At 38.7% G+C, this 288,358-nt stretch overlaps 4 protein-coding genes across 5 annotated transcripts; 2 read left to right on the top strand and 2 right to left on the bottom strand.

Annotated features, from left to right (window-relative positions):
- Positions 1-62,425: 62,425 nt before the first annotated feature.
- On the top strand, positions 62,426-63,280 carry LOC135707091 (uncharacterized). Its single transcript, XM_065228828.1, has 3 exons — positions 62,426-62,516; positions 62,598-62,782; positions 62,973-63,280. The coding sequence occupies exons 1-3, from the start codon at positions 62,426-62,428 to the stop codon at positions 63,159-63,161; spliced, it is 465 nt and encodes a 154-aa protein (XP_065084900.1). The 3' UTR covers positions 63,162-63,280.
- Positions 63,281-75,013: 11,733 nt separating this feature from the next.
- Optix (optix) lies at positions 75,014-224,195 on the bottom strand. 2 transcript variants are annotated; one of them, XM_065228813.1, is made up of 5 exons: positions 223,189-224,195; positions 209,352-209,470; positions 200,462-200,711; positions 77,290-77,570; positions 75,014-77,163 (listed from the first exon to the last, which is right to left on the bottom strand). In XM_065228813.1, exons 1-5 carry the CDS (start codon positions 223,473-223,475, stop codon positions 76,682-76,684), a joined length of 1,419 nt encoding a protein of 472 aa, XP_065084885.1. In that variant the 5' UTR covers positions 223,476-224,195; the 3' UTR covers positions 75,014-76,681. The 2 variants fall into 2 exon arrangements, with proteins under 2 accessions (XP_065084885.1, XP_065084886.1); XM_065228814.1 differs by having other exon boundaries at positions 200,462-200,705.
- Positions 224,196-275,054: 50,859 nt separating this feature from the next.
- On the top strand, positions 275,055-275,893 carry LOC135707089 (alpha-ketoglutarate-dependent dioxygenase alkB homolog 6). The gene is made up of 2 exons (XM_065228826.1): positions 275,055-275,155; positions 275,217-275,893. The coding sequence occupies exons 1-2, from the start codon at positions 275,126-275,128 to the stop codon at positions 275,874-275,876; spliced, it is 690 nt and encodes a 229-aa protein (XP_065084898.1). The 5' UTR covers positions 275,055-275,125; the 3' UTR covers positions 275,877-275,893.
- Positions 275,894-275,904: 11 nt separating this feature from the next.
- Positions 275,905-276,875, bottom strand: thoc7 (THO complex 7). The gene is made up of 3 exons (XM_065228827.1): positions 276,784-276,875; positions 276,597-276,717; positions 275,905-276,530 (listed from the first exon to the last, which is right to left on the bottom strand). The coding sequence occupies exons 1-3, from the start codon at positions 276,791-276,793 to the stop codon at positions 275,996-275,998; spliced, it is 666 nt and encodes a 221-aa protein (XP_065084899.1). The 5' UTR covers positions 276,794-276,875; the 3' UTR covers positions 275,905-275,995.
- Positions 276,876-288,358: the final 11,483 nt, after the last annotated feature.

Genomic DNA, 288,358 nt, shown 5'->3' with positions numbered 1-288,358 from the left:
CATACCACGTTTATTTAATGATTATGGGGACAGCCATTGTTGCATGAACTGCAGTATCACCTTAATGAATGTATGGGAAAAAAATTATCCTCGATTTTCCAAAACCGACCATATACAAAATGATTATTACCGTCAGTGGGGGTGACATTGGATAAAAAACAAACGTAGTTTTTTGTTCTCTACCTTATAACATTCTCATTTAAGCTATGAATTCAATTGGCAGCAAATAAATAATTTCATTAGCCTGAGTTGTCTCAGTACAGAAAAATAGCTCATTTGCTCAACACAGGACCTGGCCCAAAGCATTGTTGTCAGTGGCGTCCTGCAACCTCACTTTTTACCTGTGCACCAACTTTTAAGACCAGATTTAATTCCATATTCATACTCGAACCGGTTGAAAAATGCACTTAATCTTCTAGTTTACTCGATATCTATCTATTGCAAGCATTTTTTTTTTTAAATTTATAATGTTTTTAGTGTTGATTCACAGGTAGATTGAGGTTAAGGAGACGCCACTGATTGTTGTGAAAATAATAGCAAATTTTTCACTCAGTTGGTCAGTCATTCAATATACTATATAACTATCTCGAACATATTTTTCATAGCGGCCAAACGTCCTTACGTCATACGGGCTAAGAAACGGGCAGGAACGCAGGAGTCTTGGGAGCCTGGAACAGTTACTCTCTTTTACCCGTATAAATATGGTTCTGAGAGATAGACATAGTCTTCTTCTTCTGCCAGTGAAATTGTTGATGCAAAAATTGGTCACGTCAAGTATTGGTGGAATACATATTTTCTCGGTGAATGAACATAAATTTCGAATGGGTTTTGTTGCGTTCGGTATTTTGGCAACTAACATCTTGTTTTACGACACCGTATAATTTACTGTAGTTTTATAGCACTTATTAGCACCCGAAACTGCGCATGGTAATTAAAGAGTACACAAAGTTTCAGTTTTCCCTACGCCGCCAGTGCGGCTCGCCGATTGTTTGGCGCAAGAAGATGTATCCTGTAGGGACAGAACAGAGATCATTGCCAGCCCGAGCCGTGCGCTGTTCGGTAATCCGGTCAGGCAGAGTCCGGTTTGGCGATAAATAATATTGTCGAACCGAACGAAACATATCGCTTATCCCGCGGGTATCGTTGTTTTTACGATTCCTCCGATTTGTTTGAAAACCTCTCCGAGCGCGAGATGCAACCAAGATGTAAAACTTCCTTTATGCTCTCGTGTTTCTCTTTCTTAAGGCTCATTTATGCATTAAGGACCATTTTGAGCCGTGAGATGATTATGATTATGATATTCCAGAAGGGAGTGAGAGATCATTAATACAAATGGTAATAAATTCAGCGCGAAAATTCAGTAGTTTTTACGCAGATTGTCAGTGTGCAGCACAATTGAAGATTTTGCATTGGAGATTTGTTTCTCCATCATTGGTCTGTACTCGACTGGAGCATCCACGGTAATAAGTAGGTGCATATTTGTATGTTGGTCCAGGTATAATTTGTTACCATAATTAATGGTGGAATATCTCAATTAAGCATCTCCGCTTGAAGAATGCTACTTTAAAAATCAATTTATCATCCCAGCATTTCTTTATACCGATTTGTTCCGAGTAAATCTCGCTTCAGATATCCGGTGGCAAATGATCATCTGTTTCAGAGGCGCTCGCTATGCATTCAGCTTACCCATGTTTAATTTCATTTCCCTTTGTTTGAAGGTTTTTTATTTTTTTCAATTTTTGGCCACGGTTCAATTGTTTTGTTTCACAGTCTTCGTTTTGATGTGGCTTTATGTTCCTCTTAAACTGTTAATTAGATTTGAATGTGACTGAACGTGAATGTTTACGGAGGATGAGGAGAAACTCGCTGTCAGGATGTAGTTCATAATTCTCTTATGTCGTATGAATGCGAAAACATATCACATATCACAATGGAGCGGAAATTAATAAGGGTTAATAAAGAGCATATTCCAAGTGGCATTGTTTATTCATTACCGCAATGTGTGCTGTGTGGGCACAGTAAGAGCGAATTAGCGCGACACTTGAAAAGTGCTGAGAGAGTGCTGTTTTAATCACGTGGTGTTAGGGTTCTTCTACGACAATAAAAATAACGATGAACTAAAGCTTAGTCTTAAAGATACTTGATAATTGCTAACTTTTGAGTAACAACACTTTTCCGAAGTCCAGTATTTCATATGTATCGGTTAGTCTTTTTTATGTCATATAATGCAGAAAATGTCCTATGCCAGAGATTTTGTTTTCTTTAGCGTCCGAATATTTTTTTCATGTTTCTTATCGCACAATTGTGTGAAAAAAAAAATAAATCCCAAAACCGGAATTGAGAATTTTTTTTAAACCATAAGATCTCCAAATTATTCCGGTATCTCTAAATCTCAAAACCGGTTTTAAAACCATGGATCTTGAATTTGTTTGAACAGGACAACAAATTCTGAATTAATTAATAGATTTTTAGATTTATTGATGATAAGTCTTTTGAATTAACTTTCAAAAATCCTAGAATGTCTGCAGAGTTACATTTAGCATATGTACAACTGATTAATCTTATGAATCTTTCTGGTATTTTCTAGAAATTTTCTACATCACATTTTAGGAATTCCATCTAGGAGAGTCTTGAAATGTTCTTTCTGATTAACATTAATTTTTGCGAGAATGCACTGAAATGTCTTTTAATAATTGTCTTCAAAATTCCCAGGAATATTCCTCTTGGAGTTCCCCTCAGAATTTTCTTGGAATTCTAATCAGAATCATCTTGGTGAACTAAAATGCGAGGTAAAATATATTAACAAGTTTAGCTTCAAAAATGAAAATACGAAATCTACCATGAGAAAAATTGAAAATCTTTTGATAGCACTGGTTTCTGATCCAGTTCATCGGAATGTGGAGGAAAATGTAATGTGTTTTTTGTTTGTTTTTCTGTTAATATTATTTCGAAATTTGAGGCTGCTGAAAATGTTCACATACACGGGAACTTTAATCAGTTTATTGTTTTCTGCGAAAATAAAAGATTGGGGGATATTTTGTGTGTGCAGAAAACCTGAAAATATTGTGATCGCGCACTGGCAGAACTTTCCTACGTTATTTGATTAATGATTAAAATAAGACTCGACCAATTATCCGGCCATCCTGCCATGGCATGGCATACCATTCCTTTTTTTGATAATGGAAAGGGATACAATACACTGAAGAAGGTACATTTCTAGATAGAGCTGGAATTAGGGCGTCACAGCTTTTGTAAGCAATGACTTCTCTATGTGATTCAAGGCTCGCTCACGCAAATCAACATCACCATCGAGTAGGGGAAGACTTCCGCTTTCCGATGGTTATGTTGGTTTGCGTGCCTTGAATTCCTAGAAATTATCGGGAGAAGTCATTGTTTACAATAACTGTTACGCCCTAATTCCAGCTCTATCTAGATTTATTCCACTACCAGCTGTTTGTGTAGTGTACATCAGTACGGCTGGTATGGTAGGTAAATACTTAGTGGACGGTTGTACCAAAATATTGATTTTAATGAAAGAAGGTCCTTCTCTGTGAAAAAAAAAATTGGTGCAGCGGTTGCAGTTAAAATTATTAGTAGGGTTGCACAAAGGGAGCAGCACTACTTGGACATATGGGGCCCATTTCCGTCATACGCTTCACAAACAATGGACATCCAAAATTTATTCATCAAATTCTTTGCTCACGAGTTAAATTTAGAATCCTATAAAAAAAAACCGATGGAAGCCACTTCTAGGCCCACCCACCTTGTAATGCCGGGCTTGGTAGTTTTGAATGGAAAATATGATCGATCACACAAAAACTACGGCACTTATCCCTTTCATTTACGTACTGGCAAAATTGGATAATATTTGCACATCCGCTGGTAATTCCCGTTTTGCAGATTGGTGCGAAGTTGCTGAGATTTTAATTATTCAAAGATTTTTTGCTTGCGAAAAAAAACTGCTCGACTACCACGGGAGCTGCCTCTGAGATAAAAAAGTTGAACTAACAGCTTTGGTGCCGCATACTCCGGAGATTTTGGAAAATCTAAAGTTTTATGCTCCCAATCGTTCTCTATGGAATAGATATTTGCTTTTTTATTATATGCATTATTTGCAAGGGCGTATTGCAAGACAATTAATGTAATAATGAATAAACGTACTAAATTTAAAATAACTTTCTTATCGAGGTTAGTCAGGGAAACTAAATAAGATATACATATTTTATAGGATATCAAGCTGGAGCTGTGGCTTATTTGTCAAGACTTGACCCATTTGAATGACTCCAAAACTAATAAATCTTAACCCGTTTCACATAAAATCCAAATCAGAAAACGCACGAAAAATTAGAAAGTCAATTCTGAAATGCACGCTCCGAAAAAAGTTATTTAAGGCGTAAAAAAACAACTTCATTTTTAAACAAACCTAGTAACCACTTAGAGCAGGCCTGCTCAACTTGATTTTTTCAAATGGCTGTCGATCGTACTCAATTTCGTCCGATGCATTAGGCTGTCAAAATCTGAGTAAACGAGAAATGTCAAACTGGGTAAAAGCCACTCAGTCAGCCAAATCCGGGACTTGCCTGCCGTGTCGGAGCAAACGTTCTAAGAAACGGCGAAATTATTGTATAACACCAACTGAAATGTATTAAGGTAAGTAGGAATTGCATGTGGAGACGGTTTTCAGTTAAATAAATCTGGAGCAGGTAATTTTAATTTTTCAAAACAAATAAAAATAAATCAAAATCCCCGGCTGAAAATATCACAGGGTGGTTTGGACTTACCCTGCACGAGAACGTACACACTCAGCGACGTTTTCCTTGTTCGGCAATTTTTTACCGAAAATAATCGGTAAATGAATAAAATTACAGATTTTTCTGTAAGAAAAACTATTTTACCAAAATACGGTAATTTTTTACCGAAATGCCGGTAATCTAGGTATTATATTGACGAACTCAGTAAAAACTGTTACAGTAGAACTGTAAAACGAGGCAAATGCCGAATCCGGTAAAATAATACCGAACAAACTGCAAATTGCAAAAACGTTTACCGAACTTCTGTAACTAATTCCAGACTGTCATATCGAATGATGGTCCTGTTTATATCAAGTGTTGTAGTGAACAGTGCCAATGAAAAGTAACCGGAAAATCCAGTGAAAATAATGCAGGTATAATGGCAAATACAGGTGCATGAATAATGCACCTTTTAAATATTACGTCAGAAATACCCAAAAGCTTTAAATTTTAATTTACCGAGAAATAACAAAAATACAAAAAATCGACTAATTTCCTTTTACGGAACAGTTCTGTAAAAAAAAAAGAATAGTTCGGTAAAAAGTTACCAAATTTTTCGGTAAAGCTCATCAAAAATCTGTTTACCGATTGTTCGGTAGTCATTTCGTTTACCGAACTGATTACCGAACGTTCAGCTGTTGAAAGTTCGGTAAAAAATTACCGAATACGGTAATAATTTCTAAGTGTGTAGTTTACTCAAAAGTGAGTAAAAGTGCGCCTACTCACTTTTGAGTAGCCATACTTGCCGCTGAAATGTGCATGTTCGACTCAATTTTGAGTTGTTGCGAGCTACCGTGTATCTTTGATCGATTAACGTGTTTCAAGATGCATTTTGTATATTTCTCATTCATTCTGGGTGGAAATTCATAATGATGAATAAAATAGGGCTAGAATGATATCCTTGCTGAGTTCCAGAGACCACGTCCGGCCCGTGGGCCACACGTTGGGTAGCGCTGACTTAGAGTGTGCCACCAAAATGTATGTGTTAGCCTATGTTGGCAAGTTGTGAATTTTAGTTTTCTCTCCCAAAATCCACTTAATTGGCGTGTTAACTTTAAAAGCAACGTAAATTATAACTTCATCAATAAAAATGTGCATCACAATTTTGAAAAATCTGAAATCCATAATGTTCCGAAATTGTACAAAAATGGCTTAATAAATACATCTTTAGTGTGTCAACTGTCAACAGGTCTGATAATCATTTAAAGAGTGCCAGTAAAATTTACCTATCTTGGCAAATTGTTAATTTCACTTTCCTCTCCAAATTATTCGGTGTCGGGTCATTAGGGCAAATGCCCTTAGAAATGGGTCATTAGGCCGAAACCCAACAGGCTAAATGGGTCATTAGGTCAAATTTTGAAAAGTGAAAGATTTTTTTTCTTCTTTGATTTGTTTTCCGTGCTGAGCACCAATGCTACCGACGCCAGGAAGGAAGGAACCTACCTATCGACTCATCAACTCATGAACCGGGGACCAACGGCTTTACTTCCCTTCCGAAGGAAAACGTGATTAGAGATGTTATGCCTCAGAAAATCTCGTCGGCGCCGACTGCGATTGAACCCAGGCCTGCTGGGGTGAGAGGTAATCACGTTTACCACTACACCACCGGCGCCGCTGAAAGTGAAAGATAGCGGAGGCATATTTAGGTTTATCATTTCACAGTGTAGATTACAAACATACATAATCTTACTTATCGGCCCATATTTCGCGTAGTTTGTGCGGTGGCGATCTACCGTGAACAAATGTCGATTACGCAATAGACGAGAAGGTACATAAAAATTAAGTCTTAATCATAAATAAGCTGAGTCAATGCGTGGCGAAGCGATATTGTTCACGGAAGAGACCATAGCATAATCCCGAAGCTCTTTTCATGCCTGAATGTTGATTAAAAAGCAACGTGCTTCATAAGATGGTAGAGGAAATGCTGTCTATCCCAATTTACGTAGTGCATATAATAAAAACTGCTTTTGGATTGACTTTATTCGTTCTTCATGCCTTTTCATATAAGGTGACCAAACAACATTGCAATGTTCTAATATTGGCCTCACATAGGCAACATAAAGTGTTTTGATTGTGTAAGGATCTTTAAAGTGGAAACCAAAATGCTTTATAAAATTAAGCATATTGTCTGCTCTATGAATTATTGTGTTATAATGATCCACAAATGTTACTTTAGAATCTAGAATAACTCTTAAATCTTTTATTGTATAACATCTTAGAACAATTTGATTTGATTTGACTAATGAAATACGAATATCTGGTTTGATTAGTTCCAACAAACTGTTACAACGCCATGTATAAAAAACATGAGCTTCATTTTGATACGTATTCATATCATCATCATTTCTTATCTCTAAAAATATTTTTATGTCATCAGCATAAATAAGCACTCTTAGATTTTGCAAAATAAGGGAGATATCGTTGACGTCTCTGTCTGAGAAGGAATATTGAAAACATATATGTTATAACAAAATCTTGAATTTTAGCTTTTGAATGGATTGAGCTTAAGCTCAATTTAAGATCTTTTTGTTCGGGATTCCGTTAAGAGGTACGACAAAATAAAAAAAATATTTCATTGATTTTTCATTTTGCAGTTTTAAAACAATATAAGAATTGTAATTTACTTGACAAAAACGAAAATTTTGGGAAATAGGAACATTCATTAGCGTATAGGCATATCTTCTGCTGTTGAATTTTTAGACAATGTTTTTTCATCGAAGATTTTTTCTTCTTTAAATCATAAGAAGTCCTTCCGATTTTGAAGATTTTGCATCTATTGATATGTCTAGTTAAATATTTTTCATAACAGATTTTTACTTCTTGGAAGCATCAGCGGTTCTTTCTTGGTATATTGCAGTAATGGTTTCTGACATTCTAAATGAACTATGTATCGACATAAATCTGCTAACTTAATTTGCTGTTAATTATTTTCTTAATATGGTACAATACAGATGCCGTATCATGAAAAGTGAACAATCCAACTGGGTCAACTTTGTGTGCCAGAACACAACCTCCTGTTACTCACTACTCTTTTGATCTGTATTGAGGTCACCAATAGCTGTGCCACATTTTAATAAAGCAGCAAAACTATTAATTTGCTTGTAAAAAAATCAAAAATAGCTTATTTAATTAAGTTTAAGTATGCATCCGTGCATTGACATATTGAATGGAATGTCAGTTTCTGGAAAATTATGCTATATAATTACAGAAGCTATGGTAAAATTAGGTAACGGTTTAGAATTTCAGCAAATCTCCAGGGTACCCCGCAGGTTCACTCGTAACCGTGATCATATATTAGGTCCACCCCGGATCGTACATCCTTCAAACCTGTTGATATTAATTTCCCTAATGTATCACGAAGCAATAAAACAAAACATTGCATTCTGATCGTCAGCCAGATTCAACAGCTTGTTCCGATTTCCTCCCTTCGTGCGGACAGCAGGAGGCAGAAGCTCAATGAACCACGCCGAAAGCCAGACTTCCTCCAGTATTGTGCGAAATTTTTCGCAATTGAGCGAGATTCATTGTATTGTGTGATATTTTTTTTTGTCTACGAAATGTCCTTTGCCAGATTGACTGAATAGAACTTACAAGTGGTAAACATGTTCAGCCTCTTGAAGCGTGTGGTGAGGACTTAGAGGATTGAAAAACGCATAATGGGATGTTTGTTTTTGCTTTCATTCGTCGCAAAACATACGCTATTATATCTTCATTAAACGATTAATCAAAAGTAATATACTGAAATGCTGGCTGCATGGGAACAAAACTTAAGCAAGAGGAACGAGTATAAATAGATCAGTTCTTTTGTTCGACCACTTTCGGGATATTTGATATCTGGCAGTGAGTCAGAGTAAATTTTGATTTGAATGATTAGAGATGAATTTAATCCGTCTATTTTGAAATTTGAAGTTGAAGTAGTACTCCTTAGCGAATTATTTTCCACGGACTTGAGGTAATCGCTTCAATACTTTAAGTATCATGAACTAGAAGGTCCTAGCCTGGAAATAGTAACCAGTGCATCATTTGATTTTTGTTTGAAGCATATTTTATCATTTCAAAAATTTAAACTGCCGATTGATACATTATGATCTTCTTTTACAATAATGACCCGATTTTGTCAGCCCCTTTTTGGATTTCTTTTCTAATGCTCTACGAAACCCATGGGATTTTTCAGTAGTCTTATTACTCTTATTGCACCACTGGAACATCCATCCTGAAGATGAATTAGAAAGATTTGCAATTACGGTTCTGTAAAATTATTGAAAGATAGAAGTCGGATGACAAAATCGGGTCATTATTGTATTTAGTTTATTTACATTCCAACCCTTATGTGCACGAGGAGTTTTTGATTTTTTCTATACTCTGTTATTCAAATAGGAGCTGGGTACCCGAGAATCCCGTTGTGCACAGCCAGCTTTCAATTTCGACTTTTTTTTTATACTGTGAGACATTACTCCATTACAGTAAGTTTTCCTATTGATTTACCTTTTTTCTCATGATCAAGATCGTGAAAAAATAATGTCATCGGCTTTTCACCTAGACTTCCGATCACCAAAATGACAGAATAGCTGCTTAGATAAGCACTCGCGCGGGATGGTAAAGAACTTCCAAGCTGACACCGCTAATCAATTTGTTAATTTGAGAGCTGTTTTTAGCCTTGCCTGAAAAAGATGCTCTCAAGTGGTCAACACGCGATTTTTATTAGCGTTAGCGTTAGCGTTAGCGTTGTTATGATATACTTCGTAGATTGGATACTAGCGACACTCACGTCTCTTCTGAAAATCTCAGTTAGACTACTTTCAGGAATAATGCTGAGGAGTAAACATTGGTTCCAATCTAAACAAGAGTAACAGAAGCATGACTGTCGCTATTCCCGGCCACGCCCATCTTTACCATAGCTAGGAATAGGGAAGGAAATGTTGATGTAGTACTTACTTAACGAGAGGCCACCGACTTAGCGACACCCTCATAAGTGCTACGGAGTTGGAGGGTTGGGTACGGTATTCGGTTAGGATTCTCCTCAAGTTGGCGATGCAACCAAAAGTATGTATTGTTTATTTGTTGTTTATTTAATCTCTCGATAGCCGGCTATCGAAAGAACATATTAATTTTGTTTAGTGATAATGAATTTTAAGAGTCATGACGGAGGGCTTGGGATGAAACCCATGATTTTCTGCTCAGTAAGCAAAAACGATCCCTCCAGGGTCATCGAGCATCTCAGAACCATAACGCTTCGCGACAATACAGGACTACGTTTTCGCTTGATATGCAAATAGTTTCCGAGATTAATGTTCAGTATCAAATATACAAATGATGGTGGCGATTTATTGTGCTGTGGAAGAGCTTGGGGTTAAATCCATGATTTTCTGCTCAGTAAGCAAAATCGATCCTTCGAGGGTCATCGAGCATCTTATAATCCACAGCGCTTCGCGTCAAAGTACGAATATATGGATTCTATTATTGAATAACTATTATTTGCAATAATTACATGAAATAAATAAAATATAGCTTAGCTTAGCTTAGATTGACTGCACATATCAATGGTTGCCACTCCGTGATTGATCAGAATCAGTGAAATTGTACAATGAATCAATTGAATGGGGCTGGGAGTGACCGTCCATTCTCATTGTACAAGTTTCAGTGACTCTATATTTTGTAGATCAATAACGGCTCAAGTGGTCAACACGCGATTTTTATTATTCAAAAAGAAATCTTCAGCGAGTTAACCTCACCCTATCTTCACACACTGGAGTGAGATGGTCAAGAACATCAATCTCTAGAGGACGAGTATAATGTCAATATCCACTAAAAAGCTGAGACTAGTAAAATGTCAACGATGGAGCAACATTGTAGATCATAGAATTGTGAGTTGCAACCCCCAAAAGGGTCACGAGCCGATCTCCGGTGGGTCATGACTAAATATTAAGTTCCGTATTTTTCAATGAATGACACTGATGAAGACTGCACATTGTAGTCGAAATACGTATCTGTCATGGATACCAAAATTAATTAAGTGGAATTAAATGGAAGATAACCTTTTTTGCTGTTTTATTTAGCATTCCGCTAACAACCCAATTTCATTACTTCATTATGATGGCTACCAAGCCTTTGGGATTTTTCCTTATTAGAGAGTTGTATAGATTTTTCTCCTTTAGCTTACTTAAATCTTTGGTTTTTATTAGTTAGGTAGGTTCCGATTCAACACATTGTAGTTTCATTTTTATACCTATGATCTTGACTTTTTTACCTAGGGGATGAGTACTTAAGGGGGTTAGATTTTGATAAGTTCTTTAGTGGGAATGACACTGATGAAGACTGCACATTGTAGTCGAAATACGTATCTGTCATGGATACCAAAATTAATTAAGTGGAATTAAATGGAAGATAACCTTTTTTGCTGTTTTATTTAGCATTCCGCTAACAACCCAATTTCATTACTTCATTATGATGGCTACCAAGCCTTTGGGATTTTTCCTTATTAGAGAGTTGTATAGATTTTTCTCCTTTAGCTTACTTAAATCTTTGGTTTTTATTAGTTAGGTAGGTTCCGATTCAACACATTGTAGTTTCATTTTTATACCTATGATCTTGACTTTTTTACCTAGGGGATGAGTACTTAAGGGGGTTAGATTTTGATAAGTTCTTTAGTGGGAATGACACTGATGAAGACTGCACATTGTAGTCGAAATACGTATCTGTCATGGATACCAAAATTAATTAAGTGGAATTAAATGGAAGATAACCTTTTTTGCTGTTTTATTTAGCATTCCGCTAACAACCCAATTTCATTACTTCATTATGATGGCTACCAAGCCTTTGGGATTTTTCCTTATTAGAGAGTTGTATAGATTTTTCTCCTTTAGCTTACTTAAATCTTTGGTTTTTATTAGTTAGGTAGGTTCCGATTCAACACATTGTAGTTTCATTTTTATACCTATGATCTTGACTTTTTTACCTAGGGGATGAGTACTTAAGGGGGTTAGATTTTGATAAGTTCTTTAGTGGGAATGACACTGATGAAGACTGCACATTGTAGTCGAAATACGTATCTGTCATGGATACCAAAATTAATTAAGTGGAATTAAATGGAAGATAACCTTTTTTGCTGTTTTATTTAGCATTCCGCTAACAACCCAATTTCATTACTTCATTATGATGGCTACCAAGCCTTTGGGATTTTTCCTTATTAGAGAGTTGTATAGATTTTTCTCCTTTAGCTTACTTAAATCTTTGGTTTTTATTAGTTAGGTAGGTTCCGATTCAACACATTGTAGTTTCATTTTTATACCTATGATCTTGACTTTTTTACCTAGGGGATGAGTACTTAAGGGGGTTAGATTTTGATAAGTTCTTTAGTGGGAATGACACTGATGAAGACTGCACATTGTAGTCGAAATACGTATCTGTCATGGATACCAAAATTAATTAAGTGGAATTAAATGGAAGATAACCTTTTTTGCTGTTTTATTTAGCATTCCGCTAACAACCCAATTTCATTACTTCATTATGATGGCTACCAAGCCTTTGGGATTTTTCCTTATTAGAGAGTTGTATAGATTTTTCTCCTTTAGCTTACTTAAATCTTTGGTTTTTATTAGTTAGGTAGGTTCCGATTCAACACATTGTAGTTTCATTTTTATACCTATGATCTTGACTTTTTTACCTAGGGGATGAGTACTTAAGGGGGTTAGATTTTGATAAGTTCTTTAGTGGGAATGACACTGATGAAGACTGCACATTGTAGTCGAAATACGTATCTGTCATGGATACCAAAATTAATTAAGTGGAATTAAATGGAAGATAACCTTTTTTGCTGTTTTATTTAGCATTCCGCTAACAACCCAATTTCATTACTTCATTATGATGGCTACCAAGCCTTTGGGATTTTTCCTTATTAGAGAGTTGTATAGATTTTTCTCCTTTAGCTTACTTAAATCTTTGGTTTTTATTAGTTAGGTAGGTTCCGATTCAACACATTGTAGTTTCATTTTTATACCTATGATCTTGACTTTTTTACCTAGGGGATGAGTACTTAAGGGGGTTAGATTTTGATAAGTTCTTTAGTGGGAATGACACTGATGAAGACTGCACATTGTAGTCGAAATACGTATCTGTCATGGATACCAAAATTAATTAAGTGGAATTAAATGGAAGATAACCTTTTTTGCTGTTTTATTTAGCATTCCGCTAACAACCCAATTTCATTACTTCATTATGATGGCTACCAAGCCTTTGGGATTTTTCCTTATTAGAGAGTTGTATAGATTTTTCTCCTTTAGCTTACTTAAATCTTTGGTTTTTATTAGTTAGGTAGGTTCCGATTCAACACATTGTAGTTTCATTTTTATACCTATGATCTTGACTTTTTTACCTAGGGGATGAGTACTTAAGGGGGTTAGATTTTGATAAGTTCTTTAGTGGGAATGACACTGATGAAGACTGCACATTGTAGTCGAAATACGTATCTGTCATGGATACCAAAATTAATTAAGTGGAATTAAATGGAAGATAACCTTTTTTGCTGTTTTATTTAGCATTCCGCTAACAACCCAATTTCATTACTTCATTATGATGGCTACCAAGCCTTTGGGATTTTTCCTTATTAGAGAGTTGTATAGATTTTTCTCCTTTAGCTTACTTAAATCTTTGGTTTTTATTAGTTAGGTAGGTTCCGATTCAACACATTGTAGTTTCATTTTTATACCTATGATCTTGACTTTTTTACCTAGGGGATGAGTACTTAAGGGGGTTAGATTTTGATAAGTTCTTTAGTGGGAATGACACTGATGAAGACTGCACATTGTAGTCGAAATACGTATCTGTCATGGATACCAAAATTAATTAAGTGGAATTAAATGGAAGATAACCTTTTTTGCTGTTTTATTTAGCATTCCGCTAACAACCCAATTTCATTACTTCACACTAAGAAATGATTACCGACTTCGGTAGTTTTTTACCGAACTTTAAACAGCTGAACGTTTGGTAAAACTTTGACCCTCATTTCAAAAGCTGTTTCACTAAATTTCAATTTCAACACACTGTCAAAATTATTTAAATAATCGAGTTTTGCCATTATGGTGAAGTTTTCATTGAAATTAATGAATTAAAATGCCTGATTTTTTCCGAACAGATCAGCTGTTGAAAGTTCAGTAGTAAAAATTACAGAAGTCGGTTCTAAGTGTGTAAGTTCAAGTTAATGCTGGAATTCAAATCATGGGAATTGTGAATAGAATTTCATGGTTATTTTGATGTCGACTTGAAAGCAAAAAAAAAAAACACCCCGATAAGACTTAGTTTCGGTTTAAAAATATATTTAATTTCCAAAGTCCAGCATCTTCAATATTTTTTGAAGTCGGATTGGACGAAAAATCTATTTGAAATATTGCTGAATTTTTTAAACCTAAAAAAAAGGACGGGAGACGCAAATTATGCAGCAAAAAGAGCAAGCCATTTTTTTTGGTAACGGTTGGTTTATTCTAAAATTCTGACGAGAAAATATGTTCGTTTGGTGAGGTTTATTTATTTTTCCCGGTTCATTCATCGGATTCCCTAGTTTTTCCGGTTACTTTTCTAATTCTCGGTGTTTCCCGGTTTTTTCGAACCGTTGGCCACCTTGCCACCGAGTTTTTCCCGGTTTTTTTTCCGGTTACATGTATAATTCCAAGTGTTTCCCGGTTTATTCGGTTTGTTGCCACCTTGCTAACCTCAGATTGATCGATCCCGGTTCCTTCATCGGATTTCTGAGATTTTTCCGGTTTTCCCGGTTACTTTTCTAATTCCCGGTGTTTCCCGGTTTTTCCGGTTCGTTGGCCTTTTGCAAACCTCAGATTGATTGTTTGTTTTTAAAACCTACTTGTTTTTTAGTGTTATTCCACCAAGGTTTTGCAACATTAAAGGTTATACATTCTCAATTTTCAGGAAATGCCGGGAATTTAGTCTCGGGCAGGACCCTTTACTTGAAAGGTGTGATTCGAAAAGCGGGATAGACACGAGTCGGAAGATTTTTATTAATTCCGTCCAGCTTCTCGGCTTCGCCGATGGTATTGCCATCATGGCCTGCACCTTTGAGACGATTGTAGTAACCAAACACTCACTTTTCTAATAATGTACACATGGCTCTCATTCCATCCAAAGCATACAAATTATCCATTTCATCGTTGCTCTCTGTGTCCTTGTTTTTATGACATACTTTACGCTTACCTTAACTTGACCTCACAGCGAGCCTCACAGTCAGCAGTAAAACCAATCCAAAAATGCACCACACTCATGTGAACAAATGTCAGGCTTATCACACCAACCGACAAATAGACCACGCGTGATCGAGGTCATACGGAGCAACAAAATATAAATAGAGAACACCAATCTCTTTTGTTTCCAAGCCTATCACTGCACAAACTACTCTAGAACAAAACGTATGCACAAAATAAATCTATTCCATCACACTTGAGACTAATTAAAAATGCCTGGGGCTATTCCAGGAGAATTCCTATAGAGAACTTCAAGAAATTTCTGGGTGCATAACCAAAGAAATCCAGGGAAAAAATGCGTGTCAATATTCATACTATGCAGCTTTGTATTGTAGCTTTTGAACAAAAGTAACGTACCGTTTTCTGTTTGATAGGACGAGCCCAAGTATCTAACTATATAAGGTGATCCAAGAGACATTTCTCAGTGGAACTGTCAGCTATAAATCAAGAGTGTGTGAGTGATCTGGTGTTAATGGTGCTGAATGTAAACATAAACAAAGCAGAAATTCATATGAGAGTAAACTGTCAGTTCTACTGTGACTTGTCAAAAAGTTCTTGGTAAACAATAAAGTCAGCTGATCGCAACTGTCTCGTGGACAGCCTTATTATTGTTCACTCTTTAGCGGCGCCGATAGTGTAGTGGTAAGCGTGATTGTCTCTCACCCCTGGGTTCAATCCCAGTCGGTGCCGCCGGGATTTTCTGAGGCAGGGAAGTAAAGCCGTTGGTCCCCGGAGTTGATGGGTTGATAGGTAGGGTCTAGGTGTGGGACAGGTTGGTACTCAGTACGGGAAACAAGATCGACGAAAAAAAAAATGAAAAAAAAATTGTTCACTGTTTCTCGCAATTTTATTCTTTGAATATATCAAGGATATCTTGCTACATCAAAATCTGATTTGTCATTGACGCTTAGTTATATCTCGATCTATAGGGTTTTCGTATCTATACTCTTCGTATATAAGAGGGAAAATGAGACTTTTCAATTAGCAAGTAGAAAAGCTCTTCCTTATCCTTTATTATAGACACAAAACGGTGGATTGATTGTTACTATTGCTTACACTTGTTTGAATTAATTTAGCATACATTTTAATCGTAATATATAAAGCTAATATTTCAGTAATTGCGTATTGCGATGAAAGGAATGTTTGGGCAGTGCATTTTATAGCAAAAATTTAACAATAACATAATTATTCAGTTATAAAAGAAGTGCTATGAACGTAAATAGGTTCAAAAACAATTCGATCGCAACGGACTTAAACAATTTGCCCCAAGGAAATTAGCAATGAATTTGCTTATCATGACAGGAAGCAAGTTTTATTAGCTTGCTGGCGCACTTTCTCAATGATTGCGTATGTAGATGTGAAAACTTCTTAGAAACGGTTGTCCAAACCATTTCATCAAAAATTAAAGATAATTTACCGTACATTTGGTGAATTAACATTCCTTTCCAAATACTTTCTAATAAGCATATGGTTCAATTTCAGCATATGCTCGTACTCGTCGTGGTCCAAATTGGTCAATGTTGGTCGTTTCTCTGGATTAACGAGTCGACCAGGCAATCATCGATTTCTCCTTTGCTGCTAGGGGTGCTTATTTGCCTATGCTCCAAGTCACCATCCGTCCGTCATGCGTTCAGGAGGGTCCTTCTCTCCTCCAGAGGCACATTTATCGTCGAATTTAAATTCCAGTAGCACAAAACCAGCCAGCTAAATTGTGAACTAAATGATTTTTAACTAACAATTTCTGTTTCCCTCCTATTCTCGCTCCTACTCGCTTGTGCATTCACCCGATCGATCGATTCGTACGGTCGTCTGTGGGTTTGCTGGCAGCGGTCAGGCTGCTTGGCTCGTTACAATCTTTCTCGTTCTTTGTTACACACTTAAAATATCATAATTATTGGTCTAGCGAAAATAGTCAGTAGTGAATTATTGGCTCCGGTATAATTACACTCTCCAAAATGGTTGAGGTCGAAACAGCAACGTGTGGTAAACAATCTCAGCTTATTGCTACTAACTATGAGATCTCGTTTGGGAAGCATGCATTACCGTAGGAAAATCATTAAAGATGAAATCTAAATTGTTATTATTTCTTGATCTATAAAATACGTTGATGATTTTCTCTCTCTAACTCATGCTTTAGTGGCGCCGGTGGTGTAGGTGATTACCTCTCACCCCAGCAGGTCTGGGTTCAATCCCAGTCGGCACCGCCGGGATGTTCTGAGGCATAACATTATCGATCACGGAAGTAAAGCCATTGGTCCCCGGTTCATGAGCTGATGGGTCGATAGGTAGGGTCCAGGTGTGGGAGCTGCCTCCCTGGTGTCGGTAGCATTGGTGCTCAGCACGGAAAACAAAATCGACGGAAAAACAAATAAAAATAAAAAAACTCATCCTTTGACCACGAAAAGTTAAATAAAAATTTCTAAAATTGCCTATTAACTGTGGATTAACTAATTTCCAACTTTTACAAATGAATAAACATTTGGGCGAGCATTAAGTTTATTTTTTTAATCTTAATTAAGGAGATGGCGAGTATTAGGGTGATTCAATTAAAATTAATGTTTGCAAACTTAGCAGCTCCCTTCCCAACACATCCCAATTGAATTAATGTCCCCAAAATATGAGCCAGTCAGTGCTAAACATGGTTATGATTGATGAAGGCATCCAGATTGTTTACACTAGTCATAATTTTGAGCTATCCTCCTCGGTTGACGTTTGACTAATAATAGATAACTATTAAAATTTAAATGAATTCAGAATATAATTTTTAAGAAGTTTTGCAAAAGATAACGATTTGGGAGGAGGAACCTAATAAAAATACCATAAACGAACGATAACCCAAATGTTTGATCTTTTCCACAAATGGTTTGGATGATATTGGGGTATCATTTGCTTAACAACGTGTTTGGGGACACGTTGTTAAGCAAATTAACCATAACATTCTTAATAGGGGACCTATTACCGGAAGAATGGACGGCAAAAATGGCGACAAGCTGGATTGCTGCAACTACACTGCTAAGTGCTACTATAAAAAATATATTCAAAATTATAGAATCATTAGATGTTATAAGGGCCCGTTCAAATATTACGTAACACAAAAGATATAATTTTTGCATACTCCTCTTATAACAATTCGTAACATTCATCAACCAAAATCTTTTTGAGTCCATAGAGCTAAAGTGAGCCTTCTGACAACATGATATCATAAAGATATTTATTGCTCTCCAAAATATTCTGAAGCTAAGATCTTTAAGACTAAATAAAGTCTTGAACAATGCCTAGAAATGTTTTATGAGTTCATGAAATCCAAGAGAGTCTTTTGACATATGTGCATCATCGAATGGTATAAGATACTGCTTTCCATGCTTTCCAAACCGTTTTGGGATTAACATTTAAAGTTCTACAGACTTAATGAAGTCTTGAACAATGTATTGAAAATGTGTATGAGTCCGTGATGCTCAAGATATTAGCTCCAGAATAGTTTGCAAAGTATTAAAAATCCTATTGATACCCATCCATGATGTCAATGGTGTAGGGCATTTGTCATGTTGTATGAAATATACTCCAACATATTTTGCCTTCTTTTTGCTGCAACCGAAACAATACACAAGATGATTAAATGTGAACAAATTTCGGCTCAATGACCCATTTGGCCTTGTAACCCATTCGGCCTAATGGCATTTGGCCTAGGGGCATTCGTCCTAATGGCATTCGGCCTAATAGTCGAATGCCATTAGGCTGTATGCATTAGGTCTAATGGTATGCGTCCTAGTAGCATTCGGCCAAATTACCCATCACCGTTGTCAATAGACTATGCATATTGTGGATTGGTATTAATAAGATTTTGAATACTCTCCAAACTATTCTGGAGCTAAGATCTTGAACTTCTATTGGCTCAATGTATAATGTACCGAAATCATTTTGAGTTCATAATGCTAAAGTGAGCCTCTTAACAACATTCACATCATGGAATTATATCAATAAGATAGTTAATCAGAGTTGGCAGGAAATGCTATCTAACATGAAGCTTTAGTGCGATAATTTATTAGATAGAGAATGGTCTTAGAAGAGGGTAGGTCGCAAAAACTATTGCACAGCCGCAGACAGTATATGAGTAAGTCAAAGTGCACAGTTGTTTGCCTGTCGATTTGAAGACATACTTCGCAAACTTTGCGTATGAAGTAACATAAAAACACTAAACAAATCCGAGTGACCTTGAAACGCCAAAATGAGCTTAAAAAGATTGAAATATAAGGAAATTTTCCAACGTTAAAAATATCCTGAAATCTGAAAAATAGCTCCTAAATCGCCAAACTGAATACAATTCCTCATAATAATCAAGAAAATTGACTCAATTCTAAGGCACACATATTTACCTTGGAATCGCCAAAATGGCTAATGAAACATAAAAAATGGCATTAGAACCGCTGTAATAGTCTAGAGTTGACAAAATGGCTTTGAAAACGTCAAAATGGTCAAGAATATCCGAATGGCTCTAACAGGCTCAAAATCTCCAAAACACTAACATAAAATAGCTTAAAATCGCCAAAAATTAACTATGAGAATTCCAAAATAACCCATGAATGATTTAAGCTTTTAAAGAAAAGAAAGATCATGTTAAGAGGCTTGATTAAGCATACTAAAATTTAAATTTCTAAACTCTCTGAGAATGCTGTTATGGAGCCATTGTTATCACACTGTAAGCAATATCTCCATGAGGACCAACACGGTTTCGTGTCCAGTCGATCAACAACAAACCTGCTGTGCTTCACATCATACATTGCGAATAGCCTGGTGGAGCGCTACCAGACCGGCACTATCTACACGGATTTATCAGCATCATTTGACAAGATCAACCACGCCATCGCCATAGTCAAACTTAAGCTACTAGGGATCAACGTCAAAGCTTCCCGATTTTTGGGTTTCATCTTTATGGTGGCTAAAGATTTTACCGATGTGATGCCTGAAATCACTATACGGTTGATTAGTGCGCTCAACCTTGGAGTACGGTGCTGCTGTTTGGAATCCATTTTATCAAAACGGAGCAGAGTGGATCGAATCTGTTCAACGAAGATTCATTCGCTACGCACTTCAACGACCCTGGAGAGACCCGAGGAACGTTGATTCACCTGGATTATTCTTGCCCAAATTAACCCCAACGTGCAGCAGCGGTCTTTGCGTTTACAATCTGATGCTTCGATTACTGATGGCCTGGACCAACTATGCCATCAATGCTTCTATTAGCGGATTACAGAGATTTTTCAACAGAGTTGGAACGGTGTTCAACATTCGTGTGTCCCTTGAGTCACTGCGACGAAGATTCTCTGCTTTTTTCCCCTGGAGATCCAATCACTAGAATAGTATTTTTATTTATTTATTTATTATAGTCACTTTAACGCTCTTGGGTCATTCGTGACTTGTCTGGGGGTGAGATTTGAACTCGTGACTTTGGCGTGAGAGATATGGATTTAAACCAGTACACCGGGGTCGCCCCCCACTAGAATAGTGTTTTTTTTTTATAATGTGAGACTTTGTGATTCATACCACCATTATTGGGATTGAGCCTGCTGATGTGAACACAAATAAATAAATAAATAAATAGCTAAATAAATAAATAACTCCAATAGCTTAAATGTATCTCAACTTTGATTATTTCAACATGATTTAAAACCATATTCCACGAGGACAGTTTAGGGATGAGTGGGAAATGTCTTCGGTGAAAATATGTATGGATGATTGTCTACGCAGTTATAGGAGGTCTAAATCACCTCAAAAACTGTCTACGAAATGTGAACAGCCCCTAGTCTGAACATGTTTTGACTTTTGACTTGACTTTATTTCTTGATCTTTATTTCTTGTGTTTGTGTGGTTTACATGTATGAATTTTCAAGTGACACAGATGCGTCTTTTCAACTTTAGTACATTTGAGATTTTAATTATTAATTACAGTTCCTAGTCCTATCAGGCCTGTTTAAGAGAATGACCACCTTGGTGGGATTGGTTTGTTTTATTGAAAAAGGAAACTACTTATAACTACTAGTTACAACTACAACTAACCTAAAACTACTATATGTTTTGTTCATACTAGGGATTTATATATGTTTCACGTTGGTGAACTTTATACTATCGATAATTATTATAATAAGGGCTCTTGTGTCAACATGGATTTTTTTTATAAATGAGTTATGGACCACCCATCAGCAACCATCCCAACATCAGAAGACATCGCCCATCGGTTGGACTCAATTCAACGAAACCAACAGCAAGTGGCCTTAGCATTGAATTCAATTGCGCGGCCATCATCTCCAGGCAAACTCAACGTCTCAGCGTAGTACGAATGGGGACGTCGACAACAACAACAACAACAACAACAACAATAGCAACATCATCAGTAACATGCTTCAGCCCATCGGCACCCCGATGACCACGAAAGCATGCACCAGCATATCACCAAGAACGCCAACTCAGCAGCAGCTACAGTGACGACGACGATCACCACATGGCAACAGCAACATCGATGCAACAAGACACCGCATGGTAGCAGGAGTAGACAGTACATAGATAATAATTAGATGTAAGCATTTTTGCAGGAATTGAAGCTCTTTTGTATTTCAAAGTAAATTCAAATTGACGCAATAAAAATCATTCCAGTTTTAGTCGTAGACGTGAGCAGTAGTTCTTTTTAAAAACACCCCGAAGTCCTTAGAAGACATAATTAATGTATTCGCGTTTTATTAGAATTGTCAACATACTTCTAAGGAACCCAATCATTCGTCCAAAACCACAACCATTTTACCAGCCTAGCGCGAAGAAGATGTATAAATGGGAGGGGAAAGCTTTACCCACAACCGTTGAATTATGTCCAAATACACGATCCTTCAAATTACAGTACGTGTCATTCTCGATCGCTTCGCTTCTTTAGGTTTGGTTTTCTGGTGCTACACGGCTCTTTCGTTGCGATTGATTGATTTGGATAAAAATAAAAATTCATTCATTTGAATGAGTTACATTAGCATTGCGGTAATGACCAGTCAGCTAAACAGTAAGATGCCCACGAAGCTGCGATGTTCTGGTCGAAGCTCACCCAATAGGCCAGGTGATGAACCGGTCAAGCGTTAGCCAGAAGCAATTTAGTTCTCTTGGAGTTGGAACGATCCACGATACCCAGCGTGACTTTGGACATTCGGAGGGATGAATCATTTTTTTTTTCTAGGGGCAAAATCGATACGTGGATCTCTTGCCAAGCAAAAGTAACAGGGAGGATTATTATTTTTGTTGCCTCACAGCAAATTAGTGAGTATGAATAACACATCAATTAGTTTGTTGTGCTGAGTTATCAAATTTTCGTTTTTTTCGTTTACTTAGTTCAGGCTTCTGCAGTGGATGACCTTTGGGATTGTTTGGCTTTGTGCTGATGCAGAGAATACGAGCAAGTGGAAAATGAAATCTGAGAGACTATTTTTGATTTTTACCAAACTTACTTCACACATTTCATTTTTTGTGTGAGTTGGTTGCGTAAAAACATACGCAAAAGTTCAAAAAAAAAATACCATTCCGTTGATTTCAAAGTTCGATTGCTGAACATTTTATCGGCTTAGCATAAACTTGTTCCCAGTTGACGTGTTTGCAACAATGCGCTAAAACGGTTATCTCCCTTTGTTGACTCAAGAACTCTTGGATTAATATTCATCAGATTATACTTGGCAGCCAAATGTACGATTCTCCGCACAGCAGCACAGCTTTGATTGAACAAGACGCACTCCTTCTTGGTTCGCTCGCTGCTGGCAGACAGCTGCTGTTGGTGGTTGGTGGTGTGTACAAGGGTTGATTCTTCTGCTTCGTGCATCATTTGAACTAGCTCAACTGTGTGACACTTGCCAGTCAGTGGTGTCCTTCCATGGGGTGGAAGACACAGCACATTGATTGGTTTGTGGAATTTGGCGAAAAGTTCCTTTTTCGTCAACGAGTTGAACGAAATGAAGGGTGCATACATTTGAATGTAAAATTTTGTTTATTTGCGGTCTTGTGTAGCAAAGTGTTGATGTTGTTGTCTTAGCCTTTTGCGGTGATGAATAGGCAAACGAGAGTAGTTGGACAAAAAAAAAGATCTTAACATGTTTGAAAGTATGGAAAAATTGTTTGTTCATAATATGCAAAATTTATTTTGGTCTTCGAATGCTACAGTACAGGTCAAGGTGCATATGCATGTTTAAAAGAAATGATTATTAATTCAGTTATCGTACATACTTGTTCTTCTCACAAGAAGCTTCATTCAATTATGAAGTTCTGCATTATTCGAAAAGTTTGGAACATATCCAAATACTCGCTTTCTCATCAAAAAAATAGGTGTCCTTAGTGACCAAAAAAAAACGATGATCCTGATATTTGACCATGCATCTCTATTTCTTGTTTCTAATCTCAGTTCCTCGGAGACTCAAAAATGAGGCTCAGAACCGTCAAGAAGAAAAGCTAAGGACCAGAGTTGGATTTGGTAGACCTTACAATTTACTAGTAAAACGTGTAATTCTGATTGCATAATTTCGGAAAACATTTGTTTAGGCCTTCAATTCAAGGTTGCAATTTATCGTTTGGGAACCGTGAACTGAATACCTATGTTTCAAATTAGCAAATCGCAGTAAATTTTATCCTCAAATCATTCTTCTTTACGAATGATTTAATTGCATTTTTTCGTGCATTAATTACCCTATTTTTTATTTGATACTGCGGCTCTGAAAAATTGTTAAAAATATGTCCAGGATGCTCGAGGTCGGTATTACAAAATGGCTAAACATTCGATTATATATAGTTTTCTGAAAATCACATATTACTACAAATTCATCGTCCTGTAATTTTTTTTTGTGTTTTGCAAAAACATACACTGCTATTGTTTTATAAAAAAATGAAGTATAATTTTTTTTTATTTTTCCAATTAAATAAGAAACAAATTCGTCCGGCTGTTTTACTAATGTTTCTATATCACAGTTGCCGGATGTGACCCATTGTTCAAAATGTATTTTATCAATGCTTTTTTCTACGATTTCTTCCAACATTTTTCGATCGTAAAAAGTTGAATCTATGCAATTTTTGCACAGCGCCGTAAGTAAAAATCAATTTTTTTTTCAATAAAATTTTAAATTTTCAGCAACAATTAATAGTTTTTAGGCCTGAGATTTCCAAAGATGGAACACCCAATTGTACTTCACTATTTAATTCTTTGAATCGATTGTAGGACTCCCGTAAACTGGTTGTCATTAATTTTTATTGAACTGACTGATGCTTATCATCTTTTCTTATTGTTACACAATCACGCTGCCCAGGCATTGCTCTGCTGGTTTCATTGTCTTAAAAAAACTGCAGAACAAGTTCCTTTGAAGTAATAGTTAACAGTTGTTTTGATTGTGTTGCCATATATTTGGTTGTATTGAATGTGTCCGTAACTTTCTGAACTGTCCATGACCTAGGTAATACCACCAAGCACTGAAATTTCTCAGTTTTCGTTGTGTCTTCTTTCGAAAACTTCTCTGTAAGCTGTAAATCGTCAGTTTTATTATCATCTAAGTTAGCTTCTGCATTAAGTGCAAATATGTGCTTTTTGATTAATTTCATGATATTTCTGCACAACATAGTTTACAGAACTCATTTTATTTATATGAAATAGTGATGTCAAAATACTAGATATAGATTTGATGAAAAGTTCAATATTAACGCTCTGTGAATATTCACCAAGTTACCAGAGTTAATTGTTTCTGCCCATGTTATTGATGATACAGTTGCTAAGGATTCTTGACTTGGTCTTGATTCATGTTGTTATCTTGTTCATGGCAGTTCGATAACTCATCACTACTTGATAGTTCGGTACGTTTAGAAAGCTTTAAACAACACGAATTACAAATTTTAAAGTTACTGTTAAGTTGGTTCTCTTCCGCAAAACACAGCTCAGTCAATTTCTGAATATTATTTTCAGTGAGATTTTGGCACTTTTTCTAGCAACTTTGACTAATAAAGCTTATGCACTTATGATAAAAAAGTATACAACTACTACTTCGTCTTCTGAATTACTGAACATAAGCAGGTCAAACGGCAGGAAAACGATTTTTAAGTTTTAATTTTAAATTAAAATAAATAGTGATTTTTTTTAGAGTGGAATTTTTAGTTCCAGATGTTCCCTACAACATTGCCGAAGGTCCAATCCATTTGAACAAAAAAAAAATTCTGAAGATAAACTGAACATTTTTCTATAGACCCTTTTCAAAATTAAGGCTCGATTTAATGCAAAATGGCATTTTTGGTGATGATTATTATTAAGATAATTAAATATGAAATTTTAACCATGTTAGCAAACAAAACCGAAGTGGTTACAGCTACAGATATAAATTCCCTCTAGAGTTTACAGTTGCTTCACAGCGATATAAATGTGGAAAAGCTCAGGCGTCCACCTCTTAGTTCGCCTGTTTGTTCACCTAAAATATTCATAAGTATTACAAGCGATCAAGAGTTAACGAACAAGCAACAAAGCATCCTATTACACTAGCAACCCCGCAATCTGCTGCTATCATAATTCAGCAATGCCATAAATGCTCACGAACCCCATTTGCCAGAAAATTTACTGCTAACTCAATAAATAGCTTTAAAATAGCATTTTTTTTTCAACTAATTTTAAATTCAGTCTTCTATATCTGTAATACGCGCATGAGGCTCAAACCTTTGTAAACTACTTTTTTTTTAAATCTACTATAATTAAATCAAATCCATCGTCACCATCATCGCGAACAGTACTACAGTACTACTATAATTATTAAAAAGTCGTTATGACAGCTATCCATATAAAATAATCTGTTAGAGATAACTTCGTCAAGATGCATAATTGGTCATGAGGAACGTTTCTGAAAATTTTCAACCAAATAAAAAAAAAAATACGGAAATTTATGGATTTGCGAATTTGCTGTTAAAATATTTAAAAAAAAAAATAAAGTAGGGGAAAAGTTGACTTCGGCAGTACCTTAACCTATTATCGTCAGGGGGTAAACAAAGTCCTAGAGCACTCAAATTTAACCAATAGTTGCTCTGAAACACAATGTATCCACATGCCAAAATTGAGCTCTCAAGGACGTTGTTTACCCCCTGACGATAATAGGTTAAGGTATTGCCGAAGCCAACTTTTCCCCTACGTAATGTTTTATTACATAAGTTCTAAAAATTTTTAAAAATTATTTTTTACCGTGTATATTTTTCCTGAAATTATTTTTTGCTACAACTTTATTTCAGACGGCAGTACAATTGCAAGTGACGTTTTCGAATTATGATTTGTTTAAAAAATTTAAAAACGCAGCTTTTTTGCGATATTGGACGAAATTTACCTCAATTGTGATTATTACAAACAATAGTGCAAAGTTTTAAGCAAATTGGAGAAGGTAGCATCAGATCGAGTCTTCATTTGGCGTGCTCAAAATCATCTAAAATTTGACATTAAATAGCTTTGACTAGGGGTTGAAACGGTTGACGTTTTTTTACCACACTCGCTTCGTAGAACAACATTCAAGCAAATAGTAAATTTTCAAATAACTATCATATGACAATGTGTGATTTCGTTCTAATTCCTCAATTTTGTGTAAATTAAATCATTTCTGATCAGACATGTTTTTACTAGGACATCGTTGGTTGCTGTTTTCAGAATTCACAGAAACACAACATTAGCTGCTGTTATCATCCGGGATGGGACTTGACAGTCGAGCTTCTCACTCTTCTTAATGTTTTTAAAGAATGCCATTCGGAAAGTTGTGCGTGGTGTTTGACGGAGTTGACCAATGTAGCCAGGAATGTAAAATATTTTACCTTTTTTATTTTGGATTTTATTCGGAGTTTCTACCCTCGTTTCTACCACACTTGAGCAGCTTGTACATCATTTTTGCTCAACACAATAAAAACAACCATAAACAAAAAACAATATCCATCGCTTAAAACACGCAAAGCACTCAATTTTTCAACTTACCTTTCGGAAATATAAACAATTAACAACCCCATTGACGTCAACATTGATTCTGGCATCACTGCCAGCCAGATTGATGCGATTAGTATGTCCTTTTTATTCCACGATTGCTACTGTCAAATCGACCAATCAGAAACTGGATCGGATTCGACAGCAAATTGGTTCGAAATAGCTACCCGATTGTCAATTCCCGTCCCACACGGCGAATGAGAACGACTCAAATTTGAGTTTAGTTCACTCATAATCGCCAAAAGTGCAGGAACTCAGCGATGAGTAAAATTTGTCTCATGGTTTCCTGTGGAAAACCTTAAAAATCTGCCGGAAAATGAGGAAATTGACGAAAATTTTATTCAGTCTCGGAGTAGTACCAATAGACTGAGTGAATCCAATCTTTACTTTTCTCAAATTCGCGAATTTTTCCCTGGAAAATCCTGGAAAAACCTGGGAAAACATGAGGCAAATTAACTCATCGCTGAGTTCCTGCACTTTTGGCGATTATGAGTGAACTAAACTCAAATTTGAGTCGTTCTCATTTGCCGTGCAGGTTATTATGAGAAAAACTACATAAAATATAGGCAAAATAAAGTGGTCACATCAGCATTTTCTAATTTCTCCCATTTATTTGGCTCAAATTAAAGTAAACACAATGATATCTTATTTTTATTTATTTTTAAAGTTTCACTTATGTAATACTGAAAAAAAGTGTTACTTAAAGAAAACAAAATCAATTTGCATTGAAAAAAAAAACGGTGACAAAAAAAAAGTGCCCGCTTCAAAAATCAAAATGTTCCACAAATTTCCATCGAAAAACCCCTGGATTGTTTATGTTTTGATATTTTGACATGTTTTGCAGCAAACGGCTCGACCTGGTGCATTTGTACACGTGATCGCATTTGATTCAGTTGAAAAAATGGAGAATGCAATGATTTCGAAAGCAATTCCCTTGTGTATCCAAAAATTGGTGGTTCGTGATGTGCAAAACAGTGAATCGCACCGGTCTATTGCTAGGAAGTACAGTGTCAGCAAGGCAGCGGTTGGGAAAATTCTTATGAAACTAAAAACGTTCAGATCACCGGTGGATCGCCCTACCGCCAGGAAGCGCAAAATGGATGCGAGAACGGACACTAAGATCATGTGCGCGAGATCCAGGAAACCCTTCAGCTATCAGTTTTCGGTCGGTTCGCCGTCGTCCCGTACATAGGTGTTGAATAGCAAAGTTGCTCGAAAGCGCCCATTTATCAGCAAGGCAAGCAAAGCCCAACGGCTTAAGTTTGCTAAGAAGCATGCTGATAAGTCCCTAGAAAACCCTGGAAAACGGTTCTCTGGACGGACAAATCGAAATTCGAGCTGTTTAACCGAAAGCGGTGCGTTCGTGTGTGGTGCAGATTGGGTGATGAGCTTCAGGAGCGCCACATCCAAGGCACGGTGAAGCATTGAGGTGGAAATGTGATGGTCTGGGGGTTTTTTCGTGGGGTGGAGTGGGAAACCTCATGAAAATCAACGGGATAATGACGGCAAATTCCTACATCAACATCGTGCAGCTGGGAAGAGCTAGATCCACAGCACCTTAAGAACCTGGTGAAGAGTATGTCGATGCACCTGCGTCAGGTCCTGAAGGCCAAAGGAGGACACATTAATTATTAAAATGCTTTGCTCTTACTTTAATTCATCTGTTCTGGAGCCAAAATGAGATGGGCACACTTTTTGCCTGTAGATTTGAAGACATACTTCAAATCTCCGCGTACATCGTACGGGTTAGGCAAAGAGTGTGCGTTTGACTTCGCTCATTTTCAACTTCTATTCAATTTTCATACTACAGTACTCTAACGGAACTATTTACCTAACCTCTTATAAGACCATTCTCTAGCCAATAAATTATCACACTAATGCTTCATGTTAGTTAGCATTTCCAACCAACGCTGAAAATTGCAAACTTCGCGTATGAAGTAACATAAAAACACTTTGAATTGAATAAAACTCCAAGTCAAACGTAGAAAGAGTTCCAATTTAAAGTTATTGGTTGTTCTGTGGAAAATTCCATGATTCTTTTCTAATGAATATTCCAAATAAGTGCTGAGAAGAATTTCTACAGAGTTCTGATGATAATGTCAAGGATATTGCGATGGTATTGAATTCTGAGGATAGCTCCAAAATTCTTCTAGAGCCAATTCTAAGGTAATTCTAAACATAATTTTAAGCGTATTCTCGGAATTCTGAGAAGGTTTTTAAAGGAATTCCAATGATAATTTCGAGAAGAGCATAAATAGTTCTAAACAGAATTTCAAGACTTATCTGAAGTGAAAAGTATGGAAATTGTATAGAGAATTCAAGCGTTTTGTTAATATTGAAAGCAAATTGATCTCTCAGAAGAATCATTTAGCGGCGCCGGTGGTGTAGTAGTAAGCGTGATTACCTCTCACTCTAAAGGGCCTGGGTTCAATTCCAGTCCAGTGCGCCACCGGGATTTTCTGAGGCATAAAATCGAAGGGAAGTAAAGCCGTTGGTCCCCGGTCCATGAGTTGACTGACGAGTCGATAAGTAGTGGCATCGGTAGCATAAAATCGTCAACCTCATCGAAGCGCAGTATGAGGCTTTTACGTGCAGAGTTCTGCATAACGGAGCCTTGTCCGACCCTATCCGGGTAGTCGCTGGTGTCAGACAAGGATGTATACTATCACCGCTACTGTTTCTCATCGTAATCGACGAGATAATGGTAGGTGCAATTGACCGTGTACCGAACCGTGGGCTGCTTTGGCAGCCTATCACCATGGAGCATCTCAACGACTTCGATTTGGCTAATGATGTTGCTCTACTAGCACAACGGCGCTCTGATATGCAGAGTAAGCTCAATGACCTAGCCGAACGCTCCTCTGCGGCGGGTCTCACCATCAACGTCAACAAGACCAAATCGTTGGATATCAACACGGGTAACCCTTCCAACTTTACGGTAGCGGGGCAAGCAGTGGAGAAGGTCGAAAGTTTCCAATATCTTGGCAGCCAAATAGCGTCGGACGGCGGGATCAAGAGCGACATAGGTGCACGAATCAAGAAGGCTAGGGCTGCCTTTGCGAGTTTACGAAACGTATGGAGATCAAACCAGATAAGTCAACGCACCAAAATCCGAATTTTCAACTCGAACGTGAAATCTGTGTTGTTATACGCCAGCGAGACGTGGTGTGTATCAGCGGAGAACACTCAAAAGCTGCAGGTCTTCATCAACCGATGCCTGCGGTATATAATTCGTGCCTGGTGGTCTCACAACTGGATCTCGAATGCCGATCTCCATCGTCGATGTCATCAGAAGCCGATAGCAACAGAAATTCGAGAGCGAAAGTGGAGGTGGATCGGCCACACACTTCGACGGGGCGGAAACGAAATCTGCAAGCAAGCGCTGGATTGGAATCCAGCAGGACATCGCAGCAGAGGCAGACCCAGGGGCTCATGGCGGTGGAGCCTCAATAAGGAAATTAAGCAAGTCGATAGGAATCTGACCTGGGCCCAGGTCAAGGCAAAAGCGAGCAGTGGCCCAGGATGGAAGTCTTTCACGTTGGCCCTTTGCACCGCACAGGACCCTTAAGTAAAAAAAAATCGGTAGTATTGGTACTCGGTACGGAAAATAAGATCGCCGGAAAACAAATCAAGGAAAAAAAATCATATAAAATCATAGTAAATCTTAGGATCAATTCCATGATTGCTGTAAGTCTTGTTCTACATAGAATTTCTGAACTGTTGTATAGAAAATACCAAGGGAATTCCGGAGATATTCTCATATATATTTTAAAGGAAGAACTCTGCCTTTATTTAACTTAGTGATGCTTCCGGCTGGATTGCTTTCAGTTTATGCATTCATTAAAATGTATATCGCACAACCGGGAAAATTTCTTGTATTCCGGGACAAAATGGGAGAAAACCGGGAAACAACAAATCAGAATATGTTGGTCACCATGCAAATTTCAAGTTCGGTTCAATTACTCATTTGACCTAAGGGGTCTTCGATCTAATCACATTCGACCTAATGGCGTTCAACATCTGGCATCTGGCAGGGTAAATTATTCTCTTTTCGATGAACTTCGGTATGCGTGAAAGAGCATCGCATGGTTTGTCAAAAACTGATAGGCCCTTTTCAAATAATACATGAGATATGTGAATTAATTCTCAAGTATATCAACTATATTTAGCCATTGAACCCTCCAGAAGAATCACTACAATGATCACTGAGACTGTTAATATATTTGTACTACAATATCCCAAACGAAGATTGATACGGACAAACTGAAATCTCCTAACAGTAATCTGTGTCTCAAACAAACATCAATCAATTTTCACACCTCTTCCAGTGCCACTAAATTACGAAGGCATCCCACACAAACATCCAACAACCACTTTCAGACTCATTTGTCATCGTTACATGACAAATTATTTTCATTTCATTCTACCCGGCACGAAAATTAACACGCTATACTGCAATATTCCCGTTGTTGTTACGCTGTTACCATTCTCAAAAACTCAATTACTTCCTCCCATTGTGGTGCTGTCGCAAGAGAAATTATTTCGAATCACTTCATGCGGTGTGAAAATGAGGAAACAATGAACCACACAGATCTGGTATCTTATCCGTTGCCCTTTTTTTGTCATCGAGGCTAAAATCCATCAGCAGAGCACGCCTGGCTCAAATTAATAATTCTGCCACTATTGATTCTAATCTTTTTTGTATCTATTTCAACAGCTACAATACAATATGTTCAAAGGAACCAGATGGGTACACGGAGAAAAACCTCAGAGGAAACATTAAACTGATTCCTTTATTTAGAACGGCATCGGTGTTGGATTCAAACAAATTTCCCAAAATTTACCGATAGCCATCTTGATATGTCATCATGATCCTTCTCACCTACCTTCCTATAAATCCCTGGTCACACATTTGTGTGGTTACTTTTCCTCCATTGAGACTGGTACCGGGAGATTTGCACCCGTAGGGGACGCTTCTCAAATTACATTGAATATTATCCGTTGGGATTTACGATGTATTGAAAATACAGTTAGAGCCATATAGACACATGCATTTTACATAAGGCTGGGACAAATGAATGATTTTACATTTGTGACACAACGTTCAAATCTAGTGTGGGGGAGGGGCAATTATAAATAAATTTAAATTTAAAACAGAACTTGAAATAAGAAGTTAAACCAACACGTAAAACTATATTTTAACGATTTGTAATTATTTCGGTATTCCAATGCAAGAAATTAGTGGAATATAAAATTTTAAAATTTGTTGATAACTTAAGATATTTGAAAATTTTGTGAAGTTTACAATACAATTTTTGGAATTTATCAATTAAAATAATTGTTTCAACTTCAAGATATCAAATGTTCTCTGAATACCAGGGTTTTAAACAAATCGTAAGACGTGACCATAAACCCTGTTTGTCCATACATTTTTTTTTTCTAGTACGTTTTAATTATGAAAATAAGGACTCCGACTCCGACTAATGAAAAATATTTCTAAAAGAGATTGTCTCAAAACTTGTCCATGAGTACCTTTATTTAGCTCATGATCAATTTGATTGAACTTAAGTGCCTATCATGAAAACTAACTTAAATCGTCTAAACCCATATTTACTGAAGATTAAGATTTCTTTATTAATGTTTAAAATTTATTGAAAAATGCTTCGGGGTGATGCACATATTATGTCACGCTCTAAGGAGGGAGGAGGGGGGGGGGGTTGATGATGTGATAAGCAATGCATTAGGTATAGAGAAAACGTCACGACAGTGGGGAGGGGCATAATTTTTCCGCAATTTAGCGTGACATAATAAATGGATCATCTCCTTGATAATATTTCAAAATTGCAGAGACCATTCCTAGTTGAGCATTCAGTCGGTTAACAACGTCCCGGTTTCAGTTGCGCGGCATCTAGTTTTTTTCGGTGTTTTTTCCGCCCGAGCGGTTTTTTTCACCCCCCATTGGGTGCCCCAAGTGACCAGTGTCCAACAGAGGAAGTGGGATTCCATCGGCCGAGCCCCTTGGAGTTACCATCCAGCTTTAATTCATCCCGGTAATCCATCACCGGAGTTAACGGCGTCGTCAAGTCCATCATTTTTTCACGCCGTCGCGAGGGTGTGCAAGTGATAGTGAAGCGTGTCGTATCACCAGCTTGCCGACCCACCAACACCAACCATCACCACCGGATAGCAGCGTGGACCAACACCAACGCACCACGTGATAACAGCGTTTCCACACACACGCTTTGTGCCGGTGTAGTTAAGTAGCGAATAAGTTTTATTTATTGCCCCTTTGTTTTAGTTTCTCCCATCCCATCCCACGCAAATATTTTCTTCTTCTTCTTCTTTTTCTCTTGTCCCTGTGTGTTCCCTGTGTGTAGTTGTTTTGTATCTATTGCGGTGGCAGTTGCCCCGCAATGGATGGTAATAGTGATGGCGGGGGGAATACCCTTCCTGCCCTTCCCACTGAAGACGAACTGTCCGACGTGGAAACGTCAGTCATGGTGAAGAAGTACACCGGAACCATCCCGAAGCGGCCCAGGCGAAAACGAGCACCGGAGCCCGTACCGCCTACCCCATCTCCTCCTACCCCGCCTAATCCATCGCCACCAACACCACCAGCACCGTCACCCCCCGCACCACCAAACCCGTTTCCCCCTACCCCACCTAATCCCTCTCCCCCCACACCGCCAAAACCGTCTCCCCCTACTCCGCCTAACCCCGCCAAGAAAACAAAAACTGCCCCCCGCCATAAGTCATACCCAGACGCCTCGACAGGCCCATGGGTTGTTTTTTTCCGACCCAAACAAAAACCGCTTAACGTTAACCAGATCGAAAAAGATCTATTCAAACGTTTCTCGTCAGTGACCGACATTTTGAAGGTGAGGCCAGACAAACTGCGCGTCACTGTTGGTAACCGCAAGCAGGCGAATGAGATTGTTGCCTGCGAGCTTTTTACGTTAGAGTACCGCGTTTACATTCCCAGTCGTGACGTGGAAATCGAAGGAGTGGTCACCGAAGCGAGTTTGACCTGCGATGACTTCTTGAAGAGGGGGGTTGGTGTCTTCAAGAACCCCGTTCTTCCAGAAGTCAAGATTCTTGACTGCACCCAAATGCAGTCAGCATCCCTCGACGGGACAAAAAAAAATCTATTCGCTGACTGACTCGTTTCGAGTGACTTTCTCCGGATCGACTCTGCCAGATTACGTCCGAATTGGGAGGGTTCGACTTCCTGTGCGGTTGTTTATACGAAGGGTGATGAACTGCACCAAGTGCAAACAATTAGGCCACACCGCCGCCTTCTGCGGCAACAAGCCACGATGCGATCAGTGCGGCGAGAAGCATGCGGAGGGTGCTTGTGGTGCTCCTCCTAAATGTGTTTATTGTTTGGCACCTCCGCATCCTCTCGCAGATTGCCCGAAGTATAAACAGCAAGGAAAAAAACTTGAACGGTCTCTGAAGGCGCGCTCTCAGCGTTCCTTTGCGGAGATCTTGAAGACTTTCAATCCTCCTCCCAAAATCACTCCGGAAAAAGAAAACAATAATCCGTTCAATCTTCTCCCAGTTGACGAGGACGACACTGACTCAGAATGCAATGACGGAAGTCCTTTTGTTTTCAAAGGTCCTTCAAGGAAGCGATCCAAGAATGACTCGCAGAAAACTAAAAAAACTGACTCCCAAGCCCACTTGGATAAATCAAGAGGTCACGGAAATAAACCGAAACCCAATCCACCGGGTTTTAAGCCTGTCGATTATGACAAAGAATTTCCGGGGCTTCCGGAAACATCTAAAACCCCAGATGTCCTAGTTTTGCAACCAGAACAGCAGAACGCCATGTTCACGCTTTCTGGAATTGTGGACAGCATTCTCGATCTGTTCAACATCACTGACCCTCTTCGGAGCATCATTAACATGATGCTTCCAGTCGTGAAACCTTTTCTGAAGCAATTTGCTTCCAAGTGGCCCCTCCTTGCTTCATTCGTATCCTTCGATGGATAATTTTCCAAAAAATGATACGGTATCTCTCCTTCAATGGAATTGTAGAAGCATTTTACCAAAACTAGACATATTCAAATTTTTACTGCATAACATACACTGTGATGCGTTTGCTCTCTGCGAAACATGGCTCTCTCCAGATGTTAACCTTTCTCTTCACGACTACAACATTATCCGTCTCGATCGTGCAGATTCGTACGGTGGGGTGCTCCTAGGGGTCAACAAACAACACTCATTCTACAGAATCGACCTTCCTCCAGTGTCAGGTATTGAAATTGTCGCATGTCAGGTGAATATTAGAGGTAAAACCTTCAGTATTACCTCGTTATACATCCCTCCGAGAACGGCTGTTTCTCGGCGAGCGCTATCTGACATCTGCTCAGTGCTACCTGAGCCGCGGTTGATCTTAGGGGATTTTAATTCCCACGGTACAGGCTGGGGAGAGCTGTACGATGACAACCGCTCAACCATCATCTATGACCTATGCGACGATTTCAATATGACCATTTTAAACACCGGTGAAGTAACTCGAATAGCCAAACCTCCAGCAAGAGAGAGCAGACTAGACTTGTCACTCTGTTCGAACTCACTATCATTGGATTGCATGTGGGAGGTAATCCAAGACCCCTATGGTAGTGATCATTTGCCCATCAAAATTTCGATTTCCAACGGTTCATCTTCACAGTGTCCAATCAACATCGCGTACGATCTCACGAGAAACATCAATTGGGAAGAATACGCGAACGCGGTCCGTGACGGTTCAGAATCGGTCGAAGTTCTCTCTCCGTTGGATGAGTACTCCTTCCTATCGCGGCTCATAGTGGATTGCGCGCTTCAAGCACAAACGAAGCCTGTTCCTGGCACTACCATTCGCAAACGTCCTCCCACTGTGTGGTGGGACCAGGAATGCATCGACGTGAATAAAGAGAAATCTACCGCGTTTAAACAGTTTCGTAAATACGGTTCCCGCGAATACTTTGAGCGGTATACGGAGCTAGAGGAAAAGTTTAAGAGCTTGGTCAGGGCCAAAAAACGCGGTTACTGGCGTCGGTTCGTCGAAGGGCTATCGCGAGAGACTTCCATGCAAACGCTCTGGAATGTCGGCAGGAGAATGCGTAACGCGGCATCGTCGGTCAACGAGGGCAAGGAGTACTCTAACAAGTGGATTTTCGACTTCGCGCGTAAGGTTTGTCCCGATTCGGTTCCGGTCCGATGCAACACTCGCGATCCGCCGCTGGAAAACGATGACATGGACTCCCCGTTTTCGATGGTAGAATTCTCAATTGCTCTTCTTTCATGCAATAACTCAGCTCCGGGAATTGATCGAATCAAGTTCAACCTGCTCAAGAACCTCCCAGAAGTCACAAAGAGGCGATTGTTGAACTTGTTCAATCGATTCCTTGAGCTCAACGTTGTTCCGGATGATTGGAGACAAGTGAGAGTTATCGCCATCCAGAAGCCCGGTAAACCCGCTTCGGATCATAATTCGTACCGTCCCATCGCGATGCTGTCGTGTATTCGGAAGCTGTTAGAAAAAATGATTCTTCTTCGTCTGGACAAGTGGGTCGAGGTGAATGGCTTACTCTCAGATACGCAATTTGGATTCCGTAGGGGCAAAGGGACGAACGACTGCCTTGCGTTGCTTTCAACTGAAATCCAATTAGCCTATGCTGAAAAACAGCAGATGGGTTCAGTTTTCTTGGACATTAAAGGGGCGTTTGATTCTATTTGCATCGACATCCATTCGGAAAAACTCCATGCGAGTGGGCTTTCTCCGATTATCAACAATTTCCTGTTTAATTTGTTGTCCGAGAAACGAATGAGCTTCTCTCATGGCAACACGGAAATTGCACGAATCAGCTACATGGGTCTTACACAAGGCTCATGTTTAAGTCCCCTCCTGTACAACTTCTATGTCAAAGACATTGATGAATGTCTGGCCGAAAATTGCACGCTAAGGCAGCTTGCAGATGACGGCGTGGTTTCCATGGTTGGACCAACAGCACCGGACCTGCAAGGACCATTGCAAGATACCTTGGATAATTTGTCTACTTGGGCAATGAATCTGGGTATCGAATTCTCTCCGGAGAAAACAGAGATGGTTGTTTTTTCTAGGAAGCTTTATCCAGCACAGTTTCAGCTTCAACTTATGGGTAGAACAATCACTCACAGCACGTCGTTTAAGTATTTAGGTGTCTGGTTCGATTCCAAGTGCACTTGGGGAAAACACATAGCGTATCTGAGGCAGAGATGCCAACAGCGAATCAATTTCCTTCGTTCCATTACCGGCACTTCATGGGGAGCCCATCCGGAAGATCTGATAAGACTCTACAAGACCACCATTCTCTCGATTTTGGAGTACGGTAGCTTTTGCTTTCAATCGGCGGCGGGGACGCACATATTGAAGCTCCAAAGGATTCAATATCGTTGCATTCGAATCGCGCTAGGTTGTATGCAATCGACGCATACCATGAGTCTTGAAGTTCTTGCGGGCGTCCTCCCCTTAACAAATCGTTTTGCGGATTTATCGTTCCGGTTCCTCATCCGCTGTGAAGTCATGAACCCGCTGGTGATCGAAAACTTTGAGAAGCTGCTAGAGCGGAATCCTCAAACACGATTCATGAGCTTGTACTACGAGTACATGACTCTGGACATCGGCCCCTCCTCGTTCAACCCCAATCGCGCTGTCTCCCATCATTTCAGTGGTTCTTCCGTGAGATTCGATCTCACAATGAGGCAGGAGATTCAAGGAATTCCATAGCCTCACCGTGCCCTGATTGTCCCAACTATTTTTGCGAACAAATACCGCCACGTCCCCACCGAGAAGAGATTTTTCACAGATGGGTCGGTGATAAATGCGTCCACTGGTTTTGGAGTATTCCACGATCTTCATAGCGCCTCATACAAGCTTCAAAAGCCGTGTTCGGTATACGTTGCTGAACTAGCAGCTATATCGTACACGTTAGAGCGTATTGCCTCACTTCCACCTGACCATTATTTCATTTTTACGGATAGCCTAAGCTCCCTGGAGGCTATGCGTTCAATGAGGCCGATGAAGCACTCGGCGTATTTCCTCCAGGAAATACGATCGTCATTGAGTGCTATATCAAACAGCTCACATGTCATCACCTTGGTATGGGTCCCTTCTCATTGCTCTATCCCGGGCAATGAGAAAGCGGACTCGCTGGCCAAGGTGGGCGCTATGGAAGGCGATATTTACGAGCGACAAATCGCCTACCACGAATTTTTCACGATTTCTCGTCAGCAAGTCCTCGCCAACTGGCAACAAAAGTGGAATGATGGTGATCTGGGAAGATGGCTACATTCTATTGTCCCACAGGTGTCGATCAAACCCTGGTTCAAAGGGTTGGATATGAGTCGTGATTTTATTCGTGTAATGTCCAGGCTCATGTCCAATCACTGTTCGTTAAACGCCCACCTCTTCCGTATTACGCTTGCCGACAGCAACTTGTGCACCTGTGGAAACGGTTATCACGACATCGAGCATGTTGTTTGGTCCTGCTCCTTGCATCATGAGGCGAGATCCGTTCTGTGTGATTCCCTTAGGGTCCGAGGAAAACAACCCTTTAAGCCAATTAGAGACGTCTTGGCTTGCCGTGATATCGACTTTATGAAGCTTATTTACGACTTTCTTAAAGCTGTTGATTTATGTGTTTAGTGTTTTGTGTTTTAGTCATCCTTTACGTTTAAGTTTTAAATTAGTTCAAAATGCTTTCCCTGGTCCTCCCTCCAAATGATAAATATATGTAATCCCTAATCTCGAGTAAACCGCGAGTAATCGGCCCCCGTTCTACTAACATTAGTTGTAAGAAAATGATATTCACACACAATTATGTAAAAATATTCGGCTCCGAAAAGCTAACGCATTTGAGCCTTGACAAATAAATGGACTGGTGCTAATAAAAAATGTGTTCATTTTCGTTCAAATTGGTAAAAAGTAATTAGTCGTTAAAAACTGTGGAAATTTTCTCTTTCTCTTAAAATCTTCTCTTACGGGTTGTTGGCCAAATTCGTTGGAAAATATGGTTTCAAAGCTGTGACCGATTTTGTTATAAGTTGTGTCCAATGCCTGTACAAATGCTATCAATTTTGTTAGAATTTCATTCGAATTTATGGTGAATGATTAGGCTAAAGATGGAGGGATCAGTTTAGTTCAATGTTATTTAATATGGTTTGAAGTTGTGACATTTTTGTTTGAAGTTTTGCCCAATTTCTTTTATAATTACTTATGTTATAGGTTATGATCATTATCGTTAGGAAATAAAACCTTTTCGTTTGAAATTGTGATTGGGACCATTGAGACTTTTTAAAGATTATTGGCGCTATTTTATTGTCGTCAATCAAACAATTTTAAAGCCATTTTTTGTATTATTGTTCAAATATTTTATGACATTCTAGAATACGCTAAATAACAAATGTTTACGCTTGGTATTTTTAACCTGACAAATATTTGTATTAACATGCAACGCTTCAAATTTGTTAACATTATAAAAACTAGATAATTTTAATTTTCAAAACATTTCTATTTTAGAACGTTTTTACTCTCATGATTTCCTAAAATACATGATTTACTGTATTGATATTCAATTAGTTTATTACATTTATTTCCATACAACGAATATTTGAATCAGTGAGCAAGGTTGTTTGTAAAAAATATTCGAATCAATTTTCTTTGAATATTTTTTTTTTCTTAAATTTTAAATCTTTTCTTAAATACTTAATCAACAATTTGTTGAATAACATTTTTATTGTAATTTGTTCGAATCGGTGTCAGAGTCCATGAATCGGATTCGGAATTGAAGTCAGAATCGGAGTCGAATATTTTGAAATCAGCCGTCGGCGTCAGTCGATTTAGATCAGACTTCACAGCTCTGGGTTTTCAGCATTATTGAGTATTGAGCTCATTTTCAGACATACGGTAGAACTCTACGGTAACAGCTGGATGTATTTTTTTCAAAATAACTGCAATATATGTTTTAAAGATGATTCTTGTACACTGCACACTTAATTTTCCGAGATTTTCATCCAAAAATGACATTTGGTCCAACCAAACATTACTTATGCTGATATATCTTAGAAAAACTTACTAACGAGCTGATTGGCGGTGTGCCAGGATTACCGAGATTCAGCAAACATAACTAAGTGTGTACCCTACCACACCTTCTTTAACTTCCATTACAATGTAATTATGGATACCCCTTATTTACATAATCTTAAGTTTTTGAATGCCATCAACCGAAAGCTGTCGGGGTTCATTAGATTGAAATGTGGAAAGTGAGATTTTTAATTTCCTTGATTTGTTTTCCGTTGATCTTGTTTTCCATGTTGAGCACCAATGCTACCGACGCCAGGGAGGCAGCTCCCACACCTGGACCCTACATATCGACCCATCAACTCATGAACCGGGGACCAACGGCTTTACTTCCCTTTTGAAGAAAGGCGTGATCAGAGATGTTATGCCTCAGAACATTCCGGCGGCGCTGACTGGGATTGAACCTAAGCCTGCTGGGGTGAGAGGTAATCACGCTTACCACTATACCACCAGCGCCGCTAAAGTGAGCTGTTGAACTTTGAAAATTTAATACGGAAAACTAAAATCTTAAATATTTTTGGATTTTAGAAAAAGTCTCCAGAAAATCATCGGAATTCGATGATCATTGATTTCTTTCCAGTATTCCTTTAATATATCCTCAGAATTACCAATAAACTCGATAAAGAATTCTGTATGAATTCATCTCGTAGCATTGACTTCTCTATAAAATTTTCCTGCAATTATCCAAGATTCAGTATTTATCCAAGCCTCACTATATATGTGGCTTAATATTGAAAAAAAAAATAAAAGATCATCGATTTCCGATGATTTTCTGGAGAGGAAGGAAATTTTTAGGAGAGTTTCAAGAAATTTCAGAAGATAATTCTAAGAGGTATTCTGAGGGAACTAATCACTTAGTCGAGAAGTTTTAGTGCATCATCTGTCAGAGATTAAAAAAATACAGCGAATTGATTTTAAGTTGCTTAGGTCAAGCATAGATAAAACCCTCATTGGTCGAAGCTTTAGAAAAAAAAAACAACTAAATATATTGCTCCGAGGTAATGTTCAAGTGGTAGGAAAAGGTATTTTAAACTGCTCGAATGATGTGATATATTCTAAGAGAGTTTCAAGGGAATTCTACCGATTGAAGTCGTTGTTTTCAAAAGAAAATTATCATTTGTTCCGACCTAATTTGATTGCAAAACCACAGATCGTGCTTCCATTTTTTCCTCCTGAGCTCACACACACAGCTATTTGTTAACCTTGAAATTTGTCAATGAAATTTTGGGGTTGTGTCCGACACACGACCACATTATTGAAGCAGGGCTAAGAGATTTCTTTTGATATTCCATTCAATAAAACTACTACAAAGTTAATTATGCATGAATATTATTCCCAAATCAAATAAGTTTCAAATAATTATTCAAAATATGAAATTCGTTGACAGTCAATATGCTAGAATAAAGATTCAATCTTTGTTATTCAAATTTTCAAACTGCTTGAAACCTTAGTAGGGGAAATGACGGCTTCGGCATGCCAGACTATTTTTGGCAACCCAAATTGAAACACTATTTTCACTGGATTTTCTTACACTTCGCTGAATGCATGCAAACGATTCTTTATGCTTTCAGCTTCAATTTGACTATATTTTTACCCACTTTGAAAAAGCAATTAGCATTTAGCAAGGTTTTCTTGACATGAAACACACGCACTACAAATTGTAGCTGATTTCGAGTTGCCGATAATAGAACAGCTGATTTACATGCAGTTCAAATGGAACGGTTGCCGAAGAAATACTGGTTGCCGACAATACTCGCTCTCACTAGAGAAGATTAGAGCTTTGTAAAAGCGTTTCAAAACAGTTTTTGACAATTCTTTCGACTGAAATTGTTAGAGCAGCTGGCAGCAAAAGATTGTAAACAAACCAATACTGCATATGTGTGCGTTCCTTAGAGAAAAAGGCTATAGAAAGAAGGTCGCTGCTTAGGTTGCCGAGAATACGTAAATTCCCCTATGTACACTAGGGTGAGTCAACTTTCTATGGCGGATTACAACCAGTGCTGAGATTTGTCATTGTCATTGACAGACTTTTGCACGATATTGACAAAATTGTTTTTCACATAGTCAATGATAGACTTGATCCTCAAAAAAATCTTTGTCAAAATCTCATTCATTTTTTCGTCAATGACAAAGATTCACCTGGTAACAGAAAGTGTAATTTCTTGCATTCTGAGACACATTATTGTTATCCAAGCGGTTCAGGACGTAGATGCTTATTCACTTTAATGGCTCCATGTAATTGTTTTGCTCAAGCCATTTTATTTCATTTCAAATTTAGCTAATAAACAAATCAGCACATGTTCGTCACTGACAAAAATGGTACTGACAATTGACATGGTTTGCCTTGACGATGACTGTTAGCTCAAACGAGTGACCAAAGCAAAATTTTGAGTATCACCGTGTATTGTCGAAATTTTGCAGCACTGATTACAACTCCTTGCTCCCCACTGCTCTTGCGATCCAACAAATGTGGGAAATGGAAAGAAACTATTCATTTGCTTGTCAAAAATTCACGCATTACCTAATATTGCCCAAGTTTGATCAAAATATGCAGAATAACTTTGAGGAAGGCCGCAACTCTTACTAAGGTTTGCCCCGGGGCGTAGTGGTTAATATCCATGCCTGTCACGCCAAAGTCACGAGTTCAAATCTCATCCCGAACCCAAGTCACGAATGACCCAAGAAAAAGTGACTATAGTAAAAAAAAAAACAAAACAAAACATCTCGTAGTTCCAATGGAAATGTTGCCGAATAAAAACAGGTTCCCGACAATAGCCACACTCACCTGAAAAGTTTGGAGCGCTGTAAAAATGTAAAAAAATGTTAAGTCAATTCTATTCAATGGATTGGATGGAGCATCAGGCAGCAAATGTAATAAATAAGAATGTAAATAAACAAACCTGCAAATGTATGCATAACATCGAAAGCAAACCCATTGACTTCTCGACGCAAGATCTAACTAATACAACCTAGCTAGTGTAGCCGTGTAAAATCCCTTTCTAGACAAAAATTTCAAAGGGTCCTATCTGACATTGAAGCTGATTGGAGAAAAAATTATTTTTTAAATGCCATTTATAATAAAGACATAAAACGTTAATCTTTTGTATTCTCAAATGCATAGTTAGTATCAGTTAGAACCCGTTAAATTGGTCTGAAAGCAAAGATTAATGTTACTTAGGACCTTGCTGAGAATACGGTTTAGAGGTCAGATAATTACAACTACACCATTATTTGTAATTGTTGATGGGCTTAAAACTACCTATTCTGTCAATTTATTAAGTTAACAACGTTTATATTAAGAACTTGTCAATTTTTTTTATATATGTAGGAAAAATGTAGGTGTTAGGAAATTTTCATATTTTTTTTAATATTCGGTATATTTTAGTAAACAAACTGTTTTTTTTTTCATTCTACATGATTTGTTTTACGTTTTTTAGCTAAAGCTGTTCATCAATAATTTACATTCATTCATGTTATTCGATCAAATCTACATAGCTGTCAAACAAAGGTCCTATTAGCATTTGTCAATTTTTTGGTTGAACGACAGATTGGACTATAAACATGTTTAAGGTCCAATCAGAGAGCTGTGCGATATTATAAATATTTTCAAATTGGACGTTTTTTTTTCACATATTTTTATAATTGTCTGAATATTGATTATTAAAATTTCTAGAACAATACTTAGAGATGGTGAGCTCTGCAGTACAGATAAGCATTAAACTCTATTTGTTTACAAATGTCAGATAGGACCTTTTGAAATGTTTATCTAGATTTGTTTGTCGGAGACGAGCCAGCCAACGGCTGAAAGTCTCCTTAATAAAGATAAAAAAAAAAAAATAGATTTGTTTATTATTTTCAAAGGGCGACCCCGGCGTAGTGGTTAGCATCCATACCTCTCCCGCCAAAGTCACGAGTTCAAATCTCACCCCCGGACAAGTCACGAATGACCCAAGAGTGTTAAGGTGACTATAATAATAATAATAATAATAATAATAATAATAATAATAATAATAATAATAATAATAATAATAATAATAATATTTTCAACCACTAAATCAGCTATAATAAAAATATTTTCTACCCGTAAAACGCATGTTTAGTGAAACTGCTCACTAATACTAACGGTGGTTGAGAACTCTATAGAAGTGCGATCGCTGCTTAGGGACTGTTCATTAACTACGTTGACACTTTAGGGGGAGGGGGGGGGGCTTTGCAATTATCCGCGGCCCATACACATTTTAAATTTTTTGGAGAATTGTCTACGCTGGGAGGGGGGTCGAAAATCCCAAAAAAAAAACTGTCTGCGTAGTTAATCAACAGCTCTTAGATTGACGAGAATACGTTAATTCTCAATTGGCGTTGACGGCGACTCTGTAGCTCTTTACTCCTATGGAAAATCGCGTAAGCAAACGTCAGACTGTGCGTGAAACATGGTGGCTTTTGTACTACTCTACCGAAAATTCCCGTAAGATACTGTCAATTTTTGCTAGAAGAGATTAAACTTATCGGTGCCGTCAACGCCAATAGTGATAAAGTAATAAGACATACACTAAACTAAGGACACGGGCTATACCACTATGAATTATAACACTGGTCGCAGTGGATTTTCCTCCCGAAATTTTTCTACAAACTACTAACACAATCAAAGCCAATCAACTCTATCACCACGCCTACAGTTCGCCTCAAGGGCCGTCACTGTATCGATTCAACAATAATACACTAACCCTCAAAAACGATCTGCATACATTATGGGCAATTTTCTGCACATTATCGCGCTAATTTATAGAGTGATACGTGAGTGTATAGAAATGTCTAAAAATAACTAACATCAGAACAAGCACCCCCCTGAACATGTTTTGCTCAACTGTTTTCATTCATCCGTGTGCTGTTAGATATATGTACAAACCAACCACATTTCTGCAGTCTAAATTTAAAAATAATGATGCAAAAATATCACCCATGCTGACCTTGTGTTAGGAGCTTGATGCAGTAAAAAATGATCACAATTTGCAAACCAACACTATTTGTTAATTACAGTATCGAACTCATCTTTTAGCAAGTTGGAATTCGTGACGAACACATTTCGAAACTTCTAGTATCATTTTAACTTTGCAAATGCATCGTACGGCCGTAGCGTCGTGGGGATGAGATGTATGGATTCTGAAAATAAACATAAAAATTACGATACAACTCTCATAAATTGATACACACCATACATTAAGATGATTGATCGATCATGATACTGATACACTATGGCTGTCCGGAATGATTCGCTGGAAATTTCGTTTACCTACCAATCATGCAGCATCATCGTCTGTAGGTCAAAACATTTCCAAGATCGACTTGCATTTGTGTATGGCTTAATCAGCGGAGCCAATCTGTACAAATTCATCGTCTTTATTGTTTTACAAATTAATTCTTCGTGAATGATCGATATCCGCCCAGCTAGGCGATCATAAATGAAGTCGTGGGCACATGCTTCCCTTCACCTGTCAGTAGTTTGTAGTGAAATGCTGTAAAGCGAGAAATCCGTTTTCTCCGGAGGATAAATAGCACCCAGAGGTTCTGTCTGTTGCCGTTAAGGTGATACAACTTCTCTCTCCCTGGCGCTTAACAGCCAATCTATCATGTTTCCAGTTGGAAATTAATTTGTTTCGATCGAGCTTATTCTTCTTCCACCCGTTATCACGCTTAATATATCATTCATATTTGCCTATCAAATCATCTCAAGTTTGAGCTCAGACACGTCCACATAAGGCCGTGATTTTCACATCTCATCTAACGCGCATCATGCTGACCCTCAGCGTGGAGCCAACAAATAAGACATCGTCATCGTGGCACCAAATCGATAAATGATTTTGTTTTCCACAGAATCGATTCATGACTGAGATCTGGCCCTGAAGGGTATCCGATACATCCGACTGTCTGTTGAGGACTTGGCCAGCAATTATCTGTCGAAATCGAGACGACTGTGGGATGGCATTTGCTGTCTCATTGCTGGGCGCCATTCGGAGCTTCGTTCGGAAATTATCTGCAACGTATAGGTTGGTACCTAAGTTGGAAAGGAAAATAATTAACTTTATGTGTTTACGTGTGTTGACAGAATACGTTCGGTATTGTTTATATATTTAAAAAAAAAAGAGTTGAAGTACTCACTGTCTCGCGATGTAATTAACAGACTCATTTCATTTTCCATTTTGTTTTCAAAGCTTTTCAATTTCAAGTTCGTGAATTTGGAATTTCACTTGCTTGATTTATTATCAAATTAGCAATAGAAACACAATGCAAAATGGGATGAGCCGTTTTACTTATTTACCTAGTAAGGGTTATTGGCTTCTTCTTCTATGGCATTATTATGTCCCTAATGGGACTTGACACCGGCTCTCAACTTAGTGTTCTTTGAGCACTTCCACAGTTGTTAATTGAGAGCTTTCTAAGCCTGTACCATGTTTGCATTAGTATAATTCTGTGGCTAGTACCAGTTCCCAGGGTAGTCGAAATTTTTTTCAATCCGAACCCGGCCGCCTCCAGCATAGTCTTGTTTTACAGCTGTGCCTTTACCAACTGAGCTAAGGGAGGCAAGAATAGTGTGTCTTATGACATTGCTAAACTAATTTGGTAACGCATGATGTCATATAGCACTTTTGGGTGGTAATAATTTTTAAATGGGAATGGAAAATCCACCTGATGCAATTTACTTCAGGTGAAGATCACAATACTGGAATATCATATTTACTTACATTTAAAACAAAAAAAATATTTTGTAATGATATAAGATTACTAAGAAATTTTATCAGGATTATGTCAATGCATAACGTTTAAAATTCTGGTAGCACTACCAGATCTCAACATTAGATCATTTTCTCAAACATTTAAGACAAATGACGAATCGGAAAAGCTCTACTTTCTTCCATTTGCATGAAACGAATTTATATTTTATATATATTTATATGCAATATTTGCGAAATGGCGTCTTTGAAATTTTTCAAAAATTGTAGTACGGAAGCGGCCCTTCTGATCTACATGACGTGTGATATAAAGCTTGTAGAGGAAAATAATATAAAAAATGGGTAATTTCAAGTAAAAATAACCAAAAAAAATATTAAAAACCTGAATATCTCAATATGTCCTTACCCATGTTTTATTTTCTGAAATAAAGCTCATGAGAAACGCAAACGGAATGTGTAAAATCAAAGTAAAATGTAATTGATGATATTTCATCAATATGGTCGGAGGTGAGTCCGGCAGCTCAAACTGTACTGGAAATACTTCAGCATGTAAGATGTAAGGGAGAACAGCCCATAATGCACCCCTGGGGTAAAATGCCCACTTATAGAAAAACAGCGATAACTTTTCCTCAGATGCATTTTCCGGGTAACGGATTGTGTTTGTTTTCAACTAGAGGTTTCACAATTGATTCTTGATCATAAAATCATATTTTGACCTACTGATTCCCTTAGAAAATAGCATTTTGTGCAAAATATGATACAGTTGTTAAAATCGTCGACTTCAAATTAAGCTTTTAACAGCATATATCGCAAAAAAATGAACTAATTCACTTTTCGTATTTTTTAGATGTTTTACTTAATGAATCACAGCTTAACACTCTATTGCGACCTTATTTCTGATGTAACATAAAGGAATAATCATCAGGCGTCAGATCACCATGAATCAGGCGTTTTGCCCCGCTATCATATTGGAACCAATTTATAAAATACCTTGAAAATCATGAAAATGCATCGTTCTATAGTTCGAAATCACTTGATCTTCGTAGAAAACATGGTAATGAACCAAACACCATTACTTTCTTCTTGATTTTAGCTTCCATACGCCAGCAATTGACGATTTTGCTTAAACGGTGCGTTTTGCACCATCCTTCCCTACAACAAAATGAGCTATGTTTCTTCACATCGACTGATACTGAGTGGTTGCGGTGAAAGACATTTCGTCGATAATAGACGATTGTTGTGTATTAGAGAACGCTTGCGCAAAAAATACTAGGGTGGGAAACGGATTTGAAACTCAAATGTCATTAGCTAAATACATCCGTAGACCATATAGGTGCACCGTTGTATAATTGGCAATGCACCCGTGTACTGAATGGAAACTGTGGGTTCGAATCCCATCGGTACACACGTCTCTTACCGATGATATGTGCTTACCTCACCCTATGTTCAAACTTTCTGATAAACATTTAAAATGATGGACACTTAAAAACTTATAAAAATCGAAGAACATGAACATATTGTAAATTTTTTTGAACTTTTTGTTAAAATGTTTGTTCATGTAGTTGATACTCAGAAAACAATGTTTAAGACATTTTAATCATTTTCTGTGAAAAAATACACAAAAAATCTTACTAACAAAACATTAAAAAATTTTCCGAAATTTCTTGTGCTACACAGATAAAAATTCTGAATTTTAATTGTGATGTAAACATTCATTCACGTAACCTTGTATTTCATTTCACGCAACCGAGCAACTAGTAAACAATGTAATTTACAAAAATGGGCTTTTGTATACAATAGTTGCTACATTGCATGAAATGTCTCAGAACTTTACATAATATATAATGTAAACGTATATGATATGTGACGCTCCATTTATGTGCATCATACTGAACAGAACTGTGTATGATTCGACAGTTTTTAAATGTACATGGTTTCTAACATTCCAAATGTTTACATTTTTCATAAGCTTTTTTTTTTAATAATTTAAAAAATCGGACAAGGACATTTTGAGATATTTGGGTTTTTATCATTGATCGTCCATTATCATTATCCGTCACGAAAGATCATCGCAGAGCCACCTACAAGTCAACTTGCAACTTGGACATCGCCGATCCCCTCAAAAATCGATAGGTCGACCCTGGGACGGAACTTGACAAACGGGTAGCGATTTCGAGCCAATCTACTGTCAAATCCGAGCCAGTTTCTGATTGGTTGAATTAACAGCAGCAATCAATCTGGCTGGCAGTGATTGTTTTGAGCAAAAATGATATACAAGCTGCTAAACTGCGGTAGAAACTCCGAATAAAATCCAAATTAAAATATATGAAATATTTTACATTCCTGGCATCATTGGTCAACTCTATCAAACACCACGCACAACTTTCCGAAGGGCATTCTTCAAAAACATTAAGAATAGTGAGAAGCTCGATTGTCAAGTCTCATCCCGGGGTCGACCACCTCCGACAACCGTTAAAGATGACGTTAACGGCCTTTCGGAAATGGCAACATGGTGGAAACAGAACTTTCGATCACCTCTTGGAAAGCTCGATTCGTCGTTGTTGTGGCCTATTGCTTCCTGAAACGTCATCGGTGTGAACCATAAACAAATTGAAGAATTTGTGATACATAATTTTAATGAAATAAGAGCGTACTGCCTGTATTACTAAGTAAAGTTATAAGTGGGTAACTGAAAAAGAGAAGAAGAGTGTTAGTGAAATTATTGAAATCTACCTGAACGAAAACCGCAACCTGTAAAGGATGAAAAGATCATATTTACCTGTACCATAATCATCATCACTGTTTTGCTGCTCGTCTTTGTGCTACCGACGATAATTGTACTTTAAATAAAAAATTTTCATTTTTTTTTTTAATTTAGAGGACACCAATTTGAATATTTTACAAGAACCGAATTGGCCGAATTTTAACAAAAATGTCCATTGACCATAACAAAAATTAAGCAAAGTTTCATACAAATTAGAAAAAGTTGATTCAAAAATTCATTGCTTAGCGCTTTTTTGCCTGGAACTACTGTATATTATTAACCTAATAAGAAATTAAGTTAATTATTAAAAACTAAAAATTAATTATTAAAAAACTAAAGATGGACAAACAAAAGATACAAAAGCAAAGCAAGATTCGAGAACAAAAAATAAATGTTTTTTCCTTCAGTCCGCATCGTGCTCTCTTGCCGTGCGGATCTATTTGCTTTTTGCTTAAGGAAGTGTTACTACTACCTAAAGCTACAACAAATTTAAACAGCACTTTTCAGTGCTCAACCTGTAAAAATTTTCTACCTTGTTCAACTTCTCTTATTCCTCTTCGATCCTTGTTTGGACCCTACCCGAGGTAATCCTTCTTGGATATCGATTTGGAAAATTCCTCTTCGATCCTTCAGATTCTTATATTAATCTGCTTGGAAGTCGATTTGGATAAAAATTTACTGCCGCCATGGCGCCTAAACGCAAAAGAAAGGGGCAAACTCTTGACCCCCCTTCTGATGAAATTAATTTGAGTAATCAATTTGATTTGCTCACGGATGATGAAAATGATCCATCATCCAAGAAAAATTCTAGTAAACTTTCCCGGCTTAATGCCAAGAAGGAAAAGATTCCCCCTATTGTGATAACCACTACCGATTTCCATGCTCTTCGCATGGAACTTTTGAATTTCGTGAAAGTTAAGTTTTCACTACAAATTGGACGTCGGGGTGAATGCCGTGTATTGGCTGAAACCTTGGACGGATTTAAATGTCTTCTCAAGTATCTTACTGAGAAGAAGCACAAATTTTTTACTTACGACACCAAAACTGAACGTGTGTTCAAGGTTGTCATGAAAGGACTGCCCAGTGGTGAATCCCTGGATCAGATCAAAGATGAACTGGCAAAAAAACTTGGATTTGTGCCACTCCAAGTAATCAAAATGAAAATGAAATCCCGTCCTGGCGATTCGCGCAACGGGATATCTAATGATTTTTATTTAGTTCACTTCAAGTCTAGTGAACTAAACCACCTTAAGGCCTTAGAAAAAGCTAGCCTCATGCTCCATGTCCGAGTGAAGTGGGAACACTTCAGGAAGACTGGCGGAAATTTCCAAAACCTCACTCAGTGCCGTAAGTGCCAGGGATGGGGTCACGGAACTAAAAATTGCTACATGCCAGCTAAATGCATGAATTGTGGTGATTCCTCTCACGCAAAGGACGACTGTCCTGTGAAGGAAGATCCTAAGAAATTTAAATGTTCAAATTGTGGTGAAAACCACAAATCCAATTTTTGGAAATGTAAGACTCGCAAAGCGATCCTACAATCTCGTTCTAACCGTCAGGTAGGAAACGCTCCACGTTTCCGACCAGGTATAAATTCCTCTGCTGTTAACAACGGTCAGCGAGGAACAAATTCTACATTCGTACCCGTAGGCACAAATATCACCCCTGCTTCAAATGTTTCGTCTGTACCTACTCCCCTCGCTGCTAACAATGTTCAGCGAGTTAATGGAGCTACCTATGCTGCTATTGCAGCGGGTAGAAATCAAAATACTAACCAACGTTCTAACGGAAATTTTGACAATTTTGACTTAGGAAGCATTACTGCCCCCAAAATGGAATTTTTACAGAATTCATTAATTGACATGATTTCTGATATGCTTAAATCTAACTCCATGTTTGATGCTATTCAAACTGGAGTAAAATTTGCAAATAATATTGTCATGACTTTAAAATTCAGTAATGGATTTTAAAGCATTAAATATTGTAAATTGGAATGCTCGATCTCTTAAAGATAATGAAGACGAGCTATTTAACTTTTTGAGAGTTCATAACGTGCATATTGCCGTTATAACTGAAACGTTCCTTAAACCTGGCCATAAGGTTAAGAAGGACTCAAATTACTTGATTTATAGAAATGATCGTCTTGATGGACCCTGTGGTGGCGTTGCCATCATTATGCATAGACGAATCAAACACAAAATACTTTCTTCATTTGAAACCAATGTTTTTGAAACTAGCTGCCTATTTGCCATTCCAATGCGTAGGCCAGCAAAAGAATTTTCTCAAGGGTGACCTTCAGAAACTTACCCGTCATAGGTCTAAATTCTTCATTATTGGTGATTTTAATGCAAAACACCGCTCATGGAATAATGCTCAAAGCAATTCCAATGGTAATATTCTGTTTGATGATTGTTCTGCAGGTTATTACACTATTCAATATCCAAACAGCCCAACATGCTTTTCTTCTGCAAGAAATCCCTCAACTATTGATTTGATCTTAACTGATTCATGTCATATTTGTAGCCAATTGGTTACCCATGCTGACTTCGGTTCTGATCACCTTCCAGTAACTTTTGAAATATCCCAAGAAATAATTTCTAATCCCAACAGCTCTACTTTCAATTACCATAGGGCTGATTGGGAGCAATATCGAACATTTATGGAATATAACTTCGATCCAAACATTCCTTTGCAAACCAAAGATGAAATTAATTATGCTCTTGAATCTCTGACTACTTCTATAGTTGAAGCAAGAGCTGCTTCAGTACCAAAATGCGAGGTTAAATTCGATTCAATTATAATAGACGATGATCTTCAGCTCTTGATCCGTCTTAAAAATGTCCGTAGGAGACAATTTCAACGCACACGCGATCCTGCCATGAAAGTTATCTGGAGGGATTTGCAAAAACAAATTAAAAAGCGATTCTCTGCCTTGAGGAACAAAACTTTTGAAAATAATGTTTCTAAATTAGACCCAAGTTCCAAACCTTTTTGGAAACTCACAAAAATTTTGAAAAAACCTCAAAAGCCTATTCCAGCGCTTAAAGAAGGTGGTAAAATTTTGATCACAAATTTGGAAAAAGCTCAGAAACTTGCTAAGCAATTCGAGAGTTCCCATAATTTCAGTTTGGGTCTTACTAGTCCTATTGAGAATCAGGTTGCTCGGGATTTTCGGAATATTTTCTCTCGGGAAAATATTTTTGATGATTCCTGGGGGACTGATTTGGACGAAGTAAGGTCTATAACTAAAAAATTTCAAAATATGAAAGCTCCAGGTGATGATGGAATTTTCTATATCCTCATCAAAAAACTCCCAGAGAGTACCTTGTCTTTCTTGGTTAAATTATTTAACAGATGTTTCCATTTGGCATACTTTCCTGATAAATGGAAAAATGCAAAAGTTGTTCCAATTTTGAAGCCGGATAAAAATCCAGCTGAAGCTTCTAGCTACCGTCCAATAAGTTTGCTTTCTTCAATAAGTAAACTTTTTGAAAAAATAATTTTGAATAGAATGATGCTTCACATCAATACGAACTCAATTTTTGCAGATGAGCAGTTTGGATTTCGCCATGGGCATTCAACTACTCATCAACTCTTAAGAGTTAACAATTTAATTCGTTCAAACAAATCTGAAGGCCACTCAACTGGAGTTGCTCTTCTAGACATAGAAAAAGCATTCGACAGTGTTTGGCATGAAGGTTTGATTGCTAAATTGAAAAAGTTTAATTTTCCACTTTACATTATGAAATTAGTTCAAAATTATTTAACTCACAGAACTCTGCAGGTAAATTATCAAAATTCCAAATCTAACCGACTACCTGTTAGAGCAGGAGTTCCTCATGGTAGCATTCTTGGGCCTATATTGTATAACATTTTCCCTTCGGACCTCCCTGATTTGCCTCAGGGTTGCCACAAATCTTTGTTCGCTGGAACAACTGAAACGCTTGTCCAACAAAATAATGAATAATTTTAGGCAAAAATCGTTGCAATCCTCTATTGCAACGATTAATTCCCTTTATACTTAGATAAGATTTAGTTTTAGTTTTTAGTTTTAAGATATCAATTGTTATACTGACATGCAGGTTTAAAAAACCTGTTTAAAATACTGAATTGCCAAGACAGGAACAATGTAAAAACACTAAGATATATATCATAACAATTAAGGCTGGTAAGTTACTGTAGTAACTGGAGCACCTAGGTTAAAAATGAAATGTAATTTATTTTGAATTTGGAACAAATAAAGAGTTAAAAAAAAAAGTTTTTTCCTTGGTTTGCTTTCCGTCGTGTTTTCCGTACTGATTACAAACCACACCTGGACTATGAACCGGGGACCAATGGCTTTACTTCCCTTCCGAAGGAAGGCGAGAGATCAGAAATTGTATGCCTCAGAAAATCCCGGTGGCGTCGACTGGGATTGAACCAACAATCAATTCGAAACTAACGATTTTAAATTGGCGCACTACTTGACTAGCCTATTGATCCCAAGCAAATGATTAACGTATCCCATTCTAGTCAAAATTCTAGTACTACACTATGTTTCTTTTGATTTGCTATGAAAATTTGACAGATAAAATGAGGGGTTCGTGGATTTTCCTATGTTTCGGGGGGTGCCTCGATTAGCTTGGAACCGAAGATAGTACCAGAGCTGAGCCAAAAAGTTAAGCACGTATCTTCAGGACCTTCTGGTCTTATAGTTACCTCTATGATTGAACTTAGGCCTTTTGAAGTGAGAGGCAATCACGCTTACCACTACACTTACCGGCGCTTCTAAGAGAAATAAATTGATTAAAAAAAAGTTTCGTTGACAATCTATAGCCATTGGACTAATGCAAAATATAAAATAATTTGTAACCATTACGAAACTAACGATTTTAAATTGGCTCACTACTTGACTAGCCTATTGGTCCCAAGCAAACGATTAACGTATCCCATTCTAGTCGAAATTCTAGTACTACGCAATGTTTGTTTTGATTCGCTATGAAAGTTTGACAGATAAAATGAGGGGTTATTGGTTTTTCCTATGTTTCGAGGGGTGAATCGATTAGCTTGGGACCGAAGAGAGTACCAGAGCTGAGCCAAAAAGTTGAGCACGTTAGTTCGGGACCTTCTAGTCTTAGAGTTACCTCTATGCTAGGATTGCCTCCACTCACTTGCTATAAAAAAATGTTTCTCTGGATTATGTAATCATTAGACGTTATATTGATATTTTGTACGTGTAAAATACAAGCAGAGGCTATGAAGTAAGCATTTGACACATAAAATCTGTCAATATTGCTTTCAGAGCGTCACAAGATTTTACGATTCGTGACATTCGAAATTGACAGATTTATTGAGTCAAAGACGTACTTTACAACCGTTTCTTGTAACTTACAAGTACAAAATATCATCATAATGTATAATGATTACATAAATCCGAAAAACATTTTTTTATACTAATTGAGTGGAAGCAACCCTGGCTGGGACCATTAATTTTTGTATTGTTTGTATATGATTTGTGTCCACGTATCTCATCATTGAAGCAGCTGTTTGCCGATGACCTGAAAATATACAAAATCAATCGTTTCCATCCTCGACTGTATTGTACTTCAGCGTGATATTGACAATTTGTTGCTATAGTGTAGTGAAAATTGTAGCGCAGGTTACTTCGAAGGCATATACTGTTCTCGGCAGTGCTGTAAATTTTCATATCATTCGATTGAAGATGAACCACTACAACCATTCAATCAATTCTGTTTAAACGAATTCTCACATGACCATAATTTGAAGAGCCCCTTTCTCATTCGAAGCTCATTGTCACTGTCAATTGAGTCACTCAGTATCATTTGGGCTCTGAACCATTTGGTGGATTATTTTAACTTTTGGTTAAAATTTGACAGATGGAAAGTTATCGATGAACCCTGCTACCCGAGCATGGTTATTTCTGACAGACAAGAAGTTAAATTTCGACCACGGTGGGTCGAAAACCGGTCGATCGACAGCACGGGGATTTTCGAACATAGAAAATAACTTTCGAAATGTCACTTTTAACCACGAGTTAATTTTAACTCGGCAAATGGTTCACAGCCTTGATATACGACAGTGGAGTATGGAAGAAATCCAGGAAAATGGTCCCGAACAGACAAGTCGACCCGATGTCGGATCAATGTAAGGCTAATTTAAGGTCGATGTCGACCCAATGTCGTGTTAATGTCGGGTCAATTTTGGGTTTATGTCGGGTCAATGTCGGGTCAACATCGGGTTGGGGTTTGATAGAAGTCAGGTTGGTGTCGGGTTGGCTTAGCTTTTTCGCCGGGAATGTCGACCAGAGCTCCGTTTGTGTGTAGGTTACACTCAATCGAATGATATATAGCGTTTCTCAAATGAGAATGATCCATGCCTTCGTCAAATGACTAAGCAACTGATATCACCCATTCGGAGGAGGTCCCCTTTGATAGCGAATAGCTACTTTTCTCATTTTCATCAAAAATGTTCAAATGATTTTGAGAATTTACAGCACTGGTTCTCGGTTTCATTCGGCGGTACACTTGGCAGTTCATGGATATCTACACCCAGAAGACGCTGTACTGTACTCTAGTAAGTAGCCTCCTAGAATATGCTGCGCACATCTGAGTTCCGCTGCATATCTTCCTCGTTTTAAATGTTGAACGAATACAGAGACTGTTCATCAGATTCACACTACGTAATCTGCCATGGCGTGATCTCGTGCACCTACCAGGTTAATCAGCTCGTTGTGCATTGATAAACTTAGAAACGTTAATTAAAAAGCGTAAAATGATTCAACAACTTTTTTTTTGCGACCTACGTGGCGGAAACATCGATTGCCCTCAATTGCTCAAGAAAATTCCTCTCTATGTACCACCGCGGCAACTAAGGAGATTGCTGTACTAGCACGTTGAACCGTCTATGGTCCTATGGTTCCTGCTTGAAAGCCTTCAACGACGTTGGTGTTCATTACGATTTTACTATTTCTAAGAATGTTTTAAAATAGAATTAAGAATAGGTAAAGTTGTCTGTAAGATTCAATCGAAGACGAAACAACAATAAAAAAAAATCATTAATTTATTGAATATATCTGTTTTATATGACAGAAATGGGTGCTTATGAAAACCAGTTTCTTAAAACTTTGTGCAAGCCGTCATTTCGATTATATGAGTCAGTTTCCTGGTATGATTTATTGAAATATATTGAACACGCCATTTTAAAAAAATAGGCAAGATTCTCAATTGCCGAATTCCATCACTGCTGCTAGCAAACAATTTTGCGAAGTTTTTTCTATGTGACCAGGGACTGCTCATTTGCAGTAGATTTTCTCAACCAACGTTCATTGAACATATTTCTCTATATTGAAGTGTCAATCGATATTGGGAGATTTTCGAGTTACGGAAATAAAGCTTGGAAGTATTTATGGTGAACGTTTTGGCTGTAATTCATAATTTTGTTGTACACAGTACATGCAAAATAAATGGCATGCTCATCAAATGGTTGTGGGTGGATTTCGTTCAAAACTTCATGAGATGATTTTATAGCCACTGTGTATCCGGGAAAAAAAAACTTGTTTCGGTTAATAAGCTAACATAAACGTTACAAAATTATTTAAAAAATCTTCCGACGACCACATAACAGAAGCTGGTCCTTTGATTGAAACATTAAAACATTACAAAAATTTTATGAAATATTACATTTCCCGGTTGGGTGTAACCAAGATCTCTTTTGCAGCTGCCATTTTTTGATTTTTATCGCCATATACTAATTTATGTTAACATGATCAAGCATCATTTGAATTGACAACATTTTTGATATTTGAAGTCTCCTTCAGCTGGTTAATTAACTCGCTGTACTCAATGGCTTCCGATGGCTTTACTTCTATACACGGATTCCAGAATTTCCCTTGTTGAGTATTCCGATTTTATACACTTTGGAATACTCTGGAGTATTGCTGTCCTGAGATGAAGCTGATACGACTGAAGTTGCTTCCTTTAAATTATGATGTGATGATAACGGTTGGTTCACATCTATAGTTGAAGATTGATGCTCAGTCTTGTTAAAGTTCAGATTAAAACGGTAAATAAACGCATGGCATGAGTTGGAAATTTTTAAAGCTGTTTGTTTAGGAATTAAACACTGAATTGACAGTAGTTTCTTAATCAACTCTACAATTAAATTACCATTTGAAGATGAACATCTCTTGTTGTTATTTGGAAACGGTCTAATCCATTTTCAATTATTGAACGTTAAATACGTTAAAACGTTATAAGTGATTAAACAAAAAATGACTGATGATGAAATCTGAATTTGTTTAAGTACAAAAACACATAATTTTTGACCATGTTTAGAAATTCAAATTTAACGGAAAACGTATTAAAACCATCGTGTCGCATGTTACTACAGAATTCAAAAATAAGATCAATGCAAGTCGTGTTAAGTGTTCCAGACCACATTGGACACACTTGGACATGTTCCGGGTACCCCGGGGAAGCTGCTTGAATATGAATTGAATTAAAACCCATTAAATCACATTAAAATACGATGATAAGGTGATTGGTAGCCTCACCAAATAGACTACACCCGGATATATTCCGGGTACCCCCAGGCAGTGGCGTAGCGTCACTGGATGACACGGGGGTGGGGGGCTTGGTCACTGATAATGACAATAAAATAAATAAACTTGAATAAGTTAGAAGGGTCTGATCACACCATAGGTGGATAAATTCGGGGTTTTTTGTTTGTGTCTGCATACGGATTGAACCATCAGGTGTAGTCAATTGCATTTGCATCTCAAGGAACCAGACCACACTTCCTGAAACCATTCTAATGGGTGACATTCGTGTTTTCCATTGCGTTGATTGCTTATCGTTATCATCACACCTCCATTGTCGAACCGCCAGTTGACAAGCACAGTGTCCATGAACTTGTATTGGCTTGAAGAAGGAATTGTCCAAAGACTGAATGAAGTGGGTTTTATTTGGTTGAAGGGAGGTCAAGACTATTGCAGAACTGAACCGTAGCCAAGTGGCGTGTGACGGGTGACCATCTACGAAGACGATGACTGGGAAAACAATATTCATATTTTTAGCCACGGATAGAACACGTTAGGCATACATACGTAGTAGGATCTAGTTTTCATCCAGCCCCTCTACTTCAAAAGTGAATCGTTAAATTCTACGCGCACCATTAAGCAAACGTTAAATGCAGAAGAAAGTTGTAAGCGCGTTTATATTTTCGCTTACTCTATTATTATTCAGGTGTGAAACTCATAAAAAAATGGTTGTACAATGGAGGGCCAAGCGTAATATATTTTTATTGTTTATATCATAGAGGTACACACTTAGAAATGATCACCGGCATCGGTACTTTTTAACGAACTTTCAACAGCTGAACTATTCGGGTAAAATCAGGCATTTTAGTTCATTAGTTTTAAAGCATCAAAACAAGGAAAACTCAAGTGGTAAGTCACTCAGCACATTGTGCTGAAATTAGATTCGGCACAGCTTGGGTACATCCATCGGCATACCTTGAGCACACCTTCGGCACAATCTCGTAGGCTTTGGATTGTTGAAAATAAAGTGGGAACACTGATGGACAACTGTCATTGTAGTTGTTCACTACATTACGTGCTGTTTGACTGTATATTCAGGAACATCCTCTAAATGAATATACCAGAGGAACTCAGACCAGCAGATTCAAATATAGAATGTAGTTCCTATAGTGGGCTTAAGAGAAAGAGGCAGTTAATCAAACCACATTAGTACCCTTATTTCAAATAATGCTGCAAATCACGCAAAAGAAACTTAAGAAGTCTATTCATCATCCTCTATACTGCCCATAATCGCAAGTCAGTCCCATCTGTAAAAACCTGTAAATGAGAAAACAACGTTCAAAGATTTTACAAGTTTTCTGATTTGACACTTATTTTAGAGGGATAAATTTAAAAATAAACGTACAATGTGATAGAATGCATCTATATTTACCAAAAAATATTGGATAACATTTCATGAAATTTTTATTTTATAGCCAAAATCTGAGTGGGACTGACTTGCGTCAATGAGAAAAATAACCGCAAGTCAGTCACAATTCCATGACGATGCTGCATTAGTTTAGCACAATAATGAACGGTATAAAGATACCATGGTCCCATAGAACGTTATTGTATGTTTCTGGATTTGTTCCGCTGGTTCCAGAGCAATGGCCGGAACATATTCCAGTGAGTATGGGTCTTCATCAGACCAGAGCCAAACGTGCCAAACCCACCATGCAATAAATCAATTCACATGAGAATTCAAAAATAATATCAATAAGAGTCATGAGCACCATGTTGCCCACACCCGCATATGTTCCGGGTATTCCCGGGGAAGTGGTAAATCCTTTTTATATCAAAATCTACCAAGCGATACAGCAAATCACATGAGAATTCAAACCCATATCCATTAGCGGTCAAGCTGAGTATCGTGGCCACACCCCGACATGTTCTAGATACCCTAGGGAATGTGGACAAAATCTGTCTTGAGACAAATCTCATGATGCGATGTGTTGTCTAACAATTTTAATTCTATAAAAGCAATCCTAAAAACATATCTGTGACGTTGTTTTATAGTTTACTTCATGCCATCCTATTTTTTTCTAATGGGGCTGACTTGCGGTTACTTTTCGCTGTGGGACAATTTGACTTGGTATTGTTTTTCATTTTTCTTGAACAAACCACCTTTTTTCAATAGCACACGAAACGAAAATCAATTATTTTATTCATGTGTTTCACTTATACATTTTTGCCAAAACATCAGCCTTATACATTCCATAAGACAAACCACATAGGTCCTATAAGAATACATAAAAGGTATGTATGACCGTATATACATTTCATTTGACACATGATCTTCATAAACTTTTTGCAAGGCGTCTCCTTATTAGCTGACTTATACATTTTATGAATAATCAACAATAGAAATTTGCCAAAAGGTATAAGGAGATTTCTATTCGTGCACATCTCAAAAAAACATAGAAAGATAAACTGAATAATGATCCTAACTCAAAATTGATAAAAATGCAGATGTGACTGACTTACGATTACCGGCAGTATAGTCGGTCTACAAAAATGCTCCCCGCCGGTTCCAACTCTTTCCGGCCGCTGATAGACCGATGCATTTCACATCACGAAAAGCTAGGTTTCTGGTCTGCCTTTGATGGCATTATAAAATACTAAAACACAGGACTTTTATTACCCTATGAACACAAAACTCAAAAATTTCGCACACACGCCACTTCAAGCGTCATCCTCAATCCGATTTATCCTTGCGATTTCAAACCAAAACATTCAAGGCGTAAGAAATACCGGGTTGTCGGGATGAGTATTTTACAAACAATCACAGATTGCTCTATGACCGGCACAATCGGCACACTGGCGGCTCACTGACAAAAAAGATGACCCAAGATTGGTGTGCGAAGTGACCTACCTCTTGGGAAAACTTCACCACAATGGCAAGATTTGATTATTTGAACAAGGCTGACAGTGTTTTGAAATTAAAATTTAATGAAACTGCGTTTTAAATAAAGGTCAACGTTTTACCGAACTCGCATAGAAGTACCTAGAACAAAAAGCTGGCCAAAATAAGAATTTTTAATGTGTTCTATGTTGTTTTATTTGTGTCAATGTGGCAATGGTTGAAATACGATAAGTAATGTTTTAAAATTTTGGGAAGTATTTAAATATTGGCATAATTTAGAACTATATATTTTTCAAAAATCAACTTTTTAGTAACAGCCCTTACTAGACGTAAACAAAATGATGAATGGTAAATATTTCACAGGTAATGAGTTCCTTGTATTCAATAATAATCCGGTAATAATGTCTAAGTATGTATATATGTATTTTAGGATATAATTATGAAGTGTCCAAAATATGAATCAAAACGGCAATTTTAAACTTGCGTGTGTAGTGCTGTAGTGTAGTCCTGGGACGGGACTTGACAATCCAGCTTCTCTCTCTTCTTAATGTTTTTGATGAATGTCCGTCGAAAATTAGTGCATGGTGTTTGACGGAGTTGACCAATGATGCCAGGATTGAAAAATGATTTTTCTATTTTAATTTTAATTTGATTCGGAGTTTCTACCGCAGCATCACCTTGTACATCATTTTTGTTTAACACAATAAAAACAACCATAAACAAACAAGAATATCCATCTCTTAAAGCACGCCCTGGACCCTATTTTCCAACTTTCCTTTCGCAAATATAAACAATTAACAACGCCATTGACGTCAACAATGATTCCGGCATCACTGCCAGACAGATTGATATGATCCCTATGTTCTTTTTATTCCACGATTGCTACTGTCAAATCGACCAATCAGCAACTGGCTCGGATTTGATAGCAAATTGGCTCGAAATCGCTACCCGATTGTCAAGTCCCGTCCCAGGTGTAGGCTAATAGCAACAATCAATACGAAACTAACGATTTTAAATTGGCTCACCACTTTAGTAGCCTATTGGTCCCAAGCAAACGATTAACGTACCCTATTCTAGTCGAAATGCTAGTACTACGCAATGTTTGTTTTGATTCGCTATGAAAGTTTGACAGATAAAATGAGGGGTTATTGGTTTTTCCTATGTTTCGAGGGGTGATTCGACAAGCTTGGGACCGAAGATAGTACCAGAGGTGAGCCAAAAAGTTGAGCACGTTTCTTCGGGACCTACTTGTCTTAGAGTTACCTCTATGCTAATAGTGTACTGGTGTACTAGTAGTAGTGCATAGTAGGCTACTATATCTTTAATTGACAGATTGAACCGCTGGACCAGATAACTTCATCATGGCTGATCCGGAAGAACAAAAACTAGACGTCTACTTCAAAGAAGATATGAGTTCAATTATTTCATTGCTATTTTTGCATGATTCTGAGGGTAACGTTTTAGTTTTGTGTGGCTGATTCTTAATACAATATGAGGATTGTTTTTGTCAATAATCAGTTTTCCCGTTTTTAGTTCGTCAAATGGCCAAGAAATGGATGACCACGTTTTACAGCATGGGATCCAATATCCTTGACAAGCAGACGCGAAATCGTTATGTTGCCTACATGCTGATGCAGTTAGAAGTCAATCACAAACTGTCAAAACCTTTTGATGAGCCAGCACCCGAACATATTCATGAACCGCTGGCAAAGATAATTGTAAGTCCACTGAATGTTTTTGCTATTAATGGGGTGGAGTAGAAATTCATGAAACCACAGACAAAATAATATGAAGATACCCTTGTCATCAATGGTTTAGGAGTTAACTAGTCGTCAAATGTGTATGAGAGGATCAACAAGAAAGTGTTATGTTTCATTTACTGTGACATTTATTTAACTTTGTTTGCAGGCTGCTGATGAGTACATAAAGTTTTTTGAAAAGTGTGTAAAATTCTACCTGTCGAAGAAACGTTCCGCTGGAGATCAGCAAATTCAGCAAGAATTCAGTATGAAGCCATGCGATTTTCTCTACAGGCTACCGCCCATCCAATCAGGAGTGGTCGTGTATGGCGCCTGCTTCAGCAAAGATAACCAATGAAGACAACCACCGATCGAAATTAAATATTCTCCCGTCTCATCATCATCCAGATCATTTATTTATATCACGTTCACCAAACAACAAAAAACATGGATGGCTCCGGCCATATTCAAATGTAATTTTGTTTGTTTTTCTTTATTTCATCTGCATACGGATGGACGACACGACGTGTTTATAATTTTGAATCACGTATTCAACGGGTTTCACATTTGCGTTGCTTCGTTGCTACCAAGCTCACAGTTGTTGTTCGATGCTCGTTTCGTTTCATAATGATCTTCCATCATCGAATGTGAGTGTGCTGCATAGGTTTTCTTGTTATTTTTGTTTTCTTACCACAGACCGCAGCACGGGTCGGACTGATCTTGGCTCGATGCTACAAAGCGATACACAATTTCTCCCATTTACACGCAGACGATCTTCTTTCTTGGCTCTCTGCATGAACTTCGCCCAGAGTGCATTGCAGCTTGTCCGTTGAAGTATGGCGCGTGAGGGGACGGGATGGCAGCATGGTTATATTTTATATTTATTACGTTTACTCTGAACGAAGGCTGGCTTTACCATCGTTTATTGGCGTAATCTAGCCACGCCTTTCTGTTAGTGGTTTTCTAGTTTGTTGTGTGAGTTTTGTTGTTTTCGTTACACTTAATCTACGCCCCGTTTGCTGGACTGTATCGCTGATGGGAGCTCCTTTCGAATCGAGAAACTCCACCTCTTCAGACTGATGGCCTTTGCTTTGGTGTGGCAGCTGTTTCTTGTGTCAATTAGCAGTTTGGATTTTTTGACGAGGTTCGTCAGATAGGTTTAGATTACTAATAAGATTAAGATGATAAGCTAAACTGATATTGTCGTACAATTGTTGTGATGGTTGAATACTCATTTTGCTGAGCAAATATAAATTAAGGGCCGGACAGTTGTCTTCGGCAAAACTGCACAAATTCATGGTTTCGGAAATGTGTTTTTTTTCTTTTTTATTACCGAATTCCTATCCATATCGTAAGCTCATAATGTTTACGATGTTCACAAATTATGTATAGCAATAAGGGGAAGGGGGTGTATAGACAAGTGTTTCAATTTTTACACTTTGTTTTGGCGGGAGGGGGAAGGGTGTTCTTGGTAAACTTACGCGTTTCAATGAAAGTTTAGAAATTTTGATCTCAAAGACAAAGAACTGATGAAACATAGCAAAATGCTGGTCTGACCCTTGAGAGTGGAAATATAATGATAGATGGATTTAATATTGCGCTCTTCTCACCATAGTGAACAAATAAGCGCGTTTGCCCTTATAAAAAAAGTGTGGTAAAAGCGCGAGCTTCCGTTCAATTGTCTTCGGAGCACTTATTTCTTACGACCCAAAAAAACGTGCCGGAGACGCATAAATGATTGAAGGAACCGTGCACTTTTATCACATATTTTCCATTTTTGGGTAGTCCACTTTCAGACGCAAGGCAGAGTATGTGAATTCGAAGAATCGGTGCTTTCTGGATTGAACTTAGTACTAACATGTAAATGAAAAATGGATGGCATCTCACGTATTTGCTGTCGATCGTAAAATCTTTCCTGCATCTTATATAGAGTCGTATTCGATTTGTGTATAGCAACTACGTACTATCCATACCTGTGTCTCATGCCGACGTTACCATTTCCAGAGTTACAAAACCAACGCTTTGGGGCTTCACCTAAAGTAAAAGATTGAATTGATAAGTTGTTTTAGAAATCTTGAACATAAAACAATGAGATCTAGTGAAAAATAAGTCGACATCAAGAGAGTTCTGGGTCTTTTCCTTTCTTACTTGAATTAAATGGAGATTATATGGGAATGGTGAGGAGAACTCGAGGTGAATTTTAATTACGATTCAATTTTAATTCTAAAGATAATTTATACAGACTTCTGAGGGTAACTACAAAGGAATACCAAGTGAATTTTAAAGTTTCATTAAAATTTCGAGAAGAGTTGCAAGTGTATAGAACTCTGAGGATACTTTCAGAGCACATTTAGAGATGATTTCAATAGAATTCTGTAGCTTGCCAGTACGATACTACTCCCAGTACTGATGAGACCCCCGTTTCCAAGCCTCAGGTGACACACGCTTCTTCACAGTTATATTCGGGGCCCCTTCACCTACCGTTAATCGTTGCCGCTTCTTTCCGTGCACTGCACAGTGGTTTAAATGCGCTAAAAGGTACGTTTTATTGTGTACGCAAAAAAGGATTATTTTAGACATACAATATCTTTGAAAAAGTTTGCGTGCATGGTTAGTTCGTTCTTTTGAACTTATTTTTTTCATCATTAATTCTCCTAGCAGGGAGATGAAAATAAAACGACATTTATAGAGTCGTGATAGCTAAATGGTATTTTCGGCAAAGTTTTAGATAATATGCAACCAGTTTGGTTTGCCAGATTTAGCCCGACTTTGAGTTGTTGGCCTTCGAAAAAGGGGAAATCCACGAATAAGTCACAAAATACAATAGATAGAATCTTACTTCTGGCGTATCTTTAAATGAAAACAAGTTTGTAGAACATGTCGATGACGACAAATTGCTTACAGAAAATTTATTGATAAAACATTGAACCCATCTCACAAAACTTGTAAGAGATATAGAGTTGATGCCTTCTACAAAAATGCTTGTTTTAATTCTATCTATGTATGACTTTGCCGTAAAGACCATTTAGTGATCACGACTCTAAATAAAAATGTTTTTACATCTCTCTGCTAGGTGGATGAATAAAAAAATAAGTTCAAACAAATGGGCTAGTCATGTATACAAACTTCTCCAAAGATACTGTACGCAATAATATACCCGGTATTTATTTAAATGGTGGTGGTATTTATGGTATTTTCATCACCAGCGCACGCACGGTATTTTCACCACGTTTCACGTAAGAAATCATGTGTTTTATGTCTGAAATCTAGCACCAGCTTTCAAAAATGTAAATAATTATCGTTAAATAACCAATTTTGGGGGAAAATGGGGCAAAATGGGCTATTAAGTATATACAGTATGAAATAGGATTGAATTGATGGTTTTGGATTCCCACCATATGATCCTTTGCATTTTATGGCTGAGGATAACTAGTAGTCGTAAATAAAGTCAAATACTAATTTCACTATAAAATGGAACGAATCGGGCAAAATGGTGCTCATCCCATTTTCTGTGCAAGATAAAATCGATTTCCTGATTTTTTTACATAATAATAGGTATCTCAAACCTCATAGAATCAGGGGCACGAAATAAGTGCAGTTCTGGGTCAGAAACTGCTACTAGCAATGTTCAGCGAGTAAATGGAGCTACCTACTTATCCTGCTATTGCAGCTGGTAGAAACCGAAATGGAAATTTTGATGATATGCTGAAAACTAACTAAATGTTTGATGCTATTCAAACTGGAGTTAAATTTGAAAATAAAATAGTCATGACTTTGAAATTCAGTAATGGATTTTAAATCCTTAAATATTTTAAATTGGAATTCTCGATCTCTTAAAGATAGTGAAGATGAGCTATTTAACTTTTTGGAGTTCATAACTGGAACGTACTTTTTAATTGACCATAAGGTTAAAAGGGACGCAAATTATTTCATTTATCGAAATGATCGTCTTGAAGGAGCCAGTGGTGGCGTTGCCATCATTGTTCATAGACGTATCAAACATCAAATTATTTCTTCATTTGCAACCAAACTTTTGTCGAAACAAAATTTGAACAACTTATGATTTTAGCTGCCTATTTGCCATTCCAATGCGTTGGCCAGCAAAAGAATTTTCTCAAGGGTGACCGTCAGAAACATATGCGTCATAGGTCTAAATTCTTCATTATTGGTGATTGTAATGCAAAACACCGCTCATGGACTAATGCTCAAAGCATTTCCAATGGTAATATTCTGTTTTATGATTGCTCTACAGGTTATTACACTATTCAATATCCAAACAGCCCAACATGCTTTTCTTCAGCAAGAAATCCCTCAACTATTGATGTGGTCTTATCTGATTCATGTCAACTTTGTAGCCAATTAGCTACCCATGCTAAATTCGGTTCTATCACCTTCCCGTAACTTTTGAAATATCTCTAGAAATAATGTCTTATCCCAACAGCTCTATTTTCAATAACCATAGCAATATTGGGAGCAATATCGAACATTTATCGAAAATAGCTTTGATCGAAACATTCCTTTGAAATCCAAAGATGATCTTAATTATGCTCTTGAATCTCTGACTACTTTTATAGTTGACGAAAGAGCTGCCTCAGTACCAAAATGCGAGGTTAAATTCGATTCAATAATAATACACGTCGATCTTCAGTTCTTGATCCGTCTTAAAAATGTCCGTAGGAGGCAATATAAAAGAACACGCTATCCTGCCATGAAAGTTATCTGGCGGGATTTGCAAAAACAAATTAAAAAACAATTCGCCCTGAGGAACAAAATTATTGAAAAAAAAAGTTTTAAAATTGGACCCGAGTTCCAAACCCTTTTGAAAGCTTACCAAATTTTTGAAAAACCTCAAAAGCCTATTGCAGCTCAGAAACTTGCTAAGCAATTCGAGAGTTCCCATAATTTCAGTTGTGGGTCTTACTAGTCCTACTGAGAATCAGGTTGCTCGGGATTATCTGAATACCGATAAGTTTGCTTTCTAAAGTAAAGTAAACCTTTTGAATAGATAATTTTGATTAGAATGATACTTCACATCAATACGAACTTAATTTTTGCAGATGAGCAGTTTGGATTTTGCCATGGGCATTCAACTACTCATCAACTCTTAAGAGTTACCAATTTAATTTGCTCAAACAAATCTGAAGGCTGCTCAACTGGAGTTGCTATTCTAGACAGTATTTGGCATGAAGGTTTGATTGCTAGATTGAAAAAAATTAATTTTGCACTCTATATTATGAAATTAGTTAAAATTTATTTAAGGGGTTACGCCACCCTAGGATTTTCAACAATTCGATTTTTTTTTCATAAAAAGATACTCTGAAGTGTCAAGAATAAGGGACAATTGGTTCCATGTCGAACAAATTAAAATTCCGAAAGTTATAAGCGAAATTACAAAACTTTGCATCACGCACCGCGTTTTTTTTTTCGATACAACATTTTTCTCCGCGGCCCACACGATAGCATCTGCAATTTTGACTCAATTTGATCTAGACTTTGACGATTGCATTCTCTGATTAATTATCTAGAGAAATACATACGAACTTTTCAATTGATCAAAAAATGCAATTGTGGAAAAAAATTTTAGAAACAAATTTCAGGCGGAAAAACTGATTTTTTGCAAAAACAAGTCCCATTTGCGTAGAATTCAAAAAATTTTCATCTCCGTATGTACTTCTCTAGGTATTCTTATATTAAATAAGAAAAACCACTCGTTTTTGTTCTAGGTTCATATTTACGACGAAGAAAGTGTGGGCCGCGTAACACTACACGGGAAGCAGTGCCAGGAACTCGCAGTGCTGCCAACTGCTACACATGGTTTCCCCTTATGAAAAAATACTGTAAGCACCCCTAATTATGTGTACTATAAGCCCATATAATTTAATTTAGTATGTGACTTTATTAAATAAAAAAAAAAATAATGAAGTTGGTGCATTTTTCTGTATTCTAGGGTGGCGTAACCCCTTAACTGATAAAACTCTGCAGGAAAATTATCAAAATTCCAACCCTGAACGACTACCTGTTAGAGCAGGAATTCCTCAGGGTAGCATTCTTGGGCCTATATTACATTTTCACGTCGGACGTCCCTGATTTGCCTCAGGGTTGCCACAAATCTTTCTCGCCGATGACACAGGAAGTTGCTAAAAGAAGAAGTCTTCGTGTTATTTGCAGCAAACTTCAGAAAAGTTTAGATATTTTCTCTTCTTATTTACAAAATTGGAAGATTTCTCCCAACGCTTCCAAAACTCAAGTTATAATATTCCCACATAAACGTAAAGCTTCAGCGGCGCCGGTGGTGTAGTGGTAAGCGTGATTACCTCTCACCCCAGCAGGCCTGGGTTCAATCCCAGTCGGCGCCGCCGGGTTGTTCTGAGGCATAACATCTCTGATCACGCCTTCCTTCGAAGTAAAACCGTTGGTCCAAGGTTCATGAGTTGATGGGTCGATAGTATCGCCGATAGGTAGGGTCCAGGTGTGGGAGCTGCCTTCCTGGCATCGGTAGCATCGACGGAAAAACAAATCCAAGGAAAAAAAAAACATAAAGCTTTCTTTTTGAAACCTAGTAGTAGTCACATAGTCACTATGAACGGGGTATCAATTTTCTAGTCAAACCAAATACTTGACCAAATATTATCTTTAAAGGATCACATTCATGCTAAATGTAACAAATATATAAAATGTTTGTATCCTCTTATAAACCGGAAACTCTTCCTGAAGAAAAAACTTCTAATATTTAATAGACCGGCCATGCTTTATGCTGTACGTTACGGGATATAAGATCTACCACCGGTTCCTAGTCCTGACTACTTCAAACTTGGGGAACATGATTTTTCAGTAATCCAAGGAACACATCTTAGTCCTTGTTACTTTTTATGCCTTGTTAATAGTGATAAGCCTTCGGGTTGCCAGGACCGAGGATGATCTTGAAACAAGGAAAAATTAGTAAGTTAGTCTTCCCCTATGTGATTCCTAATCTTCTATTCGTTGTTCTCTCGTGTGAAGTGGTTAAGACAAGGGTTCTGATGCATGGTCGGTGTCATTCCTTAATTTTGTTGCTAAGGAATCAAATTTTGACTGACAAAGAGGGTGTTCCAACACTCCGAAGGGTATAAATAGCAGGACCTTTCAATTACAGTCGAATCCTTGCGATAAATGCATGAATGACAACTGTAAAAAAAAATCGAATACTTCATCATTTCTCAATAGTGATGGAGTAATACGACATGCACTAAACTAAGGACACAGGATAAAGGGTGATACGGTCAAAATTTGGTCAATATCAACTTGACGTATTTCTTTCAATTTTGCATTTAAAAAACCTGAACACCCCTCATTTTGAAGGTGTGTGTGTGTAGAATGTTGCTCCTATTTTGATTTTGGAATTCACTCTTCAGTTGTCAAAATGCCGTCCAAGCAAGAAGAGCAGCGTATCAAAATTTTGCTCGCGCATCGCGAAAATCCGAGCTACTCGCACGCAAAGTTGGCAATATCGCTAAAAGTTGCCAAATCAACCGTTACAAATGTAATTAAAGTGTTTGGGGAACGTTTGTCGACAGCCAGGAAGTCTGGATCGGGGGGAAATCGAAAACCGGAAGCCGCTGAGACGTCAAAGAGAGTTGCCGGTAGTTTCAATCGAAACCCTAACCTCTCTCTCCGAGATGCCGCAAATAAGCTGGGTGTATCGTCTACAACCGTGCATCGAGCCAAAAAACGAGCCGGACTATCGACTTACAAGAAGGTAGTGACTCCAAATCGCGATGATAAACAAAATACGACGGCCAAAGCGCGATCCCGGAGGCTGTACACGACGATGCTGACGAAGTTTGACTGCGTGGTAATGGACGACGAAACCTACGTCAAAGCCGACTACAAGCAGCTTCCGGGACAGGAGTTTTATACGGCAAAAGGAAGGGGAAAGGTAGCAGATGTTTTCAAGCACATGAAACTGTCAAAGTTCGCAAAGAAATATCTGGTTTGGCAAGCCATCTGTACCTGTGGCTTGAAAAGCAGCATTTTCATAGCTTCCGGGACTGTAAACCAAGAAATTTACGTGAAAGAGTGTTTGAATAAACGTCTGCTGCCTTTCCTGAAGAAACACGGTTGTTCCGTATTGTTTTGGCCGGATTTGGCATCTTGCCATTACGGTAAAAAGGCCATGGAGTGGTACGCCGCCAACAACGTGCAGGTGGTTCCCAAGGACAAGAACCCTCCCAACACGCCAGAGCTCCGCCCAATTGAGAAATACTGGGCTATTGTCAAGCGGAACCTAAAGAAGACCAAAAAAACTGCTAAGGGCGAGCAGCAGTTCAAGGCAAACTGGCTTTCTGCGGCGAAGAAGGTGGACAAGGTGGCTGTACAAAATCTGATGGCAGGGGTCAAGCGTAAGGCCCGGCAATTCGGATTTGGAAAAGCGGAAGCCTAACTGAATATTTTTCCTGAATTTTATACTAATTGAACTTGAAAAAGAAATTTTATTTGATTTTTTAAATAAACGATTTCACCGATTTACACGCGTTTTCCCTTGACCAAATTTTGACCGTATCACCCTTTAGTGTCCGTTCATGTTTCTCTTGCTCCTGTTGCTGATGGCCGTGATGCGTTGAGTTTTGTGTGTTGGAATGCTTAATGTTGCTGCTGTTATCCTACTTTTATGCTGTTTTGTTGCTGAGAATGATGAGTTTGTTTGACAGCCGTCCATGAAGGTGTAATCGTCAAGTTGACGTTGGAGATGGGGTTTCAATAAAGAACGGACTGTATATCTCATGCTAATGCAGGTTTAACTTCCCTTGATAAGAGATGTTATGATTCAGAAAATTTCAGCGGCGCCGACTGGGATTGAACCCAGGCCTGCTGGGGTGAGAGGTAATCACGCTTACCACTACACCACCGGCGCCGCTTGTCCTTTTTCATGATAGTCTACGGGAGACGTCTTAGAACGTAGCGAAAAAAAAAATCTGAACCCTCTCAATATGATCGCTCTGAACAACATGTTCAGCGTGTGAATATCATCAAATTCAACGTCAACGCTAAATAAAACCTAGAACTGTAAATAATTTTGCGTTAGTAGCAGAGATGTGTTCAGCAAACCGTAGCTTGCTATCTACGATGACACAGCGGCGAGCGAGTCCTGCAGAAGCTGATGATTTTACACTTGTCGGCATTCGCTTCCATACCGTTTAAATTACACCAATTCTCGAGCCGACATAAGTCATCACAATCCAAGGTGGATGAAAAAACTCGGAATAGCTCAAGTCATCAGCATACATTAGTTTATCGGAGTGGAGGAGCGAGCACAGATTCTTGATGAATAATATGAAGATAAGCGGTCCAAGATGATTTCCTTGAGGAACACCTGACGACGCGAGCATTGTTCTGAATTTGTGAGGGCCTATCATAACATACGCAGTTATGCTACAGAGGTAGGAGCGCAGCCATCTGATGAATCAGGTGGGGAGGCCTAGGTGATAAAGTTTCGTGTGGGACTTTATCAAAGGTTTGCCATGTATTAGCGGGGGTGACCAGCCATGTACTAGGTGACCAGCCATTTATTTAATAGATATGGTACTTCATTTATGGATGTTCCCTTGCAGTATGTATGCGCTCAAAACTCTCGACACAGAGTTGCCCGGAAAAACGCACAGCGCATTGCCAATGGAAGAGCAGCTACTCTTGAAGATGGCTGGTGGGACATCCGATGCGTCATAGCGGCACTAGGTACGACGACTCTGACTCAAAGAAATGACGGGACGAGAATGTTATAGCACCACACTAGGGAATGTAGTTGTTTTTTTGTTTTTAATGGGATTTTAAACCTAAAGGTCATTCATCCCAGAAACACTGCATAGAGTGCTTCACTGGGAATCACTGTGGTTACCACTATTACCGGAGGAGTGGATGGAAGGTATTGTTACCGTTGCCTAATAAAATTCTATTCGTATTTTATGTTCAATGATTAATTGTTTTATGCCTAATTATTATTTGTATATGTTTAAAAATAAATACGAAAGGTAATAAGTAAGTATTTTTAAGTAAGTTTCATCGTTTATCGAAATATATCCGTCTACTTGGTCAGAACTTGATCATATAGCTTCCTTGCACGCTTTTTGCCAACCAGGTTTTGTTTCAGCGTCCTTTTGAGATGTTTGCTGCCATGGTACGACCGAAATCCGTCTGGCATACAGATTCACCGAACTGTATTGTGCGCCGCACTGAACATTTTTGGCCAAATCACTTACAAAGATCCCATATTTTTTTTTGACTGCTCTAATGATGTTTGCTTGTAATTTCTGGTCATATGATCTACTTGTACGTTTGTTTTGCGCGATCCAACGTTAGTGTTTCCCGGTAACGTTTAAGCTCGGTATTTACTGTCGATTTTGAAAATTCAAGACCAACACTTGGCAAACAAACCTTGTAAGGCCATTTTATCGTGATCCAAAGTCCGCCAACGCAAACCAACAAAATGAACAGGTAGGGGAAATTCTCCTCTACCCGATCGTGTTTGAGGTTTGCGAATGTAGGTTTCGGTTCACAAGGTATGTTTACAAAATGAAGTTGAGGCCCTTAATTTGAGAACCTTTGCAATCATTCTTCCTAACCACGTTGAAAAAGTCTCTCGCGATCCATCTTCAATAACTTTAAAACGTGTGTATGAATGCTGAAGAAATTTTCACCACCTTGAAGATCAAAACGCTGTCAACAGTTTCTTGCAGACGCTACTACACAATCGTTCAAGACCAGCTATCGTAGATTATGCACGAATACAGATTTCCAGATAACCTGACGTGATTGGTCAGAGGGCGACGTTGGATCGAGTGATGTGCGTTGTTTGAGTTTCGGGGACACTCTCGAGTCCTTTCGAACCTTGAAGCGGGCTACGACAAGGTGATGGGCTTTGGTGTGATCCGAAAAGCGGGAATAGACACGAGTGGTACGATTTTCAGGAAGTTCGCTTCTTGGCATTGCCCATGACGGATTAGACTAGTCATTAATGCATCGATGACATAATATATTAAAGGTAGAGATTAAAGTGATGAGAATGATAGCCTCCCACCACGAGTTCGGATTGACGGGGATGAAATCTAGCTGGTAGCTGAGTTCGTGTATCTGGCCTCACTGGTGACCGACGATAATGACACCGATTATGGCAGGGAGTTGTGCTTAACTTGGACTCCGAAGGACGTTTTGGTCGAATAAAGTTCGTCGTACTTCGAAGTTGACTTTCTACAAAACGCTGATAAGACCGATAGTCCTCTACGGCTACGAGACATGGACTATGCTCGTGGAGGACTAACGCGCCATTTATAATTTTTTTGAACTGAAGGTGTCACGTGTCATCTACGGTGGAGTGCAGATAGAAGGCCAAACGTGGAGAAGGCGAATGAGCCACGAATAGCACCAGTTGCTGGGAGAACCACCCATCGTCCACACCGCAAAAATCGTGTGACTACGGTGGGCTGGGCACGTTGTAAGAATGTCGGACGACAGCCCAGTTAAAATGGTTCTCGATAACGAACCGACTGGAACGAGACGAAGAGACGCGCAGCGGGCATGGTGGATCGACTAGGTGGATGGCGACCTGTGGAGTCTTCACAGACTGAGAGGTTGGTGACGTGCAGCCATGAATCTAGTGAAATGGAGACGCCTTAGTCTGACTGATATGGTATGTAACGTGACAACAGGGTGGGTTTCATGTACAAGAACATTAATCCACCTAATTGCGTTCAATTCCGCCACATCGACATTTTTTGACCAATTATTAAGCAGAAGTTGAAGAAAACTGACATGCTGCATAGTTGTCCAGATATGGGTACAAACTGAGGCATGCTGAGGTTGACCAGTCTGGTCAGGTTTAAGAAGTTGAGGAATTATTTTTTTTTCTAAAGGTATGAAAACATTAGAAAACGTATAAACAGATTTCAAGATACATTATTAAAAAAAAAATATCATCCTAATTTTCAGATGGCATATTTGTCCTAAACTTAATCGTTTGTTAGAAAACAATACGTTAGAAGTGTGGATACAATATTACTCTGTACCCATGTGGTGTGGTGGTCAAACAGTCAGTGATTGTGAGCTGGAATCTGATTCGGCTTTCAATGGAGCATAATTTGCACTGCTTTGCAATTTCGAAACAATGCACTCGTAAAAGTTTGGGACAGAACTACGCATTAAGGGGCACTATCGGATATGTAAGATCAAACAGGTTGGTCATTCAATTTAATTATTTAATTTATTATCGTCATAATTAATATAATTTGATTGCAGCAATTTATTTACAAAGTAGATAGATTTGTTCGATTTCCCTTCCATTTGTGTGCTTTCATTTTGCGCATGGTGGCGTACTTGTACGCTTAGCTTTAACTTCAATCTATCAGAAGGTAGCCGAGTTCATAAACTGTGTTGCCCTTTTATCTTTGTACAGTCTCAGCAGCGATTTGCCCTACTGATGGTATTTTATTTTTTTGCTGTGTTTTGCCTGTGCATTGAATACTACTCTTTGCCTATGTAGAGACTCGCAGCCAGTATCTACACTGCATGTGTTTTGCTTCTTCTGTTATTTTAGTTTCTGCCTATTCACGTTGCATGAGGTCTGAAATGATTTTATTTCGCCTGCTCGCCTGCAAATGGTTTCGATTTTTGTCGGGTTTTTGCTGGTAGGGCTGTGTTTCTCATTCTCATAAAAAATAAATTTAAACTTCTCTTTCGGTGTGTTTCCAGCACTGGCTTTGTGTCTGAGGCTGCAAATTGCATTATATGTGCGAACGACGAGTGGTTTGCGTCTTTTGTTTTAAGTGACTCGGCGATGGAACTAAACGTGGAAAAGTGAAATGGTTTAATGCGTCTCTTCTCACTCGCTCAGAGTGTCCGCCGTCGTCTCCGGGCGGTCGATCGGTGAGTAATTAGCACTACTTTAGATCAATTATTTTTCCTTTTGCTACCTCTACATATGCGTAACTATATGTACTTTTGTGTTGCTAAATATACTTTCATATTGTTTTAGGTTTCTCTTTGTATTTGCCTGCAAGTTGTGTTCACCTATTTGCCGCTTGCTTCACGCCTTTAATACGATAATTAATTTTACTTATTTGCTTTGATTTTTTTACACAACGTTCTTTATATTAGAATTCATTTAAATATTTTCCTCTATGCTTAAATTACATTCTCATGCACGTCTTTTTATTGATTTTTTACGACTTGATAAAAGTCTGTTCTCGCCCTTTGCGCTAATGACTACATACGAACGAATTGTGCTTTACAAGTATGTGAGGAAAATTCAGGAGTTGAATTGCTTCCTATAATTCCACTGAATGGCCGTGTGTGTTGTGCGATTACTTTTTGCTGTGTCACACTATGTAGCAGGGAAATGTTGCACATCTGGTCGTCTGTCGATTGAGCAGTGTTGCCATCTAGCAGTTAGTTACTACGCATGTGCGCCACTGTGTTGCTATTTGCCCGTCGTCGATTCGAGTTTGTATTGGTATTCAGTTTGATATTGATCCGCCCAACACACAAAGGATTCGTATACTTAAGGGTATGATGTTTTTTTTTTCCTTTCTATATATAGAGACGCTGGATGTGGTGCTACATTATGTAGCAGCATTCCAGAACATGAAATAAATATGACGTGATTTTGCCAAAGTTTTAAAGTAAATCTAATTTACCAAAGCAGTGCGTTTCGTATTAAAATGTCTTACTTAAAAGTATTGAATTTGCTTTACTGTTTGTATGGCTTTAGTAACAAGTTTAAGGAGATTTATATGCTTTAGTTTCAACTTGTGCTTTCTAGTTCTCTCCCGATATTTTCGCTACGTTAATCAACTACTAAGAGATGGCCACTCGACAATCGAATGGCTGCAATTGAAGCGACGGTGGATTTTATCACGATGCTTCCTTCGGTTTGGGCGATGGTGAAAATGGCCGATGAATGAGATTGGTCGTTGTGTTAGGAACAATCCGTACGATTCCGCTGGCATTCAACCCGTTCATGAGACTCTGATGGTGTGAACTGTGCTGTAGTAGGTCCGAGTTGAGTCGCGTCGGCGAACTGACCCGTATTCTGAGTGGGGACATTTGTGCCATTAGCGGTGTACCAGCACTATTTCCGCAAACCATTCCCAGTCCACTAGCACCGTTATTGATGGAACTGGTGGTGGCACTACTGTTGCTGTTGGGCGACTCACTCATCGATGTGGTCGTTGCCGTCGGTGCTGTGACAGATAGCGATGGAGGTAAGTGAGGCTGCGGTCGAAGGACAGTTGGGGTGATTGGAAGATGCGTCAAGCCTATCGGTGGTGAGTGAGTATTGATTGGAGGTGAGTTGTCCCCGAGGCGGTAAGGCATGAATCTGTTGTTGAACGAGCCTGAAAGTGAAAGCGAAAAGTTTTCGTTAATTGCTATATACCAATTCACCATCGATGATGGCAGAATGAAATTACAAAACTTTACATATAGAATTAAATATTCTGTTGACCCATTGAGATACATACCAGGTAGAAATCCTCCCGCTAGATGGTCCCCAAAGCGGAACGAATGAAGCGATGCAAAACTGCGAAAATCTTTCTCCCGGTCCCGTTCGTCCTGGAGGCGATCCTCGCTGGAACCGGGCAGCGAACTTGGACTGTGCTGCAGCGACATGCTCGGAACGGGAGAATGCGTTCCGAGGGAAATGTCCGAATCGGAGTCGGTGTCTGTGGGTGAAAGTGGTGCTTCGCCTCGCCGTGGCGTCAGTGAGGTTGCTCCCGATCCGGAAAGCGGTGGTTGGTTGTGTCTGGAAGTGGAATAGATATGTGAGAAAATATTTAGACATAGTTTCATCGGTTAAAATACGATCGATTGATTTTAAAAATTTAAACAGGCGCATTGGACATGTATTGAGGTTAGAGATTGATCAAGAGGAACTTTTTTATTTAATTATATGTTAGTTCATCAAATACCGTTTCTTTGTATGGGTAATTTTGATAAATCACGAAAAGTAGCTCATTTATGCATAATTCATATAGAATTTGGCTTTGGGGGAGTTGTACTTCATTTTATAATGACTTAACACAAAGAAACACCCAGTCAAGCAAGTTTGGGACAACCATATATTTGAAGGAAGTGAGATTAATAAATTATAGCAAGCATGAGTAAAACGCTCTTTTTTCGAAGTTTAAGTTGAAAAAAAAATATGAAAAGGTCGCTGCATGGCGAAGCTCAAGTGGGTGGTAGGAACATAATTTAGTACCAACTGTTCAGTTTATAAGAAATAGGGTAATTGATTCTGGTTGGACCTATCCAAAAACTGATGATGGTTGGACCTATCCAAAAACTGATGATGGTTGGACCTATCCAAAAACTGATGATGGTTGGACCTATTTTTTCAATCGCTAGTTTAGTCAATCTTCGCTATTTTTTTTTTTCAAAGATCACTTTACTATTATAAAAAAAAACTCTTTTTCTTCAATTTTCATGGGTTTTTCATTGAAAAAATTTCAAAACAATTGAGTTTCAATGTGTTTTCAAAACAGTGCACTTTCCACGCATTAACTCGTCATCATGCCTTACTTTCAAACATACAAAGATGGAATATTTTGTGCATTTATTTTTATTTTCATGCAGTAAAATACTGCTTTAAGGTGTAAACAACACGTTAAAACGCCATTTATCCATTGGTTTCACTAAAATGTTTGAATGATTGACGAAATTCGAGTAGATAAATATGATTATGGTTGGACCTATGTGTTTCCTAAGACGGCCGCTAGGTGCGCTTCGGTTTGTCTACATCCTTCATGCGCAGCTGATTTGAAATTCGATTTTGTTTTGACCGAGTGATCAGTTTCTTCGATTGAAAAAAATGGCTAAAGAAAAGAGTTATACGGTCGAAAATCTTCAAGAGGCTGTTCTTTTAGTAAGAAATGAATCACTTTCCGCGTATCAGGCAAAGAAAAGGTACAATATTCCGAAAACGACACTTCACGCAAAAGTTAAGGGAAGCCACGGCAAGAAATATGAAAGGGAAATAGTGTTGAGTGTTGATTTGGAGAGCCAGCTAGGGGATTGGGTTTGTATGTGCGCTGCTTCTGGCAGTCCCAAGACGACCAAAAAGATCTTGGAAGCTGCTAAAGACCTTGCGTCACTAGTTGGGCGTAAATTTAAAGGAGGAATTCCATCGTTCCAGGTTGGCTGAAAGGGTAACCACCGATTTCCGAACTACCACGAAAGCGCCGAAAGAATCTGTTAATATGAATTTACATTAAGCACTTCTCATACACCTTCTGTGTGTGAAATAACTTGAAATAAAATGTTAATAAACTAAAAATTGCTAACTGAAACATATTTCCGAACAAAAAAACTCCTAGGAGTAAAAAAAAACTATAAAACCGGAATTAAGTTCTGATATTCTGTCATTTTAAGCCCCTAAAATCCCCGGGGGCACCCAGAACATGCCCGGAAGTTGCCAATGTGGTCCAAGGCAATCAATTTTGTTATTGATCTTGTAATCGAATTTCGAAGTAATGTGAAGTGTCACATGATAGGTTTTATTCTTTCCATGTCAAATTTAGGTCCATGTTCCATATACCCTGGAACTTGTTCTGGCCATATCTCCGGAACCAGTTGACCGATTACAAAAATATTTGATAGCTTTAATGGGACCACAATACTTATAGTTTGACGTTAAAAAATTTCGAAATCGGTTTGATGATTTCCGAGAAAATGAGCCATGATGAATAGCAAATGCGTGGAAAGTGAACTTTTTTAAAAACGAAGTTAAACTCAAATTTATTGATATTTTTTTTCAATAGCAAATTCATAAAAACTGTTTAAAGAGAGTTTTCTCATGATACCAATAAGCTCTAAACAAAGTTTTTGAACAAATATGGACTAAACTAGCATTTGCAAAAATAGGTCCAACCATCATCATTTTTTAGGTCCAACCAAGATCAGTATAGGTCCAACCAACATCATAATTCTTTGCTGAATAAAAACGTTTTATAAAATCATTTGTTCATAATATTGAACTTTTTATGTTATTATTATAAAAAAAGGTAGATCTTTCCCCTAATCACGCATTTTTCATAATTATATGTTAAATTCATAAAAAAAAATACGACATGAATGTTGACGTCGTGTGAAACCGGCCTTAATAGGTCCAACCATCAGTTACCCTAATATAATTTGTTTATATGTTTGAGTGAGAAACAAAAAAATAGATTATTTCTTCTAGCAACACAAGAGGAAGGTAGTCAACATTTTTCATATAAATTCACTGATATAAAGTCACATCAAAATTGCTTGACAAAGTTATCCATTAAAGAAATATTAATTAAATAAAAAAAGTAGAAGGGTCTGTGCCTAGGGGCACGAACGGAAGCTTGACGTAGGACCGCTAGTGGACGGAATAAATGTGAAGAGCATTTAGTTCTTTTAATTGATCAATTATCTATTACCTCAACTCTTTCCGTTTTTAAATTGTAGGCGTACCAAATTTGTAGTATTTTTTTTTCAAAGAGAATCAATCAAAATCACTTGCACCCCTGCTTCCAAGTTTGGTTACAAGATTACAACTCTGGAGAGCATTTTGTGTGGTCGTTGGGGGCTTGTGGTTCTGAATACAACAACAAGCACAGATAAATTCTATTCCAACTCTTTACTGATGTAAGCTTGATGGCCCTGAAAAGGGCCGTTTTATTGAAGAGGGCATCCATGGCCACTTACGCTTGGCGTGTTTAGTGTAGGTGACAGCATCACGGACCTCATTTTCCAGGAACACCTTCAGCACACCTCGTAGATCAGACCGGAAATACGTTTGACACCACCACGCCGAGCCAGACGACCGATGGCGGTTATCTCGAAGAACTTTGCGATGACGCTTGGCGCCTCCTTTACCAGACCTTTTCCTACTGCTGCTATTGGTGTTCACCACGCCGTCCGAAGCGAAAATGAGCTAATGCCATACAGCAGCGCTCTTTTATATCTTTTCAGGTTAAAGCAGAATGATGTGCAACCAAGTGGTATAAAAGCTACAAAGACTCCTCCCATTATGAGTAGTTTGCTATCAAGTAGCGACACTGGCTCTTTTCCTTTTGCGTACACGGCGAATGAGAACGACCCAAATTTGATTTTTTTTTTTATATCTTTATTAAGGAAACTTTCAGCCCGACCCAAATTTGAGTTTAGTTCACTCATAATCGCCAAAAGTGCAGGAACTCAGTGATGAGTAAATTTGTCTCATGGTTTCCTGTGGAAAACCTAAAAAATCTGCCAGAAAATGAGGAAATTGACGAAAATTTTATTCAGTCTCGGAGTAGTACCAATAGACTGAGTGAATCCAATCTTTACGTTTCTCAAATTCGGGAATTTTTCCCTTGAAAATCCTGGAAAAACCTGCGAAAACATGAGGCAAATTTACTCATCGCTGAGTCCCTGCACTTTATTTCTTATTTCTGAGACAACTGAACTCAAATTTTGGACGATCTAATTCGCCGTGATATCACCTTGAAAGATATCGGCGCCGGTGGTTAGCGTGATTACCTCTCACCCTAGCAGGCCTGGGTCCAATCTCAGTCGGCGCCACCGGCATGTTCTAAGGCATAGCATCTCTGATCACGCCTTCCTTCGGAAAGTAAAGCCGTTGGTCCCCGGTTGAGTTGATGGGTCGATTGATAGGGTCCAGGTGTGGGAGCTGCCTCCCTGGCGTCGGTAGCATTGGAGCTCAGTACTATAGTCGCTATATTCATAGTCTGGCGGATAGAATTTCGATTTATCAAAAAGCGGGACCAATTCAATATATTGTAGACCAACAATTGAAAAGGTGCTATCAACTTTATTAACAAAACGTTGATTATTCTTTCCTCGCCAATAGAATGCAAATTACCAGCATCATCGGATAGGGGAGACTTTCCCCAACCCAAAGATGGTATTAATTTGCGTAGGCGAGTCTTGAGTCACGAGAAAAGCGTTTTCCGAAGTTTTGTTCGCAATAGATGATGTGCTCTTTTCTGTTGTTGGTCGTGATTTGCTCTATTGGTTCTGCTATTTGACAGCTCAATTGGTTCCCGAGATTATATCCGCCAGACTATGAATATAGCGACTATACTCAGTACGAAAAACAAATCTCGCGTCATTTTTCAATAGGTCCTATCTGCATTGATCGATTCTCTTCATCGACACTCTCTTTCGTAAATAACTCGGCTTCACAAATGTTTCCTGCCGTCTTCGTCGAATTAGATGCTAGATTGTTGCTTCTTCCATCGAAAATATCCGGCCGTGGCGATTCAAAGTTGATCAAGGTTGATCAAAATAATTTGTACCCCTCCTTTCAGTTTGATTACATGAGCATTTTGTGTGATCGTTGGTTCTGAATATGGACAAACACGCAGATGAATTCTATTCCTACTCTTTACTGTAATAAGCTTGGTGGCCCTGAAAAGAGCCATTTTGTTGCCAAAGTTGGTGATGATTTAACCTCCGAAACCAAACAGAGTGCGTCTCTGTCACTTCAAAACGTAGATGACATCCATGGCCGCTTACGCTTGGTGTGTTTAGTGTAGGTGACAACATCACGGATCTCATTTTTCAGGAACACCTTCAGCACACTTCGTAAATCAGATCGGAGATACCTCAGACACCGCCACGGCGAGCCAGACGACGGATGATGGTTATCTCGAAGAATTTGCGTTTGGTTCTGATGAGTGTGCACAATATTACGCAATTCCATCCTCCCTATTCGCACGCGCCCGAGGATCGGAGGCGAATACCACTTCGACTTGTTTCGTCTACTTACTACTCTCTGACGACTGTGCTGGGGAAGCAGCATATGCATGTAGGTAATTGGTGGATTTGTTAGTTAACTCGACGCTTTTGGACTATGCTGGACATTCGGAAGCATTTTTATCGATGCGTAGCCATATTTCTGATCGATTGGTTATAAAATTATTGAAATTGGACCAGGGGCAGCTGAGTTATTAACGTTCAAAATCTTTCTTAATTTGTTACATGTTCCATTTTCGGTTTTCACAAAGTGTACCCCGATATAGAAATCAAAGACGTAGTCCTACGTCAAAAAACAAAAAATAAGGCATGCTTTCTTCTGCAACAACATGCATTTATAAAGCATTTAAAAATTTGTAGAAATTAAGCGAAAAATGTTCCTCCCGTCAAATTTTTGGATGTTGCGTAGATCCGGATTTTTTTTTAAACAGTTGCGTGACATTGGTGACGAACGGATATTTGAATTTCCAGATTCGAGTTCCACAATGTGTGAATTGTGTCGGACGGCCAAGAGGTGTTTCAAGACTACATTCGGGACATTCTGTGCAAGCTCTACCACAAACCAGATTACCCCTTGAAGCGAACAGTCTACAATTGCGAGTTCCCCTCTAACACATCAGGCCTGCTTGTTGGGTTAACTTGGCCAGATTTGGTGAATTCCTTTTTGTCCTTTATAATATGTTCATACTTAATTTCCGAGTACTAGTACTACACAGATAAACATTTTGAATTTTATTTGTGATGTAAACATTCATTCACGTAAACTTGTAGTTCATTTCACGCAACCGAGCAACTTGTAAACAATATTGTGTACAAAGATGGACTTTTGTATACAATATTTGCTACATTGCATGAAATGTCTCAGAACTTTACATGATATATAATGTAAACGTATATGATATGTTACGCTCCATTTATGTGCATCATTCTGAACAGAAATTTACACTACTTTTTCGAACTGTGTACTACTAGTGAATCAAACAATACAGCTTCGTGAAATGGCATAGCCCGGTTGCTAAAATAATGTCTTTTTTTCTCTTCCTCCTCTTCATAAAATGTTACATTTTGACGTATACTGGAAATATAATTAAAATTAAGATAGAGATCTAATAATAATAAATTGTTTCAGAATATTTTAACTTGAAAACAGAAAACGACAGCTTGTCAGAAAATTTGAACGCCATGTGAACCACATCACCAATGGACCAGAAGGAGGAATATGTAACAAAAACTCCAACACAGCGCCGGTGTTGGCGACGATTCAGACTCCGACGGCGACTGTGATGATGATCACACGTAAACAACCAACATCAAGTATCCATCACCGATGGCGCCGGAAATGAAAATACAGTATGTCTATATTTACACACTCTCGCACTTTTGGGATTAACGTGAAACGAAGTGGATCGCTTTTGCTTTTGCTCTGCCAACACAGAGAGTGAGAGCAGAAGACGAGTCTGGGCGGTGTGTCCCGGCCTGGACGCGCCACCGACCATGGTTGCTACATGAACCACATGGTCATCAGGATGAGACATATGAAATAAAGAAGGAAGTGTAAACATATAATCGACATCGTTTTTCGAATGCCCTGTTTCTCGCTGTGCTGCAGCTCTTTCCAGGAGAAAGGACGAATTAGGGAGGGAAAATTCATTTGAAAATATGAAAGACGATGTAGCTTTTGTGTGTCGAATCCCATGTGTGGGATGACAGTTTACCACAGCATTGTTTTCCTAAGCTTTCTGTTTATTTGGATAGACTTAATTCCTTTCAGCTTGAAATAACATTGCAAGTAGTGGAATGTTTCCTCTGAGGCCTTGGAAGTTGCTTCTCATGTTTTATGATTGCTACGAAGAAAGTTATTCATCAATGTTTGGTGTTGTAAATCGATATAAATGAGACTATACGAAGTTATCGAAACAAATTTCGACCTATGCGATGCAATGCAAGTACATTTAGGATAATCACGAAACATTCAAATAAATCTAGCTGTTAGAATCACCAAGGCCTAACTGCATTTGAATTCATTGATTTTCGCTTTTGTATAATGCTCGGCTTGAATGATTTCTCGGTGCTAGCCCAGTATCAGTGATGAATCGCTCTTTTCAGTGCATTTTATTGTAGGATGCTAACAGTTGAATGATCAGTTTTTTTTTAAATTTTATTTTAGTAAAATAGATGGATTAATCCCTATATAGATGCTAAATTTCCGCACCGCAGAGCTACGCACTGTGTTTTTACTGAAGGTGCACTCGAGAGGGTTCTCAAAAGTACCTTCAGTGAAAACACAGAGTGTGGCTCTGCGGTGCGGAAGTTTTCTATTTGATAGGGAGATTAAAAGCACCAAATTATCTTTTGTATTATAGTTAAGCTGAAAAAATTATTGAATTTAAGTAATGATAGAGCCCGAAAAATCGATATATCCCTGCCAGAGTTATTTTTGTATTTTCAAGTTGGTTTGAAAAGCCTTGGCCATTTTGGCTTATTTGGGCCATTTTTTGTGTTCTTAGGATCATTTTGACGATTCAATTTTACATTGAAAGTAGTCGTTTTCAAAGTTAGTCAAATAGTTTTCTGGCTTTTTAAATATATTGAGCCCATTTTGGCGTTGTTGTCTATTCCAGACCATTTGAGTATTCTAGAGCCATTTTAAAATTATAGCTAGATAAACAATTATGTAGTTATTTTTTATTTGTGTGCCGTTTTAAAGGTTATTTTGGTTTTCAAGATTGGCTATGTTTGCGTTTTTAGGTCTATTTATAGGAAACATTATTCAGGTGGTTTGGAAAAACAGTTATTGCTCATGTTTTGTTTAGCCTTGATAATGTTATTTTACGTAAGCTAATCATAGACTTGCATTTTTTCATAAACTTGTAATTGAATGTACAAAGATAGAAATGAACGCAGAGTTCTTAACATTTGCGTTTTGGCCACTGAAATGTTAAATGAGGCATTAAAATAAGTAAACATTTACGCTCTGTAATCCATTTATGTAGTAGCTTGCCTACCCTATGCTACAGAAACACTCGTAATGCCTAAAAACAACAAAACCACATAATTTTCGACATTTAATATAATATGCAAATCAGGTCATCGTAAACGAGGCGCGAGCTGTCTCCCTTCTGAAGCGATTCATCACCAGACTGTCTCGTCATCGGCGGTTACACCATCAGAACGTCACATCGGCGGCGGGATGACATGGTTAAGCGATTCCCTCTCGTTCATTATCGTGACAATTTGTCGAGAATTGTCTCTATGTCCTTGTTGGCACCTAGTCTCAAAGGGAATCAACTATACTGGAATGGGATATACGTGACGCGCGAGGGAGAAGTTTCCCGTCGATGAACCCTTCTGCTCGTCAAGCTGCAAAGTAAACAGTTCGCCGGTGATATTTAGATTCATGTCACCACATTGGCACCCTTATGTTTGCTCATTTTCGACACCTCTCGGTCTCATCCGGCTCGGTCCGCATACATACCTAGCAGCATAGCATCGCTTTGTGTAACCCTCTCCGGCGGCAAATCATTATGTTTACCGATTCGCAGCCAAATAGGCAATGCCTGGGGACGTGAAGCGCAAATCTTGTAAACCTCCCCCCCCCCCCCTCCGCCTTTTTCAGGGACTTCTGGCAATCGAGGACAATAGATTGAATTTAATGATAATTGAATTTGGGTTCAGTTGATTTGTTCTGGAGAATAGCAGATAGACTACAACGGTTTTTTTCAAAAGACCATTAGAAAGAATTTGTATTGCCAAAAATTTAAGATACTTACTTTGAAAAAAATAAGTAAAACCCTATTTTACACTAGACGGAACCAAATTTTGACGTAAAAGGTGAGACAATTTTTTCCTTGATTTGTTTTCCGTCGATCTTGTTGAGTGCTAATGCTACCTACACTACACCAGGGAGGCAGCTCCTACACCTGGACCCTACCTATAGACCCATCAACTCATAAACCGGGGACCAATGCCTCAGAAAATTTCGGCGGCCGCCTGGCATTGAACCCAGGCCCTTTGGATTGAGAGGAAATCACTGTTACCACTACACCACCGGCGCCGCTTACGTAAACAAACATGTCATGTAATAGAATAGCGGCATTCGCTATCTGAAATACTTTTAACTTAAAATCGCTAACTAAAAAAATAAGTTAAAAGAAAATTAACTGTCAAATTTGTGCATTTGATTTCAAAATATTGAGATGATGGCGAAGATGAACATTATGCATTTTAAATGTATTTGGCAACTGGTTTGTTACATGAAATGCATTTTAGTAAGCGTATGCCGTTCGCTAGGTGAAAAGTAAACATGTAAACAGAGTTTACTCAGAGTGAGCGCTCACGAATCATAAAATCACAAGTACAAACTTTTGACGTTTTTTACTACACTCGCTTCGTTGTCGTGCACGACAGTCTGTTTGTATTCGTACACTCATGCTCTACCGTCGTCTCTCTTACACAACACAAACGGTAGAACAACATTCGAGCAAAAAGAAAATTATCAAATAACTATCATATGACATGCGTGATTTCGTTCTAATTCCTCAATTTGGTGTAAATTAAACCATTTCTGAACAGAAATGTTATTACTATGACATCGTTTCTTGCTAATTTCAGAATTCACACAAGCACAACACTGATGTTATGCTCTTATTATGAGAAAAACTAACATACATACATTGTGACCGTCTTTGACGACAGTGTCGTATGACAGAGTCTGTCATATGACATTTTAGTTTGGTACTGTAATTTGATAGCTTGTTTTGCAAGTGTCGGAGGCAAAGACAGCCGATTATCACAAATGTGTTGACTGCAGTGACCGCTTACAAGACTGATTATAACATCAAATGATTTAATTTTTTTTTTCATTGCAAGGTGACTGGAAGCAACACGGAGTTAAATCCTCTTGTATATTACAGATTGCTTCGACAAGAAAGGTATCGAAATACTGATTGAGTATCGCGTATGACTGCTTATCGTTGCATGGACGAGATTGGCGTATCTTGTTATCAAGCTGTTTTATGTAACCTATGCGCAGACAACGATTTGGAATGTCTCAAATATTGTTTATATTTTTGCTCATGTGGTGGGCGCTTAAGATGCACGGATAATCAAATACTTTTTCAAGAATTTCTAAGTAGTTTTTTTTTTCGTTCAAAACTATCTGTTCATGAAAATGTATTCACTGCACTACACTTGCCAAGCGAAACACAGTGACATGAATGTATACTTTATTACTCGTTTTATTATAAGCATCCAACCTGTCCTTAAATTATCTACATACTCGTTCCACGTACCCGTTCCACGTAGGTTTTAAGGGTAACGCTTTTATGATAGACTCTAATCAGTGTTTCCTTCATTGTTCCTGAGTAGGATCGATTAACACGGACCTTTGCAGTAATCAAATTCCTGCACTTTGCTGCTGTCTCACATGGCTTATTTTGTTGTTATTAAAACATACTCCAAAAGCGAAGGAGTATGTTGACTCACGGGCAGGCAGAAGACAAACAATCTTGTCTTGCTGTGTCGTTGTCGTCGTCGTTGTCGTTTGCATAGCATGGGACAGTTTTTATGTGTACACATATAAATATTTCAGCACTGACTGCTGACCGGCCGTCTCAAGATGGTTGACTGACTGTGCTGTATAAACATGCAAACCATCGGGGTATATTTGTGTAAATGAAAAATAAACAAAATCTTTCAGCGAAACCACACCACCCGAGTGTCACCCGATGAGCGATGATGACGGTGGCAAGCGGATGATGAAGATGATACTATCAACTCCATGCAACTTAACCTTGCGAGAGGTAGAGATTTGATCTCCAACCATTCAAGTGTTCAGCGTAGGCACCATCCGGTTTTCGTATGTTTGGTGTCCATGACAAGTATGGTAAAAATATGGCCGATTCAATTCCAACAGAGTGTGGATGTATCTACTTGAGAAGCTGTTCTTGTGGTGCTGGAATTAATACACGGATTTGATATTCAGAAGTTTGACTAAATGGAAAAAACTATCACTTTTCGGTTGTTGGCTATCCAAAGCATTGATTTATTAACGTAGAAGTGATCCTTGAATGCAAGATTCACACATGGTCGTTGGAAGGTTTTTTATATAGGGGAAATGGAATAAATGCCCCTAATATGGGCCTATACATAAATTCAGCAATCGACTAAATTTTCAATAGCGACCAAAAATATTCATTAGTACCGTCCCAATGACGCGTTAATCTAGAAAAAAAAGTTGATAAATAGCAGATTTTTAGCGATGGGCTCAATCTTAGATCCATTTCCTCTATAAGGATTCGAAAGAGGTAAGCGTTAAAAAAAAATCAGTTTGACCGCCCACGGTTGCTGCTCTGTTATTACCAGATCAGCTGCAATTACACAGAGAACCAACAGATGATGTTTGGGACTAACATTCATCCTCAATGTGTAAGAACTGGAGATCTAATATTTAGCAATACAAGCGCCGGCCGTGTCCGAATGCAGGTCAACTAGGGAATGGGAAGGAATGTGTTGACGTGGTACTCGCTGTGAAGGAAACCGAGAAATCCTCTGCGCTTCCACGAGAAATCACTGGGATGTTGGATGTGGCGAAAGGTTGCACACGCACACGCAGGGATCGTTTTTGGTAGAGCGATTATAATACGCAAACACACACACACACACACGCGCGCACTCATCCAATTTCTATTTTTAGATCAGTACCCACACTGTGGTAAGTGATGCGATCGGAAGTTAGCGCTCAACTTCCGAGCCGAGCAGTCGATGTTTTTGGACAACCAAGTTCTGGAAGTCGTTCACGGACTATTGTACGTTTTTGTATCGACTATTTTCTACCGTCGCTTCAAGTATCGCGTTCGCGTTCGCCGCGACGTCATATTCCGCGATGCCGCGCCGCGAAAATACGTTTCGCGTTGACTATTCGCAGTTTCCGAAGATCCTCTCTCATGACGAGATTCATAAGTTCGTCGGGAAAGAACTCGGTCTTACGCGCGAAAACGTGCTTCTACTCCAACCAAGCAGACGGCTTGGATGTACCTTCGTGAAGGTCAACAACCTCGAACTTGCCGAGAAGATCGTGGAGCAACACGATAGCAAGCACGAGTTCGTGTTTGATGGCAAGTCCTACAAACTACGGATTACGATGGAGGACGGTGCGGTGGAGGTAAAGTTGCTCGAACTACCCGAAAGCATCACCAACGACCAGATCGCAGTTTTCCTCGCTGACTACGGAGAAGTTATTAGTGTTCGTGACCTAATGTGGGATGACCGATACAGTGATTTTGGTGGTGTTAATACCGGTGTTCGTGTTGCTCGAATGGTAGTAACGAAGAACATTCCTTCACTCGTGACAATCCAGGGCGAAGAAACTGCGGTGGGATACAAGGGGCAGCGGCAAACCTGCTTGCACTGCCATGAATTTGCACACATCGGCATCCCATGTGTTCAAAACAAAAAACTGCTAGTGCAGAAGCTCGTAGCAGATCAATCCTACGCTAACGTAACGAAGGGAAAACCGTCCAAACCTCAACCGATGAAACAGCTATCGGATCCACGAAAACCATCATCTAGCTCGACTTCAGGAACTTCGGGTTTGAAGGCAAGTCTCCTTGGAGCAAGTGAGACACGAGTTGCAGCAGCACAGCGGAAAAACACAATGCCGCCACCGGCTGCACCATCTACAGCAAAACCCTCTGCAATGCAAGCTATTGTCCAACTCTCGCCGCTGTCAATCCCGATCGGTACATCCGTATCTCATCGCAGGACCGATGGCAACGACACGGACAGCTCACAAACATCTCTTGCTTCGAACAACAGCCGACGCACGCGTAGGCAACCACCGGGTAAGAAAATGCGACACTCCGGAGATGATATCACCTCCGAACACGAACACATCAGAGTTTCCGATGAAGAAATGCAGCAATAATGGAGTACGTCAGCTGTAATATCGGAACCATAAATATAAACACCATCACCAACCAAACCAAGCTAAATGCCCTCTGTACGTTCGTTCGCACAATGGAGCTAGACATTGTGTTTCTGCAGGAGGTTGAAAATGAACAGCTTGCATTACCCGGCTATATCGTTGTCTGCAATGTCGACCATGCGAGAAGAGGAACGGCAATTGCTGTAAAAGAACATATTAAATTCTCCCACGTAGAGAAGAGCCTGGACGGGAGATTGCTCGCCCTTCGTGTTCACAACACTACGTTTTGTAATGTGTATGCTCCATCGGGTTCCGTGCTTCGTTCCGAACGAGAGCGGTTTTTTAACAACACCATCGCGTATTATCTTCGTCATCGCACCGATCACATCATCCTTGGAGGCGACTTCAACTGCGTGATTCGACAATGCGATGCGACGGGGCACAACTCGAGTCCCGCTCTTCAAGCCACCGTTCAGCAGCTACATTTGCATGACGTGTGGCAGCAGCTCCGTCCACGAGAGATGGAATACACTTACATCACACACAACTCCTCGTCCAGGCTCGATCGGCTATATGTAAGCGCCGGTCTCCGAGAACAGCTGAGATCAACAGCTGTCCATGTGTGCTGCTTCTCGGACCACAAAGCCGTCACCGTGAGAATTTGCCTTCCTCTCCCCGACAGAGCACATGGTCGTGGTTTCTGGGCGCTTCGTCCCCACCTCCTGACCACAGAAAATATAGACGAGTTTCAAATACGGTGGCAATATTGGACTCGTCAACGCCGAAATTACTCGTCGTGGATGGAATGGTGGCTGTCGTGCGCAAAGCCTAAAATAAAGTCCTTCTTCTGTTGGAAGTCAAAAATAGCATTCGACGAATTCAATCGTGAACAGCAACGGCTCCACGATCTACTACGGCATGCGTACGATGGCTACCAAAACAACCGTGCCATGCTCACCACCATCAACCGGGTAAAAGCCGAAATGCTTTCAAATCAACGAAGTTTCTCCGAAATGTTTGTGCGGACAAACGAAACCTACGTTGCTGGTGAGCCGTTGTCGACCTACCAGCTAGGCGAGAGAAGGCGCCGAAGGACCACCATCGAGCAACTGCGAAACGAGAGAGACGAGATCATCGGTGATTCTGCTGCGATACAGGATCATATGGTCCAATTCTTCTCCGATCTATACGCACGCGGTCATGTGGACGAAGAAGAAGAACAAGATGGACCCTTTCAGTGCGAGAGAGTCATCCCCGAGTACGATGCCGTAAACGAAAACTGCATGAATGAGGTAACAACGGCTGAAATACTTTCTGCCATCCGCACAAGCGCATCCAGAAAATCACCAGGCTCTGATGGGCTGCCGAAAGAGTTTTATCTGCGTACTTTCGATGTGATACATCGTGAACTGAACCTGATTTTGAACGAAGCTATCAGGTCAAATTTCCCGACTCAGTTCGTCGATGGAGTGATCGTGCTGGTGAAGAAACGAGGTGCGGGGGACACCGCACGTTCATACAGGCCAATTAGTCTAGTCAATTATGACTATAAAATTCTCTCGCGTGTCCTAAAACAGCGGCTTGAAAATGTATTCCGTGCCCATGGTGTTTTGACTGGCTCGCAAAAATGCTCAAATACTGGACGCAATATCTTCCAAGCCACGTTAGGTTTGAAAGATAAAATTGCACAGCTGAAAGCGAACAGGCAAAATGGGAAACTGATCTCTTTCGATCTCGATCATGCATTCGATCGTGTGGACCAACGCTTCTTATTCGATACGATGCGAGCTATGGGATTCAACCCGGCGCTTGTGGATTTGCTCTCCCGTATATCAGCAGCTTCTTCATCTCGCTTGCTTATCAACGGACACCTCTCTGTACCCTTCCAAATCGAACGTTCGGTCCGCCAAGGGGACCCTCTCTCAATGCATCTTTTTGTACTCTATCTGCACCCACTCTTGCGGCGTTTAGAACAAGTGTGTGGAGCAGATCTAATCGTCGCATACGCAGATGACATCAGTGCCATCGTCACCAGCGTCGATAAGCTCGATGCGATGCGGGATTTGTTCCGACGTTTTGAAAGAGTAGCAGGGGCGCGCTTGAATGAAGCTAAAACAACGGCAATCGACGTCGGCCTCATTAACAATCCGTTAACTGTGCCGTGGCTTCGTACAGAAAACACTATCAAAATTCTCGGAGTTATTTTCGCCAACTCGGTGCGGGTAATGACCAAGTTGAATTGGGACCTACTCGTGACAAACTTCGCTCGGCAAGTGTGGCTACACTCGTTACGCAGCCTATCCTTACATCAAAAGGTAACGCTGCTGAATACATTCCTATCATCGAAGATGTGGTACATAGCAGCAAACTTGAATCCAACGGCGGCACACGTGGCGAAGCTGACGGCTACCATGCGGAGCTACCTATTCCGTGGTGCATGTGCGACCATTCCGATGGAGCAGCTAGCGCGAAAACGGGAGGATGGCGGTCTAAACTTACAACTACCAGCGTTCAAGTGTAAGGCATTGCTAATTAATCGGCACTTGCAAGAAATGATCTCCCTTCCTTATTATAGTTCTTTCCTCAACCAAGTAAACTCCCCCCCTACAGACTCTCCCTGCCTGAAGATAATCCTAAACCATTTTCCAAACTTCCCCTTCCAAATCCGACAACACCCTTCCGCTGAGCTCATCCATCGTTTTTTCGTCGAACGTACATCCAGACCGAAAGTCGAAACAGCAAATCCAGCAATCAACTGGCCCCGTGTGTGGAAGAATATAGCTACTCGTGATTTATTGCCTTCGCAGCGCAGCTCTCTCTACATGTGGACGAATCAAAAATTCTCAAATCGGCGACTGATGTTTACCATGAGAAGAGCGGATGGAGAAAATTGCCTTCACTGCATTACGTGTATTGAAACAATACAGCACAAATTCTTCGGCTGCCCCAGAGTAAGGGCTGCTTACGATTTGCTACAACAAAAGCTGCTGGTTGTGACTGGCAGGCGACGATCTCTTCACTTCGATGATCTTCTCCGGCCCTCACTGGAGGGGGTAGCAGCGAATAATAGAACATTGATAATGAAAACTTTGTTAACCTATATCACCTTCATTGATAGCTGTAATGGCAGGATTGATATAGATCAACTGAAATTTTAATTTTGAAATCGAGGTTTAAATAATTATGTGAATAATTTTTACTAAACAAACAAACAACAAATAAACGTACTTTTACAAAAAAAAAAAAAAAAAATCGGTGTTAAAGAAGAATTTGTTTTCATTAAAATCTAGTGGGTTATAGAATAAGGCAAAGTGAAAAATTGCAAGGAAGGGGACGGGGCCTGGGATTGAACTCCCGGACCTTCTGCTCAGTAAGCAGAAACGGCAACCACTGAGCTACCGAGCCTCGTCACGATTCGAAAGAGGTAAGTGTTAAACAAGAAAAAAACAATTTGGAAAATTATTGTCGACCGTGATTCATGCAAAATTCATTGTCAACGGAAGAGTAATGAACGTGACGTTCTTCGGATAACAAATTGATAGATAGTCAAACAATCAATGGCCTGCATTACGTCCATTTAGAGATTAAGCACCGGGGCCATATGTATAACTTTATTGGTATTTATCGTCCACCTTCGTTTGATTAAAACGAGTTTCAGAATATTTTAGAAGGCTGGCTATTAAGTGCTACTCCGTCTAAACCTTTTTTCATTGTTAGTGATGTAAATGTCCGAATTAATCTGCAAAACAATAACGTAGTAGTTAGATACAAAAACTAATTAGAATCTTACGGCTATGTAAGCACCAATACTTTCCCAACACGTTCAGCAAGTGACAATATTTTAGATCATCTTATTTGCCCGATCAAACTTGCTGTGAAACTGCAGAATTATACTATTTTCATATTAGCGACCATCTTCCTGTTATTTCGTCTCTCCCCCTTAGTAATGGAAAGAGGCAACAAGAACTGAGAATGAACATTATCGATCGTGTTAAGCTCTAACATAAATTTTCTATGTTTTTGAATGATCTTCAAATTACTCAAATTACTGAATTAGCTACTCTAAATATTCTAATTGCAACCTATAATAAACTATCAACTGAGTGCACCAGATTATTCACTAAAATTGTCCTTGGATGACATATAGCATTTGGTGGCTGATCCGAATAAAAAATAATTACCCCAAAACAGTCAAAAGCAATCCTAATGATGTGCATAGTGAACAAATAAAATAACGAGCTGATGGGAAAATCATGGACTCAGATCACGATGTTACTGAAGTTTTCAACAGCTTTTTTTCTGGCATTGGCAACAGTTTAGCCGAAAAACTTCCAAAGAACAATTTCGATCTTTTGAAACCTGTAAAGTGTGTTAATAATTCGATATTCCTGAGACTCGCTAGTGCGAACGAAGTTAGCATCTTAATAAGTTAGGAAAAGCAGAGAGAATGGTAATCTTCCGGCTGATTTGATGAAAGCTAACATAGGTCCACTCTCTAAGATTATTGCCAAGCTCTTCAATAGCATAATAGTAACTGTATTTTATCCTAATGTTTTAATAATCGCTTAAGCTACGCCAGTGTTTAAATCTGGCAACTTTTATGACCCTTCTAACTATCCACCAATTTCAACCCTGTCAATCCCTAATGAAATTTTGGAAAAACTTTTAACTAACCGGATTTTGGAAAAACTTTTAACTTCTAAACTTTTTGTGTGCTAATAATGTTCAATATATATTCCAGTACGGCTTTCGAGAAGGCTGTGGAACAATGACTGCTATTACCGAGCTTATTGATGCATTGATCTGTGATGTTGACCGAAAAAAGATTGTTGGGGGCTTATTTATCGATCTAAAAAAAGCGTTTTAAACCATAAACCACGAAATTCTTCCGAAGAAACTTGATCGATACGGGATTAGAGGAGTTACCAACGATTTGATAAAAAGCTTTCTCTCAGATCGAAAACAATTTGTAGCAATAAATGGTGTTTGTAGTAGCTTACGTCCGGTTAATATTGGAGTTCCTCAAGGAAGTAACATACACACTTAGATTTTTTTGCCGAGATGGGCACCACCGAGCAGCTCGGCATTTTATTTTGCTGGATCTCAGTGAAAAACTTGCCGAGATTCAGCTAACAAACGGGAATTTTGCCGAGATCTCAGCTAACCAACATATTTTTTGCTGAATTTCCAGCAAAATAAAATGCCGAGCTGCTCGGTGGTGCCCATCTCGGCAAAAAAATCTAAGTGTGTAGGTCCTTCGCTATGTTTTATATTTATTAACGATTTGGGAAATTTAAAACTTCGTGGAACACCAAGACTTTTTCCAGACGACACAGCTTTATTCTATCCTCGTTCTAGTATTCAATCCATTGTTAATGACATCGAATCAGATCTGGTAAGTCTTATAGAATATTTTAACGGCAATCGTCTTTCTCTGAATCTGACAAAAAAAAACAAAGTAGGTACATGGTTTTCCACTCGTCACGGAAAAAAAATCTCGCATCATCCATGAGTCAGAAATTTGTGCTTTGATAATTTTTTTTTTTTAATTAACGTCGGTCTCTGTTCCGCAATCTAGTGCCAATCACCGACGGATATCGATTGCCAGCCATTGACGGCAATCGAATGTGCAGGAAGGCAGTTTCCACACCTGCGAAGGATATCGCACCCATTCAACACACATGGGCCGGGACCAACAGCTTTACTTCCCTTCCGAAGGAAGACGTGACCAGAGAATTTTATGCCTCAGAAAAATCCCACCGACCTCGGCTGGGATTGAACCCAGACACATTGGGGTGAGAAAGCAGTCACGCTTACCACTACACCACCGGCGCCGGCCATAATCATTAAATACTTAGGGTTGCACTTTTTTTCTGTTCGGGACCTAACACCACTGCGACCAGTAATTTGATCTATTGTAGTATATCCCGTGTCCTTAGATTAGTGCATGCCGTATTACTCCATCACTTTTGAGAAATGATGAAGTATTCGTTTTTTTTAAGTTGTCATTCTCGCATTTATCGCAATGATCCGACTCTAATTTTGCCATTTAAATGATCTTTATTTCTTGTGATTGTGTGGTTTACATGTATGAATTTGTTAAGTGACACAGATGCGTCTTTTCAACTTTGGTACATTTGAGATTTTAATTATTATTTACAGTTCCTTGTCCTATCAGGCCTATTTTAAAGTATGACCACCTTGGTGGGATTGGTTTGATTTGAATTGGAAAAAGGAGACTACTTATAACTACTATTTACAACTACAACTAACCTACAACTACTATGTACAGCTAACCCAATGAGGTACAGAGAGAGGTGGCGCAGATCGTGAAATAGGGTTGTATTAGTAAACCAAAAAATCAACGTAAACGCAAGTAGTGACGTCACTACTTGCGTGTACTTGCGTGTATCGTACAGTGGTTGTGTGAGTGATTGCTTCACCTCGGTAATCCAGCTCATTGCACCTAACCTACTATATACAAATTGCTTATCAAAGCATGTTCTGATAAATGACATTTTTGTGTAAATTTAGTCTTAATTTCGTTAATTTTGGAATCTATTTTGGCAATGCCTGCCTCTTCATGTAAATTTGTTATTCTAGTGTCGAAAGGACGATCAAGAACCATCCTCAGCACTCTATTCTGAGCGACCTGGATTTTGTTCCTGTGAGTCTGTGCACATGATTCCCACACCGGAGCTGCGTAGAGGATCGCAGGTGCTATGATTTGTTTGTAGACGGCCAGTTTGTTTACCCTTGAGAGGCGAGATCTGCGGAAAATCAGCGGATACAGACTCCTAACCAAGGCGGAACACTTGACTACGGTTTTCTCCACATGCGAGCGGAATAGGAGCTTTTCGTCAAACAACATCCCGAGATAGGTTACTTCGGCGGACCACTCAACCCTTGTGCCATCCATGATTACAGTACAAGAGGGAGCCGGTTTTAGTTTGGGTGATTGCCGATGGAGGAACATGATTGTTTGTGTTTTGGAAGCATTGATTTTGATTTTCCACGTTTTCAGCAAAGGCGTTAAGGCATCGTTGAAGTTTGTTCGTTATTTCGCGAGGCATCCTTCCTTTGACGGCTATTGCGGTATCATCTGCGAACAGGAAAAACACACAACCGTCTCCAAGGGGAGGAATGTCGGAAGTGTAAATGCTGTAAAGCAAGGGTCCCAGCAGACTGCCTTGCGGGACTCCTGCTGGGATGGAAAACGTGTCGGAAAGACAACCATTCAACGATACCTTAAACGACCTTTGCTGGAGGTAGCTACGGGTGATTTTAACCAGATGTAATGGAAAGTTGAAGTTACAAAGCTTGTATACAAGCCCATTGTGCCAGACATTATCAAACGCTTTCTCAACGTCTAACAATGCCATGGCTGTGGACTTGGATACAGCTTTGTTACATCGGATGTTATTCATCACCCGCACTAGCTGGTGATTGGTGGAGTGCCCCTTTCTGAACCCAAACTGTTCCGGAAGGAGAATGTTATTTTCCTCGACAAACTTGAGCAAACAATTGAGAATGAGTTTCTCGAACAATTTGCTCAGCGCTGAAAGGAGGCTGATTGGTCTGTAGCTTGAAGCTAGCGTTGGGTCCTTCCCGGGTTTGCGGATAGGTATGATTTTCGCTGTCTTCCAGATACTTGGAAAGTAGTGCAGTTCCAAGCATCTGTTGAAGACAGCAGCCAGCAGAGAGTGAACCTTCATGCTGAGATTTTTCAACACTAGGTTGAATATTCCGTCAAACCCGGGGGCCTTCATGTTTTTGGTGCATTTCAGCGCTGAGCAAATCTGTTCCACTGTGATTCTATCCTCCGGAGGGATGGCACAAGGGGAGGAATCAAGGTTGAGTACGCATTGCTCAACCTGAACTTCGAGCGGACTTTGGATGTTGGAGCCAAGCAAGTGCGATTTGGCAATATGCTCACCAATCGCATTTGCTTTCTCCTGAGGGGTGATTATGAGCCGATCGTCATCATTTTCATCTTTTAGTGGCGGAATGGGTTTAGGGTGCGTCTTTAAGACCTTGGCAACTTTCCAAAATGGTCTGGAGCGGTCGTCCAGATTCTGGACAAGCCGCCCGAAACTTTCGTTCCGGAGTGAGACCATTCTGGAAGCAATCTCCTTGTTCAGATTGGCCATTTCACGTTTCCTCGCTAGATCTCCAGTCTTCTGAAACTGGCGTCTACGAACATTTCTCAGGCGAATTAAGAGTTGGGTGTGGGAATCAATGGCAATAAACTTACCCCTCACAGGAACTCGTCGGACGCACGCCTCGTCAGCTACGGTTATGGCTTGGTGGAGTACTTCCAACGCTCGGTCGATGTCCTCCACGGAGTCAAGCGGCGGGTTGTCGATGATGTGCCTGTCTACCACGCGTCCAAACTGGGCCCAGTTTACGCGATGGTAGTCCTTGCGCAGGCTTGGAGCAGCAGCTACGTTGTATCCCAGTTCAGCCACCACCGGTTGATGGTCGGAGCTGAGTTCGTTTAAGGCTACCGGCTTGGACAAGCCGGTATTTGAAAGAAACAGGTCTAGCGTCGATGGGTTGCCTGCCGGTGAGATGAATGTTGGCTCGTCCGAGAACCAAACGGAGTACAGCCCATGCTGCGAATGGTCGAACAGCAGACGACCGTTCTGGTTCTGCTGGTAGTTCCGCCATGCCTCATGACGAGCATTCAGATCTCCTCCAACAACGAAGCGGGAACCGGTACGGGTGATGGTGGACAGGTCCTTCTTAAATTTAGCCGCTAGTCCACTGCTGGCGGCACACTGTCGAGGGCAGTAGACGGCGATGAACTGGACGTATCCAGTCGACGACTCCACCTCCACACCAAGGGCCTCGATGATAGAGGTGCGGATATGGGACAGAGTGTGGTATTTTATTCCTTTCTTGACGACGACCGCAACACCACCCCCCCTGGAGCTGGTGCGATCAAGCCGGATAATGTTGTGGTCAGGCAACCAGAAGCTGTCGCCGGACTTTAGATGGGTCTCGGTTAGAAGGCCCACGTCGATGCTGTGCTTGCGGAGGAAGTCGGCAAGCTCAATCTCTTTTGCTCTTACAGAGCAAGCATTCCAGGTGACGATAGTTAGCGGTTTAGACGCCATACTGGATGATGAACTTACCGAGCACCTGGATCTGTTCAGGCTTATTGCGGCACTTACGAAGAGCACCGGACATGTTGACGAAAATGTCCATCAGTTCATCCGCTGAGAACAGATCGGGGTTGTTGTTTTGCGCTGTTGGTTGTTTCCAGAATCCAGGGGGGGATGGAGAGCTTTGGCCAGCAAAATCACCGGAAGCTTCTTGAGGGGGGGCGGGTTGCACCCGAGAATTCGCTTGCCTTTGCTGGGGAGCACGAAGAGGCGGAAAATCCTCCGTCCTGAATGCTGGGGTTTTGTCCTTCTTGCGTCCTGGTTGATTGTTGCTTGACGCCTGCTTTCGGATGCGTTTGAAGTCCTCGCGTTTGGAGCACTGTCTGTCGGAACCTTGATGTGCACCACCACAGTTAGCGCATTTTATCGCCACGGCTCCATCCGCAGGGCAGTTGGAAGTGGCGTGTTCTTGAGCGCAGTTGCTGCAGCGTGGCTTGATGTTGCAGTTGCGGGTACCGTGTCCAAAATTGAGGCACCTCATACACTGCGTTACGTCACGATGGCCACCACGGTATGGCTCCCACCGTACGATGATGGAGCAGATTGATCGGATGGCTTGTAGCGCATTGAGCGTCACCGTCCCTTTCTGGAAGTGCACCAGGAAAAGACAATCCGGGTACGTCTTCACGTTTTCGTCTCTCCTTGTCATTCGGAAGACAGCGATTGGGGCTAGCTTGTACCGGTTGATTTCGGCTTCGACCATCTTGGGGTCGAAGTTTGGTAGACCCCTGATGACTACCTTGAAGGGCTTCTCACCGGGGATGTCGTGCGTGAAGAATTCTGCCTTGGTATCCTTCAGATATTTCACGGCCACTTCGTACTCCGCTTTTGTTCGGAGCATCACCTTGGTGCCAATCCTGCCGAGCTTAAACTCAGCTGCAACGCCCAGCGATGAAAGATCGCCAATCAGCGTGTTGAGTGGGACTTGCTTCACCACCAGTGGAGGAAGCTTCATTTTTGCTGCACTCGGGGTGGCAGCAGTTTCGTTGTCGACGGCGTCGCCGAAATCACCAATGACGCTGACGTTCGTCGCGGTGGCATCGTCCCGTCCACTCGCACCATCGGACTGGCCTTGATTTTTCTTCCTCTTCTTTGACCGCTTCACCGTGGCTGAGGTGGTATTCCCTACATCGGTGGGAAGAGTAGCGTACCTATTCGAAATAGGTACACTCAAGCTACCCTCACCGCTGTTCTTCTTCTCCGTTTTCTCTCGGAGCCTGCTCCGGGAGCGCTGTCTTCCCATCACACGAAGCGACCGACACTACTGACGACGCGATTAAACTGCGAATGTTTGGAACAAACTAGAAACTTTAGAACAACTCGACAGAGCGAGCAAAGACCGAACTGTACTGCTTGACGTACAAGCAGAGAATGACGATCCGACTCTAATTGAAAGGTATCGCTATTTATACTCTCGGAGTGTTGAAACACCCTCCAAAACCGGAAAATTGGATTCCTTAGCAACAAAATTAAGGAATAACATTGATAATGACCAAACTAGGGAACAACGAATAGAAGATTAGAAATCACATAGATGAAGACTAACTAACTCATTTTTACTTGTTTCAAGATCATCCTCGGTGGACAAATCCGAGTCTTGTCACTATCAACAAGGCATAAAAAGTAACAAGGACTAAGATGTGTTCCTTGGATTACTGAAAAATCCTGTTTCCCTAGTTTGAACTAGTCAGAACTAGGAATCGGTGGTAGATCTTACATCCCGTAACGTACCACGAAAAGGTGATCTACCCACGTTATGGGGTTAGGGTTGCACTTAGATTCTTGTCTTTTATGGGACACTCGCTTAAACCATGTATCTAGCAAATTTTCATCTTCATGTGGCCTCATGAAAAGAGTACGCTGTGTTGTGCCCAATGATTCATTGTTGTGATTTTATTACGCGTGTATTCATTCTATACTTCAATACTTAATCAGCGTAGTTTAATTAGCAGCAATACTGCTAAATCAAAACTTAAAAAAATCAAACGTTGCAGAATAGATGTGTGAAAGTAATCTTTAATTTAGCTCCCTTATTCTCAACAGTTTTGCTTTATTCTAGGTTTGCGCGATTCTCAAACAATTTTGTATGTGCACTATGGCTCGCGAACTTTACCCTTGGTGAACTTCGTGAAATATCGCGATCTTCTCCAACGCTGTGCACAACACGTTACACAACCGTAGTTTCCATCACAACATTGTTTTTTCGACTAGAGTTAACCTTCAAAGCAATATACATGCAAATGAGTGACTGATAAGTAGAGCATGCACGAACTTGGGTCTAGGTCGCATCAAAAACTACGGTCCATTAAAGTTCAATATACTTCCTATTGACTTGAAAGCAATAATGAACAATAATCTCTTTAAAAGCAAGCTGAAGCAGTATATAATAAGGAACGTAAATGAATATATTCTCTAAAAGTGTCAACCATTTGCATAAGTAGATTTTTCTGGCTAGTGCTATTTTTTCCTGCATCATTAATTATAGTTTAGTTTAATAAGTTCAATTATTTATGTTAAGTCACAAACGTTATCACTTTTTAAAATATTTTGAATTTTCTGTTGAGTAAGTGAATCCCTTCAAAAGAATTATGTTCCACTGGGATTCACATTGTTTTTAATTGTAGTTTTTTCTCAGCGTTTTCATTTTTTTTTTCTTTTTTTAGTAAGTTTCCATTACCAGCTCTTTGTGTGAGCTCCTTGGTGTGGGGGTTAGTGGGAGGCAAAAAAAATTAAAAATTATCGATCATAGTTTGTTTTCCCAACTGTACTGCGCCTTGAATATCGTCTCGTGAAGGTTTTAAGATATTAATTCTGTAAAATCTTGTTTGTACGTTATAGTTCATTGCAAGAATTGTCATGTACATAAGTTGTAAGAAACGTATACACACGGAAACAAATCCGATTCCATTTTCATGAATAAAAAATCATGAAATGAAAAAACTAGCCATCCCATGAAATCGTAACAATGATTCATGATTTCGGGATGGAAATTCATGATTTCATAATGCAGAGGAATCAAGACCGCTAAAAGCGTTACACGTACTTGGCAAACCGTGTTCATAAACCGAACTACATAGGCATCTCTTATTCGCCTTTTGCCTTCCATCTTATACAAGTACTGATAGTCTAGTGGTCAAAGTGTGGGTTTAGTGATCTCAAGGTTCTTGGTTCGAATCCAGTTTTGTGGCATTATTTTATTCTTTTTACATTTTTTTGGTTAAAAGTTAAACCCATGAATTTAGCTCATGATTTCAACTCGGATGATTCATGATTTTGGGAATGTTTGCTGCGTTACGCAAAAGTTGCTCATGATATCATGAATATTATTCATGGTGTATTTTCATAACATGAAAATACGCTGTGTTCATGAAATCATGAGTCATTTATCTCATTTCGGAGATCGTATTTTTTCCCGTGCAGAGAATGCAAGAAACCCACACTTACATTTGATGTTCATGCCATTTGTTTTACGTGATGACAACCCCTGCTCTAATAAAAAAAAAAAGATTGTAAGTCCATTATTCCCATATTCCGTGGCGAGAACAATGATACCCTCAAGGAAGTTCAGGGTCGGAAATTGAACACACCACCCGAAAAGCGTAACATACTTTATCACCGCTTACTTTCCATCTACGGCTTCCATTGGGCCCCCATTGGTAGATAGTTCACCTTAATTGATCACTGCAGGGAAATGTTCCCCTATGTGCCCTAAGGGCAGCTTCTCCACATGAGGTTGACATGAGTGCTCCAGATAAACCATACGCGGTCCAGAAAGAGCCAGTCTGTCTGGCCTAGAAACCTGTGGTGAAAAATGTGTTCAACCACAAGAAGTCCACAAGTACGGGAAGAATGAATAATGAAGATGTTTTGTTTTGAACGAACACTTTTTTTTGCCTCCAAACAACCAGACTTTGAGTTCATATATGACTCTACACCGCTTGCATTCCCTTCGAACGTGCACAAGGAAAATAATGCCGCTAATGACTTTATTATATTTCAGTGCTTCTTACCTTCTCCGATACGGGTCGGATCGGTTTTGTACCGCAGATCCGCACGCTTTGCGGTCATCTTGGGCGGAAAATTATGATCCTAGCCGCTTTAGAACTGGAGTTTGAAAGTACCTATAGCACTCTCGAGGGAGGGGTCATGATATCGTGAGAGGCGCCCGTCTTTGAAGCTCACATGAACCCGACCGATGGGATGTGATGCGGCGTTGTTGGGCTATCTGCTGTACCATTTATCAAGAAAAGTCATCACGGGACTCAGACCGAGTGGATGTGTGTTTATTCATCATTCAAGATCATACCGATCTGCGGCAGACAAACCGTGATTACAATGTGACCAAGAATGGATCTTCGAAAAGCTCCCGTTGGTTTTGAAAGCGCCTGTTCGCGAATGGAGAAGCAAATTGCTATATCAAAACGTGTATAAATAATTAATTAACTTATTGTTACACTTAATAAGATAATTAGTTACACTATACAGACACTATACGCGTTAATCATTATCGCATTGCTTCGGTGATTCGAGTTGCGAATGTGCGAACACGGTACGGGCGGAACTTGGCCACAAGTGCCGAGGGCTGATGAATAGTGAGAAGGCCCAGAGGGGACGAGGGGAAGGAGGTGGTGGAGAGGGCGGCGGCGGCATGAGTTTAATTCCTCTCTCATCTGTTGTGCGGATCTCTTTCACTGTTTTTCTTATAATGTTATTAACGGCTGCCGATACAATGTGTTGTTTTCAGGTATGCCCCCACGACGAACGCCCGGCCAAGGCGGTATGGATATAAAGAGATTGAAAACGATACTACCGTCTTCTATTCCGCTTGATGCGTATTTCATATCTGGTTAACCCTTGAAGAGACGAATTATTTGATGTTTTTAGAATTATCGATGTAGGGAGAAATGTCGCTGCACACTAATAATTCGCTTCGTTACATTCCTTCGACCTTTTTAAAGTTCATCAATTTTCATGTCGAAACAAAAAACCTTTTTAGGTTTCCTCGGTTCAAACTTTAAAAAACCTAGCGATTTTTGGAGTTGGTTGGAAATGCTACCTAAGTAAGATAATTTATTAGCAAGGGAAAGGTCTGAAGAGGGTAGGTTGATAGTTTCGCAAGAAAGATACAAATTTATAGATATTGATACAACTGAATAAAAATCAGAATTGTAACCCTCTAATGTCCGAATAATGGTTTCGGTCCTTCCGATAATTATGCATATTTTCAATAAGATTATGCAAAAATGAAGTGAATACTTTACTTTACGGATATTCACATAGCAAAAATATAAACGACAACTAAAGTTTTCACACTTGCACTTAAAATTACATAATTGCAAGTAAACCTACAATAGACTAGTGGAAAGTGGCAATTGATCAGTGCTGGAAAAAATATTAAAAAATTAAATCTCAGCAATGCCCAAGATCTTGCTTGATTTTCTCGACGACACTCACCAGCTACAATTCTAACCAAACCGTGGTGAGTTTAAGTTTCATGATTTTTGCTTTACATACGAACGCGACCCGAAAAAAAAACAGTCACTGCTGGCAGCAGCAGCTTCGTGTCTGGCAAACTATACTTTCTTTTTCCAATAAAACGATGTGCAACGGAATCATTTTTGTGTCGAGTCAACTCTCAGCTTCATTTTTACATGTTGTGAAGCAAATTGCTGTATCAAAGGAGCTTGTAAAACCAATCTCAAGCATGATGTTTTGTTCCAGTGATATTGAGAGCGTATGAGAGCGAAAAAATATTATTTGATTGATGATTTTGCCAACACTGCAATTGATAATTAAAAAGGTTGCAAGCGATAATACATTGACTATATGTTTTGTATTACTTCTGCGTGAAGTCAACGATTTACATAGTCTTCTTTTTCTTCGCATTTCAAGCTTATTGTATATTGCATATTAGCTTATTGCGTGCTCTCAACTTAGTGTTCTAGATGCACTTCCACAGTTATTAATTGAGAGCTTTCGATGCCTGTACCATTTTTGCATTGGTATAATTGTGTGGCAAGTCCAATCATACTTCTATGCCCAGGGAAGTCGAGAAATTTTCCTAGACCGGACCGGGAATCGAACCCAGCCACCTCCAGCATGGTTGCTTTGTAGCTGCGCCTTTACCGACTGAGCTAAGGGAGGCCCCAATCTACACAGTTGAAGAAGCTAATTTCAAGTAACAGACTAAAGTGATAGTTTTTATACGATAGATGAGGAGATGAAAGTATAGAGTTGGTAGTTCCGTTAGAGTACGGCAGAGTGAAAATTGCATATAGAGAGTAGAAAGCGAGCAAGGACAACTTTAGGAAGGTAAAAATCGGTTTGATCATCTCTCTTTACCAAACTCCCCCGTTGGAGAGAGATGGTGAGGGGCATTTTTAACCTTGACTAGATTTCCATCGTAGTAACACTTGTTTTTATATGACCGGTTGCTAGTGCAGTTGTTTGTTGTCGGTCGTCTTGTATGTATAAAAAATCGTATGAGTGTAAAGGGGTAAGTGTTGCTATCTTTTTATTATGTGTATACAATAGTGTTATTTCAATTTTTCAGCGATTCAGATTTCAAAAATGCATAGCTTCAAGAGCTAGTTACAAAAAACGATGTTTTTAGTACAAGTTTAACTGTATCTTCCGATCGAGTGATCTTAAATTGTTTAATGGCTCACATATAAGATCCAGCTGATGAATGAGTATAGAGATTTTCACGCCTGGTTGTATTGGTGCGCTGTGTGAAACTGTGGTAGTGAAAATCCGAGGAAAATACATAACAAACCGCTGTCAAACTCATTTTGACAGATTGCATTAAATACATTTTGAGGTTAGCCCGAGGAAAGTAATAAACAACTTTACACGGCGATAGACCCCCGTTAGTGTGCGTGCGTTAAACGAATAACTTTCTACACACGTTAACTACCAGCGAGCAGCGGATCATCTGACTACGTATATTTTCTTTTGCAGAATACATATTCTGATTCCAAGCTGAGCAACAGAATATTACGTGGAGGAAGCGCTGATAAATTTATAAGAGCGCAAAAATGCCTGAGCAAATTTAGGAAGAGAAGTTTGTCGAACCACTGGGTGTGAATAATCGTGATTCGTTTCTTGCCGGAAGCTTTTGGCTGTGTGTATTATTGAATCAACTACCAGAATATTTAATATTTTAAAGTCATGAAATTATAGCATCACATTGAACATATTGTATTCCGATAATTTAAATCATTCTGTATATGTTGCTCAACTGTGTTCAGTTAACTGGACTTTATGATATATTCTCTACTGTAATAAACATGTTCTGCGTTTAGAAGCTGGGAAGCTCAGAGATCTGGGTACGAGTAATACACCCATATTCTCGTTTAAAATACTGTTCGAACGTAAACGAGTAGAATGTTCGTATGGTTTCGTCACATCCAATTATGCGTTTAATAGGTGTTGTCATCGTCACATAGCCAAGAACGTAGCGGACTAAAAGAACAACACAAAATTCACTATGAGAATGATAAAACTTAAATCAAACGAGCAACGACAAAAGGTTCGCATGTCTTTCAGAATTAACTCCGTTTGGACATGACACATGATTACATCGGAAATAATCCAAAACACCTAGCTGTTCACGCTTTTAATCAAATAAATGTTAGTTTCTTAACAAACGGACCAATATTCACACAAAACACCTGACATTTTATAAACAAGCAAATTAAATTGGTATAACCAACAAGAAAATATTTTTGATTATTATTAGGTATCTTAGATATCACTAAGATATTAGGAAAAATACAAAGTTTAGAGTGGGATGCCCCTAGTACTAAACTGTCATTTAGAAAGCTGTTCACTAATTGGCCTTTAAAAAACGAGGCCGTCGGTCATATTAACCCATGGCGTGTATTACACCCAGGTCCCCTACATGGTCATTAATGAAAACATTTAAAAAGAATCAGAAAACATTTTTTTAATGTTTTGCAGATAACTTGAAACAGTAGGCTGTGGAGATTGGACGTCTACATAATGTTTATTTTGTTATGATGATTATCTTTGCAGAAGACATCATGTCTCTACACGGACGATGAGATCGCTTCAAAATTGAGATGAATTCAAAAGGATTTGCTTAAAAATGAATTTGCTCACAAATTTTCTGAGCTTTCCAAAACAAATTAAGGAATATGAGGTAAAACAGCTCAGTCTTGGAGTATACTAAAAGATTGAGTGAATCTCTTTCGATGTTTCTTATATTCGATAAATGTTTTTCGTAGTAAAGCTTGGAAAATTTTACTCACTTTGTGAGCAAATCCACTTTTTGCAAAATTGAGTCGAATTCATCCTAATGGAAAGTGAAGTGTCAGAGTGATAAGTCCTATTTCATCCATGTGGATGAGTTTCGAACTATCTGTTTCTGTCAAGGTCCCCATTATTATAAGAAACTTTGATGAAAGCCCCTGCTATTTAACATCGTGTGATCAGAAGAGCTGGGGTAAACACGAGTGACACGATCTTCAGGAAGTCCATCCAGCTTCATGGCACGGAACTTTGAGACGATGGCCGAAACGTACATCAGACTGAAGGCTGAAGCTAGGCGGATTGGACTTGCCATCAACGTTTTACTATTATTATTTTTATGATTAGTATTATTAACATCATTTGGGCTACAGCCAGCCTGTTGATGTATGGCAACAATAAACAATAAACAACAAACGTAACGAAGACGAAATACATGAGAGGAAGAGGTTCTAGGGAAAACAATGTTAGCCTCCCACCCCGAGTTCAGATTGACGGTGACGAACTCGAGGTGGTCGACGAGTTCGTGTATTTGGGCTCACTGGTGACCGCCAAAAATGATACCAGCAGAGAAATTTAAAGATGCATTATGGCTGGGAATCGTGCCTACCTAGGACTCCGGAGGACGGTCCGGTCGAATAGAATTCGCCACCGCATGAAGTTGACTATCTACAAGACGATGATTAGGCCGGTAGTCGTCTACGGCTACGAGACCTGGACTATGCTCGTGGTGGACCAACGCGCCCTTGGTGTTTTCGAACGGAAGGTATTGCGTACCATCTACCGTGGACTGCAGATCGATGACGGAATGTGGAGGAGGTGAATGAACCACGAATTGCACCAACTGCTGGGAGAACCATCCATCGTCCACATTACAAAATTGGGCGACTATGGTGGGCTTGGATCAAGTAGAGTGGAGACGACTTCGTCGGACAGCAGAGAACAACAAGTCCTTAGCCTGATTGATAAGGTAAGTATGCTGAAGGTGCCATGTCTCGGAAATCCTTCAGTTTAGAGTTATTAATTATGTCCAGGTAGATTGCATTCCTAGTCCACTGCGGATGGACCGTTAGAAGGAAATGAGCAACCTTGTAGTACTTCTGAAATAAAATTCCAATGGGAAGTGCTCATTTGAGCACGTTGCAACAAAACGAGCTCAAATTTTAGGGGGATGCGTGAAGCAGTGCGGATGAATTAAACAACTCTATTAAGGAAGGTGCATTTACACACAGAAACAGAAGAGTGAAAACAACACACCGTCCTTAAAGGGTTAACCACATAGCACCGTGTAGCGCATCATTTCTTTTGGCAGCGGCCCCGTCCAGCAGCGCCACATAAAGTGTAGGTATTTGATTTCCTTTGGTTGCATACCGCAAAACCAAAGCACCGCTATAAACCGCCTCTCGGGAGGGTTTTGTTTCGTTCCTCTATCGTCAACCAGCCAGCACAAGCGCGCAAAGATAAAGAAGGGTAAAATTGCGCGCCTCAAAGAAACACAATGCGAGAAATTCCTGAATATGTGGAGTTTGACTGAAAAGCGCACTGTGTGTGGAAAATACCTTCAAGGAAGGGGGAAACAGTTGCTTTTGTGATAATTATACTCACTGACAGTTAGTCAAGGCAGGCCCCCGCCACCAACCCCACACGCCAACAGCATTATAGCGCCTGGAAGCGTCGTCGTCGTCGAGGTTGGGTGCGATAACACTTTGATGGCAATGCCACCGGAATGACCCCACGGCAGCTTTTGTGTCCACCCGAAACCTTCACCACCAATGACATACAAACATACCTTGCCTGGCTATTGGCCGCGAAAGGTGCAATGTGTGCTCTGCCTTCAGATGACTCAATCAGCATACGTAATTTTTCATCTTGGACATTTGTACATTTGTGCGCCCAAGGTTCTCATATGGGTTAAATTACGTTGTTAAACATCAACATTATCAGTCGAAACGGGGATACAAACGGGCTCAAAATTGACAATTATCTTGATTAATTACCTTGACGCACCGATCACCATACACGCTTAATTGTCCGACGTGTCTCTTTCCACCGATCGTTTACCGACCAGGTTCAGAACAGTAGCACCGACCGAGCCGAGGAGGACGCTTGAAATGCTCATTCTCGAAAAATTTGTGATAAATGTCTCAGTTCCAAACTCGGCGCAAAGAACGGCTCCGCGACTTTACGACGAGTCTCTGTGTCATTTCTGTTTACGGCTGACTGCCGCGAATGGATTTTCAGACATGTCCTACACCCGTGCCATTATCGTTAAAAGATGTCAAACGTACACAATAACAGCCATAGTAAAAATAAAAATAAAATTTTATGCGTTTGAAATTTGCAATCCTATACGGATAGATGGGTCGAAACTGGTAACAATTAAACGGTAGGTAATTAAAATATGGTCCACGGTGGTAGCGTCGGTTGACCGGTTCCAAGGGACACAATGTGTTCGATCGTAAATAAGGTTGGTAATGTGCATAATAAATATCAACCCTTTCTTAAACATGTGACAGTTGGCCCTGCAGTTGTTGGGATATTTTCGATATTTGAACACTCATGCATCAGTTACATGCATGATAAGGAGCTTGTAAGCACGGAATGCCTCTCGATTAAATTAATAATAGATTCTGTCTGCCTTAATAGATTATTAAACCGATTTAGCTTCTTAATGCATACAAGCATACGCTAAGGATGCAAATTTATTACGGTATCCATTTGTTTTGTGAATACAACGCTTATATTGCAGCGGGAAATGATACTATTTGATCTTTTTAAGTTGTTTCATCCCGCGAAACATTTCCACAGATTTCTATATAGTTCAAAATGGCGTGCAGTAAAGGTTAAATTAATTTACGAGTTAATCTACTCAACTTCACCGCAACATTGGGTGCTGTCCATAAACAACGTATACAGTTCAGAAAGGAGAATGGTCTTGGTATTATTATGTTTTTTTAATATTTGGTTTATGAGTAGCCCCTTAGATTTTTTTATTATAGTAACTCTTGGGTCATTCGTGACTTGTCCGGGGATGATATTAGAACTCGTGACTTTGGCGTGTGTATGGATGTTAACCACTACGCCGGAGCCGTCTTCTAGCCCCTTAGATGTTTTCATGTTTGTTTATGTATTATATCAAATAAATTTAATAAAACTTACAAATGGAAAACTAATACTCATTGGTAAATGTACTTGATACATTTTAAGGCGTATCGTATAACTTCTACCTATAAACAGCAGAGCCTAATCTCAACCAGGCATGGAAAATCATTTGCATTCATTTCCTGCATTCATTTACATTCATTAGCCTCTAACTTTTTTCATCAACAACATTCCACAAAATGATGTATAGAGCTTTAGTAGGTTTTGTTATTAGCTAAAACTTTTTCCGAATACTCAAATATGTATCTCTTATGCATCACGAATTAGAGCGGGAAGAACTCGTTACTGTTTTTCAGTGAATGTAAAATACATTCACTGAAAAACAATAGTGGATTCTGTTTACTCTGGTTCGTCATGCATAAAAGATACGGATTTGATTCCTGACAAAAGTTGTAGCTAATAACAAAACCTACAAAAACTCCGTACATCATTTTGCGGAGTTATGATGATGAAAAAAGTTAGGATCAAATGAATGTAAATGAATGCCCGAAATGAATGCAAATGATTTTCCATGCCTGATCTCAACATTAAATAATCAGCCATTAACCGTCATTGGGGCAACATGCGAAGTAAATGCTTATATTTTTAGGAATATATACCCTTTAACACATTATTCTTGGTTTATCTACTCAAAAGTAACCTAATACCTTCTGCATACCAAAGGTACGAAATTTGGCCTTGCAATGACAAGGGGTTGATACATCAATCTCGTCAGTATGATTTACAAACGGGTTAACCAGGGGAAGCAATAACCAAAAAAAAAACTAACACCGCTGGAAGCAAGGGTAAACTTAATGCTGTTAAATTACACCAACAACAGACGGGCAGCACCACCAGCAACAACAGCGCAATGCATACCAAACGGATAGACAGCAGCAATAAAAAAACGGTGCCAATAACGAAATTACGATCTTTCTGGGCGAGATTTGATTCAATAATAATGCCGTTGATTTTTTTCCTCCTGCGCGTGCTGCAGCTACTGCTTACCCAAATATTTGAATATATTTACAGCTAAACTTAATTTGAACAACAATAGGACCATTATAACACGCCTCCTCTGAAAGGTTCCGAACATCGATCCGACTGGCGACGGTATTATACCTACTCGGTATAAGATATCCGGCAGCCTCAGCTCAAGTAAATGGAAAAATCGTTAAGAAATTACCAAATAATGAATATAAATTAGCGTGAAAAATTAAAAACCGTACTGCCTGGCTGACTGACTGACTGCTGTCGTGACATTCTATACGAAGGAATCTGGTTGAAAGCCATATCTGCATAATCGACGCCCGATTGTTCTTCGTCGTTGCCGACAAGAATCTGACTTCAGTCATTTGCCTTCGGGCCAAAACAGTGAGATGTCTACCATATCAGAAGGAATAACAACGACGACAACGATTTCTGCCATCCTCTCGGCAAGAAGATTGAAACCGCACACAGAGTCTGAACTGTGCTGCTCATGGCTCGAAGGCAAATTAAGCTGTTATCGAATTATCATTCACTTCACAACAACAAAAGCGAAGAGCTACACTGCAGCAGCTATCATCGTATTTAGTGGGGCTGGTACGATACACACAAGGGTTCACCAACCGAACAGCTCGGAGATCCCTTTGAGACTTTGACATACCCACATGGATTTGGTCCGGGTAATGATGATACCTTGGTAAGAAGTGGAAACAGAGCCGTTCGGGATTACAACGAACCAGCGACCGTCTTTTGATGAGCAGTTAAGGTTCCTAATTGAATTTTGACTGATGGTCTCGAAGCGGCATGATACTCTGGCAATGTGAACACGTCTATATATTCGACGAACAACGCGACCTTAGTTTGTGGCTCGCGAATATTTCTGTGACAAGGAGGATTTAACCCTCTATGAATTATGATTTTGGTCCCTGAGATTCGTGCTTTATTTGAAAAGGTCTTCAATCTTATATTAATGAATAGTAGAAATCATTGTAATTTCAATTTTCTCACGATCGGTTGTACGATTTTAAATCAAACTTGGCCTGCTGAAACTAAAATTCTAGAAAAATTCTTGACAGCATTTTTGAAAACTCTATTCAGATTAAATGTCATTTCGATTGAATTTTGTTTATGAATTTAAGAGCTTTTCTTATCAATTTTACTGTAACATAGTCCAGTCGCTGATTATTTGCTTTCTAGATTTACGATTGATTTAACTGCGACCATTCTGTAAATTACTATCAAGACTGTATGCATTGATTTAGCATGAATAATCAACAGAGGCTGCTAGAATGGCAGAATGAAGAAACTGCGAAGAACATCAAAAATAAACCTGTTTTCGCATCTTATCTCAGTTAGTGAGACAAGTTCAACTGAAGACTAATCTTTGAAAAGGGCATGTGTATTTTACATCTACAAAATAGCTATAAAACCGTTGATTGTATTGCAATTGTTTCTGAAAATAAATGAAAAAGATGAATTTCGCTTAGTAGAATAAATGATCCCATAAAGAATGATTATTTGCTCAAAACATCTAAAATAGTATTAGAAATTCTTGCTTAGTAGGGGAAATGTATGTACTGTCAGTCTAAGTGTCCCTAATTTGGGCCCATACATAAATTCAGCAATCGACAAAATTTTCAATAGCAACCAAAAATATCCATTAGTACCGTCCCAATGACGCGTTCATCTAGATACAATAGATTTTTAGCGATGGACTCTCATTTTAAAAATATGAAGCTTGATATAAATTCATGAAAAATTTAATTTAAAACATTTTAACAATGATTTATGTAACAATCGAATTATCTGTTATCATTTTCAAAATATCTTAAAAAGGCTTCATTTAGAACGTCCGAGATATGATTTCTTATTAGACTTAACTAGAGATGGTCTCTTGACCTGTGGAAAATACACGGTCTCCCATACCGAAGATATGCGATACGTTTCATCCAAATTGAAGAACTTCGAGCAGGGTTTTTTCCTCATTTTCCATAAAATTACTCAAGATAGTCATTTGTGCATAACATATAATTTAATTAGCACTCTATAAGTCGCTATGCATTTGACAGGTGTAACCTACAATTTTCATTAGATCTTCTTCTTCGGTTTTATTACGTCCCTAATGAGCCTTTACGTCGGCCCTCAACTTAGTGTTCTTTGAACACTTTTCCACAGCTGTTAAGTGAGAGCCGTTGAGGTATACTGGATGCCACTGAAGAGCAGAATGCAAGAATTTGAGCGCACTACTGAGCAATAAACGTCGGTGAAGTTCTTAGCTATCAGGATGATGAAACCCATAGTTCTGGATGCTTTATCAACAATATACGAGACGCTTGAAGGTAAGTTGAGTATCCCGTTGGGAATAAATTGGTTGCTTTTTTCGTGAGAAAGAAATCACTGAGTACTTGCTTGGGTTGACTACCATTAGGCTCTGTTCACACCATCTACAGTTTAGTTTATATCATGCAAGAAAAGAGATGCTTACGTCAGATGGCGACTTGAGTGTGAAACAATCGATAGAACTATTTCCGCACATCAGGAGGTACATGAGCGAATCGGCTACTGTCTATACAATTTTCACATTGCCGTACTACAACGGAACTATCAGCTCTATAGTTTCATCTCCTCATCTATCGTATCAAATTCATGCAAGTCTGATAAATACGTTAAGCATCTCCAACTATGTAAATCGTTAACTTCACGCATGAAGTAATAAAAAAACATAATTAGTGAAAGTAATTCTAACTGATTTTTCGTAGCTTCATGTCTCCGAGATTGTTCGTCGGATGTAAGCCCTAATAAACAAATACCATAAACGAACTGTATCCCAAATGGGTAAACTATCCCAGAAATGGTTTGGATAATACCCCGAACACGTCGTTAAACTCTCTTTTATGGTTATTTTTTTTTAGGGAGGGGCTCTGATCTCTAGTGTTAAACATTGTTGCTTACTCAGTGGAAGATCACAGGTTTTACCCCAGGCCCATTTACATTTCTGAATTGATAGGGTCGCATCCTCGCATCATGTGCTTACCATGCTTATAAAAATCGCATTACGTTCCAATTTAGATCAAATTCATACTTCCCACCTATAATAACGTCTTTCGTGTGACAACCGTGGAGATGCAGAGGTATACTCGGTTTCTTGTAAGAATCGAACTAACAATCCCCTCCCGTAAGACCGTAAGGACTTTGCTGGCGCTGATAATGATCATGAAAGTACTGGTTCACCAGAGTTGTTCATCAGTATGTTCATACTCTCTACTAGCATTGGGCGATCTTGAGGCAAGAATCGATCTAAGGGAATCGATTCATTTTTTTGAAAATAATCGATTCACCGATTTAATCAATCATTTTTCAAAATGGCACAAAAATATTTCAAATATTGTGTGTGGCAGGATAATTTCTCAAAATGGGATTATACCATCTGCTTTCTGTTTATGGCCGTACGACTGCGCCCATTGATTTAACACACGGCGGCTATTTATCCAGGATTCGCTCCTCAAGCCGCTGCCATAAAATACTATCTAAGTTACACACCTACATAAGCGCGACAATATAACGCATCATAGGAAAGTTGGTGAAGATTAACGCCAAGTTCAATCTAAAGTCGATATTTCGTTACATCAGCTATCTTTATATGACATTTCACTTATAATAGTCATTTAGTGTGATGATTGATATAATTTAAAAATAAATTGTGTAGTACATACGCAATAAAAGTTGTGAGTGTAACATACCTACGTGATGAGAATATAGTAAATTACTATTTTGATTTCATTTGACATGTGGAAGTTTTTGCTCAGGATACTTGGTTAGGTGATTGATTTTGATTTAATAGGTTAATAATATTCGTTTTATAGGTATTAAATGAACGATTTTAAAAAACGAAAAATTAACATATGAAACAAAACGTCGGAGTGTAAAAGCAGGTAAGTACGGAAAGTACTTAATTCCGATATCTTAAAACTCATCCGAGAGGGATCCCAAAAAGCTAATTGAGCCATGCGTTTTGCGTTGAGCCGATATAGATTTTGTGTGGTTTCACCAGTTTAAGACAATAGCTTCTCTGATGGAACACTTGATAAATAGTCTCGAGCAAAGAGGTATACATGGGAATATTTACAATAGATTTTCTCCCATGCTTGAAAAGCATCGACAGAATGTGGGAAAACAGGCTGATGCAAGAAAATTTGGTTATTCTGCCGACGATTCTCGTTCTTGTTTACTGAACTGTCACACTAGTTGTTTGCAGAATTTATGTTCAAGGCAAGTGATGTGCAAATGTGAAGACAAAAAAATCAATATTGAATTGCAAACGCAAATGCACTTAATTTTTGTTTTGTTGGATCGAAACAAAAATCGAATGAAAAGGATCGATCCAGTCGATTTTTGTCGTGTTTGAGATCGATTCAAAAAATCGATTAATTGAACCAAAAGAATCGATTTTGTGTGTTTCGATCCTAGAACGCCCATTGCTACTCTCTACTAGTGCTGCACCGAATATTAGGCTAACAAAAATTCACTCAATCGTTTTGTCGGCCACTAATTTTTCAGGAAATGGCCGAATATCAGCAAAATTTTACATTTAAACATCTAATACCAGGCCAAATAGCACTTTTTGATGTAGCTCTATTCTCTACTCATCCTCATATTGCTTACTCGTTGTGCTTTATAAGGCAATTGCTGTCATCGTGTTTGATTGGTTATAGCACCAACTCTATAATAAGTTGTGTGTTGTGAAATAAGGGGATTGACTGCCTTGCCTTGTGAAACTTTTCGTCGACGTCGGTTTCGGGTTTCAATGGTTACAACAACAACTCGTTCTTAAGTGGTGTGATGAGATATGAGGGGCCCGGTGGCCTTAAAGCGACCTTTTTTGGTATACTAAGCAGAACATCATGAGTTTAATGTCAGGTCCTTTCACATTCAAGATTCGTTAATTGCTTTTGTTTTTATCTTGAACCCATCGGTTTTGTTCAACGTACCGTTTTCTAAAACGAGCCTTGCTGCATACGAAACCCCCTTAAACATCCCAGTGATTAATCGTAGAAATACAGAGGATTTATCGGCTTCCAACAATGCGAGTATCACGTCATCACATTCCTATCCATTTCTTTCTTGATCTGCATGAAGATGCGACCAGGGCTGGTATTGCCTATTATAAAGTTTGAGATCACCAGTTTTTACTCATTGAGGGTATGTTTTAGTTCCAAACATCATCTGTTGGCTCTCTGAGTAATTGCAGCTGATCTGGCAATAACAGAGTAGCAACCGCGGGTGTTCAATATGCTCATTAACAACCGTTTCTGAGCCCTCAAGAACGTCCCAAAAAAATAATTTCAAAACCAGTTCAGCATTATTCATTGTAGTGGAGATTTAAGCTTATGCGATTCCGGTAAAAATACCGATAATTTCTAAATGTGTAAATATGAAATAAACAAAAACAAGAAACAAGTGTCTCCATTAATGGAAGAACACTGTAGGGGAAAGTGGGGCAATGTGGCCACCCGCTTAAAAATCAACTTTTTGATAATATTTTATGAAAAATCTGTTGCAGTCCTAATGCTTGAAGCCTACTTCAACTATCGATTTCATTTAAGTCTAACAAAATACTTTTCTCTAGAGCAAATATTCGAAAATTGTTAGACTAGCTCGAAATGTCGAAACTGTTATAAGACTTCTGAATCAGAAAATATGGTCTATCAGTAGTTTCTTATAACTTATCGCTGATATTTCTTCAGCAGCTTTATAAATGGTCATTGGTTTCTTATATTACACGATGTTTTTCTAGATTTTAAAAACATTAAAGATTTTCTTAACAATATATTACTTAAGTCCATTCGTAAGTTACTTAAGTCCATTCGGGGCAATATGAGCCCCACTTGTATTTTAACTTAAATTCTTCAGTTTTTCACTATTTTTTTTTAATAAATATGACTGTATCATATGAAATCACGTTTTGAAACAGCTGCTTTGGTAAAAAATCAGTCATTCACAAGACTGAAAAAATATACCCTTAAATAGGCAGTACTGCTGAAATTTAAGTTAATCTACAGAAAATAATTGTTTATGCTTTATACTAAAACAGTTCATTGTTAACCCTTCATAAAGCCTCAAGAGATCATAATATTCTTACCCGTTGTTTGCAAGGTCGGTCATACCACCCCGACAGGGTGCTTATTTTAGACCAACGTTTTAATTTCGGTTACAAAACGAACATTTTTTAAATCTTCTTGCATAAGATTCGAAAGTATACTTTTAATATTCAATTTGTTTTCATGATGTAAATAGGGACTGAAACTATCCATTTGGTAAACATCATTCGTATTTTCCACTGATTTTGCTTAAGGTGGCAAAACTGCCCCACTTTCCCCTATATGACCAGAATAAGGCATGGACAATCATTTACATTCATTTCGTGCATTTATTTACATTAATTTGCCTTTAACTTTTTTCATCAGGGGCGCTGGTGGTGTAGTGGTAAGCGTGATTGCTTCTCACCCCAGCAGGCCTTGGTTCAATCCCAGACGGCGTCGCCCGGATTTCCTGAGGCATTACATCTCTGATCACGCCTTTCTTCGGTAGGGAAGTAAAGCCGTTGGTCCCCGGTCCATGAGTTGATGGGTCGATAGGTAGGGTCCAGGTGTGGGAGCTGCTTCCCTGGCGTCGGTAGCATTGGTACTCAGTACGGAAAACAAGATCGACGGAAAATAAATCAAGGAAAAAAAAATTCAACAACAAAATTCCGTTAAATTATGTATGAAGCTTTTGTAGGTATTAACATTAGCTACAACTTTTATCACTATTTTAAATCTGTATCTCTTACGTATGATGAACTAGAGCGGGCAGAACTTGTTTTTGTTTTTCAGTGAATGTAATTTACATTGACTGACAAACAATGGTTGTTTCTGTTCACTCTGGGTCATCATGCATAAGAGATACAGATTTGAATCGTTAACAAAAGTTGTAGCTAATATCAAAACCTATAAAAGCTTCATACATCATTTCCGGAATTCTGTTGATGATAAAAGTTAGAGGCAAATGAATGTAAATGCATGCCTGAAATAAATGTAAGTGATTTTCCATGCCTGACCAGGATCACGAGATTATTCCATGTTGGATCCAATTAAGCCTAATACTACTTGCTACGTGTTCTATTTACACAGTTTCCAGCTCTTTTTAACTAATCAAGAATTAGGTTGTTTACTTCAAAACAAGTTTCTAGAGAAATATACGTTGGGTTAACATCGATAGAAAACTATGCAACAAAACGATTGTTATTAGTCAACTTATCTCATTCATTCATAATATTAAATTTAAATCTTACATTACTTCATAGCTAAATTACAACGCAAAAATTATCTGACTTGCTTTTTAAATAGACTTCAGGATTTATCATTGACTTGTAGAGCATTAATGCAATAATGTCATTCTTTTTCGACCTAAGCACCTCTCCGAGGTTTGGTTTTAAACAGATCTAGATTTTCAGTCCAGTCCTAATCTAGTTTTCTCGCTCCAGCGATTTGTTACAGTGACTGCAGCTGAGGGGGAGCAGAAATAATTGCCGGTTTATCATGTCATGCGAAAGGATTTACCGCACATTACTCCCATATACAGCGTTTTAAAACCGCCCGGAGCTGTTCCATTTTCCATTATTTCCGGTTCTCTGAAAAAGATACCAAAAGGTAAACCGTACACACAGTTCCTGGCTAGGAAAATTCTGGGATTTTTTCCCCACTCAGCTTCAACCGGAGCGAAATGTAATCTTGGAAAATTGCTTTTGAAATTAATTTTACATCCCAAGCCATTCTTCCTTGGTTGAGGGAAATAGTTTTGCGAAATGATGTTTCATTTCGAATGTATGCCAAAACACAAAGCCGCATGATTCGCTCATTGATAAACAAGCTCACGATAGACGTGTTTCATCAGCATGAGTGGATTGATAGCGATAAATAGATAAACATGGCCCATCTCGATTGTTACTTCATAAACGCAATTTAAAAACTCAATAGCAGTTGGAAGTCCTTATGACCGAGTTGGCAGTTCATAGAAAGGGAACAAATTCAACATAATTTGATTTTTATAATCTCGATACAAGCACCCACCTCCTTCCTTCGTTTGGTAGATTTACCCTCAGCTAGAGAGGGCAACCCTCGGACGGATTCAACTATTCCCAGCTCTCCTGAATGGGCTTTCGCCCGGGATCATGAGCTAGCGTAACAACAATCAGTCAAATAAAGCGTCACTTTTCCCAACTCGACACATAAAAACGGCGCGTCAGAAAAGTGAATAGCCATCAGCAGAGAGGATTCGACAGAAGGAAAGGAAAAAATCCTGAAAGCAAATTGTTTGTCTATGACGGATTACGTTTCAGATTCTCGGATTCACATTAGATTTCTTGCTCAGTGAACGAACGGTCTTTTTTCGCTGTATGGATCAAGGATGAAGAGAGTGTTCGACATGTGAAGAAAAGAGGACGTAATCGAGTCGTTATTTTTTGCCTATTCGTGTTTGTTAGGTACATATAGGATATCACTTGTACTGGGCGAGTGAAAGATGCTGTTGGCTGCTGCTGAGATCATGCTCCCATATTGTAGAGGGTGAGTGGGATGGGTACGGACTTTCATGAATCAGGATGCGGGGAAGATGCAGAAACCGGGGGGAAACACAAATGATGTTATTCAAATTGGAGTAACAATAGCAATCGACTTTTGGTATAACGAATTTAGGGGTGACGTCGAAATCAGTCCGAAAATCTTATTAAGGATCCTTTCTCTACTGATTGGTCCTGGTTTTGTGTTGCGTTGGTTCGATACCTGAATAGCCTGGCGCGAAGAAAGTTTCGGGTTCATTTCATAATACTTCCAACAAATAAAAGATTGCATAGCATAGCATAGCATATGCGATTGTACAAATCGTGGGAGGCTATATAATGGTCAAGCAATACATTTTGAACAAAATATCATGTGTGGCCGTGAAAAACTCTTGGGACTAGTGGTTATCCCCACACATCAGAATTCGCAAAACAAGCGTTGTATTATACACCTGGCCACATCCTTACAATCGTAGGGGGTAGCAAGGAAAATTAGTCCAACATCTACTTAAGAAGGTGTAGGGAACCTATACTACCTTCATAGAAGTCACGGGAGGGAACATTGTGAAATACAATTAAATTAATATAAAAGGAAAGATCCTCACCAAAATTATCTGCAATAAGCCTTTTTGAAGCTGTTTCACATATGTATAATGTGTTACTGAATTGGAAGCAAACCTCAAGATAACAATGAATAATCCAATTGGAAAACCAACTTCGTACAAATAAATAATATGTCTTAAATAAGTGGGTAACATATCCGAGGGGTGCAACACATCTAAATCTCAATCCTAGATGCAAATCTCACATTAGTAAACGACTTGGGAAAATCTGGGTTAGATATTCAGTCCCACACATACTAGACATAAATTCCAGTAAATTTCAAAGCTTAAAAAAAATCACGGCTCCGTAAAGCTCCGTCACTGGGCCAAGACAGCTTCTAAGACGAGTTTAAAAAAAATAGATTCTATTACATCGTACAATTTTCAAGTGAATTTTGCTGAGAATTTTTTGGAAATTTTGAAGAAAATTTTAATGAAATTTTAATAAATTCTGAGAAGGATTCATAGGGAGTTTTATGAAGAATTCCAAGGGAGCTGTGACTAGAATCCCATGATAATTCTAAGCTGAATTCCCAGTTGAATTTTGACGAGAACTTCAAGTGAATTCTAATGAAAATTTCAAGGTAGCTACGAGTAGAATTTCAAAGGATCCTGAAGATTTTTCAAAGCAAATACCAAAGAGAATTTAAAGGAATTTCTGAAGCGGATTTTGAAGAAATCTGATGATAGCAACAAGGGATTTGAAGTATCAAAATATCCTAGGAGTTTTTTGAGCCAAATTTATAGGGAATACTAAGGAAAATTCCAAAGGGAATGTATGGAAAATAACAGGTAAATAAAAAAAAAGAGATTCATAGGAATTTAAAACAGAATCCTGAGAGATTTCGGGAAAAAAATTGTGAGAGATCAGGCTACAATTCCAAATTTATTTGAAAGAGACTTCAACAGGAATTGTTCTGGATTGTTTGGTTTCGTTACCATCGCTTCGTTGCCGTTGGTTACAGTCTGTTTTTTTTTTATTCGAGTAAAAATGAAACTGTCAAATAAATGTGCAACCGTTAGCTACACCCTGATTTTTTTCTACTTGGCCTGGAATTGATAATTGGTAACTTAAAAAAATAGTAGAATAACAACAATCGGTAAAATTTTGAACCTTTTTTTCGCAAGGTTTTTGCAACTTTTCCACAAAATTTAGGAATTGTTTCATAAGTAAAAACAATAAAAACTATTCGTGAAGTTTCATGGAAGTCTAAGAGGGTCGAGTTTAGAGAAATTATTATTTTTAGTTTATATCCTGAATTCTTGAAAAAATGCAAAGAAATTTGGTGAAGAGTTCCAAGAACTTGAGATTCAAAATTTTCTATGAGGGAAAATAACATGATTCTAAGACATCCAATAATAAGATTCCATTTTTAGAACACTTTAAAGTTATGGCCCATTTTTTACAGTTTCTGAGGCTTGAAATTGCTATCGGCATTCTAGACTACAACAAAATGAAAGATCACAGATAAATATCCCTGATTTGAAGAAATTTTTAGAATTGCAGGAAAATGAAATGCAACAGCAACAGTTAAGGCTTACAAAAATCGATTTTTATTGGATAAATCGAAAGTGTACATATTTAGGACTATTTTCCCAAAATGTCAAGTTTACCCGATAAAAATTGAACTTTGAAGAGTACCATATCCATGATACTGGGAAAATAACTTAAAACCTTCAACGCAATTATATCGAAAACTCATTTTCAAGGCCGGTATCCGTGATAACTCAAATTCAATACATCCGATTTGATCAGTTATTTTTGTATGTAGTTTAGAACTGTTTTGATCATTCTGATGTCGCATATTATTAAAATTAGTTTTTTAGAGCCAATTAAAGACCTGTCTTCTTTTTTTTACTTTGAACCATCGATCGACGCCTGAATTGATTGATTGTGGCCACCGTGGAACGTCTTTTTAAAGAGGCCTCCTCCTGGGGAACAAACACCACCATGAAACACATAATGTAATGATTTTCGAAGACGAATGTAAGAAAAATAAACGTGTGAAAACCGATTTGAAATATTACACCAAAATCAAAATTTTCCTTTTTTTTTTGCCTAGAAGATAGGTTTGACTTCTTAAGAGAGGATGGCATATGTTTAGAGTAAATGTAAGAGGAAATTCGTGGTGTGCAATTTTGCGAACCATAAATTCACTGGTTTGTGTTTTCGGTAATAAGACGTCAGTTTTTCCCATTGGCATTATTTTCCTGCAGTTTACAGAATAGTTTACAGTGCAGCCTAGGTGGTAACTGTATTAATTGCATTCATACACATAACTTTCGGTTGCTTTCTTCATAAACGAGTTCACGAGGAAATTTATGGCAATGTTTTTTTTACAAACAGTGATGGATAGGAAATGTTTAGTGGCAAGACGTAAATCTATTGTCAGAATACACAAATATCATTCAAATGTTATTGATTACTAAAAACATCAGCTGATCCGGTCTATTATTAATGTCGTTCATTTAAGGCTTACGTTTGAAATATTTCACACAAATAAGAAAAATTTCCAATCCTGGACCGTGCCCAAAATGGATACCGGCTCAGTTTGTGATTCCATCAAGCACAATCTCCGCAGCACAGTGATGGTTTGTCGTCGACAGAGCCAATAATGCTTCAAATTTCACGCAATTTCCCTTTCATCATCGTTGCGTAGGTACTGGATCTAGATGACACCTCAGATCAGCCTATAGTTCAAGCCGTATTGCTGTGCTACGCTGAGTGCATCAAACATCATCAGCTTCGATGTAGGTGAAAATTAGAAGCTCAAAAATGCTACACAGGAGTCTGTAATTTTCTAGCACTTCATCGTTTATCCCATTCTTTCTCTCCACCACCCACGGGGCACCGCCGCCCGGCCACCGCTAGTGCGAAAGATGAATCGAAACGCAGTCGATGGGGATGGTAAAAGCGCGACTGATTCTGATCAGGCAGCGCAACGACACGCTCGTATACTACACCGATTAGGGTGATTTTGTCGATTTCCTTTTGATTTCACTCACTGCAGCAGACAACTTTATTAATCTTCTCTTGAAAGGTGACAAAACTTTCCCATTTCCACGGAACTGTCATTGGTGGTCCTGAACGTGGCAGGATTTCCCTGTGCCACCCGTTGCCACTGCGGGTTCTCCGGCGATGATGCTGAAAGATGCTTATCGCCTCCTAAAAGAAAACGGTAAAACAATATGCCTCCCGTGGTTAGCGTCGTCTTTCATCTTTCACACTTCCTTGGTATTGGCTTGGTTGGTAGCTACCTTACCTACAACAAAGTAGTTACAAATTACTCGTCTTACGAACTCAGAAGCAGCAGATTAAAGAATGGTTGGATGGATGGCAAGGACATGCCTTCATGGCAATTGATGCGTTACGTTGTGGTACAGAATATATAGAGGTAGGTACCATGATTCTAACGAGTAGCATCCCGGGTAGCAAGGCTCGTCAGGCTTTAAGAAAGAATGAAATTCAATAATAATAAACATAACATAATAACGATGAGCAACCGGTTTTCTCTTCGCGCTTCGGAGAGGGCCAGAAGAACGGTATCGGAATCTGCTAAATACTTTTTAATGATCTAACCACTCTGTTTTCGTGGCTTTTTAACAGCTTCAAACAACAAACTCAATCAGCTCCCATGTCTCTAACAGAAATGCATTCCAAGCGAACTGGGGGAACTCGGAACGATTCATAAATCATTTTACAATTTTTCAAAAATATATCAGTTATGCATAAATCACTTTTTTATGCTGCACTCGTACAGTCGGCTCGCGGTGTTTGAAAACATTCCTTTCTGTTCCAAGCTAGTGAAAGGGAAAAAAACAGTGGCAGCCGTGAACATATCTTCACCAAATGTCGATTTATTCGACAAGGCGAGAGTTGGTACAAAATTGATGACTGATGATACCCGGAATTGTTGACCCTAGCAGGGACTAATGCGTCATCAGCACATGTTTGCAGCAAGGAACGGTGGTTTGATAATGTGAAATAACTGGTGAAAATTGAGGGATTTTTGATAAATTAATACAAGTGAACGTAAAGCGGCGCCGGTGGTGTAGTGGTAAGCGTGATTACCTCTCACCCCAGCAGGCCTGAGTTCAATCCCAATCGGCGCCACCGGGATGTTCTGAGGCATAACATCTCTGATCATGCCTTCCTTCGGAAGGGAAGTGAAGCCGTTGGTCCTCGCTTCATGAGTTGATGGGTCGATAGGTAGGGTCCAGGTGTGGAAGCTGCCTCCCTGGCGTTGGTAGCATTGGTGCTCAGCACGCAAAACAAGATCGACGGAAAACAAATCAAGGAAAATAAAGTGAACGTAGAGTTCCGGTATTTGAAGTATAGGCTTCGTGCTGGTGCGTCGTTCAAGCGTATTGTGTATGCCACGAAGTGAAGGGTTTGATTCCCGCTCAGCCGGTGGAACTTTTCATAAAAAAGGAAATTTTACTACTGGTCTACTGCGTTGCTATGTGTTGTTCCTTGTAAACAAATAAAGTGATAAGTGTTCAGTCCGTACAACCTCTGATTGAAGACGATGTTATTTTTTTTGGTCCTCTCTATATGATATTATCTAAGGTACAAATTTGATTTAAAAAAAATGCTAGAATGCCGTAAAAATGCACTGTGATCCGAAACGAAAATTTATCGGGAGAGGGGAGGAATATTTACTCCGTTTCCATTCATTTTAGGGAGTTAGTGACTTACTAAGTTGTATATAATAAAATGGGCCATCCTATTATACAAAATGGTCCTCATTCTAACTTAAGTCAGGAATCCAACTTTTGTTTTAACTTTATTAGTGGTTAAATTCTTTATCAAAGTAGAGGAAACGGTTCCATAGTTGCGGTACGTTAGAAGCGTTAGGTTTCTATAGTTGTGCATGAAGACTCAATACACAACTATAGGACCCTAACGCTTCTAACGTACCGCAACTATAGGAGCGTTTACACTAGTAGAACAAATATTTCAAGCGACTCTACTTGAGACACCATTAATCTACACAGCAAAAAAATAATTTTGATATCACGTCAAAGTGGATGCACTACAATCATGTCGAAAATATGGTGTAATATTACTTGCTAAAAAGGACAAAATTATCATTAATACAATGCATGAACTGACATTACGCTGCTTTTACTGCATTTGTTTATTTATGTGGTCATAAAAATTACATGAAATTTTCGACATGATTGTAGTGCATCCACTTTGATGTGATATCAAAATTATTTTTTTGCTGTGTAGCTGCGACCCTCCTCCCAGATGACCATGGCAATACAGGAAGTATTGGTATTGGAAGGTAATTGTTATTAGATATTTTGCAAACAGTGACAGATAGCGGACATGAAGAACCAGTGGAGGTGCCGGGCAAAGGTGTTTATCCTAGACAAATAGTAAGTTACAAATTCGCTGTTGTCGTTGTCGTAGGCGCCGTCGTAGTCGTAGGCAGTACCGTTAGTATATTTAAAATTAACCACCAACCGCTGAAAATATGAATTATCGCGTATTTCTGTTGTTCATTACATGCCAAGTAAAATTCGAGAGCGTTATTTCATTTTAATAGCTTGTTCAACTAGGTCTTAAACAATCGTCACGTCGGTCATAGCTTGTTATGATTACCTGAACCATGCGTAAAGAGAAAATCGAAACATTTAACGTCGCGTGAAAATGGATGGATGGATAAAGGCCTCTTTCGTAGCTTTTAGTTTAAGGATTTCAAAGATCGTCGGTTGCAGTGGCTTGCTTACTGAGCAGAAAAACGCGGTCCCAGATCCTTTCATATTAAAAATGTATGGTTAGATCGCTTGTTTATCGTGTATTTTGTAAAACTTTTCGTTGTCGTCGGTGCCGGGTCTGAATAGTCATAAAAACTTGAGTAACGCTATAATGTGATATGAGGGGCTCGGTGGCCTTAGCACAACCGGTTTTGCTTACTGAGCAGAACATCATGAGTCTAATCTCAAGCCCATCCACATTCAAGATTCGTCAATCGTTTCATTTGTTAACATGACTACATGGTAATAACAGCAACTCGATGATTAAAAAGGAGCTCGTCTGCCTAGTGGCAAACGTTTTTGCTTACTGAGCAGAAGACCATGGGTTCAATCCCAAGCTCCTTTGCGTTATATGATTGTTAGGACATCAATTCAGCTTATCGTTTACCAAAACGAACCCTGCTGCAAACCCAACCCAACCCTTTTACCCAACATCCCAGTGATTCCTAGTGGAAGTGCAGAGGTGTTCTCGGCTTCCATCAAAGCGAGTGTCACGTCAACACATTCCTACCCTTTCCTTTCTTGACCTGTGTTCGGGCGCGGCCGGCGCTGGTATTGCCTAGTTTGAGATCACCAGTTTTTACACATTGAGGATGATTGATAGTCCCAAGCATTGTCTATTGGTTCTCTGTGTAATTGCAGCTGGTCTGGCAATAACAGAGTATCAACCGTGGAAGAAAAGAAAAGTGCATTTATAATACAAAATTGAGAGCACGCAATAAACTAATTTGCTATAAGGAATAAATTTGAAATGCGAAGATGAAGCAGAATTGATTGGCTAGAATATAATGATAAGAGAATGCCAAATGAATTTATTTGCAAAGATATCCTATGATGAGTTCTTTCCTATGAAATAATTCAGTAAATTCAAACATTCAACATTTTCAAAATTCCGTGCACAGAAATTCAAGATTAAGGACTCTCTTTTTTTAAATTTAAAATTGAAAACAAATTTTAAGTTCCTGAAATCAAAAAAAAAATCACGCAACACAAACAAAAACATGCCATTTATGCTGCATACTTCTTCTGATTATTAACGAAGGTTTCACGTGTGCGGGATTTGAATCAGAACGAGAATGAGTTTGAATTTTTGTAATAAAATCGAGGCATGTCTATTTATGAGCGATTGCAAAAACGAACAAGTATTTTTAACGTGTTGTTGCTTATTTATTTATTAAACATAAAAGCTTTTTCATTAAAATCATATCACACAGCTTAAACTCATTGCGTATTTGCAAGCATCAGCAGTAGTATCTATTTTGCGGATCCATCGTCGTCTACACCAACAGTAAAGCTGACAGTCGGTGTGGCATAAAACGAGAAAACTAATAAATGTCCGCATGAAGTAACCGAGCACAAGCATGCATGCCTACCTACCTTCCGGAATATCGGAACAACAGTCCGTTAAGCGCGGCATAACGACGCCAGTAGCAATGTGCGTGATTGATGTTTGTCAGCCATATGTCATCCTGGAATGATGAGTACGACGACGGATGGTACCGTTTAATAGCGATGACAAACTAGGTGATCATGAAGTCATGTTTGTTTTGGTTATTTTTTTTTTTGGATTGATGCTGGGGTAGGCATTCAAGGAATTTCATCATCCTCTTTTATGTTTAAGTAATAATGGCTTCATTTGAAAGTCAAACAAGGAATTTTATTTTAAGACTGCTACACGTTCAGTTTGATAATACAATATAATTTGCCAATTATTGCACACTTCATGATTTTCTTAGAATGGCGCGTAACCGACCATTAGCTTTTCGGTAAATGCTCAAAAACGGTAAGAGATACCACTTAAAAAATTACATCAATGAAAGATAAAAAAATTTTAAGTAAGAGAAAAGTTATTGAAATATAATTTATCTCTCGGAAATAGTTTTCCCTGATTTTCTTTGAAATTTTCCTCCACCGTAAACATTTTCAAAGAAAACATTTTGTTTTTTTGTGGTTCCATGGTCACTGAACCGACCAAAATTTCAAAAACAATAAAGCTCTTATAAATCATTTCATATGCAGAAAAACATGACATCGCAAGCAAAATCATCCGTTCCCTTATTATTGCGCTTTTCAGTTTTGATAAATTAAAGTATGTATTAGTATTTTTCTAAATATGTATTTTACAGCTAACCAAGAAATCATTCTCAATATATGTACATTGGAGTTCTACAAACATACTTATGCGTCTCCTCGAATCCACACTGAATGAAGAAAGTTGCAAAGTGTTTTTCTTTGCTTTACATTTCTTATAATCCCTTTATTCAATCACTTCTACACGAAACGACAGTTTTCTTCCGCAGTACGTTAAAAATTCTAATGACTGATCTATAGAGCAAATAAACGAGTCTCCCGGTTGTATCCCTTTTACCCCGAACCAGTGGTAAAATCATGGCCCACGGCCACGCAAAAAAAACCATTTCCCTCGATCTACTGTGATGAGATGGACAAATTTGCGAATCAACTCCAGCTTATGAGAAATATTGACGTTTTGCTACGACAATTCAAATTACACGCCATTTACTTCCCTATTGCGACGACATCCGAGCTCAGGACAGGGGTGCTGTATCGTAATTTTCTTCCCCATTTCGGATCTCTCGTCAAAGAAACCGGCCTGTCAAGCGACTACGGGGAGAGAATTAGAAAGATGAGAAGCATCTCGAAAATCGAAACCCCACCGAAAAGAGCAAAACCCTCTCCGTTGAAATCCCTTCTTATCATTAGATATCCACTGATGTCTTACTCGGTATTTTCTTCCCCGTGTTGAATTTCGATTGAAAAAGCGTAACAACAAGCAATCATCATATTCCATGCGATGCGATGAGCTAGAAGGAATGAGAAAGTCTATCTTGATAAAGGAACACGGTATAAAACTGTTTCCTCTTTTGCTGAATTTAAATAACAAAATAAATATTGGGTTAAACACTTGTTTTCTGCTCCCTTTCATTGCTACAGCAGAGTCAGTTGCGATCCCGAGTCGGAAGCAATACTCGATAAGGAGTGTCTATTGAAGACCGAAATAAACTCGAATGAATTATTGATACGCCTTACCATTCGGGGTGCTATTGCTAGCCCTTTGATTTCGGCTTGTTTGGGTTGCTGATCCAGTGTCAGTCGAGTGGTTCCGTTGAATTGCAGCAAATTGAAGGAGACAGTCTGATTCTTCATCTTGACACGCAACGGGAAGAAAAAAGTCAAAGAACCAGCGTAATATGTTCAGTTACCTACAGAGTGTACCAAATTTAAAATTCATCTTCATGTAGGACACGTGCCGGTGTTTCATGTACCAACGCAATTGAATTGGGAAATGTTTATCTTTTTAGAAAACCATCCCTCGCACTACGAAAGGACCACACGTATCCTCAGTCGCATAGAAAGGGGTGGAATCGTATCCAGACGTACACCACGCTATCGAATTATTTCCGTGTAATTTGAGAGTAATTTGTTAATCATTAACTAGCTGACAAAGGGTGAACCCGTTCGTTGCCAGTCCCATTGGGAAGATTGCACTGCATTCTTGGACAAACCCTGTCAATTGAAATATCATGTGATGCTGATTGCTGATAATGACGGTTTTGGGTGGGCTACCGACGAATAACGATAATGTTAGACGGTTGGTTACGGTGTAGTTGATACAATGTGTGTCCGCCAACTGGGTTGTACTGTGGGCTGGAAATGAATATAAATTTACTGACTTTTGTGCCATTTTTGCTCTAACGACTTAGCACTCCGAACACGATGCCTCCGGAAAAATGTGTAACGGCAAACTTGCAATGTTTGAAAAATCATAGCTCAGCTATTTAATGACGAATGCCAAATCTTTTGGCGCCATTTGAAACCACATAATTTATTCGGTATCAATAGATTTAAAATCTATCGGTAAATTGCTGAACCAGGGTTGCTTCCACTCACTTGCTATAAAAACATATTTTTCGGAATTATACAATAATTAGATGATATAATAATATGTTGTACTTGCAACTAACTAGAAGAGGGTGTAAAGTTTGTGTTTGACTCATAAAACCTGTAAATTTTGCTTTCAGAGTGTCACAATAAGCGATCTTATGATTCGTGAGCGTTCACTCAGAGTGAGCACTCACGAGTCGTAAAATCGCTGATTGTGACGCACTGAAAGCAATATTGACCGATTTTATGTGTCAAACACATACTTCACGTCTTCATCTTGTAACTTACAAGTACTAATTATCACTTTACCATCTCATGATTCCATAATTCTGAAAAACATTTTCTATAGCAAGTGAGTGGAAGTAACCCTGTGCTGAACAATGATTTTTTAAACATTGACAATTTGCCGTTACACATTTTACAGGAGTCATCGTGTTCGGAGTGTTAAAAACATAGTAGACTTGACATCGTCATTATGATATGCATCTAATTATACAGTCAGTATACAGTCACTTTTTGAACCCGAAGTGTTTCTAGAACCGTACTAGCAGGCTAATAAATTAATATTGAAAATGTTGATCCCTCCTTATCTCGATGGTCCCTTCAAAATAGATAAATAGAAAGTTTACTGTACAATATGATTAAATTCGGCATAAATACATCCCAAGCAACAATACAGGTTTTAAAAAGGATTTAAACCAATTCACCCAATAATGTTAGACTGAGTACAGAATTGTTAAGCTCCATTTCGGCCGAATACTAACACTAGCCAAAACCAAAATCTACCATGCGATACCTCAATTCACATAAGCCTCCAAAAAGCACGTGGACCTGGATATGTTCCGAATGCCCCTGGGGAAGTGGTTAGAACTAAACTGGCCATTTGACACATCAATTCACATGATCCCTTAAAAAGCTGCTCAATGGAAGCCATATTGAGTATCGTGGACTATATTGCCTTCTCCCGGACATGTTCTGGAGGCCTCAAAAGAAATTGCCGAATCCAAACCATCAACAGAACCTGCCATGAGACACCTCAATTCACATGATCCTTCAGAAAGCAGCTCAATGGGAGTTATATTTAGTACCGTGGACCTCATTTTCCACTCCCAGGCATGTTCCGGTTGCCCCAGGGAACGTAGCCAGAACCACACCAAATCAAAAATCTGCCATGCGATGCATTAATACACATGAGTTTTTAAAAAGCAGCTCAATGAGAGTCATACTGAGAATCGAGGACCACAATGGCCTCTCGCGGCCATGATGCCCCAGGGGAAGTGATCAGAACCAAACCAAAACCAAAACTCTCCTCTGCGACACCTCAATTTACATTTGCCACTCTCGGGCATGTTCTAGATGCCCCGGGAGAATTGTTAAGTACCAAACTAAAAGCAAAATCTACCATACGACACCTCGATTCCCACGAGCCTTAAGAAACCAGCTCAATGGAAGTAATGTAGACCTTCATTGTTCACTCCAAGGCATGTTCCGGATGTCCTACTTGACGAAGCCAGAACCACACCAAATTAAATATCTGCCTTGTAGAACCTCAATTCACATAAGCCTTAACAAAAAGTTCAATGGAAGCCATTTGCAGTATCGTGAACCACATTGGCTACTCCTGAGTATGGGGCGATTGCCCCGGGGAAAGTGGTCAGAACCACACCAAAACAAAAATCTGCCATGCGACATCTCAATTCCCATGAGCCTTCAAAAAACAGTTCAAAGGAAGTTTTATTGAGTTACGTGGACAGTATTAACCACTCCCGAGCATGTACCAAAACTTGATCTCATAAAACTTTTTTTTTATGGTCACTTTAACGCTTTTGGATCATTTGTGACTTGTCCGGGTGAGATTTGAACTCGTGACTTTGGCGTGAGAGGCATGGATACTAACCACTACACCGGGGTCGCCCCCAATCTCATAAAATATTTCAAGAAGCTGTTTCTCCAAAATATTTCAACAGCTCCAAAATTATGAGAAAAAACTGTTTTGAAAACATTTAGTAGGTTGATTTATTGATGATTTATTAATTTATGAAATCCTAAGAATATGCATAGTCCCAGAAAAAGTTTATTATTAAAATCTATCATCTTGAAACACCTTGTTTATCCCAGAAACTGTGAAAGTATCGTAAACCGGGGTAAATTGATCGCTGTTTGACGTAAATATCGGATTAAATTTCTGGAAAAAAAAAGCATATTGATCAACTAATAGTGAGTAAAACAGTAGCTATGAGGCCTTTATCGATCTATATGATTGCTTTTCATATTAAATGTTTTAAAAAGTTTTTGAAATCTCAAATTTGAAACAAATTTTTATATGGGATGAAATTTATCAACTCTTCAAATAGCTTCCCAGCGCATTTATAGTGAATATGCTTAATTAATTACGGTTCCCAGAATTCCTTCCTTTTCCAAAAAAATTCTAAAATATATTTCTCAAAATATACAGTTTCGGCAATTCATCTATTTGTTGGAAATTTTTGAATTTTATTTTTCGTGAAACAGGAAATTTTTTCATCGTAATATTTTAAATAGTCTGAAGTCAGTAACTCTATTTTTTGTCCAAAAAACACTTTCATGCTTATAATAATAGTCGTTATAATCTTTTGCTTGGATGACGATATTGTTCGCTATTGAACGCCATTAGAATAACATTGAAATCTATGCAGAAAAATATACTTTTTTATGAGCAAAACTTATCTAAAAATCATTAGAGTTCCATGATGCAATACTATCAAGATTTCTCTTGATATCTTATACAAAAAAAATCCACGAGACTCAGACTTTTAATCGATTTCACCCCAGTGACCAATTTGCCCGGATTACCAGTATCAGAAGCTTGGAATCATTTCCAGTCCAGCAGCTGAATTCCAGGCATACATTTCATCGAAGAGAAAGAAATTTCTTCATACTTAGGTATATATTTATGCCCGAAATTCAGCTACAGGATAACGACTTTTTTTTCTTTTCTTTTCATATCCAGATCGATTCAAATTCTGAGATCTGAAAAAAGTTCAATAATGTCAAAACACATTTCAAGTCTCACAATATTGAAAATGTGTTTAGGCTCCTAAACATTCAAGATTTTTCTCAGTTCATGTCTTGCAAACATATCTATATCTGAGGTTACATTGTAACAATGGTTAAAAAATGTACAACATTTCTCAACAACCACTAATTTTACTTCCAAGAAGTAGGGACTCTATCCAACGCGTACGTAATCACAAAAGCACTCCTGAGCGATACTGCTTTATTGGGTTTAGTAGAGTTGTTGAGCAAAGGCGGTCCGTTAGCCATGCAATCCAATCCATACGTTTATTTTTGTTAATTATGATTTCACATTGATTTAACGCCTCAATTGATTAGCCTATCGAGCTCTACATCTTTGTTTGATTTGTTATTCTAATTAGCGTATTCATGTTTTCAACTAGTTTACAGAATACCCCTTTGGGAGTTGACTGCTGACACGTAATTGGTTAATTGCATGATCCAATCAGGCACGCGATTCCTAGAATTTTACATGCGGGTTTTTCTTCGCTAGGTTTTTGGCAACTTGAGGAGCAATATTAACTCTTTAGTGGCAAATCATTGACGTCACTACAGCTGGCTAGGGGGGACTACATCCCTCATAGGATTGGCCCCCTCTAGAATTTTCACTATAAAATTATTTATTTTCCTTACACTTCAAAATTGTCCGCTAATTGCCTAATTGAGAAGATAGAAAAATAAATTTTGCCCCACTATTATGTTTCCTTAGTTTACCCAATGCATATTGTCGCCCTGTAGGACGGTTTTCATTTGATGCACATGGTCGTTGATCGAGCGGGAAGCAATTCATGTCTTCTGTATACTAACTCTACTCGGGTTAATGTTAACGCCAGACAGAACTTTGGTTCTTCGTCGTTAGCCCACAGCATTTGACGAGGAATAGCGTTCGTCTTCTTGCTGTCCCAGCCTCTGTTTCTTGCCAACCAGACTTGCTTCCACTCACTTGCTATAAAAAAAAAGATTTTCGGAATTTAGGAAACATTAAATGCTATAATGATATTTTGTACTCGTTAGATACAAGAAGAGAATGAAAGGCAAGGGTTTGACACGTGAAACCTGTCAAATTTGCTTCCAGACAGCCACAATCAGTGATTTTACGACTCGCGAGCGCTCACTCTGAGTGAACGCTCACGAATCATAAAATCGCTGATTGTGACACTATGAAAGCGATATTGACAGGTTTCATGTGTCAAACACATTCTTTACAACCTATTCTTTTAATTTCTAAGCAAAAAACGTCATAATAATATATAATGATTTTATAATTCCGAAAAACATCTTTTATAGCACGTGAGTGAAACCTGTTGCCAACACAGATATTTCAACACCCAAGCAGACAGGGGCACCAGTACCAACAGGCTCGGCGTAGTCTCCCTTCCTAAGCACATGATGGATGCGACCGACGGGAAACTGCAATCGAGCGAGGTTGGAACGAGACTTCTCCTTTCACCGTCCGATGCGAACATAATCTGCACAATGGAACTGATTTCTGCTGGTACCTCGAACGATCCGGTCGCTCGATGTGAAAATGAGCGGAGATGCGACAGAAGTGCTCTTTTATAACTTTACAGGTTCAAGCAGATCGTCTGGGATTTCGCTAAGGAAAACGTTTATTTTATAAAAACAGTGGCAAAATTATCACATCAGAGTAGAGTTATTTTCTATGGTGTTGGATTTAAATTGCATCTATAAATGACAAAGCTATAAGCGTGCAAAGCCTAACACCTTTTCGTGACGTTTAGATTTGATTTATATACCATAATACGTCGTCTACGTCAAAAAAGTCCGAGATTACAATACAGTCAACTCGAACATATCTCGATGTGTGAACGTTTTTTTCTCTAAACTTACAGAGTAGGCGGATCATATTCTATATCTAGATCTCAATTTATCTCGGTGGAGAGTTGGCTGTATTCAAATTATGTTTACGTACTGAAAATCATTCATTTGCTTTGAAAATATTTTTTTTTACTAAACCACAATTGCTATTTTTGACCCACTGCCGCCACATACCAGCAAGTGTAATTCGTAGGTATTCAAATATCACTCGCCTTAGGTGCCTTTCCAGAATTTGATGTAAGTCAAGCGGTATCAGTGCGAAATTGTAGCGTACTATTTGTGTGCAGCCTATAATTATCTCATTGGAAGCGCATTTCGTCTGTTCGACTGGTAATTGGATCGACATGGCTATGGTATGTACCTACTGTAATTAATGAACTGGATTACCTATCAAAACCGAAACACGAGCTGGAACTAGGAGATGATTTAATAGCATTAACACGCGGACTATTCCACACCTCTCTCACTTTCGTTATCGAACATTAATGTAAATCTCCCATTTATGTTTTAACTGTAGGTATTGCATACATTCATTATAACACTATCCGCCTTTAATCCTATTTAGTGGGATTTGATTTCACTCAAGGCTAGAAATGCTAACGTTCACACGAGGTTTTTAATCCCTCGGACGGTCTTATTACACCTCTCCATATCGTTATGATTATTATCGAAATCTGCGGTTTGTGCACAGGAAACTGGAATCGATCTCTCCGGAGCATTACCGGGTACGTCGTACATGTTAAGACCGACCTCAAACCTACTTTGAAAGACGGGCTCCCCTAGAGTTAATATCCTTCTCTCGGGGAACTCGAGGCAAAGTACAAACTCTTGTCAGATTATATTTTGCTCCGTCTAATCCCGAGCTGAAAAATGGAAAACCAAACGAAGCTACCTCAACATCAACTATTAAATGGCAGTATATGTATAAAACTTAAGAAGCGAAAGACGACAAATAAGGCTTAAAATGGCTCCCTTATCAAGTGATTCGACCACCGGGAACGTCAAGAGACGGGAGCAGAACTTTGTATCAATTTTTTCACCATTCAGCAGCATCGCAGCATTCAATTTGCGGACCAACTGCGCAGCGTTCTGCTGTTCTCTTCCACTCTCTGGGTTCAGAATTTGATACTAGGGCCACCTCGAAATTCGTTAAATATTAAAACAAATCTGCGCGTTTATATTTTATACATCGCCACTCCGGCCAGAGGCATTAGGCAGCGCTATGCCATTTGTGTTCGTCGGGGGAGATTAACGTAGCACTCATTCCCGCCGGGTCAGCTTGTCAGCGGTTTTAATAAACTCATACGGGAGCTCGAAACATGCCAGGGAAATATGAGCGTTTCAGACGAGAGGATCAACCAAATGCAAAATTGGAAGATAAATGGCGGTTAATGGATTGATTCTCGGAAATTGCGTTCACATACAGGTAATTTGGAGCGTGAGTAGGTCGTGTCAAGTTTCAGCAGCTTCGAACCGTTCCATCCGAATATAATGTAGGTTAAATATTGAATCAACCCTCCCAATTGGAGATGGGCGCAAGTCACGGATCTCGAACCCTCGGTGGTGGATATGGTTGTTTCTGGATGATATTCGATACTGCTGCTTGGCTTCTGCTTCGAAGTGATTATGTTGGTTTTCGTATGTGGGTCCATTTGTTAATATTCGGTAGTGATTTGTAAGTCATAAGGATCATCATAACATCAGGGTTTGCTACTAGTTAAGCGCTGCTTCCTCTTCGCGTCGTTTATTGATGAAGTGCGGTTATAGATGAATTGGGATGTAGGCATTCAGTATCCCTTTATTGTTTCGATCATATTGAAGTGCTGCAATGTGAAATTAATTTCATCCGAAGAGCTATACTGGGTTAGTAATATATCGAGTTGTTTAAATTTTGAGACTTTAAATTACATTCAGAATGTTGATTTCAATCATACCCTAAGGCAAACATATTTCAGAAGTTCTTATGAATTTTTACCACAAGCATTTCCCTTGCAAATTATACACCGCCCATCTTGATTGCATTGTTGCTAAAAACCTCCTAGGCATTGCTGATTGCCAAATTAGTTAGTTTTCAATTTTCTCTTGTCCTAGACCATCAATAATTTTGAATACTCGTTTACGTCGTTCACACTACAGCCTATATTACGCAATTTGGCCCATCTTGATGTCCTAATCCATACTATTGAGATGGTACATTTTTTATATCACACTTCAAGGGGCGAGGGAGGGCTGTATGCTTCTGTGACAAATATTCAATATTATTCAAATAATCTTATCTTATGCTTGTGCTGTAGTTGAAAGTTTCTTAGTTTTACTACTAAAGTAAAGTTTCTAAATAGCGAATGCAATGTTAATATAGCGCAATATTTGAAGATTTAAACAATCTGTGTTATAAATTAACACCCTCAGATTACGTCAATGTAGCAAACCGCATGAACCAGAAGAGCGAAGAAAGCGAGTGTGTCTTGGGCCCAAGGTTTCAAATACTCATTACAGCTAAAAAAAATGTTCGGAATTATTAAATAATTAGATGCATGATAATATTTTTTACGTGTAAGATAAAAGAAGAAGTTGCAAGGTGTGTTTATAACATAAAACCTGGCGATTTTGCATTCTGCGAGTCACAATCAGCGATTTACTGATCGATGAGTAAGTGAGTGAGTGAATGAGTTAGTTATTCCGTGAGTAAGTGAGTAACTGAGAGAATGAGAGAGTGAGTGAGTGAGTGAATGAGTGTTTTACAACGCTCCAAACTTTTCAGATGAGTTTGACTATTATCAGCAGCCTCATTTTCTTCGGCAACCCTTCCATTTGAACTGCGTGTTAACCAGCTGTTCTATAATGGGCAACTCGAAATCAGCCGCATTTTGTAGTGCGTACATTTCATTTAAAGAAAAATCTGTCATAACAGGATTGTTCAGCCGTAAAAATGTAATCAGATTGAAGATGAAAGACTACGGAATCGTTATAATGTATTCAGCAAGTGTTTTGATGGGAAAATATTGTGAAATTAACGTTTAAATTTTCGTTGCTGAAAACAGCCGATGGGTGCCGAAGTCGACGTTAACCCTATTTGACGAAACATGAATATATATGTTTACAGATGAGCATTCATTTAGTATTCTCCAGAAATTATCGTAGGTATTGATTTTTAGTTCTTCTTAGAATATCCTCAATTTTTTCAAATGCTCCCTTGGAACTCTCTTTTGAATTGTCTAAAAACTATCATCGAAACATCCTTGGAATACCTATCCGATTTTTTTTTTAATTTACCTCAAAATTTCGATGGAGATATCTTCGGAATTCAATTCCCTTATAATATTCCTTGGAATCACCTTGGATTTCTACTCGGGTTTCTCTCAGAATACTCCTGCTAAATATATTGGAATCATATTCAGAATTTTCGTTGAATTCCCTTCTAATTTCTCCTGCGAAATCAGTTGCAGATCTCCTCATATTTTTTACAGATTTTTCCTCACAATCTGTTTGGTATTCCAGTCATATCCCCCTTGGATTTTTATTTCGAATTTCGTTAAAAACCCCCAGGAGCTATATTCATATTTTATTATAATCCTCCTTTTAGCATACATCCCAAGTATTCTCCGAAAATTCCCTTGGAATTAAGCACTGGTTTTTTTCTCCTAGAATCTCCTTGAAATTATCCTCAGAATTTCCTTGGATTTACCTGAGCAGTTCTGCGCCAAATCGATCCAACGTGACCTTCTCTGATTTTCATGAAACTTTGCATAATTGTATGTTATGGTCAATCATTAAATTCGGCCATTTTAGATCTTGCAAATAACTTCAGAATCGATATTTAAAAAACGACGCTTCGAATCGAAATGACATCTGTAGGACAGTTGTAGGAAACAAATATTTACTTTTCAGGGAAACAATACACAGTAAAAAAGAACAAGTAATTCTAGGAAAAACACTCCAAAAAAATGCTAAAACTTATATAACAAGAACTGTTTCACTCAATATTTTTTCATTAAAGAGCTGATTAAAAATGCTATCTTCTGTTCAATTTTTCAAGTTGGATACTTAAAAATTAACATAAATCATAAAACAACTTTTGGTGAATTTTTTAAACCTTCTGATTACACTTTTTTGTAAATTTTTGCTCAGAAAATAATTTAAAAGTTCAATAAATGGTGTCCTGCGCAAAATATAACGAAACATTGTTTAAACAAAAAGTTCAAAAGCTGGTCCAAAACTTGTTGTTCAATGATTTATGTTAATTTTTGAGTATCCATCTTGAAAACGGTCAAAAGCTTTTTACTGAAAAATATTCAAAAAATATTGAAGAGGGTTATTTTTTGTATTTTAAGTTTTAATCACATTTTTGAACTTTTCCCCAAAATTACGTAAATCTTTTTGCGGCGTTTTATTTTCTTGAACGTAACATTATTTTTTTCCTACAACTATGTGTCAGACGTCATTTTGATTGGAAGTAACTTGAGTTATGATTTGCTGAAAAATACCGGGAGGGTTTTCAGAATTTCATTGGAATGCTACATAAAATCTGCAGTTCCTCAGAACTACCTTGAAAGCAAATTTCGCTTTATTTTTCTTACGTTTATCCCATAAATCCATTGGAATAAATGCTCTACATTTTCGAAGCCCGACTGAGTTGCTAGAATGCTGTGAAACTTTATTCGATTTCAATAGAAAAAGAAAGCGATTTTGTCGATTGAAGCTGATATTGTGACGCCCTGCTTAGAATGAGTTCCAAAGAAGTTCTAATCAAATAAAATAAGAATTGAAATTGTGCTTGGTTGATTATTTTTTATAAAATCTGTAATCGTGGTAAATGTTTACTGGCCAACATCATGAATATTTTTCTTTGTTTTTTTTTTTCCTTGATTTTTTTTTCCATCGACGCCAGGGAGGCAGCTCCCACACTTGGACCCTTACTTTCGACCCATCAACTCATGAAGCGGGGACCAACGGCTTTACTCCCGTAATCAGAGATGTTATGCCTCAGAACATCCCAGCGGCGCCGACTGGGATTGAACCCAGGGCTGCTGGGGTGAGAGATAATCACGCTTACCACTACACATCCAGCGCCGCTATTTATTTATTTTTCTTCCAGATTCTTTACAATTGTCTCCAAGTATAACTATTTTTATGATCATCAGAGGAAAATAAAATGTTTGCATTATAAAGTGCACACTTTTCATTAAAAAAATCTTTAACAAGAAAATTGGATAACTCCCTGACAAATGATAAAATTCTTTGAGAATTTCTGATTTTTCCAGCAAAATTAAAATTCCCTGACGATGCCCGGTTTCCAGGTTTTTACATGTAGTAGACATACGACAGACTGCATTATACGCACAACTGTTCCATGTTCTATTCAATCCTTATGGATCATGGGACAGTTATGCGTATAACGGTAGTTTTCACATGAGAAGTTCTTTCGAAAATATTCAGTATTCGGTCAAACTGCGTTCGGTGAAATGACATTATGCACTGAAAATTTAACGTAAAATAGGATGATCGATACATGTACTGGATTAAAATTTGATTTAACTCACTATCTCTCGATATCAGCTAAATAATTGACGACTTTATCAAGCAGTTTTGGCGTGACTTTCTACCAGCGATATCACAAAACTGAACCAACTAATTTCTATTTTTTTATGAAACGCACAAATGTTGGGTACTTTTCTCGTGGTTCTAGAAGAAAAAATCTCAAAATAATGTTTTATTTCAAAGTTTGAGTGGTAGTAAACGTCATTTTAACTGCTCGAGTGAAGTGGTTAATTACAAACCTTGGGCTTGATAATTCTATTGTTATCAATATTTGTCATGAACTATTTAAATTTCATTTATTTCATTTGATTAGCATCCATGCCTCTCTCAAATGTGTTAAAGTAACTATAAATTAAAAAAATAAATCATTTCACTCGGCCGAAGTGTTGCACAAAGTGAACATAGTCTGCAAAGTCTGCATAAATACACGGTATGCTAATCAGTTTTTGCTGACCTCAATGGGCAATGAAAACAAAATCGAAATTTGCTTCATCCTTTACCCTTGACCTAACGAACCGACACATTTCGATACAAGGCAACAACTTACTCAACTCAATTATACTCCAATTTACATGTCATCACGTACCACTGAAACATTTCTACTTTCCTTTATACATGGTCATCGCCTCATTGTAGACGAGCACAAGTTCATTGAATGGTTGAAATATTTACTTTTTTTGTAGCTTACAATTTACCCAGAATTGTTCCTTGGTGTAACTTTTAGTCTTCGGCACTCACCTGCAAATAGAAAAAAAATGGTTTTATTAATACACAAAAGTTCATCACAATAGATCAAAGTAATTGTCGCAGTGATGAATATACCCAACACGGAATAAAAACACAAAAATTAACAGAATGTTTTATTTTATAACTGCTGAAAAATTGTACACACCGCATGTTCAGTTCGAGCAGTTCGCAGTAATCAGCGCACCTTTAACCGATGCGACGCAAAAAAAATACAAGCCTACTGCCGTACCCAAAGTGGAAATTGTTGAATTTCTCAAGTAGTTCATAAACATATCTCGAGTATTAATTTATAAACTCACGCAAAGCTAGGAGATCGGTTTCGGTGTTGCAAAGACCGAAGAACCAGACTCAACAAGAGCACTTTCTTGCACGCCACTTGTAGTTACACTTTTTATTCCCTCTTGGCCACCATCTATTGGCGCAAGGAAAGGAGTTACCGAGACTTTTTGCTCTTCTTCTCCTTCTGCTACGTAGTTCCCAGTCGTCTATTTATTTATACACTTTTTGACTATACACACTTTTCCTCCTGTTCAAAAACCCTGGCATTGTTATATCGTGACGTCGCTCCCGGTCGGATTCTCCGGATAGCTGTTTGCTTTAGCTACCCCACTTTTTTCCCGGGAACAATCGAAAAAATAAATAAACAAATGAAGTTTTCTAAATTGAATTACTTCGCCTGTTCCGGCTGCCAGCGAAACGCGAGGATTGCTTCACTCGCCACGAAGCAACGGGATTGACACCGGGGAGGTGACGACGGTCCAGTTTTCCACCTCCCTGTTGCTTATGATGGCGACGCTCGGAAAACTTGACGAGTGGTTTGTTGTTTTATATGTTACAGTATCGGATAATGAGGAGCATTTAAATGTTGTTTTCTTAGCTGACGAGTTTTTTCATCGTCTCGGTCGCATTATTGACAGCTGCTGTGAATTGTGAGCGGTGTTGCGTGACTGATACCAGAAAAAATAGACACGACTTTGTCAGAAATCCTACTCAGTCATGACCGTCTCAACACACTGGTTATTTATGCAGTGTCTCAAAGTGAGAGTATGTATTTGCGACCACCAAAATCGTTATTTCAGACCCGCCAGGTTGATACACCACCGTCGAAGAATACCTACACCGATTAGCTTCTGACATACGAAAAACAAAACAAACCATTCAACTGTGGCGGGCGCGGTAGACTCAACCCACTACAATTTGAGTGGGTTGGGAAGAGTGATGGTGGGAAATAATTTCATTATTCGAAAAGCAGCACATGTGTAGCCGATCAACTACTTTCAGTGTGGCCGCGGCCTTGAAATCAAACACGTGGTCAGCCTTTCTTTGACACTAGCGCGCCTACTGAGGTATAATTTATCCAACATCTATGACAGCTAACTAGACTGCGCATTCCAGCGGCAGCGCTGAGCAATTTCGATGAGTTTGTCGGGGCTCTTAAATGACACTACATAGCGAACAAATGATACGGTCCGACGGTAGAGTAATGTGATACTTTGTTGGCACGTTCCTTCTGCGTTGATTATAGTTTGAGCTTAATAATGCGTTTATTTCAACAGTGGCGAAGGATTGCGATATGAGTAGATGCCATAGTTCTTTGTTTTAAGCTATGTGCCATTCCCGCACTGTCGCCTAGAATTGTTCAGCTCGTCTAGCTCGATGGAATCGTAACGCGCTAGTAAAAACCATCATTATGATCATGTTCACGTTTATTTCTTTTCCCCTATCAGTTCATTATAATCTACTGCTATTTGAAAGCGTATATGCCTGGTTTGAACTGCATAATTATGTTTCCCCATTATATCGTTATTGAGATTTACATCTTTGACAGATTCGTTTTTTTTTTGTTCGAGTTTAGAGCACCTTAACACATGAGCGCAGTTGCAATATTGCTCATTAAAATAGGTGCCACTATCCGTATGCATCGGCATTACCACTAATGCGAGGTGGAAAGTGCAGTATCAAACGCTTCGCTGCACTTAAGCTTGTAACTGATGACATGTTAGATTACAGCTGGATGAATAATAGCACTTTAGATGGTTAAAAAAAATTACATATACCTAAATTACTAGCATGGAACGACAATGCATTAGCTGTTCGACTAAATGCACTGGTTTCGTATCTTCATTGAATATACCCAATATAAAGGACAAACACAACACTCACGCACTCATTCATTCTCTAAGTGATGAGTTTAAAACATCTTTTAGCTTTTATTACGTCCCTACTGGGACTTTACGCCAGTCCTCAATTTAGTGTTCCACAGTTGTTAACTGAGAGCTTTCAAAGCCTGTACTATTTTTGTATTGTGTTGTAAGCACAATCATACTCTATGCCCAGGGAAGTTTCTATACCGTACCGGGGATCGAACCCAACCGTCTCCAGCATGGTCTTGCTTTATTGCTGCACCTTTACCGACTAATCTAAGGGAGGCATAAATCAAGCACTGTCATGGTAAATTTAGAGCTGGTTACTTACAAATTTTTCATATGTGCGCTCCCGCCCACCTAAAATCCATGGAGCGCCCATAGCCTACAATGTATTATGACTAAGTTCCGGTCTTTGGACATGGCCTTCTTCAGAGTAAAGTTGTACCGTTTTTCGTTCAGTACATTAAAACTAAAACTAGCCCTTATGAAGATCCCTGGATCGAAACGTTGGCGATGATAAAACTGTAATCAGCACTTTTTCATGAGACGAAACAAAATTACTAAATCATCAAGATCTTTAAACTTCCCCGAAAACCTAGACTTTTCTGAAGTTTTCGGTGCTTCCTGAAGCTACTTGAAGTGCCCTAAAAATCTCTGAACTTCATTAAACTTATCTAGACTTTTCTGATCGTCTCAGAACGTTTTGAAAATTTCCTCAATATTCCTAAAATCAGCTGATCTGAAAGAACTTCAACTTTGATCTACCCTGAAGTTCCCGTTATTTGCCTGATGTTTTCGAAAATTCCTTATAGCTCATAAACTACCAAAATTTCTTGAACTTCTCTGGACGAGGCTTAAATTCTACACAGCAAAAAATAAATTTTAATATTACATCCAAGAGGATGCACTTCAATCATGTCGAAAATCTCATGTAATTTTTATGGCCACAAACAAATGCAGTAAAAGCAGCGTAATGTCAATTCATACACTGTATTAATGATAATTTTGTCCTTTTTGGCAAGTAATATTACACCATATTTTTGACACGATTAAAGTGCATCCACTTTGATGTGATATTAAAATTGATTTTTTGCTGTGTATATCGTTCCGGCCATTTTATTAATATTCATAGAGCTTCCCTGAAATGTTTGAAACATTCCTGAAATTCCTGGAATATTCCATAATTCTTCGGAGCTTCATAAAAGTTCCTGCAACTATTTAATGTAAAAGCTCTGAAGTTCTTTGATCTTATTCTGAACTGTACTGAATGAAACTGCATATAAATCCCTAAGCTTTTATAAAGTTTTTTGGACATCCCTGAAAATGTCGGACTGAAGTCGTCGGAAATCTCCTGAGTTTCTCAGTATTTCTGTGAAGTGAATTGAACTGCCCTGAGTTTATTTGGTCTTCTCTGATTTTCTTGAAGCTACTTTGAAGTTTTCGCAATCCTCCTTGAGTTCTGGGTGCTGTATATGTGTGTATTGAATCTAACCGCAGCTAGCCGGCAGTGGTATTATGGACGAAAGTCATCTGCAATTTCTCGTTTGCGGTAATTGCAGACAGTTTTAGTCCGGGAGTTAGAAGGTGATAGCTCTATTGCAGATCCAACAACGCATTTCAGAATGTCTGTAGAGTCACGCCCATTCCAAGGTTACTTTCAATCACAATAAGCCCCGCATGTATGCATCACCATTATCATATGGATATTGGTATTACATACACACTTCCAGGTTCGAAAATATTCTTTTTAAACCTGGCACGTATTTAGTTTAAGTTTGATATTTAATGTCAGTGTTGGGAAAATATCAAAAAATCAAATCTCATCAACGCCCAAGATCACACTTGATTTTCGTAGACAAAAATCAACAAGCAAACAACTGCGGTTGATTTTGCAAGCTGTGATATAGCAGCTCGGAATATCAAGCTAACAAAACTCACCAACTGCAAATCTCACCAAACTGTGGTGAGATTGAGTTTAATGATTTTTGCTTTACACCCGAACGCAACTGAATCCATAACAGCTTGCAGCAGTCCCTTCGCATCTGCCATCGGTGAAGATTAAAAAAAGATAACAAACTATGCTTTCTCTTTCTAAGAAAACGATGTGCAATGGAATCATTTTTGTGTCGAGTCAACTCTCAGCTTGATTTTTGCACGTTGTGAATAGTCTCGCAATATCAAAGGAGCTTGTAAAATCAATATCAAGCATGATATGTTGTTCAAATATCACGCGTGATATTGCGAGCGCATGAGAGCGGAAAAATATCAATTGATTTCTGATTTTGCCAACACTGTTTAATGTATAAAGAATAATTGGCCTGGTCTCGTCATGTTCCCATAGTCTGCCGCCGTTGATTGCTTCTTTTGGAATCCCTTGTACTTTTTCTTCAACGCTTCGTATTTCATTCCGTGATTCACCGGCAATTTCCTTCCGTAGATCGTGGTTGGTTGGTTCTGACATGATTCCGTCTTTTCCCGGGTTTTCTTGTTTTCCGAGGGAGATAAATCCGTACTAATTTCTGTATCAAGTTCGATATCGACTCATTCCCCGCTGGTTGGTGTGGCCGGTCTCACCTCCACCATCTGTCACTGTATGGTCTTCTGGGAAGAGCCTAGCGACTAAAGTCGCTGGTCCACCGAGCACTCGGAATGAGCGCTCCGTACATCATTGAATCAATGTAAAGAATTAGATGAGATGGTGGTATATGCAAAAAGTGCAAAAATAAAACGAAAGAAATACAAAAGGGATTAATTTCAAGAAGTGATAGTTTCATCGGATTCCCCAACTAATCATACTCAAGCAAAGAAAGTATATACAAAGCTATATTGTGACTATATGGTTACTTGGGTACTCATATCGCCGTCAGAATGGTTCATCGGTTGCGAAGTGAAGTATTTCTGAAAGTGATGCGATATATTTTTCAATGTTTTGATTTTATGCTAACGTTGCCTCAATATTATATCACAGATATAATATAACAGACGCAACAAATTGAATATTTCTCATTGCAAAACATCGTCGCTAAAACACTAACATTATCTATCGTTTTCACAATTCTCCTTAAGTTCTATGTACTGCCCTTAAATAAATAGAACTGTGTTAAAAATCTTTAAACTTTCCTAAAAATCTTTAGACTCCTGTACAGTTTTCAAAAAAATTCGGAAGTTTTCTAAACTATACAGTATCTTTCTGGGCTTCACTGAAATTTCCGGAGCTTTCTCGAAATTTTCCTGCAATGTAAATGTCCTGTTACTTAACACCCGAATTCAAACTTGTGTAGCCTAATAGCAGCGGCATCAAATATTCTGAAATTTTGCAGGAATATTAATAATAATAACTGAGATCCCAGCAACACATGTATCTTTTTTTATTAATGCATTTTGAATGATATTGAAGAAAAATTAAATGTTTTAAGATTTGACTTCGAACGGCGCATCAACCTAACGACAAGTGTACTTTACTTATGCAATTTCTTTCATAAATATTTCAATCTAAATGTCACAAAATTCGCTAATCATTCGATTAGAATTCTGCATTTTTTTTTATCAACCGTTCTGCATAGTAATTTGTCGCAAACTGACTCAATTTATCTCCCATTTCGTTAGATGCCAATTCATTCCCTTCCATCGCTCACAACAATTTTTATTGTTGCTAATAAATAGAAGATAATGACGATAACAATATGAAAATGCATTAAAACCCGTTCGCTATAATTGCGACAAATGTACAGCGCGATAGGAGCTGGCCTCCATAACTTTGCCCCGAATGGTTGTCGTACCAGGGAAAGGCAAGGGAATAAAATATAAAATAAAATTAATTAGTCTGCTTGAAGCTTTGCACTTTCGAGTACATAGTTAAGGGGCAGGGAGTGCTGTGGCACAGGCAAGGGGTGTTGCAGTTTCATTTGGTACAAAAAGCTGCAAATTCATCGCCATAAACCGCATCGTGACAATCGCTCGCTGACTGACACACTCTCTTCCTCAATCGCGTTATTCCAGCGAAGCGGCCGGTTATATGGTTTGTGATGGCAAGTTGCATCCGCTATAAGGTGAACCATTGCATACATCATATACGAAGGGGTGCAATTGTGTATGGATTCATAAATAATAAATTCAATAATACTTTTCTCAATTATCACATAATCATGATAATTCCTTACATCCCTTGGATCTGATTTCGAAATCAGAACCATCTGGAAGGGATATGAGGTTGTTAATCTAGCGCCAATTATTAACACACATCCTGTGAACATCACCAAGCGTGTGGTAAGTCTATGATCCAGCTCTCACCGGTTAAACTTGAGGGATGTGATGCACTTTCTAATCTTTGTCTCATTCTATAGATCTTCACTTAGTACTACCGCGACGAGTGAGTCATGGAAGGGACTTCCTTCACCCTGTTCGTTGTTGGTTGTTGTTGGCCACTAGGCAGGCATCTACTATCTCTTTATTTTTTGCACTGGCAATGATTATTCACTTACGACTCTCTTTGTCAGTGATGCATTATCAAAATGCAATCCCATTAGCAATTAATGATCACATACGGGCGAGCGAGCAGAGTGGATCCAAATGCGCACTGCCCGTCTCCTCTCGTGTACGTGTGCGCAGTTCTGAATGAAGGCTTTATATGTACGACTGGTAGGAGTAAGAACGAGGGGCAAGAGGTGGAGGAGAGGATAAAAAACATAGCCTGCATAAAGTTGCAAATCATCCAATCCTTCCTTTGGGTTGTAACGGAACTGAGTCACCGGAGACAGGCTACCTATTGCTGGTGAGTAAATCTTTGTTGCTGGTGGTTTGGTTGTATGTACGAAACTGCAAACCAGGCGATTGGTGTAACTTGCAGAAAAGTTGAAAGCTTTAGTAGGGTAGAACCGGCCAAAAGGCACCCCGGGGCAAAACGCCCGATGGGGTTTTTCATAGCTTTTCATTCCTAATCCTGTGCAGAATTGTTAGTTTAAGTACTAAAATAGCAATGCTGCTTGTTAAATGCATGAATTGAAAACGTGCATGCTATGTAAAAGCGCATCGTTCATTTTGCCCCGGGGTGTGTTTTGGACTGTCTTCCCCTAATAGTGGCAAACTAAATTCCGTCAGACCCCAACATTTCCTCATCTATTGTGAAGTTCGTTTCCTGATAATAATAACAAGCATTAAATCAACGTTTAAAGTCACTGTTTACTAAACACCGGAATTTACAAATTATAGATAAATTTCACAATCCTGCTCTAAAATAATGCACACAGCAAAGACTGATCGAAAATTATAAAAAATATAGACATTTGTCAATTGTCAAATTCGCACTTTCTTCATGCATATTATTTTCAACAATGTACTTCAAGTTTCAATCATTTTCTGAAGACTATTTTAGACCAGAGTTCAATAGATTGCGAAATTAGAATGTTTTTGCCAGAAGACGAGAGCGACGTAGTGATTAATATCCATGACTCTAATGCTAAAGATTACGAGTTTAAATTTCATCCCAATCATGAATGACTTAAAATCTGTTAAAGTGTATATAATACAATAAAATGTTTCCACAAATTCAAGGACTTAGATTTCTCTGTATAGGGTAAACAGCTTTTTTTTTTTTTATTATAGTCGCTTTAACACTCTTGGGTCATTCGTGACTTGTCCGGGGGTGAGATTTGAGCTCGTGACTTTGGCGTGAGAGGTATGGATGTTAACCACTACGCCGGGGTCACCCCGGGGTAAACAGCTAAAATACGCCCCCTTAAGGAAAAACGAGTAAATTTGAACCGTTTCACTTTAATTGACGGAATAATCACGATGATCCGATGATTTCGAAGTTAGAATTAATGTCTATTTATCATGTTTTCCTTCGATGGTAGTGAAAATATAAGTTATGAAACATTTTTCGACAACTAATAAATCCTATACTTTTCAACTTTGCGCAGCAATATGCCCCATCTATCATATATTTTGCTCCTACAACAAAATGATCCTATGTTCTATACTAAAAGAATAGTATGCCACACAACAAAGTTGTGATATGTCCCAGAGCATCAATATGAAATGTCTTAGACTGCACAAAGGTGGAATAAATATCGTTTTAAATATGCTTACCAGAATGACGTAAAGTAGCATGTTTATGAGCATTTTGTTTCCAATAATTATTTACGGCACTTGACAGCTGTCAAACTACCCATCAATTTTGCATTTATATTATGGATTCGGTGATAAACTATGGGGCATTACCCGTGAGTAAACCGAAGTAAGAAATTAATCATTTTACAGCAACTGTAACATTTCATGCCAGTTTTTCAATTGAGGCAAACTTTTAAAGCATCACTATATGCAGAACAATTCAGTCTGACTAGCTATTCTATCGCTTGAACACTTATCGTACAAACTTTGTTTTTTTTTCTACCGAGCTCGGTTGTGCAAATCTCGGTAAAAATAAGTTTCACTGAGATCTCAGCAAAAGTGACATTTGATTGCTGAGTCTCGGATAATACTTAGCTGAATCTCAGCAAACAAATGAAATGTTTGCTGAAATCTCAGTAAAACTTTTTTCGTCGAGATTTGCACAGCCGAGCTCGGTTGTTCAAATCTCGGTAAAAATAAGTTTACTGAGATCTCAGCAAAAGTGACATTTGATTGCTGAGTCTCGGCTAATGCTTAGCTGAATCTCAGCAAACAAATGAAATATTTGCTGAAATCTCAGTAAAACTTTTTTCGTCGTGATTTGCACAGCCGATCTCGGTAGAAAAAACTTAGTGTGTAGCTATCGTAAGCTTTCCATAATTTTGTTATTATTTTTGATTCTAGACACTTGAAAGCTGTCAAACTTGCATAGTAGAGTGTTCTAATTAATTACATGAATTGTCCATCATTGTTGCATTTAAATAAACGCTATACTCATATAGGGGGCGTTTTATACACTCCTACCCCACACCATGCTTTACTTAGTTAGGTTTGATTAGTTTTATTAGTGAAACGTTCTTTAGTTTAGTACCAGTTTTTCCCTAAAGAGCAACCATACCGGTGCGTTGTTAAAGCTATTTTAGCAACTTCCATCATAGGGGTGAGTAAAATAGCAATCCGCCTCTCGGTGAGCAGCGGGTTCCCAAATTTAACAGCGACACAAGTACTGCAATTTGTGAGTTTTGAGTTCGATGTGAAATTTGTTAATAAATCACTTGTAGTGATGATAAATGAATTAATTTGGATATGGGATGTGAAATGTGGACTCTGGTTCAAGAATTCCGCGATTTCATTTGGAATCACATGTAGTGATGAAACGTGAATAAATGTTTATCTAAAATTGAAATGTTGGCAATTTTGATCTAGAACTGTACTATGTCTTCTGGAAGATCCGGAACATCCGTAAAAAGGTCAATTAACCTGATTCTAGAGCTCCAGGATTTCTTTTGAATCACTTATAAAGACGCGACAGATGATGATAATCGATTTTAAATTTCCCTCTCCGAATTCCATGAAACTTCGCTCAATTGTTCGCTAGGGGCAATGAACCAAGTTTGTGCCGGAATTCGGTCTTTTGACACTCGTAGTTTTTTTAATGGCCTATTTGATATATTTCAATAAATCATAGCACATAGCAATCATAGAACTCGATTCACTAAAGTGACCTCAATACCTACGGTTCATTTTTTTAGAAACCGCAACTCATAAGCTCACTGATATTACAGCTTTATTGGTTTACGGTCACCAAAACCTACCAAAACCACTTAATTATTTTCCGGGTTTGAATTTGTGTCATAAAGTCTATAATTTCAATGTGAGCTGAAGAGCTTTTTAAAAGAATCGAGCTGGACGGGTCTTATACAATCAGCCAGATGAGCTGTTTTGCTCACCTCTAATCGAAATGACGTCTGAGACGAAGTTGTATTAAACTGGTTTGCATTTTAAGATGAAAATATGCACTGAAAAAAATTACAAATTTTCTACAAAAAACATCTGTTACAGACATCAATAACAATTAAAGTACATTTTTTAGATTTTTAAACTTACATATGTTTATGAAAGCTTATCAAAAATGATTGCCAATTTTGAAGTGTTCATTGTGTCCATTTCAGAAAGCAACATAACATAAGAAATAAACATAAGTATTGAAATGTTAAAATGTACTTTTATGTTTAGAAGTTTTTAACAGATTTTGTTAATCTACAACTTTGTGTCAGACGTCATTTCGATTAGATAAGCCGGTAGTTGATATTTTTAAATAAATTATAGCGCTAAATATGATCGAAGACGCCATTTTGAAAAATTAGGCGAGAGTCAAAATGGCCGAATTCCAGTACAAATTGATTCATTGCCCCTAGCTAATAATTAGTTTCATGGAATTCTGAGCGGAAACATCAAACATCAATTTGGACACTGGGAGTCATGGGTGGTTGTAATTTATGGAAGCTCCGTGATTTTTTAATAGCAATTGAAATGATGCTACATCAAATAATTGAGATGGGATTAGAATGCGGACTCATGCTGAATACAGAGCTTTAGAATTTCATAAATTGACCACTTGATCTTCAATCTTCTGGTTCAATCACTCCCAAACGTAGATCTATATGAGTGTTCAACGTCTCCGATATCACAAATGATTTTGACTTCAATCCACATTCACTTGCCAAACCATGGCCTCTTAAATCGAATCGAGTGTTTGAGCTTGACTCTTGGCACCATTGGACATCGATCATGGAATGATCTAGTGGGTACGTTCCAGTTGAAAAAATATTCAATATTCCTATAAACTTATTATTACTGCTACTTATTCCATTTTGCTCCCCAACGGAATATTCGTAAACGCACTTTATCTATTGTTCCGTTGATGAGGTTGGGTATGTTATGCTTTTGATCATATTGAAGCATGATACGTTTTGAGTAAAAAAAAACATCGAACATGCAGACTTGGCACTTGATCAATTGGATTTCATTATGATTGTAAAAATTGATTAATCCTAAGCACTTTTTTGCAGCTTCATGTCTCCGGGCTTGATTATTTGGTTTGTTGTGATGTGAGGAGCTTTGTTGCTTGGTGCCAACCAGGAAGAGAGACCCAGATAGCACACACAAAATTCATTTCATAGTTTGTCCTTCTATTCAAGGAAAGCATTGCAATTCTACTATGAGCATGTTATGGTTGTTAGACGTTGTTCAGTGTGCAGTCAGAAAGTACAAGTTCCTGTTTTGCTTTTTAATATGTCATATATCACATGTTCTTTCCATGGAAAGAAACTAAATAAAAGGTGTGCCATCGAACGATATAGCTCGAAACGAAAATATGTCATGGATTACTTTACACAGGATATAAATACTACCTTCTGAATTCTTGTTGGTGTACTAGAAGAAAAACATCATCAAACTATTTGTCTCGCAATGACAGTTTATGGCAGTTTGTTTTTGACTCGTTTTGACGACTTTTGGCTGTATACCGTTCAATTTACACCGAAAATATACACTGAAGTCTTTTTTTAAACGGTTTTTTTTACGCGGGTTTTTTTACACGGTTTTTTACACGGTTTTTTACACGGCTTTTCGCGATTTACACGGTACGTTTTTAACGATTTCTCGAAAACGATACAATCTATCGACTTGATTCCAATCACATCATCCGTTTCAAGCTATAGATAATCGAATGGCATGCTTTAAAAAATCACAATTTTTGATGTACATACAGAAATTTTTATAATATGTCTATATGGACCATAGCATGCTATAATTACAATTGGCATCAAAATCCGATTTAAAAAAAAACATTTAAGCATGTGAAAAATCAAAATATAGTAGGTTTTTTTTACACGGTTTTTTTTTACACGGTCCGAATCTCCCGTGTAAAAAGACCTGAGTGTAATTAGTTTTCATTTTTGGGCCAATTTCTTTCAGACGGCATGGACGTTAGTCCAGGTTGGTAAATTTTGACAGCCCATAAGCGAAGAAAATTTACAGAACGGATTGTACATAAAAAATTACCGAATGTTCAGCTGTTCCATATTCGGTAAAAAATTACAGTATGCTGTCAAAAATCTACACGGCGGTCCGATGCATTATGGAGAAATGTAAACCTCGTTTAAACACGCCATTGAGTTAAATCAAGACCGCTTAAAAAATGAGCAATACTTTTTGCCGCATGCTGAATGCTCGATACTGATCGAGTAGGTAATGCCTTCTTTTGTCTGTTTCTAAACACAATCACAGGGTGTATCATATCGGTTCCAATTGAATAGCTTCATGTCGCTGGGTTTGAACAATCGTTGTTCGTTTAGTAAGGAGCTTGGTGGCCATAAATGGTGGCCATTTATGTTTACTTAGCAGAAGATCGTGGGATTATTAACAACCTACTTTCTTTTAAAGATTTTCTTTTTGTAGAAGTGTACATAATTAAAAAAAAAAATATGATAAAAAATTGAATAAAGCGATCGATAGACTTTACGAAAACTAAAGAAGGCAAAAATCAAGTGTTTCCAAAAGCGGGAAGGCCTATATACGTTCCTATTATGATGTGTTCCAATTATGGAATTACCATCTGCCATAATTCTTCTTCTTTCCCTTTATTTAACGTCTGTTCCGCAATCTAGTGCCAATCACCGACGGACATCGATTGCCATCCACTGACGGCAACCGAATGTGCAGGAAGGCAGCTTCCACACCTGCGTAGGATATCGCACCCATTCACAACACACATGGGCCGGGACCAACGGCTTTACTTCCCTTCCGAAGGAAGACGTGACCAGAGATTTTTATGCCTCAGAAAAATCCCACCGACCTCGGCTGGGGATTGAACCCAGACCCATTGGGGTGTTGGAAAGCAGTCACGCTTACCACTACACCACCGGCGCCGACTATCTGCCATAATTGGAGCACACTATTATAATTATCAAAGGCACTTGCTTTCTTAAGCCTGATAAAACGGATATGACGTCTTGTCACCGAAGAACTGGTACAAAAATCAACGTAATAACACTTTCTTCATGGTCAGAAAATTACATTAGTCAAGAAACTCCATAAGTGTCATTCTCCATACGGAATTAGAATCTACTGAACTGATGCATGGTCGTCTTACAGCGTATTTCTAAACATCCGGAGAGAAAAAGTATGATTTATTGCCCCGACCTGGCTCGGTTGACATAAATCACCGCTAAAAACAAAGCAATAATCACTTTCAAACGGCCCCTGGAATCCAAAGCTCGACACCATTGAAGAAGTCTCAAACGGTAGCCGCATCGCTTTTAGTAATTATGGCCGCCCAAGTCCATAAACAGTCCATTACCGCCGAGGTCCAACATCGACCGACCCGCACAAAAACGCGGTCAACTGTAGCAAATGAACCCTCTGTCTTTAGTTCTCTAGAAGGAAGCGATTTCCTTTTTCTTGCCTGGACTAGGTAGATTTGTGAATGAGATAATCAATTTTGTTTTTGTGCTTATTATAACATTTTCTCCTATTTCTGCCTCGTCGAGCAGAAGCAACAGCAGCACCCGTCAGTCAGTTAGAAGCCAGGGTGAAAATAGCTGTTTATTGCGAGTAAAGGCTGCCTTGCACAGGGGAAGGTGTAGTAATTACTATCATAGCACATCATAAAATACAACAATGAAATGTATGTTTGCGGTTAGTAATAATAATAATCAAAATAAAGTATAAATAAAAGCCGTTGCTGTGCAGATGAAAGCCCGCCACCAACAACCCCGCGTCGTGTGCCCTGTGCCAGAAAATGATCAAGTTGAAGTCGACCACGGAGCAAAGAAGCGCTAAGATGATTAATGAAGTTATAGCGTGAGCATCACATTTAGCGAACTACCACCACCGACCAACCAGAGGCTAACACACTTGCACACACGGCCAGAGCTTAACCTACAACCTGGTAGCATCTCTCGCGGGGTTGCGTAAGTTCTAAAATACCGATTCCGCTGTTGTTGGTGTGCAGATAGGTGTGCTTCCGTTGCATTTTCTGCGCTACCGTCAATGGGAGTGACGTCTGACTTTTTGTGGAGGGACTTCATTTAAAAGTGGTTCACAAATAAATGAAAGTTTTGTATTCGTATGTTCGTATTATTATAATTCAATTGAGATCACAAATTCTCACCTTAATACGGTATAATTTCAACAATCCACAACCCATCGCTCAAAAAAAAAGAAAAAACATCGACCTGCATTGAATCTATTGTTGAGTTCTTATTCTCACATCACACATAACCGGACTACCTTCCTCGTAGGCAGGCGTGAAAATTGTGGCGAGTGTTGTGAAAAATTGTTATAATTTATTTTATAAACGAAGGTGATCTCAAATAATCATAAACTAATTTATCAAAGAAGCAACACCATCGACCAACTGTCTTCGGTATGACATGTGCTGTCCTGTAACCGTGGTGTGAACTCCGAATTCAATGACAAAGCATCAGCAGAAGGTGTATGAATGTAGGTAATTCTCCATTGAACGATCCGGTTTGCTCCTGTAGCTGCATCATCGTATTTATGACCGATGATGAGCTGCTCTGTAGATAGTAACATTATATCGGGGAAATTAGCGAATCGTGTCAAATTGAACAAGTGTTTTTCGGCTGCGTGCCATAAAATAACATTCGGTAAGTGTTTATACCCGCAGGGTCACCGAAGACATGAACATGCCACTGCACTGATGGCGATACAGATAATTAATGAGGTGTTGGGATAATACTGAAGTAAATTATAATTCCCGAATCGCATGACACTTGCAAATTATGAGTTTTGCTTACAGCACGCTAACGATCTGTTTTTGCTTATCAAGATCATCAAAATTCATGTCCTTGGAAATATGTGACCACTTATTACACCTGTATTAAATGAAGTTGTATGATGCCAGTTTTAGAAATACAACATTTTGCCAAACACTTCCGATATCGTTTTTGGCGTTTATTCAGGCAATCACAGCTACTCCGAGTTGCTCGCATCTATTAGTCTTGAAAGGGTGATGGAAAAGGTTCATTTAATGAACTTATCGTGAAGAATGGTCACAATTCCTAGACAATTCTGACAAGAGCTACAAGGAACTCCTGACATGGATTCCTAGAGAATTTCGATAATAATTCCAAGGAAATCTGAATCTGAAAACAGTTCAAAAGGAACTATTATATGAAATAGGGAATGCGGAGGAGAATAGTAGCAATATAATTGTTGATTGAATTAAATAGGAATAAAAGGTCGAAATCCAAATGGCCGAAAGATAAAAGGTTGAAAGACAAAAGCTCGAAAGGTTGAAAGCCAAAAGCTAATGTAGTAGTTCTGAAACTGATTTGTCATGCCTTCATACAAATTCTCAAAAGTAAAATATGATTTTATACTATTTTCCCTTATGCTGCTCGATCTTTAAAATTTGGTTTTCAGAGGACGTATTAAGATGACCTTTTTCTCTTTTTCCCTTGATTTGTTTTCCGTCGCTCTTGTTTTCCGTACTTAGTACCAATACTACCGACGCCTGGGAGGCAGCTTCCACTCCTGAACCCTACAAATCGACCCATCAACTCATGGACCACGGACCAACGGGTTTACTTCCCTTCCGTAGTCGCATATTTACGTTTTATCAAGTAGAAAACATCAATAATATCAATGATTTCAACGTGCTCAAATCATTGATACGTTTGTCCAAATGCTACATAACAAAGCCTATAAGAGCGCAAAGTATGAATATTATGAATTATTATTAGTTCTCAAAAACAAAGGAAGCACGGATTAGTAATTTCCATTTAATTCCACTACCTTATTTGCTTATCCTTGACAGATACGCGTATTCTGTCAGGGATAAGCAAATAAGGTTGTGGCATTAAATGGAAATTACTAATCCTTCTCTCTCTCTCTCTTTCTTTATATAGGTACTAGCTGAGTGTGCCCGGTCTTGCTCGGGATTCAATATTAGCTTGAGTTTATGCGCCGATTTAAAAAAAAAAACATGCTATATTGTACGTAGCCCCCCCCCCCCTATTATCTAAGGGGCTACCCCCTATGATTATCTCCTTATACCTCCACACTCGCCCCCACATGCCTAATTTGGTTCCATTTGCTTGATTAGTTCTCGAGTTATGCAGAAATTTCTGTTTCATTTGTATGGGAGCCAAACCATCATAAGAACCTTCCACGGCCCCAAAAACCCCTGTATACAAATTTTTACGCCAATCGGTTCAGTAGTTTCCTAGTCTATAAGGGTCAGACAGACAGACAGACAGACAGAAATTCATTTTTATATATATAGATTCCTCTAAGACGCCCGCATTCATCAGAAAAGGGAGCACACCTAGCGAACCATTTTTTCCTACACTTTTTTTTTACTTTTACCCCAGTTCTCGAAAGCCGTGGATTGCGAAATCGCGTAGTTCACAAAGGTTTTTCAGAACATGGTTAAATGTTCAAATTTCTTTGTCACGCTGGTTCTTGAACGTTAATCAGTCGAATGAACATCGGATTCAAGGACAAATCACATATTTAAGTAAACTGTGATAAAAACTGTCCGGTGCAGCCTCGGTTCACTACCCAAGTTTGGCATAGGCTATCGATATTCGTAAACTAATCAGTTGCAAGATTGTATTATATTTCAAAATATATCGCGATATATTTAAATACAGTGAACTCTCTACACAGCAAAAAAATAATTTTGATATCACATCAAAGTGGATGCACTACAATCATGTCGAAAATTTCATGTAATTTTTATGACCACATAAATAAACAAATGCAGTAAAAGCAGCGTAATGTCAGTTCATGCATTGTATTTATGATAATTTTGTACTTTTTAGCAAGTAATATTACACCATATTTTCGACATGATTGTAGTGCATCCGCTTTGACGTGATATCAAAATTATTTTTTTGCTGTGTACAACACGATATTAAAGGGACAATTGAGTTATTTAATTATCGCACTAAAGACTAAGAAACATTTTGAACCAAATTCAGAAATGGTACCGAAACGGGCTTAAGAATACAAGTGATCGAAATGAACGGGTACTGCCAAAGAAGTGATCTTAAAACTAATTGTTTTTATTGATTTTCTTTGTTGAAAAAGTTAGCTACCAATGTTCAAAGTCTTCTTTTCGGCATAGCCTTCTTTCAAACAACGCTTGTTTTTGCGTCTAATTTGTAATTGCAGATTATCAGATTCTTAATCAATAATTTCCGCAACTCAAAAATGTGATTAAATTTTCTTTCATAGGAAACAAATTTATTAAGACGAAATCGGACGATTTTTGTATACTTATGATTGAACATTGACGAATAAATAAAATGAAAAACCTTAAAATTGATTGTACTTGGTGTTTTGGATATGATGAATGCTTAAAACTTATTAAATATTTATAAATCAATTTTTAACAAGCGATAGAAACTGTGAAAATTGAAGTTTCACAAACATTTCTCACATTTTTTTTACATTCAAATTCTACCAAAAACACATTTTTCAACTGATTGGGCTGAAACCTAGGATTTCCAAGTAAAAATGAATAAGGAACATGGAAAAAATAACTAAAAATCCAAACAATTTGAAAAAAAAAACAAATTGTGTCCACTCTCGCTACACTTGTACATACCCGCGAACACTTTCTTTCGCATTATTTTGGGCCGGAGACTAGGGGACTACCTGCGCGCTCGCGTTTTTCTCGAAACCATGTTTTTCAAGTCGGGTGGAAACGAAAGTCATATTTATAATTGATTAATCGACTTGATTTTTTTGTACATACTACTACATACTTTTTCTAGTGAAGTACCTGAGTTTTTATCATTACCTTTAAAAGATTTTTTGTAATTAACGATTATATTTAATATTTTTGCCTGAAATTCAGGCCAATCAATATTTTACAATCGATCAGATACTTCACTAGTTTAAACATTCTAGTTTATGAAACTTTTATCCATTTTGTTCTATGACCACCTTCGGCTGCAAATCGTTTAGACGACTGCAGCACATTTCAAAAACCTAAATTGGAAAATTTTTATTTAAAATATCTTTAAAACCGCATTCTTTAAAAGTGTTTCTGTTCGCAAAAAAATCGCGGAATTCAGCCTTTTTTTTCGGCTCCTACACTGGCCTAACCACTTAACATTGATTTAGAATCTGTTTATATCGGAATGTGTGCCTACGACGGACCTCCCTCAGCTCAGTCGGTAAAGGCGCAGCTACAAAGCAAAACCATGCTGGTGATGGCTGGGTTCGATTCCCGGTCCGGTTTAAGTATTTTTCAGGTTGGACAATTTCTCGACTTCCCTGGGCAAATAGGTACGATTGTACTTGCCATTCAACGGTGCCGGTGGTGTAGTGGTAAGCGTGATTACCTCTCACCCCAGCAGGCCTGGGTTCAATCCCAGTCGGCGCCGCCGGGATGTTCTGAGGCATAACATCTCTGATCACGCCTTCCTTCGGATGGGAAGTAAAGCCGTTGGTCCCCGGTTCATGAGTTGATGGGTCGATAGGTAGGGTCCAGGTGTGGGAGCTGCCTTCCTGGCACGTCGGTAGCATTGGTGCTCAGCACGGAAAACAAGATCGACGGAAAAAGCAAACCAAAGAAAAAAAAATAAACTTGCCGTTTTTCTCGCTTTCAACGAAAAATGAAGTTCATAAGAGAATCGTAGGTCTGAAAAATTAAAAAAAAAATCTTTGCCAGAATCTCCTAAAGTTGATAGTTTCCAGAAAACAAAGTCCAACCAGATTGTTAAAACCTGATCCGTACACTGCGTAAGGTGTGAAGATATTATCATGAAGCAAATTAAATTCCACCCCAAATCAGAACTGTCAACTGCGAGAGTGTCAAAATTTCAACAGGCATTTAAAGAATCATTAACGATACTTAACATTCAACAAACAGTGTGGTTCCTCGCGTCATTCGTCGTTTCAAGCCACAACCGATTTATACCCTGAACCGTGATTGATTTCAGTCCTTCTTGGACCAAAACACACACACAACTCGTGCGCTCCCAGAGTCATTTAATAATATATTCAAATCCGCTGATCGTGTCATCCAGCCAACTGTCAGAGGCAGAAAGAAGATGAATAATAAAGATATTCCCAATAAATCCATCCAGCGTCCAGCGTAGTTTTCGGATGCTGCTGGAGCTCACTGCGTGGTGTCCGCTGGACCGTAGCCAGCAGACCGAAGTGACGGTCAATCAATTACTGGCGCGTATAAACGAAAGCGTGAATATCAAATTTGGCGCCCCGTTCCCAGTTCAGATCGAACCAACGCAACGCAGAATGTCTTCTTTGGCTTTCGAGATTTGGTCTTCCTATACCTTCTGCTGCCTAATCACTCTTCGAAAATCTTGTTAATCTTATCACATTCCTGTCTCTTTCTCTCGCGAGCGCACCAATTTGGAACTCCCTCGGTGTCGTTGTATTCGATCCCCATGCTCATTGTGACATGATGCTGCCGTGTTCACTGTTGCTGTCCGTGTAGGTCAAAATCACCGGAGACCAGGAAGACACAAATCCAACGCTCAACTGCTGGTGTCAAAATGTCCAATTGTGTGGTACCAAGCCAAGCCGGAGGAAATCTCTCCTCGCTAAATCCGGTTAATTTCTATTCGAGCTCTGATACATTGTTTTGTCAGCTTTATTATATTCCCTTTAGCGTGAGTTCATAACACAAGAGCTCGAATGAAGAGCTCTGCTCCACACTGGGTACGATGCCATCAGGGAGATGAAGGGGGGTAAATCATTCATCAATCATTGATTTATGATACACCTCGTATGATAATACTGTCCAATCCTTGAACGAACCTCACTCTTGTGCGCACTCGTCGTCTCGGTTCGGATCTTGCTGCTGTTTGAGCCGGTTCGGAATCTACCACCGACCAAGCGAGCAGTCAGAAGGAACACAGAATTACGAACAACTTTATTATTATGAGGAAACGATTAAATAGAATGAGGTGAAATTTTCTGAATTAATATACTCGTGTGCTTGATCACTTTACTTCGCCTTGCTCGTGGGGTTGAACGGGGCTGAGTAAGTAGAGTGCAGGGAGGCCAGTCAGTAGGAGACCTCCATTGTGTCTGCGTGTTGGTAGGTTTCTACTACAGCTGATGGCATAGAAGAGTTGGGTCCATATTTGTAGGTCGGGTTGGTCGGGTTAGATCCGGAGACGGACGGTGGTGCAAAGCAAAACAAATAAAAGTGCATCGAATGACCAGAAGGCATACCGAGAGAGCACATACACGCCAGCCGTGACCAGGAATGGGCGCAAATAGAGGAATCCACACATCACCTACCACATTATTGGCGTTGGCGTTGTTGACTGTTTGTGCACCGATGGCGGAAATTGTGTGTATGTTTTGGGTTCTCGCTGTGTGGATCAAGTGTGTAAAGAGAGGTCTCTGCTCTGCTCAGCTGCTCCGTTTGAGCCGGCTGATCAGGGGGAAGGGTTCGTGTAAGTGTGTTTACGAACTGAAGGTGACTCTCGGGCTGGTATTCCTGGTGTGTAATTATAGTAATGTGACAGGTAGATTGCGATCTTGACAAATGAAGATTTAAGTTGATGATGGGGGTTTGGAAGTTGTACTATTGATTGTTCGTTGTGTCAATAGCCTGCTGGAACTGTGCTACTGAACATGGGAAATCACACTGAGGTGATGAGTAACCAACTGTGACTATGATAGATATGATAAAAAAAATCATGAAATACGGCTGAAGTACCTATGTGTTGAAAAAAAAACAAGAAAATTGTATTTCATTCAATCCAATTATTTTAACATACACCCAATGTGTAGTGATTTAAGTTTTAAAAGTTTGTGATTTCAGTAAAGCTTTTCACTTAGCAGGTTACTTGTTTTATTAAACATTAGATTGGTTCCTCAAACCAACAGAAATTCAAGAACTAAATAATAGGGGGCGACCCCGGCGTAGTGGTTAGCATTCATACCTCTCACGCCAAAGTCACAAGTTCAAATATCACCCCTGGACAAGTCACGAATGACCCAAGAGTGTTAAAGTGACTATAATTAAAAAAAAAAAAGAACTAAATATCATATTTTTGAATATATAGATACATATTTTTGGGCAAAACTGTACCTTAGTAAAATTTCCCATTTTAGAGCAATTTTCAGAATTAATTTAGGGTGTTTCTGAAAAAGAAAATCGTGTTGTAACTTTTAACGATTTACGTTTTTAACGATTTCTCGACAACGATACAACCTATCGACTTGATTCCAATCACATTATCCGTTTCAAGCTGTACATCGTGTGGCAAACTTAAAAAAAAAGGCATAATATGGCATATAATCGAATGGCATACTTAAAAAAAATCACAATTTTTGGTGTAAATACAGAATTTTTTTAAATATGTCTATATGGACCATAGCATGCCATAATTACAAATGGCATCAAAATCCGATTTTTTTAAACATTTAAGCATGTGAAAAATCAAAATCTCGTAGGTTTTTTTACATGGTTTTTTTTTACACGGTACATATCCCCAGTGTAAAAAAAGACCTGAGTGTATTTGTTTATTAGGGTTGTCATTGCGATAAAATTACGTGAATACTATATCAAACCAACAACGTTTTTTTTCCTTGATTTATTGTCCGTCGATCTTGTTTTTCGTGCTGAGCACCAGCGAGGCAGCTCCTGGACCATACCTATCGACCCATCATCTCATGAACCGGGGACCAACGGGTTTACTTCCGTGATCAATGATGTTATGCCTCAGAACATCCCGGCGGCGCCGACTGGGATTGAATCCAGGCCTGCTGATATGAGAGGTAATCACGCTTACCACTTACCAACAACGTTGCAGTTGCGGTCAAAAACTAGAACCCGCCAAATTTATTTTACTTCGGCCATTTTACAAATATTGAACAATCATCATAAGGTATCTCAAGAAGTGTCTAGAATAAGTATATAATATGAAAAAAAAAATATAAGCAAAACTTAATGTAATTGGTCAGTCGTAAGGTTCGTGAATTCGTATTCGGTGAAGCATAGTGTGAACTCAACGTTAGGACTTCATATGAGAGAAAGCTGCCAGAATAACATAAAACAGATGATTAATTTATTAAAAACATTTCTACACTTAATTTACTTACTTTTTGCTCGTTCCACCCTTTATGTAAATAAATAGGAGGGAGGGGGTATCAACCTTTTGTACAGTTTCTTACAATGGGTGAGGGGTTTAATATTTCCTTACATAGTATTTAACAGTCAGGGGAAAGTGGGGCAGATTGGCCACCTTAATAAAATCATCACTAATGACACCAAATCCAGTGGAAAATTCGAATAATTTTTAACCAAATGGGTAGTTTAAAGCTCTATTTCCATCATGAATACAAATTTAATACATTTTGCCCCGAACGGACTTAAGTAATATTTGTTAAGAAAATCTTTAATGTGTGTTGAAAACTATAAAAAAAAAACCATCATGTCATAAGAATAAATAAGTTTTAAGATACTAATACTGAAAGATCTTATTTTCTGATTCAGAAATCTTATATCATTTTAGGCTAGTCTAACATTTTTCGAATATTCACACTTGAGAAAAGTTATTTTTAGACTAAAATTAAATAGATAGTCCGAATAGACTTCAAGCATTACGCCTGCAGCAGCTTTTTTTAGTAAAATATGTTCAATGAGTTGATTTAAAGCGGGTGACCACACTGCCCATTGGTAAAATTAACCCACTTTCTCCTAAACAATGTTTCTTTGGAAAATTAGTTTGAAATTGATTCAGCAACAACTTTTCAGCAGATAATGTGTCTTTATTTTCAATAAAAATCAATTAATTTGAGAAATACCCTAATTTTAAAAACGGCTTAAATAGGAGAATGCTGAGTAATAAAATTACATCGAAGATACCAAACGTCTAAAACTAAGCTACTGCTCATTTTATAATGCGTGAGTGTATTGGGTTCATGCCGAAGTCAGTTGAACGACGTGTTACACTAGTCGAGAAAATTGAAACTTGTTTTGTGCCCGTCGACCAAGTGACTCGCTGAATCCAAATATGTACTCAGAATTTTTGTAACACGTATATTTTATGAGATAAATATCGTTTTATTTCACAAAAGTACGTACGTAAGTTTTTCTGTTCTGTGAAGTTGAATTTTTGCTCCACGCTTTGAAAGTAGAGCTTGGATTTAATAGAACGGACTATGCTGAATCACACAGTCTGCCAAGTTGGATTTTGGCTCCGCCCATTGAAAGTTAGTGTTGGATATTATAAAATGGGCCATTCTGCATCCATACTTTTTTAGCACCCAGAATTGTTGAGGAACCAGGTTTAATTAACAAAAGTGCGTATTTTCATAGAAATTTTATTTGACTGTCCTGCTAAGTTGGATGCGGTCTTTGCAAGTTAGGTTTGAATTTCATAGAACGAAGCTTGCTGAAGCTATACGTGATGGTAGAATATTTTTTTTATTACGCGTAATTGTTGAGGAACCGGGTTTAAATTCACTAGAGTACGTATTTTCATAGAAATTTCATTTGCCTGTTCAGAAAAGTTGAAATTCGGTTCTGACCTCTGAAAGTTATGCTTGGATGTTGAAGAATTATCAAGGAATCGAAAATATCTTAAAATAACAAAACGACTAGCGATCAACGAGCGAATAATAACGCTATGTCAGCAATCGAAAGCAATAATGATATAATCTTCTTCCCTTCTTTTCATGACAGCCGGCCTTCGCTCGGGTCGGTAGAAAGAAACGAGCTGCTTCACTAAGTAAATCCGAAGATGATACAAGTGTGTTAATGGGATTTTATTTGTCTTTTCTCGATTCCGAGCAAGCTATGTCCTCCCATGTATATTGCAACAAAGCAGGCAAGCAAAACATCATTATCCTCCTGCAACTTCGAGCAAGCTATATTACAGAGAGAGTTTATCGTGATAGTAGTAGCAAGCCTTTTGTCTGTATCGTTGGGTGCTTTATGTGTTTGGATTCGCTGAGAATGGTCTTCCTGAACCCATATGTTAATTAGTGAACTGGCAAAACTATATTTCCATAGAAATTTGTACTATTTTGAATTTAAACACGTTTTCCTCAATAATTGTTCGTGCTTAAAAAAATATCATCTCGTATAAATACAGCAAGGTCCATTATATAAAATCAAAGCCTAACTTTCAAAAACTGGATCCGAAACCCATCTTGACAGAACAGGCAAAACAAAATTTCCTTGAAAATACGTACTTTTGAGAATTTAAACCCGATTCTGTGAATCTTTTGAAGTAAACCGTTAATATTTCGTAACTGTTAAGCGGTATCAATTTACTTTATTCAGCAAAAATGTATATAATTACAAACTATTGCAATTAATTTGATATAAAAATGCTAAAACTATTTATTTATCCGTTTTTGATTATCAGTCAATTTAAGCCCTACCTTATTTTATTTTATTTTTTTCTTTATTAGAGTGACTTTCAGCCACTGGTTGGTTCGTCACTTACCTTATTTTAAAATAAACCTTGAGAAAGAGCATGTTACGTAATAAAATTTCCAAACGTCTAAAACTGACAACAAATGCACTGTGCAATGGTAGAATGCAAAATTTGAATACATTGCTTTATTAAGGACATATTCAAGATCTGTAATATATCACCTCATATATATATTATGTAATAAGAATAATAGGGTATGATTAAAAAAAATGTATGTTGGAAATGTTGTCAACTACTACTTTACTCAAGGCCACATTTATATTGAACGTCAGGAAAATTAGTCAAGCGATGTATTGCTATCAACACTAAACATGTAAAAGTAGATAACTTTCATATGATTTCATCTGCCGCCAGCATCAACTGATAGATCATCACCATAGCCAACCGTAAGCGATCAACGGTTTTCAGTCTATCAGTTTCTTACAATCAGTCTGCTAAAATCTTGAGCTGCTCAGCTAACGCCATAGATATAGAATATCACGTCGTTAGTAATTATTTTACATGACTAAATTTTCTCGGAAACGCATGCCCTCGCCACTCATTCCAGGCCGCTCTCTGCAACAACACGGGAGCCAGTTTGTGGCTCCAAAGGTTGCCCTACCAGGGCGAGGATATCGATATGCCTCATAACAAGGGACCAAGAAGACACGCTCAGTGTGTGATCCCGGCTCGATCGGATATATCTTCAAGCTCCAAGCCAAGAGCGACTGCTGCCGAAGTGGAGATACTCGCGGTAATCCAATACCGGTCGTGCGTTCGGTAAAGTTTCTTTTGTGCATTCATGTGAAAAATTTCCATTTAGTTCATTGGTCGGTGTCTCTCTCCCTCCCCTCTAAACATAAAACCACAATATCGACGACCACCTCGCCCGCCGGACACATTGCCTCTGATTTGGCTTCACACGTCGTAATACCAGAACCAGCGCCACCGATCAAACGATATTATAATGCAGTTAACCTTCACGCGTTGATATTTGATAGGTGCACATACACACACATACACACTACACATAGTGGTCGGAAAAGTACGAACAGATGGCCACTTTTTGCAAGATGTAATTCAATCTTTCAATTATATGCCAATAATTCAAGAACTGAACTTGTTTTTTTGCAGTTCAATAGAACCACACCAACTGCTGCAAATCTGTGCCTGTGCCAAATAGGCCGTATAGGTGGCGTTCTCTGTATTTGGCTGATGTTGGTCAAGTTTTTGCACTCCTCTGCCAGCCTTCGTCTTAATTCAAAGCGTACGAGCTGAAAGATTATATCAATTACAAAGTCATATGGAAAATCATCCAAACCCCTTCTCGGGGCAAATCAGCTTTGGCTTCTGAAGACATTGCAATCCATCTGTAGGTCGCTTCTTTCATCGTCATCATCATCATTACCATCAAGCAACAGCACTACCATCACGGCCGAGGTAACCGGTGCTGTCTGTTTGAGGAACTTTTTACCCCTTTTAATACGAGCCCAACTCGGTGGGTCCCTTTCGACGTTGCAGTAGTAACAAGATATCCATTCGATTTGGACCCACCGACCGTTCAAAGTATTAGATATCATACCTTCGTCCAACTTGTTGCTGACGGTTTTACAGCAGTTGTTTAGTGTTGTAATTCATATTTAATAGCCTTTCTTCGGTGAGCCTGTTTTTCTGCTTGGATAACTTAAAATCACACAAACAATCAAGTTTTGCCGATTTTTTTTAGAGAACTGCTGGTTGGCATCGACGCATGACAAACTGCACACAGAAACTTTGACGGTTTGCTGAACAGTTGTGTTCCGAAAATGATGATGGTTCTGCAATCTTACGAAGATTCTTATGGGGAGACTTGTTTGATCATCGCTCATTTTAATATTTTCACATACCGTAAAACGGGGTATCTTTGATAATGCGGGTAGCTTTGATAGTATAATACAATTATTAAATTTACTCTCTGCGCTTTTTTTCCGAATTGGAAACATTGGTTCCAAATTGTAGCTTAGGACATTTCCGTTGATATGGTATATAGTTTTTATATTGTATGTGTTACATATTTTACAAACATATTAAAATTTAATTTTATTGTTTATCACCTGTTTGAAAAAGCACTCAAATCATCACTTATGAAATGTATTTCTAATATAGCCACCACAAATTAAATGTTGTATTCTTATTACTGATGATGTTTTCTGATTATATACTAATTCAAAGTTGCCTATTTCAAGAATAAAATTATTTGAGTTTCACGCATTTTCTTCTACATTCAACGAAGATTATCAAAGTAACCCCAAATCAAAATACTGATGTTCGGTCACAAGACTAAAAAAATTGTGAAAATGATTTAATTTCCGTCAAGCACATTACTAACGAATTGACTCAAGGATCATCAGTACTTGTTTTAAAAAAATAAAATTTGAAAAAAAAATTAATTGCTGTAAAAAATGTTTGGAATATACTTCAAAAAACTATCAATGTTACCCCGTTTGACGGTACCGTAATCTGCACCCCAACACAATGCTTTTATTTCACTTATATTGAAACTTTTAATCAAGCAGTAGTGCAATTCTTCATTGACACGTATTTTTGTGTTTAATAGTGAATTATGGTACAAAACTCGATCTAAAAACAATGGAACGTGATCACAAAAGTTTCCAGAAAAACACGTTGGACGGATTGGCCAACGCAACGGGATTAACGATATAAGGATCACGATATTAATCACAATCACACCATCATGACAGAGTTACAGAATTCGTGAAAAAACCTAAACTGGAGTATCAATTTTGAAATAATAAATTTCAACGTGATAACCGCTGGATGGCGTAGCACTAGCAATCCTCTGGCACGGTTATTATTTCATGAAGCCGCCGTTGGTAAAAATGGTGGCGTTGTTAACATGAGTTTATACTACCTTCATACGCTAGCATCTTCATTGTTTCCTATGCATTTCACACACCGGAATGCCAATCTTCAGGCATCGGTTGAGATTTGAAGCTACCGTGAATATAACAGACTTCACTCTTATATTTCCTCCGATCGATAATCCAAATTCGTATTTAAACCATTAAAATACACCGGAAAAACATCATGAAAAAAACACACACACTTTTCAAATGTTCACCACGTTGCTACGGTCATTCAAACAAACGTACACAAAAGCGAAGCATAAACTTGCAATGGTTACTTTACCAAGCAACAACTGACGTATAATCGAACCAAAGAACCTAATAAATCGGCTTCAAGCAAAACGTTCATGGATGACGTATGTGCCACCGGAGTGAGCACTACCACACATAACTGTTACAGAAGAGGAACGCAAAAAAAAAATCTGCGATAGTAAACAAACAAGTCTAATCGCAGCCAAGGTACACTTCGATTTTCCAACTGGATCACTATCCAGTGTTTTACGCTCACCATAATTTCAATTAATTAGTTCCTCGGCTTGACGTTAGGCTCTTATAGATTTTATGGTAGTGTAGCAGGCTCTGATTTAAAACTGAAACCATTTCAGTTGTCAGAAAATGTTGTATGTATGTATGTATGTAAGGTAGCCACCATCCCTTCGAAGATCTTGTCTTGTATGCAGCTCCACTTAATAGCAAGATCAATTTGAGCTACCGATCTGAATTCACAATATCGCTGTATGAAGGGCCAAAAACGGTGGGGTGGACCCGTAAGCAGAGGCACTTACGCGAAATCCACGGGAATTTAAGAATCTCCTTCCAACGATACGATCCAACAAATCGAATAACGCAATTCGCAATACTTATTAAGCTTCCTACAGGATGGTTTGTTAAGAAGGGCGCGTCAATCTCCATGAAACTGTTGGAGTAGAATTCACACCATCACAATCGAATCGGTAGGATAAAGAAAATGATAGTGTTTATTCCCTCCTAGACTCCGGTTGTCATACCACTCCAATCGTCCAGTTCCAGGTCAAATGATACCCTGATGCTCCCTCCCAACCCAGTATTTATTTATATATATAGTAAACATATGTAATGGAGAAATGAAATATATCAGAACATTAAAATACGTAATAATGAAAATACATTTATATGGATAAAAAAAACTGGTATTCCGCAATGAAAATAATAATTATTTTACATACAATATGATGCAGCTCTATGTCTCCTCAGCTCCCAATAAGGAAGATGTAACCCTGAAATTTCCAGGTTATATTATGCAAATAAATATTTTTAGCTAGAATGATACTTGAAATGTTTGTGTTGTGTTATGTTGTGGGAGAGCTTGGGATTAAACCCATGATGTTCTTCTCATTAAGCAAAACCGATCCCTCTAAGGTTATCGAGCATCTCAAAACCAAAACACTAGATGGCAAAACATGATTAAGCCCTCACCTGGTATGTAATGAACAACAGAAATACGCGATAATTCATATATTTTCAGCATATGATGCAATATCACAACTGTTGATAAAAGGAACGGATCCCATCTTATTTAAGACCTGGATGACCTGAAATGTGTGTAACCGGGTTAATACTTATTTAAATGTAAATGAAAATGCGTTATAATGCCATGTAAAAAGATACAATAAACACAAGATTTTTACAAAACAGATAATGAACGATTCAGATTTCTTTTCAAGCTGACACTATGCTTCCCTGGAGCCGCTCATAATAGCTAACATTAAGAATTAAGTATAATAAAATGTAATTTACAATAATATTAAATGATGTAAAGTCAATAATGAAAGATATGTAGTACTATAAACACTATACAAATAGGATAACCAATAACTAGCTTAGCTTAGATTGACTGCACTCCGTGATTGATCAGAATCAGTGAAATTGTACAATGAATCAACTGAATGGGGCGTGGAGTGACCGTCCATTCTCATTGTACAAGTTTCAGTGACTCTATATGTTGTAGATCAATAACGGCGCCGGCCACGTCCTTGCAATCAGGTGGGAGTAGGGAAGGAATATTAGAGTGACCTTTGTTGTTTGTGGGCCGTGTTTACCTCTGCACCCCAAACAAAAGACACAGAAAAGGAGATTTTGTTAGTAAGTTGGGTTCGTTGGATCAGGATTCACCTTGATAAGTGATGCGACCATGGTTTTAAATGAATCAGTGTTATCATGCATTATACTTGGATTTGCCCGAAGCCAAAACCAAATGGTGTATCATTGGGCCTTATTACGGGTGTCACTACACGGTGATAAGCAACTGATACTCAGGATAAGAGCCGTGATTACCGTACAAATCAAATGGGAATCACTTCACCGTGACGACAAGTGACAACTTTTCACCGTGATGTGACATCCGTAATAAGCCCCATTATAATATAAATCTGAAGACGTTCCATCATCGAAATGCTGAAAATGAACTTAGAGCATGAGCATGAGCAAAATTGATCGCCCGCGACTGCCAACACCAAAGAGCTGAAAACCAATTCAAACAAATCAAATCAACAGACAAAACCAGGGTGAAAGCTGTAAGAGTGAATCATTACAGTATTAATCTAGTGATGCTCCGTCATCAAAGAGCTGGAAGAAAACTCAAATAATTTAAATCAATAGATCCAGTCTGAATGAAGGCTGCAAAAAGAGAATAATTATACAGCAATGACCCCATTTTGTCAGCTAGCAAAGTATGTGTATCTTAAACATTCATCTTGAAGGAGGAAGGTATGAAATTACAATGATGTGGAATTATTGAAAAATAACAGTCTGATGCGCGGGATTTCAGTTGTCAGAAAATGTTTCTTTTAAATCTCCAATATTTTTTTTTTATTATAGTCATTTTAACACTCTTGGGTCATTCGTGACTTGTCCAGGGGTGAGATTTGAACTCGTGACGTTGGCGTGAGAGGTATGGATGTTAACCACTACGCCGGGGTCGCCCCCTCTCCAATATTTATCTTCAATAAAGAAACATACTAATACAGATGAACTTCAATTAAAACAATTGTAATTTGCTAATATTCTTTTCAGATTTTAGTGTTGTTTTATTTATAGAATAGCATCAAGTTCCTGGTTCGCCCTCTCAATCAGATGGAACGATAGAGGACAATTTCGGAGATTTAATAGTATTAATTAAACTGTTCTGTTCATTGACCATAGCTTGTTTAGGAAAGCAGAATCTTTTGACACTCAGCTGCAGGGTTGCGTTCACTCACTTATTTTCGGATTTATTAAATCATTAGATGTTATAATGATAATTAGTACTTGTAAGTTATAAGAAGAGGTTGTAAAGTATGGACGTGGACGCTCACGAATCATAAAATTGCTGATTGTGACGCTCTGAAAACGAAATTGACAGGACGTGTGAGTCAAAAACATACTTTACAACCGAATTTTGTAACTTACAAGTACAACATATCATTATAACATCTAATTATATCATGGTTCCGATAAACATTTTTGTATAGCATGTGAGTGAAAGCAACCCTGCTGAGTTTAACACTTATTCGGATTTAAAGTAGTACCGTAAAATAAGGAATAATTGATCAGTGGGAAGTACTTGATAGGATGACGTGGCAAAATGTTGACCGATCTTAGACTCATTCTTCGCATATCTATTACAGGTAGATGATAATCACACATCTCCCAACGCCACATTTGCTAAAAAATAACTATTCAAGCAGCAAAATACTGAGTCGTAATATTGAAATCACATTGAATTTACCGCGGAATACCTTCAAACTTTTGAAGAGAAATTTGAAAATCAAAATTCTTGAAGACCTTAGTCCTTGCCAGATTTCCTAAAAAGGAACCATTGGATTGAATTGACAGCTCGATAATGATAGTTTTTTTTTAAATCATGGTTTGCTAAACCGGTGCCATAACGGTAAGCGCCTAATGTCAAATGGATGCGATTTAGTTTTTATAGTACACTAGCGTAAACAGCTGGATACTATGGAAGAAGTTTAAATTTCACGAATATTGATCTAATTTTGGTTTTATTTGTTTAAACGGTGTAAAAATATTGATTTATGGTTGCTAAATCAAAGAAAATCAAACCTATAAATACAGTAAATTTGGTAGAAATTCAAGAAGGATAAAGATATGAAAGAATTATAAAATAGGAAAAATTTCACCACAACAACAACAAGTTTGCTTATAGCTGTCATGGAAACCGCATATAAAATTTAACGGCATTCTGACTTCATGAACGATAGTAGTATAATCCTAAAATCTTTCATAGTAATTTGCCATAATCTCAATTAATTTGTATGGCCTCTAAACCATCATTAATCTTTACTGGTTTTTGCACAGGCTCATATTTTGAAGTTATTAATAAAACTGGAAGGTGACCTAAATGCTTGCAAATACTTTTTTTTAATGAAGCACCTAAAAGCTACATTTTTAACGAGAAAAGCACTTGTCTCCAGTAGGTGAATTAATGTGGGATTCTTACTGGACAATTAAAGGGGTTTGGAAAATGTCTATGACCCATCCAAAATTTATAAAAAAAAATAATATGGATGATTGTCCACGCATTAGGAGGAGGCTCTAACATCTCTCACATACTGCCCACGTGGGACAGCCCCGAAATAAAAAAGACTTCTGTGTTCAAAAATAGCGTTAATTGTTCAACTCAAATTCAGTAAACTTTATATCTGCTTGTTCTCTGACTTCATCGACTACATTAAGCCAACAATTTGATAATTGTTTGCTGATTTTCACCGATCAATATGGTTCAGAATATAGATAATCTAAAAAACTGAAGATTTGCTGATGATTTTGCGGAAGTGTACTACATCGCGCAAATATAGCATTGATGTTGTAAAAACCATCGCTAAACTACATGGTAATTATATTCCTTAATTGATGTATGCATTACTTTAGGGTAGCACGTCATTCGTATGCCTAAAATCGATTAACGATTTTTCGATTAACAAAAGCACAATAACCTTCGTAAAGTGTACTCCACGTATTGCAGGTTTGTGCATTATGCTGTCAGTTTTATTCGCCATGCCCACGCTCGATAGTGTGCGTCAGGATCGACCTACAGTAACAAGCAGAACCAATTTCATACAATACTAAATCGAAACGATTTTAGTTTGCTACAGATAGTTAAAACATGATTTTCGTCTAACCAAACCACACATATTAGCAACGGACTGCTCCTAACAAGGCGCACGCTCTACCTCATATCACTTTTTCTAATATTTTCCATTATTTTCTACTGAGCACAAATCGATCTCCACTGTGTGGCCACAACAATGGGAACTAATAGTGATCATTTTTGGTTTCATGCTTTCCATGCCATGATCAGATCATCGGTAAATTGTACGCCTTGTTGGTACAAATTTGGGGGGAAAAAATCACGGCACCATCCTCTAGAAAGAATAATGGAACAAAATTAATCTTCGCAGCCAGCTGCGAACGAGCCAAAACCAATCCATAGATGTGGCAATGGATAACGTAAAAAACACCAGAAGAAAATAAACACCCAGTAAAATAATGAAATAGGTATAAATAGTAATCATAATTGAGTGTAATTTTCACGTACTTAAAACTTTATGGTGATCACTGGCTGCTGGTTGAGCTGAGCATTTTTTATTCCTCCTCTCCACACATCGCAGCATCCCATGGTGGCCATCGGATGTAACGATCGAGACCTAGAGCGAAGCGCGCCAAAAAACCATCACAAACCAGTGCATTCAAACGCACAAGAAAGAAAAATGAACCACAAAAAAAGAAGAAAAAAAAATATTACGAGAAAACCTAACCAACTGTGATTATCCGATGCCTAGTGTAAGGAGAAAAAGTGGAATTGAAAAATTATTGCAAATAATTGAAACATTTTGCTTCCCCGTTCGAAAATACCATAGTTTGGTTCTTTGCCTTTGCTTTCCTTCGCCCAAGCGAGGCCCCCTACACGGACGGGTGGTAAGGCCAGAAGGTAAACACAGCCTCAATTATCGTCTGAAATTAAACGCTCAACGTTTAGAAGCAATTGCAATTTCGGAAATCCAACCAAGGTAATGATCGATCATTCGGTAATAGTAGGTTCGCTTGTCACACCAAATAAGTTTTCAACATCTTGGCTATTTAAGCTTTTTATGCAATATTTTAAAATGGAAAGTACCTACACACACAGACACACAAAACTGTGCTCCCTCGTCTAATACTTCGATGAGAGTAACTTCAAGGAGGAACAAACTTCGACGAGAAGTAAAGGCAAACTCGATTAAAAGGCGAGAGGGTTCTATTAAACCCTTCTGTCGCGAACCCCTCCTACGGAACCTTCGACGATGCCACCGCCGGGCACTTGAACTTATCGTCGGAACGCAAACTCTATCGGTCGGATGGTTGCGTGACTTTATTTCCTGCGATCAAACGCCAACTCTGTCTCGCTGGGTAATTGCTTTCAAGTACCCTTGACAAATTTACTCGAGAAGAGCAATCAAGTCGAGTTGGGCCATAACAGGGCTCTTTGGTATCACGTACTCGAAGCTTAAACATTGTTTTGATACTTTTCAATTAGAACTGCAAGCCACCTCGCAAACGGATTAATTTCTCGTGGGAATATTTGCGCCACAATTGGCGACAATTTCGATTTCGGTCTTAGTTGATCTTAAGGTGCCTCTTGAATTGGTGTACAAGTAGCTAGGTACTCGCTTCTGCTGCTGGGTTGTTTCGTTTCGGAAATCGTTTTCGGTATAATTATCCATAATTCTCCCAGTGAATAGAGCCCTCAAGTCGATTTTGATCCGCAACCCGAGACGAAATAAACCATCAACGCACAGGGAATAAAAGAAACAACCAACACACAACACTCTCTTAATGTGTATATTAATATCAAGCATGTCAAATCGATTTGACGCTTTCGGATTTCATCTCCCACGGTTTGATTTATGAGGCAGAAGTTTGTCCATTCGGTAGGGTTTATGCTTTAAGCTTGGTTTAATTCAAAGGTATCCGTTTCGAATTTTTATTAGCACCTATATTGACTTGATTATATGAACGGGCATTCACTTTATCATTTTCTATGTGATGAAAAGCCTGCGGTAGGAAAATACTTGTGCAATGAAGTATGCTTTCAATTAATGTTGATTCCACAATTTTACCATCTGCAAGCACCTTGTACGGTATTCTTCCTTCGATTCATCACTATCGCTGTTTATGCCTTGTACAGGCTAGAACTTTATGACGTATGTTATTTAAAATAAACATACTGCCTATAACCGCATATAACTCACATATGGATTTTCGTGAATTTTTAGATAACACACACCACTATGCACTACTAATTGGCATCTACTATCCAAATCATGAAACAGCTTGAATCTTCATCAAGTCAGTTTGTATCATTCTGATATTAAAGCCTCCTGAGATAAAGTTACAATTTGTCTTTTTGAGTTCTCATATGGTTTGCGGATTTAACCAACCAGTTTCGTTATAATTGATTTCAACTAGAAATATAAATCATTTAAAAATTTACTCGGATTATTCAAATGGGAAATGTACTTCATAAGATTTCTCGAGATACGCTTTTTCGATTATATGCCATCATAGGCCTTATTAACATGTTATAACTATTATGTTTGACCATGTATTAGCTCTATTTGACGAACGTCCATATTCGTGAATTGTACAATATTTTGAGGATCTAAATATGTGATTAACTATATATCGGTAATGGTCCATGTGTGCTCCTAAAGCATTAATTACTGAACGAGTAAGTCTTAAAACCACGATGGGTTAAATCGGCCATCGTATACTCAGAGCTCAATTCCACAAAATCTATGTGGCAATCCAACTAACCTATCGATAGCAAAATGGAACCCAGAAAATTCATTAATTAATTCACCTGTTTAATGATGCTTTATCATTTATCTTAAAACATGTCTACCGATGGAAATCAATTTCATGTGAACATAGATGGACATACTAGGGAGTAATTAAAACGTTCAAGTAGTGCAGTAAAAATAATGTTTTATTATTGAAACAAGGGAATCATTGACCTTCAATGAACTTAATTTAAGTTTAGAATTTTTAAACATATGGGTTTCGTGCACAATGCCATATGGGTGCGATTGCCACACCTATAATATAATAACAAAACATTTAGTTACAATAAGTAGGTATAGGTCTTATCCCTCCCCTTGGCTAGTTTTTGCACCTTGCTGTTGGTGGGCGGGCTTAATTTCATGCTAGTGGAATGTTGGAGACGGTGGGTTTATGGTCGGCGTTGCTGGCTCATGCCGCGATAGAATGGCGTCATGGGCAGGCAATGGAGATTACTGAGCTTCCCCTCTCTGATAAACCACTGCATGAGAGAACCAAAGATATAGTCTAGCAGTGATAGTATCACACTTGTTACTACTTTTATTGAGAGCCGCGTCGTAGTACGCTTACGTATAGGCAATGTGATTCGACCATTTGACCTTCTCACCCTTTTGGCAATGTTAACTTTTTGAAAAGTCGATCTATTATTCTATTAAATATCATTCAACCTTTTGTCCATTCTATCTTTTGCCCATATCGAACTTTTTACCATTAAATTTTATTCGACGATTTGACCTTCCCAACCAATTTTCCTAACCTCCGACATTTTGTCCATTTCGACCTTGTTTCCCTATAAATTTAATATGACCATCTGTCATTCGACCATTTGTGCCTTCGTCCTTCCTTTAATTATCATTGGACCTTTTGTCAACTTCAGCCTTCAGCCCCCTAACTTTCATCCGACCTATTTTCCCTTCGATCTCTTGTCCATTCGACTTTCTGTCTTTGGACTTTTTATCTTTTGACCTTTTGTCTTGCAACCTGGCCAAACAATATATTGATTTAGAAGTTGAGATAACCGCAGTTTTTAATCTTTATGATATAGGCTTTCAGACATTGACTGGTTCGCCTCTTATGGAAAAGGAAATGGCGTCAATTGAGTGCCCCCGTCCTCTCTGGTCTTCAGCACACATCAATAAGGCAACGCGAAGATTACAGGATCGATACCGGGTCATGATAGTCGTTCATACATGTCGTTGTCAATGTTTATGGGTCATTTAACCTAGTTCACATCGGATTAATTCCCATAATCGTTACTTGGGTCTGTCAGCTTGGTAGAGTTTCTATCGGAATTCAAAAATCTGGGCCAGGAAGAAAGCGTGGGTCTCTATCATAATCGAGATTACGTGGTTGTTATCACCGCCTACGGAAGGGTATTAAAGTTCCATCAGATTGCGCCATTGGTCTATTAAAATCAAAATTTACAATTTGAAAAAATATTATGTCACCCCAGTAAAGTCATCTAGTCTAATCTAGGAAATATATTCCAATTATTTAATGACACTTTAGATAAGCATGAATATACAAAAACTAAATTTAATGTAACACATTACTATAACGTTCTTAAGAGATTAGAGATAGGCGTTAATGTACAGAACAACAATCCAGTAAGGATTGGTGCAAAACTAAGGACAAATAACTAATGAAGTCGTGCTGCCACAAAGGGAAACGCACTGTATCGAATAGAATATGTACTGGCATGGCATGGAATGGCAATTTATTAATATTTATGCTACTGTTGATGCGTCATTAAAGATCTCGATTTTTGCAACATACATGAAGCAGTGTTTTGTTGCCTCAGATCACTCTGTATAGATAGGGTTAATGATGCTAATGTTGGCCTAAGTGTCCCTAATGCCCATACATGAATTTCAAAGGAACGCATTTTTGGCCAATTATTGACTGACAACCACAAATATCCATTTGTATTGTCCGGATGATGCATTGTTCTATGAAAAATATTGAAGAACAAGAGAAAATTATCGATGGGCCCAATTGTTAGATTCATAAACCAACATTAGAGCCATTTCCCCCTACTACAAGTGTTCTGAAAATATGAAACTGACAATATTTGGAAAGCGATAAAAAGTAACACTTTAAATCATCGATTTTTAAGGACTCTTAGCTTAAACATCTCCATCAGCATACTTGCACGTTTTATAATAAATAAACATATCGACAAAACAAAAGATTCCTTAAAGCGATGATGACCAATCTTCATCCCGTAGGACGGCTCACACTACTGATGGGGGGATATTGCAGCGGAAAGACCGGAGCTCCATTTGACGTTTGACATCAAACAAAAGAACGGAATGTCCGATTGTCGCGCGCTTTGTGTGATATCCCGCGACGGTAAATAATTACTTTGATGCGCGAAGGCTTTTTGATTACCGTCGATTGGAGGAAGACAGGAAAAAAGCCTCCACCAGCAGCGATGAAGTCATTCCACGCTGACGTCAACGTCATGCGGACTTTTCTTGCGCTCGATAGCCCGCCGGTAAAACGCTCCTTTTATTTTTTTCCTCGCTGCTGCCGCTGGGCTTCAAGGAGAAAAGTATCATTGTGAAATTGTAAAATGATTGAGCAATTAGCGTTTGCGACGAGTTCTATGATATCGGTGGGTAACAAATAAATCAAGTTGTGATACAAAGACGACAAAGACGGTGGCGGCGGAATTCCATCATATGATACGTGTTGCAACAGTCGGTGAATCGGACGGTTTGGTATTTGGGTTTCGATGCTACTGTCATGTGTTGGAAGTTGCGGTATAGTTAATGATCGTGTCTGTCGTGTTGCTATGAACCGCACAACATGTTAACACATCATTTTGACGCACATACTGGTGGGCTTAGTTCAGTGGTCAGTCTGGTGTCAAGTTACGACCCGCAGACGTATTTCTGCAAGTGAAAACGATCTCAAATTGAACTTTGCCTTAAAACAGATTTTGTATACAAACAGAACCTTTTCTGAATTGGAAAATAGCTAAGAAATTTAAAAAATCTACCAAGTGGATACTGCCGGGTCTCAAATGATTAAACCCCTAATTCATAGTGAAAATTTCCATTCCTATATGATTTGTCTTACCCAAAGAAATCATCAAGATGCAAAAATAAACATACTTTCAGTGCAATATGATCTACTAGCTCAAGGCAAATTTCTCACTATGCTTAACCGAACTTTCGCAGTCTGTTTGAAGGCATCATTGCACTCCTTGATGGAGTTGTTTGTTCAATAAAAGGACAACAAAAACACAATCCGTCGGATATGAATCGAACTGCAGGAGAAACCAAAATCAATATTTTCCGCTTGTATATGTATTTTCCCAATGTTTTACGTCCTTTCGATTGCACTCATATGCAACTTGATTCTCTGCAGAACAAAGAAGAATAAGGAAAACAAAAACTTAATTTCAACAAACTGAAATGCTTCGGAACATCTTTAGAGAGCAACATCGACGGCGCTGCTTGTATAGGGTTGAAGTGGTTCTGACTGTCTCCCTGGTGTTTGCAAAGGGAATAACAACAACATCAACATCGGCTTTCTTTATAAAGATTCAATTTGGACCGCTGCTGCTGTTCCCGTATGTAGATAGATATATGTGTACAACAGGAGTGGGCCGTGTTTGGCTGTGCGCCCGAGATCTTGCCTAGTCATTGTCTTGGTTTCAATTCTCAGTCTGCCTCTCTCTCTCAGGGGGTGCGCAGAAAACAACAACGACCAACGCCAGACCTCAGAGCTGCAAGAAGATCTCCTCACTCTAGTCTCAATCTGAAGATGAAAATGGGATACACACGGGAGACCCCAGACAAAGGAATTGAATGCTCGCACACAGCACGTCGATAAGTACATATTTGTATTCATTTCAACGATCAGTTTTATTTATTTTCTCTTTTACCTTTCTTTTGTTCAAAATCAGATGAGAGTGGTTCGATTCATCCACGAAGCCTTATAAGGTTCGTAATCGGAACTGCCAAAATCGAGTAAACATGGGCCCTTCGATCGTGCCACGGACGGGAAGGCTTCTGGTCAAACTGAGATGAGTGTGGTTCTTGCAGATGAACGAACCGGGAGCAGGGGGACGTCGAGGATGACAAGGTCATTTAACGACTTGGCGCCACCTTCCTCATTTCATTCCCATATGAATGACGCCTGCGCTGCGGTTATGGGGTCGTATGATGCATTCTGGAAATTATGTAAGCCGTATCGTTTCTAGGAACAACCATGAGTCGACGACTCTCGGTATTCACTTGTACCATGAATGATGATTTTTCAATAATAATTAGGTGGAATTTTTGGGATATGACAGCGTAAAAAAAACAGTAATTATTTGATGTTGATCTTATTGGGGACCAAAGTTTATGGAATGGTTGGAATGCTTACTTTTCTGCAAATAATCATTCTAGTATACTGCCGTTCATGGCAAGAAGGTACCATAGCACAAATCAGCAAGCCGAGAAAAACGCGAATTTTAAGTTCATTTCGTACTATTGCTTCTTATACCGGTTTGGCACAAACTTTTCAAAAAACGAAGTTGTTGAGTTTATCCAGTATTATGAAACTAGAGGTGATTAGCTACCAACTCCATTGAAATAGTCAGTTTTGATTAAAACGCAAATGGGACCGACTTGCGATGAGCGGCAGTAGAAGAGTATACCATAATAATAAATGTAGTCCATAGGTTAATATTATGTTTGTGCGTACATACACCCAAAGTAAAACTGCAAGATTCGATTACATATTTGCAAGATTATGATGCATTTCTGAAATGAATTGTAATCTTGCGAAAAATGCAAGGCATTGCAAGGAAATCAGGCGATCAAGAAATCTTGACGTGTTTTGGCATTTTTAGCCACATTTTCTAGTTTTAGGTGTAGGGCGGAGAACGGAGTTTGCTTTGTGCTTCTTTTGAGAGTTGTTGGGCCGTTCCTCCGAGGCGTGCTTTTTTTTTTTTTGGCAGATTAGTTTTTCGGTTGTGGTATTGTGGACCGGTGATCGGATTTTATTAGTTTTAAGCCCCGTGCGCGATCATTTAACCTAATGTAATTAGTTTTTGCAATCTATAATTGCTGTTGCAATTGTGCTAAGTGTGTTCTAACATTTCCTTTTGTTATCCGGTATGACCTCGACCTATTGGTGGGTCGGTCAGATAAGCCAGGGTTTTGTTCACACGAGTGTGTAGTGCTACTGGAAGAATAGGTATCTCAAACAAGATCATGCAGTGTTTGAGCTTGTCACTTGGTTGATTGGAGCTAATGACCGGAATTGATGATGATACTGCAGCCAAGCAAAAATGAAAATGATATGGAAGAAAAGTTTATCATATTATTTTATTGTGCGGCTTTAAGAGGTTATTTATTCTTCATTCCATTTGCCTCAATTTGTTGGTGCATTAGTACTTGATACCAAAAGAAATGTGCGCTATATATCTTTTTTTTTTTGCTACCCGGTATGACCTCGATTGCGCGTGATCCACTGTACGCTTGGTGTGACAGCGAGGCTTTTGATCGCGCAAGTACGGTTTCTGTTCGCACGGGTGCGTTTTTTTTTTTAAATAATCTTGTTTAATGCTACCTAACGTGGAATATTAGGACTTGTCACTTGGTGGGTTGTTTTGAACCAGAGGTTGCACAGACAGAACACTTATCACTAAACAACGGACAACACTCAACACCCAGTAGACCAGTAGGGAAATTTCCGGGTTGCAAAGGCACTCATAATACGCTTGGGCGAAGGGTGACGCCACTAATCGCACGACCATGAAGTCCACAACATAAACAACATGTAGAGGAAATCTTTCCCTGGTGATGTTGATTTGCCTTGACTTTCTAGAAATCAGCGGGAGAATTCATTATTTACAAAAGCTGTTACGCCCTAATTTCAGCTCTATCTAGAATTATTGTACGGCGGTTAGAATAGGATAAAGGAAAATTTGTGGAAAGAGCAACCAAAGTAACCATAGGCATGCTATTTCGCCTTTTTAACTGGACAACGGCTATACCAGTGTTTGTAAAATCTTATGAGACCCATGTAGAGCGAAAAGGCGAAATAACGCGCCTATGGTTACTTGATTTGTTGAGCTGAATATTTGGTATAGAGTGGATGGATTCCGGGTAGTTTTCGAATGTATGAGTTTCGTGATTGTGATTGATTGAACATGTTCAACTGAGCTTAGAGCCAGCCATGTTCGAAAAGCGTGGAAAGTTAGAATTTATGGTTTTTATTTTATCCTTTTATCCTCCAAAGGAACTTAAGGGTGGTGCAGTTTGAATTCATAGTGTATGAATCCGCATCATTGGACATTCCGAGACCACTAAACTGATCAAAGAGTTTGAAACCGCAACAAACATTTTTTTTTATTTCTTCATATGCGGACAAACAGGCGAAAAACCGTTACAGTGCAGGCAAAACCTACCGTCTGCGATCACAGCCCCGTATCATTCTCCACGATAACCACCGACAAACCGACACGAATGACCTCCACACCACGCACATTCTCCTCCATCCGATTCCAGCCGCACAAAAATTAAATATGACTAAGTTTTCTTCCATTCCAAGCTCATTTTTCAAGTGCAATTAGAGGACTACTGGGGCCAACTACTAACTGTATGATAAAACAAAAATAACCCTTTATTGGTTATTTTATGGTATTGGGTGTATTCAAAATGTATCTATTTAGCTCATTATGTCATCACAATCTTATCATTTGCGTTTTTTTCATTTCTTAGGTTTTTACACAGATCTAGTAAATTTTGAATTTAAAACCTGTTAAAACTTCTAAGATTGTACTCGAAAAAAAAATGCAACCCTTTCTTTTGTGTATAACTTTTTATTGCATGGGTAAAAATTGATTAAATTTTTAGTAAAACTAGTTTATAGTGTAATGTTTACATGTGCAAAATCTCGTCAAAATCTGTCAAGCGGTTATCGAGGTGGCTTCCAAGCAAGAGAGTGCTCCGACCAAAAATTATAGGAGCGGTCGTGAAAAATCCAGGCCAGTCCCACATGTGGATCGCGAAACAGTTTGGAATCGACCATTCGACCGTGTCCCGTGTGGTAAAATCGTTCAAGGAGACCCAGACGACCCAGCGGTGAGCTGGCAGCGGAAGAAAAGCAACGACCGGTCCGTGAACGCAAGGAAGGTGAGAGATTACTTCAAGCGCAATCCGAACCTTTCGATTCGGGACGTGGCCAAAAAGGTCAATTCTTCCGTCTGGTTTGCCCAGCAGACAATGAAGCGAGCCGGACTTCATGTCTTCAAGGTAAGGAAGGCGCCTAACCGAACCGATAAACAGATTACGGTGGCCAAATCCCGCGCCAGGAAGGTGTACCGCGAGTGGTTGGTGCAGCAGAAATGCATCGTAATGGACGACGAGGCGTACATTAAAGCGGACGCCAAGGAGATCCACGGCCTGGAGTTTTTCGTCGGCAAGTCCCGCCTGAATGTTCCAGAGTAGTTCCGAAAGAAGAAGGTCGACAAATTTGCCAAGAAGTACTTAGTGTACCAGGCAAGCTGTGGGTGCGCAAATTCAACAAGCCGTACATAACGACCGACACCATCAACGGCCAAATATATAAAGCACCTGCTGTCCTTCATCCGGTCCCACGAAGGTGACACTCTGTTTTGGCCGCATATGACATCGTGCCATTACGCGAAACCGGTGATGGAGTGGTACGAAGCCAACGATAAAAAAATTCTGGGCTATTATGAAGGGCAAGCTCCGGAAAACAGGGAAGGTCTTCAAAAACGACAAGGATTCGAAGAAAGAGCGGATGAAAGTGTATAAAAAAGATAGCGCAAGTGTTGCACAGGATTTGATGGGTAGCGTTAAAACCAAGGTGCGGGCATTTAACCTAGGAGAAGAGGTTGAATAAACCAACTTTACAAAAAACATAGCTAATATGTGTTTATTTATTCCCTGAGAGTTACAAACATATCCGACTTGAAATGAATGTTTGGTGATCATTTTTGTCTGTTGCATTTATTTCGAGTACAGTCTTTAATCAAACGAAAGGATTCTTATGATTTTCAGCCGAAGACTATTGGCATTGGTAAAATCACATAAGCAAACGTCAGTCTGTCTTCGCACTTTCCTTTCACTCAATTGAAAATTCCCATAAGGATCCTTCCATAAATAACGTAGAATTCGACCGGGAGGGGATGGGGTTCATTCTGAATTTTTTTTTTCTTTTTTTTTTCTTAATGAGTGTTATTTTAACACTCTTGGGTCGTTCGTATTTGGGTCCGGGTATGAGATTTGAACTCGTGACTTTTGCGTAAGAGGTATGGATGTTAACCACTACGCCGCGGCCGTCCCCACGTTCAGAAGTTGTGACTATCCATGTATTAGGTATAACATAATACGCTACGAGGGACTATAATTGGTAAAAATAATAAGGGACTATAATTGGTAAAAATATGCTACGTCATTTATGAATGGTCTCTAAGTAACTGTCAATCGTTGAGATATTTCGACGGTGTCGTCATCGCCAATTTCACCAACCATACAGTCACAGCCAACATACCTACAGTTGCAGCCAGACTACCGAGTGGTAGTTGATTCTCACCACAAGGCACACCACAACACAACACACTGCGATTCCTCCGTATCCCACTTTCGTCAGATGATGGGTCTTAAAATGGCAGGACTTAATGGATCATTTCCACAAACAGATTGTTTCAGTTTTGTTTTGATTACTGCCTGCCGAGCATGGCAAAGTCGAAAAAGATGGAAACCAATGACACACAGTAATAGCAAAACACATCCAGCAACAGCAGCAGCAGCAATGTCTACTGCATTGGGAGGATTAGAGAACGACCCTAATCCGGAAGTGTAGAAACTTTTGAGGGATTTACTTTTGGCAGTCTCTCTTTCGCCCTTTCGAGCTCTATCCCGAAGAAGTCTATACTTATTGAACTGCACTGCATGATGGCTTGTGGACAAATAGGCATTAAAAACCCACTGTTTATGTTATGGTTATTAACATCAAATCCTGCTTCGGTCCGTTGTCTAGCCTCTGTTTGTGTCTCCCGGAATAGTCCCAGTCTGGAGGTGACAATAACACTCTCTCTCTCTCTCTCTCTCTATCGTTTACCAACCGAAAAGGGACGGTTTATGAAGACATTATTATGCTTCGACACATTAGTTCGTCAGGCTGAAATGATTTATGAAGGGGAAACCATTTGGCAATGTGTACAAATCTTCCGACTTTGAACTGGATTTTTATTGGGGTCTATAAAAGTTATTGTAGTGATTTTTTTTAAATTGGGCTACTGAAATCTTAGATGTTTTAACACGATTGATGCTGTGATTAATGCAACCACGCGTGCTTGCAGTTGCTAAAAGGCTGCCGATAGTTTCGCCATGGTAACATTGTTGTACAAAGAGCGTAAAAACTGAAGGAAATCGTTCAAATAAAGACATCAGTTTGCTTGTTGATTGTTTCACATTTTACACCCGGCTCTACGGTTTTGCTGCATTGGATGGTCCTACGACGTACCTATTCTGCTCGGCATCATCGGGCACCCAACCAACCAACGTTTATATTGTTGTACAGCTTAGCAGAAAGCAATCACTCACTCAAAGTTTACGCTTTCTTGAGCACGCTACATGGAAAGGTGTGTTAAAATCTTAAAAGCTCTCGTCAAGAGGCACACAAAAAGGGCGTCCCGAGAGGGATGGAGCGAAGGAGATGCTGCTGGCTGAAGTTTGCTTCCCATTTTTCTTTCGTCAAAGCACAAAGTACATTGCTTACGCGGGGATACACATAAATCTCAGTCCGATCCTTGAACGGGTGGTGTAGGACGAGTGGTGCATTTCTCGTCTTTCATGACACTGACTGGGAGCTGACGAGATCCAGTCGAACTGATTAAGCTGCGCGAATGGTGAGGCCACGATGACGAGTGCTAAAAGAAGAGCTTCCTGTGGCCGTGACACATGGATGGACGGACGGACGGACGGACATGCATGTATGCACGGCCTGTGTGCCAGCTATCTTTCGTTATGCCGGTATGATTGATTATTTACAGTATAATTTACGTCCAGTACACGCTGAAATGTAATTAAATATCATTAATCTATTCTTAGCTTGTAGCCCTTAGAAGAGCATTAAGAACTTGTCAGTCGAATGTTTGCTGAGGTGGTCCAACACTTTGGATACGAACTATCAGATAGTGTCACATTGGAATCTTACCACAACTTTGTCTTACACACACGCTGGATTTCATGCTAAGTAGATGAGTAATAAGATATGTGCATTCATTCAGCCAACTGCTCGTTCAGGATTTTCCACATTTTCTATTGATCGCACATGTAGACTAATCGACGGTAGGTGCAATTGATTGTGTACCGGACCGTGGGCTGCTTTGGCAGCCTATCACTATGGAGCATCTCAAGGACTTCGATTTTGTTGATGATATTGATTTATTAGCAAAACGGCATTTGATATGCAGAGTAAGCTCCACGGCCTAGCCGAACGCTCCTCTGCGGCGGGTCTCACCATCAACGTCAACAAAACTAAATCGTTGAATGTCAACAAGGGCAACCTTTTTAACTTTAGCTTTAGATAGGCAAGTAGTGGAGAAATTCGTAAGTTTCCAATATCTTTGCAGCCAGATAGCATCAGAAGGTGGGACCAAGAGCGACATAGATGCCTTAGCGGCTTTACGAAAGCTTTGTGAATTAAACCAGGTTAGTCTACGCACTAAAATACGAGTTTTGAACTGGAATGTGAATTATGTGCTATTAGTTACGCCAGCGAGGCTTATTTAATCAGCAGGTATTCACCAACCGTTGTGGAACATAATTCGTGCCTGCTAGTCTCACAACTGGATCACGAGTGCTGAGCTGCATCGTCGATGTCATCAGAAGCCAATAACAACTGAAATTCGAGATTCTCACCGGATCCAAAGTTAACTGGTAGTTTGAACCATTCAAGTCATCTGGAATGGATAGAATTTTCCCCGTGCAAATGACAGCAAAAAAATATTGAATTCCTTTTCCCCTCCTGACAAAACTGTTCAGAGCTAGTTTTATTCATGGGTACATTTCAAGTACTTGAAAAAAGTGAGGGTAATGTTTATACCTAAGGCTGGCAGGCAAGGTAAATTTCAAATCGCCTACCAACAGGTAAACCAACGGAAACTGCATTACATCTACTGACTTCAATTGTTTTATTGAATGAAGGAGTCCCTAGCTTTCGTTCAGGCTCTATTGGGGTTTGGACAGACGGTTCAAAAATGGAAAATTCAACAGGACAATGGGGGATTGGTCCATTTCTCTACTTTTAACAGAATTCAATCATTTTGGTGAACAGAATATTTTATATTGTAGAAAAAAGTGTTTATAACATTTGATATTACTAACCGCACCGAGCGTTCATTCCGGGTGGTGAGCGAACCTGAAGAAGAAGAAGATGACTATACATGATGATAAGCCCCTTCTCGGAATGAGTATATTGTTAATGGACCTGGTCTAAGATTCAAAGTTGGATTCTGTGATGATAAGTATCATATAAAAAGTAAAATAGGTAGCATCATCTTCATCGAAATACAAGTATTATTGACAATAATCATAACAATCGATCGAATGATGATTCATTTACATTAACATAACATAAACATTTATATACATATACAAAAGGGAAGGGAGGGTCCAACCGGGCACCCGTTTGAAGCGATTTGGACGGGAGAGTGAGAGTGCCAACTCCCTGATGATAACATTTCGTGGATAAAGGGCGGGCTCTTCTCCCCACTCATAGGGGCATCTTCCTGTTTGGGGGCTCGTCTTTTTGACAAATTGTGCGATCATGTTGCTGGAAGGAGATTCTTTATTGTCCCGTAGATGCGTATTGGCAATTTTGCTTTTTACCACCCAATCCGTTTTTGGCCCTTCATGCAGTAACATGTTGAGGACAATCAGAGGTTATTAAGCTCGATCAAGACAAACAGAGCCCACTGCTATCGGACTTAGTATCCGTGCTACAATGGGTGGTAAACCACTATTATCATCATCATCAACAAAGACCATCATGCATACCTCAAATCATTTAAAATCCCAAAATTAAGTTTATTGGAAGTCACATTGTGTGTACATAACCAAATTGGTTACACCTGGACATGTTGGGTGCCCCGTAGAAAAAATCACTTTCTAAATTGAGCTAAAACCCATCATGTAACTCATCATATCACATGGTTACTCAATACAAAGATCATTGGTGATCATATAACATTGGCCACACTCAGACTTATTTCGGATGCCCCTACTACTACCTCTACCCTTAACATAAATAAGCTACTGGTCATGTAAACATCCATGCATGCGAAAATTCATGCATGTAAACTTCCTTTTCACGTAATCCAGCAACTTGTAAGAAATTTTGCTTACAAAGATGGACAGTTGCATACAATTTATGGAATATATCATGACTTGTATAATTAATTTACGCGATTTGTAATGTAAACTCTTATGATATATGACGCTCCATTCATGTGCATCATAGTAACGTAAATTTACACTACTTTTTTGAACTGTGTATCCATAGATGTCACCACTTGTCCCCATATCATTGTAATTGCTGGTTATGTACTGTTCTAGTTAAGTTACAATAAATAAACGTCTATAGTTCTCTCCGCCATGGCAAGACTGTCAAATAATCGTTTTCGTTTCAATATTTACTTTCATCACTCATCGTAAAAATCGGGTCCTATCTGTGCGCGATCGTCCCCTTTCTCAATTGTTGTATCTTTGTTCAATGGTAGAGTCTTTGATCAATTGTCAAATTTTATGATTAATGTTTTTTAGTTTTTTTCGACGCATCATTTCAGATTGCAAAAAGCTCGCGTCATTTTGTGTAAAATAGAATAAAAGAATAGAATAGGTTCAGTTCTCCAACAAGCAAGGTTATTACTATTATTGGCAAGCTTATCGATGCTCTATAACCGGTGTACTGGTATGCTTTAAATCTTCAGGTTTTGAACAAAAGATTCTAAATATTCACTATCTTAACCATTGCTTTTCAGCTAATGATTTAAATCTTATTCGTTGGAATTAAATACACGCCAAAAAAAAGGTTCCAAAGACTTGCTCACGGTTGATATCGTTTGCAGTGAAATTGGTCCCGAAGCACTTCACATGCAACCGCCACTCTGGGAGTAATCATCGGAATCCACCTTACTTATGACCAGAACACGTCCTCAAAACGATTCCCCAGCACATTTGAAGCCATCATCAGTCAACATTTATTATATTTTTCCTCATGTGTAACATTTGATGTCTCACCTTTTCTTTCCGCTCATCTGGGCAAGCACATTTAACCAGGCAGCAGTGAAACTGAAAAAAAACCAGCTCGTAAAGAACCTACGTTCCAAACATTGAACGCTCATCAGGCAGCGTTGCATTTTAGCATACGTGCGACCCATACATTCATACCTAGGGTTACCGGACTAGTTTTCGTCCATCTGAAACCGGGCAAAGTTTGATGCACCACCATTAGGCGAATTTTCGGAGCCTTCACCATACATTTGAACCCAACGAGCAGCCAAACCGACAACACGATTCGCACTAATGATAATTGTTCTGACACTTTGCTACTCGCCTGCGCGAACATATTCATAATTTTTTCAACCTTTGCGGCGATATTATTATTATTTGATTACAGGTATAATATAATGCGTCGACGCCGCGAGCGTCATTTGCCGGACAGCTTTTAGCGTGGCTACCCCTTTTGTACATGAATCTTGTTTTTGGGTACATTCTGATGTGGAAGATTAATGGCCAATCGGTTCTTTCGGGAGCACTCCTTCTAAAACTGGTGAATATTTCGAATAGTTATCCTTATGCGATTAGCTGTACCAGACACCCATACAAAAGTGCACATTTCGATGTTCAACATGGATTTCAACGCCTTTGACGCCGCTGATTGGAGCTGAAGTATTTGTCGAAGCATTAATAAACTGGACGCCACGTACAATCATGATGCCTGGATCCGACAGGCGCCCCAAACGAGAATAAACAATGAAAAGTAATTGGAAGCTACAAATGACAACATATGTTGAACACGTTGAACATGGCGAATGCTCCTGACTCCTCCATGTGTGCACATGTATGTTGGACCGGCATGCATAATGCATGAAAGCACTCGGACAACGCAACGGTACCGGGAGACATCATGCTGTGCAATTCACGACCATCTACGGTGACGAACTCGAATGAATCCCTTTCAACATTGACGTATCCGTTTCGCAGTGATGGAAACAAATAACTGGTGTCAATTAGTGAGCGCAATTAAATAAGTGATTTCCTCATTAGGATGAGCAGGACAATTTATACGGTATACAAATTCTACCAGAAATAACAGTTTACTGTCTCTATTTACAATTATTTCTCTACCAGTTTACGATGATGGCTGGTATCTGTTGGATGTGGAGCCGGAACACAACACTTGACGGTAAAGAGCCTGAATAAGTTCACAGATCTTAACGTTTTGTCCTGTGATTTATTTTGACATCAATTGCAATTTTATCGGTACCTAGCACAAAACTACAAAGCATTATTCGTAGCTATTTGCTTTTTCTTCCATGTTGACCAATTCTTCAGGAATTTATCGTTATATTAATATGTATTCTAAGCATCTAAGAATTGCCTTATTTAAAGACTATAGTTTAGAGGATTTATCTCATTTTGGTACAATAGTGAGTGGTCTTCCTTAGCCAGCCCTTAGCCGATTCCCGATGCAACCGAGTAACTTGTAAACAATGTTGTTGATGGGCTTTTGTATACAATATCTGCTACATTGCATGAAATGTCTCAGAACTTTACATGATTTATAATGTAAACTTATATGATATGTGACGCTCCATTTATGTGCATCATATTGAACAGAAATTTACACTACTTTTCGAACTGTGTAGGAATTCGAATTTTAAAATTTCCTGTACTTCCCTGGTTGGGGTACACGACGTTAGGCATACGGTCGTTAGGCATACGGACGTTAGGCATACGGACGTTAGGCATATGGACGTAAGGCATAATGTACGGTAGGCATATGGACGTAAGGCATAATGTACGGTAGGCATAATGGACGTTAGGCATAATCTACTCGATGAATTTCAGAAGGATGTTAATGGGGACCGTCTATTGATTGCTGAAATCGGTGAGAGCCTTAATTTTTGGGACTCATGAAAACTTGCAACGTCTTGGACAGGCAAAGTATTGGGTTACAGATGGTACGTTTGCCACAGTTCCTTGTTTGTTTCGGCAACTCGTCACTGTTCATGGAAGTATCGCGCCCTCACATCAGCAGACGGTTCTGCGCTAGTATTCATTTTGATGGCAACAAAAACGTAATCGTTGTATCTAGAAGTATGGGAGTAAATCCTGGAAGCAGCAGATATGTTTTTTGTTATTGAATGAAAAATCACAAAATTCACCATTCTTTATTTCATGAGCTGTTCTTTGAGGAATACCTTTTCATCTTTGACAATTGCAATATGTGTGTAAGAATATATTACAACAAATGTGTGTGTTTTTTTTTATTTCTAGATACGATTGATTTCAAGATATATTTCAAAACTATGCTGAGTTTTTATTGCCAGATTACTTAACCGCTATCGCTACTAATCTTGGATCTAAGTAAATATGTAGTTACGTCACTTATGATGTGATAAATAATGTATTCCAAACTGTGTTTATTAAATAAACTTAGTTTGTACAACTTGTATCATATTTTATTCAACGCTTAGCCTAATTTAAGCATTGTTTACCATGCTCGAAACAGGTTTCTAGAGTTGCACAGCAGCAAGGTATTTTATGCCTAACGTCCATTATGCCTAATGACTTTATGCCTATCGTCCATTATGCCTAACGTCCGTATGCCTAACGTATTTATGCCTAATGGGGTACACTCCCTGGTTGTACTGCCACACAATAATACTAATGCAAAAATGGTACAGGCTGGGCGTATCCAGAGAGGCATCCTTCAGATTGCTAGCTATCTCCGACACCGGCGAGAGACCAGCAGTCGAGCACTTTTGCAAGCGGAAAACTTACTGATTTACGACAACGTCGCACAGATAAAAATTCGTAATTTTAATGGTGATGTAAGCATTCATTAACGTAAACTTGTATATCATTTCACGCATCCGAGCAACTTTTGAACAATGTTATTTACAACAATGGGCTTTTGTATACAATATTTTCTACATTGCATGAAATGTCTCAGAACTTTACATGATATAAAATGTAAACTTATATGATATGTGACGCTCCATTTATGTGCATCATACTGAACAGAACTTTACACTACTTTTTCGAACGGTGCGGCCACCGGATCACTAAACCAAAACCCCGCTTGTAGCCACACAATAATTAGGCAAAATTTATTTACGAAAAATGCGGTTTTATCTATGAAACTCATTTTTTACGCAACGAGCGTAAGAGAATCAACTAATAAATATTTAAAGTGTTGTGTATTATTTTATTTTAAAGTGACATCGGCAGTTTAAAATCATTAAGTTTAATATTTTTCTTAGATTGTCCGGATAATAGGACATGATCCAAAATGTTATATTGCAACAGATGGTACTTTTTCAGTAGTAGTGAAATCGAATTTTTGGAGCAAGACATTTTGACTGGACGTATGATATGAATATTTTTTTACTACTACACATTTCCTGTTCATTACTTTTAGGTATAAATTGGTTTTTCAACAAGAAAACAACACATTTACATAAATTTTTTTCGATATTTACTACCATTCTTCCGTGAGCGCGGAAAGTATGTGCATGATTGAAAGTAATACAAACGAATTTGTTGCCCCGTAGTGATGAATAGCACAAACTTGGTGTAGAGTCAAAATTCTATTGTGCACCTTTGAACGTGACCTGATAATCAGGTTTGTAAGATATGAAATTTGTGGAAGTCAAACTATTTGTTTGGCCAAAATTGAAAAACAGCTGTATTAGTACGTTCTATGAAGTAAATACATTTATGCCAATACATTAAATGGTCTCCGGCCAATTGGTCGAATATCGTTTGGCCGTATTCCATTTGACCAAATACAGCTTGGCTGAATACTTGATAAAAATTTAAAATATTGGAACAATGCTAGATTCCTGATTTGTAATATGAACCTATTTGTTGATGAAATTTTGAGATTCCAAATTCCGGGCTTACTGAAATTTTACAATCTGAGACTTAACAAATTTCAAGATCCATACATATTTACATTTCAAATGTGATGTTTTACGATTTTTATTTTCCTAAATAGTGCATTAACAACTAAAATAATGAATTTGGAATATTTTAATTATTCTTTCAAGTAATATGAGTTAGATGTCGAAAAAAAACAAGTTTAATATTTTTCCATATTATAACCATAAGAAGTTTTTTTTTCAAATTTTACTACTCTCGGTGTGTCTGACAATGCGAGTAGCTTTGAAAAAATATGAGAATTGAGTTTTCAAAAGTATGAGGACAAAATAGAATTTGATCATTTTAGGAGATTTTTTACATCTTTTAAACATGAGCAGATTTATTGTGCTTTACTGTTCCCTATATTTAAGGAGCCAGTTATGAAACTTGCCATGGAATTTGGTAATTTTTTATCCCGATTAGAAACTTTTATGAGAAATTTATAATTGATTTGTCTTTCTTTTAATCACAAATGATAGCAATATTTTCATTATTTTATTCATTTTAATGAAGTTCGTCCGGAATTCGGCCAAATGGCATTCGGAAAAATGGCATTCGGAAAAATGGAATCCAGCCAAATAACCCATTGAACCAAACGGCATTCGTCCAAATGGTAATCGGACAAATGGCATTCGGCCAAATGACCCAGAACCACCCATTATGTCAAGAAAATTATCATATGACGGTTTTGTACACATAAATTGATTATGAAAAAAAATACATGTCTACTACAGGCTGTTGTAAGAACCTACGATTTCAGTTCTAGTAAGCAGTCTTTACGAAAACATGTACCATGTTGAGCTTGTGTACAAAACTTAAAGCGAATGTTCAGCTTGAACTTACGTGCAATGTTGTACACAGATACATTTCATACAATGCACTCGGGTGTATCGATGTGCACAAGTGTATTCGCAGAAGTTTGTACACGGGTACATTACACCCGGGTTTGAGCAAGGAGCAAAATTATAAAATTATAAAATAACAAAAAAAAACGCGGAGATCGGGAGGACTCGTACCATGAAATCTTGTGATCATGAGTCCTACGTCTTGACCACTCGTCTATTTTAATGCGCCGGTAAAAAAAGATAGAAGGCATATAAAAAGCGCGGTAAGGGGACTATTTCGTCTGCCCTTAATGCTAGCCGTCTCTCATGTGACTGATATGAAACTTGATGCGAGCCGTATTAAAATCTAGATACCCGGGAACTACTAAATTTGTTTCCCAAAAGGAACTGGCTGTCGCAGGTTTGTATAGTTTCAATCCTATTAGTGTCTTCTGAATAGTGATGAAATTGTACTTTTTCTAAGCTGCTTCTGAATAAGAAGGAAATATTAGAACATCCTATTTAAACAGAGAGGTAATTAACATTTTTCAAACATCTTGATCACAACTAATACACTTTTTACTGAGAAACTCAATGGCTGAAAACTTCTCATATTACCAATGAATTTGAAAACCCATCATCATTGGTTACCCGGCAGTGTATGAATTGCTTTAAATTGGTATACAAGCACCGACACATGACAAAAACAACATCCATGAGCCACAAATGGTCAAATGATCTCAAACTCCCATTTCAATTGAGTTCCATATGCGGCCAGCTTATTTATATCACAGGACTCCCGGAACCGGGGTGATCTTTTGCAGCCATCCGACCAATCAAACCGCAGATGGGCACCTAGTAGGTACAAGGTTTAGCTCTCCCAAAGCATATGAGCTTTCCCGCCGAACAGCATACGTGTGCCCAATTGCGTGTGCCTCTCCGTCAATTCGAAAATCGTACTGATTAAGCTCTAAATAACTAATTGAGCTCAATTGAGGAAGATCAGAGTTTTTCCAGAGTGAGCCACTACTGCGCTGCTGCTCCTCGTCCGTCGGCGTCCCACAGTGGAACCGAAGAGCAATTTAATTAATTAAACATCATCGTCGACAACAAGATCGAGGCGCGCGAGGGAGCGAAATCCGTAGATCCGTGAAGCATTTAATTTGCATAGATTATGTGAGAGAGTGCGGTCAGATCCGATCCGATCCAATCCAATGGCGATGGGTGGCGGTTGGTGGGTAACCGTTTCCGAGAATGACTGGATCAAAAATAAAAAAAAAAACTTTGGCCTTTTCTCAATTATCATTCCACAGCTTGTGTGTGTTATTTTGACGAAGTTTATAGATTGTTTATTGATTTGACCCGGGAACGATTCATTAGTTTCGTTTGATTGATGAAATTTTATCATCCTGTTTTAACGCACATCTTAGGACGAGAGGGAATTTATATGGTAATTTTCTGTGCCGTAAATATTTCCCAAACGTAGAAATTGATTAAAACGATGATGATTCTATCACTGGCAGTGTTTCGATTGCAGCACTTATCGCAGTGAGTTGATCGAAACGTAAGCGTCACTCTGCGTTATTATCAGCAGTTATAGGAGGAAGGAGTGATTACCACAGCCTTTCCCTCTTTCTGTCTGTCTGGCTAAGCAATCGTTGCTGGTTTGGTTGCTACGGGCCTGGGTTGGTATTTCCAGCCTGCTGTGGCACACTAAAACGCAGGCAGACACAAACGAGGGAGAAACGCCGGGAATCGGAGGCACACCACACGTTACACGCACGATTACTGGAATCATGGTCGAAAGTGAGGGATTTTTCAATTAACTCCGCTCTCTCCCACTTTCCAGCAGAGTACCTAGTACACTCCAGTGTGGTAGCACCTTCGCACGAATTTCAGCAGCAGCTTGGATCAGTTTTGAGACTTTGTTGAATTCCACACACATCTCAGACGTGTTTATAGGCGAACTATGCGCACTGGCTGCCGTTGGCTTCCCGATGTATGATTCGGGAGCCCGGTAATTCAGAAGCTATTTCCAATCAATTATATTACTCAAAATTGAGCTGTTGAAGAGTACAAATAAGCAAACAAAAGATGAATTAGGATGGAAGGTAACCCACGAAGCCGGAGGCCACGACGACGGTAGAATCTTGGATCATGAGGAGCACATTTTGCTCAACAACGATAGAGGGAGGGTTAAAGTCTATAAAACCGTAATGATTGTCCACCTCTTTCGACTCCAGCCAGTCATTCAGCAATAGACAGCTCAATCGTCCCATGCTACTTCCCCTGTGGCTACGACTTCGGTTTGTCTCGAGGCTAAACGAGGGCGGGAAAGTATGTGGTAAACATGAAAATAATAATGTTTCTGAATGGTTGCCACTGACGAGCTGAAGACGATGGTGAAGAGAAAGATTGCTTTTGGGACATACGAAGAATGGAAATGGTAGAAGAGGAAACAGATTTACTCGATAAAGAAAAGGAATTTAGAGAAACCTATAGCTTCTCATTCAATAACCACACCAGTCACTGACCAATACAGGTCAACCTTTTTGGCAGGCATGAATAGCAATTAGGGTGAATAAGCTGTCTTAATAGTCACAATATTTACTAAAATAATAATTTAATCCGTACATTTCAGAGTCAGCGAAAGGCAACTGGAGGCTTTTTAAAGCTACATGGATGTACATTGCCCTCGAAGCATTTAAGAATAATGCTGATCATAAAATATCAACCGCGAATAAGCATTAATGCGCATACATTTCGTTACGATCGAAAAGCGAAAAACTAAAATCACCAACAGCACCACTTACCAGGAAATATGCATCGTTTACCGATCATTTCCCGAAATTAGGGACTATAATCCCCTGCTAATAGCTCCAGAGCCAGTGTCTCGAAATAATTACAACTTTGGTGACATTTCCTTTTGCACATGCCTGAAGCCAAGAAGATCCATTGTGTCCAACAGCAGTGGCACAAATCTTACACAAACCGACCGAAGAAAAACAAACCACATAAAAGCCGGTGTGTTACTCACTCTTTGAAATGAATACATAGACGTACGAATAGACTTGAACGACCAAACGAATAATCTATTGCCGACGGATTTGAGTTGGATTTTAGCGGCTCTGTCTGGAATTTATACCATTTTGAGCTGGTGAATGAAACTGGCCTTCGTCTTTTGCACAAACTTCCCGAAGTGGTTTAATTGCGATTATGACGACCTCCCTTAGCGCAGTCGGTAAAGGCGCAGCTACAAAGCAAGACCATGCTGGAGGAGGCTGGTTTCAATTCCTGGTCCGGTCTAAGAATTTTTCGGGTTGGAAAATTTCTCGACTTCCCTGGGCAATAGAAGTATGATTGGACTTGCCACACAATTATACCAATGCAAAAATGGTACAGGCATCGAAAGCTCTCAATTAATAACTGTGAAAGTGCATCTAGAACACTAAGTTGAGAGCACGCAATAAGCTAATATGCGATATGCAATAAGCTTAAAATGCGAAGAAGAAGAATAAGAAGAAGAAGAAGAAGCAAAAGGGAATTCATCAACAACTAACTCCAGAGCTAACAAAGAATGTGTAAGGGTTTACGTGGCCTTGAGTTTGATACCAGACTCCTTCCCATTATTATGTTTTATACTTTTGCATAATTTTCTTATCAATTGCTTAAAAAGATCACCAATCTCGTTCGTGTTCATTTCGGAAAACTATGCAAAACTATTATCACTTTACTTATCAAGGATTATCCTGAATAAAAAAATTACCCTACCTGTTAACAAAATGTCTCCTTCTGCGACGGATGATGCAGATGAAACCTTCTGGCTTTTAAAATATTTTCCATCTAGTTTTAGATGCATGTTGTCGATTCTACCAACGAATCTAACCGCTCGAATAAACTCGTCCTTGAAAAATTCGATTTTAACTGACTAAAACGTGGATATTTAAAGTTAGTAGAAAATTTCCCAAATACACAACATACCCTAAATCAATGTATCCCACTTAAATTGAAAACGATCACGTTTTTGAGTATTTAGACCACAATAATTTCCTTTCCTATGTTTGATTGAGTTAGTTGTCGCTGTAGGATATCTAAAGGCACTACTATTGAAAGAAATAAAAAAAAAATGGCTACCGAAAAAAAGCTAGTTAGTCGTCGACTGTGCTCTGGTCGTTAGTGCAATCTATTGGTTCTATGATCAGGACTGTTAACAACGTTCAAAAGTTTCATTTTCTACGTATCACATGATATGTTCATAATCTAATTTTCTATGCAACTCCTATACATTCGTATTTTTATTTCTATCAATAGAAAATTAATCACTTTCTCAAATGTCTATTAATGCAAATATAATTCTGAGCTGTTTTTTATCAATTGATAACTGTTTTACGCAGAAAATGTATCGTCTATATTTTACTCTGATCCTATGTAACCAAACGAATGATTGACGCAAAATCATTAAAATCTTCAGATGAACCCGGAGGTGAATGAAACTTTACCTTCTCAGATTGTTTCAAAACCACTCACTGGAAACGTATTTCGTGCCATCTATTCTGTTATTGTTATTTCACATTTACGTAAATTTGCATTTGAAATGTATTTCACTCCATTTCGGATCCCACCGATACACAGCTCTGTCGATGATGGTAGCATACTGTCTTTAAACTTTGTATTATATACTGGGCAAGAGATTGTCCTACCAATACTTGGTTAGAATTAATACATCCCCTCCGTCTCATTCATTACACACCTGGCCTCGTGCGGTTGCTTATTCTGATTGTGTGACGGTCTTACAACTAGGAGCTAGGAGGACTGTATAAATGTACATAAGCCGTAAGGGAGGAAGTCGCGTGAAAAGGGACTCGTTTGCCGTTTCCTGACTGGTACACAGAAAATGCCAACAGGAACAGGAAAGTTACCATTATCAAATGAAGCAAACGCGACACTGTGAGCCGAGAAAAAAAAATAGACCACTCTGCAAGAAATACTGATACACAGTCGGTCGGTTCCAGCTCAGAGTACGACAACGTCGTAATCCTTCTAATACCCAGCCAAAACGACAAGATGCATAGAATGGTGTAGTGAAATGGTAGAAAAAAAAATTGACTTACCTATTTTTGGCCGCCGCAGCTCGATCCCGCTGGCGTCTATTTTTAAACCAATTTCCCACCTGTGTCGGTGTGAGACCGGTGGCCTGCGCCAGTTCCCGCTTCTTGGTTGGATTCGGATATGGATCCTGTAGGTACCACTCTCTTAGCAGACTTCGCGTTCGCTCTTTGAAGCAGTGAGTCTTCTGCTCGCCGTCCCAGATTGTCCGGGGTAGCGGAAATTTTTTCCGGACACGGTACTTATCGACTGGTCCTTCGGTTGGCCGCGGTGAGGTTGAGTGGAAAATGAAAAGAACGACACAGAAAAAAACAGGGTTAGGAAAAGTGAAAATTTACTTTTTTTTATTTAGCTGAGTTGATGGCTTTTCAACATCTGCAGACGCGCTTTCAGGACGTGACGACCGATGGGAAATTGTGTAGATTAATCTATTAGACTGCGGAACAGTGGTACCCTTGATATTTGTAAGCCATACAAATTTATGGAATCGAGTTTGATAAATTAGATGAAACAAAGTGCTACAGAAACCGATGGTTCCGTTCAATATTGTATTTATTAAAGGTTTATTACTAGAAATTCTGATATGATGGTTTACAGACTTAGTGACAAGATTTTGTAGGACTGTGAACAACTTCGAGAGAATGGAGAGTAATTTCCATTAAATTCTACTATCTGTATCACTTATCCTTGACAGGTACGCGTAGCATCATCATCATCATTTCGTCCTTGAGTATCCAGTACTAAAACTCGGCTAGAAAACTATACACTAGAGAAGTCTGCACATTGTGGAGCCAATACGCGTATCTATAAAAGTAAGCGATATGGAAATTACCAATTCTTCTCTCCAGTATAGACACCAAAATTCATAACGACAGGTAGGAGATGCCTAGATAAGCTACGTCATAAAGGCGGTTGTGCAACATTACCCCGAATGGCCACTTCTCCGAAAGATGTTCTGTCTCCATTTGAATGCCGCTCGTAGTGTAATTCGGGGTGATGGCGTTCAGCGAGAGGCATTCGGGGTAACGGTATTCGGAGAACATGAAATTAGAGTGAAAAAACTACAGCAACAGATTAAAAATGGTAAATCATATGTTGAAAGATTTGCTTTAAGTTCATTTTCCAAGCGGATGAAGATGGTTGTGTATAAAAAATGTACCCCGGCTACGACAACTTTAACCGAACTGAACTTGCAGCACCGTCGTGTGTCGGTGTCAAGGTGGGATTAATTTCAAACAAATAACGCCGACACTTACAACTATCGTGTGTTGTTTATCTGAAAGCCACATCGGAGCCTTGCTGTCTATTAGGGACTGCTGTTTTTGTCTGTCCCGCTCTCTCGATTCATTATTCCCCACCTCCCATAAAGCCATTACGAGTGGCACCACCTGTAAGACACGGCAACAGCAGAAAAAAGAGGTGCAAAAACATATGCTAATAATTATGGTCCCATCAACTGGTATGTACATACACCTACAAAATAAGATAGGTGAGAAGCGTGCAATTTTAGAAACTAATCTAACGATGCGTCATCGTAATATCTGTATAGGATGTACTTTCGATTTCAATTGATTGGGTACCTTTTTATACAGAAGCATAAAGTGATGATATTAAGCACTCATGGAAATCACCATTTCCGTGAACATTAAACAGTGTAAATTTGTGATAAATATAATGAACAGATATTTACATCATGGATCGTTTATATTTATGAAAAGTATTCGGAAAATCATTCTCATGGATGAGACCCCTACTGAGAGAATTAGCTCGCATGCGAATCTTCAAACTAAAACTCACGCTTGAGATTCTCATGCATTTTCACGCACTCACAATCACAGCGTCACAAATTCATTCTAAGCAGTGAATCAAGAAGTGGAGAAAGATATAGACAATATTGCATGCTAACATTGTCCCAATAATTTCAAGTTGCAACAGAAAATGATCGAAATGATGGAATGACAAAAAAAATCCACATTTCATTGTGAATATCGTCGTTTGTGCATGTTCTGACAAAAACTGCAAGCAACATTGTCTTGTTGCGTGACGCTAGTAATCGTGCTTTGTTATTAGGCTCGTTTGTCGTATGCTAAAATTAAGATAGTTTGAGTACCAGATCTACTCTGAGTTGCTTTAACGCACCGACTAATACGTTATAGCTCGAAGTTTAATCGATGTTCATCGATCTTTTCTCTGATTTCTGTATAAATATACATCTCATATTTCTAGATGATTTGTTCAAAAGGTCCGCGATATTTTTGTGACATAGTTTGATGAGATTCTGATCTGAACACTAAAAACATCCATGCAATTTAAGTGTAGAATTTTAGACTGACATATACGAGCGTCAATAATGACATAAAATTCAGGTCAATCAATCGGATTCTTCCCCCAGGAACATATTTTCGGTCTCGGGACACTTAATTTTACATGACCTATTTTGGACAAGTAAATATTTTCAAATGTGTATTTGCGCATCGAGACGTGACATTTCGCTCAACTGCTGTTTGATATTATCGGCGATATTCTGTTTTTTTTTTAAACTGAATAACAGATAACAATGTTATGAAAAAACGGCATGGGGTAACTGGAGCTAAGTAAAATGTTCTTATAGTATTCATCGATCATTATAAACTAATAATTAAACATAACATAGAAGGTCCGGGCAATCGATGTTGTTACTCAGGACGTCAAATACGAGCAATCGCTGAATCTGAAGGCGTCTTGCTGCTAGTAACTCAAGGCCAAAATGTTGAAAATGATTGTACTGATGACGGATTATTCATAAACATGGTATCGCCTTTTTCTGATGAAATTTCAGCCACACCAACAGTAGGTAAATTGAAAATTTCCAGGCCCTCTGGAGTGCGTTCAGTTTACAGGAATCCCCCGAATAGTACTGTGGGTGGTGAAGTACAGTATTTCTCGGCGGTCCTCCAACCAATTCCGCTCCTACACTAATCACATATAAAAGCTCAACTGGTTGGAGGATCACCAAGAAATAGCGATGAGAGGATTGCACCACCCACCGTGCTATTTGGAGGATTCCTGCAAACTGAACACACTCCAGAGAGGCTGGAAATTGGAAATGTATCTAGGGGAATTTACGTATTCTCATCAATCTAAGCAGCGTCTGCACTTCTACTAGCATTTTCTCAGCGTGACGCACATATATGATGTGTCTGTTTGTTTACATTCATCTGCTGCTTGCTTCTCTATCCATTCCAATCGACAGAATTTTTCAAAACGTTTTGAAAGCGTTTTTACAACGCTCCAAACTTCTCAGGTGAGTGTGACTATTGTCGGCAGTCTCTTTTTCTTCGGCAACCTTCCCATTAGAACTGCGTGTTAACCAGCTGTTCTATTATCGGCAACTCGAAATCAACCTCATTTTGTAGTGCGTATGCTTTATTTGAAGAAAAATGTAGCATTACTGGATTGCTCGATCGTTCAAATATAATCAGATTGAAGCTGAATGGCTATACAATCGTTTGGACACATTCAGGGAAGTGCGTTGATAGGAAAACATAGTGAAATTAACGTTTAAATTTTGGTTGCCGAAAACAGTCAATGGGTGCCGAAGCCAACATTTACCCTACTGTTGCTGTGGTGGAAATTCCATCATAAATAGAACAAACTGTCCTGCCGATACCATGTTTATGAATTATCCATCACCAGTACAATCATTTTGAACATTTTTTTTAATCTTTAGAGTCTTGTAAAACTACAGCAAAAAGTCAAGAATCTTTGATAAGTGCCTTCAATTGTCTTTGCCCGTAATAACGTCTTTTAATTTATGTCCACTACCTTGAGCTGAACACGAAGACACGGAAGCACAAACCCAAACATAATATAGGGCCGAATCCTGGTAGAAACATATACATGTCCCGTATTGTAAACTTCCATTAAGCTTGGGATCTGGAATCTTACAATTTCTTTCTCAATTTCATATTTAAATCAGGAGACTAGTAGTGTTCGAAAATAGATGAATTCTTCTCAAGTATTCCACCAAACGGCAATCGGCCAAAATGCGTTCGGCCAAATGAGGTTCGACTAAACAGCGTTCAGCCAAACGTTATTCGGCCAAACGTGATTCGGCCAAACGTGATTCGGCCAAACGGCAATTGGCCAAATGGCCGGACACCAAATCATCGTGATGCCATATTTTCAAAAGGACAGATAAGGCAAGTCCTAGAATCAGCGTCACATTTCAAATGGTTGCACAAAGTTTGTTTCTTCTGGTGATTATTGATAATATAAATGGTGATGATGATGGTCTCACTTCTCCCAAGGCAATCCTAGCATCCTGATAATCCTAAAATCATCTTCAAGAAAAACGCAATAAAACTACCCCTTCACTATTGAATATTTCTTGATGCCCCCAAAATTGGTACAAATGTTATAATTTGTCATCCAAAAACATAATTTTGCCTTTTAATTCTTCTAAAACATCACCAATTTATGTGATTTTTTGGGCGATACCCTGGCTCTAAAAGAACTTCCAAAAAAGTTCCAAAACAATGAGTTTTACTCTACATGTGAAAAAGCTTTAAGGGGAGGTTCATTTGGATTTGGCCGAAAATCGTGCAAACTTTGCGATTTTTTTCTGGGAAAACGAAAAGACATACAAAGTTGTGCTATTGAGTTTTAATGCGTTATACATTGATGGCTAGAATATATTTTTTGTTTTTGAAAAATTCAAAATGGCGGCTTCAAAATGGCGGCTTCAAAATGGCGGATCTCGTCGGCCTCTGCGCACGAAACAATGTCTCCTGCTGTCAATTGTAGGGCCTTCCGTGGTAAACTGAAATGAGTAACTGTCATATATTACGAAAATAAATAAAAATTCCTACGGCATATACCTAACATAAACAAATTTTTAACGAAAAAAACCTAACTTTTTGGACATTAAAAAAATAAGTTAATATTTTCTCATTTTTTTTTTTACTTTGATCTCGTTTAAAAATTATTAAAAAAAATGTCATGCCTATAATAGGTATAAGCCGTAAAGAAAGGAATTCACTTTAAAACTATGTTTGAATGAAGCGAATCGGATGAATAGAACAAGACTTATCATTGACAAGAGTTCTCAAAACATGGTTCCGAGAAAAACGCGTTTAAAGTTTTTGGCGTAACATGGGTCCGTTCGAGACGCTCTAACTCGAAAAATACTTTTTGTATCGGAATATCCTTTGACACATATATTCTACACATGTTAAAACTACAAAACTTTATGTAAAAAAAATCGATTTTATCGACAAAATCTAAATGAACCTCCCCTTAAGCGTCCACCAAAAATATTCACTTTGACTTGGTCTTGAATTACTTCTTTCGGTGATTTTTAGAAATTCAAGGCACGCCCCCGCAAACCAACATAACAACCAGGCATAGGAAGTCTTCCCCTATTTCGATGGTGATGTTGATTTGCGTGGACGAGGCTTAACTTTCTATAAATTATCGAAAGAAGTCATTGTTTACCAAAAGTGTTACGACCTAATTTCAGTACTATTTTTTACGTTTTTAAGAGCAATTTTTGCAGTTTTTTTGCTATTTGAAAAAAAAATCTGGCATTTCTAAGGCCAGCTCTTGGCGTTTCAAAATGTTTGTGATTGCAGGTTGTTTTGGCATTTTTTATATTTTTTTTTTGTATTTGTATGATAACTTAGAAGGTTTACCTAGGTAACATTCAAGTTTTATGAAGGTTGTAAAGCATTCTTCAAGTCTAAACCATGTTCTACAAGAGTGTGTATTTTGGATTTTCTAAGGCCATTTCTTGACGTTTTAGAATAGCTTTGGCGATCATATGACATTTTATATGTTTCAGGAAGTTTCGAAGTTTTAGGTCATGATGGCGTTTTCAAATTTGTTTAGAGATTTTTAAGCCGTAATCCAATTTAAAACCATTTTGGCGTTCGGAGTTTAGCAAAAGCCCCGAATGTTTAAGATAATCCGAAGTATTTTCAAACATTATATACTTGTACTTTATTTTGGATTTACTGACTATTTTGTATTTTTAATTGACGCTTCAACGGCAAGTTTTGATCTGATTTGACATTTCAGCGCCATTTTGTCAATTTTAATATCGTTTTCTAGTTGTTTGACTGTTTTAGAAATTTTAAGCTATTTTGGCGTTCTAAGGCTATTCACCTAGTTTTTAGGCTATTGTTTATTTTAAAGGCTGCTTTAGCTGACCATTCAGCGCTCTGAAGATCATTTTAACGTATGTCTTTAATGATGGTGGGTCGCATGTTTATGGAACGTTTAAAAGTGGGTTGCAACCAATACAAGTTTGAGAACGGCTGCATTAACGTTTAACAGCAGTACATTCAATATTTGGGAATCAAATAATTTTTAACTGATTTTAAAAGGTTGAGTCATCGGATGAAGTTATCGCAAGCTGCACGCAAATCGTCTAATCGTATAGCATTATAAATTTTGTCAACTCTTTAAAACTGTTGTAAGCCATACATTTTCAAGTTGCTAAATTCCTTACATTTTGAATATGTGATCAATCTGACAAATAGAAAAAAAAAGTCTTCTGGCAATCATACTTATATGGTTTTTGTAGTTCCTCGATTTGTATCAAAATGTTCCTTTTTTAAATTATTCATTTCGTTGATTTTGGACCACCGTGAGCCATCTTTATGACATAGATATTATTAATAATTAATCTTTATTTTCAATTGTGGTCACAAGGAGGAAAAATAAATTACTTTCAAAATCCGTTCGGTTTTGGCACGGTGTCAAAATTGAACCCCGGGCCAAAAACGTACGATGTTGTGGTTTTATTGCCAAAATCGAACCGTTCCAAAATCTAACGGGTACTGTAATTGGTTTCTTATCTTCTCTGCACATGCTACTTTCGGGTAATATAATACAGTACCGTAATCCGGGGGCAAAGTGATCACTGGGGTGAAATTGATCATTTTAGTTTTAAGTTATCACGTAGAAAATTTTCAACATAGATTTCAAGATAAATGTTGATAGCTCGTCATGACGAGAAAAATTTCAATTTTATTTTACTGATGTTCAATATCATTCAATAGCAGCATTCAAACAAACGGTCATAGGATTCCAGCAATAGATATCGTTAACTAGAAAGTGGTATTTTTCAATAAACTCAATGAATATGAATTATTAGAAAAATTACCGTAAATTGTATTGAATAATGAGAAATCAATGGTTTTCGGCGAAATTTACAGTGATTTTTAAATAAAGTGCCTACCTTTAGGTGCAACTATACTCTGAGAAATATTTTTTTGGAATTTCTATTGAACATACACTTCACACTAGGATAGTATCTGATTCGGATTCAGGGATAATAACAGTTATTAAAAATGTACTCCAAAGTAAATTAAGGGACTGATCAATTTCACCCCATATCGATATTTTCAAATTTGATATTTCAATAATATCCTAAAAATAAACAAAACACTCTATATAATAAGTAATCATGCAGAACGATAGAGCCCTCATTTTAATACCATTAGTTTGTCAATTTCGTTTAATGTGGACATTTATTTATATACTTACATCATCACATCATTTTTTTTTTCATATCAACGATCGAGCATCTTTTCGCAGAATCAAAATGTTCGTGCAAAATGTCCACAAGTTGATCTTATAGAACCTGTTCAATATATGCAAAGATCTCAATTTATCAGTTATTATTAATGGTATTAAAATATTTCAAAAATCTCCAAACGACTACATTACCTAATCTGTATATTCCGGATAACGCATAAATCATGTTCAAACTGTAAGAGAATCTTGCATCTCTCAGGAGACAAACGAATTCAAAATGCATAATGGAAAAATCGTTCCAGTCAATGGTGAGCAATTTCAGTAAGACAACGAATCTTTTTTTTTTACTGATGCATACGATGCTAAAATGTGCGTCATTTCTGAAGCTTACGTTTGTTTTGAAATCGTCATTTTCGTTCGATAAATGTGATTATGAGAAATATTTTTTTGGAATTTCTATTGAACATACACTTCACACTAGGATAGTATCTGATTCGGATTCAGGGATAATAACAGTTATTAAAAATGTACTCCAAAGTAAATTAAGGGACTGATCAATTTCACCCCATATCGATATTTTCAAATTTGATATTTCAATAATATCCTAAAAATAAACAAAACACTCTATATAATAAGTAATCATGCAGAACGATAGAGCCCTCATTTTAATACCATTAGTTTGTCAATTTCGTTTAATGTGGACATTTATTTATATACTTACATCATCACATCATATATTTTGCCTCTAGATTACGTTAGCACTTTTTGTTTCCCTTTTGGGAACATTTTTACTGAGTTATTCATTCAGGTAGCAATGGTAGCACTTACAACAGAGTTCAACGATCGAGCATCTTTTCGCAGAATCAAAATGTTCGTGCAAAATGTCCACAAGTTGATCTTATAGAACCTGTTCAATATATGCAAAGATCTCAATTTATCAGTTATTATTAATGGTATTAAAATATTTCAAAAATCTCCAAACGACTACATTACCTAATCTGTATATTCCGGATAACGCATAAATCATGTTCAAACTGTAAGAGAATCTTGCATCTCTCAGGAGACAAACGAATTCAAAATGCATAATGGAAAAATCGTTCCAGTCAATGGTGAGCAATTTCAGTAAGACAACGAATCTTTTTTTTTTACTGATGCATACGATGCTAAAATGTGCGTCATTTCTGAAGCTTACGTTTGTTTTGAAATCGTCATTTTCGTTCGATAAATGTGATTTCAACCGTAATTGTACATTCGTCTCGGAGAAATTGTATGCCAATATTGATAGTCGTTACGATCATTGCTCGGCAATCATTTTCCTCAACAAAATTGCCCGTGGAAAGCGTGCTGCTGTTTTTGTCACCCTTTTGAGCTTACCTAACGGTCGTCCACGTAGTTTTTCTGCCTCATGGTAGTGCGCTTCGAGCCACATCGCCTGTAATTTTCCATGTGACGTTTTAGTGAACTTGTGTCGCTCTAGTATCGTGTACAGTTCCCTGCAAATGAACAACAAAAAAGCAAATATACACTCATAAGTACAGAAAAAATGCATTCAATAGAAATAGGAGCATTAGAAAACCAATATCAATCTCGATCAGCACAGGAAACGTATCAGCTTTGTTTGGAAATGTGCAATTTGCGAATCAGACGATGGGGCAAAAAATAGTTAATTGTAAACTCCCACCAGGGCAATGTATGGGCAGCCCCAGCAGCCAGTGGTCAGTTGTTATACATGTATATAGTAAAGGTAGAGCTCAAATCATGCTTGAACGTGACCTAGTCTTCTAACACTGAATTCAGACGAGAGCAAATTATTTTAATAAGCGCGTTTTCCTTCTGCACATAATCGTGCCAGCCAAACGTAAACGATCGCTCTCCCGATGATAAAAGTACAACCATTCAGCCAATTGTACAACTGCCAGGCGTCGAGCAAAATCGGCCAGCCAAAAAATCAACAATTGATCTATCTTGTACGCACGCAGGCAGCGAGGAAGGAAACCCACAAAATAGCACCACCACCAGCGAGCTTGCGTTTAACTAGCTATAAACTACAATTACTCGCAGCTTTTTCCCCACTTTTTTTTCAATATTTTTCTGCCAGCTGCCAGAAGCTTCCACGTTGTATCGTTGTTTTGCTAATAAAATTATTTGTCGAAAATTAAAAAGAGAAAATTTCCAAATTATCTACCGTGCACGCTAGATCATTATTACAAATTTTACTGTTTATTCTTCTCGACCAAACAGCTAGCAGTCAGGCTCAGCAAGAAACTATCAATTCGTTACAAAATACCTACACAGTGTCGATCGGTTATGCGCGCCTCACAAAACCCATCGCGGACGAACCAGTTCGAAACGTTAATGGCGGTTTTTTTTTGTCCGCGCCAAAAGGTAATTTATTGATTTTATACTGCACACGTGGTTTTGCTCTAACGTCTAACAAGCCTCGTTTGGAAGCGTTTACGCCGTTCGTTAGGCTAAGTTTTCCTCTACGCACTCAATTTTGGCCAAATTGGAGCACGAATCGCAGGCAATGACAGCCATTATAGCGTACCCCGCCGTGAATCAGCAACAGCTGGTCCATTTATCTCTTTGATTAGATGATTTTTCTCACAATTAGAGCAAGAATAATTGTGTTATATTGATAATTTCGAACCAATTGCATATTGGATGTGGAAAGTTTGTGGAAGAGGCGCCAGCTTTGCCCACACGCAGGTCGTATTGTGAGCTGTCAATAATGTTAAACAAAGGTAATAAGCGTTAATAAGGTATAATAGGTAATAAGGTTTTGCCAATTGATTTATGAAAAAAAAAATATACCTAATATTTCGTTAGATTTTTTTTTTTTTTTGCAATGTTAAATTCAATTTGCATTCTTAACATATTTTGTATGAGTATGTGTATTTGAGTTCTAATTTATTTTGAAAAATTATCCAGGACCAGTATTTTAGAAAAATATTCGTAGTTATAAAATCTGGCTGATTTCTCAAAGTGGCAGAATTTTGAGATGATTTAATCTGGATCTTTGAATCATGCTCTAAAATTTGTCCAAGTCTGAGATCGCGAAATGTTTGCGGAGTAGCTAATTTAAAAATTTGGTGTGCTTAGTAGGACGGAAAGTACATCAAAAACTCTATACAAATAAACAAATCGTATACAATGCACCCTACTAAGCACAAACCACGCTTTACCTCTTCTTTTTTTAACGGGTTTGAACAAAAAATGAATATTTTCATCAAATATGGCTTCTAAATTTATTCACCTTTCCATACGTACCGTTGGATTTTATAAATAGTCGCAAATTGTCGAGATATGGTTTAAAATCATATATTGCTTCTTGAATCTAAATTCGTTCTACGAGTTCCAATTCCGTCCTAACACATTGAAACGCCATTAGATTTTCTTCGTCTTACGGATAAACGTAGAAAAAGGAGATTCGCTAGGAGCGCTTCTTTTTTTTTTTTTTTTTGACAACAATGAGCGTAAATATTTATACAATGCGCTCGGAACAAACCTATTATTGATTTGTGCATGGTGAAATCATTGATATTATTGATCTTTTCTGATCGATAGAACGGAAATGGGCGATTACGACAAAGTAGTGCTACGTACAAAAGTTGAGGCCCTATATGTGCAAATTTTAATTTCTTTTTAAACTAGTCGATTTGACATTATATATGACGTAATCTACAATAACAAATTAAATACGCCGACGCCAGTGACTACAATTGTGGCAGTTGATTTAAGCGATTTGGAGCAATCGACCACATCCGATTATCCTGCATTCCTTGCTGTAGGATCACTTCATTCGGAAAATTTCAAACAAGTTGTACACCAGACTGTTACACCAAACGAGACAGGGCTGCTTGCTACGGGTTCCCCTAGACTGATTTGGTGAGATTGTTCTTTTTTTAAACTTTTATCTATTTAAACTTCCTTTCCATGAACCGTATGTAACATCTTCCATTATTTTTTTATTTCATCTTTTATTTCTTTACATTATAAGTCAATCAGTATTCTTAAAATCTTCACCAAAATAAGGGATAATGTAAATTGAGGAGCTAAGTGCCTACCGCTTTTGCTTACTGAGTAGAAAATCGTGGGTTTACTCCCAGGCTCCTAAAAAACAATTACCATGGTCACATCACCTTCTTAAGCGAATCCTGACCCATGTCCTACCCAACTATCTAACTCCGTAGCATCTATGGGGGCGTCGGTGAGTCGCTGGTCTCCCGTTAAGTAGATGTTACATCAACAATATCCTTCCTTTCCCCAGTAACAGGGTTGGTAATGGTAATTGTTATGCTTTATCTGTTCTGAACAGTTGGAGGCGAACCAGCCTAAGGCTGAAAGCCTCCTAAATAAAGCTAAATTAATTAACTGTTCTGAACTCTGATTGGAGAGCTATTCACTCCCAAATAGTTTTCAATGATACATGATACTGTCCAGTATGCAAACTACGAATTACTCTATTACAAACGCAACGCAACGCAATAAATTTAATTTGAAAAGTCTTACGATGTAATCCGATTTAATTTGTGAAAAAAATCATCGCATAAAAGTCGAAAATTTGCATTCTATACAATTTAACGCTTTGATGGCTATATGGTGAATATTAGTAATATCTTTTTTTTCCCCGGTGACTTCATCTTTCTGAAGAGGACTAGGCCTGGCACTTTGCTATGTTTATGCTATGGACCAAGATTTTAATTTATTATGTTGTGATTCTATTTTCGATTATTTTGTGTATGGTTCGCTTTTTAATATTGTACAGGGTGATTAAGAATAACTGTCACCGATTTCACAAATATGCAATTCTCAATGGGTAAAATGGGTATATGTTCAAGTATTTTTGTTTTAAGTGTGTACAAATATCAGCTTGTATTGGTAGTAGAATTTGAAATTTCATTCGTTTGTGATTTCAAGCAGCCATTGACGTCAAAATGGAGCATGGCATATATCTGTAAAAAAATCGTGTGTTATCTTTTAGAAACTGAAATCTCTTCGAAAGAATGTAACATTTATTTTTGCATCATTATAGAGGTACAAAGGAACCATACTTGGAAATTCAATATCAGAGCTTAAACGCATCACCAGGACTCAAAAAGTGCTGGAACTAAAGCGTGCGTGCCAGCTGTGGTTAATTTTCATGACAAATGTGGCTGATAATTAAGGTAAAGCGAGAGAGATTTGAAATAAACTATGCTTAGTTGAAGGTTATATATGTACAATATCTGGAATATAATGATATCAAAAATTCATGCAAGCGTTCAATCGTTATGACCATTTTTAAAAGGGACAGTTATTCCGAATCACCCTGTATATGTTGTGTGAAAAGATATGGGGCTTTTGCGCCTGCTGTAGCTGGTTCATTCAGGATTTTCCCCATCGAAACTTCATTAAGACTGTTAGTCAGATGAAGATGATATACTAAATAAATAAATTATTAATATGCAATCAACTTTGATCATAACCAGGCCAAATTGAATTTTAGACTTATAGACTTTAGAAAGATCAATTTTACAATAACGTTGGGTTTAGGTCATAGATTAACATTGACTGCTGTTTACAAATGTAAGTACTAGAACACTAAGAAATAAGTTAACTCAAATGCTTTAACCGCATATATCAGAGATTTCGCGTATTGAGAGAATAATAAAGTAATCGAGTACAATAAACTCAGGGGAAAACAATACCTTAAAAAAGTTAAAAGTTATTAATTGTCACTTACCTCTACTTTTACTTATTTCCTAAACTATTCCTCTCCTTGCTAATCTGCTCGCGTTTTCTTATTGAAGTTCAAGACTAAATAGGAATATTTATTCAACTAAAGGTTACCCGAGCAAAGTCGGTTAACAAAATGAAAGCAAATCGATACTAAAGTTTCAATTGTCGCGACAGAAGTCTGATTTCATATTGTGTTTTCATTATGCAGTCAAGACATTCTAAATCAAAGCAACTTAGCTTGAAGTTCTGCTGTTATTTTTTGTTAAAAATTTGATTTAAGTTCATCTGTCGTTGAACTAACGATTATTGTTTATTTGTTTTGTTTAATATATTTGAGGTCATTCATGACTAAGCCGAGGTGAGATTTGAGATCAAGTCTTTCAGCGTGAAAAGCATGGATGCTAACCATTTACGCCAGGCCCGTATTCAGTTAAACATTATGAATGCAAAATCAGTAATCGAATTGATTTCATTAAAAGCAGGATTAGTGGTCCGTTTACTTCAATAGTGTAAAATGCTGCTCTCATTTTTGCTGTGTTAACTATTAAGTCAACCAAAATGAGATCAAATGGAGTATTCAAAATAATTTACATCATAACAGCAAATTCTGATTGCAATTTGATCTCTAACTTTGCTCGGGTAGTTGCCTCCCTAAGTGGACCCCCCGCATCCTAGTTCTTTTGTTAATCTACTTAATGTTATTAGACTTTATGAAGTTTCTTATTTAAGTTCATTTGATGATTATAATATCTCATTAGTCTAATTTAATAAATTATTGAGATCTCTAATTCACCTAATCAATCATAACCCATGCTTTATTAAGTACCTGCACTTGTGCTTGTAATCTAAAATTAAACGTGTTTCAAGTACTTTTGATGTTGACCTATACCTATTTATTATATCTTAGTTCGACCCAGGTGACACCTTCAAGTGACTAAAATGCTTCATTTTGAAGTTAGTTTCCTAGCTGATTTTTAAATTATAGGGTATATGCTCCAACTATGCTCACACGCTTTCACTATATCGCACCACAAAAATACGTATGAGTATGTCACAATAGAAGCACGCCACAGTGGAAATCCCGAGCAATGGTTCAAATATTTATCCCAAATCAAAATGAAGCACATATAAGATTAGTTACAATACCATGTACAAAAATGGTGTTTAACATTGTTCCCTGAGTAATATCTCAATGAAATCAACAATGAAAGCTTGTCACGCAAATAGAAGGAGCACTGTTGGGCACTTTCTGAAATATTTCAATAGCATAATTTCCTTGCAAACCCAAATAAATCCATCTGCGTAAAAATAAATAAAATAAGAGTGATTTGCGGCAAAACCCGCCAGTATCGTACCCAACTTCAGTGCCTATACGCAAGCGTACTACAACGCGGTTCTCAAACAAAAGAGTAACAAGTGTGATACTATAACTGCTAGACTACACACTTAGAAATAACTAATTTTACACGTGACGGAATCCGTCTTTGACATAAAAGTTAAGACGTAAACAAACATATCATGTAATATTTAGTGCTTTGAAACTGAAAATTTCGTTGTTCGATGAAAAGTACGTTTGATTGAGCTATATTTCGCGTCTGTTATGACTCAAATTTATGTCAAAATTGACGCTCGTATATGTCACTTTCAGAGCACCTATATTTACCTGATTTTTTTCTAAGTGTGTAGATCATTGGTTCTCTCATGCAGTGGTTCATCAAAGAGGGGACGCCTATTAATCCCCATTGCATGGGCTTAAACCTACCGTCTCCAACACTCCACTACAACACAAGGTGCAGAAACTAGCCAAGGGGAGGGATTTTAATTTGATGTTGACATCTAAATTTTATTTTGATTTGCTATCATTTTGTTGCTGGACTTTGCTCGGGATAGTCATTCTACGTCAATCTACCATTTTACAAGACGATTCACCATATGATTTTTCAGTTACAAGAACGACAGTAGGTAGTAACCTAACCATTGTGAGATGCAAAATCATTATCATCAGTTCTTTCTGGCTAAATAACTTCTGCCATTTTGTAAAATCAACTATTTTAAAAACATCTTGCCCCCTCAATAATTTCTTGAAGTTGTCGCTTCTGCACGATGGTGTTGTTGATTTTTTTTTTTTATTATTATTATAGTCACTTTAACACTCTTGGGTCATTCGTGACTTGTCAGGGGGTGAGATTTGAACTCGTGACTTTGGCGTGAGAGGTATGGATGTTAACCACTACGCCGGGGTCGCCCCCGGTGTTGTTGAATTACAAGCAGGGAATTTCAAGCTTTACTTACAAAAGCAGTTAGGCCCTGTTCTGTTGTTGGTCGAGACTTCTTATAGAACATTTTATGTCTAATATACAAATATTGAGGAATTTCACGAAAAAGCATTCGATTTTCTTGTAATGTTGGTCCCAAAATCAGGCGATTTGAATTTGTTGCAATTGTGTTAATACATTTATTACACCATTTTGTTAAAAGAAAGCAATCAATTGTATTTTATAATAAAGTAGGAAGTTGCCGCAGGTCATAGAAAATAAGATAACTATTAGAGCTTACACATTCTCCACATCCACACCTGCAAAATATAAAATATCTGTTTTCAATATTTGTGAGTTCAAGGAAGTGGGTCGCAGTCAATGAAAGTTTGCTTTAGACTAATCACATACATTGAGCGAATAAATCTACGATTATTTTATAGATTTTTAAAACAAAATATTGTTTGGACTGTTAGATGAAAAATAGGACAAGGTAATCGTAATGTAAACTCACTATGATTTCAATTATCGCAAAACAAGTCTGATATAATATTCTGCTTTCATTATGCACTCAAGAGTCCGTTAACGGGAACTTAATTAAATTTCCCCTGTCATTGAACTAATGATTATCGTTCGTTTGATTTATTTAACACATTTTAGGTAGCTGACCGATGAAAACGATGTTTAAAGAATTCATGTATCTTTAAAGTTACATAGCCAGTTCCCGAGGGGAACGCAGATCTACATTTAGTGTCATGAAATGAATGTTTTAAAAACTTAATAAATATAATAATACTGAACTAAATTTATTCAACATGTAATAAATGTTATAAAAAGTAATAAATGTAATTGAAATGAAAACTGTAATAAAGGTAATAACAAAGTAATAACAGTAATTAATTATAGGTTGCATCATGGTCTGCGTGCCCTTCGGGAGTTCCTGTATAAGATAATACAAACGCAGCATCAAATTATGATTTTCCCGCTGAGATATATCCAATCCACTCTCCCCTACAAATAACTCCCGATTTTAGCTGAAAGGACAGTCAATTTACAGCAATTCAGCACCAGAGCATTTCCACGCCATCTGACAAATCGATCAGATTTTTATGAAACATTGCATAATTGTTCGCTATGGGTAATCATTCGATTGTGTGCTAGAATCCAGCCATTTTGATTCTCGCCTCATTTTGAAAAGGGAGTATTCTAACGGTTCTTAAAAAATAGCTGTTCATAAACCAAGTAGACATTTTTAGGGGGGTGTTGATGAGTATCCGGTCCATAGATTGTCTATGCGGTGGTCAAAAACATCTCAAAAACGGTCCACGTAGTTTAAGAACAGTCCCTTATTCATAGCACGGAAACTTTTGAGACAAAGTTGTAGGATAATTGATCGGTAGCAACTGAATTTCCATTTTAAATTTCCAGGATTTAACACGGTTTTCCTGGTCAACAATTTAAAAAAATCCAGTTTTATAAATCTTGTTTTAAGAAAAGAAATTAAAATTTATATAATAAATCACCAACGAAATGAGACAGGCTGTTCCATTTTTCAGGAATGTTCTCAAATCAGGCATAACTTTTGATAACGGCACAAAAGCTTTTGTAAACAAACTTTTTAAGGTCCTTTACACGCGAATCAAAGTACGCTCACGCAAACCAACAACATCATCGGATAGGGGCAACTCTCACCTTTTCGAAAGTGGTATTGGTTTGCGTGGGCGTACTTTGGTTCGCGTGTAAAAGGCCTTAAAAAGTTTGTTTACAAATGCTTTTGTGCCGTTATCAAATGTTACGCCTGTTCATTATTCGCCTTCTGTATGCCTCGCTAGACCATTTCCAAGCATCAACAAGTTTGATGCAATTTTCTGACGAATAATGATTTTCAGCAGGACGTCACCCCCGCATCATCTTGGAGCAAGTCAACGAATTCCAAGAGTCCAAGAGCAATTTATAGATTTTTCAGAATTTTTTTAAAATTTGATCGAACTATCACTGAACTCTGGAGTCCTTTTTCAATAGGTCCTATGTCCATTTGTCGATCAAAAAATCGATAAACTTGATTCGCTGTCTACCGCAAAACGGTGGATTTGCAATATTGATTCAAAGAATTAAAAGTTCAAAGGTTTAATAAAAGGTTGTACTTATCATTATTGCAAAAATACCACACTGGTCGCGGTAGAGAGCGAATCAAATTAATCGATTCGAGTTTCGATCGACAAATAGACAGAGGTCGTATTTCAAAATTAATCAAGGATTGCAGATAAATACCAATTTTTTATATTTTTTAGAGAATATTTTAAATTTATCGAACCTTAGCTAAAAAATAATAAAAATAATCATCTAGGGACTGGAGTGTGCAGAGCTGCTTGAAAAATGGGCAGACGGGGTAAAATGGGCAGATACTTGGTTCGTGGGGAAATCGTTAAATATCACTATTTCCATCATGCAACCCTTATTACTATCTTATTTCATGACGATGTAACATCTAATTCTTTTTTTATAAAACCATCAACTGGTGAAATATAAACAAAAAATGAGACGCCATTCTCAAAATGCGATCTGGTTTTATTTTTACAATGTCGAACATGAGAATTACACAAACAAAAAGAGTACGAACTGTTATAACCATCACCCATTTTCCAAAATGTAGGTCTTGAGCAATAAATTCACAACAAAAGATGTCAATAACTGGGTTCCTTAGGAGTATTTAGGTAAATGCATATTCGTAATCTGCATTAAAAATGGAACCTAAATTCAACATTTCATCAATTTTGGTTCACTGGAACTGTTTTAAATAAGTGCGATTACATTAGCAAAAATCACAATCATAGTGCCCCTCAGTGAGATTTTGTACGGGAGCGAGCAGACAATTTGTGACTTTAGTGTCAAACAGTGAATTTATTATTTTGCTTTAAATCTATATTTAAAAATCGAGATGAAAGTCTATAGGATCGAAAAACATATCATTGCCCTCAAAAAACGAAACTCTTTCAGAGTATGCATAATAACCGATGTATTTTTCAAAATAAAAGACCCCAATAGAGTTCTCTACCACACAGCAAAAAAATAATTTTGATATCACATCAAAGTGGTTGCACTACAATCATGTCGAAAATTTCATGTAATTTTTATGACCACATAAATAAACAAATGCAGTAAAAGCAGCGTAATGTCAGTTCATGCATTGTATTAATGATAATTTTGTCCTTTTTAGCAAGTAATATTACACCATATTTTCGACATGATTGTAGTGCATCCACTTTGACGTGATATCAAAATTATTTTTTTGCTGTGCACCGTTAGTATTAGTGAGCAGTTTCACTAATATAAGTGTTGTACTGGTTGAAAATTAAAAAAACAAACCGCTGTCAAGTCGAACACTTTGATAACTGATTTCATGCTTAAAAATAATAAACAAATCTATTTTACACGGCTACACTAGCAATATTGTATTAGTGCAATCTTGCGACAAGAAGTCAACTGGATTAAAATTATTCAACTTCAAACATTTTAAAAACATGCTGACCATTAAGGTAAAACGGACAGGACAATTCTTGCAAATGTGATGATGTTGCAGTGTTCGAAAAATCAGTGAGAATAAACTCGCACGCCTATCTACGAACCAAAACTCACGCTTCAGATACTTATGCGTTTTCACGTACTCAAACGTGCTCATAAGGGTGGGTCAAGTTTGTATGGTGGACAGTACTGATAAAAGTCATTTTGTCTACACTCAACTTAGCTGAAAATGAAGACAACCTTAACAGATAGACCTTGATTCTTTTGAGTATCGAAGTCATCATTTATGTTTGTCCATCCAGCCACGAAGGATCGTCATTATCGCCTGTGATGTTTCCAATATTAATATTTGTCTTCATCTTGGTGGGGATGATTTTGAGGATCAATTGCAAAATGATTATTTTCATTTTACATAAATATAGAACTGTAGAACATGTTGTGTTGGTTTTTACACACAGATCGATGAACAATTATTGCCTCATGCTGAATTGATGATAATATCGAGGTTTTAGACTCTGGGGTCAACAATATTCAAAATAATCATTTTGCCCAAAATGAAATTGATTATTTTGCTTTTGAGGATCGATTGTGATAAATAAAATTTTGGATTGGATAATCAAGCACTGGTGAATATCAACAAATGCTTATACACTGATGTATAATGAACTCATTTGGTCATTTCGCTCGTACGTGACAGCGAATATTTTCAAAACAAACTCAATTCATCCACACTGGGTAGAAGCGCTATGGTAAATGATAAAAACAGACACTGATTGTGGATCACAACCCCCTGCTTCCCACTACTCTTTCTATCTGTATTAAGTGCCCTAACAACGGTGACAAAGTTGTTCTGCATTTTTTTTCCAATCTAAGTCCAAGGTTTGGGAAAAATTGAACATTTTTTTTATTTTTTTACAAGCAAATGAATAGTTTTATTCCATTTCCCATACATTTTCGCATTCAAAATTTGAAATTCTCCCACAAATAAAGATCATAACCAAAATCGATCAAATTTGGCACAGTTGTTGGGGACTTCAATACAGATCGAAAGAGGGAAGCTGGGGATTGTAAAGTTGACCCACCCTAATGCTCTTGCATAATTTGTTAGTTTTTCATCGAATAATTGACGAAATTGAGTCAACTCGGTCCGACCGTTCTGTCATAGTTCCAAGTATTTTGAATGTGCTTCTAAACTTTCCAAGTTGAGCTCCAATTCAGAAGGACTGACCTACATTACCAGTTGGTACGCCAGTTTTGAAGAGTTAAAAAGCTGATTAATTACTGAAAGACCTGATCGGTTTTGACTTTCCATTGTATAAAGTTTCAATTCAAATTGTTTCAAAGAGATTAGAGAGTTGCAAAGTATGTTTTGCACTTGTGTACGTTCTACAATGTAATTTTCATTCACGGAAATTTCCCACGGAGTCTTTGTATGAATAATTTAAAAACAAAAAAAATTGTTCTCCATAAATCTCCAGTATTTGAAAGAGAGGACTATTTTCGTCATGTTGAGACTACTACCGAAATGTTTCATTGGGTGTTCCTGAATATATTTTTCTTTTGTTTTTTAAATTTATCTTTACAGATTAACAGAAAAGTAATGCATAAAACCAAACGCTCAAATAGACCCATATTGTGGTTAAAAAAAGCCTCCGATGAAACATTTCAGTAGTGGTCTCAAAATTATGGGAATCAGCAAAATCTCGAAAATCTCGAATATTCGGTGATATTCAAAATTCTTCTTTGGTCACTCATTTGAGTCATCGTCAAGGCAAACCATGTCAATTGTCAGTGACGAACATGTGCAGATTTTCTAATTAGCTAAAATTGTAATGAAATTAAATGACTTGAGCAAAATTATTACATGGAGCCGTTAAAGTGAACAAGCATCTTCGTCCTGAACAGAATACGAAATTACACTTTTTTTACCAGGTGAATCTTTGTCTTTGACGAAAAAATTAATGAGATTTTGACAAAGATTTTTTTGAAGATCCATGATTGTGGCAAATGACAATGGCAAAACTCAGCACTGATGGGAATAGTCCTCTCATAGAATTTGTGCTTTTTTGAGCATATTATTTTAAACTTTACAAAAACCTATTTCCACAAGTAACCCGTTTACTCTTACATAACAATAATAAAAAAAATAGAATGGTTTTCTAAAAATACTTCTACCTAGCGCTTTTTTTGCTGCAATAATTGATTCAAACTGTATTCTGTTTTGTTAATAGCTCGGCTGGTTTAAAAATATCTAGGACCGTTTGTTGTTCTTTTTGCCCACCAACCTTAAGATTACTGTAAAAACACTTTGCAAAAATCTTGGATTTTTTTGCAACTAACTGTTAATTCAAAGAGAAAAGCTATATAGAGAATCGATTATCGCAGTTAAGTCCTTATATTTCTGAACGCTAGGCATGTGTGGTAGGCTGGATCGTGGATGCAACGTATATTCGTTATGATTCAAGTTACACTGTAGTTGTGGATGCTTTACTAACTATAAATTAGGATTTTGTATAATTGATTGAGAAAATAAAATGATGATAATTTGATATCAAGTCGACGTTATGTAAATGGGACCTGATTCTCAGTTTTGATTTTAAAATGTTTTGGGGCCCCTCTGGCCAACCCCGTAGATCCTAGGGTAGGCCTGTAATTTCACCTCGCTGATCAATTTGATCCCGTTTAACGGCACCCTGAGGCTGACGAGCGTCTCGTATGATAAATTTTAAAATTTAGTTTAAACCAAAGTATTTCCCCCGACCTACATATGTTTCGGTCACAGAACACTTCCATTTGCATTACATATTTGTTTACGTTTCATCCTTTACGTCAAAGTTGCATTCCGTCACATGTAAGATCAGTTTTCTTGTAATCGTATGAGCAATGATTGATCCTTAGATCGTCTGTTGGCATGTCATTCCAATTCAAGAGGAAATCAAGTTTTTTTTTTATGTAGGAAAATAAGCTTCTTTTCGTTTATTAAAGCTTGTAAATTGTTTTTTCCTAATCGGATTCTTCCATTTCAATATAGCCGTTGAAATTCATCTGCTTTTGTTTGCAGTGCTGGTTAAGTTTTTTCATCGTTGCATAGCTTGATTCTCGCAATCGCACCCACTTTGAACTAATTAAATATCCGTGACGAAAGACATCTTTGACGTAAAGAATGAAACGTAAATCCCGTTTCCCTACTTACTCAAATGCAAAACATGGAATGAAATTCGATGTTTTCTGCTAGCCGTAAATGGGTTTATTTCGAAAATTGCTAGCAAACAAATCTATTGTTCACAGCACTGTGCATTTTTTAAGGGCACCATTATAAACCATTACAACACAGGCACTGTAAAAAAAAATATTTCAGTAAATATGCCTCCTGAACCACTATGTACCACTTAAGGCAATGTTATCTCAACTCGAAAACATCGACACACCACGCTTACATAACATCGAACTTTATGTTCCACCAGAATGACACTCGACTATTTTTTTTTATTCCAGCCGGTATCAAAATTCACTAACACGGGCATCTTTGAGATGCCCGTCATTGTTTATCATTGTCTTCCTGCATCCAAATTTAGTCCCTCACAACACGATTCACGTGAATTCGATGCTCATATACAGTCTCTTTAACTTGCGTTTTCCCATTCAATATAGATATAGGTCCCAAAGTGTCGCATTCATCAAGACATACTGTAATATAGGCGATTTGAACCCACCTAAAATGTCCTGTGTGATATGCAACTATTGCCCTCGCTCGCAGCACCGCCTCGGAACGATCCAGTTCCGAGATGTTCGGGTGGGCTACCGGTAGGCTCCATAGAAACCGCGCCAGCCGTTCAATATCCCCGGATTCCTCCAGTGTCTCGCAGACTGTCGCAACTTGCGACGCCGTAAAGTTCAATGTTGGTAAGGCAAACAGTGGACTAGGTGCTAAGATCGGATGTGGCTGGACTGGCGCTTGCGGAGGATTTCCTGATCCTCCCGTCGGTGGCCCAACGGCCATTGATGGTTGTCTAACCACCGCCAGATTGTTCGTGTTTGGTGCAATTTTGAATCAATGGTGGCGTTGTTGTATTTCACTCTAAATTTTCGCAAATACTAACACTTTCCTCGAATCACTCTTAAACGTACACTTGAGGTATAATTCTAGGCATATCTCTTTTCACTTCCGATGACACTGTTTCAACCAAAAACCGGTACTTTGCTAATTTTCTTCCTCAGTACTCGCCGGAAAGAGTACGTTAATCCAATAGAACGTATATTTTCACATCGCCAAAATTAGCACCCTCCTGTATGTTTCTTCAATTCATTGAACGGAATTCAACCAATCAAATCGCACATATTTTCAATCATATAATCAAACATAATCTCTTATCACCGCGCCATCCTAGTATGCCGGAACCACACAACCCGTTACAATCCATCCGCCACGGTTACATTCCGGAAAACACTCGCGATATCTTCCAACTAACCGCACGATACTACTGTGAACCACGACGGCAAAACGTAAATTGCTGCGCCCGATATGCGACGGTAAGTTGTGTCATTCGCGAGAAAGCTCAACGGTTCTAGACCCGCACTGGTAAACAACCTCTTTTCACCCGCAACAGTTGTGCAAACCAACAACAGAAAAAAAAAATCTCCGTACTCCTCGCGCGAAACCTCTAATAGCGCATATTTATTTTGACACGTCTCAGCAGCAGCGTGTATCATCTATCGCGTATGGATTTTGTAAAGCTACTGATATCTTATTTGATTTTCAATACATAATCCCTCTCGTTACAAAGAGCAAGGCGCGTTCTCTGGTCGTTTCTGATTAGCTAAGAGAACACCAATCATCGTAAAAAAGGGGCGTTGATCTTTTTTACGATTTTTATTTTGAATGGCATGCGCAACGATTTCACCAACACCGACATGCGAAGAGGGGACGAGAGTCCACCAATACCAAGCGAATTCCGGCCTGTGTGAGTGCCGGGGCCAAGTAAACGCTTGTAAACCAAAGCACAATATGTTCGTGCCGAAGGTATGTGTATAGGTAACGTTCCGAACTGGTTTCAAGTACAAAGTAAAAGTATCATGTTCACTGCTGCTTTGGTTATATATCCCATGCTCTTTGTCTGCGATGATCTTTTCTGTACATAACTTTTCCTACTACTGTTCAACATTATACGAAGGGAAATAATATGAATACATGTGAAACAGATAATTTTCTCTTTTCCCTAACCTTTTGCTACAAAAAAGAATGTGTATAATTTCTATTTGTACGCGTATATATTTCAACTGTAGAGGAATTCTGCTATTGAGAAGCTATATGAGAAGCCAGCAGCTGAGCTGAGCTGAGCAGAGCAGAGCTATATCCATATACACAAGCAAGCGTACGTGAAAAGATGTGCATGTTTGTGAGTGAGGAGTGGAGTGGGGTGGAGTAGTGGAGTCATTTTGCCCCCAGAGTGGTGCGATAGTGAGAGCTATAGCGATGGCTGACTTTGAAACCCCTCTACTCTGGAGATTGTTCAACACCCACCTCCAAGCACGATCTCAATCCAATCCAAGCCATTGTGCCCCGGTGGTGGGATGAGGCTTAAGCGCGTATGCACTATATTAGGTGAACGCTGGAATAAGCCATGATTCGTAGCATACGTTCCGGCCGGCCCGGCCGGTTACGATTGGGGGTTTGGGTTGGCTTGAGACTCCCTCCCACCCACACTCTGAGCCACGACCACACCACAGGGATCCAATTACATGTTTCACGTATCGAAAACACGTTTGTGGTACTATTTGCCAGGATGTCGTCGTTTGGTCGCTTCGTCTCGGGTCACAAATGGTCGTACGAGTACGGTGTCACCGTTGTCATGCCGTCGGAATAAAATGGAATTATTGTCACCAAGCCAAAGGTGTGTATATCACAGCTGGGATGAAGTGTAATTATCGATATCATTTGGGCCGTACTCATGTATCTCCGTCAATGTGGCTACATTTTGGTGATGATTCCGTCGTTTAGCATACGGAATTATATTGATTATAACTGAGTAGAATAGGTAATATCAATGCGAAACATAATAAAAAAAATTTAAATCCATTCATTTCAGGGCATCGCAAAACAGGATCAATTTGATCATTTTCTTAATGAATGTTGTTTAAATATATCAAAAGTTGCAAAGTAGGCTGTATTGCATCATCATCGATCAAAAAAATCAATCGAATAAAATAAGGGGATCAGAAAAATATATACATAGGTATTCAGTATTTTTCACTCGGATAAAATAAGCGCTGAGTGAGTTCTTATTTAAGATACGCGATAAAAAATATTTCGAAAAATGTATCGTGATCAGCTACGAAGTGTGGGAAAAGTATTCTGTGCAAAAACGTTATCGTTAACGTATCTGGAGTAAAGACCATCCAACCGGGAAATGTACGATTGCATTACTGATTTCTAAGAAAGATGTACAGAATGTAATGGTAATGATTCACCGCATGGGCAGATCCCATAAAGTTGTCGTGGGAAGGCTTTTTACATAATTTTGTCAAATCTAACGTTTTAGTATGGCTAGATAAGGTGCAGAATGCTTTAAATAAAACAGCAAAAAAGCTTAGTGGAATTAAATGGTAGATAAGCTTTTTGCTGTTTTATTTAAAGCATTCCGCTTACAACCCAATTTCATTACTTCATTATGATGGATGGGATTTTTTTCTAATTAGAGATTTGAATAGATTTTTCTCCTTTAGTTTACTTAAATCTTTGATTTTTTAGTTAGGTAGGTTCCAATTCTTACATATATAGTTTATATTGATCGTGAAAAAATTGATTTTATTAAGTTAGGATAGCTTAGCTCCTATTTGCTGTTATAAAAAACAATTCTATTGTTCTATTTATATTATGCATTTTTTTAACGGGTACCCAACGCTATTTCTGCGTTGATCTCCAACTAATTAAACTGATTTTAGAAATAAGAGTGTATCGTTCACAATTTAAACTTGATCCTATGTACTTATTTCCATTTGTCCCATGGGGTGCAAAAATGTGGGGCGTATTGAAATGCTGCGGAAAAACATGTTTGTGACCAGATATTCAATATCATCACTAACTAGCCAAAGTATGCTTACTTAGTGTACAAAACTGGCTAAAATATGGAATATTCAACATTTTTAAGAAGATTGTAACGTTGCGAAAAACATGATTGTTGTAAATTTCATAATTTATGAAAATAAACAAAGCTGAGGGGTACGCTAAATTATTTTTAACTATCCGTTTAACAGTCAAGAGATGCGTTTGGGTATATATTATACTGTTGAAAATCTTTTTTCCTTTATTTAATGTCGGTCTCTGTTCCGCAATATGCGTATGCGTAGGATATTGCACCCATTCAACACACTTGGGCCCGGACCAACGGCTTTACTTCCATTCCGAAGGAAGACGTGACCAGAGATTTTTATGCCTCAGCAAAATCCCACCGACCTCGGCTGGGATTGAAACCAGACCCATTGGGGTAAGAAAGCAGTCACGCTTACCACTACACCACCAGCACCGGCACTGTTAAAAATAAACACAGTGATTATCCACTTCAGCTAATAGTTACGCTTTGCGTTTCAACTAACCCCGCATTTCAACTTGCCCCGGGTTACCTTAATTAAAAACTTTGCTGACGATATCTCTAACTGTGTTCAAAGAGTTTACCAGTTTTCTCATTTTACACATATTTTGGAGGGATAATTTAGAAAATAAACGTGCAATGTGATAGGATGCATCTATGTTTAGTAAAACAATTGGATAAAATATCGTATTCTTTTAATTTTATGACCAAAATCTGAGTAGGACTGACTTGCGATTACATTTAACTTCAATGAGAAAAATAACCGCAAGTCAGTCACAATGCCATGATATGCTGCAGTAGTATAGCATAGTATTATATAGTAGAAAAATACCATGGTCCCATAGAACGTCATTGAATGTTTTAGGAATCGTTTCGCTGGTTCCAGAGCTATGGCCGAAACATACTGAGACCAGAAATTTTCAAAACCATGCCAAACTCGCCATGCGATAAATCAGTTCACATTAGAATTCGAAAAGAAGATCAATAAGAGTAATGATGACTAACCAACACTATGTTGGGCACACCCGAACACGTTTAACTGTCATTTTAATGTTGACTATTGTAATCAATATTCATGTAAAAATGATTATGATGCTCTATGAAATGCATTTGACAATGTTTGATGCGGCTAACAATCAACCTTAAAAAAAATCGCATGCGCAGAGAAGCTAGAATTTTCCTAGAAATTCTTGATTTTTATCGATCCCCCTCCTTGTGCTAAAGGTTTAAATTATTATTTCAATCCCAGCTGTGCGTTGTTATCTTTGCTATGCGTACCAAACAATCCTGTCTCCTGCATGTGTTTTGACCGTACTATTTGTTAGTGGAGCTGGTGATAAAATATTTATTCAATCAAAATGTTTTGTTACTTCATACGTAAAATGCTGTACTAATATTAACATGAAGCTTTAGTGCGATAATTTATAAGCTAGAGAAAGTTTAAAGAGGATAGCTTGATAGTTAGAGCACGACTTGAACAGAAGTTGAAATTGAGCAATAAACAGAAGTTGAAATTGATGCGACAATACTAATCAAATTCGCACTCTTTTACATAACTAACTCGAAGGGTGAGGGGTTTTGAGGTATTTCCTCAAATCCACAGGCAAAAGAGTGCACATTTGACTTGTTCATATAGGGTTTTTGATCTAATTTCCGTCCTACTAAGCGCAACCCGCGCTTTAACTCTGAACGAGTTTAAACTAAAAATGGAATATTTCTGTTAAAGATGGCTTCTAAATTTATTCACCTTTCCATTGGATTTGATAAAGAGTCACATGTTGTTGAGATATTGTTTAAAATCTAATACTACTTCTTGATTCTAAATTCGTTCTACGAGCTTCAATTCCGTCCAAACCCATTGAAACGCCATTAGATTTTCTTCGTCCTACGGATAAACGTAAAAAAAGGGATTCGCTAGGAGCGCTTCTTTTGTTTTGAGAACAATGAGCGTAAATATTGATACAATGCGCTCTAACAGGATTTATCTTGTAGCTAATGAACTAACGCATGGGAACAAACCTATTATTGATTTGTGTACGGTGAAATCATTGATATGATTGATCTTTTCTTATCGATAGAACGGAAATGGGCGATTACGACGAAGTAGCGCTCTACCCTACTGTCTGCCGATCCGGAATAGTTTTAGCGACGTTTATGATTACCTCTAATATGTCCTATTTAGAACTTTCTCTAACTAACAAATTATCGCACTAAAGCATCATTTTGATATTAGTGTAGCATTTCCTCTGATTAATTGGTTTAGGTTGAATTTAAAAAGACAGTCCAAGATGCATTTGGGGTTGAAATTCCCGATGCAGTTTTTCACAGGTTCTTCATTCTCAACAGGATGTGTTAACTCCGCTTTTCTGCACACAAAATCACAAGTCTGCCGGTTTGGATACACCGTATGAAAAATTCATGTAAATTTCTGCGCACACACGGAATGGAGCGAAAGTTTACCGCCCAAAACAAAATCGGCATGTTTTTACTTTTCCATAAATATTTAAAAAAAAAAACCATAAATAATCTAAGAAAATTAGTATTTCCATAGATTTCTGAGAAAATTTACACGTAAAAATATTTTTCCATATTTTTCCAATATAATTTCCATTTTTTTTTTTCATGGTGAGATAGAAAAAATATTTTTTCAAAAATCTGAGGAAAAAAATGTTTTTCTTGAATTTTTGATAATTTTTCCCAATATTTTTAGAAAAATAAAAACGTACCGAAAATATTTATTTTTATTTTTGGACCGGTAAACTTCCCCTTAACGCTTGATTTAGCGTAATGTTACACGATATTTCATGTAACATTAAGCGCAATATATTACAAATCTGTAATATTGTATACATGCTTGCAAGCAGTTTCGATGTTTATGCCAACTATAGCTTAAAATTAAACGAGAGGAGATTTTACACGACAATTAAAATTCAGAACCTCTTCTGTGTAGTAAAATTTGTTGCAAAAATGTACTAACATAAGTTTTAAGTAAATTCGTCTAGAAAATAGGGAAACTACTTTCTACTATTATATTCTACTACTTTCGATTCGGAACGTGGCCAAGAAGGTCAGTAAAAAAATCACTTTCTTGGCCACGTTCCGAATCGAAAGGTTTGGATTGCGCTTGAAGTAATCCCTCACCTTCCTTGCGTTCACGGACCGGTCGTCTTCGCTTTTCTTCCGCTGCCAGATCACCGATTTCAAACTGTTTTGCGATCCACTTGTGGGACTGGCCTAGATTTTCCACGACCGCTCCCATAATTCTCTGTCGAAGCATTTCTTGCTTGGAAGCCATCTCGATAACCACTTGACAGAATGTGACGAGATTTTGCACATGTAAACATTACACTATAAACTAGTTTTACTCAAATTTGAAAGAAAGGGTTGCATTTATTTCGAGTACAATCTTGGCTGGGTTCAATGCTTCAAGAAACTCATTAGAATAATCATCACGACTTCCTCCACAGGTCTTGCCAAAAAGATAATCATTTGATCTCACTGTAATCATGAAACTTGATTATTACGTAGAACGCCAACCCAAAATCATGACGCTTTATTCAATGTTGATCTATCCTTTCTTACTCCGACCCTACTTCTAGTAAAATATAATTCTTCGGAAGTACCAATACATATTCTGTGCTTCTTAAGACTTAGAACGATTCTAAATTGGAAATTTGCCAAGATTATTGATAAAATCAAACAGTTTCCAAGCTCGTTTGGGAAAGATTGAATCCATGATTGAGCCTTTGAGTCAATTCATAGAGTGAAGCATGCATGCTCATATTGAAAAAATGCACAGATTTGAAAAAATCATGATTTACAAGATCGTTTCAAAGCTTGATTTTTAATCTTAGAGCAAAGAGAGACTGCTAACAATAAAATCTTCGCATATCTGTTAGAATTGTAATAGTATTTTACAAGAAACATGTTCAGCACAGGTTTACAAGAAACATAATCAGATCCAGAGCTTAAACAACCTCCAAACCCTGTCGTTTGGAACATAATTGAACATGGGGAAAATTAATTGCTCTGGCTTCGTTGGATTGACCCAGTGGTATTAAATTATGATTACAGTTAATACATTACTGATTCACTGATTTAAAACTAAAAAGAGCTTGCTGGTTCCAATTATTAGAAGAAGCTCCAAAAACCTAAATAAGGACTATGCTATGCGAACTTTGTGTTTAACCGACATGCCTTTAAAGGTACCTAACTGATCACTCCAGAAACATATCCATGGACCAGTACAACAGTAAAAGAATTTTTGATGGAACGGCTTGTATAATCATCAGACCATTCAGCTAGGAAGGGTTAAGTTAGGCTATATTTATTAACGAGATCTTCAGAAGTAGGCTGGTTCATCTCTTGACGAATATTGGGGACTCCAAAAGGGGTCCCCTAGTGATAGAGTTTAAAATAGGGGTGGGGATCCAGAAGGGACCCCCTAGTTACAGAGTTAGGAGGAGTATGCAGTCCGGAAGGGACCTCCCTAGTAAGAGAGTATTTATTTATCAGAGTTGGTTGTCGAGGTGCTATCGTAGTGAAGATCCTGGTTCGGTGCGGTGGGTCGGTATCGAGTTACGGAGCTATATACTATAATCCTACAAAGGTTGGTCCTAATGCAATGCAGTTATTTAGCTTTCTAAGAGAGTTTTGTGTAATGATTTCAGGAATATGCTACATCTAGGTTCAACTAACTATCTTGGAGTCAACTGCAGTTAAAATACATAGAATTCAATGTGAAAATCATTATCAGGTATTGAGAACTCGAAAATAAATCAAAATATAATATAAATATAATAAAAATTCTAAATTGAAAAATGGATTCTGGAGCATATTCATATAACAGAACTATGATAGTCCTGATAGTCTTCCAATATACTTTCAGAAGCCGTCTGCCCTTTTAGAAGTCTGTGGGTGCTTGAAATCTGACTATTTTTAGAATTATATTACCAATATTTTTTTCAGTTTCGCCGATAGCACAGTCGTGTCTTGGGTAAAGTTGTAAAAAATAACATTATAGTTGAAGATGCTAATTTCAAATAACAGACTGTAGTGGTAATTTTTATACGATAGATGGAGTAGATGAAAGCATAGAGTTGATAGTTCCGTTAGAGTACGGCAGTGTGAAATTGTATATAGATATTAGAATAGCGAACTAGGACAACTTTTAAGGAAGGTACAAATCGGTTTTTTCATCTCGCTTTACCACACCCCTCACCATCCCTCTCCAAAGGGGGAGTCTGGTAAAGAGAGATGAAAAAACCGGTTTGTACCTTCCTTAAAAGTTGTCCTAGCTCGCTATTCTAATATCTATATGCAATTTTCACACTGCCGTACTCTAACGGAACTATCAACTCTATGCTTTCATCTACTCCATCTATCGTATAAAAATTACCACTTGTTACCTGCTAACTCAGGATAAGGGATTTCAGGGTAATTTACTGTAGCTTGTATCTTCCACTTTTGCGTCAAATATGCGAATTCCAAATTAACAGGAGTAACAAAGATAATAATACTCAACCCACAGATGTCGTTTGCCTGGCAAAGAGAAGGTAACGACAGAACTAACACTGAATGAATGCTCAACACACCCGAAGAAGAAATTTTAACTCGTATCACTAGAAAGGCGAGGCCTGACGGTTCCCTTGTGAACCCGGTTTCAAACGGAATTACGAAAAGGGTGAAAATATGTTAACCAGGGCTGCTCTTGGAAATAACTGACTACCACTGAATCTACTTTTTCATTCTACATTTGTATATTCGTGACGTCACAATTTAGGGTACTTGCATGCTTTATTTTCGAACCGAGTCCAGGTTTACGCTGGTGATGGTACTGTTGGCGATGCTGATTAGGGTTGGTCGTGCTGGCGATGATAACGGTGGTTGACCATGATGGATGACAATTGTAGCGGTGGTGGAAAGCTGAAGGTGCTGGTGGCGGACGGCTGCAGCCGGATAATTTATTCGCACGGGCGAACGAGGTTACCCGAAGATGACGATGATGAGAGCCGGGCACTAGATTCAACCCGCTAACACTAGCGTTGACCACGCGGTGGCTTTGGATACGGTGGATCTACGATGGCGGACGGGTAGCTTTGATGATGGTGGATGTGGCTTTTGGGGCCAGTCACTGCCTGTCCATGTGGCAATAATCGCAATGGCGGCCTTCCGAGACGTCGGAAACAACCTGCCTCTTCGCGGAACACGGAGCACCACCGGAGTTTCACTCACCGGACACTTTCCTGTCGGATTGGACCACAAAATAAAAGAAAAAGGCCCTTTGGACCTAACAACCAGCATTAGTTACCCTGTGACGTCACTATTCTACACCAGCATAGTTTTCACAATGTTACAAACTAAATTACCTTTTTCTTCTCGTTTCTTTCTTCTGTAGGTTCAACTGAGAGTGATTTTTACAAAAGTTTTTAGTTTTACTACCCTTTTTTATCGTACTATTTACAATAGTTGTACTGCCTACTAAACAAAAAAAGGAGACAAACACTGAAATTAACATGTTTTCACCATGCGGTTATTTAATTCACTACCTCAGATTAACTAGAACACACGCACGTACTTCTACTCCGTGCTAGGATAAGTTGGAAAAAGATCTTATATATATATTTTAAAATAATGTCCTTAATCTAGAACATTCCACATGACATTTATGTTGTGTGTTGTGAAACACCTTGCTCTCAAAACCTTAGGCACCATCTGTGGATGAGCTCAGGTACTAATAGGCTGGGATATGTTTTGCCCGCTCAAACTGTTATAATAGAATCGCACTCGAATCGGTACTCGTGGAAGTGGAACAGGCTCACACACTCGCAAGCCAACAAGTGAGTGCCACTGTTACCAATCATTCAGTAAATGTGCTAGTTTAATCAGAAGGGCGTGTTCGTTTTATACGGTAATAAGTTTGTGGAGGAGCCTACAAGTAATAATTTGGAACCACTGGTTACACACTACAGTCTGTTATTTGAAATTAGCATCTTCAATTATTCAAAGTAGAATTATTAGGTGGTTCTGTGTGAAATTACATAGCGATTGTGAGGTTAATTTCTAATGAATATTCTAAATAAATTCCGAGAAGAATGTAAAGAGAGTTCTTATGAAAACTTCCAAGAAATTCCGAGAGTATTGAATTCTGACGGAATTAAGCATATCGTCCGGCCATTTTCAACAAAGATGGCGCTGTTTCGCTGGTAGGAAGTGATAAAAATCCCCATATAGAATTTGAGAGAAGTGGAAATAATTCGCTTTGAACGAAAACCTAAATAAATTAGGCAGGGACTTTGCCGTTTAGTTTTTTCCCGGAAATTATTGTTAAACAAGCTACAATTGAATAAAAATGATTTTTACCCATACAGTTTTACCTGCTTTACTATCAGTCCCCAGAGAGAGCGGTGCCGGTGGTAAAGTGGTAAGCGTGATTACCTCTCACCCCAGCAGGCCTGGGTTCAATCCCAGTCGCCACCGCCGGGATGTTCTGAGGCATAATATTTCTGATCACGCACGCCTTCCTTCGGAAGGGAAGTAAAGCCGTTGGTCCCCAGTTCATGAGTTGATGGGTCGATAGGTAGGATCCAGGTGTGGGAGCTGCCTTCCTGGCGTCGGTAGCATTGGTGCTTCTTCTTCTTCTTCTTCGCATTTCAAGCTTATTGTATATCGCATATTAGCTTATTGCGTGCTCTCAACTTAGTTGTTCTAGATGCACTTCCACAGTTATTAATTGAGAGCTTTCGATGCCTGTACGATTTTTGCATTGATATGATTGTGTGGCAAGTCCAATCATACTTCTATGCCCAGGGAAGTCGAGAAATTTTCCAACCCGAAAAATTCCTAGACCGGACCGGGAATCGAACCCAGCCACCTCCAGCATGGTCTTGCTTTGTAGCTGCGCCTTTACCGACTGAGCTAAGGGAAGCCCCATCGGTGCATTGGTGCTCAGCACGGAAAACAAGATCGACGGAAAACAAATCAAGGAGAAAAAAAAGTCCCCAGAGAGCCAAAAAATCCAAATTTGAGATAGAAAATTTGCTCTCACGACCTCTCTCAACATTTTCCTTTCACAGATTACAAAATAGTGTACCTTTCACTACAAAACATGTCTGGTACCTCTTAGTTTAACATTTGAAGTCCCTCCTTTTTTACATATTCTTTATGGAGAATGAAGAAGATTATTCTGAAAGTCTGATGCGCTGACAAAATCGGACAATTAGAAATTTTCAATTTTACCATGTAGATCGTTGGTTTGACGAAAGAGTCTTAGAGTCCAGATTCTGCAGAACAGCTTTTCAGTCACGCTGTGGATCGTTTTGTACCATTTATGCATCTTTCAACCTCAGGATAAAGAAATGGTACAGTGATTTTGATAATGGTGATTCCCGCATTGATTCTGGAATAAACACTGTTTTCTGTAAGGCAGTGTGGATAAAAATGTATAATGAACTGCTAGAGCTTTCAGTTTATCTTGTGGTTGTCACCTCTCCAAAGATGATATCCGGAGCGTACCGCACCCATCGGCCTTACCATGCTACGGCACTGAGAATAAGTTTCCAATAGTAATTTCCATATAATCTTCAATGGGCTAGTACAGTATGAGTTTGCATCCAAATGAGCTCAAATTGTGGGAGAATTATCAGGACCTGGTTTTAAAAAGATCCAGTTTGGTGGAGCAAAATCGATATTTTGAACCACCCTAATACATACAGTACACTCTAGGTTTGTAATTCGATAACCGTCAATAACGTCAGCGTTAACGTCTGCAATGGTGAATTTGCGAAATTTGCGACCGATTAACAACCCTGGGTTTTCCGTTCCCTACCTTATTACATTTACATTTTAGCAAGGAAATCAATTTAACTGTAGAAATGGCCAGTTGCGACGTAATACGTCGTAGCCCTCAATAAGAAGAAGACTATTAATTGATAATGGTTACATTTCCTATCACCAGTAGCTATCTATCGGAGTAGAGTGATTCTTATTATAATGTTTTCATCTAGCTGATTCCAGGAAAACGGTAAGCACTAACAAGTGAATAGGAGTTTTACTCGAGTGGTATAGATTTTATCCGAAGCTTGCCTCAATCCATGATGATCCACCACTTCTCCTCCGAGGCAAAGTTATTTATGCTCCTCCAGTACAAGTGGCGCAGCATCGAACCGAGCCGAAAGAAGAATACAATAATAATGCTATCATTATTGTTGTGAATTGAACGGTAGCTGATTTATAAGAAAAAGCATCTGTCAAAACAAAATAATAATAACGATAATATTCATCAACTGACATTTATACAGAAAACTTTTTCTTTCATTCTCTCGTCTTCAATGTCGTACTTCGGTTGGAAATGTTTACTTACAGTCATTGCATTCCATTGGTCTGTTAAGTAATGTTGGGGCTCGGGGAAAAAGTGTTTTTAGCTTTGAATGGATTGATAATGATATTGCTGTAGATCATCTGCTCAGATATGAAAAATGCAATCATGATGTCATGTACCTTATTCTGCTTTGTTTAAAAATCATGTTTTGCTTTGAATCAATTGTCAAAACATGTTCAAGGCATCTATATTTATGATATGTTCCCACAATACGGAAAACGCGCTAAATTATATTTCGATGACAACTTGTTAGAATCCACAATCCCATTAATGAACAATTCGATCATTGAACCTTTTATCTAGTAATTCATTCATGCCCAATGTCGTGACCTACCTGGTATCGCACGTCCATGTTGCCATTATATGTTTAAATCATCATCCACTTCCAACCTTCTGACACGTGCTTTAATCTGAATCTCCAATTCACAAACGAGAAAGATATCTGGAAGGAAAGCTGTACATTAAGCATGGGTAAGATTCATGGAACAATAAAACGCAAAATGTTAAATTAAATTGATTAGAATCTAATGAATGTTTACAGTTTCTCGTTTTCCACTCATTTCCCATTTACTCTCCTTTCTATCTCAATTTATTATCATTTCATCTAGTTTTGATTCCGTTTCCTTCTCCCCACCATCCATGATGGTCTTATTCCTCTTCGCTTGCCTACTCGCCTACTTCCCATCGTTTTGTTCGACCTCTTGCCACCCGTTTCGATGTTTTGACAGCGAAGAATTAGGAAATAATCACACAAACTCATGCATGCTCGCTCAGCTTGTTGACTCTCGATGATTGGCTTAGCGCGTAGTCTTCCGATCCGACGCTGGCCATCAACATGCCTCCTAAATGGTTATTAAATGTTGGATATTATCGTTCTACTGCAGGGAAGAAAAAAAAATAACGGGTGTACATAACAATTCAATTTTCTCGATTGTTGAATAGCCATAAAATGTGTAATCCTGTTGAGATGTTTCGATGATGATGATGATGTTCCTCGATCGATTCGCTAGTTCATAAAGATTTTATCAGGAGATTGCTATGTTAAAATCCCACGAAAACTCATTTCAAACCTTTTTATATGATCGTTTTCTCGTTGAGTGTACGAGAGCAAAGGACCGTTGATTTCAGAATGAAACTTATTAACTTATCACGCACCGATGCGTAGTGATTGGTATGTTTCAACGTTGAATTTTTTAATGTTTGGCATGCACAGTTGTCCCAAGTAGTTCTCTTTTTAATATTTGTTTTATCAAATTTGACCAGAATAAATAATAAGTTTTACATTACCTGAAGGAATCCCTGTTGCCATCTTTTGCCGCCCTGGTTGATCTATTGGAGTCCTGGTTGATCTACTTTGCACAATATTTCCGATCATTTGCTGAAATGAGATTCCCAGCAATATGTAAGCAGTTGTTTGTGTTAACGGTGCATACATAAGCAGATAAACGTGACGTCAAGATTTATAGGGGCAGTCTTTCGACTGCCTCATAGCTTTTTGAAATTGTTGTGAGTGAGCGGTGTTATTCTCGAAGCCACTAAATGTTGCATCTCTAGCGATCTATTGTCACAAACCTTCTCGATTTCACATCAACTTGTTTCGAGCAATGGTGCACAAGTAGAGGAGAACAGTCCATAATGCACCCCTGCACAGTGGTTTAAAAGTCCATTTTAACACTCTTAATTAGTAGCACCAGGAATTGTGGCTTTAGTTTTCAGCCTAGTGGCTGGGCATGACTTGCTTAATTTTTTTTGACGTAGAACTACGTCTTTGTCGACTATACTGGGGTGCAAATCAAAACAGTGTTAGGTTTTGAACGCTTGTAACTTTGTCATTTATAGATGAAATCAAAATCCAAAAACGCCAATCGATAGGATATTACATTACAAACCTGCTGAAATAAATATATTTTTCCAATTTTTCTGTAATTAAACTATTGAAAATGTACAAATGATAATTTTATCACTGTTTTCATGAAATAAGCCTTTTTCCCAAACCCAGTCATCATAAACGAATACCACTTGGTTGCACATCTTTCTGCTTGAACATGAAAAGATATAAATCAGCGCTGCTCTCTTGCCTCTGCTCCGCTTCGGACGGCGTGGCACAAGGTCCTGCAGAAATCAGGACGAAGTCAGCGGCTAAAAGTGGATCACGGCGTGTCCACCACAACGAGGAATCAGTCTTGAAAAAACGTGCATGTAAAACCCCCTCCCCCTTGACAACCTCTCCCCTTCCCCCCTTAACAATAACCTGAAAAAGACATGGACTTTGACGATCATTTTTTCCGGGAAATAAATTTTAAGCAAACCACAATTATGTATAAACAATTAATTTTTTACATGCAGAGCCAACATTTTCAAAAACCAATTACTTAACAGGGACATACACTCGATGGATTACCAACAACTGACTGTAAAAGTTTTTAGTTTAGTTTAAATGATCTTTATTTTAGTTTAACTTGGACGATTACCATATAAATTTTTACTAAGTGATTTAATTGCTTTCTTCATCTTTAGGTATGGGCAAAATTCAAAATTTGTTTTACAGAATTAGTCCTAGACTTAGTACACGGTCGACCACCTTGGTGGGATTGGTTTGTTTTGTTTTTAGAATTTGAAGAGAAACTACTTAATACTACTATTTACAGCTTAAAACTAACCTACTCTACTATATACACTTAACCTACTATGTACAAATTGCTTATTAAAGCATGTTCAGAAAGATTGCATTTTTGAATAAATTTAGTTGTCATATCATCAATTTTGGAATCTACTTTGGGAATTTCTGCCTCTTGATGGAGGTCTGCTATTCTTGTGTCGAATGGACGATCTAGGATCATCCTCAACACTCTATTCTGTGCAACCTGGATTTTGTTCCTGTGGGTCTGAGCGCACGATTCCCACACCGGGGTGGCATAGAAGATCGCGGGGGCTATGATCTGTTTGTAAACAGCCAGTTTGTTTTGCCTTGAGAGGCGGGATCTGCGGCAAATGAGCGGATACAAACACCTAACCAAGGCGGAGCACTTAACTAGGGTTTTCTCTATGTGCGAGCGGAACAGGAGCTTCTCATCGAACAACATCCCGAGATAAGTAACATCAGTGGACCACTCGACCCTTGTACCATCCATTATTACGGTACAGGAGGGAGACGGTTTAAGTTTTAATGATTGTCTGTGAAGGAACATGATCGCTTGGGTTTTCGAGGCGTTGATTTTGATTTTCCACGTGGTGGCATAATCAGTAAAGGTGTCAAGGCATCGTTGGAGCTTGTTCGTAATTTCACGAGGCATCCTACCCTTGACGGCTATCGCGGTGTCATCTGCAAACAGAAAGAACACGCAACCGTCTCCTAGAGGAGGGATGTCCGACGTGTAGATGCTGTAAAGCAGTGGTCCCAGCAGACTCCCTTGCGGAACACCTGCTGGGATCGGAAATTGTCCCGAAAGGGAACTATTCAACGACACCCTGAACGACCTTTGCTGGAGATAGTTACGGGTGATTTTCACAAGGTATGGTGGAAAGTTGGAGTTACAAAGCTTGTATATAAGTCCGTCGTGCCAGACATTGTCAAACGCCTTTTCGACGTCTAACAAGGCCATGGCTGTGGACTTGGATACAGCTTTGTTACTCCGGATGTTATTCATCACCCGCACTAGCTGATGATTGGTGGAATGCCCCTTACGGAACCCGAACTGTTCCGGAAGAAGAATGTCATGTTCCTCCACAAACTTGTTTAGTCGGCTGAGGATCAATTTTTCGAACAGCTTGCTCAGCGCTGAGAGCAGGCTAATCGGTCTGTAGCTTGACGGTAGTGAAGGGTCTTTCCCAGGTTTGCGGATCGGGATGATTTTTGCCACCTTCCAGATGCTTGGAAAGTAGTGCAGCTCCAAGCATCTGTTGAGGATGGCAGCCAGCAGCGAGTGCACCCTCGCGCTGAGATTTTTCAACTCTAGGTTGAATATTCCGTCAAACCCGGGAGCCTTCATGTTCGTACTGTGTTTCAGCGCTGAGCAAATTTGTTCCTCTGTAATCCGTTCTTCTGGAGGGACGGCACAAGGGGAGGCATCTAACGTCTGGACGCACTGCATAACCTGGTTCTCGAGTGGACTTGGGATTGTAGAGCCAAGCAAATGCGACTGCGCAATGTGCTCCCCAATTGCATTGGCCTTCTCTTCGTTGGTGATAAGCCGTTCGTCATTGACTCTAAGTGGTGGAATGGGCTTGGGGTGAGACTTCAGCACCTTGGCAACCTTCCAGAATGGTCTGGAACGGTCGTCCAGGTTCTGAACGAGCCGCCCGAAACTCTCGTTCCGGATTGAGACCATTCTGGAAGCGATCTGCCGATTCAGATCGACCATTTCGTATTTACGCTGCAGATCCCCAGTCCGCTGAAACTGGCGTCTACGAACATTTCTGAGCCGAATCAAGAGTTTGGTGTGGGAATCAATTGCTTGAAACTTACCCCTCACAGGAACTCGTCGAACGCACTCTTCGTCAGCCACGGATATGGCTTGATGGAGACCCTCCAGGGCCCGGTCGATGTCATCCACTGTGTCGAGCGGTGGGTTGTCGTCGATGTGGCGGTCGACCACGCGTCGAAACTGGACCCAGTTGACTCGATGGTAGTCCTTCCGCTGGCACGGTGCAGGGGCCACGTTGTAGCCCAGCTCGGTCAGCACCGGTTGGTGGTCCGAACTCAGGTCGTTGACGGCAACCGGCTTGGCTAATCTGGTGTTTGCCAAGAACAGGTCCAGCGTCGATGGGTTGCCCGTCGGTGATGTGAAGGTTGGTTCGTCCGGAAACCAGACGGAATAGAGACCATGCTGGGAATGGTCGAATAGCAGGCGGCCGTTCTGGTTCTGCTGGTAGTTCCGCCAGGCCTCGTGCCGGGCGTTCAGGTCCCCTCCGATTACAAAGCGGGCATTGGTATGGGTTATGATGGCAAGGTCGTTCTTGAACTGCTGTGCTGTACCATTGCTAACGGTACATTGCCGGGGGCAGTAGACAACGATGAACCGGACGTTTCCGGTCGATGTTTCCACCTCAACGCCGACGGCCTCGATGATGGAAGTGCGGTAGTGGGGTAGGGTGCAGTACTTGATGCCTTTCTTGATGATGACCGCGACACCGCCCCCCCTGGAGCTGGTGCGATCAAGCCGGACAATGCTGTGGTCGGGCAGCCAGAAGCTGTCACCGGTCTTGAGGTGGGTCTCGGTGAGAAGGCCCACGTCGATGTCGTGCTTGCGGAGGAAGTCTGCAAGCTCAATGTTTTTCGCCCCTACGGAGCGAGCGTTCCAGTTGGCGATCTTTATGGGTTCACGGTCCATAATTAGCGACGAAGGAGATGATAGCTTGGAGCTGTTGTGTTCTTGTTGCGCAGGTGCGCTTGATGATGATGGCCTGGGCCAACAGTGTGACGATCTCATCCGTTGACAGCGGAGAATCGTCTGTAGCTTCACCGGTTGTACCGGCCAATCCCGGAGCAGGGGGATCCGTCGATGGCCCGGAGGCTTGACCGGGTACTGCAGCGGCAGCCAACTGTTGGTTGAGCAGGAGCGGCGGCAACACTGGAATTGGCCGTGATTGGACCGGTGATAACGGAGGAAAGTTCTGCGCGTTGTTTTCTGGAACCTTCTTGCGACCGGGCTGGCTGTTGGACGAGGCCTTCTTCCGGATCTCGGCGTATTCGGCCCGCTTCGGACAGGCCTTACTCGTGGCCTTGTGGGCGGCACCGCAGTTGGCGCATATGGGAGCGGCTTCCTCGATGCTGTCGCAGTTGTCGATCTTGTGGTTTTTGCCGCATTTGATGCAGCGGCTGGCCATGCGGCAATTCCTGGTGCCGTGCCCGAACAATAGGCAGTTCGAGCACTGAGTGACGCCACGGTGGGTGGGTTTATACCGCTCCCACTTCACTACGATGTGGAACAGTGTGCGTGTCGTCTGGAGATCCTTCACGGTTGTGGAGTTCTTCTCCAGATGGACCAAGTAGAGCTGGTCACGATACTTGATGGCCTTGCTGCGGGTCATCTTGTGGACTTCGACCGGCTTGAGGCCGTTCGCCTTAATCTCGTCCATTAAGGTGGTGGTGTCCATGTCGTGGAGCCCGCGCAGCACCACTTTCAGCGGCTTGGTGGCCTCGATGTCGTGGGAGAAGTACTCCAGCTTCATTCTGTCCAAGAGGGCCTGAACTGCGTTGAAGTGTTTTTCGGCCGGGACCATCAGTTTGTAGCCTTCCGTGCACCGTTGAATGGTGCAGCGAAGGCCCTGCTTAATGTAGAAATCCAGCTGCTCCCATAGCCCGGGAGGGAAGCCCTTCACATAGAAGGGTGGCAACTTAACTTTTTTCGGCACCGTCTCAGGGTCCGACTGCGGCTGCGCTCCGTTCTGCAGGGCGAAGAACGGATTGTTGCTCAGCAGCTTTTTTGCTGCTGATACGGTGGCGCTGCTGTCTTCAGGTCTGGGTCGTTTAGTTCCGGAAGGCCCCGGCTGCGGGTCCGCAACGCCTGTCGGGATGGGCAATGGGGTTTTCTTCTGCTTCTTCTGGGCTGGCTCGGTGGTCGCGCCGTCTCTTGGGAGAGTCTGTTTTCCCGGTAAACCGGCACTCGCGTTACCGCGCGATTTCTTACCCATGGCTGGGTCAGCGAGAGCGTCACTACACAACGCGGAGCTAATTCGACTTGCGAACGAACGAACGAAACTAGAGAGAATTCAAATCGACTGAACTGCTCAACAGTCTGGCAGCGAATATTTCCAACTGACTGTAAAACATATCTGGTACCTCTATATATGCAATTATACTAACATCCAAAGTCCATCCTATTTTACATATTCTGCACAAAAGAAACTTTCTGCTCCGCCCCATTCATAAAAAACGGCGGTAAATCTTATTAGGTTCGGCTACACATCGTTCTGCTTGATCCTGAAAAGATATAAAACAGCGCTGCTATCGTGCTTTTGCTCATCGAACCAATCCCACCAAGGTGGTCGCTTAGTACACGGTCTAGGACTAATTCTGTAAAACAAATTTTGAATTTTGCCCATACCTAAAGATGAAGAAAGCAATTAAATCACTTAGAAAAATGTATATGGTAATCACCCAAGTTGAACTGAAATATAGATCATTTAAACTGAAAAAAAAGCTTTTGCTCATTGTCGCCTCGGACGGCGTGGCACTTGGTCCTGCAGCAAGCAGATTCGAGTCAGTGGCTAAAGGTGGATCACAGCGTGAAATCAGGAATGCGACACAATAAGGAAAAGCAATGTTGGTAAATCTCCTCCTCCTTCACAACAACTTGGTCTGCAGCAAGCAGGACCAAGTCAGGGGCTAAAGGTGGATCACGGCGTGACCACAATGAGGAATGCGACACAATGAGGAATAAGAAAATGCAATGTTTGTAAACCCCCTCCCCCCTTCACAACAACCTCTCACAACCCCCCCCCCTCCCCCCCTCAACAATAATCCGAACATGGACTTTGACGATCACTTTTTTTCCGGGAAATAAATTTTAAACAAACCACAATTTTTAGTAAAAACAGAAGTTGTTCCCTTAATTTCTTCCTGCACCAAAACTTTCAAATTTGAGAAAAAAATTGCTTGAAAGACATATTCGATGATATTATGTTGATGAATTACAAACCACTGACTGTAAAAGTAGTAGTAGTAAAATGGTGTATATGTACATTGATTTTACATTTCAATTGATTAGCCTATCTTTGTTCATTGAATATTGTAATTTAGTATTTGCTTATTTCATCTAGTTAACAGAATACCCCTTGGGGGGTGTGTTTTGTTTTAATTGAAAAATTTGATAACCTACCTAACTACGAGTCTAACTTAACTAACGTGTCAGATCACGTATGATCTGTAGATCTGATCTCAGACAGCTGTCTCTGAACCTTTCCAAGGAGACCGTTCGTCGCTCTTCGAGAGGCTGAAGGCTAGCCAGGCGGTGAACCTCTGAATTTCGGGTCCTGGACTGTTTAGGATCATCCTAAGGATCTTGTTCTGGAGTTTTTATGTGTTCCACACATGAATTGTTGCAACGTGATCAACAAATCAATATCTATGTGTCGGCCACATACTTAATATATGTACATATAAAAACCATGCGTGACCACACATACTATTCATTTGCGTATAAATTTCATGTGTACTTCTGAGTGGATTCTGTTTATGTGTGGTCAAACGAAAATCATGTGGAATTTCACATTAATATATTTGCCAAGAAAAATGTTTAAATTGTTTTGAGTGAACCATAACCGAAACATTGAAATACTTAAAATTTTTAAGATAAAGTATAATAGTCAAAAATGCATGAAAAACATCAATTTTGTGTGGTTCTACGTCATACTGCGGTCGTGTCTAGGACACAACCCTTTATTTTTTAAATATGATTTTTGTGATTAATCCCCCTAAAAGTGAGATGCAAAATGTCTTGAGCAAAGTTGTAGCAAAAATTATTTCAAACATCTAGTAGAAGGCGTTAAAATCGTATATTGCACAAAGGTTTCGTGATCACCAAAAATAACGGAATCTTCATGTTTAGCTGCTACGCACCCCCTAGATGGACGATGGAGCAGTTCCACCAGATATTTAATTGAATAACCGATGAGCTGATCGGACGGAGACCGGTAGTTATCGGAGGAGACTTCAATGTTTGGGCAGTGAAGTACGAAAGCAGATGCACCGATGTACCAACACAAGAGAGTACAGCCTATTAGAAGCTTTGGCAATGCTGGAAGTTAGGCTGTCCAACGAAGGCACCATCATCACTTTTTGCAGAGACGGCCGGGAATTCATCATTGGCGTCACTTCCTGCACTCCATCGCTGGTGTCCAACATGAACTGGTGAGTGTGCGAGGGATATACCCATAGCGACCATCGGGCAATCTGGTATTGGCCAACGGAATACTGCGGCAATACGTAGACAGCGGCCCCCGTACCTAAACGCAGACGATTTGGCAAAAACGTAAGCGAGGCCATGTGACTCAACCATGCCTACGAGCCTGGAGACAAAGAACAGACGTGCTAGCTGTCTCAGAGCTAGAAGACGCGTTCAGAGAGCAAGAATTGAAACAGATAGAGAGGAACGTATAGTAGTGATCCAAGTTGCCAGGGCAACACAAAAACGGGAGTTAAAGCTGAGCAAATCAAACTGCTACAAGGCACTGTGCTGAGACGCTGATGCCAGCCTCTGGGGCGGCGCATATCGAGTCGTGATGGCGAAGATCAGAGGTCCAGCTATGTCCGTTGAAATGTGACAAGTTGAAGTTCATAGTGGAGGGACTCTTCCCGAAGCTTTCAATTACACCCAAATCTCAAATCACTCGGGAATTATGCGAAGTTTCATGGAATTCAGAGAGGCAAAACTAAAATCGATTCGTCAGTTGGCGTGGAACTGCTCAGTCAGCAATTTCATGATCGAGTGGATGAGTTGGAGAATGAGTGAGTGAAAAGGATAAAATAGAAACCGTTCAACCTCTTCTTGTAACTTATGCAGCCCATACACATTACAACCTGGTTGTAAACTTGTCGTATCTCCTTTCAACCAATTCGCCAACCGAGCATGATTGTCGCAACAGCACCACACCATTCAATCAAAACTCATTTAAAATACACGCGATGTTTGTGCGAATTCTTCATAAACACCCACATAAATCCCAACTAAACGATTACCAAATTTTTTATTTTTTTTTCCTGGATTTGTTTTCTGTCGATCTTGTTTTCCGTGCTGAGCACCAATGCTACCGACGCCAGGGAGGCAGCTCCCACACCTGGACCCTACCTATCGACCCATCAACTCATGAACCGGGGACCAACGGCTTTACTTCCCTTACGAAGGAAGGCGTGATCAGAGATGTTATGCCTCAGAACATCCCGGCGGCGCCGACTGGGATTGAATCCAGGCCTGCTGGGATGAGAGGCAATCATGGTTACCACTACACCAGCGGCGCCGCTTCGATAACCACATTGAAAACGGTTTATCTTCCTCTGAAAACCGTAATGAGAATGGTTCAGTCAACTTTAAATGACCTATACCTAGATAAAGTTTTGACCATATTGATTAAGGTTTTAGAAGACCCAACCATACGAACAATGGGTGGTTAAGAACGTTCACCATATGAAATCTAACTTTTTTCCATACATTTTTTGCAAAGGATAAATTTCTAGTTGGATATGTGAAACCTATTTCCATCAACGTTCGAATAAGGTATTAACCATTTGTTCTTAACTTCATGATATAATATGACCGGGTATAAATGGATCACATCATTCGAGCAGTTTAAAATGACGATTCCTACCACTCGAACTTTAACGTGGAACAATATTTTAATATTTTTTCTTCTACAACCTCGAGAAACTAGGGTCTTATTTGTAAAATGCTTGAAAAATTTGAAATTGATTGTTTCATTTCCGTAAAATCGCTGGTAGAAGGTCGTCCCAAAACTGCTCGACAATATGATTAATTACCATACTTATTGACGTTATAGTACTGTCGTAGCTTATGCGGAATGCAGCAGATATAGGTTGTTCTTTATTTCTCTTGGTAACATTTTTTATTTAACTTAATATAAAAGGAATAAATAAATGAATGCACCCTGCAAAACAAACTTCCATTCCATTTCTGAAAGATAAAAATTCCCCGGCAAAATTAACCTGCTTCGATTTCCTTTTTGGTTGATGTGAGCCAGCAGAATCGAAATCTCCTTCACATGTAGACCGCTTTTAGCCATGATGGCTGGGATTGTCGAAGGCTCTAAATATTTGTGTAGAAAATGCATGTGCTTTTAAGAAACAGTTTATACTTCAAGCGTACTTACGAAACTAATTTTTCTCGGTGTTAAACCAGATTTTCCATTTAATGTTTTAAAAATAAAACAACACAACAAAACAACACGTAAGGGTTGCACAAGTTGTTTACAACTTTTATCCGTAATGTTTCGCAGCAAAAAATAAATTTGAATATTACATCCAAGAGGCATGTCGAAAATCTCATGTAATTTTTATGGTCACAAAAATAAACAAATGCTGGAAAAGCAGCGTAGTTTCAGTTCATGCACTGTATTAATGATTATTTTGTCCTTTTTGGTAAGTAATATTACCACCGACAAACCGACATGACACTTAATTCTTACTTATGCCCCAAAATCGTAAACGGTCGATTTAAATGTGCAGTGATCCGAAGTGTCAAAACCATAGGATTGTTTGATCTAGATAAAAATAATTTGTCCAGAATAGATCAGACATGAACCAATTCATAACTTTTGCATGCGGGTTCATGGCTTAGCTAAATATTTCCCGCGAACCCGGAGCCAGATGTCATTAGTATGCTTTGGTCAGAAATTTTATTGTTTTTGCAATGGTCATTCATGTCGGTTTGTCGGTGATATTACACCATATTTTTGACACGATTGAAGTGCATCCACTTTGATGTGATACCAAAATTATTTTTTGTGTTTGTAACAGTTCAGTATAGTTGATCAACCGTAACAAAATTTAGCTGGAACATACCAGACACTGTACAGACACTGTAACAGTAGAAGGTAGTGTTTCTTTCATGCTTATTACATTCCATAAACCATTACAAAACTATTTTGTAAAAAAACAGCAAAAAATAAATTTTAATTTTACATCCAAGAGGATGCACTTCAATCATGTCGAAAATCACATGTAATTGTTATGACCACAAAAATAAACAAATGCAGTAAAAGCAGCGTAATTTCAGTTCATGCACTGTATTAATGATTATTTTGTCCTTTTTGGCAAGTAATATTAAACCATATTTTCGACATGATTGAAGTGCATCCACTTTGATGTGATATCAAAATTAATTTTTTGCTGTGAAGTTAACATAGCTAGTAAGGTGTAAGTTTGAACAGTTCTAGAAATGGTATTTTTCTATGCGGGACTGCAACCAGGATGGTAGACTTAGACTCTACCCACCTTAAATCAAAACGCTTGATCTAGAATTTAGACAATACCAGCGCCGGCCAGGTCCGAATGCAGGCCAAGAAAGGATTGGGTTTTCGCAAATTCACTTGCACAACTTCTTAGTAATCTGATTCATATTCAGAATCATCTGAATAAATGATTTGATCCGTAGTTAAGTCTTTCTCTTCTTCACTTTAATATAACTCTCAAGAATGCAGTCGAACTCAGAGTTTTCATTTAAATTTTACATTTCTTGTTTCGTTTCATTATTACTTCTACTACGGCTGGGTCCGTCCACGATAGTGCGGCAACGAATATATCTTCAAAATTCGTCTCTGCAGATACTTTTCACCGAGGAAAGGAAATTGTACAAAACATAGCTTTATCGACACCGGAGGTTGCGGGAAAAATAAAAGAAATTTCGCGAAAACTTGAAAAGCAATTCGGTGTTCTGGTTTACCGAGCTCAACCCCGAGGATGCGGAAACAGCAACTCGGGCAATATGGCGAAACAGATCTTGTCAAATTCGAATCAAATCTGCCAATTGTTTGGAACTTAAAAACTCCAAAAGTATTGAAGGTCTCAGGTTAAAAATAAATGTAAAAAAATTAAATGAAAACTTTGACTTGGACCGCATTCTTGAGAGTTACATTAATAGTGATGAAGAGGAAGACTTAACTACGGATCAAATCATCATCGGACAAAATGGGCCGAAGAGTCTAAGAACCTTATGAAACCTTAATAAAATTTCTGATTCTAGGAACGAAAACATTATTTAAAAAATTCTAGGTGGTCAATTTTCCCGGAAAATTTTAGGCGGAAGTTTTCAGATTTTCCCGGACATGACATACTTTGAAAATTCATAATTCATGAACCAAGCTAATTTTTGATGTATAAATATCCCATCATATCCAGCAGTTTATTGAGATATTGAATTAAATTCCAAATCCCATTGACATGGGACAACCAATTTGACTGTCTGTCCAAACTTTTTCAGAACGAAGTTGTTGAGTTAATCCAGTATTATAAAAAAAATGTTAATTGAATAGATTTCGGTCGAGATAGCTTAAAAGATGTGTAATATTTGTACGCTGGTAAAATCGTCATGTCAGTCGCTGTTTACTTTGTGAAGTAAAGGGTACGGTAGCCTAAAAATGTGAAATTTTTATGGATTCTGTTCCCATCTTTCGTAAGGACCAAATCAAAACAGCGAACGTCGCGTAAAAGTAGAATATAATGATGGCATAATCGCTTTTTCGTAGCTTTTTTGTCTACAGGTTTAAAAGATCATCGGTCATCAACGTGTGATGTGGGGGGCTTCGTGGCCTTAGAGCGACCATTTTTGCTTACTGAGTAGAACATCATGAGTTTAATCTCAAGCACCTCAACATTCAAGATTCGTTAATCGCTTTATTTGTATATGTTTTTTTTGCTTATTAAGCAGAAGACCGTGGGTTCAATCTCAAGCTCCTTCGCGTTATAGGATCGTTAGGATATCAATTCAACTTATCGTTTACCAAAACGAATCCTGCTGCAAACCCAACCCTTTTATCCAACATCCCAGTGATTTCTCGTGGAAGGGCAGAGGATTTCTCGGCTTTCAACATAGCGGGTATCACGCCAATGCATTTCAACCCTTTCCTTTCTTGACCTGCGTTCGGGCGCGGCTGACGCTGGTATTGCCTAGTTTGAGATCACCAGTTTTTGCATATTGAGGATGAATGCTAGTCCCAAGCATCGTCTATTGGTACTCTGTGTAATTACAGCTGATCTGGCAATAACAGAGTAGCAGTAGCGGTCAATCATGCTCATGCTGCTATTATAAAAAAGGGTAATTAACTACCATTTGCATTGAAATACTCAGTTTTTTTTCAAAAACGACTATGGGACTAACATGCGAACAACGGCCGTAAATGTAGTAGATAGTAGGTAGTATCTAAATTATAAGTCGGAGGTGAACTAGCTAAAGGCTAAAAATCTCCTTTATAAAGAATTTAAAAAAAAGCATTATCAGTTCTCATCCATCTTAATGTGTCCATCTTTCTACGCTCACAAGTTATATTTTGTAAAAAAAATACTTTTCAAAGCATCATTTCTACAGTGGTCTCATTTACCCTAAGGTCTCTTATTATGTTAGGTAAGAAAGATTATGATTATTATATTAAAAACCCTCACAATGTTGTAGTTTTCCATAAGAAAAAACATGAATTGCGTTATTTCTTATTTAGAAAAAATCAGCGAGATTGTTTGTTGTGTTCTAATATTGGTTTCTATGTACAAAAGAAATAAGGAAGACTAAATTTGAATACAAGGCTCCATAATGGTGATTTTGTAAAATATCGCTAAAATCGATTTTTGTTCAGATTTCTAAATAGAATTTAATACGAACTTTTATATTCTAGTGGAAATCAGATTTAATTAATAAAATTTCAGACACACAAGCCAATGATCCCACTTACCCCCAAGACCCACTTCCCCCAGTGTACCTTAATTGAAAAGGAAGGAAATACTTTAAAAAACCGAAAGTGTTCATTTATTATTGAAATAAAAAACTGACATATTCAATATTCATAACCACCATCTTACATACCTACTGACATAACCGGTGGACTTCATAAAATCTCAAATACAAATCTCTACATTTTGCTTTATCACGAAGTTTCGCTAACATCAGAGAAGCCGCGCAAATGTTGAGATATTGTTTGCACCTACATTAACTGCCAAGTAGGGAGAATGAACTCTTTGAAACAGTAGTTAAAAATGGATTATTACACGTATACTGCTCGATAAGAGTTTTCCGATGAGCTCGCTCGCTCGCCCGTCCGTAGAAAGCTTGGAGAAGATACTTGTGAGCCAGGTCTAAACTCTTCTAGGTTATGTTTGAACGTATAGCGCACGTCAAGTCAAGCCCGCATGGGGTAGATATAATGGAGAACTCTCTTCGATGGAAACTACTTCAGTAACGAAAAATTAACATAAACGCTTACTGTAAAGTGTCTGTCAAGTGTTCCATGGAACCGGGCTGATCGGCTTCTTTTGATACTGGCCACTTCTTGCAGAGCGGTCAACAGCTTCGCGTTTGCGTTTCGCCTCTCCCATTGATTGGGTTCTACCGAATATACAGTTTTTCTCAATAATCTCATCCGCCAACGTTTCTAATGTTGGTTTAGTGGTTTGGAAAAAATGTTACAACACCGAAGCAAACCCAAAAAAAATAGGTGAGTTTCTTGAAGGCAGATGTTTTGCCTCAAACGACGATGGCACTTTCGAAAAAAGTGTCATTTCCAACGTAAGCATGGGGCGGGAAAGAGTTTTGCCCTGTCACACGCATGGCGTGCCGCATATATGCAGTGGAAAATGAGACATGCTTTACTTTCTAACTAATTTCATCTTGGACGTGAAGGAAAACATTTTGAAATTCGATACTGAGAGTGTATGAAGCGGGAAAACAGTAATTAAAAATATATTCAGAGGGGTTATGAGATGGGTTAGCTCGAAGAAGCCGATGAATCTTTATTCTTACTAACATAGACATAACGTTTTCTTATGCATACTAGAAATTTTCAAACGACCTGAAATTTTTTCGATTCAGAGTACCATCACAGAAAATATGGAAAACCAAAAAAAGGAGATGCATGTCGGTAAACAAATAGCGATGACATACATTTCCATTCAAAAATCAAAACAGTGAGATCTCGATTTTGGCAACTCGACATAAATGAACTCAATGAAACAAAAAATAAACTCAATGATTACTATGTAAGAATTAGGAATGTTGAAGGATGGACTTAAGGGAAACCCACTTAGGGATTAGCATATTGTAAACAGCACTTAGCCCGTTACAAATGTTTTGTTCACTCTTTGTCCCACTGAAATGATCATGGGGAGTATAATAAAAGATAATAAACATCCAATTTAAAAAATATATTTTCAATCCTGAAATATAGGGATTTTTTTTTTTGTACCCGATTTGTGAAATCGCTGGTGCAAAGTGTGTTCAATCTAACACCAACTGACCGGCAGTGGTATTATGGAAGAAATCTGCTAGCAATAATCTTTGAAGTAACATATTGTAAGCAGGTTTAGTCCGAGAGTTCGAAAATGATAGCTCTACCAAAGATGAATACTAAGATGAAACTGTCGGAAGAAAAACTTTCATTTTTAGTGTCCTCTTTCACGGTCCCTTTCATCCAATGAATACCCCCAGTATGCAAGGTAATTTTGTGGTGTTGCTGCCCCCTCGGTAGAGATAAAATTTTGCACGCTTTTTTTTATCAAAACAATCACACCAAAATCAGAGATGTCCCATTTTTTAATTACTCGATTAACAACTAATCGATTATTTTTTGTTCGCTGAGCAGTCATTTTTTCATCAATGAGAGTGCAAAACTTGTTTGAAACGTTCGGTGATGATCCTGTGCAGAAGTTAATGCTTATATCGGCATGATATAACCGATTACAAATATTTTACTGTTCGGTTCGTTAATCGACTAATCGATTATCCGAATGAAAAGGCCATCACTAGATGAATGTTAAACGTCATTTCAAATATAAGGACCGTACATAAATAATGATGCAATTTGAAAGGAACCGGGTCTAATCACAAATTACGTCCCCACGGTAACTGAAATAAACACGAGTGTTCACCGGTTGGCTCTACTGCCGATTCAGTAGTCGATTTCAAAATGCTTGGTAATTCACGTATATTCCGAGGTCACTTTCACATTTAGTAAGCTTCGCATGTAAACATTACCGTTATCATATGGATAATGGTATTTTAAACACACTTACACGTATTTAGTAGTATTTAAAAATTGGCATTTATAACTGATCCGCGAAATTATTGAATAAGTTTCAGTTGACGGAGTTTTACATTTTTCTTACTACATTTTCAGTAAAATTCCCGAAAAATAAAGCAGCAGCATAAGCAAAACACGTTTAAAAAACCCGTCAGTTTCAATACACGACCTACCTCGATGGTGAAGTCACACCAAAATCTTGTGTTTGATAGCCTGTTGTTGGTGTTGTTGTTCCTGGCGCTACGTCTTACAGACTGTGTACTGGCGAACTAAAGCCTTTCCCGGCCCATGTGTGTGTTTAATGGGTGCGATATCCTACGCAGGTGTGGAAGCTGCCTTCCTGCACATTCGATTGCCGTCAATGGATGGCAATGATGTCCGTCGGTGATTGGCACTAGATTGCGGAACAGAGACCGACGTTAAATAAAGGAATGAAGAAGAAGACGAAGAAGAAGAAGACTAAGAAGAAGAAGACTAAGAAGAAGAATAAGAATAAGAAGAAGAAGAGAACTAAATCCGTTGTTTTACGAGTGATTTGTGATCGAAAGTCAACGCAGTCCTTTTTTTCTATGCTGAGATCCCTCTAGTTGGAGCAGCTAGCTAGGGTGTGTTCCGTGGTTGATGGGGGCTGACGATGTTGTGTGAGGAATGAACGGCGAGAGTGCTGTTTCTAACACGGGTTGAAGAAACAGTGGCAGCATATCTATGGGAGCTCTTCGAAATCATCGTGATATCATAGATTCCTTTGCAACGTCGGGTGAGATCTTTCCTTTATTTTTCTTTTCGCTTTCATTCCATTATTATATGAAACATTAAATGCTAGGGATGGGACAGTCCACCAGGGCACCCGATTGGAGTGAAATGGATGGGGAGAGTGGAAATGTCAACTACCTGTTGTAACCAGTTGGTTACAATCCGTGGATTTTCGTTTGTATGAGTTGTTGTTGTTTGGAAAATTCACGTATTTTAATTTAAAATACAGAAGGCAACACACAGCAGCGAGAGGGTTAGTACCGCTGCAAAAACACTCGAACGATACTAAAGGGAGGAAGCTAAAAATGGAGAAGTAATCAGGCGTCCGTGTAGACCGGTATCGTGAAGTGTAGTGCATATATAATACAACCCCCCCCCCCCCCTTTGGGGTTTGGGCTGGAAAGCCTACCTCCGTTCAGGACCTCTTGTGCTCTTGTGCTTTTGTACACCTCGTACCGTAAACAAAACGGTTTTACACGGCTCGGCTCGGAAGTCAAGATGGCTTAAGAGCCTAATAGTAAATGATCCTCGATCGTCCGTCAGGGACGATTCCCTCAGGCCGGTGGCCTTAATTGCCAAGGAGGGTCCCGTCTCGGCTCGACCAAGGTGGCCATGTCACGGTCAGCCGATTTTGTCAACGACGGAAGACGCCTGCCAGCCAAACGAGCCAGCAACGCCTGCTGAGACGTATGTGGCTGATGAACGCCACCAGATCCGCCATTCTCCCAAAGCGGCAACTACACTGTCTGCAGCCCGCGCCGCAAGTTTCCGGCCACACGGTAGTGCAGGAGCAGCCGTGTGGGCCAACGCCAGCGTCGTGACGCCGAAGGAGAATCTGCTGCAACAGTGAGTACCGTACCGTTCATAAACTCTCGCATACACGCCACATTCATGTGAAAACCCACACCCACACGCCACAGAAAAGGGCAAATAAATGTTTTAGAAAATGTGAATATTCCTGTGTTTCATACTTTGTCCGCGTAGCCCCTCCGAATACCCAGTAACATGCCGGCCCTGCGACACAGTTCAGGGGTCTCATGCTACTGAGCTAGTTACCCGGGAGTGTCTGGTCATGCCATAGTCACACTGTCTTTAAAATTTCGTGAAAAGAGGGCGGGCTCTTGTTCCTACTCATTAGGACATCCTCCTGTTGGATGGCCTGTTTTTTGACCGGTTGTATGATCCTGTTTTTGGAAGGAGATTCTCGTTTATCCCATGGATGCACGTGGGCGATGTTGCCCACGGATTCACCCAAACCGTTTTTGGCCCTTCATCACGGAACCGAATTTTGTTCATTTAAATCAAAAATATAAATGTTCATTCTATAAGCATATGAATAATTCAAAATAAATTAAAAACATTTTTGCAACAAAAATATATATGTTTGAATTAAAGTCAAAAGCATGTTAATTTCAACAATATAGAATTTGGGTAAACGATTTTTAGCGTGCCCTGCCTTTTTTTCCTTCTTGTTTACATTCGGGAAAAAATTGCCCCAGCTTTGCCAATCAACTGAAAACGGCCGGCAACAAAACCGAAGTCATGGATCCGGAAACCCACCTAGGTAAGTGTCTTAACAAAGTTCCAGCTCGATAAAACCGGAGGAACACCACAGTAGCGTCGTTACTCTGTCGTTTCTGATGCCGATCCCTGTATCATCTTCCTCCACAACTGACGTCAGAAGAAAAACGAAAATCCGAAATAGATTTTGAATCTATTCCGGATCCTCCCCCCCCCCCCCCTCCAACACCGAAAGTAGAAAGAGGTCGGTATAAGAACCAGCATTAGAAACGACAAAACGACGCTAATATCCCAAATTTTACAGATTTTACTGAACTGGAACCTCCGGACACTCACCCCGACGGGTCCCCGCATCTCGGACCAGGACTCCAACATCCAAAGCCCACCCTTAATCGCACTCAAAAAAGAGCAGGAGTTTAGATGCCCTGTCTGTAGATCGTTTTATTTTCATCGCTTTGCAATCAATTTTTTGCTTTCTCCTACATTCAAATGCTAATATAATTTAAAATTAAGTATGTTTATTTCAAACATAAGAAGCATATTTAAAATAAACGTATTTATTTTTGTTCGCATAGTTGTCAAACCAAACAAAAATATTCACCTTTATTTTCAACACGAATATTTTTAAAATAAACGTAACATTATTTTTATTTTAAACATAAATATCACATGACTTCAAACATGGAATACGTTTGAAATAAACCTTGTTTATTTTTGTGGCCAGAACAAACTGAGTTTAAATGTTTAAAAATTTACCTCAAATATTTTTGTTTCAACGATAATTTTTTCTGCGTGATACAATGGTAGGTTGAGTACAATTAGAGGTTATTAAACTTGATCATGTCGAACAGCGAAGTTATTCCACAGTCTACCAATAGTTGTCTACTCATTCTCGCGTAAGCATAGTCCACCCACCAAATTACGAGTAGGATTTTCCTACACATTTTTTCGATTGGGAATTGTCGAAACATCCTGACGTCTTGACAGAAAACATCCTTGGCTTCCTTGACCGGGACAATTCTGACGAGTCCATCGTTCCAGGAGAAGAGCTCCATAACACGTCCCAGGGGCCACTGCTCCATAGCACGTATTCGGACTGCCACCGAGCTTGAAAATCTTGGGCGACACGTTGCACATAGTTCCATTTTGACAGCGAGCCTATCTGTTGTTCCAAATGGTTTTCCTGCGGGAGAACTTTAACAGGTCGCCCGATTAAGACGTGTGTGGGCGTAAGCGGTTGTGAATCGGTGGGGTCATTCGAAATCGCGGAGTTCAGACGAGAGTTCATGCAAGTAGCTACACACAAAAAACTAAAATTGTATCAATAAATATAATACATTTTCTAATTAAAACTTTCCCAAAATCCGTAGGTTCAACTAAGAAAATATTTAACATTTATCTTTTCGCCTTGAAAGTTTTTCTGTCACTTCCGGCTTGTAAATTTAAAAGTGCATTTTTTGAAAATAAAGTTGTGCAACTGTCAAAAATACATCTTTAGAGGTCGTTTTTACTGGCAGCACTGAACTCTCATTTGTCGCCTTTTCCCATAGGGAGCTGCACCGTCGGGTTAACGTCACTTATTTTGACATCTGGCAGTGGTTTGTTTACATGGACTTAAGAAAAAAAAATATTAAATGTTTTTTTTTTTAGATTTTTTCGAGAGGAATATTTTTCAAACGAACATAGTCGGATATCATATCTTTTAATTCTTTTTTTAAACCTCAAATTCACTTGAATCGACTAACAAGCAAAGGTAAACAAACCACCACTGTATGTCAAACTGATGAATGCGGGTTCATCGTGTTCATTCGTGACGTCAGCGTGCAGCATCCTATTAGGTTTTGCACCGTCGGGGTTAACCTCAATCTGATGACAGTTCAGTGGTACTGTTTACGTGGACTTAGTCGATTTTTTCTTGGGTAGATTTTCTGGATCATTTTTCAGATTGCAGTGAGCTGTAAACCACACTTTTGCAATGTCCACGAGCAACATCCTTTCACCACGCATTTCCTCAACAATTTTCAAGTTAAAATTCGGAAATTTTAAAATATATTTTTTCGAAAAAACGACTAAGTGCTTGTAAACAGTACCACTGAACTGTCAGACAGACAGACAGACAGACAGACAGACAGACAGACAGACAGACAGACAGACAGACAGACAGACAGACAGACAGACAGACAGACAGACAGACAGACAGACAGACAGACAGACAGACAGACAGACAGACAGACAGACAGACAGACAGACAGACAGACAGAAATTCATTTTTATATACCGTGCGGGACCGAAATCCGTACAGCACCGAAATCCGTACACCCTGTTGAATTTGATTATTTATATGCATCATAACAATGTAAATATTACACATGAGTACATATTCATGTTCATTCATGCATTAGCTTGATGTTTACGTCAACAATTAAGCAGAATGTCATGCAATTAAAATAAGAAAAATAAAAACCTCAACACGTGTCGGGCATTTCTGTCAATCGGTTGCGTTCTTAACGATTTTCTAAGAAAATCTCTCGGATTTACTTCAGTTTGTTAAGCGTATTTCAGTGATGTTTGCAAGTAGTTTCCTGAAGGTCGAACGGAAAGGTTAGTGTTTATCGTTTTATATCTAAATTCTAAGCAATGGATCGTTCATATGGTATTTATTTATCAAAATTAGTACTGTACGGATTTCGATCCATATACAACAGCTGATTCTAAATCCGTACACTTGTGCATCACTAATGATGATTCCAATGTTTTTCAGCAGATCATGGAAACTAAATACACGCCGGAGGATTTGGAGAAGACTGTGGCAATGATGCGTGCGGAGAAACCTTACCGAGAAGCATCCAGGGATTTTGCCGTTCCATTCACCACCATAAGAGATGCCGTATTGAATCGCTACTCTCTTATTTTATTCGTATTGTAAATGTTATATTATTAATATCTTTTAATGAAGAGCGTCAAGAACCAGCCGAAAAGTAAAACAACGCAGCTCCCCTACAGGATATCACCAACACGCATATTCAAATTAGGGACCATGCATAAATTACGTAGCATTTGAGGGGGGAGGTGAGGGTTTCAGAATTTGTGACCGGCCATGTATTGGATATAGCCAAACTCACTACGAGGGGGTGGGGGAGGAGTATAAAATTGATCAAAAATATGCTACGTCATTGTTGGATGCTCCCTTACAGAGAGCAGACAGAAATGGACCAGAGAGCATTCCCAGCAGTAGCTACCAGCGAGAAGTGACCGGAAATACACATGAAAGTAGTGCGGGCGAAAATTGATAAAGAGAACGCAAAGAAACAAAGGATTGAGGAACGACAAAAGAAAAAGGTTGAGCGAGAGAGGAAGAGGAGGAAGAAAAGGAAGAAGAGGAAAGAAAGTTCCCTAATAAATAAATACCATGAACGAACTATCCCACAAATGGTTTGGATGATACCCCGAACACGTCGTTAAGCTCTCTATTATGGTTATTTTTATTAGGGTTGGAAGCAAGAAAGCATTATAACTTGAAAAGGCAATGGTAACAATGGAGAAGAAGCAGAAGAAAGCTGTGGAAAAGAAGCAATGAAAGGTCTGCATTTTTATGATTATTACTCTCTTGACGTATTAAATTAAATTAAGTTATAGTCGTTATTTTACCTATTTTAATTTTCATGCACAAAACGAAAAACTAATCCTTGATGTCAGTTCATTGTCTTTTTTTGTTGGTTTCTAAGATGGTTGTATTTTTTTTTACTATCCGCCATTATAGGGCTACCATCTTAGGAACCGGTTAGATTATCGCTTGATGCCATGGGTTGGTGGAGCGTTTCCATTATCGTTGTATTAAAGATGTTTCGGCAGTCTTCTGTTCAGTTTGCTATTATTGATTTGACAACATTATCCAGGCTACACCACCCAGTTTAGTCCCGGTTAATAATGTTTTGTAGCGTTGCTCTGGAGTACCTCCAAGTTCCAAAGTATGGCACATCTTGCACGTTATCACATGTCAAATTTCAAAAACCTCGAAGTTGTGATCGGAGGAAAACTCCAGTAAGAATATTTAACCCAAAGCACTGGTATAGGATAACATTTGGAGGAAATGAATCCTTAAACATGATATTAGTTAGCATAAAAATCCAGAACATTCACCTTCTTAAATAAAAAGAAATCAGTTACCTCTCCTTTGAATCGATTGGAGCATCAATTAATCTAACGCTGATATCATTAGTTAAAAAAGTAAAAGTAAAAAAAAAATGATCCTTTGACGAATGATTCTTATGTAAAATCGTGCGCTGTATTCAACAATGTAGTCAAAAAAATGTCAGTAGGATAGTTTTCGAGATACAGCTAAAAAAAAAAATTCACTTTAAACAAGTTTAATTACTATTTATAATAAAAATATCTCCAGTTGTAATGAGATTATATCAATTATTTTAACGCTAAATTAGAGGTAAGAAATTTTTTCGTTTGATCAATTGAACATCAATTGTCAGTGAGATTGATGGTATTGTTGTTAGTTAATAGTTTGTTTTTTAAGTTTTCCTAGGAAAAATTGAATTTCTGCTAAATTTTTAAGCAATGTAAATTAAAATGTTTATGGTGGTTCTACCATTACTCTCACGGAAAAATAGTGTTATAACGATCAAAATAAAATTTTATCACGTTTAATTTGGCGTTAAAATAATTAATATCACTTCATTGCAGCCAGAGATATTTGTGTTTTAGTTTTTTTTAAAGTGAGAATTCATTTTTTAGCTAGGGGAAGGAGGGGCATAGTGAACAGGCAGGGCATAGTGAGCATCCCGCACTTTGGCTCTGGATCTCCAACTGCATGAAACAAATCAACTGGTAGTTGGATCAATATCATGATGATATTGATTCTACAGCCAACAAATTTGTTCTGAACGGCCGGAAGTCCAAGCTGGAGCACGCGATGCTCACTATGCCCCACCTGTTCACTATGCCTATGCCCCTATATCTCCGAAACTATCCTACTGAGATTTTTGGACTACATTTTTGGATTCAGCGCATGATTTTACATGGGAAATGACCATCAGCGTACAATGTTCAAATATGCTGTAAACTAGTGTATTTAAACGGATATAGCTGTTTTGGACTCCTAGCCAAGCAACTACAAAAAAAAATACTTTATTCAAGATAGCAACATGTTTTTTTTTCATTGATTTGGATCGATTTACATTCATGTACGGATTTTGATTCATGACTGTACGGATTTTGATTCATCCTCAACACAGTGTACGGATTTCGATTCAAAACTGTACGGATTTTGATTCAATCGTAGAACGCTGTACGGATTTTGATTCAAGATATGTGCAATTTAAATCTCTTTTTCTAATAATTAAAGGTAATTTTCAGACCTGGTGTTTGCAAATATTGGAAAAATAAAGATAAATGTAAAGGAAAAAGATGTGGTACAGAGCATAATGTGATAGTATTATTTAGTATTGACCGTTAATGATTCTCTCTTGCTTAGGTGTACGGATTTCGGTCCCGCACGGTATATAGATAGATTGTTCAAGTATTTCAATGTTTCGGTTATGGTTCACTTTTATTCCTTGATTTGTTTTCCGTGCTGAGCAGGTAGCACCAATGCTACCGACGCCAGGGAGGCAGCTCCCTCACCTAGACCCTACCTATCGACCCATCAACTCATGAACCGGTTTGGCACATACAACTTTTCCGCGTTTCGGTTTAGTGAAACGGGACCCAAGGCTCATTCCTAATTGTGAAAGGTGATCACGCCATCCACCTATAGCCGCTGACTTGGTTCTGCTTGTTACAGGACCAAGTGCCACGCCGTCAGAAGCGTTAATGAGCAAAAGCACGACAGTAGCGCTGTTTTATATCTTTTCAGGTTCAAGCAGAACGATGTGCAACCGCACCTGATAGGATTTCCCGCCGTTTTTTTTTTATAAATGGGGCGGGCCAGATGGTATCTTTTGTGCAGAATATTTAAATAATGCTGGACTTCGGATGTTAATCTAATTGCATATATAGAGGTACCAGATATGTTTTACAGTCAGTTGTTGGTAATTCACCAACATAATAGAATGTATGCCTTTTTTAAGCAAAATGTTTCTCAAATTTGAAAGTTTTGGCTCTGTGGTAAGGGGGTAAAAAATTATTGGAATTGAACTTTTGTTTTTACTTATAATTGTAGTTTGCTTATAATGTCTTTCCCGAAATAAAGTGATAAGTCCATTTCTTCTTCGGGTTGTCGTTTAAGGCGGGGTGGGGGAGAGGGTGTTTTGCATGTATAACTTTTCCAAGTTCCTCATTTCCTCATTGTGGTAGGTGGTCACGCCATGATCCACCTTAATCCGCTGACTTGCTCCTGCTTGCTGCAGGACCGCCACGCCGTTCAAAGCGGTAATGAGCAGAGGCATGACAGAAGCGCTGTTTTATATCTTTTCAAATTCAAGCTGACCAAATGGTACTTGATTATGACGACTGGGTTAGGGAGAATCGTTTATTTCATAAAAACAGAGATAAAATTATCATTTGCACATTTTTCAAATGGTTTTTGTGGAAAATTAAAAAAAAATATTTATTTAAGCAGATTTGTAATGTAATATCCTATCGATTGGCGTATTTGGATTTTATTTTCATCTATAAATGACAAAGTTACAAGCGTTAAAAACCTAACACTATTTCACCATACATATTTTTTGATTTGCTCCCCAGTATAGTCAACAAAGACGTAGTTCTACGTCAAAATTCCTGCATCTTAGATAGAGTCACCCCCCTCGGCCGAAAAAGCCTAATTTGGACTTCAAACGGAATGCCGCTTCGTTTGGGGGAGGTATCTCATCGATTCTTCCGGTTCGCCTCCTAGCATCGTGCTATAAGGTACCAGGCGATAACCAGGGTAGTTGATCGATAGCTCGATGACATCATTTCGTTGGCGTCTGCAATGGGAAATTCTCATAGCAGGCGTTGACGATGGGACGTTGCGAGTTGTTGAATAGCGACTGTCGTGGTAACTCACCGATTACCTGTCGATCTGCCAAATTTGGAAAGACGTCTGCATTGAATTGTCTCATATAATAATATTCCGCCCACTATATCACGAGAAATTGCGAGTAGCTGAGTGGAATGGAGATAAGTTAAGCATTGGGTACAGGACCAAGTCTCCCCTGGGTGGTGCCAAAAGATGAGCGCAATAGAATCATCAAGTTGCCATAAGGCACGGAATGAGACTATTGCATGGCTGGGTAGTCAAAGTCTTCCATTCGTTAGTCATTTCAGGTGGATTAGAACAGGTTTAGGTGGGCGTTGGCCAGATTTGGATTTTTCAGATGTAATCCTGGATAGGACCCTGTCATTGAACGTCGCGTGAAAGTGAAACTTAATGAAGGCCTAAGTACTTTTTCGTAGTTTTTAGTTTTCGGATTTGAAAGATCGTCGGTTACAGTGGCCTGCTTACTGAGCAGAAAAACGCGGTCCCAGGTCCTTACATATCAAAGAGATTTATGGTAAAATCGCTTGTGTATCGTGTATTTTGCGAAACTCGTTGTTGTCGTTGGTTCCGGGTTTGAATGGATACAAAAAGTTGAGCAACGGTATTATGTGATATGAGGGGATCGGTGGCCTTAGAGCAACCGTTTTTGCTTACTGAGCAGAACATCATGAGTCTAATCTCAGGCCCATCCACATTCAAGATTCGTCAATCGTTTTATTTGTTAATATGACTACATGGTAATAACAGCAACTCGGTGATTAAAAAGGTGCTCGTCTGCCTAGTGGCAAACGTTTTTGCTTACTGAGCGGAGGACCGTGGGTTTAGTCCCAAGCTCCTTCGCGTTATATGATCGTTAGGAAATCAATTCAGCTTATCGTTTACCAAAACGAACCCTGCTGCAAACCCAACCCTCTTATCCAACATCCCAGTGATTCCTCGTGGAAGTGCAGAGGTGTTCTCGGCTTCCATCAAAGCGAGTGTCATGTCAACACAATCCTTCCCATTCCTTTCTTGACCTGTGTTCGGGCGCGGCCGGCGCTGGTATTGCCTAATTTAAGATCACCAGTTTTTACACATTGAGGATGATTGCTAGCCCCAAGCATCGTCTATTGGTTCTCTGTGTAATTACAGCTGATCTGGCAATAACAGAGTAGCAACCGTGGGCGGTCAATCAAGCTCAAGCTCAAGCTCAAACGGAATGCCGCTTCGTTAGATCATCGATTCAAAATTGAATTTCCCTAGTAGGGCACCAGATTCACACGGAACATGTACTACGCTACCCTGGAGTAGTGCTGGGAATTTGTCGGAAAGGCAAGTGTCACTTCCTTTATATCACTGGCATTTGACGATACGATGAATAGGATACGAATAAAATAGTGATTGTTATTTATTGATTTATATGATTAATATACATAATAATTAGAAATGATAAGAATATGAGTTTAAATATTTTCTTTTTATGCTTAAGAACTCTTAATTTGAAAACAATTTCATTTTGCGATAAAAAATAAATATTAGTACTATGAAAACGGCATCTTTTGAAGTGAAACAATTCATATATTATGTCATTTTAAAAACCTTGATTTTTATTTTGACGGTTCTACAATTTGATTAAAAAGCAGCAACTTTTAAAATTAACAAAGAGGGAAACATTTAATGTGAAAAGTTTCAGCTTTTTATTTTGAAAGCTCTGTACTTTCTACGTAAAAGGACCAATGATTACTTTTAATTCTAAAGGCCGGCGCACAATAGATACGTTTTCGGGTTTTTTGACAGATAATGCATGGGCTAACTGTCAAAAAACCTGAAATCGTATCTATTGTGTGCTGACCTTAACAATGCTTTTTTCAATTCTATTAACGATATATATTTTTGTGTACCTGGGCGAGAAGAGTGTTGAATTCTTCAAATGTATGGCTTCAAACGGTCTGCTGGCAACTGTCCTATTTGCTGTGTCACACTTTGCAGGCGGCGCTACAACCTACACCCAACCGGGGGATGTAAGATTAGCTTACAATTATGTGTGATTCATCATCAGAGGATGTTAGTGGAGACCGCATGAACCGAGGATGCGATATACCTAGCTGCGGTCCGATGTAAGAAAATTGGAGACCGAAAAATGTGGAGTGTATTAGTGAGTGAAATTAATTATGTCGAAAAAAATAGAAAAAAGGTTGCCAACTGGACTCGAACCACGGACGTTGCGACTATCAGACCTGTGCTTTCTCCACTGCTCTCTCCATGCTACTGAATATGGTTAGCCTAAAAGCAAACATGAAGCGCTCATTTTCTCGCATGCTCGACTTCGTATGCTTTTTCTGCTGGAGAGATTCGAGACAAGTGTGTGCGTCGTTCTACAATGTTCTACAATGTGCGTCGTTCTACAAGCTTACTGGTATAGTCGAAAGCGTAGATGGAACACGAAATAAAAAAAGACAAAAAACCATTACATCGCCTGCATGGTCAATTTCTAACATTCGTTGTGATGTTCATGAACAGAGGATGATAGGAAACGGAACTAACATTCATTGTAATAGATTTTTGGTTTGCGTGTAGTAGAACCATGTCCGTGAAGCTGCAAGTAGCGACTGAGATCCACAGAGGAGATGTTCTTGGTGTTCGTGGAGAAGAATGAGTGAGGTCAATATGAGATCAATCGGATGTTTGTTGTCGTAACTCAAATCCGATTGTTGCAGCCGTTCGCCCACTCTGACGAGACCGTTTTAATCCAGGAACAGATTAAGTTGATGTAGCGAACTACTGCGTTCGACGCCGAGATCTCTTTGCAGTCGGCTGAGTTCTGCGGAAAAATGATGGTGTTGTGTGTGTTACAGATACTTTCTCAAAGTGAAATCGATTTAATTTGCAGGGAAGCGAGATGTGCATCGGAACTCAGGGTGTCCAAAATGAAGCATTTGGGCAGTTACACGAAGCAGAAGCTGGAAATTTGGGTAGTATGATACCGTTTGGGTACTTTACCCTATATCACCAGCACTGAGCTATGAAAGTGAGTGTATACACATACACAGGTATCAGCAATCTATACTGCTGTTCATTATAAACGAGCAATGCCGACTGCTATTTACTTTATTTTTCTATTTATTTACCCGTTTTTTTTTCCTTGGTTTGATTTCCGTCGATCTTGTTTTTCGTACTGAGTACCAATGCTACCAACGCCAGGAAGGCAGATCCCACACCTGGACGCTACCTATCGACCCATCAACTCATGAACCGGGGACCAACGACTTTACTTCCCTTCCGAAGGAAGGCGTGATCAGAGATGTTGGGGTGAGAGGCAATCACGCTTACCACTACACTACCAGAGTCAATGTTATAATAAGAGTCCCGCCAAGAGTGAATCCAGAAGTACCAATCGAACTGTCAAGCGGGGTACCAAACATCATTGTTCCCACAGCCAGTGAACTACAAGTATTGCATTCATTACTAACAATATTTTAGTAATTTTAGATGAAAAACATTTATTCGCTTTATTCAGTACATTGTGGTATTTATAAATTATACCAAGCACTTGTTTGAACCTTTTTCAGGTTCTATAATTGTTTAGGACATCTCACTGCGTCCTAGCAAGAAGTACGGTCGACTTGTTTCGCGCTCCGTTGTTTTGGAAGTTTTCTCGGTATTCGCTTGATATAAATTATCAGTTTTTTTTTCTCACTAAGTGACTCCTGGCATAGTTCCCGGCAAATTGATCGAAAAGTGAGTTTTTTTAGTAGAAAGTGTCATTTTCGGAAAGAGTAATCCGTGCTATTGGAAATTCGCGAACCAATTTGGGCATCATCGTTGCGTGGTCACGCATACGCGCTTACGCATACCCGCGCACGTATCATCATCATCGAGTGTGAGCACCCGTTTCTACATCTACATCGTTCATCAATCATCGTGCGCCTGTGTGCGCTGAGCACCGAGCCTCGATCAAGTGCACCACAACGAAGGTCATCCACGCAGCGCGTCTCTTCCAGCCATCTGTGTAAACGCCTACACATATAACGCTCGGTGGTAGTAGTATAGAATTATCAGATAAGTTTTTGTTTTTTTTTGTTTCTTTTTCTCCCCCATTAGTTAAATTTTCATTTTGTATTTCTGTGTTTGTAGTGTTTTCTGTGTATTGTGTCTGTGCGTTCAGTGGGAGAGCGTTTTGCGCTCCCACTAGTTGAACAAAATGGATGTTTTGTCAGAAGACGACATGGATGACCATTCATCTCAGAAGAATGATGATGTCATCCCTGGTTCGTCGTCTCAGTCTGTCGATTGGGCTGAGAAAAGCACCAGATTGCGGGCCTACCCGAATGACTCGACTGGCCCATGGGTTGTCTATTTTCAGCCCAAAAACAAACCCTTGAATGTTGTTCAGATATCTGATGATCTGACAAAGCGATTCTCTGCCGTGACCGAAATAACGAAGGTTAGGCACAACAAACTTCGTGTCACCGTCGCTAACCTGAAACAGGCTAATGAAATTGCTGTTTCCCAGTTTTTCACACTGGAATATAGGGTGTACATTCCAGCCTCTGATGTGGAGATCGAAGGCGTGGTCACTGAGGCGAGCCTGAACCCCGAGATACTGGAGAAGCAAGCGGTTGGCCGATTTAAGAACCCCTTGCTTCCTCCGGTAAAGATACTGGCCGTTCATAGAATGAAGTCAGTATCGCTCAGCGAGGGTAAAAAGAGTTTTACCCCCACAGACTCGTTTCGGGTGACCTTTTCTGGATCTGCCCTTCCTCAATACATCGAGCTGGGAAAACTTCGTCTTCCTGTGCGGTTGTTTGTACCTCGGGTCATGAACTGCCAGAATTGTAAGCGGTTGGGACATACGGCCTCCCACTGTGGCAACAAGGCACGCTGCTCCACATGCGGGGAGAAGCATGAGGATGGCGCCTGCGCAGCTACTGCACCAAAATGCGTGTACTGCAACGGAACTCCTCCTCATGCTCTCTCGTCGTGCCCGGCGTACAAACAGCTCGGGGACAAAATGAAACGCTCCCTTAAGGAACGTTCCAGGCGGTCTTTTGCAGAAATGCTTAAGACAGCCACGCCATCGACCAATGACAAAAATCCCTTTTCTCTTTTGTCAGATGACGAGACTGACTCTGACTTGGCTGAGGAGGGAACTTCTTTCAGTTTTCCGGAAGGTTCTGCACGGAAACGAAAGCGCATCCGTTCGCGGATTGTTGCAAATAAAGAACCCCAAATCAGCTTGCCCAAATCAAGGAGTGGTGGAAAAAAGGAGACTTCTACTCCTCCTGGATTCCGCAGAACTGACTATACCCAGGATTTTCCACCTCTTCCGGGGACATCCAAAACCCCTGATGCCCCAATTTTAAGAACAGAAACCCCTTCTTCATCTGGGTTGTTCTCATTTGATGACATTGTGGACGGTATTCTCAAATACCTCAACATTTCTGATCCTCTGAGAAGCATTGTCCTCACATTGCTTCCCACTGTGAAATCCTTCTTGAAGCAATTGACTTCAAAATGGCCCCTTCTTGCAGCTATCATCTCCTTCGATGGATAATTTTCCAAACGAGGTCGGGGATTTGATCACTGTTCTACAGTGGAATTGTCGAAGTCTTATTCCGAAATTAGATTCGTTCAAGTATTTAGTCCATAACAATAATTGCGATGCATTTGCCCTCTGTGAAACATGGCTCTCTTCAGAAATTGATCTCCCTTTTTTTGATTTTAACATTATTCGATTGGATCGTGAGGATTCACGTGGAGGAGGGGTACTTTTGGGGATCAAAAAGTGCCATTCCTTCTATAGAGTGAATCTTCCCGAATTCCCCGGTATTGAAGTTGTCGCATGTCAGGCTACCATTAAAGGTAAGAGCCTTTGTATTGCTTCTGTATATATTGCTCCTAGAGTCTCTGTTAATCGCAAACAACTTTTCGACATATGTGCGGTACTTCCCGCTCCATGGTTGATCATGGGAGATTTTAACTCCCACGGTACAGGCTGGGGGGAGCTGTACGATGATAACCGTTCTACTTTGATTTATGATCTCTGCGACAACTTCAACATGACAATACTTAACAATGGAGAAGTAACACGTTTGGCTGGTCCATCCTCGAATGGTAGCAGATTAGACCTCACCTTTTGCTCTAATTCACTATCGTTGGATTGCACTTGGCATGTAATCCAGGATCCGCACGGTAGTGATCATCTGCCGATCAAAATTTCGATTGCCAGTGGGTTCAACTCGTCAGAACCCGTTAACGTCGCGTATGATCTAACCCGTAACATCGATTGTACTAAGTTCCAATCCGCGATAGGCGATACAGTATCGTCAGTGGAAGAGCTTCCGCCGTTGGAGGAATATAATTTCCTCTCTAATCTCATCGTCGACAGCGCACTTCAAGCTCAAACACGACCGGTGCCGCGATCGTCAATCCGTAAGAAAACACCATCGCTCTGGTGGGATCAACAATGCACGGAGGTTTACCGTAAAAAGTCCGACGCGTTTAAACTTTTTCGGAAGCGCGGAACACGCGAGCATTTCGACGCATACACATCTCTTGAACGCGAACTCAAGAGCCTCATCAAGGCCAAAAAACGGGGTTACTGGCGGCAGTTTGTAGACGGATTGTCGCGCGAAACGTCTATGAATACGCTTTGGAGTACGGCGCGAAGAATGCGTAACCGGTCCACTAACAACGAAAGCGAGGAATGCTCGGATCAATGGATTCTTAAATTCGCGCGAAAAGTGTGTCCGGATTCCGTGCCGTCGCAGTTGACTCCTCGCGAAACCGCGAATTCGGTAGACGAAATCAGTCAGCCTTTTTCAATGGTCGAACTTTCACTCGCTCTCCTTTCGTGTGGCAATTCTGCCCCTGGATCTGATAGAATCAAGTTCAACTTGCTGAAAAACCTCCCAGACGTCGCTAAGAGGCGCATGTTGAACTTGTACAATCAGTTCTTGGAGCTCAATATTGTTCCCGACGATTGGAGACGAGTGAGGGTGATAGCCATTAAAAAGCCTGATAAACCCGCGTCGGATCACAATTCGTATCGGCCCATCGCGATGCTGTCGTGTATTCGGAAATTGATGGAGAAAATGATCCTTTTTCGCCTCGACAAATGGGTTGAGACGAACCACCTTCTTTCAGATACTCAATTTGGTTTCCGTAGGGGCAAGGGAACGAACGACTGTCTCGCGTTGCTTTTCTCGGAAATTCAGTTAGCTTTTGCTAAGAAAGAGCAAATGGCTTCTGTGTTCTTGGATATCAAGGGGGCTTTTGATTCAGTATCCGTTGAAGTTCTTTCAGAGAAACTCCACGCTTGTGGATTGTCTCCATTAATGAATAATTTTTTGTACAATTTGCTGTCAGAAAAACATATGAGCTTTTCTCATGGAAACTCTACAGCTTTTCGATTTAGCTACATGGGTCTCCCCCAAGGCTCATGTTTAAGCCCCCTTTTGTACAATTTCTACGTTAGAGAAATTGACAATTGTCTTAATGACAATTGCACGTTGAGACAACTTGCAGATGACGGCGTAGTGTCTATCACAGGGCCAAAAGAGGTTGACCTGCAAGGACCCTTACAGGATACCTTGGACAATTTGTCTACTTGGGCTATTCAGCTGGGTATCGAATTCTCCACGGAGAAAACTGAGTTGGTCGTTTTTTCTAGGAAGCATAGCCCAGCACAACCGAAGCTTCAACTTTTGGGTAAACCGATCACTCATTCCATGTCTTTTAAATATCTCGGGGTCTAGTTCGATTCCAAATGCACCTGGAGATCCCACATTAAGTATCTGAGACGAAAATGCCAACCAAGGATCAATTTCCTTCGATCAATTACCGGAACGTGGTGGGGAGCCCATCCACAAGATCTTCTGACGTTGTACCGGACAACGATTTTATCGGTTCTAGAATATGGTAGTTTTTGTTTTCAGTCGGCAGCTAAAACTCACATCATCAAGCTGGAACGGATCCAGTATCGTTGTCTTCGTATCGCGTTAGGATGCATGCACTCGACTCATACTATGAGTCTCGAAGTGCTGGCGGGCATGTTGCCACTATCCGTCCGTTTTTCAGAGTTATCTCTGAGGCTCCTCACCCGTTGCGAAGTAATGAACCCACTGGTGATCGAAAACTTTGAGAAGCTTCTGGAGCTAAATCCTCAAACATGTTTTATGACTTTGTACTACCTTTATTTAACACAGGATGTCAGCCCTTCAAGAAATATTCCCAATCGTGTAGTCTTCTCCGATTTCGGCAATTCAGTGAATTTTGATTTATCTATGACGCAGGAAATCCACGGAATTCCAGAGCATCATCGTCCTATGATTGCTCCGTCATTATACGCTGCAAAGTTTGGCCATGTTGATTCTGCAAGAACGTTTTTCACAGATGGATCTCTAATAGAGGAGTCCGCTGGTTTTGGTGTATTTAATGAATTTCATAGCGCCTATCGAAAACTTGAAGCTCCTTGTTCTGTGTATGTGGCTGAACTGGCAGCAATTCACTACACTTTGGAAACTATTGCTTCACTTCTTCCACACCACTACTTTATTTTTACGGATAGTCTCAGTTCTGTCGAGGCTATCCGTTCCATTAGGCCGGTAAAGCACTTCTCGTATTTTCTCTTGAAAATACGAGAACTGCTTAGTGCTTTATCCGTGCGCTCTTTCATCATCACCTTCGCGTGGGTCCCTTCGCATTGCTCAATTTTGGGCAATGAGAAGGCGGATTCACTTGCGAAGGTGGGCGCTATGGAAGGCGACATTTATGATCGACAGATCGCCTATAGTGAATTTTTCTCTATTTATCGTCAGCAGTCGCTCGTTAGCTGGCAACATCAATGGAGTGAAGGGAGCTTGGGACGATGGCTACATTCAATTATCCCTAAGGTGTCGAAGTTTGCATGGTTCAAAGGGTTGGACTTGGGTCGAGACTTCATACGCGTGATGTCTCGTCTCATGTCCAATCACTATTGTCTAAACGCTCACTTGTTCCGTGTGGGGTTGGGAGACAGCAATCTCTGTGAATGTGGACAAGGTTACCAGGACGCTGATCACATCCTTTGGTCTTGTGCGGAGTATCGTGGAGTCAGATCACATTTTTATGATTCCCTTCGGGCTCGAGGTAGACAACCTAATGTTCCAGTTCGGGATATTTTGGCTAGACGCGATCTGGAGTTTATGAAACTCATATATGTTTACTTTAAGGATATTAACCTTAGATTGTAAGTTTGATTAACCTTGTGTTTAGTTTGTATTTTGTAAATGTGGGGTTTTTTTTTCAATGTTTGTTTTCAAGATGAATAGAAATAATTTCATGCTTTAGGATTAAGTAAATAGTTGTATCGTAAACCACATTTCAAACCTCCTTCTTCCCTTTTCCCATCCAAAAAATTGTAAATCTCCACTAACCTCGAGACAACCGCGAGTACTCGGTCCAGTTCCTTTAACTTTAAATTTAAGACAGCAATAATGTATAACGCAAAGGATAACTCGGCTCTGTAAAGTTTATTCGATTGAGCCTGTACAAATAAAGTTAATATAAAAAAAAAAAAAATTGTTTAGGTCTCCCAGAAGCTCTGTTATCGACACATGAAATTTTTCACTTCTGAATGAAAGTCATCCGATGCTAACGCAAAAAATCTGGTTGCCGTTTACTCTGACGAAAAATAAATCACAAACAGTGCTGCTTGTTCGCAACATTTTCTCTTGGCAGGACTCTTATTATAACATCGACTCTGTACACCACCGGCGCCGCTTTTATTAGACTGTTATCATACACTCAAAATAATCTACACGTTGAAGCTACGTGAAAAATCACGCAAGCTCTCACTTTTTCCTCTCCTCTCAGTTTTACGTGGCTTACGTAGAATGTATGTAATGTTCCTTGAATTTTACAGGGAGATCCTTTTTAGCACACCTACATAATCAATTGAATGTACGTGATTTTCACATAACACTGAGCGTATGTGCGTTTCACGTAAAGCTTATGTGATTTCCACATCTAAAAAAGAGTGGTACGTAGGTACACTCAGAGCGTTGCAAATCATGACGGCATCACGATATCCTTTGTTCGGTATTTTTGAAAGATGTAAGTATAAAATTATGGATTATTTTTTTCTCTTTGACAAAAACAAACTGACTTTTTCATCAACCGGTTAACACTCGTGTTTATTGCAGTTACCGTGGGGACGTAATTTGTTATTAGACCCGGTTCCTTTCAAATTGTATCATTATTTATGTATATGTATTATATTTGAAATGACGTTTCACATTCATCTAGTGATGGCCGATTTTCATTCGGATAATCGATTAGTCGATTAACGAACCGAACAGTAAAATATTTGTAACCGGTTAGAGCAACCGTAACGGTCGTTGTCATTTGCGCGACTATTTTAACAGCGCACAGCGCTCTCATTTTAGTTTAATCACTCTTCTCCACACCGGTCGCTGCTATCGCGGTTATCAATTTACTCGCCGTAGTCCGTACCGGTAGTGAGCATTTTGACATTTCTACGAATAGCAACCTTTCTCCCGCGCTGCTATCGCGCTGCTAAATTTGGTAACGCGCTTCTCACCGAGAAGCCGACTGCTATTTTAGTTACTCGTATGGCAACCCCCGATACGGTAGCTGCGCTATGATGAGGGCTGCTAAAATGAGTTTAGCAGCGTACCGTTACGGTTGCTCTTATATCATGCCGATATAAGCATTAACTTCTGCAGAGGATCGAACGTTTCAAACAAGTTTTGCACTCTCATTGATGAAAAAATGACAGCACAGCGAACAAAAAATAATCGATTAGTTGTTAATCGAGTAAAAAAATGGGACATCTCTGATTTTGGTGTGATTGTTTTGATAAAAAAGCGCGCCAAATTTCATCTCTACCGAGGGGGTAGCAACACCATAAAATTACCTTGCATACTGGGAGTATTCATTGGATGAAAGGGACCGTGAAAGAGGACAACATAGTGTCAACATATTGATACTAAAATTCTCCAATGAATGTTACCGACCAAATCACGTAACTTCTATGTGAAAATCCTGTGACGGTTAAGCTTCATGAAATGAGTGCCCCTACATGAGATTCACGTAGCTCTTATGTGAAAAGTACGATGGAAAAAATCTACGTATATTTTCACGTAGCATTAACGTTAAAATTACAACCGGTATAAGACAGGCACAATCGCGTCATCTACCGCTCAAAGGTAAATGCTCCTATAGAATTTGATAGCAAAGGTTCCATGCTCAGAAGAAAAGTTTGTGTATTTGCTAATGTTTATATGCGTTGCTTCCACCTTCGCTCGAGCGCAGCGCTACCACAGGGGTTTGACATATAGCTGAATACACGTACTCAACATCAAAACAACAAAACATATCATGGTACCGCTGACAACTTTGCAGATGTTCGGTACGCAGCAAACTTAAGCGATATGACAGCCATATCCATCCCCTGCGCTACCACCGACGAACCGATGTGACAGCTCATAGAAACTGCTTTCAAAATCTTGCCCAAAACGCCATGTTTAAAATACGCGAAACACTACCGCCAGCTGCACATCCGATCGCGATATATCATGAGCAAATACACGAACATACGTAAAATTTATATTGACTTGGTTTGCACCTCACCTCGTTTGACAGATCAAATCGCTCATTTAACAAATCGAATTGCGGACAAACGAAATGCTCCAGTGGGATGTCGGTTCGTGGGTATTGGTACTACTCCTAGACTGTTTAAAATTTTTGTTAATGTTCCTCATTTTCCCGCAGACTTTCGAGGTTTTACACAGGAAAAGATGAGGTAAATTACTCATCGCTGAGTTCCTGCGTAGGTTCCTGCACTTTTTGCGCTTTTGAGTAAACTAAACACAAATTTGGGTTGATCTCATTGGCCGTGAAGACGTGCGGCTTTTGCCCTTTTGTTTAAAGCCACTTCTTGACCTAATAGAGATTGCTGACGTTTATCGTACGCACACTACGTCACGTATACGTATACGCAAAATGTTTTCATCGGGAAAAAAAAACTTCATAGCGGAAAATTTTCCAGTTGAAAATAAATCACTGACAGAATCATATTTTAAGGGCCACCCCCATTAGATCCGTTTGCGTTGCGTTGATGTAAATTTTACAGTTAGACAATAGATTTAGCTGTCACTTTGCCGCAACGCGTCCGATCGGTCCGATCCGGATCTAATGTGCGTGGGCCTTTAGAAATCTCTATTGAGTCGAGTCGACTCAATTTTGAGTTGATCTGATCGACCGTCTGTTCGGATAAATGTTCACGGCGAATGAGAACAAACCAAAAATGAGTTTAGTTCACTCATAATCGCCAAAAGTGCAGGAGCTCAGTGATGAAAATTTGCCTCATGGTTTCCTGTGGAAAACCTAAAAAATCAGCCGGAAAATTAGGAAATTGACAAAAAAATTATTCAGTCTAGGAGTAGTACCAATAGACTGAGTGAATCCAACATTACTTTTCTCATATTCGGGATTTTTCCCTGAAAAACCAGGAAATATCTGAGAAAACATGAGGCAAATTTACTCATCGCTAAGTTCCTGCACTTTATGTGATTTATGAGTTAACTAAACTTAAATGTGGGTTATTCTCATTCGCCGTATTGAAAGCGTATAGATCAGTGCACGGTCCCTAACCTCACTTTTTGCTCCCTATCATTTTGCTTCTGAGTAAAAGAGATAGCAACGAATGGGAGCCAAAACAAACCACCCAAAACTTACGAGTGAGAGAAGAGTGCGGCAAATCTTCGTGAACTGATCAATTCAGTGCTAACATTTGAAAACGGCACAAAAGCCATTTGTAAACAAATGGTTTGTGGGCCCTTTACTCACTACTTGAAGTACACCCACGCGACACAACAGCAACATCGGGTAGGGGAAATTTTCCCCTTCCTGACGATGCTGTTGGTTTGCGTGGGCGTTCTTCGGGTAGCGAGTAAAGGGCCCACAAACCATTTGTTTACAAATGGCTTTTGCGCCGTTTTCAAATGTTAGCACTGAATTAAGGATCTTTAAGTAGTAATGTCATTCGATCGATAAAGTAGTACAAACACTGCTCATGAGCTGCAGGGTCGATTGTACATATATAGTAGTTTGTTATGTTTGGTTTGTCATGATTGCCGAAATCAAACAAGATTTGATTGGTTTTTTTCTTTAATTTTCTAGAATTATTATTATTCTAGGAAGGTGATCGATCTCAAACTATGGAATGGAAAAATTATATAATCAATCAGGTAAATAAGCACCAAGAGTAGTTTAATATAAAGCTGCTAAAAACTGTGTTGTCCTATGCAGTGCCTCGCCAGCGTTTACTACATACCCGACTTCATCACCCCGCAAGAGGAATCCTATCTTCTGTCCCAGGTCGACAAAACCCCTAAGCCAAGATGGACTCAATTGTCACGTCGTCGCTTAATTAACTACGGCGGTGTTCCACATCCTAAAGGAATGATAGCAGAGCCAATGCCTTCGTGGCTGCAAAGTTACGTTGATAAGATCAATCAACTCAACGGTGTATTTGAGGACGGGAAAAAGGCCAATCATGTGTTGGTGAATGAATACCTTTCTGGTCAAGGAATTATGCCTCATTCGGTTGGTCCATTGTTTCATCCTACGATCACTACCATCTCGTGTGGCTCTCATACGGTACTGGAGTTCCATGAACCACAAGAAAGCGACGACACGGCAGCTTCAATGCAAAGAGTTCCTGTTACTAAACTGTTCATTGAGCAAAGAAGTTTACTGATCCTTAAGGACGACATGTATAACAAATATCTGCACTCCATTGCCGAGGTGGATCAAGATGTAGTGGACGAAAATATTTCAAACCTGTCAAGAATCAATTGCCAGGATACCAAAATCCAAGCGGGAGATGTACTCAAACGAAAGACACGAATTTCATTCACTATTCGGCATGTGCCAAAGACATCAAAGATGAAAATAAAATTATTTTAGGCTAGTTGTTGGTTTTATATTCAGATAGTTTCCTTTTATACTAGTACAAACCGAAGGGGTTGAATGTTCCAGTAAATGAGGCAGTATGAGGTTATTATTATTAATTTAAATAACTACATTCAACTCATTTTCTCCATCAATACTTTGCCACCATCTTCGATCATGACCGTGTCACTTACTATAATAGGGTCGTCATCGCAGGACATTTTATCATCGGCACCGTCCTGAGAGTCATCTCCTACAGATTCAAGCTTATTCTGCAGCTCTACGATCGACCTCATCAGAACGGTGAAATCTTTCTTTTTCGTCTCCAGCTTTCTTTCGAGAACAGCTTTCTTCTCCTGCAGCTGATCCATTTCCTGCTTCAGCATCTCGAGTTCCTTAATCGTGTTCTTCCGGTCCGGTTGCTGACTTATAATCTTGGCCAGCACATCGTACTCCATTCTGTTCTTCCGAATCTTCTTGGCCAAGATCAAGTTGTATTTGCTTTGCACAATCTGGGTTTTAGCTGTTTCGATTCCCGCTTCGATAGTGTCCGAAATGGTTGCGTAGTTCTTCAATTCCTGTTCCATCACTCGAGCGGAGAAATCCGACTTTTTCATCACGAATTCGCCTTGTGCTAGCTGGGCCAACAAGCGATCGTGAATAGCCTGGCTGGAATATTGAAGAATTATTATTATACCACAATCTACTAGGTTTATTAACGGCAATCATAAGTACCTGTTTTCAGGACTATCAGTAGAATTACACCATTTGACGAATGTCTTCAACAAATCGTTCAATCGCCGGTCATCACCTGTGCCATCGCCATCGATTTGCAATCGACGCCGAATCACTTCCTCTGTTTAAGCAGTACAAAGTGAATAAATAGTTAGTTAGTATTTTTAAATATATTTGCATAACATACCATCCGACATTGCAATAGATTATTCTAGTTAATTTAAAATACAAAAATAAGCTCAATAATGCACGGAATAAACACGGGACTGAAACGCTTGAACTGCCTGGAAGCATAAGAAAATGTTGTAAACAGATGGCGAATTAAAAAGAATAATAAAACGCAGTGGCTGTCAAAACCATCGGGCGAATTTCATTCGAACTAAAGGAAAATTGGTAACTTCACGGCCACTGAGAACAACTCAGAAAGAGAGTCACTTCTACTCAGAGATACGAAGCCATTTCTAAAAACTGCACAGGAACTCAGCGCTGAGTCGCAGTTTTTCAGAAATTTCTGATGCATTTGAGTAAGGCTCAGAACCATTTGGTGGATTATTTTAACTTTTGGTTAAAATTTGACAGAGGGAAAGGTATCGATTAACCCTGGTATCCGAGCGTGGTTACTTCTGACAGACAATAAGTTCAATTTTGATAACCGTGGCTGAGTTATTCTCGAAAACCGGTCGAACGACAGCACAGGGATTTTCGAACATAGAAATTACTTTCGAAATGTCACTTTTAACCCACATCCCTGGCAAGACTAGTACTCACTGAAGCCGCCACCGATGTTGGTGGTGTTAGTGTTGACAACACGTTTTTAAGCTACATTCATGTGTGCCGCATGGTCATATCGCGTTAAAAGTTTTTACCTGTGTAGTAATGCTGCTATCACATCCAATTAAAATGCACTTAATTGTAAGGCAACGATAATTCGTGTTAAACACAGTAAACTGCACCTATGGCTCGACCTATGGCACAACAAAGATTTAAAAAAAATCCTTCCCGCCACTTGCGACAAACTTTCCCAAAAACTTATCACGCATGAACAGAGCTTGCTTGAGAATATTTGCAGCAGCTGTCAAATGTTGACGTAAAATCGAACCAGAGAACCAGGATTTTTCGGCTTCACACAAAGTATATGGGAATGACATTCGTGTCATAGATGTGTTTTAACCACGAGTTAAATTTAACTCGGCAAATGGTTCACAGCCTAAGTAGAACCCTAATAAACAAATACCATAAACGGACTGTATCCCGGATGGGTAAACTATCCCACAAATGGTTTGGATGATACCACGAACACGTCGTTAAGCTCTCTTTTATAGTTATTTTTATTAGGGAAGCGAAGACAACAAATCAAGAAGATTGGCAACTCTTCTATTTTCTTATACACAATAAGAAAAAATTACCCAAAAGTAAGTACTTTGCACTTATCTCGGCACTTTAATGAAGGAATCCAAAAGTAGGTAAAGTGGGTCATAATAGTTTTCATTTACTTGTGTGCAATTCGTTGGAATTTTCCACTAGCTTTCTACCCAAAAGTAATTTAGTTGACCCAAAAGTAGGTAAATATGATTATACTCAACGTTGGGTTCCCACACTTTACTACCACTGTTGGGTGGTTTTGTCCCTCCGTTTTTTGACAATATTTGAAGGAGAAAAGGAGACAAACTAGTCAAAAGTAGGTAAAAGTGAACTTTTTTCTTACCGTGCTCGAACGCTATGAGACAGGTACCTCGGGTTGTTAAGCATCCCTAATAAAAATTGTATGGTTAATTTGCTTAACGACGTGTTCTGGGTATCATCCAAACCATTTGTGGAATAGTTCAATGATTTGGGTTATCGTTCGTTTATGGTTATTTTTTATTAGGGATCTCATCAATAAAAAAAATTATTTTTCTCGAACAAATTTGATCGTACTCTTAAAAATAGGAATTTATTTTTTCTCCGGTACAACAATTTATCTAGTTATCTCTATGATTTAACAATACATTTTATCGTACTTGAAATTCAACAGTAAAGGGCTGAACACAATGATAGCGGCATAGCGACAAGCGCAAATTTATTTGTTTAAATGGTTAATTTCATTGTTTTATTATTCTTTTTCGGGTACGTTTTTGACAGAGTCCCTTCTACCGAAGACAACAAATTAAGAAGACTGGCAACTTTGCCCAAATCCAAGCGACAGATACAATGGTGCTGCACTTGCGAGAAGGTGGAAGCAACGCATAGAAAAATGAGCAAATACACAAACCCTTCTGTCGTGACCGGACCGAGGTTTCCAGCCTCGGCCACGGCAACACGAATTAGCGATGCAGCTCCCACGGGTGCGGCTGCTTCTATTGCTGCTGCTGCTGCTGTTTCTGCTGCTGAGGTTTCTGTTGCTGCTGTTTCTGCTGCTGCTGGTGGTCCGTCACCTCCAAAATTCGTTACAAGAAAGACTTCAACGAGCTTAGGTAACCTATCAAAATTCTCTAACCAATGAGATTATGTTTACATACGAACTATCACGCTTCACGCTCACTTGATTCTACTCATTATTTATTCAACACTAACTCTATCTACTACACCTTCTTCTGAGGATGTTATCTTTGCTATCAAATTTGTTCGAAGCATTTATCTTTTAGCGGGAGATGACGCGATTGTACCTGTTGATGTCGAAAGTAACAATCGCACCGATTCGAAAAAAATTTAGTTTTGTTTTGATGACCGAAAAGTTAATCCTATTTCCGATTAAAAAAATATTATCTCATAGTGATATCATTGTTTAACATATTAAGGGGAAGTTCACCGCTCCGAAAATAGTAATTACGTTTCGATTTTTCTAAAATTTTTGGAAGAAGATATAAAAAATCTAAAAAACTCACATTTTTTCTTATTTTCTAAAGATAATTCAGGTAAAAAAAATATTTTTAAGTCATATGGCATAAAGTTGGACTCAAAAAACCACAAAACATTGACTTTTCGGTTTTGCTAAGAGTCTATTTTTTTTTTCATAATAAAATAGAAAAAAATATGATTACATGTAATTTTTGTCAAGAATCTTAGAAAGAAACTGATTTTCTTGGATTTTTGATAATTGTTCCCAATACTTTTAGAAAAATAAAAACGTCCCAAAACTAAATTTTTATTTTAAGGCCGGTAAACTTCCCCTTAAGCAGGGTTTTAATCATACAAAGCAGATCGCTAAACTAAAAAAATTCGTAATGTAAACGCTTACTCATTTCATTTATACAGCCGCAAGCTGTATTAAAATGTTATACGGTATGAGGAAACCTTTCCTCAACCTCTATACAAGCAAATCTGGCGAACTTAGTCTGCTACTTATGCCTGTTATGACGGTTGGGACAAGCTCTTATTGCATATCTATTTACGCTTCTATACAGCTGTTATCCTGCTGTTTAGTTGTGTGTGAACTTGAAAGACGCAACCTTAACCCGATTCTCCAAGGATTACGTTTTTTTGGCAATACATAGTGACCTTCTGGTCCATTGATCGAGAGCATACTTTTCGATTTGTTCAGCTTCCCGAAGGGGGCGACACATCTAAATCTCAATTCGAGATGCTCAAAAAATCTCACACTAGCGAATAAATCTTCGAAAAATCTTCTTTCATTTCTCGCATCTACTTACATCGCGCATCATCTTTTTGCAGGAAATCTTTAAAATCGTTCTTTCTATCTACTCAGCGTACGCGCAGCTAGCCACAGCAAAACACAATATTTCCTGATCCGGAACTTGTGAGAAATGGAGGCCAACTCCCCTGCACTCGATCTCTCTAGGTCACGCCTCCTTGGTGGTTGAGCGTCGTTGATAAGTTAATGCATTCTACTGAAGAGAATCGCCCATGAAATATGCTTCCACCTGAGAGTTCCTTCCTGACATCTTCAAGTGGTGGAATTTTTTATTATTATATTGTATGATTATTGACTGCACGGAAAAGGTCTGCATTAAGAGGGATTTAGATGAGGCAGGTGAGTTGAATTCAACTCAAACCGATCTGGTCGTAGACTGGCTGGTTTTGAGCCAAACGAACTGTCAAAGCCAGAGCCATACGAGCAGCGCCTATCTTGATTACATCGGCAGTGTTGCTGACCCTCTCATAGTCTACATGCTTCAATCAGATTTATTTTTCGTGAAGTAACCCACAATGAAAACACACCAATATTTAATGTAACAACAATTTTTATTGTAATAGAGTTGTTCATTATTGTTCATGATCGAATCATGTTAACAATAAAATAAATGAAAAATACGATAAAAATCATTGTAACAACATTTTATCATAGAGGTAACTCTATGACCACTGGGTCCCGAAGAAAATCATTATTATTTTTGGCTCACTCAGTACCAGAACAACGGTCCCAAGCAGTCCCAAGCTATTTTACTCACCCCTGCATGTTCTGCATGAATCCACACACCCCTGATGTTATCTGTCAAACTTTCATAGCGAATCAAAACAAACATAGTGTAGTAATAGAATTTCAACTAGAATAGGGTACGTTATTCGTTTGCTTGGGACCAATAGGCTACTAAAGTGGTGAGCCAATTTAAAATCGTTAGTTTCGTATTGATTGTTGATTTTATTATGTACATTCATTGTACATCTAGGTAGCAGTTTTGCCGTTTTCGGAAGAGTACAACATTATAACAATCATTTTTATTGTCGACAATATATATAAATGTTAGAGCATTGCTTCCACTGAAAATTTCACTGTAATTTTTTTTTCGGGAAGACAAACAAAAACTAATAAAGAGAGATAAAAGACAAAAGGAATTAAATTCTTATACTAGACATTTGAAGAAAAACATAAACGGACTGCATATTGCAGAGATCACGGGTTGCCAACACGTCTCTGATAGGAACATAGGGTTGTCTTCCTTGGGCCTCGAGGGTATTCAAAAGTCGCTCTCTGGCGGCGTCATTATCCGTACATTGCCAAACTGCGTGTTCGATGTCATCGTAACCCTAATAAAAAATAACCATAAATGAACGATAACCCAAATCATTGAACTATTCCACAAATGGTTTGGATGATACCCAGAACACGTCGTTAAGCAAATTAACCATACAATTTTTATTAGGGAACCGTTTCCACACCGACAGATGTTCCTGTCCACGAGGTTTATTCTATTGAGATGAGCATCTAGCGAGTAGTGGTTGGACATAAGTCTACTCATCACGCGAATGAAGTCACGACTTGTTACCGCGAGGCAATTAATTTAAAACCAAAACCATAAGATAACCACATAGTTGCATCCCGTTTGCATAGCCCTAGCTGACGTTGATGCCAAGGCCAAGAATATGAAATGAAAAGTAGGGCAAAAGGAGCGAGAGCTCGTTTTACATAATCTAACTGCAGTATTTACTTAGGAACGTTCCTGCGTTCAAGTAGGATAAACACGCCCACGCATGGCATGCTTGCGCATCTAGGTTACGTTTAGCTTTCCCTCTCTGTTTATCCTTAACGAAGGATATAATTATAATGTTTAAACGTTACAAATGTCTCATTCTTATTTGTAGAGCCATATCAGATCTGAGTTACAAAAAGAAATAAACTTACAAGATAACCCGAGAAATCCCAGATCTGAGAGGGCATAGTATATAAGATCCAAATAACACAAATTTACCCTTTCAAGGGCGATCGAAATCCTAGCTAATAGAATAGGCAAAATTAGGTCAAAAGTCCGGTATTGAAAGGGATATGTAAAACCCTGGACGAACCAAGTAAAAGTTTTACATAATTATAAGTTGCTAATGCAACACGTAGCTGTAAGATCACTTTGTACAATTTTGTTGAATAAAATTAAGTTTCATAGGTTACTCCAGATTCTTCTCTTTTTTGAATCCGAAAGAACTTTCGGCCTAGAAGTGAAAACTTCTCTCCTTAACCGGGGAAAAAAGTAGCTCCTAGAATCGAGAAACAGTGTCTGATCTGAAAGCGAAAGACTCTCCCTAACCGGAGAAGAAAGTAGCTTTTGGCGGCGACATTTCATGGTGGCTCCAGAGAGGAATCTTGGAGGACGTTTTCCGACGTTTTGAGCCCGCGAACTTCCAGTCAGTCGAAATCTGACTGCAAAGAACCGCAAAGTTGGCGGTTTAAGTGGGCCGTTGAGCCAAAGTGTCAATCTGACAAAGTGTGGCGTTAAGCCAAATAGCAGTCAGTCGAAATCTGACTGCAAAGGACCGCAAAGTTGGCGGTTTAAGTGGGCCGTTGAGCCAAAGTGTCAATCTGACAAAGTGTGGCGTTAAGCCAAATAGCAGTCAGTCGAAATCTGACTGCAAAGAACCGCAAAGTTGGCGGTTTAAGTGGGCCGTTGAGCCAAAGTGTCAATCTGACAAAGTGTGGCGTTAAGCCAAATAGCAGTCAGTCGAAATCTGACTGCAAAGAACCGCAAAGTTGGCGGTTTAAGTGGGCCGTTGAGCCAAAGTGTCAATCTGACAAAGTGTGGCGTTAAGCCAAATAGCAGTCAGTCGAAATCTGACTGTAAAGAACCGCAAGTTGGCAGTTCCAGTGGGCCTTTGTGCCAAATAGTGTGGCGTTAAGCCAAATAGCAGTCAGTCGAAATCTGACTGTAAAAGAACCGCAAGTTGGCAGTTCCAGTGGGCCTTTGTGCCAAATAGTGTGGCGTTAAGCCAAATAGCAGTCAGTCGAAATCTGACTGTAAAGAACCGCAAGTTGGCAGTTCCAGTGGGCCTTTGAGCCAAATAGTGTGGCGTTAAGCCAAATAGCAGTCAGTCGAAATCTGACTGTAAAGAACCGCAAGTTGGCAGTTCCAGTGGGCCTTTGTGCCAAATAGTGTGGCGTTAAGCCAAATAGCAGTCAGTCGAAATCTGACTGTAAAGAACCGCAAGTTGGCAGTTCCAGTGGGCCTTTGTGCCAAATAGTGTGGCGTTAAGCCAAATAGCAGTCAGTCGAAATCTGACTGTAAAGAACCGCAAGTTGGCAGTTCCAGTGGGCCTTTGAGCCAAATAGTGTGGCGTTAAGCCAAATAGCAGTCAGTCGAAATCTGACTGTAAAGAACCGCAAGTTGGCAGTTCCAGTGGGCCTTTGTGCCAAATAGTGTGGCGTTAAGCCAAATAGCAGTCAGTCGAAATCTGACTGCAAAGAACCGCAAAGTTGGCGTTTTAAGTGGGCCGTTGAGCCAAAGTGCAAATCTGACAAAGGTCAGATAGTGCGAACATTTGGGCTCGTCAAAGCCAAGTAGGCTTATAGCCAAGTGATCTGAAAAGTTTCAGAAAATCCGGACATCGGTGGAAGTGGACATGAACGATTTGCAAAAGAAATTGATGAATTGGTCGAGTATTTCAACGAAATCGACATTCAGGTTGCAAAATTAAAAAAAGTAAAGAAATATAAAAAGTGGCTAAATGAACCCTTTCCAAAGGGAGTGTATTGTGTAAGCAAGGCGTTTCCAGTGACCTTGTGGCGCGGTACCGATAAAGAAAAAGTGTTCCGGCAACATATTAGCAAATTCACTTTACACCACGCCACAAAGAAGTAGCTCAAGCCAGAGTAATAAAACGCCGCACTTTCCCACGGCTGAAGGCCAGAAGCAGACCACAAGCAACAAGGCTACAAGTTCATCAAATCCGGACTCCCACGGCTGAAGGCCGAAAATATCACAAAAGCTATAGGCCAACCGAAATCCTAGAAGGACGTCCAGTGGCAAGGAGCAGACCAATGGCGAGCTGTTAGGCCATTAATATCAACAAAGTTCAAATTAAAGTGTGAGTAAAATCAGAGTTGACGCTATTATATTATCAGGTAGAAATTTATAAATTAAAAAAAAAAACAAGATGAGTGAAAAATTTGTTGTTAATAAAAACGGACACTGTCGTCTTTGTTTTGAGAAAGACGACAGTGATAACATGGTGGCCTGCGACGATTGCGATCGCTGATTCCACCTGACCTGTGTAGGATTAGATCACATACCGAAGAAAAAAGAGCCTTGGACATGTACAAAATGTACTAAGATTAGAGTCCATTTGGCTACACAGGAAGAGCAAATACAAACTCTTCAAAACAGGAAAGAATACAAGACTAATGCAGATAGCCAAGTAGAAGCTTTCGAAGCGATCATTAAAAAAATTAATGGTATCAATGCTAGCGGACAAAACACAACGGAAAAATACATTTTAAGACAGTCATTACTGGAGTTGCCATATTTTGATGGAAACTTCAAAGCTTGGCCAAGATTTTAAAAAACATACCTCGAAACCACACAGCGGGGAAATTTTTCGGACCTTGAAAATTTACACCGTATACAGAAAAGTCTAAAAGGAGATGCATTGCGCGCGGTTAGCGCACTTCTTCTCGACTCCGATAATGTGGATTTGATAATACGAAAATTAGAGGACCAATTTGGAAGTGTAGAATTGGTCTATTCTGGATTATTGCAAGAGGTTCTTGCAACTAGAAATCCTCGTTTTGAAACCCCAAAAACAATGGTGGATTTCATCTCTGCAATTGGGAATTTGGTAATTAATATGACGTGTCTTGATCATAAGGAATATCTAAATGATCAAAGATTAATTAGAGATCTGGCGGGAAAATTACCCAATGGGCTGCATCAACAATGGTTGATGCATGTAAATGAAAATAAGACATTGTCAACTATATTAAATCCATTTATCGCTCCAACACTATGTGATTTCTATGAATGGTTAAAGCCCCAAGAAAAACTGGCTACAATGTTGATAGCTGATAAGGGGATTAAAAATGAAAAGTTTTCCAGATTGGAAAGACCCGATAGAGTGAACTACCACAGTACAGGGTATCCTAAGTGCCTTAAGTGTGGACAAAATCACCGATTAACAGGATGCAATGAATTTAGAGGATTGTCTTCCGAAGAAAGAAGACAGTTTATAATGAAGAAGAAACTTTGTTTTTCATGTTGCAATCCAAATCATATATTAAAGGATTGTAGAGTAGCACGACCATGCAATATTGACGGATGTACCAGTAAACATAATCGATTGCTACATCCAAGAACTGATAAAAAAGAAAAATTAAGGAAAAGTTCTGAAACCACTATTGCGTCTGACAAAGTAAACTGTCACGTACAAAAACACAACATGGTGTATTATCAAATTTTGCCTGTTACTTTGAACAACGGAAAAGACAGTTTAAAAACTCACGTATTTTTCGATTCAGGTTCATCGGTAAGCTTAATTCATAATAGCGTAGTTGAACGATTGAATATTTCAGGATTTAATAAGCCTATGACTATAGCTTGGACAAACGGAGAGGTCCAAGAAGAAACTAAGAGTATGACCGTTCAAGTCCATATCAAAGGTGAAAACGAGAAATCGTTTTTGCTTAAGGATTTACGTACAATTAATGAACTGGCTTTACCCATGCAATCTATTGATTCAAAACAAATACAAGAACAGTTCCCATATCTAAAGGGAATAGAACTGCAATCTTACGATAAGGCAGTCCCAACGATATTATTAGGATTACCACATGCATATCTCTTTAAGGGTATTGAAGAAAGATCGCGTGGATTTTCTGAACCTATTGCCAAGAAAACAAAGTTGGGATGGGTTATATTCGGTACCAGCCGAAATAACACCGAAAACAAAAATCATGTGTTTGTAATGAATGAGGTGAATGAAGAAGAAAAAACAATGAAGGAGATAATGGCAGATTACTTCTCTACAGAAGCCTTTGGCGTAAAGGTACCTCAGAGCGAATTAATATCAAAATTAGACGAACGCGCTCTAAAAATTATGCAAGAAACATGGAAACCAACTGATAAGGGTTACGAAATCGGCCTCTTGTGGAAAAATGATAAGGTCGAATTTCCAAATAGTTTTTCTACGGCTCTGAATCGCTTTCTGTTATTAGAAAAGAAATTAGAGAAGGATTCTTCTTTAAAAGAATGGTATAGTACACAAATTGATGAGTATGTAAGGAAAGGATATCTTAAAAAGTTAAGTCCTGATGAGTATATGATTGATACTGCGAGAACCTTTTACATACCTCATTTTATAACTATCAACCAAAGTAAACAACCGCCTAAACCAAGAATGGTATTTGATGCGGCAACTAAGATTGATGGAGTTTCTTTAAATTCACAATTATTAGCAGGACCTGACATGACAGAGTCAGCTCTTGATATAAAGATGAGATTTAGAGAAGGTCCAATAGCAATAACCGGGGATATTCAGGAGGCCTTCCATCAGGTGAAAATCAGAAAAGAAGATCGAGAATCACAAAGAATGGTATCTCGAAAGCAACCTAATACAAGATTGGACATCTATGAAATGCAAGTAATGACCTTTGGAGCTACTTGCTCACCAGCTTGTATGCAATTTGTCAAGAATGAAAATGCTAAACAATTCATAAATGAAAGACCTAAAGCAGTTGAGGCTATAATTAAAAATCACTATGTAGATGATTATTTAGACAGCTTCAACGAAGTAAAAGAAGCTGTAAAAACTGTATCAGACATCATTCAGATACATGATAAAGCTAACTTCCGAATAAGGAATTTTATATCAAATTCGAAGTCCTGCTTGAAGCAATTACCAAATGATAGAATCTCTCCAATAAAGGAAGTGAAACTGGATGATAACGAAAATGTATATGAAAAGGTCCTGGGTATGTATTGGGACACGCAAAACGATAAACTTACATTTAAAATCAACATTCCCAATTTAGTAATGTTGGAACCGACAAAAAGACAAGTGTTGTCTTTTATTATGAGTGTGTATGATCCTCTTGGGTTAATCGCACATATAACAATCGAATCTAAAATAATAATGCAAGATTTATGGCGACGTGGTATAGACTGGGATGATAAAATTCCCGATGACATAAATAAGACTTGGCAAACCTGGATTAATAGATTGTCTTCCCTATCTAAGATAAAAATCCCAAGATGTTACTCTTATTTTAAAGGCGTGATACGTCGAGAACTTCATGTTTTTTGCGACGCCTCACTGAACGCTTTCGCTACTGTTATATATATGAGAACAGTAAGCAAAGACGGCATTGATGTAACGATTGTTGCTGCCAAATCAAAGGTTGCTCCCACCAAAATAATGTCAATACCTCGTTTAGAACTACAAGCTGCTGTATTAGGGACAAGATTATCTAATACAGTACAAAGAGCATTAAGACTACAAATAGACCAGGTTATATACTGGTCCGATTCAAAAACAGTCATAAGTTGGATCAAATCTGAATTAAGAAAGTTCAAACAATTCGTTCAATACCGTGTTAGTGAAATCCTCGAAAGCACCGTTGAATCACAATGGAAATATATTAGTTCAGCAGCAAACCCGGCTGATGAAGGAACTAAAGTAAGGCAATCGAAATCGTCTTGGATTGAAGGACCCGCGTTTTTGAAGCTGGACGAGAAACATTGGCCATCCGTGAATGGGGACAATCATAGTTCAGACTTAAGTCATGAAGAATTACGTCCCGTACATTCGATAAAGAGCATAAGCAAACCAAATTTAGATTGGCTGAACGTTAAATGGTGTTCGGATTGGGACCGTTTAAAGAGGTCTGTATGCATTACAATAAAATATATAGAGTGGCTTAGGTCTAAAACAAACAAAGAATTGAGATTCGATAAGACCATCAGTGCTGTTGATATGGAAAGGGCAGAAATTTTGCTGATTCTGAAAACTCAATGGGATGCATTTCCAGATGAGTTAACGGAACTCAATGTTAAACAGACGGTTGACAAATCTAGCAAAATACGAACGCTAACACCATTCCTAGATCAAAATGGTACAATAAAATCAGA

This window comes from Ochlerotatus camptorhynchus, unplaced genomic scaffold, assembly GCF_037179485.1.
Source record: "Ochlerotatus camptorhynchus isolate MF236.1 unplaced genomic scaffold, CSIRO-AGI_Acam_v1.1 ptg000303l, whole genome shotgun sequence".
Lineage (NCBI taxonomy): Eukaryota > Metazoa > Arthropoda > Insecta > Diptera > Culicidae > Ochlerotatus > Ochlerotatus camptorhynchus.
This window is presented reverse-complemented; position numbering and strand designations above follow the sequence as displayed.

Coding starts and splice junctions, on each gene's coding strand:
- LOC135707091 (XM_065228828.1), top strand. CDS start 62,426: ATGGCTGATCCGGAAGAACAAAAACTAGACGTCTACTTCAAAGAAGAT. Junction 62,517..62,597: donor ATTTTTGCATGATTCTGAGG/GTAACGTTTTAG, acceptor TCCCGTTTTTAG/TTCGTCAAATGGCCAAGAAA. Junction 62,783..62,972: donor AACCGCTGGCAAAGATAATT/GTAAGTCCACTG, acceptor CTTTGTTTGCAG/GCTGCTGATGAGTACATAAA.
- Optix (XM_065228813.1), bottom strand. CDS start 223,475: ATGGCCGTTGGGCCACCGACGGGAGGATCAGGAAATCCTCCGCAAGCG. Junction 77,571..200,461: donor GCTGCGGCGGCCAAAAATAG/GTAAGTCAATTT, acceptor TTCCACTTCCAG/ACACAACCAACCACCGCTTT. Junction 77,164..77,289: donor AGCGGGAGGATTTCTACCTG/GTATGTATCTCA, acceptor TTTCACTTTCAG/GCTCGTTCAACAACAGATTC.
- LOC135707089 (XM_065228826.1), top strand. CDS start 275,126: ATGGAATGGAAAAATTATATAATCAATCAG. Junction 275,156..275,216: donor AAAATTATATAATCAATCAG/GTAAATAAGCAC, acceptor TGTCCTATGCAG/TGCCTCGCCAGCGTTTACTA.
- thoc7 (XM_065228827.1), bottom strand. Junction 276,531..276,596: donor ACTGATAGTCCTGAAAACAG/GTACTTATGATT, acceptor TCAATATTCCAG/CCAGGCTATTCACGATCGCT.